This window comes from Ictalurus furcatus, chromosome 8, assembly GCF_023375685.1.
Source record: "Ictalurus furcatus strain D&B chromosome 8, Billie_1.0, whole genome shotgun sequence".
In the NCBI taxonomy this organism is placed as follows: Eukaryota; Metazoa; Chordata; class Actinopteri; order Siluriformes; family Ictaluridae; genus Ictalurus; species Ictalurus furcatus.
This window is the reverse complement of record NC_071262.1, coordinates 7319264-7540723: the sequence shown is the minus strand read 5'-3', so window position 1 is coordinate 7540723 and position 221460 is coordinate 7319264. Positions and strand designations below refer to the sequence as shown.

Below are 221460 nucleotides of genomic sequence, written 5' to 3'. Positions count from 1 at the left end.
CCCTACAACAATCTCCTAAATTCTTCATATGTTTGGGCTATGGGGTAGGGTGGCAAGACAGAAGCCATTAACTAATAATAAGAATTAAATAAATAAATAAAATAAATACATCTAATCCCCCCCAAACCATGTGAAATGTTGTGTTACGGTCTGATGAGACCATAACACAATATTTGATCTTTTTAGCCATAATACCAAAATAAATGTTTGGCATTAAAAAAAAACCCCACCAAAAGAACACTATCCCATGGTGGTGGCAGCTTCATACTTTGGGGCTGTTTTTCTTCAGCAGGAGCTGGGGCTTTAATCAGGGTGGAGGGAATAACGTATAGCTCCAAATACCAGTCAATCTTGTTTGATTTATTTATTATTATTATTATTATTATTTACATTACAATAACCTGCCATTTTAACCATCCGCCCCCCCACTTACAATCCTAATGATCACCTATCACTCATATCTGCACCAGTTATACAACTGCAATCACATTATATAAATTCACTATCCTTATGCAAGCATGCAAATATTACTGTGCTATCTAGATAATGTTAATATCTAAGCTCTTATGACAATGGTGTTAATCGTTTTTGGTAAGCCTGATGGTTTGTAAAACAAAAAAAGGAAGTGAAAACAACAGTGAGTGCATTTGAATTACTTAACTGAACTACAAACCTAATATAATAAGGGCTCGTACTCGTGCGTTTTACACGTTACATGATGCATTTACACAAATGATGCAGTTGGACCCCAAGCGAGAGCTGAAGAAGCTCAATATGTCCATCCTAGTTAACGTTGGACATCCTGACCAATATTATATATAACAAAATCGTGAATAACTAAAACAGACACTATATTGGTTGTTTCTCAACTTAAACTCGTTGAACGAGATTTGAATGTTATTAAACAGTGTTATGAAAAAGACTGGTTATGAAACACAGGGCGGCACGCGCAGCCCGCAGCCAATAGGAACCGCGCCGCATCCTCACGTGGTTTTATTTATGTAACTTCGGTGAATATAGCTTATATAGCTCAGAATTTACTGTAGTGCGGCCAGCGACAGGTAAAAGATGTTGACATTCTACTAAAATATCCACACAAAGACATTAAACTGATCGTTCTTCCCAGCGTTGATGGAGTAAGTCGGATGTAACAAGGGGAAAGCAACATCTCTCGGACTGAAGTGGTGAGAGTCTCTTCGCGGAGAGCGTCACTTTTTTTCACCCCAACAAAGACTGAGATGTGAACGACAACGGACAATTTCCTGAAACTGGATTCCTTTATTGCTCATGAAAAAGTCTCCATGTCGCGTTAAAAGGTTGTGTTGGCTGCTCCAATACTATTCCCGAGAACCTTGTTTGTAAACGTTACTTGACCTTCCTCAGCTTGCCACACAGGCTTCTGTTATATAAAGGACTGTACGCATTCATATTTCACTGTGGTTTTACATGAAAAAGTCCGTGTGCCATGGAGCAGCTGGAGTGTCCCATATGCCTGTTTGTTCTGTGTGAACCGGTAACAGTGAGTTGCGGTCACTCGTTCTGCCGCCGGTGCCTTACGGGAATCTGTGTACCGTCCAGATGCCCAGTCTGCTTGGAGAGACTAAAGCAGAGGGACGTAAAAAACACAAAAAACAACGTTTTGCTCTTCTGTATAATTGAGAAATATTGCCCTGAGGAAACCAAGACAAGATGCGAAATACAGGAGACGCTGACGGCTCGCGACTTTACGAAAGCACTACGGATGGTTGAAGACAGGATAGAGGCAGGTAAAGGTTAGTGTGGGACATGGTAATGTTGCACTGATAACACCACATAATGACTACAACACCAAACCAAAATCCAGCAATGTTTTCTCACAACATCAATGTTCCGACACGGCTGTTAGAGACCGAGGCAGTCTATATCGCAAAAGAAGTTGATTCTATTTCACACCTCATAACTAGTGATGTGCGCTTTCCTTTCAAAACACTGCTTCCTGAAACTTCGAAACCTTTACGAATCTTTTGTTTCGAATCAGTGGGTCGGCGTGTGTATCGGATTGGGCAAGTCACGTGATTTCAGTAAACGAGGCTTCGTTACGTCACACTGTTTCGAAATATTTCGAAATTTCCATGGTTCGCCGCTAGGGGGTGTTGGTCTCCAGGTGAACCTATAAACCAGTGTTTAATATATCATTTGAACTGTTCTCCGGTCAGTTTTATTATGTAGGTTTATAAAAGTGAAATGATTCAATAGTGTTTGTACTGATCCATAGTCAGTGCTCGCCTCAGCATACCTTGTTAATGACCTGACGTGAAATCCAAACAAATTTCCTAAAGAAAAAAAAAAGATATGGCCAGATGTTGTGGGTTATTACATAGCAGTGAGAGAATTCGGACAGTTTTGCATTTATTAATCTTCATTTTTCATGACCAAAATAACCTATAGTTATTCACAATGAGGAGTCTACAGGTTACAAAACCAAGCTCATGTAGTTGTCAGACAGATGTTAAAAACTGAACACAGTAAAAAAAAAAACAACAACAACAATAAAAAAAAAACCCCACACATTTTTAAATGGCTCTTACAACGATGTGGACAGGGACACTTCAACCAGGATTTGAACCCAAAACAGAAGCGTACCAGTCAAGAACTCTATCGGTTCCCCCACACACTTCCTTGTTTGACACAAACAACATGTAGCTTATAATTCATCAATGCGTTTGACACAGGCAGGTGAGTACTAGGTGTCACCGTAGAGACGGGTGTCGGATTGTTTCGAAGCCACAACACAATATGGCGCATTTGCTTCAACTGCTTCAGTGTTCCACGGAGCCTCGCTCTGCCGACCACTACTCATAACCTCTTCAGGGTGGTGAATATCAGCTGGATACTTTGTTGTGCGCGTGTGCAAGCATGCCGCACTGTTTATTCAAGTCACGTATCATACCGCTGACTTTGGGTATGTCTCAACCAGCTCCCTAGTTCAGTAGCTAGTGAATCAGTATACTGTATGGTGTACATGTGTTTGGCTCACTATATATTGGGACACTGATAACGGAATTTCCGGAGACGTGACTACGTACTCGCGTTGTAAAACGTGACCAAAAATGAAAAATTATGCGTCATATAAATTTGTTAGCTTAATCACACTCATTTCTGTCATAATATGTCAAGCAGGATAATAGGCAAGCTAGTGGATTAAAAAAAATCATTAAACACTTAAAAGTCATTAGACTCAAAGAAACTGCATATAGAACATCAAATAAAGTGTTAACAAGCAAATAAAATTGCTAACAATCATCTGAGAGCTACAACAACAATAACAAGCATGTTTGTAGCTGGAAGGCTTCAGAAAACATGACGTCATTTCCAGTAAGGGCACACAGTGAACATCGATGCTCCCTGGTTTTTGTGGTGCATTGTGGGATGTTTTAGGGAGCGAACATTCCAGGGAGCTTCTCAATACTCAAATTGATGCTTCCTTGCTCCTCTGTCCTCCAGTCCTTGATCCGCAAATTGATCGACGTCAACCATCTTGAAGGACATATCAATTCTCTAATGTAAAGAGTGAGGAAGCTTCCAGAGGAGCTAGGAGCGAGGATACACAGGTATATCCTATGTGGAAGTGTTTCTTGTCGAAAAACCTGACACACATAAATTCCCCTCCTCTTTTACATCTGCCACAATCTCAAACAAAAAGTCCTTTGATGATATGATGGAATTTTGTGTGAAATATAATTAAATAATAATATGCTTACAATGGGTATTGTAATGAATTGATCCTTGCATGTTTGGATATGCCAAGCTGCACAAAAAAGTGATAATTTATGTATTGTTCATTGTTGAATAACCCAGAAATTTCACATACTATCAGTGCAGTTTACTTTATTAAGAATGTTGTTAACCAAGCTCCAACAACATAACGGCACATAAAAAAGCATCATGGCAGATCCCTGAATCTCAGTGAGATAATCCAGCTGAGCACAGTCATCATTAATTGACGTCGCTTTTAAGTGCCGTTTGAGAGAGCGAGGATATTCCATTTGACTTGCTTCAGTTCCTCTCTCCTCACATCTTCTCTCACATCCTGAGGGAGTAGAGCTAAGATGCAAGGAAAAGAAGCAAGGAAAGGAAATGATGATGCACAACTAAGAAATGAGAAGCACCCCCAGTGCACTGGAAGGATTTTGCAATTGAGACAGCACTTAAAATGGCCGACTCCCTGATCAGTGCCCTGACTGCTGAACTAGGGAGCTGACTGAGACATACCCATTTTCTCGCCTCATAAACATTAAGACAGGGGTGTCCAATCTTATTCGGAAAGGGCCGGTGTGGGTACTAATTTTCATTCCAACCAAGCAGAAGCCACACCTGAGTCTACTGCAAGTCACAATCAACTGATTAAACAGGTGGAATCAGGTGTGGCTCCTGTTTGATTGGAATGAAAACCTGCACCCACACCCGCTCTTTGCAGATTAGATTGGACACCCCAGAGTTCAACTACACCTTATGGTAGGATTTCCCAAACGTTTTGGGCAAATGACCCAAAATGGATATGAATTTTCTGCAGCCACTACCCTTAACCATTCTACATTTTTAAAAAATCTAACGTTAGCTGGTTTCACAGCCACAGTGCCAGCTGCCTCGAACAAACATAATACAGGACACGTCTTTCAGGTGCTTCGCCAAATTCCAGGTGTTTTCTCACTTTGTTTGAAATGAACAATAGCATCGGTTGCACACCAGCAACCAACGCTAGCTTTCCTCTCTCTGCCTCTTAATGAGTTGGGGCGGAGCTAAATTCTGTAGTTTTTCCCGTGTGCTTGTTGCCATTTTTCTTCTTCTTTACCACTTGTGGACTGACTAAAACACTTGCGCGTATTTGCTGCCCCTTCAGTTCCGGAAGAATTGCAACCTTACCTCCAAATAGGTAATAGGTAATTAATAATGGTACCCACGTTACTTCAGAAAAACAAGTATTGTAACATTTTAAGAATGTTGGTACCGACTTGGTACTGAAGTATCGGTTCTCATGACATCCCTATGGTAAACACATCAACAAGCCATATCTCTCTTAAACTTTCTGCTGTCACCGTAATTGTTGTCATGAGGTGGGTCTCAAATCGAACACTAACCATACATTCAAAAGTATTTACTAATCTAGACAATCCAGAAGACTGGTACACAAAACAGACCTTTTAGCAAGTTTGATGGTGACATGAGATTTTTCAAATTCAAACACTGACTGTAATTGGAAAAACCAAGTAGTGTCAATACTCAACAATCTAGTATAGTACCTCCGGAAGTATTGGAATAGCAAGGCCAATTCCACTGCTTTTGCTATACACTGAAGACATTTTGGGTTTGAGATGAACAGATGAATATGAGACCATAGATCAGAATTTCACTTTTCACTTCCTGATATTTACATTTACAGTGGCGATATATCTGCATAAATATTACTTAAAACATCATCAGATTTTCACACAAGTCCTAAAAGTAGATAAAGAGAACCTAATTAAACAAATTAGGCAAAAATATTATAATTGGTGATTTATTTATTAAGGAAAATGAACCAATATTACATATCTGTGAGTGGCAAAAGTATGTTAACATCTAGGATTACCAGTTCATTTGCAGGTGAGATTAGAGTCATTGTTTTGACAGCAAACCAAGAACAGAGACTAAACTGCTCTACTAAAGCAGCCCTTCTCCAAGGCCTCTAATTGCAGTCACAACAAGCTACAGCTGTCAACAGTGGGCAGGGCCTCAACAGTGTCATAGGGGTTTTCAACAAGAACATTACATTTTATATTATAAAACCAGATATGCCCTTTTCCCCCTACCTCTAGTACTTTACAGGCTGTAGCTAGCTGGTTTTCATATACAAACAGGAAAAATGCATGATCCTGATCTGTCTGTCTGCTCTGGATCAGACAGAAATAAAACTATGTCATCTCTATATAATGAAATTTTGTGCTCAACAGTGCCCAGAATTATGGATTTAATTAGCATGTGTTCTCTAATACTAATATCTAATACTAATATCTCAATTGCTATGGCAAAGAGGAGAGGAGAGAGGGGACACCCCTGGCGAGTTCCCCTATACAAATAGAAGGAAGCTGAATGTTTTTGGTTCGTTAAATGCATGGTGGCTGTGGCTCAGGTGGTAGAGTGGGTTGTCCACTAATCGTAAGGTTGGCAGTTCGATTCCTGGCCCACATGACTCCACATGTGTGAATGAGACACAGTGTAAAGCGTTTTGGAACCGATAAGGTGTAATGTAAGTGTATATAAGTGCAGATTTACCATTTAAAATGTAGGCAGATGTAGCATGTGTGTATAACATCTGCACTCATGCAATAAATGGACAGCCCAATCCAAACATCTCATGAATCTGTTATATATAATGCCACTCCACCTGATCAAATGCCTTCACTGATCTTGATGCCTTCACTGCATCAAGACAGAGAACATCCTGTTTGGAGGTTTTGTGTTAGAATATATTCATGAGCCATCTGAATAATGAGTTAATTTATTAAAGAATTAATTTCTATAAGGAATTAAACTGGTCAGGGTGGATGACAGAGGAGATATATTTATTCTGTCTGTTCACGAGTAATTTTTAAATTACTGAATTTTTGAGTTTTAAATCTGAATTTAGCAATGAAATAGGCCTATATGAGGACAGCTCAATTTTATCCATGCCTTGTTTTAAAAGCAAGCTGATTGCATTATATTCTGTCGGGGGGAGTGTGCCCATCTCCGTCAAGTGAGTGTACATTCTCATCTGACTAACAATTAAAAAAATAAAATAATAAAATTCAATTCCAAACCCGTCCAGGTATATCAGTTCATGAAAAAGGAAGGGGTAAAAAAAAGAAGAAAAAACTTAAAATAACCTGGTTGCAGAAGTATGCACACGCTTTTGTAATGGGGCATGTGACTGAGCCATAAGAAAGAGCTGAAAGCAAAAGTAGAATTTCTTGACATTGTGAACACTGACCCACTAGTTGCTGCCTAAGCAATGTTTACAGCTGTACATCACCTTGTTGCAATCCCCTGCCATTCATGGGCATAAACTCTGTGGTAGTGGTTTAGTGGTGGGTGCACTGTTTAGGGCCTACATCAGAGGAAAACCCTCCCTGTCTACCAGATCCTTTGTGAGCATTGGAACATGGATCTGGGTGTAGACAAGCAATGGGGAAGAAGACTGGTCATTTAAGGTGTTTAAGGCTAGCAGGTTATTTAGGCTGCAAACGTTTTGTGTTATATTTGACTCAGGGTCTAAATCTGCTAGCCAAGTGTGCCATGTTGACATCAGCAGCTTCACACAGTGGATGTCTGAACTGCACACTGCATCTTTAAGCTGGCCGAGGTTGAGAGCACATACACAGAATTATGGAGGGTGGTGAGATGTATGGTTTTCATTGTGGTCACTTTCTTCATCATTGTAATTACGGTTTGTATTTACAAACTCAAAATGTTAGGCAAATTGATGGTAAGCTTTTTGCATGCCCTACATTTGTAGCGCATGCAAAAAGCTTACCATCACTTTGCGTAACAGTTTACAGACACGGCTGACATATAATCTGATGTCAGTATGGCATGTAGCTGCATTTTTGTTTTTTTTTGTGTTTTGGTGAAATTACTCAGATATGTACAGATATTAATAATGCCCTATATTGGCCATGTATGTTAAGTAGTTCTGTTTCCCCACATTCTTATTTGGCTTCTTGAGTACTTAAACTGAATTTATGAAATGTAAATAAATGAGCAATCCAGGCATCCAAGTCACCAGGCATTCAAATAGTGCACAATAAGTGATATAACAATTATATTATTAAAACCTAATTAGATTGTTGCTTTAATCAGCCCATCTGCTGGGCTGCTTAAAACCTAATTGTGCCTTTATGGTAATTGTTTCATTTTGAGTGATTTGGTGTCTTGAAATATGAGTGGGTGCATGATGATTACATAATTATGCATGCATAATCAGCTTTCCAGTGAAGTCTGTCTTTTACCCTACGCTCATACAAAGACTGTTTTATTTTCCAATGACAGGCAGGGCTCTGCATGTCCATGTCCTGTACTCACGGTGTATTTCGCTGCTTTTGTAATCTTGTTTTGCATGTTTAACAACATTTGTTAAGCACCCTTGTCCTACTCTGTAACATATCTTAAGGTATCTATCTCTATGTTTCTGAACCTAAACCCTGGGACAGTTACACTTAACTCTATTACATAGATTGTTTACACAGTCCAACTCCAAATAAAAGGTGTGTGCTGCACTTGGACAGCAATGATTCTCTTCTGCAAGTGTGGGAGGAACACTTCTGTGAGCATATGCTATTGAGAACATGCCTGTAGGCACCTGCCATCATTTTGAATAACGTAACACTCAAAAACAAAGAAGAAAACAAAATAGAAATCTAAACAGAATTTATATGTTGTTGTTGTTTGTCTCTTTTTATGCTCAACTTTTTCTTCAGTTTTTGATGATTTGAGAATGAAAGCATGGAGGGCAGAGGCCAACATAGGGCTCCGGCGCTTTTCCGAAGCTCTCCGTGACCTGGAAGATTTGTGCTCTGCCAGGCCCAACTGGGCTGAGGTAAAAACTTGATTGTGTTCTCAGTGGAAATATTTTTTGGCTTGTTGATTTAGAGGAAGCATATATCAGCATTTTAGTACCTGCTGCATTAGTTGAAAGTATAATCTGCCATCACTATATCCTCATGAAAGGCTGTAATTGTTTCATACAGTTTTATTCACTTAACTGTTAAGTTTGAAAATAAATATTAATGTACTGTATATTGGCAGTGCATCATAAAATAGGAATGCTGCTCTAGAATAAGTTTTCCTAAGTTTTTTATTTCACATCTTAAACCATCCCCGTTCTTTAAGATTCAGGAAACATGGATTTTCCTTAGTTATCTGAAATAAAAGAGCTTATTGTAGTTTGTATACATATTAAGTTTGAAATGTTCCACTCACTGCTGGATACAGGGATAATTCCATATGAACCCTACAAACATTCAACCACTCTTTCTTGAGGTATCCGCTAACGAGAACATAATGCCTCTGCCATCTAGTGGCATTAAAACATACAAACAATAAAAACAATCCAAGTCTTGTTTCTTCAACATCACAGAAACAAACATGTTAAAATTTACCCGACCATTCTCTTCACATTCGGCTAGCTTCGCCCACTCACACTGTAGCAGTTAATGGATTGTTATTGGACATATTGGTTATTATGACCATCTGAGGTTTATTTTTTTGTCTAGACTTGACCAAGCCATTATTTATAATAATAATAATAATAATAATAATAATAATAAACTTTATTTTATAAAGTACCTTTAAAGCAGCTTCTCAAAGCGCTGTACATAAAATCACAGTCCACAGAAAAATAAAACAAATAAAAGTTAATAAGAACAAAAACAACAACATTAATAATAAAAATAATTATAAAACAATCTAAAAAGATATCAGCAGTCGAATGCAAGTTTAAGAAGAGCTTTAAAAATGCCAAAAGTCTGGGCTTCCCTGAGTTCAGGAGGAAGAGAGTTCCAAAGTGAAGGAGCATAGACAGAAAAAGCCCTGTCACCCATAGATTTTAGGTGTGTTTGTGGAACAGTTAACAGTTACACTGTGAGGAGCGCAGTCTGCGATTTGGGGTGTAAGGGATTAATAAACCAGATAAGTATTGCTGAGCCAATCCATGTAATGCCTTGTATGTCAACATCATGATCTTGAAATCGACACAGAACCTGACCCGGAGCCAGTGTAAGGACTTCAAAACAGGAGTAATATGGTCACAGGATCCGGGCGGCAGAGTTCTAAACATATTGCAGTTTGTTTATTGCGGTTTTAGAAACTCCGGCTAAAATGGCATTACAGTAATCCAGCTGTGTGACAACAAATGAATTAATCAACTTTTCAGCGACAGATAAGTTTAGCATTGGGCGTAGTCTGGCTATATTTCTGAGGTGAAAAAAGGATGCCTTCACAGTGCCCTGAACAAAAAAATCAAAAGTGAGGCTGGGGTCAAAAATTACACCAAGGTTCCTCATCTTACTTTGGGTCTCTAAAACAGAGCCATCAACAAACAGACAGTGGAGCCGCTTTGCGAATTTGATTACGGGAACCTATAAGCATAACCTCAGTTTTCCCGCTGTTCAGGCACAGAAAGTTATTGTTCATCCATGTTTTTATCTCAGAAATACAGTCAGAAAGATAACAAGCATCAATGTTTTCACCAGATTTAGAGTGAATGTAGATTTGGGTATCGTCAGCATAAAAGTGATAATGATAATAATGCTGCGATCGCAGAAGATGCCCAAGTGGAGATTGATAAATATTGAAGAGTAGAGGGCCTAGAACTGAACCCTGAGGAACACCAGTGAGCACCGAGCAAGTGTCAGACCTAAAGCCACACATAGAAATAAACTGGGAACGTTCAGTAAAATAGGATTTAAACCAGTTTGAAACTGTCCCGGACACACCAAAAACACTTTCAAGGCGGGTAAGTAAAAGACCATGATCCACAGTATCGAAGGCGGCTCTAAGGTCAAGAAGAATAAGAAGTGAGGTAGCTCCAGAATCAGAGGCCATCAACAAGTCATTGGTGACTTTGACCAACGCCGTTTCAGTGCTGTGAAATTTATGAAAACCTGACTGAAGGGGTTCAAAGAGGTTATTGGTTGTAAGATGAGTACAGAGTTGAGAGTCAACAACACGCTCAAGTATTTTTTGCCCAAAACGGAAGATTTGAGATGGGATGAAAATTGTTAAAATCATCCACAGAAACATTTTCTCTCTTTGGTACAGGTGTAACAGCAGCAGTCTTTAGTACTGCTGGAACGACCCCAGTCTCCAGTGATTCATTTATAATGCTGAGGATAGTAGGGCACCACACAGCGAAGCACGATTTGAATAAATTCGTAGGAATTGGATCCAGCAAGCAAGTGGTAGATTTCATGCTGGATACCTCCCTTGTGAGAGCCTCAGAATTAAGCAGTGGGAAATGAGTGAAAGAAGCACCAGTGAACCCAGATGGACGAAGGAGTGAAGTGGCACAGTCAGGGTTAAAAGAAATTTCTTTGCGAACATTAACAATCTTAGAATTAAAAAACTGTAGAAAAGAATCACAGAGCTGCTGAGAAACAGGCAAAGTGGTAATAGCATTAACTTGAAGCAATCTGTTTATGGTTTGGAACAAGTATTTGGGATTATTTTGATTATTTACAATAGCCTGAGAGAAGTAAGAGGATCTTTCAGTCTCCAGTAGTGCACGATAATCCCCCAGAAGATCCTTCCACGCTTAATAGTAGACATTCAGTCCAGTAAGGCGCCATTTTCGCTCCATTTTCCGACATACAGCCTTTCTAGAGCACAGATTGTCATTATACCAGGGAGCAGAGCGGGTGAATGTGACCTTACGTGACCTTAGAGGAGCAAAAGTGTCAAGATTAGCAGCAAGAGTGGAATTTAGCTGCAGAACTTTCTCCTCCAGTGATGAGGGATGAAGATCGCTTAGGATGGAAACCACAGAATTGGAGAAAGCTGTGTGATCGATAGACTTCCACTTCCGGAAGGTTACTGTTCAGATGGTAGGCTCACTTGAATGATACAGTTCGAGGTTAAAAAAGACAGCTGAATGATCAGACAGTCCAATGTCAATAGATGAAAACTGCGATACAAATGAGCCATTAGCAATCACAAGATCCAGCGTATGACCCTTGTTATGAGTAGGGTCAGTTACAAACTGTGTGAAGTTAAAACAATCAGTTAGCGACAGAAATTCCTTAGCCGCCACAGAGTCACTACAGTCCACATGAATGTTAAAATATCCCACAATTACAATTCTGTCAAACTTCATACTCAACATCGATAGGAAGTCCGCAAACTCTGACATAAAAGCTGCATGTGTCTTAGTCTTAGGTGGTTTATAGACTGTAGCGATGATGGTGGATACAGGAGCGGAAATACTCAAGACCAGGCATTCAAATGATGAAAACTGGGGAACACACACAGCGCTTGTGTTGAACTTCAGGTTGTAAACAATAATAATGCCTCCGCCTCTAGCCTCGGGAGATCTAATACTCCAAAGCCCGCTGGAGTGATCTGGTTAAACAGGAGCCCATCATTTTCTTTATGCCAGGTTTCAGTTAAAAACAACAAGTCCAGCTTTTTATCTGTAAGAAAGTCCGACAAAAGCAGTGCTTTGTTATTCACAGACCGCGCATTGAATAATGCGGCATAAGCCTGGCTCTGAAGCGGAGATGACAGTGGTTTAATCTCCACGCGGGGAACCGATATTAAATTGCTGTGATCAACATCAGTATGGAGCAGTTTGTTGGTCTTACGGCGACAGATAGGGACATAGATGTTAGGAGAGGATGAGACCGCAAGACTGCGCCTCAAACCCTGATGGATATATCGCTTAGGACGTAGCAGACCAGCATCTCGACAGAGATTGTAAGAGTCTTTGGCTAGGCAATAACAGTTCTGTTTTAGATTCATTAGCTGGCGTGTAGTGTACCTTAGCGCCATGGTCGGTGAGTGCACACTCGCAAGGCCAGAGCGAGTGAAACTCCAGAGCACAAAGTCGTACAATCCTCACACACAATCCACACACGCAGCCGAGCCGAGGCGTTGATTCAAAGTTACACGCTGCAGGTTATTCCAGGTAAAGCACAGAAATAAAAAACTACAGTCCAAAATATATAAAATGGCACCACCACATCGCAATCGTAACGGCACTAAAGACAATGTAACTTAAAAAACTCGCGGTTATTTAAAAAATAAATAAATATGGCTTAAAATAACAAACGAAAACAAAACAAACGGTAACAGGAGCGGCAGCAAAACACGCCAGCGTACCCTGTCACCGGAACCGGAATAACAATAGGTAAATCCCAAATTATATCCCATAGTTTCTTAGACAGTTCTATCCATGTTATAGGCAGTGGTGTAGTGTGCCCCATTTCAGTTGTGAATACAGCCTGTTTAATAGGGATAAGGAGAAGTTGGAAAATGGTCATGTAAAAATTAATTATGACTGTTTTCGTACATAATGTATGTTTTTTACACAAATGTTATTGTTACATCTGATGCTCAAATATGCAGGAAGGGTAATTTGACTGTTGTACTGCCATTAGCTTGTCTTATTTTCAATAGAGAGTAGCTTGTTTTGAACAGCTGCACATACCAGTGCAGCAGTACAATGGTCAATGAACAGTTTTTAATACATAATTTTTGATAAAGATTTTAAAGTAGTGATCAGAAATGTCATTCAGTAAGTTCATCATCACAGACTTTGGATTTATTGGTCTTTAGCAAACTCCAAAAGCATGAGCATGTGGACAAGTGTGTTTTAGTGACGCTATACAATGATGTAATATGTGAATGTGTTATATTCATTACATTTTCTGTAAAGGCTTGCTTGTCTGAACCTCTTGTGACCATTTTCCTTCATGGTTAGGCTTTCTTCCAAAAAGGGAATGTGCTGCTGGAGATGGGGAGACTGACTGAAGCTCTCATGCAGTTCCATCACTGTCTAAAACAACAACCTGAATTTGCTGCTGCTAAGAACAAGATTAGGAAGGTATGGGATGTAAACTGTCTTATGCCAACACAGACCGTACCAACTTGAACAGAACCCCGAGTTGCTCCCGATGGCAAGTTAGCACCTTGCATGGCAGCTCTGCTACCATTGGTGTGTGAGTGTGTGTGTGTGAATGGGCGAATGAGACCCCGTGTAAAGCGGTTTGGAACCACTAAGGTTAAAAAAGCGCTATATAAGTGTAGACCATTTACCATTAAGCTCTTTACTGATCATAATTTGTGAAAAAAGTGAAATGTTATGAAAATGTACAGTATATGGTAACAATACAATCTGATATCTTAGTTTTTTTTATGTTATCAGAAACAGTGTTTAAATGGGGATTAAAAAGAAGAATGGTGATTTTTGTCAATAAGGCAAAACCCATGGAAAATTTGGTTAGTGGCCAGTGCTAAATGGAATTACAGTGTCATTTTGTAGTCTCTTCTTAGTAATTGTCAACACATGAAGGAAATATTGATATTTAAAAGGAATATTAAATGAGACAGTTTTAAATAAAATCATTTTCAGTGTCTTCCTTCACATCCTTTGTATAAAAACAATATACAGTGGATATAAAAAGTCTACACACCCCTGTTAAAAAACCCTTAATGTGAAATTATAACATATAAAAATTAATTGAAAAACAATCAGAAACATTTTAGGGAAAAACAGGAAAAATAAAAAAAACTTAAAATAACCTGGTTGCAAAAATGTGCACACCCCTAAACTAATACTTTGTTGAAGAATCATTTGATTTCATTACACCACTCAATCTTTTTGGGTAAGCGTCTATTAGCATGGCACATCTTGGCAATATTTTCCCCACACTTTCCTACAACAACATTTTAGATCTGTCAAATTTTAAGGGCATCTCCTGTGCACAGCCCGATTCCCTCCACCTTGATGAAAGCCCCAGTTCTGGCTGATGAAAAGCCCACCACCCCATGGTGGTGGCAGCCCATGATGCTGCCACCACTATGCTTCGCCATGTGTATGTTTTTTTTGTACCAAACATGCAGTGCTGTGAAAAAGTATCTCTCATACTAAATTGCATCATTAATTAAAACAAAATCTAAGGTAAAACGAAGGCAACCAGAGTAATAAAAAATACAAATTAAAATAAAATATAAAAATACAATTTTTAAATGATAATGTTATTTATTGAACAAAAACCTTCAAGTCCAGTACTAACTGGGCTTGTGTGAAAATGTATTTGCCCCCATAGTTACTAATTCCCCAAATCTATGAAACTGCATTCATAACAGGGTTCAGCTGGATTAGACACAACCAGGCCTGATTACTGCAAACCCTGTTCAATTAAATGAGTTTCCAACAGCATGAAGTTGGTTAAAAAGTTTTACCCAGTAACACACTATGCACATATAAAACTGTGTGCACACTTATGCAACCAGGTTATTGTAAATTTGTTATTTGTCCTATTTTTCCCTAAAATGTTTCTGATTGTATTTGACTTAATTTAAAAACGTTGTAATTTCACATTGATGGTGGGAAATATTCTGACGTGATTTATCTTGGTTTCATTTTTTTATATCACAAAGACCTGCCATTTTAACAGGGGTGTGTAGACTTTTTATATACACTGTATGATATATGCTCAAAATCCATTCCATATTTCCCACTGCAAAAGTGGGAAATTTCAGCAAAGCATTTCATTGAAGGACACTAGCAGAATGAACAAGATCATTAGAAATGATGGCTCACTCCTGGGGGCTAAACTGGACACAGGTGGTGATGGTGGCAGAGAGGAGGATTTTGGAAAAGGTGTAAGTGATTATGAAGAATCCCTTCCACCCACTCCATAAAACACTATAGGGACAGAAGTGTACACTGAGCAACAGATTGCTCCTGTCCCGCTGCAGGAAGGAACGCTTTCACAGGTCATTTCTCCCAGCAGCCATCAAATTGTACAACTCAGCACTCTAATCCATCTTTTTATCCATGCTTCATTGTACATCTATGCATTATCTTCACTGGACACAATATGTCAACCTTCACTACCTCATCGGTGGATAATACCTTATCTATGAATAATTATTTCTTCTATGTATAATACTGTATACATAACTATTACACTGTATAGAACTGCAACACAATATGCTGTACTTCTTGCACCTTAGCATAGATATAGATGTATATAGGTTTACTATTTATAGCTCTGCTATGCATAACATTTTATATTTTAGCTATACATTTTATTTAATTTTTCAATATTTTCAATATTTATTTTACTTTATCTTATCTGTGGTTTATTCTTACTTTATTTCTTATGTGTATTTGTGCCTTACCTTTTATACATGCTGCTGGAACACTCTTAATTTCCCTAATTAAGTGTTATCTTAATCTCATGACCCATAATCTTGTGCACACCTCCACATGTCAAAAGCGTGTATTCACTTCCATTAGAATGCACCAGTGGTGTTTGCCTACAATTTCACATAGACAAAAAAAAAGATAACATGAATTGTTATGTTACATGACAGCAGCGATACAAGCATTTAAAGATTTGTTTACAGAAATCTTTTTTTTTTTTTCTTTTATTAGCAGTTCTGCTCTGCTACGTCTTTAAGAAATATGCAGACTATTTCTAAAGGATGTAAGAATTATTATCTATCCCAATACATTAAGGTTAATTGTCTATTATTATAATTGCCCACACTTATAATGCATTCTGTTATTCAGCTTGTAGCAAAACAGGAATCTGTCAAACATTTGTCATTACTTGATTTATGTTGGCTTTCTCTTGTTGATGTTTAGATCTTGGAGATGGAGGGTATGCCCACACCAGAGGAGGTGCCCCAGATCCTGCAAATTGTGAATGACTATCTTAGAAACTGCAGTTCACAAACTAATACTTTTGGTTATTCACCAACTGAGGGCCTGAAGTTACCCTGGAACCAACTGGACAAGAAGTTTTACTGTGAGCAGGTAAAAATAAAAAGCCTGTCTGTTGTTGTACCATTTGGATATTATTGTACTGTATTCGTGCCAGTTCCACTCTACTCTTCATTATGCGATTGCGATGACAATATGGTATTTAGAAAAGACCATGACCATTTAAAAGGACCTAAAGTTGGATATGAATGAAAACAAGCTTGTTTGATGTAAGCACTTATTTAATATGTTGATTAACCAGGGCTGATATGTATTAAGGGTCTGAGAATTATTCTCAAAATAGTCTCCGAAGTCTACTTAAGAATGAAAACTTGGAGTAAATATGTGTTAGAAAGTATTTCAGAACACAAAAGAGTGCAAAAGAAAACAGTTTGCCTTGAAATGGTAGAGGCAATTAATGCTTCGTAGCCGTCTGTGTGGATGACCGCAGCTGAGTGTGTGAAAAGAGCATTTAAAAATGACAAGAAGCCACAGACAAATTAAAATGATTTCCACATTGTAAAACAACTGACTGTATTAACACCCATACATAAGGTTTATATCAGTATTGGTTGAGACCAAATTTGCCAATTAATAACAAACTTTTATTTTGAGTGGCTTCATACATACCAGTCTTTCTTCCCATCTCCAGCAGACTACATCTCAAGTCAAGCACAACTCCAATACTGAGTGCTGCTTTAGCCTGTGCCAGCCTGTGTCTTTCCTTTCCACAGCCCAAGAGAGTGAGGATGTGATGGTAAAGAAGGAGGATATACAGATGAGAGGTGGGAAGATCATATAGCCACTTTACCACTGCTCTGTCAGTTAATAGTTGGCATCAATAAGACATTCATTTAAAGTTTAAAGTGAAATGTGTGCATAAAGATAAGAAATATATTTCCATTCTGCACACACAGAAACCCGAGCATATGAACACACAAGGATGACGAAATTTCACAACTTTTTAACTAAACTGATCTTATCACATTTGTTAGAACTGCCCACAGTTTCATTGTCTACGTGTTGAGTATTATAATGAAATCAAGGTTATCTTTTTCTGGTGTTCTTGCATCTGGTAGTGGACTGGCAGACATCCCCCCTGACTGTATCTGACTTTGAGTGCCCCCTCTGCATCAGGTCAGTGCAGTTATATGTCAAAATAACCTCTGGAATTATTGCCACTAGTAGTGTACTGTCTTCGCATTGATTAGTTAATATATTATTCCCTGAAGTCATAATTACCATAGTATTATTATCACATAGTACTGTATATCTCAGTATATATGTTTTACTGACATTGCATAATGCTGTTATGTATTTTAAATGTATTCAGTATGATGCAGACAACATTATGTATGCTTATTTTTTTTGTGTGTTTCTGTTTCTTGGTTCTTGGTCCTCAGGCTGTTTTATGATCCAGTTACAACACCATGTGGCCACACATTCTGCAAGAACTGTATTGAGAGAAGTCTTGACCATAACCTCCGCTGTCCACTCTGTAAACAAGCACTACAGGAAGTGAGTCTCAAGCAACCTTAAAACCTCAAACACTCACTGATCAGTTTTTTACATTTAGTCACTTGGTATAAAAATCATGTTTGTAGAGTTAATAATACTCTACGTCTGTCTCATTTTAGTTACCTTTCAAAGGGAACTCCACGTTGCGTTTAGCATAACACTATGGGAATGCCCTCGCGCGCGACTGGGATCTGAAGCTTGTGTAAAATCATGTCTATTTATAGGCCTGCTGTGATCAGGTGACGTGTCATTTAAGTGCGTCGCGTGATATATATATGGCACCTGTGAACCGCGCCGTCAGCCTTATTATCTTCAGCGAGACTGCATGTCGGTTGTTTGTGCAAAGAAACAAAAAGACGCTTCATTTCCTCTCTATCTTTTCTCAAAATCTCTGGACTTTTCTATCCCTTTAAAAAAAGAGAAGAAAAAAAGGAATTAACAAGAGAGAAAAATATGGGTGAGAGAATTCAGGAAGTGTGTTACACCTTGTTCCCGTTTCATCACAGGGAGTAGTGCACACTTTCTGTGTGAAGTGTCTAAGGATGCAGCATGCAACGGCAGTTCCGCTCGCGACTCGCTCTCTTCTCGGAAGCCGAAGTGAGTTGGGTTTCAGAGCCTCACGAATCTGGGCTGGCCGCTGCCGAGGCAGCTAGCCGTCTCAGGTCCGGGGGATCTCTTATGGATCCTGAAGAGGAGCCGGAGACGAGCGCTGCTCTATCTCTTGCTCTGTCTTTCGGGTCCGGCTCTCCACTGGATTTTGCGACTCCTCCTTCCGCTATGGAAATCCAAAAAAAAATTTAAAAACCCACACACAAATATAATAGTAATAATTCCTCTCTGACTCCGAGGGGCCAGAAGGGTGTGCTAAAAACTGAGAGCAGCATATAGTGATTACTAAGGCTGGATGAGCTTTTTTCTCCCCAGTGAAAGTAAATCCCTCACACTGCAGAAAACTCCCCTTTCTTCCAGAAGTGCATGACAAAATATCAGGCTTCTGGGGGAAAACCATGCGTAAGCCATATTTATAACCCCGTGATGTTGGATTATTCTGCCATTGTGGGGAATGAACGGCATGGCTATTTAGCTATGCTGAAGGTGGAGGAGGCACTTGCGAGCTACCTCTCTCCATCGACGGCAGGTAACTTGGGGGGGGGGGGGGCAGCTTTGCCGTGTAAGGCCACCGTGGCATTGGTGGGCAAGGCCTGTACAGTAGTAGTCTTGCTTGTGGGTCACTGCAGACAGTGACAGTGTTGCAGGCCTACCAAGCAGACCTGCTGAGTGAGCTCGATATATGGCGGCATTCAGCCAATTGCTTCCCTGTTGTGTCGAGTTCACTCGTGGATGCCCGGGCCAGCGCTAGTGTGAGGGAGACACAGAAGGCAAGTATGGCAGCCTGCCTACCCCCGCAGACAGCCAGGGGAACCGGGCAGCCACAGTCGCGGCCTGCTACTAGGCCTGATCTGAGAATGGTCATAAAGGCCAAGCAGACAAAGAGGAGCGGTCCTGAGGGGCTGTGGAGGGACGTATCAGGGGACATGAGGTTGTTAGGGCAGTTAGCCCCCAGTGCTACTGTAGGGCCTCCCCTAGCCAAGGCTGTCCCAAGTTTTCAGTGTTCCCTGGTCAGCGAGCTGTCACAGGGCGACAAAAATCTGATGCTTTCCCTCCAATAGAATGTGGAATAGTTAATGTCACTTAAAGACCATCTGGCAGTGTGGAAACTACTGCCAAATGTGTCTCCATGGGTTCTGTGTTCCATAGAAAAGGGTTACCGGGTCAAGTTCAGAGCTCAACACCCCCCCCCCCCCCCCCCCCCCCGGTTCGGAGGTGTGCTCACCAAAGTAGTCAGCACAGACCAGAGCCCAACATTAGTGCAAGAAGTAGGATCCCTTTTGGACAAAGGGGCCATAGAACATGTACCCCGTTCCCTGAGGGAGGGAGGTTTTTACAGCCGTTATTTCCTGGTCCGGAAAAAATAGAGGAGTATGCGGCCAATTTTAAATCTGCGTCATTTGTACTGTACTCTTCGGACGTACAGGTTCAAGATGCTGACACCCAAACTTATCGTTCCACAGATTCAGTTTGAGGACTGGTTTGTGATGATAGATCTAAAAGGTGCATATTTCTACATAGAAATATCGCCCAGTCACAGGAAGTTCCTGGGGTTTGCGTTGGAGGCGACGCATACCAAGATCTGGTTCTTCCCTTCGGGCTACCTTTATCCCTTTGCACCTTCACAAAGTGCATGGATGTCATTCTGGCTCCATTGTGACTCCAGGGCATCCGTGTATTAAACTACCTGGATGACTGGTTAATTCTAGCACAATCCAGGGAACTGGCAGTTCAACATCAAGATGTTGTTCTCACCCACATGAAGAGCTTGGGGCTCAGGTTGAAACTCAGAAAAGTATGCTTTCTCCAGTGCAGTGGACAACTTTTCTAGGGGTTATGAGGATTCTACTATGATGAGGGTGTTTCTATCCCTAACATGTGTAGGGTCAATCCTATCAACATTGAGCAAGATAAAGCTGGATCTTGGCATCCCCTCCAGTCTCTATGGGAGACTATTGGAGCTTATGGCAGCAGCAGCCAACGTCATACCATTGGGCTTATTGCACAGGAGACCGTTTCAGTGGTGGCTGAGAAGTTGGGGGTCTTAGACAGCTGGGGGTCTTAGACAGTTGGGGGTCTTAGACAGACCCCCGCGGTCTTAGACAGCTGTCCACCTCACGGTCTCTGGAGCGGCCCTCATCTGGAGCAGCACATAAATTGCCTAGAAATCTGGGCCATATTTCTAGCACTGAAATTCCTTCTTCCTCAATTTAGAGGTCACCATGTGTTTACAGACAACACAGCGGTGGTCTCATATATTGACCACCAGGGAGGATTATATCCACGCCCCCTGTTCAGTCAGGTGCAACTAATTCTTCTCTGGGCAAAGGGAAAGTTTTGGCAGTGAGTGCAGTGTACATTCTGGGCAACTGAGGCCCAGGGATTGGTGGCTCCATCCACAAGTGGTGGAATCCAAATGGCGGAGGTTTGGCCAAGCGGGACTGCATGTGTATGCTTTTCCCCCGATCGCTCTGCTCCCACAAGTTCTAGCGAGAGTTCGCCAAGACAGTCTACGTCTGCTGCTAGTAGCACCTTATTGGCCAGCTGGAATATGGTTCTCAGAGATAATATTCCTGCTAGAGGGCACTCCTTGGCAGATTCCCATCCGCACGGATCTACTGTCTCAAGCCAATTTATCACCCTCGGCCGGAACTATGGAAACTGTGGGTCTGGCCCCTGAGGGGCACCAGCTCATAGATTCTGGTCTCACAACTGAGGTTGTAGAGACCATGTTGAACCCCAGAGCACCATCCACGAGGAAATTGTATGCACTCAAGTGGTGGCTTTTTGTCTTGTGGTGTGAGGAATGCCAAATAGACCCAGTGAACTGCGCAATAGCTACAGTCCTGGAGTTCTTATAAGGACAATTCTCAGTGGGGTGGTCTCCTTCTACAATCAGGGTTTACATGGCCGCCATTTCGGCCAGCCACGCCCCTGTTGATGGAGCCTCTGTGGGGCAACATCCTCTAACTTCGAGGTTTATGCGTGGTGTCAGGGGGCTGAGGCCCATCTGCAGGCTGCGCATACCTTCCTGGGACCTTTCTGTGGTCCTGGAAGGTCTGTCAGGTTCCCCATTTGAGCCCTTAGAGTCAGCCTCTGAGAAGCTTCTGACTCTAAAGGTAGCTCTTCTGCTGCCCTGACATCTCTCAAGAGAGTAGGAGATCTACAAGCTCTCTCTGTTGCCCCTTTCTGCCTTGACTTAACCCCTGGATTCGCCAAGGCCTTCCTTTATCCTAGGCCAGATTATATTCCTAAAGTGCCTACATCTGCTGCTCAGCCTGAGGTGTTGCAGGCTTTCTGCCTTCCTCTGTTCCTCACACCGGAACAAGAGAGAATGCACCAGTAAGGGCTCTCTGTACTTACATCCAACGCTCCGTCCAGTGGCGTAAGTCGGAGCAGCTGCTGGTCTGCTTGGTGGCGACAGTAGAGGTGATGCTGTGTCAAAGCAGCGCATCTCTAATTGGATAGTAGAAGCAATCTCTATCGCTTATGAGGCGCGCGGTCTCGCTACGCCTCTGGGCATAAGGGCTCATTCCACTAGGGGGGTCACCTCCTCGAAGGCTCTGTCCAACGGAGTATCCTTACAGGATGTGTGTGCTGCTGCAGGGTGGTCTACGCCACACACATTCATTCAATTTTACAGCCTGGATATTCATTCCGCCCCGGGCTCGAGTGTCTTGCAGTGACCCTCAGGCTTGGGTCCTTTTGAACAGGCCGTACCCTCGGTATGACGGAGTGGGTATTCTCGTTCTCATAGTGTTATGCTAAACGCAACATGGATTTCCCTTTGAAAGGGAACGTCTGCGTTACGCATGTAACCCTGTTCCCTGAGAAGGGAATGAGATGTTGCGTAGCTTTGTCATACCAGGGTAGGCCTGTGAATTGCGTCTTTGCTTCAGATAATAGAGGCTGACGGCGCGGTTCACAGGTGCCATATATATATCACGCGACACGCTTAATTGCCACGTCACCTGATCACGGCAGGCCTATAAATAGGCATGATTTTACACAAGGTGCCGTTCAGATGCTGGTCGTGCGAGGGCACTCCCAAAGTGTTATCCATTCACCCACCCATCCAACCAACCAACCAACCAACCAACCAACCAACCATCCATCCAGCCAGCCCATCCATCCATCCAACCAACCATCCATCCATCCAGCCAGCCACCCACCATACTGCTTACCCTCCCATAGTGTCATGCTAAACGCAACATCTCGTTCCCTACTCAGGGAACAGGGTTACATGCGTAACCCAGATGTTTTCTAATGTCCTTAAGCCATTCTGCGTGTTCTTTGTAGCTAGAGGATTGGCCTTTCAGAGAGCAGTAAAAATAAATGCACATTTAATATAAACTATGCTTCTGTGCAGTACCAGTCCTCCTCTATTATTGTAGATAATAAAAATTGATTTCTCACTTCCTGTACTAGTATTTCAAGAATAGGAAGTACAACCCCACGGTTCTGCTGCAGGAGATTATTACCCGACTCTTCCCCCAGCAGCTGGCTGAAAGGAAACAGGTGCATGATGCTGAGATGGCTGAGCTTTCCAAGTGAGCCAGAGACAATACAATCAAACAAGACCTACAGTGTATAAAAAAGTCTACACACCCCTATTAAAATAGCAGGTTTTTGTGATGTACAAAAATTAAACCAAGATAAATAATGTCAGATCTTTTCCCATCTTCAAGTGATAAAACAAAATAGAAATAGAAATGCTTTAGGAGTGAAAAAAAAAAGAAAAAAATTGCACAAGTGTGATTGCACAAGTGTGCACACCCCTTAACTCATACTCTTTTAAAGCACCTTTTGCTTGTAATAGAGCACTCAGTCTTTTTGGATTAGAGTCTACCAAATTAGCACATATTGTTTTGGTAATTTGATTCCACTCATCCTTGAAAAATGCTCCATATCTATCACATTGTAAAGGGGATCTCTTCAAGTCATTCCACAGGTTTTTGATAGGATTTATATCTGGGCTCTGACTAGGCCATTCATATACAGTGGGGGAAATAAGTATTGAACGCGGCAACATTTTTTTTTCAAAAAATATATATCCAATGAGGTTATTCACTTGACTTTGGCATTAACTCACGAGATCAACACGTATAAAGAAATCCAAACAATACAATTTTTTACAATTGTTATGACAATTTTTTCAATACTTTTAATAATTTTCCTGAACTCTTAACGCACCAAACACACCTACAACACACAATTGGCAAAACGGTTAATTTCATGCTGAAAATCACACATTGTAAACTAAACTCCAACACTCATTTTCAAAATACAATAATACACTAACACAATAAACTATGTCTACCAAAACACTAACATATGTTTTCTTCCAACAGGAACACTTAGTCAATCATAGCACAATGTCATAAAAACCCTAACATCAGATGGAATTACAGAAACTGCATTATTTTATATGTGTCAGGTCTTCCCTTATACAACAGACAGTATATTGTATTGATCATAGATTGTGCTTTGCACTGCAGTTTCTTTTGAAGCCTCTCTACATTTTTGTTTTGTTGGGTTTAGTAAATGCATGCATTTTGTTTCTTTTGCTGCAGAAATTCAATACAAAAAATGAATGACCAATCTCAGAGTAGCTTTATAGTATTTACGGTTTATGAAAAAAAGAAGACTAAGACAGAATTGTTGCAGTAAAGGCTCTATTTGCAACAGGACATTACTGCAATGTAACAAAAATATGCAATATAGCTGCCGTTTATCAATACAAAATATACAAACAGAAAAAGCTACAGAAGAAGTCATCTTCTAATCTGCCCCATCCGGAATTTGGCCACATGTTCTCATCCACATCACACCTGATAGCTTCTCTGGCAAGGCATTTTGGGAAGAATCTTTTGGCATGCCCTATCGACCCCTGGCAGTGTTCAGCTGTGATGTCTTGGCATCTTTTATCCATTGCATCAAGAATGGTGTACCTCCCAGTACACGGTGTGGAGTATTAGATATAGTTAATGTAGTTAGATAGAGATCTCATATAGTTAGATACGTTGTTAATGATATGTTCCTTTATAGATCTAGTTAGTTTAAACTTTAGATTAGTTCATTTAATCCACGCTGGTTTTTCCGCTCCCAGTTCATGTTTCTTGTTTTTTGTTTTTAACCCTGTTTTCTGTGACCGAGACTTTGATTCCTGCTTTGCCCCGTTTATGCCTGTTTGCCGAGCGCCCGACCCTTTGCCTGTCTTGACTACGTTTTTTTGGATTACGATTTGGATTTGTCTGCCTGCCCTTTAATAAATACGTCTTTACCTGCACCTGCCTCCGTACTCTACTCCCTTACATCTTTCAACATGACAGAGGGACGTTGGTCCTGTGGACGATGGTCAAAAACCAGGCTGGGAAAAACTCCTCAATGGGGTTGAGGAAAGGGGAGTAAGGGGCAAGGAAAAGGGACATCATCCTCAGATGGGCATCAAACTAGGCTGTGACTGCACGGGAATGGTGGAATGCCACATTGTCCCATGTGATCACATATACTGGCACGTGATCTCCCACATGTCCCCCTTCTGCCTCTGGCACCTGTCTTTCGTAAAGGTCTTCTAAAAATTGGAGAAGGCAGTCGGTGTTGTAGGGGCCAATCTCACATTTATGCAGGAATGCACCGTTGTTGGAGATTGTAGCACATATGGTGATGGTGGCTCCTCTCTGTCACGGCACAGTAACTGTGGCCCTTTTGCCAGAAATTAATCGGCCGCAGTATTCAGGTGTGATTTTGGCCCATTCTTCCAAAAATATTGTCTTTAAATGTTGTTCAATTGGATTCACCTGATTCAATCATTCTGGGCCATTCTAACGCCTTGATTTTTTTTTCTCTGAAACCAGTTGAGAGTTTCCTTTGCTGTATGCTTTGTATTGTTGTCCTGCTGGAAAATCCACCCATATCTCATCTTCATCATCTTTGTGGATGGCAGCAGATTCTTCTCAAGAATCTCCTGATGAAGGGCTCCATTCATCATTCCTTTAATTATATGAAGTCTACCATTACCATGTGATGAAAAACAGCCCCACACCATGATGCTTCCACCTCCAAACTTCACAGTTGTTATAGTGTTTTTAGGGTGATGTGCAGTGCCATTTCCTCTCCAAACATGGTGTGTAGTATGATAGCCAAAAAGTTCAGTTATGCTCTCATCTGACTCATCTACACTCTCCCAGTATTTCATAGGCTTGTCCAAATGAGTTGTAGCAAATATTAAACATGCTTCACCATGCCTTTTCTTTAGTAATGGAGTCTTGCGGGGTGAGTGTGCATAGAGGCCATGATGGTGGAGTGCATTGCCAATTGTTTTCTCTGTGATGATAGTATCTGCTGCCTCCAAGTGTTTCTGGAGCTCTTTCTGAGTGGTCCTTGGCTGTTGTATTCTTCTGCCTCCCTGGTCAGAAATCTTGCGAGGAGCTCCTGTGCATTGTCGGTTGATGATGGAGTGATGTTGCTTCCACTTGCGGATAATGGCCCCAATGGTGCTTACTGGAAGATTCAGAAGTTTTGAAATACATCTGTATCCGATTCCATCAATATGTTTAACAACAATAAGGTTGCAAAGGTCTTGGAAGAGCTCTTTGTTTTACCCATCATGATGTGTTTCTTGTATGAACCTTGGTAACAAAAATTTACAAACCATCAATTTACTAACCCAGCTGATATCACTTTGCACAGATAGGAGGTATACTTTCTAACTACTTAAGGATTTCAGCTGATTCCTTGCCTTGGAGAACTGCTTTTTCTTGGTCCGTTCAATACTTTTTTCCTGTGTCATTCCACTTTATAATATATAACTTTAATTATGTACTTTAATGTTGTGAATTCTTTATATTTGCAGAGTTAATACTGATGTCTGGTAAAAATTTCATGTGAATAACCTCATTGGAAATATATTTACTGAAAAAAATGTTGATGAATTCAATACTTATTTCCCCCACTGTGTGTGCGTGCATATATATATATATATATATATATATATATATATTTATGCACGCACACACAGTGGGGGAAATAAGTATTGAATGCATCAACATTTTTTCATATATCACAAAGACCTGCAATTTTAACAAGAGTGCATAGATATTTTATATCCACTTTATGTAGCATGATGCATATCATTTGGGAAAAAAGAGTGATTTTTTTTTTTTATAGAAAGCCAGACAAATGATGTAATGATTAAGAAGTGTTAAAACCTTTGATTTTCTTGTTCATGTCAGTATATAATTTGTAAACTGTGTCATCAGAAATGTTTTTCTGTCATTCTTCACCTCATTGTGACCTTTTATTCCCACAACCTCTTCTTGTCCAGTTTGACCAAAGACATTCCAATCTTTGTGTGTACTGTGGCCTGCCCGGGTATCCCATGCCCACTGCATGTTTTTGAGCCACGCTACAGGCTGATGATGCGTCGATGCATAGAGACCGGCACCAAGAAATTTGGCATGTGCAACTATGAGCACGGCAAAGGGTAATCAGATTTTACACTAGAAAAGCATACAGAGACAGTTGAGTTTATCATTACACACTGATTATCTTAAAAATATACAGTACTGTGCAAATGTTTTAGGCATCCTATTTTTTAGTACAAACTTTGTTATAGAGTTTTTTATTATGACTTCCACATTATCAAGTCAGTACAAAAAACATTTTAGATTCCCAAACATTAGTTTTCTAGCACAAAATTAAATGTTACAGAAAAATGTTTGTATGTCATTAAAGAAAGCAGCATATTATCTAAGAGACCATTTTCAGACCAAAAAAAACCCCAATGAAGGCTGCTGGGTTTTGCTGCAAAAATAAGAAGCAAGTGCAACAGTCACTCTAGTCTCCAGAAGATCTGTGACTGGTTCTGCAAGATGCTCAATAAAACTTTCCAGAGAATTTCCTTATAAAACTGCAAACACTGTACCAGAGATTACTATTTTTATTTTTATTTTATTGTCACACCAAATGAAACAAAAGACTTTGTTTCATTTACTAATGTTTACTGTTCTTTACGGTATTTTTTTTTTTTTTTTTTTTTTTTTTAAATGTAGAAACATTTAATTTAATTATTTTGAAGGCACCTTTGCTCAACAGCATTTCATTGCATGTGCCTAAAACTTTTGTACAGTGCTATATATTTAAGCAATATTGCATGAGCAATAGTTATACTGAATATCAGCACTGCTATGATTTGGCTCTAGGAGTGAGCCCGCAGTGCAGGTACTGTATGTAACCACAGCCATACCGATATTGAGTACAACCGCACGATTGTGAGTGTGAATATTACTTTTATACAACAGTTCTGACATTTTGGAAACAATATGGCCAAATGTTCTGTGTATTTTTGCTCCACAACCAAAATAAAGCCCAAAGAAGCCACACTCACTTTATAGTATGCTGGTTAGCTAACTCACATTGATTTGTACATTTCTGTTAAAGGTGCTTCCAGTAAAATTGGCTTCCCTATTCCTTTTCATCTTCGACTGATGAGCTTTCATATTTTAAGCCAAAAATTATATTCCTGAAAAGTATCCTTTGCCATGTCCACCGTTGATGTGGCTAATTCTATGAACTACGAATGCTACGTAGCGAACTGCTACGAACTGAGAACTGAACACAGACGAGTGGAGTGATACACACAGTGAAATGTCACAGTGCCATTATACTATATATAAGTACTCTTGGAACACCGCATGACCAGTCAAATTATATACAGTATCTCACTAAAGTGAGTACACCCCTCACATTTTTGTAAATATTTGATTATATCTTTTCATGTGACAACACTAAAGAAATGACACTTTGCTACAATGTAAAGTAGTGAGTGTACAGCTTGTGTAACAGTGTAAATTTGCTGTCCCCTCAAAATAACTCAACACACAGCCATTAATGTCTAAACTGCTGGCAACAAAAGTGAGTACATCCCTAAGTGAAAATGTCCAAATTGGGCCCAAAGTGTCAATATTTTGTGTGGCCACCATTATTTTCCAGCACTGCCTTAACCCTCTTGGGCATGGAGTTCACCAGAGCTTCACAGGTTGCCACTGGAGTCCTCTTCCACTCCTCCTTGACGACATCACGGAGCTGGTGGGTGTTGGAGACCTTGTGCTCCTCCACCTTCCGTTTGAGGATGCCCCACAGATGCTCAATAGGGTTTAGTCCATCACCTTCACCCTCAGCTTCTTTAGCAAGGCAGTGGTCTCCTTGGAGGTGTGTTTGGGGTCATTATCATGCTGGAATACTGCCCTGCGGCCCAGTCTCTGAAGGGAGGGGATCACCCTCCCTCCCGAAGTGGAAGAGGACACCAGTGGCAACCTGTGAAGCTCTGCTGAACTCCATGCCCAAGAGGGTTAAGGCAGTGCTGGAAAATAATGGTGGCCACATAAAATATTGACACTTTGGGCCCAATTTGGACATTTTACTTAGGGGTGTACTCACTTTTGTTGCCAGTGGTTTAGACATAAATGGCTGTGTGTTGAGTTATTTTGAGGGGACAGCAAACTTACACTGTTACACAAGCTGTACACTCACTACTTTACAATGTAGCAAAGTGTCATTTCTTCAGTGTTGTCACATGAAAATTTATAATCAAATATTTACAAAAATGTGAGGGGTGTATTCACATTTGTGAGATACTGTATTTTATCTGATATTTTGTGAGCAGATAAAAATCTTTTGAATGTCTATTTAAATGGTGTTCAATCATTAAGAAAATTCTAGAGAATCTACAGACATAGTAATTTTCTGAAATCAGACATAATGTGTGCCTGAAAAGCTTACTTAATGTGTTTTAGTTTAATTGCGATATCAAGAAGCATTTGTCTGTCAGATCAGAACTGTATTTTTTTATTCTGTAGTAATTGTTTTATAACTGTAATATAATGTATTGTTTCTAACTGTAACTGTATTTCATAAAAGTCCCAGTAAATGCAATAATAATTTAAATAATTAGGTCAATACAAAATGACACGCAAGTCAAAACATGTCTGAATTGCTGTATTTGGCATGGCTCAGGTTTGCAGATTTTGGCTGCATGCTGGAGATTCTGGACCAGAATGTGCTCCCTGATGGCCGCTCTTACGTCGAAACAGTGGGAGGAAGCCGATTCCGTGTGCTCCGGAGAGGCCAGCGGGATGGCTACCACACAGCAGACATTGAGTACCTGCAAGACCAGAAGGTCTCCTTTTACAGTGTTTCACAGCTGAGCTTAAATTACAATCTAGCTAATATTATGCAAGCTGGCATTTAGTCAGATTTATAGAAATATTTATTTCAGGATCTCTAAGCAGTAATGTTTTCAATAACAGGAGTGAAAGTTGCTCACTGGCTGAATCCGGATGCTTTTATACTGTCAATTTAAGTACAATGTGTGTGCGTTTGTATGTTTGGCATATAGGCACATGATGCTGAGCTTGAAATGCTGCAACGCCTCCATGACAGTGTGTATCAGCAGGCCAGGGAGTGGTACCAACGACTCAATAGCCGCATCCGGGAGCAGATCAACCACCAGTATGGAGATATGCCTGAGAGAGAGGATAACATTCAGGTTTGAACATGCATGCAAAAAATTTACAAAATTCCTTGCCCATTTCACATAACCCTAAGCCATATAACATTAATTATGTCCTCCCATGTCAGCATAATCAGGTTACTTCTCCCAAATAGTCATTAATTATAGACTAAATTATTTTATCTGATTTAAAAATTGGTTAAACTGGAAGTTGTTGTGCTTAATAAGTGGAACTAAAATATGCCCAAATTGGCCTTTGATTCTCAAATATCCATTCTGTATTCATCACTGATCATTTTCTTATTTATTGTTTTCTTGCCTTTAGATCATTGGATTGGCCTAATGTTGGCAAATTTATCTGCTTGACTATTTTTTTAACTATGGTTGTGGATTTTGGACAGTTGGCATTCGAAGTAAAACATGCTAGAGGTTGTATTCAAGTCCCTCTGTTTATGATGATATCACAAAAATATTGATATGAAATTTTTCATGTAATGGATAAAGCATTCTTATGCCAACCAGTTCTTCCTACCATTAGAATAGAATGAACTTAAATAGAATGAACTTCTTAAAGCATGTCTTGCTTGTATCATGAGGAATGTCTGGTCAAGTGAACCATGTTAGAGGCTCGAAGGGAGCCTCCATTTTTAGGTTTGCAGAGAAGACAAAGCTTCATAAAGAAAATTAAAGGATCTCGATATTGCAGCATATTTAGCCACACTTTTAATAATGTATTCAGTCTAAGCCAGCCACTTTATATATTTTTGCCACTCCTTTTTTGGGAATTAATTGTTCTTCATCGCCTAGGGTTGTCTGTCATCTCACTCATTCTACTTGTGAGATGCCCACATTGCGATGTGTAAAAACGTCATCAACTATATCGTCAATATCGTAGGATGACAAATTTTTATAATGAGGCGCAATTGTACTGGTATGTGATGGACGATAAATATATTATGGCACAGCCCTAACCAAAAATCTATGCTGCTGTGATCTTATGCCTTGTTTTGTGCTTGTGCCCTGATCAAAAAAATTATTTGATACCCATACCTTTCCATATGCTGCCTTAATTTTTGTAAGCTATTATATGATTTATTTATTTATTTTATTTTGGCAGGCATCTGCTGATGGTCCAGCCTGGTGTTGGTGGCTGTTATCTGTGCTCCAGTTAGATCCAGCCTATCAGACAACAGTTCTGTCTCTTACCTCACTGAAGGATCGATTAGGACATCTGCGCATTGTGTTGGAGTACTTTTCTCAGAGATAGGGGAGACACACACACACTGAGGACCTTCCAATTACATAATTTGTAATGCAGCTTATGAATGCTATGCCCACACCTTACCAAAAGGAAGCATTTAGCTCTTATAGCTTTTTATATAAAAACTGTAGTTTTAAAACACACACACACACACACACACACACACACACACACACACCTTTGTGTCCTTCTTGGACTGCCTTAGAGAAAGAGAACATTTTTGCTGTATTGTATTTTTGCTATATGTGGTACATATGAAGCTTATGGGACGAAGAAAGGCCATGTTTATTATTAGCATATTGGGTTTTAGCATGGCATTTGTTTATATTTAGGGGGAAATTAAATGTTTATATTAGAAAGAATTGTGAGCAGGTGCAAAAAAATTCTATTTATTGCAAACAATAGCAATAATTGCAGGAGTGGGCTTTATTGGTCAGAATTTCTTTGGGATGCCGGGAATGGGATTAAATAAACAAAACCCTGTACACCTATAATTCACACTGGACAAACATATACAGGAATAGAGTGTGAAGGAATCATTAATGCTTGCCTATCGAAAAAGCTAAAAACTTGACCATGTACATACATCATTTTAGAAGTCTTGACTCAAATAAGTGATACCCTTTGCAAAATGAGATGTCACCTGCTACAAGAATGCTTTCTTATGTATTTATGTGTAGTGACATTCTTATTAGAATTGAACTGTCAAAATATGTTCATTTTTAATGCTGCGGAATAATGCTGAATCCTAAATAAATCCTCAAAAATTAGTGATTTGAATTATTCTTAGAGGCAATATAATATTGTGATCATGGTGATAGGGAAATTATAAAAATGTTTTTAACAATGATAGCCTTCATAACTTTATTTAGGCTGAGCATTAATTTCAGACTTTCAGGTATGATCAAAGAACAAAAGACACTTGTTACGATACAGGGAGGTGAGGCGGGAGCAGGTGCAGATCAACGTCTTTATTGCTCGAACACAAGGTCAATAAACATGAGCAGCGATACGCGGTCTTAGACATGAAGCGAGATTCAAGGCATGAAACATAAACAGGACACGAGAACACGACCGCTTAACATCAATGTGGCTAACACTTACATGTACTTAGACTTAGTTAGCTAGTTAACCGTATCTCCAAATAATACTGAGCGAAGTACAATGTAACATGAGGGCTTTAAATAGCAAACACAATCAAACTAAACACAGACAGCTGGAGTAAATCAAGACACACCCTCGAACATCAACCAATGCTTAAACAAGGGGAGAACCAAAACAAACATGCGTTTTATTTTTATTTATTTATTTATTTATTTTAAAAATTTTTCAAAGAGTCTATCTGGTTCTCAGCATCATTTTGAAAGGGATTTGTGCCTTTGGGTTTGAAGTCTTAACCTGGATGAGTAAGATGCGCACTTATGCACATTTTTTATTTTGAAAATAGATTGAATGATTAAACAGCAACAATAATAATAGTATGATAATGAAGATAAGCTTGAATGAAAAATAATGTCTTGAATGTATTGAACGCGTCAACATTTTTTTCAGTAAATATATCTCACATGAAATATTTACCAGACATCAGTATTAACTCAAGAAATCCGGAAATATAAAGAATTCACAACATTAAAGTCCATAAATAAGGTTGTGTGTAATAAAGTGGAATGACACAGGAAAAAAGTATTGAACACACTAAGGAAAAGCAGTTCTCCAAGGCAAGGAACCAGCTGAAATCTGTAAGTAATTATACCTCCTATCTGTGCAAATTAATATCAGATGGGTTAGTAAATTGATGGTCTATAATAAAGGCTTTTCGTTACCAAGGTGTCACACAAGAAACATCTCATGATTGGTAAAAGCAAAGAGCTCTCCCAAGACCTTTGCAATCTTATTGTTGCAAAACATATTGATGGAATCAGATAGAGACGTATCTCAAAACTTCTGAATCCTCCAGTAAGCACCATTGAGGCCATTATCGGCAAGTGGACGAGCCAAGGACCGCTTGGAAAGAGCTCCAGAAACACTTGGAGGCAGCAGGTGCCATCGTCACAGAGAAAACAATAGGCAATGCACTCCACTGCTCATGCTCACTCCGCAAGACTCCATTACTAAAGAAAAGGCATGTCAAAGCTTGTTTAAAGTTTGCTACAACTCTTTTGGACATGCCTATGAAATTCTGGGAGAATGTAATCTGGTCAGATGAGAGCAAAATTTAACTTTTTGGCTGACATACTACACACCATCTTTGGAGAAGAAATGGCACTGCACATCACCCTAAAAACACTATACCAACAGTGAAGTGTGGAGGTGGAAGCATCATGGTGTGGGGCTGTTTTTCATCACATGGTACTGGCAGACTTCATATAATTGAAGGAACGATGAATGGAGCCCTTTACCGGAAGATTCTTGAGAAGAATCTGCTGCCATCCACCAGGATGATAAAGATGAGAGTTGGGTGGAGCTTCCAGCAGGATAACATTCCAAAGCATACAGCAAAGGACACTCTCAATTGGTTTTAGATAAAAATAAAAAAACAAAACAAGGGGTTAGAATGGCCCAGTCAATCACCCAACTTGAATCCAATTGAACAATATTTAAAGACAATATGTTTAGAAATATGGGCCAAAATCACACCTGAATACTGCGGCCGATTCATTTCTTCATACAGGAAGTGTCTTGAAGCTGTCCTTACAAACAAAAGCTTCTCCACTAACTACTAACTAACAAAGTTCAATACTTTTTTCCTGTGTCATTCCACTTTATTACACATAACTTCATTTACAGTGAGGGAAAAAAGTATTTGATCCCCTGCTGATTTTGTACGTTTGCCCACTGACAAAGAAATGATCAGTCTATAATTTTAATGGTAGATTTATTTGAACAGTGAGAGACAGAATAACAACAAGAAAATCCAGAAAAACGCATGTCAAAAATGTTATAAATTGATTTGCATTTTAATGAGGGAAATAAGTATTTGACCCCCTCTCAATCAGAAAGATTTCTGACTCCCAGGTGTCTTTTATACAGGTAACGAGCTGAGATTAGGAGCACACTCTTAAAGGGAGTGCTCCTAATCTCAGTTTGTTACCTGTATAAAAGACACCTGTCCACAGAAGCAATCAATCAATCAGATTTCAAACTCTCCACCATGGCCAAGACCAAAGAGCTCTCCAAGGATGTCAGGGACAAGATTGTAGACCTACACAAGTCTGGAATGGGCTACAAGACCATTGCCAAGCAGCTTGGTGAGAAGGTGACAACAGTTGGTGCGATTATTCGCAAATGGAAGAAACACAAAAGAACTGTCAATCTCCCTCGGCCTGGGGCTCCATGCAAGATCTCACCTCGTGGAGTTGCAATGATCATGAGAACAGTGAGGAATCAGCCCAGAACTACACGGGAGGATCTTGTCAATGATCTCAAGGCAGCTGGGACCATAGTCACCAAGAAAACAATTGGTAACACACTACGCCGTGAAGGACTGAAATCCTGCAGCGCCCGCAAGGTCCCCCTGCTCAAGAAAGCACATATACATGCCCGTCTGAAGTTTGCCAATGAACATCTGAATGATTCAGAGGACAATTGAGTGAAAGTGTTGTGGTCAGATGAGACCAAAATGGAGCTCTTTGGCATCAACTCAACTCGCCGTGTTTGGAGGAGGAGGAATGCTGCCTATGACCCCAAGAACACCATCCCCACCGTCAAACATGGAGGTGGAAACATTATGCTTTGGGGTTGTTTTTCTGCTAAGGACAACTTCACCGCATCAAAGTGACGATGGACGGGGCCATGTACCGTCAAATCTTGGGTGAGAACCTCCTTCCCTCAGCCAAGGCATTGAAAATGGGTCGTGGATGGGTATTCCAGCATGACAATGACCCAAAATACACGGCCAAGGCAACAAAGGAGTGGCTCAAGAAGAAGCACATTAAGGTCCTGGAGTGGCCTAGCCAGTCTCCAGACCTTAATCCCATAGAAAATCTGTGGAGGGAGCTGAAGGTTCGAGTTGCCAAATGTCAGCCTCAAAACCTTAATGACTTGGAGAAGATCTGCAAAGAGGAGTGGGACAAAATCGCTCCTGAGGTGTGTGCAAACCTGGTGGCCAACTACAAGAAACGTCTGACCTCTGTGATTGCCAACAAGGGTTTTGCCACCAAGTACTAAGTCATGTTTTGCAGAGGGGTCAAATACTTATTTCCCTCATTAAAATGCAAATCAATTTATAACATTTTTGACATGCGTTTTTCTGGATTTTCTTGTTGTTATTCTGTCTCTCACTGTTCAAATAAATCTACCATTAAAATTATAGACTTATCATTTCTTTGTCAGTGGGCAAACGTACAAAATCAGCAGGGGACCAAATACTTTCTTCCCTCACTGTATGGATTGTAATGTTGTGAATTCTTTATATTTCCTGATTTCTTGAGTTAATACTGATGTCTGGTGAAAATTTCATTTGAATAGCCTCATTGGAAATATATTTACTGAAAAAAAATGCATAGTAATAAGAGGGAAAGACATGTACTTCTGTTTGATCAGCCTGAGATGGGCAGACAAGTGTGAATTCTGAGATTTCTTGTAGAGATTTTATTAGTTTGTAGTCAACTTGTTTCAAGTCACACAGACCTTTGGATATTACAAAATGTGGTTTTGGACAGTTTTTCTTCTGAATAAAACGGAATAAAAACGAAATATGAAATATTCCATAAGTGCATGTTTACTGTCACTGTAATAACTATTAATAGTCCTTCTTTTGGAAATTTTAAACTTACATTGCACCATTTTATGTCAAACAATTTTATCACTTAGAGTAAACTAATGTTATTAACTGATTACTAAATAATATTAATAAAAAAGTTAATTGCATATTTTAGAAGCTTTTTTTCTTTTCTTTCAACATTCAAGAAAATAATGCTGAATATCAGATCAGCCACCAGATGGAGATATAATATCGCAAAATTTCACAGAATGGGCCATAATCTATTATGTTGTCTGTTAGAATGAAAACAATGAATTATTTGAGCTTTCCAAGTTAGACAGTTTAGATAAATGAGATTTTAGATTTTATGTTTAGATCAATTTTGCACCCAGTTCTGAAGGTTTCTTCACCATGAAGTAAGTCACAGGGTCGGTCCAGAGCATCAGACCATGCTACATGAGCTTATTTCTGGTTATATGGTTTGGTGAAGAAGCTCTTGACCCCTAGCTAGTGCATACAGCTATACAGGTCAAAGGGAGAAAATCAGAAAATCAATGTGAAGAATTATCACTCACACACACACACACACACATATATATATATATATATATATATATGAGAGAGAGAGAGAGACAGTATTGCATATTGCACTGAAGATCCTCAGCCTATTGATCTGGTGAAATGACACCAATATGGGACAAAGGAACAAGAAATAATAGAACACTGACATTTACATAGTCTTTTATGAGAGCTGGTGGAAGTGGTGTAGATTAAAGTGTCTAGACATTGGACAGTCCTTTCAAGAGTTCTTACAACATGTGAAAGATGTTCACCTCTGCATGAGGTATATATGTAGGGGTTAGTTACACCAATAGTTTTATTTGATACATATTTACATGATAGGGGTATTTCCAGCTGAGATGCATCCCGTGAAATATTTCTGTATTGTTTATCTAACCTCTTAGCAAGTCAGCTTTCTTAATCCAAATCTTTAAATGCCATTATACACCAAAAATAGTGATACTGGATTGTACCATTATCATTTGTTGAATATTTCACATGTTTCTACCTATGAGAGTGAACACCTCTCATATGAACATCAAATCTCATTAAAAGCACTAGCATAAGAGCCTGCCGCTCTTTGAGCCTCTCTGAGGTTGACAGCCATTTTGTATTTAACAAGCAATTGTGCACAAAGGACCCACTGATCAGGTGTGTGTTTGAGGGGGCACAACTATAATAGCTCATCAGTGCATGGTGTTTAAATCCTTATAACACAGTGTAGATTAAGTTAGGAATATTATGTCAAAATAGTTGTAATTTTTGGGATACAAAATTAAGGGAATTTACATCATGTCAATTAATGGTAGTGGAAAAGTGGCTATGCAGCAGGCAGTAAGGATTACATTTGTGACTTGAAACAATGTGCCTTTTATTTCCACATTAATCCATCCCTGATAGGTAAGAGGCAAAGTTAAAATTCATAGAATGAGATTATTAACTGGAATTACTGGCTTGTCAGGCATACTTGTTTATGCTCAATGGGCTGTGGGATGAGATGCTAATACTTGGAAAAATGGATTGTTCAGAAAACTGCCAAAAAATGTCTTCTCTCTTTCTCTCTCTTGCTCTTTGTTAGTATGAGGGGTGGGGGTGGAAGGAAAGGGACAGGCAGCTGATAAACCTGCCTTGTTTCACACAAACCTAATCCCCTGCTTGCATTAATACACAGATAAAGCTTAAAAAGGCAAGTGCAACCAAGTGGAAGGGGACATCAGAGTCCTGGCACTCCAGCTTCATGGAGCTAACTGCAATTAGACACAAATGACAAAACAGCTTATGCTGCTTCATGTTACTAAGGTAGGACTGTAATTGCCATCCCTACAATCCAAGAGGAGAAGAAAAAGTTGCAGGATATATGCACCCAGAATATATCTAGATGTGTTGATTTGGTTCTCAGTATGGCAGGTGGAAAAAAATATGTCTTTTATAGAAGATATAATGCTGAAAACTCATGATGTCCAAATAATAGGAATAAAAACCCCAACAGGGAATAAAAGGAAGTGTGTACATAGGAGAAAATCTCATGTACTCAACCCCCCTCTTCACATTCATTTACTGGACTGTTGAACTGGAGGGTTGGCATGGCAACAACTTATCCTCACAAACATATGTACATATAATATAAAACTGATACTGTCTGTTAAGACACCCTTTGAGAATTGAAGGGGGGGGGGGCGGTGCTAAGAATGGTGAGAGAAAAAAGGACAAATTTGGAAGAAAGTGTTAAAAGAGGAATTCTTTAGAATTTCCTTTTCCCTTTCTGCTTAATCATAAGACCTGTCACACAGAAACTTGGTGTGTTTGTTCATGTTTATCCAAGAATCTCTTTCACGTTTAGCTAACATTTTCCACCAACCTGCAAGATCAGCAATCTCCAGTGTAGATGTATAGCTGCTGTGTAGAGAGTTGAGTTTCACAAAGCCAAGGTGGATTTTACAGATAACACCAACTGCAGCCTGGATGATTCAGATAAAAAAAAAAAAAGCAACAACTTAGGATCACTGATTGTGCACAAAATATTTGTAGTATGTTCTTGGTACAATCTAGGTGTATGGATCAGCAATAGAGCTAAGTGACCTTGGAATATGGAAATTCCACTCCATTTTTCTCAGAAAGTGTTAGGTAATGGAAACGAAGGCATATGCAAGTGCAGATAAAGTTTAATACGAATCAAAACAAAACACAGAACATGAACTATAGAACTAGTGGCAAAAACACAAAGGCTAGGAAACAAACATAAAACAATAACCTTAACGCAGCAACAGGAAACAACGGCAAAATAAACAAATGAAAGACAAGGTATGCAGTGCAAAACGTGACTTATGTGCAAGTGATCATTAACCCCAAACGTGAATCAAGTGTAGATAGCCATGTGAAATGATCAGGTGAGGTACAGTGGCTAATGGGAATCGTAGTCTCTAGTCCTTTTCTGATATTTACATAACAGACAGATTAAAGAAGGTGCAGAGAGGACAGCAAAAAATGACTCTTTTTTTTTATTTTTATGAAACACCAGAAACTTCCAGCACACTGTCCAAACATTAAAAACAAGATTTAAACCTACAATAAGCAGGAGAAAGATGTTATGATTGTGTAGGAAAACATTTAAAACACAGTCATTCTTGATGTGAGAAATGCATTAAAACATATTTAAAGCAACTACATTTCAAATGTTAAGAAGCACTGAAAGTCAGTTTGATTAAAAATAAAATAAAATATAAAAATGGGTCTCTTTTTGTATTTGTAATTATAATTGTAGCCATGACATGGCAGTTGTGCCCAGTTTTTAATTCTATAGGCACGAATTCTTATTATGCAGGAGCCAGGAGTTAAGTAAGGCAAGAAGATCATAAATCATGGATTTGCTGGAATATACAGAATATCCACCCATCCATTTTCTGTACCGCTTATCCTACACAGGGTCACGAGGAGCCTGGAGCATATCCCAGGGAATTCAGGGTAAGAGGCAGGGACAGGGTGCCAATCCATTGCAGGGCACAATCGCACACACACTCACATACTATGGACAATTTGGAAAATCCAAACAGCCTACAATGCATGTCTTTGCATTGGGAGGAAACCGGAGTACACAGTGGAAACCCCTGCAGCATGAAGAGAAAATGCAAACTCTGCACACACAGGATGGAGGTAGGAATTGAACCACAACCCTGGAGGTGCAAATCAAACCTGCTAAACACTAAGGCACCATGCCCCCCATACTTAATCTATAGACTGATTTATTTTGCAGAATTAATTTTTTGGACATGTGGACATGAGACCCAAAACTCAATATATTAATTTTGTGGCTATGCCATATATAAACTCCTTCAACTTGTATACATTCCTCTTTTAGCTACATACCAGAAAAACAAGCAAACAAAAGCAAGAAAACAAACAAACAAACAAAACACCTTAGAAATATTCAGTATCTCTGTGATGCATGTGACACATGATTACAGAGTGGTGGCCAGGCAGCTGAAAGCTCATATTTGGCCTGACTGGCCTCTTTGCCTCTGTCAGATGAGAACACACTCATCTATTTTCATAAACGCAAAGAACATTCGCTCCCAGCATTCTTTTGGCCAGACATCATCATGGAGACAGACCTGGCAGCGGTCATTAGGGCGTCGTGGAATGCAGAGCTGGAATCAGATTACCCTTCTTCAATCACAGGTCCTCTGCTTGGTTTAGAGACAACATATAAAAGCAAGCAGATCGATGGACAAATTCAATCCTGTCTTTTCTAATATCACAGTGACACAGGGTGGGACAAAAAGAAATCCACTTGTGTCTAAGGACCAGAGTTATTTATGAATTGCAATAAGAAACACAAAGCAAGAGAAGATGCTTTCTTTTGATTCTGAATTCTCTTGTGAATCTTATACATGTGGTGCAGATTCTGTGTGCATGGAAGCAAACCACATGAGACTCTTCTGTGTAAGGGGATGCATCAATAATGCATAGATTCAGACCTCAGAAGATATGTCTTTCATCCAACACACAAAAATATTTTTAATCCTGCACCATGACATAAGACCCAGTGTGTGCCACATTGCACATATGTGGATATGCAAATCTTTGAGTATGTGAGTGCATGTGTGTGTGTGTGTGTGTGTGTGTGTGTGTCTGTATGTATGTATGTGTGTGTGTGTGTGTGTGTGTGTGTGTGTGTGTGTGTGTGTGTGTTTTATAAGTATGGAAACACGTGTGCAAGTTTTTGGAACCAGACTGCTAAGGATATCTATTACTGATGCACAAACATTCAATGACAGATTGCAGTACAAACTCAGAACAAAGGGAGCAACTCGTGGATTTCTGATTCACATGCAGTGACAGCTGCTTGCTCTAACTCTTAGCTTCTCCTCATGATTTTAATGCATATTATTTCCATAAATTTTCCCCTATTGTACAGAGCTTCTGCTGCACTTTGCATTCATTAGATTAATCACCAAAGATGGGATAAAGTCCTAACTACATTACTCTTCATAGTTTTGGTAGCATGTATGTTGATTTTATTATTGCTACAATCATTTGTAAAATGGACTTATTTGTGTCATTTTTGCTATAAAACATTTCTGTAATTTCTACAATAAAATACTGTGTTCAAATCAGTATGATTTGCAAAATGTGCCATACAGTTCAGTTTAAGCAGCCTGGGAAATAGTGGCATAGCTATGAATGAATTTCAGGGGGATGAGGAAATATCGTTCATTTATCTTCAGTAACTGTGTTTGTAATATAATCAATTAAGGTACAATCTGCAACCAACCAAACTTGCTTTATTTATAGTGTTGCCAGAAAATATATTATGACAGTTCCACTGAAAATGCCGCTTTTTCTGCCGCTGCTTTTTTTTTAACTACCTCCAGTACTTCACAGGCTGTCATGTAGATATCACTATGCTCAGAGTCTAGTTTTCAAAAAGAAATGTGAAAGATGCATGATTCCTATAGGATTTCTTATCATCAGTAGCTGGTAGCCAATAAAATATGATTAATATGATTATGACTCTTGATCTTTTATGAACATCATTACAACACAATTACAGTGCATGTCACAAGATTACAAGACATGACATGTTATTTGACATCGAATCATATTTTTGCATAGTAACTTTGCTATAATGATGGTACAGAAAAATTATTATGTCAGTAAAGAAAGAAACAACATATCCACTGTTCAAACAAAAATAAATGCTGGCTGTCAGGGATTACCTGGAAAAAAAGAGAAGCAAATCTGACAGTCTAAGTCTGCAGAAGAACTCTGACAGGTTCTCTTGGATGCTTACAAAAGCTTACCAGGCAATTTCCTCATAAAACTGTATGAAATGAATATGCAACTACTGATGCTTTTTTAAAGGCAAAGATTTTCAGCACAAATATTGACTTTGTTTAGTATAGTTTTCTGATCTTTACAGCAGATATGTTTTAATGTGTGTGTGTGTGTGTGTGTGTGTGTGTGAGTGTGTTATGTTAACCATCCACGAATAAGCACTCAGTACTGAAAAATATTTCAGGGAAGGTTCAAACACAAAGTCTACCCCCTAGCTATACCACTGCTGGAAATATTATAGGCATTACTCTATGGCTGCTGTAGCATTGCATTAACTATATTATAATAACATAGTAAAATATCATTAATTATAAATCTACAGTTGCAAACAAAAATATTCAACCCCCATTGCAAATCAGGTTTATTGTCAAAATGTACAGACTTTTAGCAGTTTGCAATGAACAAATCAAACAAAAGCTATTGAAAAAGTTCAATACAATGAATGCTTCAAGTGCTTTCACCAAATTCAACTGAAAATGCAACTTATAATGACTCCTCCAGCCTCAAAATTATTCATGAATAGAATCCCTCACAGCAGCACAAATGTGCAAAACAGGTGTTGTCTCAAGCACACCTGATGCAGCTAATCAAGGGCTTCATTTCAAGAGCTGGAACACATGAAATACCTGAACTATCAACGGCTGCAGCCAGATTTCTGAAAAGGCAGGTTGTGCAAAACCCTTGAGTAACTGCAAAAGAGCTGCAGCAAGGCTTGGTGGCAACAGGCACTGAGGTTTCAGTGAGCACAGTAAGGCACGTACTACACACAGAAAGTTTCCATGGCAGAACGCCAAGATGTACTGCTACTGACCCAAAAGCACAAGAAAAGTCGGCTCAAAATCATAAATAAGCCACTGAAGTTTTGGGATTCTGTTCTGTGGCACAACGAAACAAAACTGGAATTTTTCGGCACGATGGATCGGCGGTATGTCTGGAGTAAGAAGAATGAAGAAAGAACACTCTGTCCACAGTCAAGCATGGTGGTGGCTCGGTGATGCTCTGGGGCTGCTTTGCATCCTCTGGCACTGGAAACCTGCAGCGTGTGGAAGGCAAGATAGATTCAGTGAAGTATCAGGAAATCCTAGGAGAAACGTCATGCTGTCTGTGGGGAAGCTGAAGCTTGGGCATCATTGGACCTTCCAACAGGACAATGATCTCAAGCATGCCTCACAGTCCACTAAAGCTTGGTTGCATAAGAAGTCCTGGAAGATTCTATAGGGCCATCACAGTCACCTGACTTGAACCCCATTGAAAATTTGAAGAAGGTGGTTGCAGCACGCAAACCCAAGTATATTACTGAACTGGAGGCCATTGTTCATAAGGAATGGGCTAAGATTCCTCAGGAACGCTGCCAGAAGCTGGTGTCTGGCTATGCATCACATTTGCAGCAGGTCATAACAGAAAAAGAGTGCTCTACTACTGTAAGTACTAAAGATGCTTACCATGAAGGGGTTGAATAATTTTAAAACTGGAGAAGTCATTATAAGGTGCATTTTTAGTTGAATTTGGGGAAACCACTTTTGTTTGTTGAACAAAAGTTTGTTGTGTTGAACTATTTCAAGTGCTTTTGTTTGATTTGTTCATTGCAAACAGCTGAAAGTCTGTAAATTTTGACAATAAACCTGATTTGGAATGGGGATTGAATAATTTTGATTGCAACTGTAGGCCCCAAAATCACGTACCTGATGCAGCAAAGGACTTTCATCTTTACATGCTAATTTTATTATTTTGTGTACAGTATTTTGTTTTGTTGACCTCTGATAAACAGCATAGCTTCAATAATATCAATGAACCTGGCTAAATCCAACAGGTTTAGACAAGGGCTAAAGCAATGCAACATCAATAGTTAACAGTTGATGTTAGCCATGCTAGCTAGCTGATGTTCGCTAACGCTAGTCTACCTAGCTGGATAAGGTTCACTATTTTGCTATCTAATAGCCTTTTCCTTTAAAAAGACAATATTGCTGATTCTACTGTATAAATTATGACCAACCATCCATACTGGAGTTTCTGAATGATAACGACTGAATCTTGCACAATATAATAAACAAGCTGCACCAAATGCTAATTAACAGTAAAAGTGAGGTAATGTTAATATTGAACATATTTATTATTAAATATTTATTATTAATTGCACTACTACAGTATCTAAATTATAAGTTCCCGCTCCTGCCAATGCAAAACATTCTAATATTTACAAGCAAAGTTAGCTACATATTTTAAAAAATATATAGTATTGTACAGCAGCTAGGTAAGTTAGCTTATGTCAGTTAAGTCATCTTTCTGCATTGACTTTCTTCTCTCCTCTCTCTTTTTTTAATCATTCAGGACTGCTACCCATAAATTCTGTTGTTATTATTCTTATTGTTAATTTTTAGTATTATTTTAAATCGATTTAATAATATTATGTCATTACAGCCAGGACCAGTACAGTGTTTAACAGCTTTCATTCCAGTAACTGCTACATACTTCAGTTCGAGTGTGTGGTGCTAACTACCTGCTGTTAATGAATGAGATGAGACTAAGTTGCTGTAAAGTAATTGGGTGGATAAATTTAAATATGTTCATTTCTGTGATGAAACAAGAGATCCAAAAGGGATTGTTTTTGCTGTGTTTAAGCCCTTTTATTTCAGAAAATTTAGGAAGATTTGGGTTGCCCTTTAATATCAACCCAAAGGTCTCTGGTCTTTGGTGAATGAGAATGTATTTGGAAGCTGTTTGTTAGAGCCACTATCTGCTGCAGTACTGCAGTAATGAGGAAGTTGAAAAAGTCCATTCTGGTCAGAGAGAGAGAGAGAGAGAGAGAGAGAGAGAGAGAGAGAGAGAAAATCAGAGCAAACTGAGTTATGATGTCCCTCATGTAGCACTAAAGTGGAATTGAAAGTTGGTATCAGGTAGGACATGACTACTGCAAATGACTACTAATGTTCTCCACATGCCCCAGAGGGTGAAGGAATGCTGCTGATAATGACTCTCTACTTTCACACTCAGTTATAAATTCATGTTATGAGTGTATGTGTGTGTGATAAAAGGATTATTATGTGCAGAATTTGGCACAGGTAAATTGAAAGAAAGGTTTACATGTCACAGTCGTGACCAGCTATATGACAAGTGACTAATATACAAGAGTGCAAAAGATTTTCTCCTGTGATAATTTATCAAGAAGCCACCTGATAATAAAAGCTGTAATCATTCATATTTACTGTAGTAATTTTCTCAGGATTTAATTGACACTCACTACCTGCGTTGTTATGATAATTATTGCAGCTGTGTTTTGACACCATTTATGTTAGCTTACTATACATCCAAGTCTTTCTGAGCTGTAGAATGTTTAGAGAAACTGCAGAGACCTTCAGTATGGAAGCATTTCAAGATTTCAAGGCTCACAGTGTTAGATTTCCTCTATTCAATATAAGATGGTTTTAGGCTGTAGGGCTTGGAACTTGTGAGATGATCAAGGGAATTAGTAAACACTCGAAATGCAAAGGTAACTCCTGCCAGGCAATTTAAGTAAGCATCACCTTGCTGGAGTACAGTAACTTCTAATCTTCTTAAGAATCAGTAAAATGTCTCAGGGCCAGAAAACAAAAATAAGTTTATTTTGTGTAAAGTGACAGAGGAGTGATTAAAAAAAAAAAATAAATAAATCACATCAGAGAGACCATACTGCTCTCATTATTGCATTTTTGCTCTTAGTTCAATCGCTCTCCCCAATGGAAAAGGGAACTAGCAGGTTTATTAGAGTTGGTGGCCTGTGATTGCCTTTTAATGAGAGAATGACTGTGAAGGCAAGATAAGGAGAAGCTCAGACTAATAGGTCCTCAGTGGGATTTAAATAATCATCAAAAATGCCATGTCTTTAAAAAACTCACAATAGGATATGGCAGTCCAGTACTTCCAAACCTGACCAGCCAATCCATTTACATTTCAATGTAATGGTCCAGTTGATGCTTCTGAAATTAAAATTTGTTCTCAATTTATATCTCGCTGTGGTAGAAAAAACTTATGTTCTTATGTGAAAAGAGTGAAAAAAGCTAAAACAGTGACTACTATTTACATGCAAATCAATATTCCCATATTATTCTGAATTTGGAAATATTCTAATTAGTATTAGAACTAATTAGTCACGTAAATGCCACAATCCGATTGCCAGATTCAGATTAAGACAATATTGTGATTCTTCAAAGTCTGATTCCCACCCCTGAAATATGCCTGTTTTAATTGGAAATTTGTTGCATGTAAACACCTTATTGAGAAAATCCACTGAAAGGAGATATATGCGCATGCTCAGTCCACAAGGAATTGTGGGTGCTAACAGATGCTTAGCTGTAGGCTAGGTATTTAGGAATGGCAACTCAGGCATACATACAAAAACTATGTATACAGGAATATTCTGATGCCTGTATGCATATAAAATAGCATTCAGAATATGGCTGCCAAATATAGACCTTAAACAGAATTTGATGTGCATGTAAACATAGTCAATGATTATTTTATTGCTTTTATCTTCTATATGATAGTCCACTATTGATCATGAAACATAAAGCAAAAGATAAATCTGCCTTCATTAGGAAGGCAGGCTTGTGACACTTTGAGTTAAAAATACAGGTCCATAGACAGCAAATAATGTACATAATGAGTCTTTGAATCTTTCAGGTGGGTTAGATGTGCAGGGTATTATTTGTTCACCTAATTTTCTCCTCAATTATTTCCCACTCAATTATCTTGTTTTTCCTGTCACTCAGAGTCTGGAAGGGTTTAGAGCTAACATGGGACCTGAAGCCAGGTACCACCTCGAAAGTTTATTTTATTTTATTTTATTTTTTTATCGATTGAAGAGAATAATCATCTTTGTTAAGGTTGAATAGGCTGAAGATGATTGATAATGGTAATGATGGTAATTACCTAAGCCTGTATTAAATTTCCAAAGAATCCTGAAATACACAGATACACACTCAGGTATTTCAAAACCTGATAACTGTTGCTTTTTATACATCTAAATGCTTTTAAGTGCTTTCCAGGGTACAATTAGTGCAAAGACTAGAACCATTATATGTAGCCAATTTTGCTACACAGAGATTCAATAGGCCCCAATTTACTAAAGGTTTGCATGTAGAAAAACAAGCAAACTTGAAAACACAAAAAAACATGTATGCTGATATACTCATACGATTGGGCATTGTGTCCTTCTAATGAGCAAATTAGCATGCGTTGTCCAGTTTTGTACACTCTAAAAAATGCTGGGCTGAGCCTTTTGGGTCATTTAATTGGGTTATTTTCTCAGTCGGCTAGTTTTTGGGTAGTTTTGTGTAACATAACTGCTGGGTTAGTGACTGGGTCATTTTCACTGACAGTTGAATCAGTGCACCCCTCCTCCACCACGGCGCATCAGTCCAGCTCCTTGCATCAAATCAACTCAGTTTGAATTCACCTCAGGTGGAGGTAGCGGTTTTCACACGGACAGACTGTTAGATTTATTTGGAGAAGACAAGGTTCGTATCAATATATTTATCCATAAAACTATTACTGTACACGAGAAAAAGCAAAAATGTGTGATAACAGTCCAATTTACATGACACTAAATGCATCACTATTTTCGTTAACTTTGGCTTACTTGTTTGTAATTCCCTCTTGATCATAAGTTGGTTACTCAGTTTATTGGATGTTTTAAACATCTCCTTTGATAAAAATCTGACATTTTCATCTTAAATATATTACTTATTTGAGACATTTACTCCAAAGTCTATATAATAAACACATTCTTGTGTATAAATAAAGGAGATACCATGTTGACATATTTGTTTATAATGTGGTATATTTGACATTTTCAAAGGGTAAAAATAACCCTGAAAATATTAACCCATTTATGAAATAAAATTAACCCAGCATTTTTGTAAAAATGAAACGATCCTTTGGGTTCGAAAAACAACAATAATAATAATAAAAAAAGGGTTAAAATTAACAACCCAACTTGAAGTTTAGCCCAAAATGTGTTCTGTCCTATATTTAACCAGCTTTTGGGCTAAAAAACAAAAAACAAAACAAATTGGGTTATTTTTAACCCAGTGTTTTTTAGAGTGCATGTTTGCTATAATAATTATGCAATTTAGGGCATTTCTACCTAATTCTTTTATTACCAGCAATGTACCTAATAAACCTGAAGGTCCTTACAGAAACATTGTGAGATTGTGGGGGCAAATTACTATATCCATAGACCTGTATTAAATTTGAGGGCATCTATTTACACCAAATGAAGACAAAATTCTAACATTTATTAGTATTAGATTTTAATAATGAGAACGTATGTTGAAATTATACAATATGTATGTAACAAATATTTATGATACGCTAATTCATACATATTTAATGATCTGTTACCTTATTTCCATGTTGTAAAAGAAGAGTCTAATACAATACTTGTATTAATCTATACAGTTTAAGGTTTATTCTGATATGAGTAAAGGGGGAAATTAGAATAAGAAAAACCCATTGTAAAACAATGCCACTGTTTTTCACATAACAGTTTTGGATTTATTGCTCCTACAAATAGGGAATTTAGACAAAGTTTAACACTGCTTTCCTGGCTGAACTCCTTGACAATGGTTACTTTAGCAACAGCCAGGAGGGCAGACAGCCCATCCAGTCGGACTACATCCTTTCAGCCATCACACTGTAGAGACATGTAAGGCTCCAGCACTGCTCCATAATCCACTCATCTGTCATTCCGTCTGGTTCTCTGTGCTACCCCATACATCTCTCCGCTCTTTGCATCATCCATTTAATTCTGCCATCCATCTTCCCACAGTGCCTTTCCACTCCCATCCACATACTGGAGAAGCCCAGGCTGATGCCCTGGCTTATCCTGGCAGCTCTGACTGATCCATAGTGGACTCACCATGTATATGCTTGATTCACAAAGAAGCACTTCTTCATCCAGTGGCCTATCTGGGTGGAGATTTGGAGGGGAACCTACACATTAATGTTGCAGGGCCCGGTATCAAGTAATGGCATGAATGGATGCTGTTTTGGAACCAAATTGAAATCTGAGTGCATTAGCACATCAAGGGAGGGAAGCAGGGAGAATCTGTCTCTGTCGCTAAGCTGATGAGGTGGTGTGATAAACGGGCCACCGATGAGTCAGTGAGTCACTTTTCTGTTCCCTTCCCTGCTTCATTTTTTTCTCTTTCTATTTCTATCTGCACAAGCACACACAGAGGAATGCAATTCGACACCAGGTGTAGTCTCCTACCCAGTAATTGACAGTTAGAGAGACAGGAGCTCTAAGGTATGATGACTGAATGACATGTTTCATAAATGCACTGTATGTTTTCTCATCATGCATCCATCATATCACACCCTACTTCTGATTCAAGCCAGCTGCCAGTTGGGCTGCATAGGGAGGTAAGTAGACTGATGGATGTGCATCACAGCAGGTAAGGCAAGCACAGGTCTCAGTAAGAGCATGTTAGAGTGTGTCTGCATGCAGGGGTATGTAATCTCCACAGAATCTAGAAGTGATGCCAAGTGGCTTTAGAATTGGCCCTATGCTCTGACTCACATAAAGGAGCTAGATATGAAAAGAATAAGGTGCCAGCTGAGACAGGGAGAGAGAAAGACACCATGCATAGTGTGACTGTTTGCAGGGGGGCGAGAAAAGAAAGCGAGTGGGATGAAAGCACATCATGGCAGGTGTCATGAATTATTTTTTGAAATCTCACACCCCCACGATGTGTCTTCATCATGTATGCTGTTCAGGCCCACACACAGGCACGTGTTGCACTGCAGTCATTGTACTGTTTATAGAAATTAGGAAACACGGGCTGTGAAAGAGTAAAACTGTACCTTTATGGATCTGCCTTCTAAAGAACAGCTTTGTTTCGACATTTTAATTGCCATAACTAATCACTTTTAATGGACAGCGTGTGCAAGGAAATAACATATCAATGCAAATCCCATGTTATTAGGGCCCTACTTTTCAACTGGTTCTGAAAGATGATGTTTTAAAAAAAAACTAGTTTGTGTCTTACTCCAGAAGGCGTGAGTAAGATTTATACCAACATAGTGCATTCAAGGAAAATTGGAAAGCGGTACATATTAATACAAATGAGCCTCCCTGTAGCACTTTTCTTTGATTAAGAGTAAAACAGAGAAAAAAGCAATAGCAACATGAGATTTTGTTTTGTGAATGGAAAATGTGAGTGTTGCTCAGGTTCCATTGCTCAACAGAAATTTCCCTTGAATAACTGAATAATTAATTTCTCCAGTCACCATGGATAATGACATCATGGTGTGTATGTGATAGTTAATGCTAACATGGCAGCTTTCAGGACAAAACAGCCCCATCCACACTGAAAAATAGTTTGGTAAAAATATGCATTTACTTTTTAATAGTAAAATTAACATGTAATTTCCAGTAAAAATCCACTTAATTGAAATGGTTAAATATTATGCAAATAAAATAAATAAAACATTTGTTCATTTATTTTAAGTAAATTTTATTTATATATTTCTTGTAAGAGATCTTAAAATAATTACTTAAATCTCACCACTGTAAAAAGTAAACATTATCTAAACATAATTTCTTGGTCCCAATTTAGAAACATCTGCTTTCACAAATCATTTATCATCTTTACTACTAAATGGCCAATAATAATCATAACAATAATCTAAGGTCTTAAAGGCAACACAAAACAATAAATATTGAAACAACCAATCCATAACACTCAAAATTTCAGTTATGCAAAGACACATTAAATTGAGTTAAAAAAAAAAAAACACGCCCCCACATTATATGACTTTATTACTTTAAACTGTATAAGACTATTCATTTAAACTTTATGTGACTTTTAATTTCCATCCTTGTCACTAAACATGTGCAAAGAAAACAGCATGTGTGCAGCAAGCTCATGGTCCTCTTCTAGTCAGCATGTGTTGATTTGCGCATGTATGAGTCCAATTGTTTCAAGTAAACATTATTTAATTTTTTTCTAGTTTTGAGAACATTTGCAAAATAATACAAATAAGTAAAATATACACTTTGGGATTTAGCCACATATATACATTAATATATTTAGTACAGAAATTAAAGCATTTAAGCAATTCTAATAATTTACTTTTGTCTGTAAGTTAATGTAATGCTTTATTTTATTATAAATTATGATAAATAATAAGAATGTTTCTTAAACACGAATTCTATAGTTTAGTACAGAGCCTTGATTAGGAAAACCTTTTCTTATTACTTTATTACTCTTGCTTAATTTATTAGGCCATTTCTGTTGTATAACTCATAATGGTAGGCATATCAATCTATTTATTCTGTGCTTGATAGTGTATTATTATATTGACATTTGGCCCTCCATTCATCCTTTGATGAGTTTTCTGTGGAGCATGGCATCCGTCCAAAGACTTACAGCGAGTAAACGGGCACCTGTCTTTTGCAAAAGTGTTAGCTTAGCAGTTAAGCTTCTAAAAGATCTCATAAATGGGAAATCCTGTCTGACCGCCAGAAAGCTGATGCTGGGCCCTTGATCAAGGCTCTCATCCCTCAACACTATGATTGGGATGGAGTTTTTCCCAGTTGTAAGAAGCTTTGCATGAAAGCATCACTGAAATTTCCTAATGGGGACCTGCAAGGATCCTAATGAGCTTTTTCCTCCATGTGTGTCAACAGCAGCCTCAAATACAGTGTACAGAGAAACAAAATGACAGAAATCACAATAATTGTTTCCCATTTAATCACAAAAAAGCATCAACCAACATCTGACTTTGGTTAGGAAAGTGTTTTCTTTTTATTTTGAATGTTTTATTCATTATTGATTTAATGTGTTTTCCATCCATACCATTTGTATACAATCATACCTCTCCATTATGATCAACATAATCCCAACAAACAAACTTGAATAAACAAATTACATCATTGTGAAGTGTAAGCACAGAAGATCATTTTTTGTATCGCAACTACAGAAAAGAGAACACTGTTAACCAGAAACACAAAGTATCTCAACTAACTGCTCAATAATTCTTATCTCTGCAATAACTACATCCCTTTAATGAGGCATTGCCTCAACATACCAGTTCATATGAAAAACAGCAAATCACACAGCACTCAGAAATCCTTACTTATACTATTACTCATTATTTCTGTCAGCCATTACAAATGTGTTACTGTGTATAAAATATGTTCAGAACATGAGGCCACAAAGCAGCCCAGACTCCTGTGCCTTCATAAAAGACATGAAATAATCTAGAAACAGAGAGTGAGGGAAGTACAAAGCACTCTTTGTTTACATAGAAGACAAAGCATGGTGTGTGGTGTGAAAGCATAGTACTCCAGGGAAGCTCCTTTATTTTAAATTCAATGCATCAGGATGGAGCTCATTGTGAGAGCTGGTTTCCCAAACACGAGTTAAACACAGATCTTAGTTAACTTCCACAGTCAGTGGTGATCTTTTTCTCTAAAAGTTAAGAATAAACTAAAAACAGGAGTCATAAACAAACCTGTCTTAAAGCATGTGTGCAGCAAGAGAATTTAAAGGCAGGCTAACATCCATCAGCATTTGCTCCATATACAGTCTCAGAACGTAGTTAACTTAAATGACACACACTTTGGGCTTTAAAATGAAACTTTTTTCAGGTGACTCCCTCATAATTTTTTTTTAGAAGTGCAAGGTAGTTGAGGAATGTTCATTTGCAAAAGACTGATGTAAAAAGAATATTGTATCAAAAGGACATCTATACTGTAGCAATGCTTCAAAAATGCTTAGCTTTGGCTCTGTGCACAGTATAAACGAATGACAATACTATATTTGAAGGCCGGAAATAATGACATTCAAATGATAGGGGAAAAATAATTAAAAAGCTTTTTATCAACAGTAGCTTGAGACATTTTTGCTGTTGCCCTTCTGCAAGTGCTCCTGTTGAAATTGCAAATTCAAACATGGAACACACTCCCAAGTCAGTCCTGGCACAAATGAGGTATGGCACCTTAAATGAGGCATAGCAGCAATGCAAGTTTGTTGAGGTGAAAAGAAATGCAGCAAGATAATCAACATGTTCAGTATGCTATAATCTTCTGATCAACAACAAATGTTCTCCCATTGCCCAGGTTAAGATTTACATCAGACTATTTACACTGTTAACAGATTGACAATCTGATATGTTTGTTTCAATTAAGCTAAGCAAAGTTAATGGTGGAGGGAAATCAGCCACATTGCCCACTAGTTCTACGTTTTATGTGCATTTAAAAAAAACAAAAAAACAAAACTTCAGTCCATACAACAGACTCTCTCTAGTAGTCATTACAACATATGAGCCATATAATAATCTGTGCAAAATGCCACATATTTCATGTGATAATCTTTTCCTGGAGAAAATAAGGTAGGAGACAACATTATAGAACAGTGGTATAAACCAAAATATTGCACACTTACAGACAGAAGTAAACAGCTCTGTTAGACTGGCATGGCATCAACACAAATTTTTATGATTATTTTTGTAAATGAACACTACTGAAAAGTGTCCCTTCAACATCATATTGCACAGCATCTTCTTCTCTGTATTCTTTTCTCACCATCCAAACATTTGGGATTTTTTTTTTCTTATATAAGAAAAATGTTTCATGGGTTGTTGGTTTTGCCGAGAGCAGTCTGAGAGTGCATTTTGGCAGTACGACGCATCCGTTGGGGGACAGTATCTGTGTAGTACCAGTCACATGCCTGAGGCTCCAAGGCCCATAGCAGCTGTGTGGCTCATGCATGGTAATGTCTGCACAGCTTTTGGGAAGTCATGGGCCATGATGCGGCCATTCTCCCCACCACTGCTGTTGCCACTCATCCGGGTCAGTGTGGTGCAGCGCATGGCATCATTGATGGATTGCTGGGATGAAGACATGGGCAGAGTTAGACACAGTAGACAAGTGTTGCATAAATGCTGGTTTAGAAAAGGATGCTAAAATATGATTATACGTATTTGTTTAATGCCACATAAAATACAGGGGAAATTATGTTTGAATAGTTACTGTAGGGAGGTTTTTATAACAATATTATTTGTCAGTTTCTTAATAAAACTGCTTCATTCCTAAATCTATCCCCTTACTGTAAAAATCAGTTGAAAAATCAGGAAGCTAAGGCAGAGGGGGAAAAAATGATGTGGCTGTTTTTGGGAGTTGCCAAAAATGTATATGGTTATTTTTTTGTTCATAATGTCATAATTTTATAACTAATACCGACAAATTAATTTTAGAGTAATTTTTTTCTGTTACAACAAACTGTTAGACTGATTACTACTGCGCTTTGCTCAGCATAATGCTAATCAGGGTTTCACCTCCAACTGTTTAGGAAACTAGGGTCTCCTCCAAAACTATTGGATGACAATATTTTTTGAGAAAAAGAGTTTAGAATTTCAGCTTTTGTTTCCTGGTATTCATATGTACATGTCACAAAATGACAGCATATTTTGTATCAGACCACCCAATTTGTAGGTCTGAAAGACGCTGCAGTAAAAGCCTGGAAAAGCATCAACAAAGAAGTTACTAATAATTTGGTGATGTCAGTGAGTCTCAGATTTGATGCAGTTATTGCAAGCAAGGGATATGCAACCAAATGTTAAGTGTTATTTACTTTAATTAACTTCAAGACTTATCTGTTCCTATACTTTTGCTTGTCTAAAAATTGGGTGGTCTGATACAAAATGCATCTAGATGTAAATACCAGGAAATAAAAGTTGAAATCCTAAACTCTTGTCTCATATCCATATATTGACCTTAAACCCAAATGTCTTTGGTGTATAGCACAAATAAATGAATTGGCCTTGCTGTTCCAATAGTTTTGGTGGGGATTGTAATTTCTGTACTTTTTTGTTCTCTTTTGTACTGTTTTCTGTACTCTGTCATACATTGCAATTATATATTCGATGCGAATTTACAAGAAAAATACTTGTATTTTTTTTTTTTTTTACCTCATTCTATTAACATGAAACAGCATCCTGGCTCTGACATGTATAAACAGACTCTGGGCCTAGATGCTGTTGATAGGCAGGAAGCATTTCCTCAACTTTCTACAACTGAGCAGATTCTTCATCAAATTTATGTGTGCAGATTTGACTGCATAGAATGATATATGAATGAATCTGTGTCTGATTCATGTTGTATGGCATCAAAATGAGTGGTGATTTTGCAAATAATGAATCAGCTTCAGTTGAACAAGCCTCTTCCCACTAATCCCTAATTTACATGTCATATGGAATGCTTTTTTTTTACCCTCATTTACCATTTATCAATTTCCATGAAACACCCTAATTTATGCAGGTGGTCCGAATCTGAGCCAATAAAATGAAAACATTCAGCAAAATACAGTTATCCAAGATCTGATGATGATATGAGGAAAGAAGTAAACATGGAGAGGGTAAAAATACATTGCAGTAAAGCAGTAAAGCTGACTTTGAGGTGCTGATGTCCATGGTTGCTGTAAATAAAAAGTCATTTAAATGTGCTCTGTTTCTAATAACGCTGTTTACTTAATCACTGAAACGTATTAGTGTACCAAAATGAAGTATTGTTGATGTAAGGAATAACACAAGACAGACTGTGCTGTTATATAAAATTAATGCACACCTTGGGGGTGTGATGTGGCATGACATACAAGCGTGCCACTAGTTCGAATAACAGAATGGTGGAGTGCGTTATTCCGCGTACACCACAGTGATTTGCCAACAATTACAATGTTTCATTTATTAATGAATGACATGTTTCACATTTTAATGGTTCATAGTTAGATTTAATGTTGTGGAAAAGTTACTTCCTTCAATTATGTTGATAATTTGCCGTACAAGTCCTTGTGAATGAGCTGTAACCATGTGATGATCTCTAAACATATCTGAATAGCACAACTGCCTAAGCCTCTGCGTCCAGGTCAGCTCTTTCTGGTGCTTCTTGTTACATGTTACTCAATTAAACTAAAGATCCATGTCTGAGTCATTTGGTTCACATAAATTACATGTTGACACTAACCCCCTTTACTTATATTTTAATAGAAGGTTCCCAAGTACACAAGTGTGATTATCAACTTAATTTGCTATGTTTGTTAAACAGGTATTATGTACTATTCTAACTTACTATGCTTGCTATATTTATCGATTGTAATAATTTTGATTATTTAACTGAAAAACAAGCATTTTTCAGCTGAGTCTGATCTTACAGATGAATATGAATATGGACATTGTGGGTGGACTTTGGGTCTGCTTGTTTTTATCAGAATTGACCATATGTAGCTTTGATGAATTAAGACCAATGTGAGTGTTATGAATTACCGGAGGGAAACCTGGACTTCAATTCCCAGCAGCCACTGCACCTCTGCACGACCATCACATGACCACCTGCACCTGACTCTCATTCTGGTTAACGAGCACCAGTGTGTATATAGTCACTGTTTGCACCTCACTGTTTGTCTGGCTTTCTTTGGCTCATATTGGCACGTTATGCGTGTTATGCGCTCTTGGCTCCGGTTTATGTTTCCTATGTACATAGTGTCTTTTCTGATCTTTATTAAACTTTAAATCTGCATGTACATCCTTCTCTGCCTCCATAATTGTGACAGTGAGAAGTAATGTGTTTTTAATTTTTAAATTGCTTTCATGGAGCTGCCAGTTCACTTTAAGCAAACCTAGAGTGCTGGATGGCACATTGTGTCATTGCATATATCCAATCTGGAAATGATTTAATCACACTATATTTCAGTGCACTGGGAGGATTAAGTTGCACACCTGATGCAGACTAATTTGTTTGCTCAGAGAAATTCAGACACTTTCATAATATGAAATATGAATGGATATGAAATGTGAATCCTGTAATCAAATTAACAAACAAAAACATTTAAGTATATTCCGTTATATTGTGTAATTCCTGTCTAACTATGTCAGGAGTGTTATTTAGGGTAATTGCCTGTAATAGAGTTATTGATCACAAGAACATGTACTGAAGTATCTGTAGATGATGTTTATGCAACTGACAGTGCTGAGAGGATGAAGATTTGCATTTGATATTTAAAGATCAGTAGAATAAGCTAAATTAAAACAAGCACAGTTTAACTCAGATCTCAGATAGTTACAGATTAGATCTTGATAAGATTTCTGAGAAAACAGATGATATATTTAAGGAGAACTTCTGAGTGGATGCCATATTTAGCAAGTCTTTGAGTGCCAAATTATGGGAAAGCAGACATGCTGTCTCTTTTTGAATAATGAGCAGTCATTAGTCTAGATGGAACTATTTTTTTTGCAGATACAGTTGAACACATTCTCTGAAGGGAACAAAGGCTATGTTATGTGCATTTAATATGGCTGCTTTTACAGCCAGAAGAGCTAGCGCACAGAGGGGTGTGATGGACGGAACCTAGGATAAACAATAACACGAATAGAAAGAGAATTAGGAAGTGAAAGAAAAGAGAGAACCACAGCAAAGACAGTGAGGAAGGAAGTGAGGGCAGAGGGAAAAAACAGAGAGGCAGAGGAGAATGAGAAAGGGGGAGAGAAGAGACACACAAAACTATTGACAAAATGCAAAAAGAGCATACAAAAATACAATTGTGTGTGTGTGTGTGTGTGTGTGTGGTGGGAGCTTGTTTCATTCCTGTTTGCCTAATGGTTCTTTAAATCTGAACTGTGTGGCCACTGTATAGGCTGTAACTGTGCAGCTCAGTGTAAGTGGACTCTAAAGCAGGCCGAGCAGAAACCTTCATCCTGTAAGATTCAGTCCTTGACTTGTAGCAGAATTCCACCAGTGCCACCAGCATGGCCAGGCCCAGGCCCCCGATTAGAATGTAAAAAACTCCGGCCACATTACTGAGACTCAACGCACTTGTCTTGTCCTACAGGAGGAGATAGAGTCATGTTACAGGAGAGCAAGGAAAAAGCTAGCACATACAGTGCACTCCACTAATACTGGCACCCTTGGTAAATATGAGCAAAGAAGGCTGTGAAAAATTGTCTTTATTGTTTAATATTTTGACATTTTGTTCAAAAGAATTCACAAAAATACTCTGCTCTCATGGATATCAAACAATTGCAAACACAAGTTTATAAAAATATATATCTTTGTTAAATATAGGTGTGCAACAATTATTGGCACCCCTATGAATTCATATGTGAAAAATATAATTGAAGTATATTGCCATTTATATTTAAATTTTTTTTAGTTCACCTGGGTGACTAGGAACAAGAAATTGTTCAACCATGACTTCCTGTTTCACAGGGGTATAAATTAAAGTTGGGGTACTCGATCCCAGACTCGGACTCGAGTCCAATTATGAACAAACTCTGACTTGTCATGCACTCAGGTAAATTTGTACTCGAACTTGACACAGACTCGGAATTTGAATTTGACATTTTGGACTCGGAAATTCTTTCGAGGACAGCCGAGTCTCTGTCACGTGTCATTTCTTACTTGAATACTACTGATAGACCTGAGAAAATGTACTGTTGTCGTGACATAAGATTTTAGTCATATTGCCCACCTCTAAATATTAGCATTTGGCAATTCCAGTCTTGAATTTCACATAAAATGTGAAATGTACTTCTTAATGTAGTAAATATCATAAACCCTGATTTTTTTCATTTTAGGAATTAAAATGGAAATTACAAGATGTTATAGTGGTATTTTTTTTTTTTTTACATTTATGTTGCCATTGGTTTGTGAAGTTTGAAATGTTAATTTGACAATTTAATTACTTTCTGGACTCGGCTGAACTCGACATAATCTTTGCCATTAAGGACTCGGACTTGAGTCCGACTCTGCCCCTTTTGGACATAGACTCGATTGGTTAAGGACTTGGTCTCGACTTGAACTCGACAAAGGTGGACTTGGACCCAGCACAAACATAAATATGAGGTAACACATAGTACAAATTCCCTTAGTCATTCATAGCAATGGGTAAGACCAAGGAATATAGCTGTGATGTGCGGCAAAAGGTTGTTGAGCTTCACGAAATGGGAAGTGGCTATAAGAAAATAGCACAATCATTGAAAATGCCCATTTCCACCATTAGGGCAATAATTAAGAAGTTCCAGTCAACTGGAATAGTTATGAATCAACCTGGAATTGGACGTGTGTCTATATTGTCTAAATGCACTGTGAAGAGGATGGTTCGAGTGGCCAAAAAGTCTCCAAGGATCACAGATGGAAAATTGAAGAAGTTAGTTGCGTCTTGGGGTCAGAAAGTCTCCAAAACTACAATCCGAAGTCACCTACTTCACCACAAGCTATTTCAAGAAAAAAGCCTCTACTCTCATCCAAAAACATACTCAAGCACCTTTAGTTTGCCAGACACTTCTGGAACTACTGGAGTTTGGGTTCTATGGAGCTTTATAGCAATAAACACAGAAGTGGTTTTGGCGCACACAGAGAGGTAGCCATATGGAAAAGTACCTCATGCTCACGGTTAAACATGTTGGTAGCTTTTTAATGTGTTGAGGCTGTTTTTCTGCCAGAGGAACTGGACATTTTGTTAGGATACATGGCATCATGGACTATCAAATCTCAACAGATATTAAATGAAAACCTGACTGCCTCTGCCAGAAAGCTTAAAATGGCCCATGGTTGGATCTTCCAGCAGGACAATGATCCAAAACATATGTCAAAATCAACACAAAAATGGTTTACTGACCACAAAATCAAGGTCCTGCCATCGCCATCCCAGTCCCCTGACTTGAACCCCATAGAAAATTTGTGGAGTGAACTAAAGAGGAGAGTCCACCAGTGTGGACCTCGAAATTTGAAGTTATCTGGAGAGATTCTCTATGGAGTAATGGTCTCAGATCCCTTGCCATGTATTCTCCAACATCATCAGGCATTATCGGAGAAGACTCAGAGCTATTATCTTGGCAAAGGGAGGTAGCACAAAGTATTGACTAAAAGGGTGCCAATAATCATTGCATACCTATATTTAACAAAGATTTTTCTTGGATAATCCTGTGTTTTGTTTGCAATTGTTTGATATCCATGAGAGTGGATTATTTGTGTGATTTTTTTTTAAACAAAAGATCAAAAGGTTAAACAGTAAAGACAATTTTTCACAGCCTTCTTTGATAACATTTAGCAAGGGTATCAATATTAGTGGAGGGCACTGTATACTATATATGCATTTCAGATTTGGACAACAGACACAGAAAACACACAGTACACTTACAAACTCTACACAGTATACACTTACATACACAAACCACAACACATTCACTTTTTCTTTATTACTGTATGTATCAGTCATACAAAAATATGCAATACATACACTACTCACAAGCAATACTGATTAAACTGAACAGATATTCATGTTATTAATGAATGAGAGTACATTCTTCAGCAATGTTTCTAACAAATTATGTTTTAAGAATATATTTGTTTCAATTATTGTCTTCTTATTTTGGTGGTTACCACTACTACATGCCAAATGAATATTTGGTTATGTTTTATATAATTATATACAGCTAATTATTTCAGGGCTGGATATCAATGAAGGTCAGCATACATCTTGGGATAAAATCTGGTTGTAAATGGTCAAATGGAGTCTTATTTGGGGTGATTATTATTAGAAGATATTAAACCATAATCACATTTCTGCCTAAGAGCCATGTCTCAATTAAAAGAGAAAAGGGGATTAGCTCATACAGTCATGTGAAAAAAATAAGTACACCTCATGGAAATTGTTGGCTTTTCTGATATATTTGGACAAGTAAGTAAACATTTGATTATCTTTGAACCAGTGCCTATTAATGAAGTTGATATACTTGGAGTATGTGAAAAAAAAAACACAAGGAAAATGAGATTTTTCAATCATTTATTCAACAGAAATATCAATAGATGTGATATCCTCCTGTGGAAAAAGTAAGTGCACCCTTGGCCTCAGAAGCTAGTATTGGCCCCTTTTAGCAGAAATAACTTGGTGTAGGCGTTGTTTGCATAATTGTCCATCAGGCTTGCTGGAATTTTTGACCACTCTTCCATACAATATTTTTTGATGTTTGAGGGTTTTCTTGCATGTACTGCCTGTTTCAAATCCCCCCACAACATTTCAATGGGATTAAAATCCGGTCTTTGACTAGGCCATTCCATAACCCTCCATTTCTTTTTTTTGAGCCATTCCTTGGTGCATTTGCAAGTGTGCTTAGGATCATTACCCTGTTGAAAGTTCCACTTTCGGTTCAACTTTAACTTTCGGACAGATGGCCTCACATTATCTTCAAGCACTCTTTGATATGATGCAGAATTCACAGTTGAATAAATGAATGCAAGCTATCCAGTCCCTGAGGCAGCGAAGCAAGCCCAAACCATAACCTTTCCACCACTGTGCTTCACAGTTAGTATGAGGTGCTTCTCCTGAATAGCTGTCTTTGGTCTGCACCAAACATGTCTGCTATTACTGTGGCCAAACAACTCTATATTTGATTCGTCTGTCCAGAGCACATTTTTTTTTTTGTTAAATTGTGAAAATTACTACAAAATGTCAATTTCATGTGTCATTTGATAGAGTGTATCACCTTTATTAATAGGCACTATTTCAAAGAGGATGTCAAAAAAGCCAACAACTTTCATGGGGTGTACTTATTTTTTCACATGACTGTACTTGCTCTGTTGCTTGTTCAATATAATAATAGGGGGGTGTGTGCCACTTGTGTGTGTCATGCAAGTGTGTGGTGAGACATGTGACCAGGGACCATTTCCATATGCTCCATATTCACATTTAGTCCACTAGGCCTGCCTGGACAGCTTTGTAGTGATACTGTGGCATGGCTTTCATGCTGACAATAATTAGACCATTATTTATACACTGTATAGTATTTTTAAATATCTTTTATTTAAACTACAGACAAAAAGAAATAACACATTTAAGGGAATGTGTAGAAGTGAAATCTGCAGCTAAATTCACTGCTTGTGCAGTGCACAAAGAACTTCTGAGTGCAGTATATTATGTGCCGCTAATTAAAACCTAACACAATTAACATAAATCTGTGGAAAAGCATGCATAAATGTTCTCCCTGAGGCTACTGCATTAGGTTTATGAATCTTATAATTTAATGCAACACTTTAAAGCCCATAGAAGAATAAATGGAGTTAATGTGAGCCTGCAGAGCAAAGTCTAATTCACTTTTTTTTTAAAACAGTGGGTATGTAGCAGCTGCTTCTGCTTTTGTTTGTATATGAAATAAGAAAACCACAATTAAAAATTTCTGTATTTTTTTATCCTTCTTTGTTGCCAGTTCAGTTTAGTTTGTCTGAAGTGGCTTGTTCATTGTGTTTCAGCATTACTTGATTTAGAAAATAATATAATAAGAACATATACTCAGTATCAATTCAAGTGTTCTATACAATTTAACTATACCATCTGACACACATACAAACATATATTTTAACAGCTAGTGATATGCAATTTTACTCCTAGCCATGATCCATTGCTCCCTGCTGATATTACTTCAGGCAACCGGCAAGCTGAAAACACTCTGCTGTGTCTTATCTGCCTGAACAGGGTCAAATCAGACATCTATCCACTCTGTATGAAGCATTCAATTTAAAAAAAAACGTTTTAAATCAAAGAGCGTGTATTGAGCTTTTTGGAAACCCTTTAGGAATTTTTTGTCAGAGTGTTGTCTCAGTGTGGGCTTGCCGGTTACCCACCTCCCTGTGGTGCTGGATTTTTACCCACTAGGTTTGTCACATTGGGGCTGACCTTGGAATCACCTCCCCCGCTGCCGCACTCGCCCTTGTCGTACCACCATTTGTTTTTCAATTTGTCCAACAGGCCCTGCTCGTTCAGTTTTAACACTGCCAGGTTTACTCGGTTTCTTGAAACAATAAGACAACATTGTGGTCAGAGGCAGTTTCAGGTAGAGTCATCACCCACTGTTCAGCAAGGCTTTGACATGTTAATTAATGAAGGATGGACTACAGTGTTGTTGGTAGTGATGTTTTGTGAAAGATGAGACATAGAAATTGAATATATTAGCTCAGCCACAGATTTGCTTACAGTCGCGGTTTATGTGCTTATAGTCACTGATTTTCCCCCTTTCATGATTAAAAAAATACTGATTCCTGAATATGGTGATCTGGACAACTAAAGACATTTGTTTAAAAAAATGCTTATGGGTCCCTTAAGATTAGAGATGAAGTAGTAGTTTAGAGTTAAATATTATAGCTTAACATTATCTCTGTAATACACATAGTACCATTAACGGGAAAATACCGATTATTCTCCAAACATGTCTTCAATGTTTATCTATATCCACCCACCCATTGCACAGAATTCATAGTTCAAAGGCACAGACTCATATTTTATAGCACAGCATATAGTAAGGTGATCAGCCATACAAACAAACATGGACTGCCCCTGTGTCTGTAGGAAGTGATTTTGTCACTCAGTAAAACACAGCATGTTCTTTTGAAGGTGAGAAATGACAGAATAACAGAGAGAGGAATATGAGCCTGCAGTTTGATGAGAATTTGCTATACTTTAATTGACATGATTTTATTGACTGAGTGTGGTGAGAAAGGGAGCTGATAGATGAGGATAAAAGGGCAGACACAAATCAGTTGGTTGTAGTTAATTGACCTCTTTTCTAGCCCAGAGTACAATAGTGAATATAGGCAATTAAAATGTGCAAGAACAACCAAAATGCATTGAGTTGTGCTATTAATGCATAAACCAAATTGCTTCATTACTTGTGGTGATGCCACTTCCCAACACTGCATACTGTACTGGATAAATATGACCATAACTTTGCTATACAGTTGGATAACCTGTTAAGCTAGGACAACTCTACAGTATATCTGGCAGTCAATAAACATGGTTCAACTGGGGTCAGTGCATTTTCATGGACAATTTTATTTTCTCAAGAACTAATGGAAAGATGTGTTACAAATTAAAATCCAAAAAATGCAATATGGAAACAATTACGGCATTATTGAGGCAAAGTTCTACCCAAACATGTAGACTACATTCTACATGTTTGGAGACATGTCCAGACTCATACTGGGGTGGGTTCATACCAGTTTCTTCCCTTGCACATTCCCTGACTAGTCAGATGTTAGTTTATACCATGTGGAGCTTGGCCAAATAAGTACATGTGTAAACTGAAGTCAACTAAAGCAGCATTTGGCTTACTTACTATCTAGAAAACAGCATACTGAATAAAAATTATTATAAGTATAAGCTAATATTCAATAAATTAGTGTCACCGATAGATTTGTGGAGTGTTAAGTCAAAATTATGTGATAGCATGTTGAATTTTGAATGAATATGTTTAAATAATGAAATGTCCTGCTGCTTAAGTGCACAGACAAGCGCTTGTGTTTTAAGGTAGTGGTCTAGATGCTACTGAAAAATCAAATCTTGGACACCACTACTCAAGAAAACAGACAACCGGAGGTATGAAATACATGTAAGTAATTCTCATAATTTGAAAGTGGTGCTAGATTAACCCAACAGGGCTGCATAACCCATCTTTGAATACAAGTAACTTTCCCAGAATAAATATTGATGTAACTTATGGAGCTAAGTCACGAACTTTGAATAATGCCCATAGATTGTATAATGGTAAACCTTTATGTTCTGTATACTATTTTTATGCTAAATAGTTCAACCAAAATATTATCTTTGAGTTTATCAGTGAAGAGCAATGACGGTCTGACTGAGTGAGTCTCATGCAACCCATAGTTTAGATAGGATGACCCTAGAAGGAGCATGCTAACTGTCTCTCCATCCATCACAGCACTATGTGGAGGCAGACTCCAAATTCATTTATCAGACTCTGCACCTCTCCCTGAAGCAGTGATGACTGATAATGAATAAAAATGTACTTCTGCTTTGCATGGCATGTTGAAAACAGGTCTTTTTTTTTTTTTTTTTTTTTTAACATCATGTAGCCAATGTCATTTTCCCTCTGTGTTTCACTCCATGTTCAAATTTCTATAAGGTGACCTAAATATAACAGTACAATCGCTAGGAGGTCACTCCCCCAAGGAGCTTTTCTTATTACAGGGAGGTAGAGTTTATTGAAGTTATTTTAGCAGCACTAAATTGCCCTTCTGAGCCCCTTTTGCACTGAACTGGATATATTATCAGCAGTGGTGTCTTAGTGGCATGAGGTAGTGCTACAAAATGAATGATACTGTGACATTGATGTCATCATAGTGTGTGTATATACAGTATATGTATCAGTATCTTAATATCACTCATAGCTTGCATAAGATTAAAATTTGAAACACATAAGAATGAAATAAGAAGTAGGGATGGTAAAGAAGATTGGTAATGACTAAAGCTATGCCTACTGTTAGCTTGGACTGAGTGATGCATGATCAGTGCTTGAATGCAGGACACTAGTATTGATTGCCAGCATGCTGAACACAAGTTCTTTCTGAACAGTATGCCACCCTTTCTTATGCAAGGACTTGCGATTAATTCTTTAAAAATCTCAGCTCTTGGTGAGAGTTGCATGTGTTCTGGGCTGATTCATGCATGCGTGCGCGTGCACACACACACACACACACACACACACACACACACACACACACACACACACACACACACACACATCCATCATCCACCCACACATGCCACTGTGCTGCATGGCAATGGAAGCTACATGCTGCAGTCTCATTGTAATGTGTTAAGAAAAAGGAAAATTATTTTGCTGCTTTTATACTGTCAGTTAAATTATATTAAAATTAAAAGAATATTAACATTAACAGCTAAAGGGCCAAAAGTATCTTCACAGTTAAATTGTGGAATTAAAACATGGACACTTGCAGCATTTGCAGACATAATTCATAGGCTCTTGGTAACAAAACATGTTTTAATAACTATCAATCCCTATTTCTGCTGATTCTTCTGTATGGGCACCAGTCTGTCAGTTTGTAGGCTATTAATTCATTTTTAAAGGCTGGTGTGAAGATAGACATAGTTGTCATGGTTACATTTATAATTTGTAATCTCATTTATATTGTTTAATTTAATATTTTAATCTTTATATATCAAATGCAAATTAAATCAATAAAAGTATACATTACACCACCAAGTTCATTTACTTCAATCCACACAGTGCAGTGATCTAGATCAAATGAGTAGTAGTGAGACTATTTTCAAAGTAACTGTATTAATACTACTACTACTCATGGGCTGATTGAAGAAATGTCTTCAGGATTAACCTCCTGTTGCCTTACATTTCTACTAGTAATATTCCTGCTACTACAGTCCACACAATGTGCATGCAAGATGAGATGGTGCTGTGCTTTACCTGAGTGGTGATCCTTTTGGTGTAGCAACACCGTAACCCTTAGAGTCCAAATTCCCGCCCACCTTCATGGTATCACATGGTTTCCGCTGTTCAATATATTCATTCATGGTGGACTCCAGCAGATAGGCATACTTTCCTTTAGACTTCCTAACTCTAATCACTCCTTCATCGGTGGTCTTCACAAACACAGATGGGGCTGACTTCATATAGGACCACATCTTGTCAAACACAGCGATCTTTGACCTCTGCATAAAAAATAGTGTGACTAAGAAGGATTTTCACATGTGGGATAATATAGTGATAGACAGGGTTTAAATGGCAACTTAATATTAATAATAGTCAGTTATATTGTCATCCTAACCATACATTTACTGAGAAAAGTAAGCATAAAAATAAAGGGCCACAAATTACAAAACGTATACAGTGGTACAAGACAATTAATTAAACATTTTAGGAAAGATGATGATCAAATGTTATCACAAACATATTACCTATTCTTCCAGGGTTTCAGCATTTGCTGAACTATATGACTTGCAATGAAATTCACTTGCTTACCATAAAGAACTCTTTGGTTGAGCCAGCATCAAGTGTACCATAAGCAATCTCAGTCTGTTTGGCCAAGTCTTCAGCACTCTCGATAGGGGAGACCATCCGCTCCACGGTGAGGAAGGCTGCCAGGTTAGCTGTGTAAGACGAAATGATGATGAGGGTGAAGAACCACCAGACACCACCCACGATCCGACCTGAGAGAGATCTACAAATGAAACACACACAACACAAATGTGTTTTTCTTAGTTAAAACCTAAAGTATCAAAATGACAGTTTTTAGTGCTTTTATACAGGTTTCATAACTCATCATGGGCCACTGTCAGAGTTGAATGAAGCATGCATAATGAGGAGTTAATGCTGAAATTGCACAACTTGGTATTCAGAGCTCAGATGTAACTACAGGCTTGTACACTGCTAGGACAGGTGACTGTGAGTTGTGCACATGGGGCGGAGTTTAATCAAAACAGAAATGTGTTTCATTTATATAAGATTTTGGCCTTAAACATAAGTCTGTTTTTCTTGTGCAATATTAGCTTGAGGAACTCATTCATGATAACTGGGAATTGACTTCTGTGTGGATAGGGAAAAAAGCGGTTGTTGGATTAGTGCTTTATTTATTTTAATGGTTGATGTAGGATATATTCTTCACCATTAATAGCATTGATAGTTGCACCTTATACAACTGTACTCCTGTATGTGGTGATTATAATGTATATTATATCCAGAATGTTCAAATGTAGTGGTTGATGGTGGTTTATAAAGTTCCTGTTTAAATCTACAAGTGAGATTTTCTTCAGGTCATGAGACAGACCCTCATCACAACATTTATAAGAATTCTTTTTATTAAAATTTCACTAATGTGCTGATTTAACATAAGTTGATTAGTTTACAAATGTAGAGGTGGGCAAGGCATTTGCTTGCTATAGCCTATCATCTTAGGATAATTAAAACTGATTAAGATCATTCCAACTGAAATAATATAAAAATGACAACAGAGTTATTAAGGCTCAAATAATGTAATAAAATAATGATGCAAATAACTTCTAATAATCTACAATGCTTGTTTGTCTTTTTACATAAAGTTATAATTATATTATTAGGTAAACATGGGATGACTGCTGGATGGTCACGGTCATATTTATAATTTGCCATCTTAGTTACACCATTTAATTTAATATTTTACATAATACATGCAAATGAAATCAATAAAATCAGTATAACTGGAATGAAATCTTTGAAGGATCAGAATATTAAAATGTAATTTTCTCCCTTTTCATTCTGGAGGTAATCAGACTTTAATCAGACTGACAGTCCTAGTTAATGATGAAAATTCAGAGCTAGGGTCAGGCAGTAGACAAAAAGGCTAAATGTGTCTGCTTGGTGAACAGACACATTGAGACACATTGAGACACATTGAGAGTCATATAAATAGCCAGAGGAGGAAGCATCTCAACTATTTATAATGATACTCTAGGTATTACCTAGAAAGTGGATATGAATTTAACTAATTTCAAGTATTGTTTATAACTAATAACTAATCATTTCAAGTATTGTTTGTAACTAATAATAATATTGAACATAAGCACAAAAACATGCCCACTCAATCATTTCCACTAATTAGTATTTAGATTCCATCTGTGAATTCCTACAGGAATTTGCAGTTCCATTGAGTTCCATTCAAACATTCACTAGAAAAAGCAGTACATGTTACTAGTATAATTCACTATTAAACCTTCAATATTATTCAGAATATAACAAGACCCACTTATTACAGCAGACACACACTTGAATTAATGTTACATTTGGACACAACAAAGTATTTTAGTGGTTCAAAAAGAGCACTCAGTGTATGAAACATACAGAACTGGATGCTAGTGGCATTGATAGTAATGCCTCTGCTACCAACAAGTCTAGTCCTTCTTGATACTAATTTGTATACTGCAAATATCTTTAAAATATAATTCAAACAGGAAGGAAGCCATTGAAGAAAAACACTATTTCAGACATTTGCCCTTGCTGTGACCTTGAGATTGACTATGTTTACATGCACATCAATATTCCGCTATTAATCTGAATTTGGCAATATTCTAATTAGTATTGAATCATGTAAATGTTGTAATCTGATTGCCCGATTCAGATTAAGACAATATTCTGATTCCCACCCCTGGAATGTGCCTGTTTTAATCAGCCACCTTATTCAGATAATCTACTGAAAGGAGATATATGCGCATACTCAGTCCGCAAGGAATTGTGGGTGCTAACAGATGCTTAGCTGTAGGTATATGTATATGTAGCCTAAATAGGAATGGCAACTCAGGCATACTTACAACAACCATATATACAGGAATATTCCAATGCCTGTAAATTTATAAGTTTTTGTTGTTTGTTGTTCATATAAATAATTTACCTGGAAAATGACAAAAACAGAATTTTTGCCGATTATTGGAGAGAGAAGTGTGTCCACTTCAAAACAGGTTCAAAACAGATGCATCATCTGTTAGTCGAAAGTAGTAACATGAAATGCCGGTATGAAACAAAACATAACCACTTGAAAATGATGCCTTATTTATAGTTATGAATTATTCACTAATGGTTAATCATTAAAAGTTAAATGTTGTCACCATTCAGTCATGTTAGTTGCTTATCCATACCTTTGTAAGCAAAGCATTTTATGTTGATGGACCACAATGTTTAGTTGAATACCCTTGATAGTCCCTTTTATCTCCAATAGCCCAGAAAACATTTTAGCTCAACAGCTGAGTTCATACATGAATAGGAATCACATACGTAACATATTCTATTCCAAGTCTACGCCTTATGTCAGTATTGAAACAGTGCTGGCTAAAATAAATGAACCAACTACTGGCCTCCACTATGGGTTGCATCTCTTTGCAATCTCAGTGCAATATGATAAGTCACAGTATTATTTTAGACAGACTAAAACATGTTGGAGCTAAGGAAACAGCCCTTTCCTGGCTCAGGTCTTATCTAACTGTTATTAGTTTAGTGTTGTTCCACAAGGCTCTGCTCTAGGACCACTGCTTTATTTATTTATTTATTTATTTATTTATTTATTTTTTACCCTGTATATAGACCCAATAAGCTGTTCTCTTTTTCTGTCAAGCTGTACATGTACATCTGCTGCCTGATGTGAAGACATTGCCAGATCCTGACAAATTTCTACTGTGGATCCTCTTGCTTTCCAGACCTGCCTATTTCATTTTGATCATTCCACAGATGCCCTAAATATTTGTACTTGTACCCAAAAGCAGTTTATTTATGGATAATTTCACTTGGGTAACCTTCTGGACGAACTAATGCTGTGATCATGAAGACTGTTCTGTTGTTATCCCACTGCTTTTCACAATATTCTGAAAGTCCTTTCATCACATTGTACTATTTGTCTTTAGTATGCTGAAAATCCTTTCAACATGCTGTACTCTTTACTTTCACTCTTCCACAACTATATACTGTAATGATCTAGTTTCAGGAGTAGCTAGCTACAAGTAGCAATGCTAACTGTATGATGTCTAATGTAGTTTTTCCAGTAGCAAGCTGTATACTTTTTTTTTCCACCAAGTAACAGTGGAGCATGAGAAAAAGCTGCATCACGCTGGTCATGTAACCTTTTCAGCACTATTTCTGAATCAAACAAATCTCAATTTCCAATCTACTATATCTGCCTATAACCAAATTCAATATGTGTGCATGTCTCAGTTTGCATGGACCTGTCTGGAACATAACAGCATTGCTGTACAGTTACAGAATATGCATTCTTCTAGTAATGAAAACAAGACTGTTGAACATGGCCACATTTATTAATGTTTATGAGCTTGAAAGATTTACATGGCATTTGTTACTGATTTGTTTGAAGACTGTGCAAATGGAAAATGCGAATTCTGTTGACATTCAAAACATTAAGCACCAATTTAAGGACACAAATAAAGGTGGGTAGCTCTAGCTCATGTTTTTGTTATTGTTATTGATTACCTAGATTGTTAAGAGGGTTATCAGGAGTGTTAGCATTATGTGTAAAGAATCTATGGCCACTTCCTAAAAACCAAGGACACAAACCATATGGGGGATGGTATTCAGGCCATCACATAATACAAAGCTACACTTGCTCCCAGCTCCCACTGAACAATTTCTATGCATGATTTGAAGTACAGAACAACATGCTGGCAGGACAGACCACCCCAACACCCACCAACCAATTACTTTGTCTGCAGTAGAAATCAGAAAGACTCTGTGCAGAGTTAACCCTCAGAAAGCTGCAGGTCACACCTGGTGGTGTACTCAGGGAATGTGCAAAAGAAATCATCTTTGTCCTGCCTGAATGACTACCAGCCCGTTGCACTCACACCTATCATCACGAAGTGATTTGATCGGCTAGTCATGAAACACATAAAGAGCAATCTTCCCACTACACTGGGCCCATTTCAGACCGCCTACTGTCCTAACTGTTCAACAGAGGATGCCATATCTGCCAACATCCACCTTTCTCTGACTCAGCTTGACTAAAAGGACAATTATGTAAGGATGCTGTTCATAGACCTCAGTTCAGCATTCAACACAATCATCCTACAACAACTGATAAAAAAGTTATGGCTGCTAGGTTTTGACCACCTCCATCTGCAACTGGATCCTGAACTTTTTATCTGGGGATCCCAGTCCATCAGGATCAGCTACACCACACTGAACACTGGTGCTCCCCAGGGTTGTGTGCAGCTGTTTACCTTGCTGACTCATAACTGTGCTGCAATGTACAGTTCAAATCACATCATCAAGTTTGCTGATGACACTACAGTAGTGGGCCTCATCAGCAACAATGATGAGTCAAGAAGGAGGGGAACCAGCTCGCATAATTGTATAGCAATAAAAATCTATATCTTGATGTTTGATAATGATGGGTATGACTGTTGACTTCAGGAGGACTCAAGTAGACCACTCACCACTGCACATCAATTGAACAACTTTGGAGAGAGTCAAAAATCCCAAGTTTCCTGGTGTGCACATGACAGAGGATATATTGTGGACTCTCAAAACTATCTGCCTAGCCAAGAAGGACAGCTTACAGCTGTTAGACTATGCTGGATGACTATAAGTTGTTGATTCTTAACTGCCTATGTTACTTTAAAAAATTCACTACATAGTAGCCTATAGCAGAAGTCAAGTGTGATAACCTCTAAACTTAATTTGGTCTATAGTCATAAGTCACTGCAGTATTTTATCAAAAGTGTAGTTTGACTGTAGCTTAGCTACTTTTAATCATGAGTATCTTGTAGCTTGACAAGTTTGAATTTATTAGCATTGATGATTTATAATACCACTATCCAGTGTCTTCCAGAAGAGGATGGGTTCCTTTTTTAGTCTGATTCCTCTCAAGGTTTCATCTTCATGTTTTACTTGCCACTGTCACCACTGGCTCGCTCATTTGGGATCTAAATCTATAACTGGATTTCTGTAAAGCTGCTTTGTGACAATGTCTATTGTTAAAAGTGCTATGTAAAAAAAATGAGAATTTAACTGAATTTAAAATGTTATAACTTTACTTGTGATTAAGATACCTACAAAAGTGAAACATATTTTAGTTCAGGAAAACATTTAGTCTTTTGAATATTATACAGTAGAAAATGTAGAAATTCTTCATGTAAAGAGTTTCCCAGGCATCCACACATATTTTAATTAAGTACATAAATTTGTAAGTATAGTTACAAGATACTTAGGCAAAGTTCAATATATTTGAAATACGATTAAGTGCATTTATTGTTTAACTAGTGTACAGTGTGCCTGCCTTTATGCTTTCTGCTGCTATTGGTACAAAACTGTAATTATAGTTAATGCAAAAAAGGCTGCATCAAGTCTTGTCTCTGAAATCAATGTGGGTGAACCTGATATGCTAATCATGACTACTTAGACTATCTATAAATGTTTATTTGAATATTTGCTTTCTTATTTGTACTGTAAATAATCATAGTTTTTTTATTGGCTCTTGGATTTATATCATATTGCCATTGATAACAGAACAGTGATCTACTTTATTAGTCCACATTTTCTCCTGTTCTATCCATTAATTCTTTTTCTATTCTTCTATTCTTTTTTACACTTAAAGCAAGTACTTAAATAACTCCTGTCCGGAAATGAATACTCAAGAAACACCTAATAACCTTGGAGACAGTAATTTCATTGTGTTGCCAAGAAATGTAACTTAAACACTTGCATAAGCTTCCTTTGAATACTGATAACACTCCCTGCATAACCACTGTATATTCTGAACTTAAGTCACGAACACTAAATATTGCCCAGTGGCTGCAAACATCTCTCAGACACTAGGGGCCATATTCTGATATACTGATGACATAAATTGGTGACTTAAGTTCAAAAGTAACATCAATATTTATGCAAGAAAGGTTACTTGTATTCAGAGACGGGTTATGCACGTTAAGTCAATTTTCTGGCCATCTCATTCAGATTCCAAACACTTGTGTGTAGTTCTCTAAAGCTGCCAGATTGTAGAGTGGTATGAGATGGGATTTTAATAGTGTCTAGACCACTGTTTTTAAACACAAGCACTTCTATTTCAGTCTCCATGAAAGGTCAGGAAGACAGAGTAATGTATATTGAAATACTTGATTGATTTCCACCCTGCTTATCACTGCAAATCTAAACAAACTTGGAGTAGCATAGAAAATTAGCTAAATATTGAGAACAGTGAAGGGTTTAAGGGAAGGTGGGCGACCAGTGGCGACAGCCATGTGGGCCCAGGAAATGAACTCCAGTCAGTGCTGCTCAGGAACAAACTGCTTCCTTGGTGGACATGCTGGTAGGATTTGTGATCTTGGGATGCGTGCAAGGGTTTGATCCAATTCCAATTCTATGGCGCTGACCACACAGGAAAGTGGTAGAATGTATTTGTTGTGGGTGTCTCAAACTCCTATGCTGTGTAGACAGGAGAGGGCATTGGCTTTGGTATTCTTGGATCCGGGTCTGTAGGACAATGTGAACTGGAATCGTGAGAAGAGGAGGGACTAACGGGCTTGACGAGGTGTCAGATGCTTGGCTATATGGAGATTCTCAAGGTTCTTATGGTCTGTGAAAATGATGAAGGTGTGCATAGCTCCCTCTAGCAAATGTAACCATTCCTCCAGGGCTAGTTTGACTGCCAAGAGTTCTCTGTTCCCCACATCACTGTTTTGTTCTGCTGGGGACAATTTCTTGGAGAAGAAGGCCACAAGGTGAAGCTTTGGCTTGTCTCTGAAACTCTTTGAGAGGATGGCTCCCACTCCTGTCTCTGAGGCATCTACCTCCACGTCAAAGGGCTTGGAAGGATCGGGGTGCTTGAGGATGGGAGCGGTGGTGAATGCTTTCTTGAGTTGATTTTGCTCTTCTTGGGTGGCTGTTGTCCAGGTTAGCCACTTCGACTTGCCTTGTAACAGGGATGTTAAGGGGTGGGCTATGGAACCGAACTCTCTGATAAAACGTTGGTAGAAGGTGGTGAAGCCCAGAAATTGCAGAGTGGTCTGTGATCCTTGAAATCGCTGAAATCACTGTAATCCTTGACAGTTCATGGAATGGGCCAACCCACCACCACCTGCACCATGCCTTGTCCATGGTGACTCACTCAGGGCTGATGTAGCCCAAGAATGAGATGGTGTGCTGATGGAACTCACACTTCTCTACTTTGCCATACAGCTGATGCTGAAGAAGTCTTTGCAAGACCTAATGTACATGGAGGACATGTTCCTCAGAGTATTCAGAGTATATCAAAATGTTGTCGATGTAGGTGATGACACCTCTCCTCAGCAGGTCTCTTAGGACATCGTTAATGAGACACTGGAACACTGAGGGGTGCTAGAGAGCCCATATGGCATGATCAGGTACTCATAGTGGCCCAAGGTGATACTGAAGGCCATTTTCCACTCATCTCCCTCTCAGATACGGACCAGGTTGTAAGCACTGCGAAGGTCCAGCTTTGTGAAGATAGTTGCTGATCTTAGCTGTTCGAGGGCTGCAGGCACAAGTGGCAGAGGATAGCGATACCTGACAGAACATTTGTTGAGGCCCCGGTAATCTATGCACGGCCTGAGGCCACCTTCCTTCTTCTCCACAAAAAAGAAACCAGCTGAAGCAGGGGATGTAGAGGGTCTAATGTACCCTTGTTGGACTGCCTTCTGAATATATTCTTCCATGGCTCGCTGTTCTGTCTGTTAGAGTGGATACACCCGCCCCTGAGGTGGACTGGTTCTGGACAGCAGCTCAATCACACGGTCATATGGACGGTGTGGTGGTAGTCCGCTTGCTTTCTCCTTGCTGAATACCTCCACAATGTCATGATGCTCGGGTGGAATGTGAACTGGAGCGGGTTGGTTAGGACTTTCTACTGATGTGGCCGCCAGCAGTATAACTGGAGCTTGAAGACAGTGTGCAAGGCAGTAAGAAGACCAGTGTGTGATTTGTTTGTCGGTCCATGAAATACAAGGATTGTGTAGCTCCAACCATGGGAGACCTAGGATGATGGGATGTCTGGCAGAAACGGTGATGAAGAGAATGATGGTCAATCAAGAAGTCGATCAAGTCGGATGGCCAGGTCAATGAGTGGGTCGAAGGTGAGTTGATTGTTGTGGCAGGCCAGCTCCGTCACCACTTCCTGGTTAACTCCATTGCAAAACACCGTCTTTAGAGCTGGTTCGTTCCACTCACTCCTTGCAGCGAAGGCCTGGAACTCTAGGGCGTATTCTGCAACACGTTGTGAGCCTTGAGAAATAGTCAGGAGTTCCTCTCCTGTTCCTTGCCATCGGGAGTGTGATCGAAGACACACCGGAATAGTCCCATAAACTGTTCATAAGAGGAACATCGCCGTTGCCCAGATGAGACTGTTGCCTATTAAGAGCTCCATAAAACCTTACATGCTTCCGGCTTGCCTGTATAGATGGCAAAGAACAAGGAGCATTGCAGGAGAAAACCCCTGCATTGTGCGGGATCTGCGGCATACTTCTCCAGTGTTGGTATGGGAGGAAACAGGGTATGGGTCGACATGACGACCGGCGTGCTTTGGGAAAGACGAGTGACCTGCTCAGTCAGATAGGCGAGCTGTTGGTGGAGTATGTCTATGAGCCATCTGTGGGCGTCGACGGCTTGTTGCCACTCCAGCATACCTGCTGCTTCCATATATGGCAAAGTATTCTGTCACGTAAAGGAGGCGCGGACAGAAGGAGGTGCAGGTTAGGCAGTTTAATACAAAAACAAGTCCAAAGGGTAATGCAAAAATCCATAACTTTAAACAGGCAGAGGTCAGGCAATCAGGCAAACAGACAAAGCAAGTCTAGACAGAGAAACGAGGTCATAAACAAGAGCAAAGTCAAAACCAGGAAAACAAACACGATGTCAAGGCTTGGTATAGACAGAGAACAGGTGAACTGAGCATATACTTTGCAAATACCTAGTGTTTAAAAAAAAATAAAATAAAAATTTATATATGTATGTATATATATATAGTGGAGTGAGTGAGTGTGAGATTGGCAACAGGTGTGTTTGATTAGAACTCCGGGGAAGGTGAACACGTATGTGTGTGTGTGTGCATGCGTGTGTGTGCGTGTGTGTGTGTGTGTGTGTGTGTGTGTGTGTGTGGGAAGTGTAGTCACCATGTTTATAGTTGGTGGTGCATTCTGGGAAATGGAGTCACTGGTTTGCTGTGATATGATAGATGTTCTGTTAACATACCATCACATAAAGATTAGCTTGCGCTCTCTAAAAACACACCAAAATTACACAGGTCTGTTTAGAAGAACTATTCCCCATTAAATGAAGTACAGAATGCTATAAGTGTAGAGCTGCCTGGTCCAGGACAGTTGTAGTGATGTGTCGCTCATGAACGATTCGTTCATTTTGAACAAATCTTTAATATGACTCGGGAACAACGACTTGTCTCAGAGAATGAGTCGTTTATTTTTGACTGCGCATGTGCTGCAACATCTCCAAAGGTTCTGTACAGGAAACAGAAATAATTAGTTAACGTTTCAAGTTTGAGTCGTTTGTTCTTCCAGTGACCGGCACATAGGCAATGCACCATGCAATACTGGAAACAGAAATGATTAGTTCACATCTCGAGTCATTGGTTTCGAGTCGTTCGTTCATCATGTCACAGCCCCACTGCATTCAGTCTATAGGGTGGTAACAGGATGAATGAATGACTCGAATCCAAAGACTCGAGAGGTGAACTAATCATTTCTGTTTCCGGGGAACAGACATGACAAATGAACAACTCGGATCTGGAGGTGAGGTGAGCTAACAGGCTGCATAGCCGAAGACCCAGCTAAGCTATTAATTATTCATTTCTGTTTCTCATAATTCGGCCTTGGAGCATTAGCCTGTAGTTTATTTTTTATTCCAAATGTGATCAACGTTTGCGTAAGTTTGTTCTTCCAGTGACCGCCGCATAGGCAATGCACATTTTAATTATATTCCACTGAAATGAACAAAATGAACGAAATGACTTGAAAAAAGATTCATTCATTTTGCTGAATAAGATTCCAAGATCCGAGTCAGTAAAATGATCCAAACTTCCCATCACTACTACCGGACAATCTGGTTAGCGATTCAGCAAAAACACAATTTCCATGTAAAATGTGATGATGTTATGTGGTTGCTGCAAGAACTTAACCTGCAGGGGACAGATCAGAGGACACATCGTAGATTTTTAAATTTGAATTTTTTTAACTGCAGTACGGATAAAAAAAAAAAAATGCACAAACGATTTGATTTTCCAGTATTGGTGTATCACTGCAGCCTGCTGTACTTCCTGTATATCTTGTTTGACAGATGTGTCGTCCAATCAGTGGTAAGTAATCCATTCACAAAATATTATACCTACCTTTTCTGTTTTGTCTGCCTTGTCATTGTGTTTTCTGACTTGTTAATTTGTTCTCAGATTTGTCATTGTTTTCTGCCTTGTTATTTTGTTTTTAGATTTGCTATTGTATTTATAATTTGTTCTGTTGTTTACAGACTTATTTTGTTTTTATATTTTGTTTTGTTTTGTGATTGTTTTGTACTTTTTGGCCACCATAAAACTCCTTCCCATGTATGTAATGCTTAAGTCTGTAGTTACATCTGAGTTCAGAATACCAGTATGTGCAATTTCAGAAAATCCTCACTACATGCTTAACTCAACTTTGGCCCCATATCATTATGTACAACCCCAATTCCAAAAAAGTTGGGATACTGTGTAAAATGTAAATAAAAACAGAATACAATGATTTACAAATCTCATAGATCCAAGTTATTCACAATAGAACATAGAAAACATATCAAATGTTTAAACTGAGTAAATGTACCATTTTAAGAAAAAAAAAAAAAAGGTAATTTTGAATTTGATGGCCACAACACGTCTCAAAAAAGTTGGGACGGGGCAACAAAAGGCTGGAAAAGTAAGTGTTCCTATAAAGAAACATTTGGAGATTGGCAATTGGCAACTGTTGCCAATTGGCAACAGGTCAGTAACATGATTGGGTATAAAAAGAATATCTTGGAGAGGCAGAGTCTCTCAGAAGTTAAGATGGGCAGAGGCTCACCAATCTGCAAAAAACTGCGTCTACAATTTGTTGAACAATTTCAGAATAATGTTCCTCAATGTAAAATTGCGAAGACTATGAATATCTCATCATCTACAGTACATCATATCATCAAAATATTCCAAGAATCTGGAGAAATCTATGCACAAGGGACAAGGGTGAAAATCAATATTGCATGCTTGTGATCTTCGGGCCATCAGGCGGCACTGCATTATAAACAGGCATGATTCTCTAGAGGAAATCACTACATGGGCTCAGAAACACCTCCAGAACTCCAGTTATCTGTGAACACAGTGAACACAAAATGCTGGTTAAAGCTCTATCATGCAAAGAAGAAGCCATATGTGAACATGATCCAGAAATGATGCCGTCTTCTCTGGGCCAAAAATCATTTAAAATGGACTGAGGCAAAATGGAAAACTTTTCTGTGGTCAGACGAATCGAAATTTCAAATTCTTTTTGGAAACCATACACACTGCATCCTCTAAACTAAAGAGGACTAAAGAGGAGCAAGACCATCCAGCTTTTTATCAGCACTCAGTTCTAAAGCCTGAATCTCTAATGGTATGGGGGTGCATTAGTACATATAGAATGGGCAGCTTTTACATCTGGAAAGGCACCATCAATGCTGAAAGGTATATACAGGTTTTAGAGCAACATATGCTTCCATCCAGATTCCATCCCATCTTTACTTCTGACAGACTCTGCCTCTCTAAGATACTCTTTTTATACCCAGTCATGTTACTGATCTGTTGCCAATTAACCTAATTCGTTGCAAAATGTTCCTCCAGCTGTTTCTTTTTAGTAACACTTACTTTTCCAGCCTTTTGTTGCCTCTGTCCCAACTTTTTTGAGACGTTTTCTATGTTCTATTGTGAATAACATATGGGATTATGAGATTTGCGAATCATTGCATTCTGTTTTTATTTACATTTATTTACATTCTACACAGCATCCCAACTTTTATGGAATTGGAGTTGTATTTTGTCCACTGCATCTACAGTGGTGTGAAAAAGTATTTCTGCCCCATCCTGATTTCTTTTTTTTCGTGTCAGACAATTTATCTCATACTCAATTGTTCCAGAAATTAAAACTAAATCTAAGATAAAACAAAGGCAACCTGAGTAAATACAGAATACAGTTTTTAAATTATAACATTATTTATTGAAGCAAAAACGTTTTCCAATATCCACTAATTCCCAAATCTATGAAACTGCATTCATAAATCAACACTTTAACAGAACTTTTTCAACAGTATGAAGTTGAAGTATTGAAAGAAATTTCAGAAATGATGAAGAAGGTGATGAGACTCCAAAGAACCACAGTGAGAGCCATTATCTCCAAATAGAAAAACTCAGCACAGTAGTGAACATTCCCAGAAGTGGCCAGGCTTCCAAAATTCCTCAATAAACACAGCAACTATTCAGCCAGGTGGTCACAATAGACCCAAGGACAACCTCAAAGGAACTACAGGCCTCTCTTGCATCAATAAAGGTCACTGTTCATGACTCCACTATCAGAAAGACACTGGACAAAAATGGCATCTCTGGAAGAGTGGCAGGGTGAAAACTACTGCTAACTCAGAAGAACATTAAGGCTTGTTTGAATTTTGCCAAAACACACCTTAATCCTCAAACCTTTTGGGAGAATGATGAGTCAAAAAACTGTTTGGAAGACACATGGCCCGTTACATCTGACATAAACCAAACACAGAATTCCACAGAAAGAACATCACATCTACGGTCAAGCATGGTGATGGCAGTGTGATGGTGTGGGGATGCTTTTCTGCTTCAGGGCCTGGGCAACTTGCAATAATTGAGGGAAACATGAATTCTGCTCTCTACCAGAAAACCCTAATGGAGAATGCCCGACCGGGGCATTCCAGCTGATGTACATCACTCCTAAGTCATCAGACACTCTGCTCTATATCTGTCCCACTCACAACCCTCACAGCAATGAATTTAGACAAGACCATTCATAATGAGACCCTGCAGACACTCATTACTTAGTCTTAATTTTTGTTGCCAGTATGCTGTTGCCAGTCTTAAGTATGTTGCCAGTATGCTCAATGAACATATGCATATTAATTGTTTGGGATTAATTAGGATTGCTTAACTTCTACTGTCATTGCATGTTTTGCAAAAAAAAAGAGAAAAGAAACAAAACAAAACAAAAAAAATCACTGATTGTTCCTAAATCCCACCAGGAGCTTTTTCTTCATCAAGTGTATCTGCATTGTACATAAATGTTTGTGCGTGTATGTGTCCACAGTGTTTTGTCAGGGTTCATCAACCAAAGAGGAGCAGGCAAGTGTAACAAAAACAGAAGGAAAGCCAAAAGGTTCTTGGCAGAAAAAGGAGTGTGTTTTTGATAAATGCATAAACAATGGCAAACCAAAACCACTTAAGCAGCAAAAGATTAAATGAGTGTGATGAAAGGATGACATGATTATAAACAATGGGAGGAGCAGAAATGCACAAAGTGGCTGAATGCACATCAGCTTTCAAAGGGCCAAAGAAAGACTAGTTAAAAGAAATATAAACGCAACATAGAGAAACACTCTTTACACTTCCTAAGACACTAACAGTTAGGCTGCCAATTAAAAATCTTTTTCAATCAGACCAGTGGCAATCAATGTCTAATCCCATGAGACCTATGGGAGATAGGTTTCAGACAGATATATGAGAACAACTTAAAAATACAGAGGGAATCGTGCAGCTGCTGTCTACTCTCTGCTAAGCCTGTATTGGGTGGAGTGTTACAGCATGATGCAGGCTCCATTTAGACACAGGCAACGGTTATTTGTAAATGAGAAATTCTGTACACACACACTACGTCCATTTTCCCCTCAATAAGCCACCACTGTTACTTTATCATTCCTTTCCTGGCCTTTTATGCAACTGATTTGTGCCACACAGACCATTTTTCATGCTTTGGCTTTGCTCCTGAAGCACTGCTGTGAAATATGGCTGCTCTTCTGAGATTGATAAATTTATTGAAGACACCCTTATAAAGACAAACTAGCAGGAACATAATAATCAGCATTCTACACATCAGAAAGTACTATTTAAATGTAATTAAATCCTTACTTGTTGTGTGCTAGGTTTGTCATCACGTGTGTGTGTGGGACGGAAATCACATGGCCTCCTTCAGTACTAATTTGATATTTTGTTTTATGCATTAGTTAAACACAGCACTGCACCGGTAACAAGACATGCTCATCCAATAAACTGCTGAAAAATTCATGCTGTTTTGAATATCAGCATTTTACACACATGCTTTATTGTTCTTTATTAGCTTGTATAGCATTTTTTTTGTCGTTGCTGTTTTAAAGTATAATGTGGTTTGCTAATTAAGCTCACATAGCTTTGCTGAAAGGAAAAGTTACTAGACCAGGGGTGCAAACCATACGGCCCGCCTGATCATTCCATGCGTCCTGTAGGCCAAGTAACGGAAATGTAATGCAGTAACGTGATGGAAATGTAAAGAATTATCCATACACAGATGCACTTACTTATATATCCACTAGAGGTCCTCTTGTCGGCGTCCTTAGGCTACATGTGCATGCTGTTACTAATGGTTACTTGATATCTTTGGGTATTTCCAACATAACGTGAAAATGTGGGTATGTGAAAAATGTCTCCTTCAAAGAACCGGAAAGTGGATTCTGAATGCCATATATAGGGATGGAAAGAAAACACAAAACAGTTTCTTTCATATCACTCAAGGATATTATAAATGTATTGAAAAACTGATTATTGAAATCAACAAAATAATGACAAAAATGGATCATGGAATGGAGATACTTGTAGAAATTGTAACATTGTTACAAACAAGTGCATCGAGGTAACATTGAATGAATTCCGTGTGAACAGCACTGACTGGAGGCCCATGCCAATTAGAAAGATTCAGGTGATGGACTATTAGCAAGTTATTATCCTTCATTCATATAATTCCAACAATTATTACATTTTTTTTCACTACTTAACTGTCTTTTTATTTTAAGGATCTAATAAATTGCATATATAATTTTTTTTTTTTTTGCTTTTTACAAATATTTTACAAATAAATATCATTTAGTACAGCTTCTGACCATCAAATCAAAACAGACTTGTGATTTGATGACATAATGCTTATTTATTCAGAAACAGAAGTAACTAAATACAACAATGATACTTTACATTTTAAATCTGACAGTGTGTGTTCAGTTGATAGATGCCCCATTTATATTTTTGATGAGCTACAGAGATATTCAAGACAATTATATTATATATTTTTTAATTTAATATATAAAATTGTTTTAGTCACAAGTGTCATGTTATGATTTCTATTCATTATGTAGAACATTTAGTTCAAGGAATGTCCAGAAATAGGTGCAGTTGTATAGCCTACCATTTAATTTTATAGTTGAACTTTTATTTAACTGTAGATCAAAAAATAAAGGAATGTTTTGTAACATTATTTTACAATGACAGAAACCACTACCTATTCCAAATGCAGTTTGACTTTTTCCATCTTCAGAACATTGAACAAATAGTTATTTGTACATATTTGCAGTCTATGACATCGCAGTGGAGGCAAAAGCATTTTACTCAAAGACAAGTATTGCTGAGAGGTGATAATAGTTGGGAGGAACGGGAGATCCATGCATCAATAAGTTGCAGGATTCATCCTATTCAAAAACACAAAGGATTTCTTTGTTGCTGAACCCAATTCTACAGAAGCCCTAAGCGGTCATGCATTTTTTTTTCTTTGACTTTATCCTTCCCGCAGCAACTTGTATACATGGTATAAAAAGAGTATCTTGGAGAAGCAGAGTCTCTCAGAAGTAAAGATGGGCAGATATTCACCAATCTTTTTTGAGATGTGTTGCTGCCATCAAATTCATCAAAATTACCTTATTTTTCCCTTAAAATTGTACATTTCCTCAGTTTAAACATTTTATCTGTTTTCTATACTCTATTGTGAATAATATATGGGTTTATGAGATTTGCAAATCATTGCATTCTGTTTTTATTTACATTTTACACATTTTTATATGTTGATGCTGACAGCTGTTGTGTCTCTCGTTTTTTTTTTTTGTTTTTTTTTAGCTGGAAACCCCCGCAGATGCCTTTTCTTTCAGCAGAGGAAAAGTTTGAAATGATGGCCCTGTGCCATGCATGGGGTTTATTCATGTAAAGAAAATCAGGTTGCTGGTGCTGCCATCCTTATCGAGGTCTGAAAATAGAGTCTCTGGATTGTCTGTCAGTCTCTTGTTTTTCTAAACTTTTCTTACAGTTTCATTTGAAATATATTTTGGGTAGTTCAGTGAAATGGCCTCCACACTTTGGGTTTGTGTGGGCGTAGGTTTATGGGCCATTGGCACCTGTGCATGGGGTTGCGTGTGGATAATTCCTTCTATTGTTTTGGCCAAGACGTTTTCACACCTCCCTTTTCATACCTCCAACATGTAGGTCAGCTGACCAGGTAGATCTAATAGAGAAACTGTTCAGTGGGGATAAAGACATAGTGGTGTAAAGTAAAAGTAATAATAATAATTTCTTGAGTAATATTAATAAAGTATACAATGAGAGGACTACAAGTTACTAGTTACTTCGCATCTGATTAAAATCAAGGGAAAAATCCTGAATTTCAGACTACATGGAGAACTCTGTGTGTGTGTGTTCTGACATGCTTGTTTCATCCCCTTCTCCAGGATGCTACAAATGTGAGTGGTTGTTGTCAGACCACTGCAGAAGCATATCGCGAGGCTCACAACCTCATTATACATCATTTAAACTAATTATTAAAACTACATATATTCAATAATATTTAACAGTAATGGAGGAATGGCACCGAATGTAGTGAAATAAAAGTACATTTCTGTGATTAAAAATTAACTTGAGTAAGAGTATAAGTATGGCCAGTTAACTATTAAAAGTATTTTTTTTTCTCAAAAAGTTACTGAAGTAAATGTAGTGCATTACCACCCACCTCTGAGTATGCGTGGTACTCAAGATGTGTAAATCCCCTTGTGAATATGCTCTTTCTGTAACAGCACATTTGATAAATGTTGCCACATGTTTAAATTAATACATAAAATGTTTGAATATTTTGTTTAATTTTGTTTAAATATAACTCAATCCAATCACGTGGAACGGATGTATGAATTTTTAAGTAAATTCAATAAGCTTTTTTTTCCCAGTGTGTGGACTTCTGTGTTCACTTTGAATCAGTTTTTAAATAACTTTTAATCTAAGAAAAGAACAAAAGTGTCTATAACACACACACACACACACACACACACACATTTTATATATATATATATATATATATATATATATATATATATATATATATATATATATATATATATATATATATATATATATACACATACACACACAGTATATCCCAAAAGTGAGTACACCCCTCACATTTTTGTAAATATTTGATTATATCTTTTCATGTGACAACACTGAAGAAATGACACTTTGCTACAATGTAAAGTAGTGAGTGTACAGCTTGTGTAACAGTGTAAATTTGCTGTCCCCTCAAAATAACAACACACAGCCATTAATGTCTAAACCGCTGGCAACAAAAGTGAGTACACCCCTAAGTGAAAATGTCCAAATTGGGCCCAATTAGCCATTTTCCTTCCCCAGTGTCATGTGACTTGTTAGTGTTACAAGGACTCAGGTGTGAATGGGGAGCAGGTGTGTTAAATTTGGTGTCATCGCTCTCACACTCCCTCATACTGGTCACTGGAAGTTCAACATGGCACCTCATGGCAAAGTACTCTCTGAGGATCTGAAAAAAAAGAATTGTTCGCTACATAAAGATGGCCTCGGCTATAAGAAGATTATCAAGACCCTGTCACTGAGTTGCAGCACGGTGTCCAAGACCATACAGTGGTTTAATAGGACAGGTTCCACTCAGAACACGCCTCACCATGGTCGACCAAAGAAGTTGAGTGCACGTGCTCAGCATCATATCCAGAGGTTGTCTTTGGGAAATAGACATATGAGTGCTGCCAGCATTGCTGCAGAGATAGAAGGGGGGGGGGGGGGTCAGCCTGTCAGTGCTCAGACCATATGCCGCACACTGCATCAAATTGGTCTGCATGGCTGTCGTCCCAGAAGGAAGCCTCTTCTAAAGATGAAGCACAAGAAAGCCCACAAACAGTTTGCTGAAGACAAGCAGACTAAGGACATGGATTACTGGAACCATGTTCTGTGGTCTGATGAGACCAAGATAAACTTATTTGGTTCAGATGTTGTCAAGCGTGTGTGGTGGCAACCAGGTGAGGAGTACAAAGACAAGTGTGTCTTGCCTACAATCAAACATGGTGGTGGGAGTGTCATGGTCTGGGGCTGCATGAGTGCTGCCGGCACTGGGGAGCTACAGTTCATTGAGGGAACCATGAATGCCAACATGTACTGTGACATACTGAAGAAGAGCATGATCAGTATGCAGTATTCCAGCATGATAACAACCCCAAACACACCTCCAAGATGACCACTGCCTTGCTAAAGAAGCTGAGGGTGAAAGTGATGGACTGGCCAAGTATGTCTCCAGACCTAAACCCTATTGAGCATCTGTGGGGAATCCTCAAACGGAAGGTGGAGGAGCACAAGGTCTCTAACATCCACCAGCTCTATGATGTCGTCATGGAGGAGTGGAAGAGGACTCCAGTGGCAACCTGTGAAGCTCTGGTGAACTCCATGCCCAAGAAGGTTTAGGCAGTGCTGGAAAATTATGGTGGCACACAAAATATTGACACTTTGGGCCCAATTTGGACATTTTCACTTAGGAGTGTACTCACTTTTGTTGCCAGCGGATTAGATATTAATGGCTGTGTGTTGAATTATTTTGAGGGGACAGCAAATTTACACTGTTACATAGGCTGTACATGCACTACTTTACATTGTAGCAAAGTGTTATTTCTTCAGTGTTGTCACATGAAAAGATATAATCAAAAATTTACAAAAATGTGAGGGGTGTACTCACTTTTGTGAGATACTGTATATATATATATATATATATATATATATATATGTATATGTATTATATATATACACACACACACACACATCACTTTTTACAACTGATTAGTTTCTTGCTAACAAAAGACCAAAATGGAAGCATTTTTTAGCTTGCACAGAAGTTGACAATAATTCCAACATAATTGAAATGACAAAATGCTGAACTCAGGTAAGTTGAATACAGCATTCAACCCTTTATACCCTTACATAAGAGCTGTACAACTTACACACACACACACACACACACACAGTGTGGCTGATAATGGTACTCAGTCAGCAGTGCTCTCACAATATGCCACTCCAGAGGAAATACCCATGTCTTCCTGTGTTGCCATGGCAGCAGCAGTGCTGATCAGTGGTGAGGATGGGTTTTCGGCCTGAGCTGCTCTCAACCACTAGAAGAAAAAAAAATGTTTGCTGTTCCCATTGTGGTCTTCTGAGCTGTGTTGGGTCACTGTGTTGCTGATGCTCTCCTCATATGAATCTCTATCCCAGGGCGTGCTAATACACACTCTCTCACATAAACTGCTGTGAGAACTCACTGACTGCTGCTGTTGTGGCAATGCAACCTTCTGATATAGTGATAAGAATGCTAGTGTGGGGAAGTATGGCTACCAAGCTTTTCAACAGAGGCCTTAAATATTTATGTCTGTCATTAGACAAAAGACCTGATAATGGGCCTCATTTATCAATCTTTCAGTAAAGTATGGGTGTAAACTCACTGCTTTAATCTGTATCTACTTATTGCTCAAAATATGGGTATGATTTCATATTCAATTTTAAGATGGAAGTAGGTCAAACTGTTTTTTTGTTTTTTTTTGTATTTTTATGTTAGCACAGAGTAGCACTTGATCCTGGACTCGGACTCAAGTCCAGACTTGAGTCCAATTATGAATGAACTTGGACTTGTCAAGCATTCGGGTAAATTTGTACTTGAACTTGACATGGACTCTGACATTTTGCACTCAGTCGAGTACAGTCAAGTCCGCGTCATGTGTAACATGAAAGAAAGATAAAAAAAAAAAATAACAACATAAAATTAAGATAACAAGAAATGAATGAATGTCTCCCTGCCTGCCAGGTGAAAGCCACCTCATTGTGCAAGTACCAAATGGACTCTATGCATGATTGCTTCCACATTTTGTCTCGGCCAGCTCACTTACATCTGGTGCTGTGCCTGAAGCCATTTTCACAATTGGCGATAACTGTGTGAAGATGGCGCAGAAGAGTATGACATATTACACTCGCTGTTTACAAGAGCTTTCCCAGATTACCGTGAATGACGTTAATTGTACTGTGAGGCAGTTAGCTGTTACACCCAACAGTAAGAAGGAGTAGGACTTCAGATAATATATGTAATAAAAGAGTATCTTAGAGAGGCAGAGTCTTTCAGAAGTAAAGATGGGCAGAGGTTCACAAATCTGTGAAAAACTTCATCTACAATTTGTGGAACAATTTCAGAATAATGTTCCTCGACATACAATTGTGAAGCCTATGAATATCTCATCATCTACAGTACATCATATCATCAAACCATTCCGAGAATCTGGAGAAGTCTCTGTGCGCAAGGGACAATGGTGATAATCAATATTGCATGCCCGTGATCTTCATGCCCTCAGGCGGCACTGCATTTAAAACAGACATGATTCTCTAATGGAAATCACTGCATGGGTTCAGAAACACACCCAGAACTCATTATCTGTGAACATAGTTCGACCGTGCCATCCACAAATACTGGTTAAAGTTCTATCATGCAAAGAAGAAGCCATATGTGAACATGATCCAGAAACGCAGTTGGGACAATGCTCATTTAAAATGGACTGAGGCAAAATGGAAAACTTTTCTGTGGTCAGACGAATCGAAATTTGAAATTCTTTTTGTAAACCACGGATGCCGCGTCCTCTAAACTAAAGAGGACTAAAGAGGAGAGGGACCATCCAGCTTTTTATCAGCGCTCAGTTCAAAAACCTGCATCAATGATGCTACCATCAATGCTGAAAGGTATATACAGGTTTTAGAGCAACATATGCTTCCATCCAGATTCCATCCCATCTTTACATCTGAGAGACTCTGCCTCTCTAAGATACTCTTTTTATACCCAATCATGTTACTGATTACTTGCAAAAATGTTGCAATATTTCCTTATTTTTTCCATAAAATGGTACATTTCCTCAGTTTAAACATTTCATATGTTTTCTATATTCTATTGCGAATAACATATGGGTTTATGATATTTGCAAAATATTGCATTCTGTTTTTATTTACATTTTACACAGTGTCCCAACTTTTTTGGAATTGGGGTGGTAATTAAAATTTACTTCATACAATAAATTATCTGCACTTTCCCAACTTTTTTGGAATTGGGGTGGTAATTAAAATTTACTTCATACAATAAATTATCTGCACCACCTCCTCCTCCAGTCCATGACAACTTGAGTACATGGTTCACTGTGCAGAGTAAAAAATATAAAGATGTATTTAAATACGGAGGAGTTGAACTTTGAGGAGGTCTCACATAACGGTACACAACAATGTTCGGCTGAACTACTGTCTTCCCACCGTTGATATTCTAACTTTCTGGAAGCCATTACTATATATAGTAGATTCCTCTGCAAGATTGTGGACCATTTCAAAATTGAAATGAGAAATGTATCCCACAGATACAACATTTCAATGCATTTGGATCAATGGCAGATTTTAAGTTCATGTTTGTAGTTTTCCAGAAATGACCATTGTAGGAAAAAATCCATAATGTGAACATTAGGGCTTCTTGACACTTTTTTGTTCCCCATGAGCAACAAGGCATGCATAACAAATTTCAGATATTTTGGCCTGATGGAGTAGAAATGGCATCTTTTAGAATGTGTCAACTTTGAGGCATGGCCTGGACTGCTACCTATACTTTAGGCCCATGCTTTCTGAGAAGTGTAAGTCTAGTCTCTAGTTTCAGTGTGCCACAGTAGAACAAAATAGACCAAAATTGACCAAACTTCATGGTTCTGCAGAAGACTACTTACTGTTTCTGTTAGCATTAGCTTTGGCCAAATCAACAGCCTAATAGACAGTCAGCCCACCCTTGCCAGAAAGCCATGGATGTGTGTGCGTGGCCCTAAGCTCACCCATGTGTAAAGGGCCTGAAGAGTCAGTGAGAATTTTGGAGCACGTGTGGACTGTGGAGGAAAGGAGATATCCACTGGCAGAGTGCACTAGCCAAGTGCACTAATTCAATAGACTCTTCGTGCATAGAGTCTATTGAATACTCTTTAGCAATTTATTGTTTGGACGGTTACACATCATGTCACACACATCATGTCAAAATGCAGGTCTGGTCATGCAAACACAGTCGGTTATTTGTTAAGTGAATGTAAACAGTTGGCGAAAAAAAAATTAGAAGTGTGTCTATACAGTATATTGGATTTTGCATTATGTCTTAAAGTGACAGCAGTCTAATAAACCTGCTGCTGTATGTGTCATTAGTGTTAATCAAACAAAAGACAAAGAGAAAATCACTTACTCACTAATTTGACTGAATGACTTCACTGTATGTGTGTCACGTAATAATCATGAACATACAGTGGTCAGGCGATCAGGCAAACAGCACAAACAGGGAAGGCAAAGAGACAAAGTCGTAAACGTAAGCAAAGTCAAAACACCAGAATAAACAGACACAATAAAAGGCTTGGTAACGACAAAGACAAGGCAACCGAGCATATACTTCGCAAGGATTCTTTGTTTTAACACTCTCTTTTAACTTAGGAGTGAACGCGTGTGAGATTGGAAACAGGTGTGTGTAATTAGAACTCTGGAGAAGATGAACATGTGTGTGGGGGAAGTGTAGTCCTCATCGGCCATGTTTGTAGTTGTTGGTGTATTCTGGGAAATGGAGTTGCTGGTTTGCTGTGATATGACAATGTGTCATATGGTGCAGTTTATTTTATTTTACATTTAATTGGTTTATTCGATTTCCGTAGTATTGCTCACTTGAATACTACTGAAAGACCTACCTGAGTATCATTATTGTGAAATAAGATCATAGTTATATTGCCTACCCCTAAATATTAGCATTTGGTGATTCCAGTCTTGAATTTCACATAAAATTGGAAATATACTTCTTAATGTATCATAAACCCTGCTGATCAAGATTTTTTAAATTGTAGGAATTAAAATGAAGAACAGAGAACAGAGCTGTGTTCAGAAATTAGTTTGTTGTCATTTATAGACAGATTAAAAGCAGTAATAAAGCATTAAGCTTGTTGTTATGACATGCTACTAAATGTAACTCTATTCGATACTCTCCCTCTCAGCCTATGTAACTGTGGGGGAGAGGCATCAAATAATTGAAATGTCAGCTCGAGCTGGAGGACACAATATAGTGTGTTACAATAACAAAACAGGTTAATTTGTATTTTTCATACACTTCTAATATAATAAAAGTTCTGCACATACCTCTATATCCCTTTTCTTCTTTGAAACCATTTTTTGATAGGATACTAGCTGAGGTGCTGATATCATGAAATAAAAATATTAAATGGCAATGGCAAGATGTAATAGTGGTGTTTTTTGTTACATTCAGTGCTCTATAGTGCGACCATTTCACTCGCATTTGTGATTGAAAAGTACTTTGTTCGACTGTGAAAAACAAAGATATAGATATAGTTATAGATAGATATAGTTGCACCGGTGCGGGTAACCTGTTCGGAGTTGTATAATACAATCGAAATATAAAATACAGCTCCAAAATGCATCTACATCGCGCAAAAGTTACTTTCACACTGCTTTTCATCACCTCAGTCAACCGAACAAGTCTGCAAAGAGTCATTATGATGAAGAGTAATACTGAACATCATCTGCTTTTCTCAACTCGCTGATCTCACAAACCGCCATCTTTTATTGATCCCGCAAAATGACCTGAACCTGAGACTGTGACATGCTCATGTAGCCACAGTGGCATCGGGTGGAGTAAATTAATAATAATTCTAAAGCTACAAGATTGGGTGTAATTCAAACTTCTTTATTAAATAATTCCTCACCAATCATAATCAAGAGTAGCAACTGTTCAGTCTGCAAACATACAGTGCGCTGCCGCTCTCCCTTCACCAACTTTAATAGACAGTGCATTCACTTCATTTAAGCTCACGGTTGCCAGATATCAATAGAAAAGTCAACTTTAGTTTCTATGTTTTGATTTAAGCCCCCCCAAAACGCAGTATTATCAGCAGACATGGCAACACTGTACTGGGAGAACTGATCTAAAAGGAACAACTGATAAACAAACAAACAAAAACACTAATAAAATGTAAAGACAGAAAATGTGCTTGGTTATAAATAAATCAATGAATATAAAAATAGATATTATAATAAATTCATAAAATATAAATAAAATGAGAAATTAAATAATGTTTAATTACTATGGGTTGCATTTAATATCAATTTGACATTAAGCTTAGTAGGTTATTAGCCTTGTTCCTAATATGGATAATTTTTGTGTTAGTCTATGTTTAATTAGGACTCTTTATTGTTTAAGATATTTAAAAATAAATATTTTATGCTTGTTTATTTATCGATTAACCAAAAGTATTTGTTATTGCTGTTATTTTAATTCAATTAACAGTGACCATGAGCAGAGAGCTTACATTTAACTGTTTATGACAGACTTCCTGATTAAAGCTTTAACAAGAATAGATTGGTATCTTGATCGGTATCAGTCGATCAAGATGACAAGAAATCGGTATCGGCTGTAAAAATCCTGATTGGACTATTGGTAATGAGCACCATTAAACTAAAGCACTTTGCATCTAGCAGATAATGAACTCACCCAATCACATCCTATATGAGATTATTTAGATATATACACAATATACGCAGAGCAGTTCGAGAACTGGCTCCAGCTCAGAACCATGAGACTGGAAAATGTTTAATAGTGCAGCATTAAATATATTTAAGAGGAGCAGACTTCAAAGACTGAACATTGAGGTTTTTTGTATTTGTTTACAAGGTGGAACAAGTTAACGGTTGTTGTTTGCATACAGCCTGTAAAAGTAACTGAAAATATAAAATTTAGTTTATCAGAAGGTAAATTAATTTGTCATGGCTTACACAATGTTCCTAAATTCTGTCATTATTGACAAGCACAAGTTTTCTCATGCCAAGTTGTGCAATATATTGTGGCACATTAACATTACCATCTCTAAAAAAAAAAAAAAAAAAAAACCCAACCCTAAACTTCAACCGTACTCCTAAATTTTTGACTGTGCTCCTAAAATTTTGCAATTAGAAATTGAAAAAAGAAATTTTTACCGCAGAGCCCTGTTATGTTGGCATTGGTTTGTGAAGGTTAAAATCATAATTTAACAGCTCAGTGTTGAGTTTACAGTTGCAATTTCAAATCTTTTTTCAATTTAATTACATTGGCCGGACTCAACTTGGACTCAATTGATTAAGGACTTGGTCTCGACTTGAATTCAACAAAGGTGCACTCAGACCCAACACTATTAATTGTTGTTTCTGGTTTTTCTTCACAGCTCTCACATTGTTTCCGTCATCAACTGCTGCTGTTTTTCTTGGCCAACAAGCATACATTTGTTAACTTCTGAACTTGTTCATCTGTGTAAATTCAGTTATTATTGTATTTTGAGGACTATATGAAAATCTTTTCTGTGAAATAGCTTCTTCAGGGCAGTACTCAATGAAAAACAAAATGCAATTTTTATGATCCCTCTTATTTTTGAAAAATGTATTAACATTTTGCAGATTCTGTAATGCATATGTAAACTTAACTCAACTGTTTTACTTTATATATCTTTTTTTACACACACACACACACACACACGTATATATAGAGCATGTGGCATTTTTAATGTACTTTCTAAAATGACATTTTTACTTACTGTGCTTATTTTATGATAGAACTATAAACATGTACAGTGCCTTGTAAAAGTATTCACCCCCCATACAAGGAGTAAGCCACTGCTCTCCATAAAGAACATTGCTGCCCATCTGTGGTTTGCTACATGTGGACAAGCATTTCTATTAGAAAAAATGTTCTGTAGATAGATGAGTCCAAAATAGAAGTTTTGGTTTAAATTAGAAGGGTTTTATTAGCAGAAAGGAAAACATTGCATTCCAGCAAAAAAAAACTTATCCCATCCGTGAAACATGCTGGTGGTAGTATCATCGTTTGGGCAGGTTTTGCTGCATTTGGGCTAGGACGGCTTGCCATAATTGATAGGACAATGATTTCTGAATTATACCAGTGAATTCAGAAGGAAAATATCAGGACATCTGCCCATGAATGGAATCTCAAGAGAACGTGAGGCATACAGCAAGATAACAACCTTAAGCACAGAAGTCGTTGTACCTAAGATTGGTTAAAGAAGAAATAAGTTATAAGAATAAAGTTAATGTTCTGGAATGGCCAAGTCAAAGTCCTGATCTTAATCCAATAGAAATGTTGTTGATGGACCTGAAGAAAGCAGTTAATGTGAGGAAACCCACCAACATCCCAGAGTTGAAGCTGTTCTGTACTGAGGAATGGGCTAAAATTCCTCCAAGCCAATGTACAGGATAAACAGTTACCAAAAATGTTTAGTTTCAGTTATTGCTGCACAAGGGGGTCACAATGGAAAGCAAAGGTTCACATACTTTTGCCGCTCACAAATATGTAATATTGGGTCATTTTCCTCAGTAAATAAATGACCAAGTATAATATTTTGGTCTCATTTGTTTAATTGGATTCTCTTTATCTACTTTTAGATAAATCTGATGATGCTTTATGCAGAAATATAGAAAACTGTAAAAAAAAGTGCACAAACGTTCCAACACCACTGTATGTATTCACCCCTAAATAAGATCTGGTCCAACCAATTAACTTCAGAAGTCACATACATATCGATTAAGGTCTACCTATGTGCAATCAAAGTGTCACATAATCTGTCACATGATGTCAGTATAAATACACCTGTTCTGAAAGGCCCCTGAGTCTGCAACACCACTAAGCAAGCAAAATGAAGAGCAAGGATCTCTCCAAACAGTTGTGTTAAATGCATTATGACAAAATGGAAAGAATATGGCTACACTACACTACAAACCTGACAAGAGAAGGAAACCATTCAAAACTCACAGACCAGGCAAGGAGGGCATTAATCAGAGATTCAACAAAGACATCAAAGATAACACTGAAAGAGCTGTAAAGATCCACAGCAGATATGACGGTATCTTTCCTTTAAGCTGTACACTCCACAGAGTGGGGATTTATGGAAGAGTGGCAAGAAAAAAAAGCCATTGCTTAAAGAATAAAATAGGAAAACATGTTTGGTGTTCACCAAACAGCATGTGGCGGACTCTCCAAGCACATGGAAGAAGGTTCTCTGGTCACACAAGACTAAAATGTAACTTCTTGGTTCATGGGAAACGCTATGTGCTATATGCACTTGCCATCATCCAGAGGAATGTGAATCAAGTGAAGCATGGTGGTGGAGGCAGAATGCTGTGGGGATGCTTTTCATCAGCAGAAAAACTGGTCAGGATTGAAGGACAGATGGATGGCACTAAATACTGGCCAATTCTTGAGGAAAACCTGTTTCAGGCAGTTGTTGAATACTTATGCACACTCAAGATTTCTGTTATTATATTATTATTATTCGTGTCACAAAAAATTCATTTGTACAGTGAGGGAAAAAAGTATTTGATCCCCTGCTGATTTTGTACGTTTGCCCACTGACAAAGAAATGATCATTCTATAATTTTAATGGTAGATTTATTTGAACAGTGAGAGACAGAATAACAACAAAAAAAAATCCAGAAAAACACGTCAAAAATGTTATGAATTGATTTGCATTTTAATGAGGGAAATAAGTATTTGACCCCTCTACAAAACATGACTTAGTACTTGGTGGCAAAACCCTGGTTGGCAATCACAGAGGTCAGACGTTTCTTGTAGTTGGCCACCAGGTTTGCACACATCTCAAGAGGGATTTTGTCCCACTCCTCTTTGCAGATCTTCTCCATGTCATTAAGGTTTCGAGGCTGACGTTTGGTAACTCGAACCTTCAGCTCCCTCCACAGATTTTCTATGGGATTAAGGTCTGGAGACTGGCTAGGCCACTCCAGGACCTTAATGTGCTTCTTCTTGAGCCACTCCTTTGTTGCCTTGGCCGTGTGTTTTGGGTCATTGTCATGCTGGAATACCCATCCACGACCCATTTTCAATGCCCTGGCTGAGGGAAGGAGGTTCTCACCCAAGATTTGACGGTACATGGCCCCGTCCATCGTCCCTTTGATGCAGTGAAGTTGTCCTGTCCCCTTAGCAGAAAAACACCCCCAAAGCATAATGTTTCCACCTCCATGTTTGACGGTGGGGATGGTGTTCTTGGGGTCATAGGCAGCATTCCTCCTCCTCCAAACACGGCGAGTTGAGTTGATGCCAAAGAGCTCCATTTTGGTCTCATCTGACCACAACACTTTCACCCAGTTGTCCTCTGAATCATTCAGATGTTCATTGGCAAACTTCAGACGGGCATGTATATGTGCTTTCTTGAGCAGGGGGACCTTGCGGGCGCTGCAGGATTTCAGTCCTTCACGGCGTAGTGTGTTACCAATTGTTTTCTTGGTGACTATGGTCCCAGCTGCCTTGAGATCATTGACAAGATCCTCCCGTGTAGTTCTGGGCTGATTCCTCACTGTTCTCATGATCATTGCAACTCCACGAGGTGAGATCTTGCATGGAGCCCCAGGCCGAGGGAGATTGACAGTTCTTTTGTGTTTCTTCCATTTGCGAATAATCGCACCAACTGTTGTCACCTTCTCACCAAGCTGCTTGGCAATGGTCTTGTAGCCCATTCCAGACTTGTGTAGGTCTACAGTCTTGTGCCTGACATCCTTGGAGAGCTCTTTGGTCTTGACCATGGTGGAGAGTTTGGAATCTGATTGATTGGTTGCTTCTGTGGACAGGTGTCTTTTATACAGGTAACAAACTGAGATTAGGAGCACTCCCTTTAAGAGTGTGCTCCTAATCTCAGCTCGTTACCTGTATAAAAGACACCTGGGAGCCAGAAATCTCTCTGATTGAGAGGGGGTCAAATACTTATTTCCCTCATTAAAATGCAAATCAATTTATAACATTTTTGACATGCGTTTTTCTGGATTTTCTTGTTGTTATTCTGTCTCTCACTGTTCAAATAAATCTACCATTAAAATTATAGACTGATCATTTCTTTGTCAGTGGGCAAACGTACAAAATCAGCAGGGGATCAAATACTTTTTTCCCCTCACTGTATTAATTTTGTGTTAAAACTATACTTTTAAAATTTTAAAATTATACATAAAAACCTAAACAAATAGCGCATCTGCTGTTAGTGAATATATATACAGTATCTCACAAAAGTGAGTACACCCCTCACATTTTTGTAAATATTTGATTATATCTTTTCATGTGACAACACTGAAGAAATAACACTTTGCTACAATGTAAAGTAGTGAGTGTACAGCTTGTTTAACAGTGTAAATTTGCTGTCCCCTCAAAATAACTCAGCACACAATCATTAATGTCTAAACCGCTGGCAACAAAAGTGAGTACACCCCTAAGTGAAAATGTCCAAATTGGGCCCAATTTGCCATTTTCCCTCCCCGGTGTCATGTGACTTGTTAGTGTTACAAGGTCTCAGGTGTGAATGGGTAGCAGTTGGGTTAAATTTGGTGTCATCGCTCTCACACCTCCTCATACTGTCACTGGAAGTTCAACATGGCATCTCATGGCAAAGAACTCTCTGATGATCTGAAAAAAAGAATTGTTGCTCTACATAAAGATGGCCTCGGCTATAAGAAGATTGCCAAGACCCTGACACTGAGCTGTAGCACGGTGGCCAAGATGTGCATGCAGTTGAAAAAAGTAGCTATTTAAACTTCATCATGTAATCTGTAAAGGAAATTGCAGTCATGCCAATAGAGTCTCACGCTCAGATCTTCCAATCAGTTACTTCTGTCTGTCCCCAGTTGTCGATGTAAATACAAGAGGGATCTGGCTTTTTCTGTGGCTAGACCCAAACTTTGGATTAGTCTCCAGGTCTGCTTCATCATTAGCTATTTTTAAATCTTCCCTTTTTATTCTTTAGCCTTTGAAAATGTCTAGATGTTGATGTTCTTGTTTACCTTTTTCTACTGTACAGCACTTTGGATCAACTTATGTTGTCTTTAAATGTTCTTTATAAATAAATATTGATTGATTGATTGACTTTACAGTTTCACATTTACAGAAACTCAGGATCTTTCAAAGGATATGATTTGATTTTAATGATTACTTAATTTCTTGTTTAAATGCTCCTGTGAATTATTTACGATGTGGATTTACTTAGGATTTACTCCTGTTTATGATTTGTTTCCAGCTTTATAAATGAAGCCCATTATATACAGCTGTGGTCGGAAGTTTTTTTGACAGCATTCATTGGATTGACCAACACACTGTACTATGGGAAAGTCCAAGGAGCACAGTGCAGATCTGAAAAAGAGGTTGGCGGATTTACACAAGTCAGGGATGTCTCTTGGAGCCATTTCTAAACGAATGCAGATTCCAAGATCATCAGTTTAAACAATTGTACATAAGTACAAGTTATTGGGAACTGTAGCCACTTTGCCAAGGTCTGGAAGAAGACCCAAACTGTCACCCTCAGCTGAGAGGAAATTGGTTCAGATGGTCAGGAAAAACCCAGGATCCAGCAAGGCACAGACCTGCCATGAACTGGAAGCTGCTGGAACATCAGTGTCACTGACTACAGTCAAGCGAGTTTTACATCACCCTGGACTGAAAGGCTGCTGTCCAAGAAAGAAGCCCCTGCTCCAAAAGCGACACCTTCAAGCCCATCTAAAGTTTGCGGCTGACCATATGAACAAAGAAAAAGCCTTCTGGAGGAAAGTTTTATGGTCAAATGAGACAAAGATTGAGTTGTCTGTCCACAATAACCAGAGGTACGTTTGGAAGAGTAAAGGTGAGGCATTCACTGTACCAACTGTTAAGCATGGTGGTGGTATGCTCTGGGGCAGTTTTGGTGCCAGTGGAACTGGTGCATTGCACAAAGTGGATGGAATAATGAAGGAGGACTACAATAGAATTATTCAGCATAATCTCAAACCATCAGCCAGACGGTTGAAACTTGGACACAATCGAGTGTTCCAACAGGACAATGTCCTTAAACACGCATCAAAACTGCTTTTGTAATGGATAAAGCAGGCTAACATTAAGCTTTTGGAATGGCCTTCCCAAAGTCCTGATCTCAACCCTATCAAAAATTTGTGGACTCTGCTTAAAAGTTGAGTCAGGAGAAGGAAACCAACAAATGACATTGAACTTTACCAATTCTGCCAAGTAGAGTGGTCAAATATCTAACCAGAATTCTGAAAGAAGCGGTTGATGGCTACCAAAAGCATCTGCTCAAGGTGAAACTTGCTAAGGGACATTCAACTAAATATTAGGTGTGCTGTATGTATATTTTTGACCCTGTATGTATAATTTTGACCTTGTGTTTACTACAGAAAACCCCAAATAAATTAAAACTTGTGAACCAAATATATATAACTATATATATATATATATATATATATATATATATATATATATATATATATATATAAAGATGTATGTTGTAGAATAGAATCGTTCTGCCCCAGAAAAAGAACAGTTAAAAAAAAAATTATTGAAAGCCCAATATTGCCATGTTCATGATGAGTATATGTAAACTTCTGACCACAACTGTAAATAGCTACCCACTACAGTTTGGAATTTTGAATGATTTACCTCATCAATAAATGATAAAAAAATTAAACATTGATGTACATGTTTACAATACTTACTGACACTGAGCGGCCAGTTTATTACACCCACTGTACCTTGTAGCTGCACTCATTGGGCATTTTATCAGTTAGTAATTGTATACCTACAAACAGCATCCCAATAGTAAATGTACTGGTGAACATTGTGTGTTGCCACATGCACTTTTTTTTAGAGAAAAAAAAATATACATTTACCTTGTTACATTCTTACCACCGATTTTTATTATTCTCAGAATGGCTGCACTACATATAGTAGTACATACATATGGAGTACAACTCCATTCTGTACCCTAAAACGTAAGTAGGTAGTAGGTTGCATTTTGGGATTCACCCTATGTCTACTTTTTCATTATTTATTGAACTGTGCATGTTCAATAAAAGTAATTTTATTATTTACTTTATTGACATAAATAGTGATGTTTTGGGTCTATTGTTCTAAATCTAAAAAACAGAAAAATATTAATAAAAATAATTTTCAGCATCCACATCAAGATAGACAAATTACAATTGTAACATTAGTCATGTTTCATTAGTTACAGAGCCTATTCTGCTCTTTAGACAGTTGCAATATTATACTATTCAAAGAAATTCAAACAGCAATTTGCTCTGAGAAGTTCTTCTTAAATTCAAGGGTAATAGAATCAGGATTGGATTAAGCCCTGTTGTCTCAGATTAGAATGTGTATATATAGTATGCTTTTCAAAAACATTATGAAGCAATAAAATGGTTGTTAGTTTCAGAAAAGAGGAAAATGAAGAAAATAAGAAAAGTCATCACTAATATTACTGGAATGCAAGATTCATTTAGAATTCCTAGCTAATAATATCAAATGTTAGAAGAAAAATATAGCCTATTACTAAATGAATTTGATATTTGATAACACCCTCTCCCACTGTGCTCCCACCCACCCATCTTGTGAGATGACATGAATATGGGTGATGTAATCACCCACAAGATGTTAGCATGTGTATTCTCCAAGCCCTTTCCTGTAACATTTAATGACTTCTTTTAACACATTGATATCAGGCCCTAGTCTAGAGCCTATATAGCCTATGTTGTTTAGAGCTATGATTAGAATAATAATAATGGGGAAAATTCTGAATAGTTTCTGAATTATGAGTTTACTAAGCGAGAGAGGGTGACAAAATACACAATTCATACCTTAATTACTTTCACTGCTGAGCTGTAAAATTGTTGTGCAGGCTGTTAAGTCTGCACTGTAAGTGTCAACAGTGATTTATTGTTTCAATGGCAGTGCTTAGGAGTGTAAATTGTTTGTGGTTAGATGTTGCTGGAGAAAATAAAATACATGCACACAAATAAGTAGATCCTTTATATTAAAAGCTCATCAATGTCAGCACTGCCTGACAGTTTTTTTTGCAGGTGCTTTGGTTTTGATGCACCACATTCAGTATATATAGAAAAACAGAGGGTATGCATTGACATCACTCTCCCACTGGAACACGCCCCCCTCGGCCGGACTGAGTGGCAAAACCTTCAGCAAAATGACCTGTTTTAATAGGGGAAGCTGCGAAAATGCTAGTATAACTAACGATTATCAGTTTAAATTAAAGGCAGTTGGACTCGACAGTGACCCTTACAACTTGCAAAAGAATCTGTGGTCCATGGACATTGCCTTGTGGCCAGAAATTGGTTTTCCCGACATTTATATGTACCTGATTTTGACGCTGGGGAAACACACTAAGCAAAACCTGAAGGCATGCAAAAGCCTTGATGCTTAGTCCTATTTCAAGGCAGGATTTATTAGAGAAATTAAAGTGACAAGAACACCAATAAATGTTCTGATTGTATGTGGACAGGTATGTACAAATATTTTGATTTTATTATATAATTTTATCTGGTAACCCGTAAGCTAGCTAGTCCTAGTTTGTTTGTAGCTAACACTGCTTCCACTTACTAACGTTATACATTTGTGAAGGTAAAACACAGTCAGAAAAAGAATGAGCCCCCATTATTCATCAATGGAAATAGGCAGTGTTTAAACAGAAATATGTAGCAAATTATTCATCATTGTACAACATGAATACCACATGCCAAAAGAACTTACACTGCTCGACTTAGTTTAAAAAAAAAAAAAAGTGAATGGTTTTTTGGCACTCTGTCAAAAGACAGCTCCAAATTCTTGTTGAATCTGTTAGCACAGTTGATTGCACAACAGCTTTTTCCCATTTTAGATGTGTTTTTTCTGTGTTTTTGCGGAATTCAAACTGTACACTAATGCTGCCGCTCAGTCTTTTAGCCACTCAGTGGGCGTGACCACGGCGAGTTCTGACTATCTTGACGTCATGTGCATACCCTCTATTCCCAGATGGAGCTATCATTATACAGCTAGCAATATGATGGGAGGGAGACATGCTTCAATGACAGCTCAGGATTCAGTGGCTTTAAAAGAGAAAAAGGCTAGCAGAGAGTTTTGCAAAATAGAACACCTAAAGGATATATCGACTACTTGTGATTTAGGAAACAGGCGGATAAGGGCAGGTCTGGGTATGTACAGTGCTGTGAAAAAGTATTTCTTTCATTTTTCCTGATTTCTTCTGTTTTTTGTGTATATCTTATACTAAATAATTTTAGATCTTCAAATGAAATACAACATAAAATAATAGTAACCTGAGTAAACAGGTTGGAATTCTGTGTTTATTTTACACCAGATGTAACGGGACCCATGTTTACAGCTTATTTATTCATCGAAGCAAAAAAAGTTATCCAACACCTATCTCCAATGTGAAGAACTAATTGCCCCCTTAAAATGAAAATCTAAAATCTGGTGGTGCCAACTTTAGCAGCGATAACTGCAACCAAACGCTTCCGAGATCAGACTTTCACTTTCTTCTAGGACCAGAACTTACTGCTATGCTTTGGATCATTGTCTTGCTGCATAATCCAGTTGCGTTTGAGTTTCAACTTATGGAATGAAGACTGGACATTCTTCTTTAGGATTTTTTGTTAGACAGCAGAATTCATGTTTCCCTCAATTAGTGCAAGTTGCCCAGGCCCTGAAGCAGCAAAGCATCCCCACACCATTACACTTCCACCACCATGATTGACCATAGGTATACTGTTCGTGGAATTCTGTGTTTGTTTTACACCAGATGTAACAGGACCCTTGTCTTCCAAACAGTTCCACTTTTGACTAATCAGCCTCAATGTTCTTCTGGGTTAGCATTGGTTTTCACCTCGCACTCTTCCATCGATGCCATTTTTGCCCAGTGTCTTTCTGAGAGTGAAGTCAAGAACAGTGACCTTTCCTGATGCAAGAGAAGCCTGTATGTCCTTTGATGTTGTCCTTGGGTCTTTTGGGACTTCCTGGAAGAGCAGTTGCTGTGCTCTTGGAGGAATTTGGGAAGATTGGACACTTCTGGGAAGGTTCATTACTGTGCCGACTTTTTCCATTTGGTGATAATGGCTCTCATTGTGGTTCTTTGGGGTCCCAAAGCCTTTGAAATAGCTTTATAACCCTTCCCAAACTAATGTATTTCAATCAACTTCTTCCTCATCATTTCTGGAATTTATTTCAATTCCAGCATAGTGTGTTACTGGGTAAGACCTTTTAACCAGCTCCATGCTGTTGAAAAAGTGTTGATTTGACTGAACAGGGTTTGCAGCAATCAGGCCTGGTTGTGTCTAGTCCAGCTGAACTGTATTATGAATGCAGTTTCATAGATTTGGGGAATTAGTAACTAAGGGGGCAAATACATTTTCACACAGGCCCAGCTGGTATTGGATAACTTTTTTTGCTTCAATAAGTAACAATATAATTTAAAAACTGTATTTTGTGTTAAGTCAGGTTGCCTTTGTTTTATATTGGATTTTTTTTAATTCTTGAAAAAAAATAGGAGAAAAAATCAGAAAACAGAAGAAATCAGGAAAACAAAAATACTTTTTCACAGCACTGTAGTAGACGAGCATGATAATCAGTGGAGGCAGAAGATTACATCATGCTGGTCATAGGAAGATCTAAAATAAAGAAAAGAAGGTTACAAAAAGAAATAAAAAAGTAGTCAAATGTGCAAAGAGCACATTTGACAAAAAAAAATAATAATAATAAATAAATAAATAAATAAATAAATAAATAAAGAGTTTGAGTGTCCAAACTGAGATTCTGGTAAAGGAAGACAAAATACGTGTGAGGAGATAAGGGAAAATAGAGAGCCTGGCATGCATTGGGCCTGATTCAGAGACGGCCATGACTGACAGGCCTGACATTTGAGCATCTCTGACAGTAAACAGTGCTTTTGGAGAAAATAAATAGCATCTGGCAAGGACAGATGCCAGACCAAGAGTTACCATTGCACTAGCCCTCACCTCACAGCCTATGAGAGCTCATATTCCCCATCTCGAATCCAGAAGTTCAGTACTTTTGCTAAGCAGTGGTGATATGTTGATGTTGTCACAACAGTGTGTCTGGCCTGTGTCGGACCACAACACATGTATTGATGACACACTGTACCAAAAAAAGAACAGGTCACCATCACACCATCACAGCAAGTGGAACTGTTGGTTCCACTTGCTGGCAAATAAGTCACAACCGGAAAAGAACAAAAAACAAATGTAATTAAAGTCTTCTTCACCCCCTCCCAACTGCTGACATTTCAGTTCCAATAGCAAGAACACACAATCAATTCTTATTGCAGCTCTGAGATTCCTCCAGGGGGAGAGGCATATATTGGCTACTTTTCCTTTGTGCAAAGATGTACTGATATGAATGTCAAAATCCTTGAAAGTGAAATAGTGAGGCATGTGAGAAAGAAGGCAGGTGAAATCAAAATTACAATAATCAATTGTGTCATGATATTATATATTGACCAATTATTACTCTTGTAATTAGTCTGACACAAGCAAAAACAGAAATCAATATAACATTCATTAAATTACTCAACTCAGACACAGACAGCCAGCCAACTGCTAAATATCACTAAACAAACTAAATATTAACCACAGGCACATAAAAGATCCTTAGTTTATGAGGCACTTTAGAAATCCCTAGTTACCTAGTAGTTGGACTGCATGGTGGATTAGAAATCTGTAATTAACTATAAAAGACATTGACCTATGATAATAAACCACTTTAGATAACACCACTCCATGTGGCAACACTGACAAAGAACTGAGGTTCTTCAGAGATTGGGTGGGTTGCACCAATAAGGATTAAATTAAGCACAGTTTAGAGCTAATCTAGCATTTGTTGATCTGGGCTTTATTTTAAATTGAGCTGTGTTGCACCACTTAATTTTAAACACAGATTAACAAATTGGGGATTAGAATTCTAACCTGCGATTAAAACCTTCATTTATGATTAATTTTCTCCATCATGATGGATTCGCCATTGACAACATTGTGGAAGTGCATGTGGATTTCATAACATGGAAATATATGAATTCTCCAGTGTAACTAAACAGCAACAATGTAAGGGATCGTGAACTTTAAACTTTGAATTAAAAAAAAAAATTCAACTGCCATTATTAACTGCTCATTTGCATAACCAATACAGGTTGAGAAAATGAAAAAATGTCAAATCTGAGTTTAAAGTGATGGAGCAACAAGTTTATAGTTAATCCTGGTTTATTGTGAAATTAAATCCAGGATTGACATGATGGTTTAAATGTAAACCATCACGTTAATGTAAACTGCTTATTTTTAAACAAGGTTTAAAGTTTGGTGCAATAGAATTATTAGAAAAACCTTGGTTTAATCTAGATTTAAGATTAATCCTTATTGGTGCAACCCACCCATAGTGTTTTAAAGTGTCCATAGTTGCTATATTAAAAGTGCCTCATTTTATTTTAGAGGTATCTTACAATAGGTATCCAAGGTAAAAAAAAAAAAAAAAAAAAAAAATCCTTTTAAGTTTCTCATAATTCACATTGCAGCATCACCTCTTTTTCTCGGTGTCACAAACAATTGACTCAAGGATCCATTTACTCTAAACTCCTCCTTTCAGAGAGCCTACTCTGCTCAGATTGGTCAGATGTCAAAAAAGAAACATCCATTTCCATATTCCAGCTCAGTAATAATGTCGGTTTTCCTTATCTATTTGAGCCTGAGTCCAGTTTTAGTGCTTTTAGTGATAGATCGCAAGCATGATGAGAACAGGACAGAACAGTGGTACGTTTGTATGTAGTTTCAGGATGCAACTACAACTGTATTGTTTGAGGGCGAATTGGTTTTCTTTTGGGAGACAATAACTCCATTTGTCATGCACTTTGATTTTTGAAACCTTGCAGACGTTTTACATTCACAAACAGCTATATGAAAGACTACATACATATATACATACATATATACACATTATATATATATATATATATATATATATATATATATATATATATATATATATAGAGAGAGAGAGAGAGAGAGAGAGAGACATATATATAGACTATATATATATATATATATATATATATATATATACACACACATATAAATACATATATAGTGCTATATAAACACTACATGAAAGGTAATATCTGAAAAAGTATAATAGGGCCACTTTAAGGCCCTACTAGTAAAGACTAATGGGTTTTGGCACTGGCATTCCATTTTCATAGCCCTGCTGCCACTGCCACAATTCCCTCTGCTCTTCTAGAGCCATTCACTTCATGTTGCTAATTTTACCCTGACTAATTAGACTTTTAATTGGTGACCTTTAAGGTCCAGGATACACTCCTATGCACTGTCCTGTATCTTGTACAACACTTCTGCAGCTTTTATCTCTGAAATTCAAAGCATGGCCCTGGTAAACTCATTATAGGAGAAAATAAGTCTTACATCTTACCCATTGGAAGTTAAAACAATTCTCTCCATTTTTGGTGCTGCCATTCTGCTGGATAAGCTGCTAAATAATATATTTTTATTCTTGTAGGTGTGAGTAAAAAGTACTTCTGCCTCAGAGTAATTCTTCTTTTTTGGCCATTTTGTGTTTTACACTGTGGGAACTTGGCCTTTTATGGAGTTTTGTGGGGTCACCAAACACGAATCAGCTGTGACGTGCACAAGGCCGGTAATTTGCAGGTGTTTGCCATTCATCAACATATAGTATACATGTGAATACAAAGAAAAATTTTGTTAATCCAGCATAAATTTTTTCTTCGGTTTGGCTTTCGCAAATATTTACACCCAATTTTACTCAAACATTTATGAATAAGGGCCGAATATCAACAAAGCATCATATGGTTTTAGATGCATTCTCTTAGTCCATACACACTTTACTATCAATCAAATGCACACAGATTAGCCTAGTAAGTAATTACCAGAAATCTCATACCTGGGTGAGATGTCGCAGCCTTGCTGCATGAAAGCGCCTAGTGAGAACCAGAGGCTGTTGAAGATGCCAAATTCATTTGTCTGCTCCTGGTTCAGATGGGACTGATTCTGTGTATTCTGGCCTGACAAGAATCCAGCCTGGTTGGTATTGGCCTTTTCACTTTCCTCACAGTCCTCAGCATGCCACTCATATGGGCTGAAGCGGCTGACCAGAAAGAGTACTACACTCACGCCAATGTAGGCAAACACAATACACATCCAAATCTCATAGGCCAGTGGGTCAAGAAAAGAGAAGACTCCTGGTTTGGACTTGGTGGGCTTCTTGATCATAATTGAAATACCCAAGCTCATGAAGGGTTTGGAGAAGTCAATGACTTCCTCTCTCACCAACGTTATGGTCAGTGGTGCCACTGCAACATCGGCTTTCTGAAGTAATAAGACAAGAAAGTTCAGAAGCTTAATATAAATCAATTCCGAATTATAATAAAAAATACAGTTGGGAATATTATGAGAGAATCATATTCAGGAGCACATAGGGTTTTTTTCATAGAAAAAAAAAAATGCAATTTTTATTATATGCACCCTGTCATAGCCATGACAGGGTGTGCATTACAGTGATTTTATCAAGTATAAGGGTGTTAGGCATGACGTAAAGTGGCTTATTGCTTTTAGAAAATGGTGATAAAAACAACATGATAAAATCAAATGTTTAGTAATTAATTACATATATTATTAGAATATTTACAACAAACAATTCTACTGCCATGCAATGTAGTCTGTTAATATTAAGCTTTGGTTGCTAAGCAATATAACAGACAAAGTTTAAGCATTCTATGAACACAACAATGGCTGTCATGTAATAGTGTTTATTGGCTCTTTTGCATTAATCCAGAATTCAATTATTGTGACGTGGACACAGGTACCTCAAAGATTTTACAAAGGCTTCAAATGTGGCTCAGCCAATTAGATTTTAGAACTGAAATGATCTGTTTTCTAATTATTATTATTATTATTTACAACATAATAATTATATCAATTCAGTTGCAAATGCTTGAACAGAGCCTTTCAATCCCTGATACACATCTTAAAAAATAGACAAAACAACAACAATGAGAGATGTACTCCTTCAATGCAAAATGGAGCCTTAATTAAAAATATTTGTCCTTTATTCTAAATCCATTTCTTATGAGACTTACATTTTATAAAGCCACACACTGATGCAGAAAATACTATCAAAGAAAATGTAGGCTGTGAGGCTGTTTTTCTGAGAACATAAAGATCTACTCTAACCTCTCCTCCAGCCTCCAGCCTCTCTTCTTCAAAACACTTCTAAAGGGAGTTCATTCAACTGAGTCAATGCTTTTGAAGAAATAAATAAATAATTTATTGGCCACACCATAAAATGATCTTGGCCATAACAGATGTGTAATGGTCTTCTAAACACATTAATAATCATGTTGCTGAATATGAATTATTTAATAGCAGTGATGAATAATGAGAAACAAAGCGATATGTTTTTTAAACAAAAAAGTGGGCTTAAATGGGCAAAATTAAAAACTGATTACTTACTCCGTAAACCAGTTCCCCAACCATCCCATTCCACATCTTTGTCTCTGGATCCCTGGCTCCATACTTCCCATCGGCAACAATCTTGAGTTTGTACTGGTATCCCACATGCTTGGCTATTTCTGCTGCCAGTTCAACACAGTAGCCTTCATACTTATCATTTCCTAGAAGCTTTTCATGATTCTTCTTTAACATCACGTATGGAGATTCCTGCAATAGATAAAAATGAGTACCATTTCTGCCCTCATGTTATAACAGCTTGAATCAGTGTTGCTGTCTATATGCTTAACAAAGTAATATTATTACCAAATCAGAGTTGAGCCATGTTACTGCATACAGTGACTTATTTTCAGCTGGTCCAGCTTAACCTGGACTTATGTCTTACAAAAAGGCAAAAAAAGGACTGGGCTGAAATTGATGTGATTCTGCCTGGGGACAGCCCCAAGTGTGTGATGTCTTATATACGTATATATGGCTAAACGTATGTGGACACCTGACCATCACACCCATATGTAGGCCTTGCACAAATTGTTGCCACAAAGTTGGAATGTCTATGTATACTGTAGCATTAACACTTCCTTCACTGGAACTTAGAGGCCCAAACATGTTCCATGAACGTTCCATAAAAACATGCTCCATTAAAAACATGTTTCGCCAAGGTTGGTGTGGAAGAACACAGAGCCCTGACTTCAACCACACTGAACACCTTTGTATAACATAGACTGCATGTCAAGCCTTTTCACCCAACATCAGTGCCTAACCTCACAAATGCTCTTGTGACTGAATGTACAAATCCTCACAGCCACCAAAATCCAAAATCTAATGGAAATCCTTCCCAGCCTTCCCAGAGTGGAGTCTTTTAATGCAGCAAAGGGGGACCAATTCCATATTAATGGCCATGGTTTTGTAAAGGGATGTTCAACAAGCACATAGTGTTCATAGTACAAAATACAATAAAAGTATTCACTGTTTACACTAACTATACATTTTCTGTACGCATTTTCACACTAAAGTATGCACTTTCTATGCTTACAATTGAAAAAGATTCAAGTAAGCCTTTTGGTTGAAGACACAATCTATTAGCAGGGTAGTGTTGCTGACAGATCCACAGCTTGGGTTACCATCTGTGTGGAATTACACTTGTACTTCTCGCATCAGCGTGGGTTTCTTTACAAATCCCAATAGCTGAATTGAGTAAGGTGAATTGCTGCCTGGTATAAATTAATGTGAGAATGTAAGTGTGTGAAATGCCCACTGATGGACTGCCATCCCATCCAGGTTGAATTCTCCCACCTTGCAACCAGTGTTACCAGGATTGGCACTGGATCCACTGTCACCTGAACAAGATAAAGTTGTAACTGAAGACAAATGAATGAATGAATCTTCAGCAACTGCTTTATCCTTGCCAGTGGTCCAGTGAATCTAGTACCAACCCAAGAAACACTGGTGCAAGATGAATGAAAAAATAAACAAGTTCCATAGAGATGAAAAACCTAAACTAGCCCTTTTATTGTATAACATACTGTATATTTTCAAACTGTTTTCTGCCTCTAGTCATCTAGCCCCCCTTTTTTATGCCGACTTCTCCAAGCATACTGAGGTTAAATTTGTGTTCTACAAGGTTCTGTTTTTGGCCCACTGCTTTTTACTCTGTATCTGCTACCTCTAGATCAAATTATTCATAAACATGGAATTAGCTTCCACTGTTATGCTGATGACACACAAATGTATGATTCAGCAAAGCCAGACAACAGACAGCAGCTTAATAAAGTTGAGGAATGTGTAAAGGACATTAGACATTGGATGCTTTTTAGCTTGTTTTTACTTAATTTGGACAAGATAGAAGTACTTGTACTAGGACCACATGTAGCTAGAAGTAAGCTTTCTGATTACATAGTAACTCTAGATGGTCTTTCCGTTTCGTCATATGAAGCAGTAAAAGACCTTGGTGTGTTTATTGACCCCAGTCTTTCATTTGACACTCATGTAGATAGTATTACTAGGATAGCCTTCTTTCATCTCAGAAACATTGCTAAGATAAAAAATATAATGTCACTACATGATGCGGAAATATTTCTTCATGCTTTCATCCCCTCTAGGCTAGATTATTGTAATGCCTTACTGTCTGGATGTTCCAGTAGAGGCATAAATAAGCTCCAGTTAGTCCAGAATGCAGCTGCAAGAGTCCTTACTAGAACCAGAAAATATGACCACATCACCCCGATCTTATCCACACTGCACTGGCTCCCAGTGAAATTTCACATTGATTATAAAATACTACTATTACTCTACTAAACGGTCTCTCGCCGCAGTATCTAAGGGAACTTTTGGTCTTCTATGATCCACCACGCCTACTTAGATCAAAAGGTGCAGGCTGTTACCTCAAATAGCGAAGGCTACAGCAGGGTGAAGAGCTTTCTCTTACAAAGCAACACAGTTATGGAACAGCCTTCCAATTAGTGTTCAGGACTCAGACACAGTCTCTGTGTTTAAATCTAGGCTGAAAACATATTTGTTTACTCAAGCTTACCATAAATAGACTTTCTTTTACACAAAGTATACAGTCTTATCCATCACGGGATAGTAAGCATACCTAATGATCTCTCCTTCTCTTCTCCTCCCTCTCCCTCTCTCCTTCTGTCGAGCCACACATGATTTATGGAGATGCCAGTGATCCTGACCCTTTCTGCACTCCCTACCTGCCTGATCCATCCAGATGCCCTACCTCCGGATGAAGCTCTCATCAACTGGAGGCTATAGCCTTGAGATTGCTTAGGATGGTACCACTTGAAGTAGCATGAAATGGCTTTTGACCTCAATTCCACATGGACATTGTTGCTGTGGTTGCTGGGACTATGGTTGCAACTATGGCCTTGGGACTGCAATTATCAAATACAATTTTGCACTCAGGTCTCCTTTAGTCAACAGTGGACTAGTTCAACAAAGACTTCATGTAAAAACCATAATGAACTTTCTTTTACTTTCACACTATCCACTGTTACCCAGATGAGGATGGGTTCCCTTCTGAGACTGGTTCCTCTCAAGGTTTCTTCCTCATATCATCTTAGGGAGTTTTTCCTTGCCACCATCACCACCGGCTTGCTCAATAGAGATAAATTCACACACCTAAAATCTGTATCCTGTGTTTACATGTTTCTGTAAAGCTGCTTTGAGACAATGTCCATTGTAAAAAGCGCTATACAAATAAAATTGAACTGAATTGACTTATTCCACTTCCCTATTTCTCAGCACACCAGCCTATACGCACAGTCTTTTGCCCAGATGAAGAAGGGATAGTCAGGCCATATATCAAAGGTTTGATCAAAAACCCTGTAAAACCTTACTAAAACAACCCAAAGGACTCCCACCCAGGATAGCAGAACAGAGGGGCCAGTGGAGGAAAATGAATTTCTGAGTACTCCTGGGAATTCAATCCCAGACTGGCCTTTAAGAATAAGATGAAAATATTCTGCTGTGGGAGAAGCAGTGATATCTCATTCACACATCCAAAGTAGCAGTTTGCTTGCAGAAGTGAAACCATGCATCCTTTTTTTCCATAAATGAAAATAAATAATAGAACAATGTTCTTCTATTACAGTGAGGGAAAAAAGTATTTGATCCCCTGCTGATTTTGTACGTTTGCCCACTGACAAGGAAATGATCAGTCTATAATTTTAATGGTAGATTTATTTGAACAGTGAGAGACAGAATAACAACTAAAAAAAATCCAGAAAAACGCATGTCAAAAATGTTATAAATTGATTTGCATTTTAATGAGGGAAATAAGTATTTGACCCCTCTGCAAAACATGACTTAGTACTTGGTGGCAAAACCCTTGTTGGCAATCACAGAGGTCAGACGTTTCTTGTAGTTGGCCACCAGGTTTGCACACATCTCAGGAGGGATTTTGTCCCACTCCTCTTTGCAGATCTTCTCCAAGTCATTAAGGTTTCGAGGCTGACATTTGACAACTCGAACCTTCAGCTCCCTCCACAGATTTTCTATGGGATTAAGGTCTGGAGACTGGCTAGGCCACTCCAGGACCTTAATGTACTTCTTCTTGAGCCACTCCTTTGTTGCCTTGGCCGTGTATTTTGGGTCATTGTCATGCTGGAATACCCATCCACGACCCATTTTCAATGCCCTGGCTGAGGGAAGGAGGTTCTCACCCAAGATTTGACAGTACATGGCCCCGTCCATCGTCCCTTTGATGCGGTGAAGTTGTCCTGTCCCCTTAGCAGAAAAACACCCCCAAAGCATAATGTTTCGACCTCCATGTTTGACGGTGGGGGTGGTGTTCTTGGGGTCATAGGCAGCATTCCTCCTCCTCCAAACACGGTGGGTTGAGTCGATGCCAAAGAGCTCCATTTTGGTCTCATCTGACCACAACACTTTCACCCAGTTGTCCTCTGAATCATTCAGATGTTCATTGGCAAACTTCAGACGGGCATGTATATGTGCTTTCTTGAGCAGGGGGACCTTGCGGGCGCTGCAGGATTTCAGTCCTTCACGGCGTAGTGTGTTACCAATTGTTTTCTTGGTGACTATGGTCCCAGCTGCCTTGAGATCATTGACAAGATCCTCCTGTGTAGTTCTGGGCTGATTCCTCACTGTTCTCATGATCATTGCAACTCCACGAGGTGAGATCTTGCATGGAGCCCCAGGCCGAGGGAGATTGAGATTCTTTTGTGTTTCTTCCATTTGCGAATAATCGCACCAACTGTTGTCACCTTCTCACCAAGCTGCTTGGCAATGGTCTTGTAGCCCATTCCAGACTTGTGTAGGTCTACAATCTTGTGCCTGACATCCTTGGAGAGCTCTTTGGTCTTGGCCATGGTGGAGAGTTTGGAATCTGATTGATTGATTGCTTCTGTGGACAGGTGTCTTTTATACAGGTAACAAACTGAGATTAGGAACACTCCCTTTAAGAGTATGCTCCTAATCTCAGTTCGTTACCTGTATAAAAGACACCTGGGAGCCAGAAATCTTTCTGATTGAGAGGGGGTCAAATACCTATTTCCCTCATTAAAATGCAAATCAATTTATAACATTTTTGACATGCGTTTTTCTGGATTTTCTTGTTGTTATTCTGTCTCTCACTGTTCAAATAAATCTACCATTAAAATTATAGACTGATCATTTCTTTGTCAGTGGGCAAACGTACAAAATCAGCAGGGGATCAAATACTTTTTTCCCTCACTGTAAGCAACACAGCAATGCATCGTTAATATTTAGAAACACTAAATAACATTTATTGCAAAATGAATATTTTTATCCATAGCACCATGCCTTAGGTTCTAAATTCTTATTTACATTAAGATCAAGCAAAGAGGCTATTCTGAGACCATACCAAGATGGTAGTGACGATGTATGTGTGGTTCTGAAATCCATAGGTGTCGTTACTTCCAGACATGTAGGCTGCTGTGCTCACAAATTTCTCATCCTCATTCCAGTATCCTACCTGAAACCAAATAAAAGTGATGAGTGCTATGATTAACCCTTCAAAATGTCCAAAAGGAAACAATAATTTACATGTGCAGTGCTCAGTGATTAATTTATTAAACCTTCAAACATGATAACATTACAGCCTTGAATATTATGTTTGCGAGGGATTTTCATGTTATACTGTAGACAGCCATTTAGCTGCCGTCTTCTCTAATCAATACATAAAATATAGCTTAAATTACCACATGATCATTTTAGGTATGTTGTCTGATACAGCTTTTCTATAGTAATTCTATGGTCAAAATGTCTGTACTTACTTTCTTTGGCCCTGTGGCCTTCAGTTCCATCACACTGATGGTGTAGTTGATTCGCCGGCCTTTCTCATTAAACTGGATGTGTCCAGTTACACCTTCAATCCGAACCTAAGACAGAAACCCAAGAGCCTGCTTTAGTTATACAAATATAAAACACTGCAAGCTACTATGCAACTATTCTTTTTCTTGCATTCTTCCATTCTTCCTTCTTTCCTTTGATCTTTGCTCTGTTTCTGAGTCTGAGAGGTATACTTCTTGGCCATTGCTTCTCTCCATGTGTACAGTACATCTTTCAAACTGAATGATGGGGTTAATTGACCCAGTTGAACCCCAGGCTCAGTAGTGTGTGTGTGTTTGAGAAGATGGGCTCAACTTCCTTAGTCCAGTTTAATGCACTCACATCAGCCTCAGGCCAGTGTGTGAGTCTACCTGATTACACTCTGATTACACCACAAATTTGGGGACTTCCTCACACAAACATTTTTTTTTTATAACAGAAAATATGTGAGATCCCAAATTCAATATTTTATATATTTTCTGTATGAAGAGAGCTTAGAGAGTTGCAGATTGTTTCCCCAAGGAAAGTCATAACAGAAAATAAGCTTTCTTGACAGATCATGTAACATAACTTGTATATTTTGTGTTTGTACAATATATGGCCAAAGGTCTGTGGACACCTGACCATCACACCCATATGTGGGTTTTCCCCAAACTTTTGTCACAACGTTAGCAGCACAGTGTTATATTTGTACGCTGTAGCTTTACAGTTTTCCTTTACTGGAACTAAGGGGCCCATACCAGCAAGACAATGCGCCTGTGCACAAAGTGAGGTCCATGAAGACATGGTTTGCCAATGTTGGAGTGGAATAACTTGAGTGTCCTGCACAGAGCCCTGACCACAACCCCACTGAACACTTTTGGAATCATTTGGAGTGCGGACTGGACCCTAGGCCTCCTCGCCTCACATCAGTGCCCAACCTTACTAATGCTCTTGTGGTTTAACGGGCAAATCCCCACAGCCATGTTTCAAAATCTAATGGAAGGCCTTCCCAGAAGAGTGGAGGTTAATCTGCAGTAGGATGTTCTGAAAGCACATATGTGATGGTCAGGTGTCCATAAACATTTGGCCATATAGCGTATTTTATAAATCAGCATAGTCATATAAAACTGTAGGCTAGCAGGAGCCTGCTGTTCATTCTTTTCGCTGTAAATTTGTGAATGATTTCATATGCCATTATGACATACATAAAAACTTTATTTGTATTCTATCGGCTATGTCACATTTGATTGTGACGTACTCATTGGCCAGTCAACATGGATTTTATGAGACAGAATTGTGGTGCATGTTGTTTCATAATCTATTAAAGTTTCTCAGACTATATTTGAACCTATAGCAGTCATGCATATTATGTAGTTTGTGTATCTCTGGGTCTGTATGTGTTTTTCTCTTTGTGTGTGTGTGTGTGTGTGTGTGTGTGTGTGTGCATTAGCAAGCAAGAATATTTGCATACAGTCCTCCCAGAGTAGTGTACCTGCTGTAAAGCTCTCTGAATGTCAATGCCCTGGCCCCAGGGGGCTGGTGGGTTTGCGAGGCATTCACCAGCATTGCCACGCCGTGATATGTCAATCCTCTGCCTGCGGAGATTCTGAAAAGCTGTAGACATCACTTTAACACCATCATACGTGAGTGCTCCAGTGTACTGGAAACACAGAAAGAGAACCAAAACATAAACTTGTATAATTCATAAACATGTATGTGTGTATTCTTCATCCTTGTTAATGAGAACATGAATTTGTATGGCATGGCAGGTGCACACAGGGTGTTTACCTTGAGTCCTTTCTTTGGAACTTTGGAATCTTTATTGTCAAAGTCCATCCACTGCTGAACTATTCTGCTAACACCTGGATCCGCATAGTTCACAATCTGGAAGCCTGTCACATTAGCCTCCCCTTTCTTAAAGTCAGTCAGGTCAATGTCCAAAAAGCCCTAGAAGAGAGCATAATGGCAGAGAAGTCCAAAAACATATAGATAAATCCATGTATAATAATATAAACTCTAGCTTATACAGGAAAAGTCCACACACAATCCTTAAAATACTTTGCTGAAAATAACAGCGGATCATCAATTTAAGAATAAGAAAGCACCCTCAAATACTAAGCATAAACATTCATTGCAATTGTTCCATATGTAGTGCCCACCAGAATAATTGGTACCCTATATGAAAAAAGCAACAACACAACCCCATGTATGCAATTAGTAATATTTTGAGCTCAAACATAAAGATACGTTTTCTGTCAAATACAAGGTATTTAAGTGATTATATACTTCTACAAAATACTGATATCCCCTACAAAATATTTTGTGATATCATGGAGAGAATAGCAGAACGTTCTGGGTTACAGATGTAACTCTGTTCCCTGATAAGGGAACGAGATGTTGCATTAGCTCAACGCTGTGGGAAGCACCCTCATGCGTGACCAGCATCTGAAATTTGTGTAACATCATGCCTATTTATAGGCCTGTCGTGATCAGGTGACGTGGCAATTAAGTGTATCGCGTGATATATAAACGGCACCTGTGAACCACGCCATCAGCCTCTATTATCTGAAGCGAAGACAGCATGCCCCTGTATGACAAAGCTACGCAACATCTCGTTCCCTTCTCAGGGAACAGGGTTACATGTGTAATCCAGACGTTCCCTTTAAAGGGAACTCCACATTGCGTTAGCTCAATGCTGTGGGAACGAGAATACCCACTCTGTCATACTGAGGGTGTGGCCTGTTAAAAAATATCTGAGCCCGAGGGTCACTGTAAGATACTCAAGCCCGGGCAGAACGTATATATCCTGGCTGTAAAATTGAATGAATATGTGTGGCACAGACCACCCCGCTGCAGCACACACATCTTGTAAGGATACCCCTTTGGACAAAGCCTTTGAGGAGGTGACCCCCCTAGTGGAATGAGCCCTTATGCCCAGAGGTGCAGCAAGACTGTGCGCCTCATAAGCGATAGAGATTGCTTCCACTGTCAAATTAGAGATACGCTGCTTCAACACAGCATCACTTCTACTGTTGCAGCCAAAGCAGACCAGCAGCTGGTCCGACTTACGCCACTGGCCAGAGTGGTGGACACAAGTACAAAGAGCCCTTACTGGACACAGTCCGTGCAATTTCTCATGTTCCGGTGTGAGGAATGGAGGAGGGCAGAAAGCCTGCAACACTACTGGCTGGGCAGTGGATGTAGGCACTTTAGGAATATAATCCGGCCTAGGATACAGGAAGGCCTTGGCTAATCCAGGAGTAAAGTCAAGGCAGGAAGGGGCAACAGAGAGAGCTTGCAGATCTCCTACTCGCTTGAGAGATGTCAGGGCGAGCAGAAGAGCTACCTTTAGAGTCAGACGCTTCTCAGAGGCTGAGGAGAGGCTGAGGGCACTTCCCACAGTGTTGAGCTAATGCAACATGGACTTCCCTTTGAAAGGGAACTTATCTTAGCAGAGTATCTTCCTGAAATGTCTAATGTCAGAAACACTTGTCATCCACTCTCCACTCAGATAATTTAAAATTTGTTCATTCTGTTAGGTTTGTGCATGTGAACGTCCCTCTCCAATTCAGACAGCAGTTTTTCAGTAGGGTTCAAATACAGAGACTGAAATGTGCAAAACTTAATTTTGTGTTTAAGCACTTTAACCACTTCAATGTTGATTTGGATGTATTTTTGTCTCATTGTCTTGTTGGATGTTCTAGCTATACCCAAGTCTAAACCTCTTAGTAAAGGAAACCAGATTTCAGGCTGAATGATCCTGAAATGCATGATTCCATCAGCCTTCACAAGAGATTCTGAACAACAAAATATCTCCAAAGCATCAATGATTATAATCCACATTTTACAGTGGCTATCAGGTGCCTTTCCTTGTATGCTCTCGTTCCCAAAATACTGATGGTGTGCATGAACAAAAGCCTTGACATTGGTCTGGGTGTGAATTAATAGCACAACAGGGTGCAAGACATTTTCAAACCACTTTGGTCCAAAATTGCATGTGTTCCCATCTGCTGAGACTCCCTCTTGGCAAAAGCACAATACCACAACAGTACATTCCTGTTATTTTTCATACGCAGCACTGGAATTCCTGTGCCATTTCTTACAACCTGGCTTTGTGCATGGACATACACAGATCAGCCATAAAATTAAAACCACCTGCCTAATATTGTGTAGGTGCCCCTTGTGCTGCCAAAAGAGCTATGAACTATCGTGGCATGGACTCAGACATCTGAAGGTATGCTGTGGTATCTGGCACCAAGATGTTATCAGCAGAGTCTTGTAAGTTGTGAGGTGGGGCCTCCATGGATCGTAATTGTTTGTCCAGCACATCCCACAGATGCTCGATTGGACTGAGCTCTGGGGAATTTGGAGACCAGGTCAACATCTTGAATTCTGTCATGTTCCTCAAACCATTCTTGAACCATTTTTGCAGTATGGCAAGGTGCATTATCCTGCCACAAGAGGCCCCTGCCATTCAGGAATACTGTTGCCTTGAAGGGGTGTACTTGGACTGCAAAAATGTTTAAATAGGTGATACATGTCAATATAACCACATGAATGCCAAGACCCAAGTTTTCCCAGCAGAACATTGTGAACAGCATCACACTGCCTCTGCCGGCTTGCTTTCTTCCCATAGTGCATTCTGGTGCTATCTCTTTCCCAGGTAAGTGACACACACGCACCCGGTCATCCACATTATGTAAAAAAAAAACATGATTCATCAGACCAGGCCACCTTCTTCCACTGGTCTATGGTCCAATTCTGATGCTCAAGAAGTCAGTGGTTGTAATGTTATAGCTGATCAGTGTACATTATATTGGCAAAAATATGAGGACACATAACCAATCATACCCACATGTGAACATCCCATTATAGATTTAGTACCCCCCCCCCCATATAAGCTATAGTTGTAGCTTATATAGTTATAATAATCTCCACTCTTCAGGGAAGACTTTCCCCTTTTACTTTTGAATGTGGCTGTGAGGATTTGTGCCCATTCAGCCAAATGAGCATTAGTGAGGTCAGGCACTGATGTCAGATGAAGAGGCCTGGTGCACAGTCAGCCTTCTAATTCATCACAAAAGTTTTCAGTGGGGTTGAGGTCAAGGCTCTGTGCAGACCAGATCTTCCACACCAACCTTGTGAAACCATGTCTTTATGGACCTTGCTTTGTGCACAGGAGCACTGTCATGCTGGAACAGGTTTGGGCTCAGCATCTTAGTTCCAGTGAAGGGGAAATCTTAATGCTACAGCATACAAAGACAGTGTAGAAAATTGTGTGCTCTGTGGTGCTAACCTTGTGGCAAAGGTTTGGGGAAGGCCCACATATGGGTGTGATAGTCAGATGTCCACAATATTTTGGCCATACAGTGTATTTATCTCATCCCATTTACATTTACATTTATCCATTTAGCAGATACTTTTATCCAAAGCGACTTACAAATGAGAAAATACAAGCAAAGCAATATATCAAGCAGAGAACAATACAAGTAGTGTTACCATACAAGATCCATTAATTGAGTTCCAGAAGAAGCAAAGTGTGCAGAGTAGAGGTGTAAGTGCCAGAGTAATTCATTTAAAAAAAAAAATTTTTATGGGTTGGTTAGGTGTTCACGGAAGAGGTGGGTTTTTAGCTGTTTTTGAAGATGGTGAGAGATTCTGCGGTCTGGATTGAGGTTGGAAGTTCATTCCACCACTGAGGAACAGTTACTTTGAATGTTCTTGAAAGGGACCTTGAGCCACGCTGAGTAGGTACTACTAAGCGTCGGTCGTTGATTGATCGCAGACTGCGTGAGGGAACGTAAGCCTTCAGGAGAGAGTTGAGGTAGGAGGGTGCTGTTCTAGACAAGGTCTTGTAGGTGAGCATCAAGGCCTTGAATTTGATGTGGGTGGCTACAGGAAGCCAGTGGAGGGAGATGAAGAGGGGTGCGACATGGGTTCTCTTGGGCTGGTTGAAGACGAGGCATGCTGCTGCATTGTGAATCACTGAAGGAGTTGACAGAGCTGGCCGGGAGGCCCGAGAGTAGTGTGTTGCAGTAGTCCAGTTTTGAGATATGAGCCTGGACTAGTGGCTGTGAAGCCTGTTCGGTGAGGTAGGGTCTGATTTTCTTGATGATAATAAACAAAACAAAAATATTTTTATGAATTTGTAACCTACCTGAATCAGGTGATCAGTTACAATGCAGAGAATAACAGAATAACATACTGATTTAAAAAAAACAATAAAATATCTACAATATAATTTTTTTTTATAAATTTCATCACGTAAGCCAGCTAGTTATTTGTAGGTGTCACAAATCCCTTACGTTTCCCATGGTGACCCTGTCGTTATTTTAATACAATTAAGACCATTACATACTGAAAGCATTTCTAAAGCACATTTTGCTGAAGGTGAAACAGCAGGTAGTATTGCTGCCTCACAGATCCAGGGTCCCCGGTGTAAATCCTGAGTCCAAGGTTTGCTTGGAGATTCTGTACATAGTCCCCCGAGTCTGTATGGATTTCTTGGGGGTTCTCCAGTTTCCTATAGCCTCCAAAAAGCATGCCAGTCGTTTAATTGGCTACCTAGATATACAGTGCATCCAGAAAGTATTCACAGCGCTTCACTTTTTCCACATTTTGTTATGTTACAGCCTTATTCCAAAATGGATTAAAAATTCATTATTTTCCTCAAAATTCTACAATACCCCATAATGACAATGTGAAATGTGAAAGTTTGTTTGAAATCTTTGCAAATTTATTAAAAATAAAAAAAACAAACAAAAAAAGCACATGTACATAAGTATTCACAGCCTTTGCTCAATACTTTGTTGAAGCACCTTTGACACCAATTGCAGCCTCAAGTCTTTTTGAGTATGATGCTACAAGCTTGGCACACCTATTTTTGGACAGTTTCTCCCATTCTTCTTTGGAGGACCTCTCAAGCTCTATCAGGTTGGATGGGGAGCGTCGGTGCACAGCCATTTTCAGATCTCTCCTGAGATGTTCAATCGGGTTCAAGTCTGGGCTCTGGCTGGGCCACTCAAGGACATTCACAGAGTTGTCCTGTAGCCGCTTCTTTGTTATCTTGGCTGTGTGCTTAGGGTCGTTGTCCTTTTGGAAGATGAACCTTCGCCCCAGTCTGAGGTCCAGCGTGCTCTGGAGCAGGTTTTCATCAAGGATCTCTGTACATTGCTGCATTCATCTTTCCCTCGATCCTGACTAGTCTCCCAGTTCCTGCCGCTGAAAAACATCCCCACAGCATGATGTTTCCACCACCACCATGCTTCACTGTAGGGATGGTATTGGCCAGATGATGACTGGTGCCTGGTTTCCTCCAGACATGACGCTTGCCATTCAGGCCAAAGAGTTCAATCTTTGTCTTGTTCTTGGTCTGAGAGTCCTTCAGGTGCCTTTTGGCAAACTCCAGACGGGCTGTCATGTGCCTTTTACTGAGGAGTGGCTTCTGTCTGGCCACTCTACCATACAGGCCTGATTGGTGGAGTGCTGCAGCGATGGTTGTTCTTCTGGAAGGTTCTCCTCTCTCCACAGAGACACGCTGGAGCTCTGTCAGAGTGACAATCGGGTTTTTGTTCACCTCCCTGACTAAGGCCCTTCTACCCAGATTGCTCAGTTTGGCCGGGCGGCCAGCTTTAGGAAGAGTCCTGGTGGTTCCAAACTTCTTCCATTTACAGATAATGGAGGCCACGGTGCTCATTGGGACCTTCAATGCTGCAAAAATATTTTTGTGCCCTTCTGTTCCTCAATACAATCCTGTCTCAGAGGTCTACAGACAATTCCTTGGACTTCATGGCTTGGTTTGTGCTCTGACATGCATTGTTAACTGTGGGACCTTATATATACACAGGTGTGTGCCTTTCCAAATCATGTCCAATCAACTGAATTTACCACAGGTGGACTCCAATCAAATTGTAGAAACATCTCAAGGATGATCAGTGGAAACAGGATGCACCTGAGCTCAATTTTAAGTGTCATGGCAAAGGCTGTGAATACTTGTACATGTGCTTTTTTGTTTTTTATTTTTTATAAATTTGCAAAGATTTCAAACAAACTTCTTTCACTTTGTCATTATGGGTATTGTTTGTAGAATTTTGAGGAAAATAATGAATTTAATCCATTTTGGAATAAGGCTGTAACATAACAAAATGTGGGAAAAGTGAAGCGCTGTGAATACTTTCCGGATGCACTGTAAATAAGTGTGTGAATGCATGTGCACTGGCGGCCCTTCCAGACTTGAATATTTCCATTTTAAACAATGTTAACACTTTTTTAGTGAACACAGTTTTTTGTGTGTTCTTTTTCACTTTTTTTTTTTTTCCGTATATCCACAGAATTCCATTAAAATCTTACACTTAAATCACTATTTTATATATCCCATTATATATCCTATGCATGTATGTACAATCTTGTCTATTTGGGGTATTCATTTATACTGAAAGTTTATTTTTTGTGCTGTGTATTTTTTGTATTTGCATTTGTATATTTTGTTTAGTACAGTACATGTTATACAGTATCAGTTAGGCTTCCACAAGATTTTCACTGTGCAGTTTTCCATGCGTCAACTGTGCAAATGACAAATAAAAAACTTTAACTTTGATTGTGTAGCCTCTGCATCCATACCAAAGTTATACTTGACCCATATATTCTACTTAAACAGAAAATTAGTAGCTTATACCAATTTCCTGTTGTTTTTACTATGATTGTTGATTTTGAACTGCTGTCTGTTGTCTGCTGTCTGTTGTCTGCTGTCTGTTGTTCACACTTGTATTGTAGCTCATTTGATTTCTATCAAATCTTGGGGCAGCACAGTGGAGAAGGCTTTAGAACACAAAGATAGGTTTTAGGCTGGAGCTTTAAAAAAAACAAAACAGTTTGGGCAGTGTAATCTAAATCTAAAAATGCTAATCTTTTTCATTTACTTAAGGTTGCTCATCAAACAAATGTCAGTCCTTAGCCTTTGCAAAGTCTGAGAATTTAATAGAGAGGAAAAACAGACAGCATGTCTGCAGAGGTTGCTGGTGATCTGTTTTTAATCCCTCTGTGATTGATCTAATCAGCTTGGCAACATGGCTCTGGAATACAGTATCCCATGGGCTTGCAACCTGGGTTCCCAACTTCTTAACAGCAGTGTTGAATTACATACGTGTGATCCATGGCTGCAGTCACTGTGAGAGAGATGGATTTACATAGTCTCATGTTCACAACTTTATCCCCCATGGTCATCCCCCGACTGTTCTTCACACCCTCAGGACCTTCCACCCCAGTCAGTGACTGTGCTTGTTCTGAAAATAATTTGCTCAGTGCATACTGGCTTGCTACGGATTGAAACTTGATGCTTGGATAACATAACACCTGTCTGGAATTGAAGGAGATCAGATTTATATTCATGTATACTACAATTTAGCTAAGGTATTTAGTAAAACAGAACTGAAGAACCCCAAGACTGCACCACAGATTGAAAGGTGAACTTCCCAAAACATAAGCAATGGATGAAGTTCTTCTGCTCGAGAATATCTGAGTATATATGTAGCCCTTGACATCCCCAACCATTGCAGGGTTCCAGTCATAAGGAAGGAGTTTTTAATCCAGGTATCCATACAGAACTCAGTGCTAGTAAAATAACAATCTTTTGATAGCCCAATGCCTTTGGAACATGACAAACATGGTAGCTAAGTATTGCAGCTAAAGTTTTGGTTTTTACCACAAATTAATTTCAGCTCTGTAGCTATTTCCCTTTATCTCCCTGCTGAAAGGCCCCCGCTAAAGCCCTAAAGCTGAATGAATCAGTGGTAGCTGTCTTTTGGGCATTGCAGAACTGCCTCGCTAGTACCCCCATTCTAAAGTATCTAAACACTATGTTACAAATTTTAGTTGAGTTTGGTGTATCCAATAACAAAAATGTCCCCAGATAAAAATTATGATGTTGGTATTCATAAGCTTCTTGCAAGTAATGCTACCTTAACGGGATGATGGCACTAGCCTATGTTAGCACTACCCTAGAGATCTGGCTCAAAGAACACAGTCAGAATCAAATTCTGGTGATCATACATGGAGTAGGGTTATGATCTTTGCCAGGTACATATAAAATCAAAAACTCCCAGACATATCCATTATTATAGTTTAACACATACAACTGTCATAACTGTTACCTACTGTCATGTAATATTGGAGAAGGACTAGAGACTATGATTCCCATCAGTCACTACGCCTAGTCACATGTCTTATATCACGTGTTTCACATTTTGGCTCATTAGCACTGGTGCATATATAGTCACGTTTGGCACTGCACTAGTTGTCTTGTGTTGTTTGGTCTGTCAATCTGTATCACTTTATGCTCGTCCTTGTTTCAGGTAAGTCTTGTTTTGCGTTTTGTTTGGTACAATATTAAATAATTCACTTCTGTTCTGCATTTGCATCCATCTCTACCTACAAACATGACAGAATGCAAGACATTATAAAATGGATACAGCAGACTTTTTCAGCATCCAAGAGGCCCTTTTTAAAAGGGAAAAACCGAGGTGGGAGAAGGAAGGGAGATTCTCCCTGATCAAAGCCAATCGGGAATGGCTCAACGTTATGAACTCCCTCAGGGTGTATATAAAGAAGGAGCCTTCCAACCAGTCTGAAACCATCTCCCACTCTCCCTGCCCCAGTAAGGACGTCAATCTGCCTCCCTCCCCTGCTGTGGATCTCATTCAGCCTGCTGAATCAATGGAGAATGTCGTTCAGCCTCCCTGCTTGACTGAGGACGCTGCTTAGCATCCCCATTCAGCATCCCTGTTCAGCTGATGATGTTTCTCTGCCTCCCAGTGCAGCCAAGAGCTCCACTTTACTTCCCTGCTCTGCCTCAGACATCACTATGCCAGGCTCCTCTTCAGACATCGCTCCGCGTTCCTATTCCACTGAGGACGTCGCTCTGCCATCCTGCTCGGCTGAGGACGTCGCTCTGCCATCCTGCTCGGCTGAGGACGTCGCTCTGCCATCCTGCTCGGCTGAGGATGTCGCTCCTTTTCTTTGCTTTATGCCATATGTCGCTCCCCCTTCCTTCGCAGAGAGCATCGCTCCTCCCTCTTGCCGAATGGAGAACTTTGCTCCCCCTCTGGTCTCATGGAGAACTTCGATTACTTCTTGCCCTAGGTGAATTTTTTTTTTCTGACCTACTTATTGATTGGCTCACATGTCCCTTCCATATTATCTGCAATAGGAAAATGGATATGCAGATGTGAACATGGGCTGCACACTGTGGCATCACTCTGGTCCACCCAAAGGTCACAGTATTCTAATTAGTGGTTATCATTTGCAGTTACTGTCGATAAGTATTAGTTCTACACAGCACTTGTTATCTATCAGTTATATATTTGTTTGCCGAAAGACACTGTACCAGTCTAGTTGTAAGGTGTTATTAGTTGTGGAAGTTTTGAGCTGTGTTCTGTAATCTAATCTGTTCACATTGTGTGTTCTTAACCTTGGACATTCTACTGACCTTTGCTTTGTATTACCCTTCTGAATTCCCTATGTGAACCTAATTGAATGGACTGTGTTACGATATTAGATACTGACTAGGACTTATCCAAATAACCAGATAAAGATTGGCCTATGTATATGCACATATGTTTGTGACAGTGAGGTATAAATTCATCTGGAGGAAGTGATGAATGTGAATTAGCCTTTGTACAGTACAACGGAAGTTGACAGCTTGACTGCAAACAAAATTTCTGCTATTTTTCATGATAAAAATGCAGATGAGCACTTCAGGTAGCATCATTATGTCTTGATGCCAAAGAACAATTCTCTCTTAGTGTGCTTCTAAAGAATTCTCTACAGGTTACCAATTACCATGTCTTAAGGAACAAAAGGCAACTTAATTGCTTCAACAAGGCACAGTGGCGGTCCTAGACCATTTGGTGCCCTAGGAGAGATTCATCCCCCCGATACGCTCATACTCAATATTTTATTTACTTCAATAATAACAATAATTAAATAATTAAAAATAAATAAATAACAACCGTGGATAGGCAAACCCACAAGAAAAAATCTAAACACAAATTTACCTTATTATATGCTCAATACAAAGCAAGTACAAAGATTTTTTTTTAAATAAATAAAAATACAAAATAACAATGCAGGATATAGTAAACAAGCATAAAATATTTCTTTTTGAAATATCTTAAACAATAGAGTCTTAATTAAAAGTAGAATAACAGAAAGATGATGCATATTAGGAAAAAGAAGGCTAATAGCCTTCTAAGGAAATAGTCTACTAAGCTTAATGTCAAATTGATATTAAATGCAACCTATAGTAATAAAACATTATTTCCTTTGTCATTTTATTTATATTTTATGAATTTATTATAATATTTTATTTTATATTAAATGATTTATTTAAAACTAAGCACATTTTCTGTCTTTACATTTTATTAGGTTTTTTTGTTTGTTTATCAGTTCCTTTTAGATTGGTTCCCCAAGTACAGTGTTGCCATGTCTGCTGAGAATACTGTGTTTTGGGGGGATTAAATCAAAACATAAAAACTGGAGTTTACTTTTCTAGTGATATCTGGCAACCATGAGCTTAAATGAAGTGAATTGTCTATTAGAGTTAGTTAAGAGAGTGAAGGGAGAGCGTACTGTATATTTCCAGACTGAACAGTTGCTACTCTTGATTAGGATTGGTGAGGAATTATTTAATAATGGAGTTTGAATTACACCCAACCTTGTGCGTTAGCATTATTATTATTATTATTATTATTATTAAATTGTATACAATTTACTGGCCCCAACGCCGCTGTGGCTACACGAGCATGTCACAGTCGCAGGTCCAGGTCATTTTGCATGATCAATAAAAGATCACGGTTTGAGAGATCGGCAAGTTGAGAGAAGCAGATGAGGTAGAGTGTTACTCTTGTCATCATAATGGCTTCTATGCAGTATTTGCACACTTGTTTGTATGACTGAGGTGTTGAAAAACAGTGTGAAAGTAACTGTTGCGCATTTTGGAGTTTTTATTCCGATTGTATTATGATTATTATTATGATGACGATTATTATTATTATTTTTATTATTATTATTATTATTATTATTATTATTATTATTATTAACTTCAAACAGGTCACTCGCACTGGTGCGCCTAAATATTTTTCACACTCAGACAAAGTACTTTTCAGTTGCAAATGTGACTGAAATGGTCGCACTGTAGAGCCCTGTGGATTGACCGGTCAGTGGATTGGACCGGCCCTGACAAGGCAATTAATGTGATCTGTAATGAAATAGCAATACTAGGAAGGGAAATCACCAACCCTTCTCTTTTTTCATGTTTGTCAGTGTAAGTGAAAAAAGACAGCGTGAGCTAAGAAGGGACAGAATGAGAGATAGACAGAGATGAACAGGGAGAAATAGGAGTGAGAGTTTGGTCTGCAAGACTATTTTTATGTGTGGTGATTGTACTAGCCTCACTGAGAGTGATTTGCTCTCTGACCTCTTAAAGTGTTGTTCCCCAGGAGAAGCAGCATGCCATCATGTCCCTGGGAATATCTCTCTAACACAGCCTCACACACGTACTCAGGACACAGTAACAACACTGCCACTACCCCTGGGCAAACATAAGCAAACTAATGGCAGCAGGTCTAAGTAAAACACATCCCAAGCCCCCTACCACACTATTCAGACTTTCCACATCACTGCACTCATAAAACCACCCTGTCCTCCTAGCAGAATCTCTCAGGGAAGTGAAACATTTTTATCTTATCTGAGATGAAGATTCGGGAAATTATCATGAGCTGTTTACAAAGATGGACAAAAAGGGGGAGCCAGAGAAAACTTTAGTACTCAACAACGAAGCTCATTAACAAACACATCACCACAAAAAGGTCTAATAAAAGGATGAAAAAGACATCAGACACGTGCCACAATGAACATAGACATTAGTGACCACTGCTCATATTGTAGTGCAGGATTTAATCATCTGATTTTTAACAGAAATTATAGCAAGGATTAAGGTAAGAATTAGAGAGCCATCAAGTCTGCAGTTTTGACAGGGCTCAAGGAGAATGCAACAGTAAAGCACAGAACAGCAGGTAAACTTGCATGGTGAATCATAGCTCCAGGAGGCTTGGCAAAACGAATCTGGAGGAGAACTGAGTCACTTCAGATCTCACTGATTAGAATGATGCATTGCTTTTTTAAACTGCTGCCACTGTAGACACCTTTTGATTAATAATCTTTTCCCTTGCTGCGACAATCAGTAAGAGGTAATCTTCTTCTAATCTTCTAAAATTCTTTATTGTGCTGCATGTCCCTGACTCCTTTCCTCTATATGAGTTATGAGCAAGTGAGTTAGGAATGGAACAATACAGTGATAAGGCTGCATCCACTTTGGTTTATAGGTGAAATGTAAAAAAATAAAATAAAATGCACCTTTAAATATTTTACAGTATCTATAAAACATGGTAATTTAAATTGTTTTCACTTTTGTAAGTTCATTGCACCATGGCCTAAATATTGCAGAAATCAAGGAAAATAAACTTCAGCAGAATCAAAAGTTCTTATTGGCATTTATAAACATATATAAACATGGCATTTCCACTTCACCTTTGCAAAATATTATTAGTTCATCTGCATTATTGAGCCAGTTTCCATTGCTTGCCATATTTGATTCTTGTTATGACCTTTGCCTGTGGAATTAACGATTCTTTGGATTATCCTTTGTTTTGTATGCCTGGTCTTTTGGTTACAGAACTTTATCTGCCTGCACCTCGACTACGTCTCACTCCCTGCCGATTTGGATTGTTTGTTTGTGTATTTTCAATAAAACTTCCTGCGCATGGATCCTAAAACTGTCTCCATGGCCTGTTTGTCACAATTATGTCACAACAATATTATATCCTGGTTACGTGTATGCAGCCTATTAAGAAAAAACATACAGTACCAAGCAACAATGATAGAAATCAGAAAACTGTACTCCTACATTATTTCAACATACTACCAAAGGCTAAGAATAAATTAACTTAACATTTAGAAATCTATCAAAATACATAAAGTCCATCATAAAAATATTCTGCCATTCAAAGTATTTTCCATAGGTAGTTTCTCGAAGCACTCAATGTTTGACCTTTGAAAAAAATATCGTGAAATCCAAAACCCATGGTAATGTGTTGTGCAGTTTAGTTAAAAAAAATATTACACCCCTAATTTGAATACACTGAATAAACTAGTTGAAGTTGGAAGCACTCAATTGTCTAGAATATTTTGCTGTACACTGTAGAATTAAGGTATCCTTTCACTGGAACTAAGAGGTATAGCCTAAACTTGTTCCAGCATGACATTGTCCCTGTGCACAAAATGAGGTCCATGGAGGCCTGGTTTGCCAAAGTTGATGTGAAAGAATTCTAGGCTTCAACAAGCCCTGACCTCATTTATGCATGCCCCATGCAGAGGTTAAATCCCCTCCATGGCAAATTCCATGAACAAGCACTGGCATATTAATACCACAGTTACAGTCTCAATTTAAAATATACCTGCAAGTGGCAATCTGTGGGGTCCAAGCACTCCTTGCAAATAGCAACCCCAGTGGGCAGTTTTTGCCAAGACACATAGAATAATAAAGATACCATAGATTAACATACTTATCAAATTTTGTGATGACAGCTTTGTGAAATGTGTGAAAGTAATTATTAAAAATCCAGTTACAGATCAGCAGTTCAATGTAGCAGACTAAATTTTAGCTTGGACTTTTGGTTCCTGAGAAATATCTATCAAGTTTGGTTCAAATCCATATCACTAATCATGAATTACAACTATTTGAGTAAACCAACTCTGCATCCTTAGAATTACCTGATGTGTGGCAGCTGTATTGTTTATAAATCTCAACATGTTTTTGATCATTATTAAGGTTCATGTGCTCCTAAGTAGTTTGACATCAGTTTTGTCAAGATTGGACAAACCTAGTACTAGCTAGCATAAGTTGGTTTTCCACAAACATGAATAACACCTCCAGTGACCAATTTCAATGAGATTGCATGAAATATTAGAGGGTCCATACCTGAACCTGTCACGTATTCCTCGTAATGAAGATTAGAACGGATGCAAATGCAGATAAGGGTTAAATGAGAGAGAGACAGGCAGACAAATCCAAAACACGAGACAATAGTGAGGTCAAGAAACAGGCAAAGGGTCAGGTGATTGGCAAACTGGCATAAACAGGGCAAGGCTAGAATCGAGAATAAGAATCGAGAATAAGAATCGAGAATAAGAATCGAGAATAAGAATCGAGAATAAGAATCGAGAATAAGAATCGAGAATAAGAATCGAGAACCATGAAACAAAACGAGGAACAGGGTATAATCACTTGATACAGTGGTAACACTAATACTTCACAAAGACAGTTAGAAAACAGTCTCTTTATACTGTGGAATGAGTGTGTGAAATTGGATGCAGGTGTGCTTGATTAGAATGAATGAGTGTTCTGGGAATTGCAGTCCATGGCGGCCATGTTTGTAGGCTGCAGTGCAGGATGGGAAATGTAGTCACTGGTTTGCTGTGATATGACAGAACCTACCAAGTTTTGTGACAGAGCTCAATCTTAATCCTGTCAAATGCCTGATTAAAGCAGGTTGCTGATAGCAGTCATGCTTATTAAGTAATTAGGTCACCATCAAAAATCCACATACAGATTAACACATAGATAGACCATACCAAATTTCAGCTCGATTGGACTTATGGTTCCTGAAAAAGAGTTATCTGAGACATGTGGCGGCCATATTGTTTAGACATTTAAGATATTTTCGATAATTTTTGAGGATCACATTCTGCTGAGTAGTTGTGAAGTTGTGAAGATAGCCCAAAAATCCTAGGACTTGTTAGCAAAAGTAGGTTGTGTATATTATGCAAATTAGCAAAAAAATCTAAGTGGTATAATAGGTATAATAGGGTTCCAGCACCTTTAGTGTTTGGACCCCTAATTATTTCAACATTACTGAGACATTACAGACAAGCTCTATGCTGCTCACTTTTCACCAATTAGAGGTGGCCACTGAATGACTTCAGAATAATTGCAATGTTCGAAATGCTCACTTTGTGACTTTCTGTTCATTTCCTGTCCAGTTACATGCTCTTTTGTACAAACAGATGAATGTGAACTTTTACAGACGTATGCGTTTTATACTTACCAGGTTTACCAGTATGTAGTGATAGCTTTTACGGTTTTTTCCCAGGTCTACAATCTACAAGAGATAACAGAGTAAAACATAATTGCGTTTCAAAAGGTACACACTGGAGGCATTTAACAGTAGTTAAGAACAATTAACTGTAGTCATTAACAGTTGGTCAGTGCAGTAAAATGAATGAATGAATAAACAACCAACTAAATAATTATTGTCCAATAATCAAGATCAAGGAAAAAATGGATTTCACTCAAGTGAACTTGAATGCAAAAGAATGGTAAGGGCTAAGGGTAAATTAAGTCAGACCACATATTCTTGTGCTAGTGAGAATCCCTATGCATTATTTGAAACATTGGTTTTGCTAATGCTAATATAAGTTAATATAATTAACACAATTTAATATAACAACAAAGCTATTTTACATACTTTTACATTTATTTCAAAACTTAAAAAAAAAAAAAACATTTGGATTTGAGGGACACTGTGCTATCTCTTGAGAGCCCCATACAATTCAAACAAAATAAAGCAGTGCCATTTTAGTCAAAATCTTCAAACACATCCTACTGAGTGCAATAGCTAGAAATGCTTCTTAAGATGTCATAGAAATGCATTCATTTTCACAAAGAAGGACAGGAATGATTGAAAGATCTCTATTGTTAGATAGAAACAGGAAGAATAACAAAGCTAGTTAAACACAGAGGGCACCAGTGCTGGAAAAGTATGAGTCATGCAGTAATGGAGGAGGAGCACATTAACATTCCAAACCCTTCAATCTGCCCTGTTTGCTTTGCTGACTCACTTACTAAGCAGTCAAGTGAGCAGAGCCATAATATGCTTAAATTTGTATCACTGCACAAGGGTGGGTATGTAAGAAAGAGAGTGATAAGCAGAGAATGTGTGTATGCATGTTAATTTGAATGCCTATATTAGCACACACACGTGTGTGTGTGTGTGTGTGTGTGCGTGTGTGTGCGTGCGCATGTGTACTGGAAAGAAGAAAGAGAAAACGTGTGCTTGTGTGTGTATGTGAGAACAGAGAATTACTGTCTCTTTTTTTTTTTGCAATGGTTTGACATCCAAAGATGATTGCTACTCTGTGCCCTTAGTGGTGAAGAATGTACACATGGTGGTGTCTGGATCCACCTCAACCTTGACCAGGATAAAGTGGTTACTGAAGATGAATTAATAAATAAATGAATACATAGAAGCTGAGCCAATCCTAACCCTGTTGTCTTTAAGATAACGTTATGAGAGCATATGCTAGCTTGAGGGCATAACAGACAGTGGCATTAGTTATTAATAATGACCTCAGCAGAAAGCTTTCACTTCAGGCCACCTCCAGGATAAACAGCCAAGTCCAACTTGAAACTCTAACTGACTTAAAAGAAAATTTCTCCCTATAATGACCGTGATAGAGTGTTAATCTATCAAAAGAAAATTACAGAAACTGCACAATAACCAGGCAGAGAGTACTGGTCAACCGATCGTACTGCATCACAAAAGAAAAAGAGGAAAGGATTGGGAAAAAAATCCCCAGAAGGTGAGTAGTTATTAATTACAGTTTCAGGAAGCTTCCTACTTCTCTAACTAGCACTTATCTGATAACCATAGCCAGTGGATCTTTGTGAACGCTTTGAATTGCATTTTAAATTAGCATCCAGGCCTGCCAGTGCACAATAAGATGATGGTTAGAGTGAGTGGATTACAAAAATAAATAAATAAAATAATTCAAAAAATTTAATTCATTCTTTAATTCTTTAAATGATAATCCTTTATTAGTAAAATTAAGCAGTTTTGTGATGCGCAGCAATGGGCCACATAAAGGAACAGCACAGTGGCATTTTACTTGTTGCAATTATCCTTTTTTTTTTTAAGTCCACTTCAGCAAGTAACTAAGAAGACCACTTCAACAAATGACTAAGGTGGTAGATATGTCCCTTTTCCTACTACAAGGAGACAAGGAGGAGGAAATGACTGATTACCTTCTTTAGGATGGAGCTGAGGCGCTCCAGCTCACAATCAATTATGATCTGGCCTTCCTTCCTCTTGTCTAGGTCCTGAAAGACTTTGAGGAACGATGCCTCAGTCATGGTCTCCACATTCACTGAAGTCACCAGCCAGTTCCGCTCTGCTGCTGTGTCCAGAACCTTCTGCAGAACGATAAGTCCTTTAAAAGCAGAAAGAGGCAAGCATTCTTTAGAGAGACACATATGCACACTGGAAAACACAGCATGACAAATAGTCACATTATAGTGTAAGAAAAATGATACAAAATAAAACAAAAAAGGAAAGAAGGGAATAGAGCTGAACACTGACCCCCACTTTCACATGTTAATCAAATAACAATTGTCTTTATCGCTTAACCTTAAGATATTTTGTTCAAAAAATTTACAAAAATAATCTGCTTTCATGGATATCAAACAATTGCAAACACAACACTGGTTTATAAAAAATACCTTTGTTAAATATAGATGTGCAACAATTATTGGCACCACTATCAATTCATATGAGAAAAATATATTTGAAGTATATTCACATTGATATTTTACATTTTTTTAATTACACTTGGGTGACTAGGAACAGGAAATTGTTCAACCATGACTTATATGAGGTAACACATAAGTCAAATTCCCTTAGTCATTCATAACACGAAGGAATATACAGTATCTCACAAAAGTGAGTACACCCCTCACATTCTTGTAAATATTTGATTATATCTTTTAATGTGATAACACTGAAGAAATGACACTTTGCTACAATGTAAAGTAGTGAGTGTACAGCTTGTATAACAGTGTAAATTTGCTGTCCCCTCAAAATAACTCAACACACAGCCATTAATGTCTAAACCGTTGGCAACAAAAGTGAGTACACCCCTAAGTGAAAATGTCCAAATTGGGCCCAAAGTGTCAATATTTTGTGTAGCCACCAGCTATTTTCCAGCACTGCCTTAACCCTCTTGGGCATGGAGTTCACCAGAGCTTCACAGGCTGCCACTGGAGTCCTCTTCCACTCCTCCATGATGACATCATGGAGCTGGTGGATGTTAGAGACCTTGTGCTCCTCCACCTTCCATTTGAGGATGCCCCACAGATGCTCAATAGAGTTTAGGTCTGGAGACATGCTTGGCCAGTCCATCACCTTCACCCTCAGCTTCATTAGCAAGGCAGTGGTTGTCTTGGAGGTGTGTTTGGGGTCGTTATCATGCTGGAATACTGCCCTGCGGCCATGCTCTGCTTCAGTATGTCACAGTACACAGTACTCTGCTTGTCTTCAGCAAACTGTTTGCGGGCTTTCTTTTGCATCATCTTTAGAAGAGGCTTCCTTCTGGGATGACAGCCATGCAGACCATTGATTCAGTGTGCAGCATATGGTCTGAGCACCGACAGGCTGACCCCCCACCCCTTCAACCTCTGCAGCAATTCTGGCAGCACTCATACGTCTATTTCCCAAAGACAACCTCTGGATATGACGCTGAGCACATGAACTCAACCTCTTTGGTCAACCATGGCGAGGCCTGTTCTGAGTGGAATCTGTCCTGTTAAACCGCTGTATGGTCTTGGCCACCATGCTGCAGCTCAGTGTCAGGGTCTTGGCAATCTTCTTATAGCCTAGGCCATCTTTATGTAGAGCAACAATTCTTTTTTTCAGATCCTCAGACAGTTCTTTGCCATGAGGTGCCATGTTGAACTTCCAGTGACCAGTATGAGGGAGTGTGAGAGCGATGACACTAAATTTAACACACCTGCTCTCCATTCAGACCTGAGATTGTAGTAAAGTGTAATTTCTTCAGTGTTGTCACATGAAAAGATATAATCAAATATTTACAAAAATGTGAGGGGTGTACTCATTTTTGTGAGATACTGTATCTGTGATGTGTGGCAAAATGTTGTTGAGCTTCACAAAATTGGATGTGGCTATAAGAAAATAGCAAAAGCATTGAAAATGCCTTTCCACCATCATTGCAATAATTAAGAAGTTTCAGTTAACAGAAAATGTTATGAATCAATCTGGAATTGAAAGTGTGTCTGTATTGTCTCAACACATTGTGAAGAGGATGGTTCAAGTGCCCAAAAAATCTCCAATGATCACAGCTGGAGAATTGCAGAGGCTAGTTGTATCTTGTGGTCAGAAAATCTCCAAAACTACAATCTGAAGTCACCTACATCACCACAAGTTGTCTGGAAGGGTTTCAAGAAAAAAAGCCTCTACTCTCATCCAAAAGCAAACTCGAGCATCTTCAGTTTGCCAGACACTACTGTAACTGTAACAAATGGGATCGGGTTCAGATGAAACCAAAAGAGAGCTTTTTGGCAATAAACACCAGAGGTAGTTTTGGTGCACACAGGGAGGTAGCCATATGGAAAAGTACCTCATGTCCATGGTTAAATATGGTGGTGGTTTTGGGGCTGTTTTTCTGCCAGAGGACCTGGACATTCTGTTAGGATACATGGCATCATGGACTCTATCAAATATCAACACATATTAAATGAAAACATGAGTGCCTTTGCCAGAAAGCTTAAAATGGGCCGTGGTTGGATCTTCCAGCAGCACAATTATCCAAAACATACATCAAAATCAACACAAAAATAGTTTACTGTCCACAAAATCAAGGTCATGCCATGGCCATCCCAGAAGAGGAGAGTCCACCAGTGTGGACCTCAAATTTGAAGGATCTGGAGAAATTATTTATGTAGGAATGGTCTAAGATCCCTTGCCATGTATTCTCCAACCTCATCAGGCATTATAGGAGAAGACTCAGAGTTATCTTGGCAAAGGGAGGTAGCACAAATATTGACTAAAAGGGTGTCAATAATTGGTGCACACTTATGTTTAATAAAGATATTTTTTGATAAACCTGTGTTTTGTTTGCAATTGTTTGATATCCAAACAAAAGATCAAAAGGTTAAACAATAAAGACAATTTTTCACAGCCTTCTTTGCTCATATTTACCAAGGGTGCCAATATTAGTGGAGGGCACTCTATGTATATTTTTAATGCATAATAAATCCATTAAAAAATGAATAAATGCATCTGCAGAGAATAGGATTGTATCATGTATCAAGTACAGCATGTAGAACCAATAAACAATTTATAGGGCCATTTTTATCTTGACTAGCACTAAACAAGAGTAGCCTACCCTATAAAGAGACACACAGGAGCCAATACTGTATGTGATGTCAAAATTCACATTGGTGTCACATGCAAACACACACAGAGACCTCTCCACAAACAAGCATTTCCTTAAAGGGCTTAAAATAACCCAGAAATGGTGCAGGGCTGTATCTAAGCAACAGGAGGTTGGTAATATGGATTCCTGCAATATGGTTCCTCTTAGTCACAGAGAGTTAATGGCCCTATAGCCCTAGCCCTTTAGAGCTTCCAGAGAATAAAACCATCAGTAAGTCATAGAGACATACATCAAAAGCAGATCCTTTACAATATCCCAGCAGACACATGATCTCATCCTGAGGACAGGGCAATAAAAAAGCTGACAGAGAAAGTGATGAAAAAGAGGGAAAGAGAGGAAGCTTCTTCATCTGTAGTTCTCACTCTCTGTCTTAAACATAGCCTGCAATATGCAGTTTAAATGAGTTTTACATTGAAAGCCAGTGACAGGTGATGCTATTATAGGCCCACCGCAGCTGATTGGATGTTGGGGATGGAGGTGGCATACCTGGTGCTGACAGCTGGTTCAAACTCAACGTACATGAGAATAAAAAGTGCTCAGCGATTCATCTACTATTCTTGGACAAGAAGTGATTTAGGGATTTCCTCCAGTGCAAAAATAAATGGTCATGTAGGCTCTGTGTAATATATTCCCACAGAGACAGTGGGAATATACAGTATGTGCAGAGTGCATTTATTTACGCTGTTCAAATAATCTTGGCCAGACATCAAAGTGAAGGTCAGAGCAAAGGTAGATGTGACCAAGGAACATTCATCCTCCCTTGGAAAAAAAATGAAAATGAAAAAGCAGTACTAAAATGATCATTTCTGATAACCTCAGCATTTACAGATGGCTGACAAATTAAAGAAAAAAATAGTGGCTCTTTTTTACTGTGGGGGTCATTTTGTTGGCATCATTTGGGTCTACTTGGCCCCTTAGAGGGAAGGGTCATCATGAATCAATACAAAGTTATTCTAACTAATACCTGTAATGAGACTATCCTGGAGACAAAACTATTCTGGTTTATGGGTGCAATGTTTGCATCAACAGGGCACAAGAGCTTACTGAATGGTTTGATGAGTATAAAATGACGTATATCACAAAGATCTTAAACCAGTGGAACGCCTGTGGGGATAAAATCACCAACTGAGGGATTATCTTTAGGAAGAACAGTGTTCATCTCACCTGTTTAGTTCCAGAGACTTTTAGAGTCTAGCAAACATGCATTGAATGTGTTCTATCAGCTGATGGTGGCCCAAACCTTAATAACCCACTTTATTTTGTCTTTATCTTTTTTTGGAACAGCAAGTAATTTGTGTTTGACATAAAATGAATATGAAAATATAGAATTTCAGCTTTCATTTCCCGATTTTTACATCTAGATGTGTTAAACAACTTAGAACATGGCATATTGGTAGCAGACCACCCAATTAAAGTATTAAAGTAAATAACACTTAATATTTGGTTGCATGTCCCTAGCTTGCAATAACTGTATCAAGCCAGCGAGCCACTGGCATCACCAAATTATTGGATTCTTCTAGATGCTTTTCTAGACTAGTACCACAGCCTCTTTCAGTTGTTGTTTATTTTAGGGGCTTTCTCCCTCCAGTCAGGAAGTGAAATGTATGCTCAATTGGGTTTAGATTTGGAGATTGACTTGACCAGTATAAAACCTTCAACTTATTTGCCCTAATGAAATACTTTTGTGTATTGTGTTGGCAGAGTTTTTTGTCTTACTGCATTATGAAGTTCCTCCCAATTAGATTGGATGAATTTCTCTGTAAATTAGCAGAGAAAATGTTTTTGTAGACCTATAAATTCATTCTGCTTTTACCATCATGGGTTACATCAATACAGATTAATGGCCCGTTCCAGCCATTGCAGCCATGCAAACCCAAGCCAATGACTAAACCTCCACCGTGCTTGACCAATGAGCTTGTATGTTTTGAATCATGAGCAGATCATCTCCGAATTTCCTTGTGAATTCCAATTTGGCTTTCCGATTCTTACTGCTGAATTGATGGTTTGCATCTTGTGGTATGGCCTCTATATTTCTGCTCTCAAAGTCTCCTTCGAACAGTGGATTGTGATACCTTCACCCCTGCCCTGGGGAGGTGGTTGGTGATGTGACTGACTGTTGTTTTTGGATTTTTCTTCACAGCTCTCACAATGGTTCTGTCATCACCTGCTGTTGTTTTCCTTGGCTGACCTGTTCGTTGTCCGGTTCTTAGTATACCATTGGGTTCTTTCTTTTCAGGACATTCTAAATTGTTGTACTGGCTATGTCCAGTGCTTGTGCAATGGCTCGGATCAAGTTCCTTCTTTTCTCAACTTCAAAATGGCTTGCTTTCCTAGACAGCACTCTTCATTTTTAAAAACAAATTCAGTCTTCACAGCCAAAACCCAGGGTTCAAACCAAGAGTAGACATTCTGAGTTATTAATTGTTTAAACAAGAAAATTAACAGGGCACACCTGGGCTATAAGAACCACCGGTCAGTCACATGTTCCAATATTTTTGACACACATATACACACACAATTGTGACTTTAACTAGGTCACAGGGAATTTAAAATTTGATACTGCAAAGTTAAAATAATGCAGCATGCACAATAGGCTCACTCTAATGCTAGCTAATTAAATAGATAATGAAGTAAACACATCTACAAAATGATTCTGAAAGATATAGCTAGCTTTTAACTCAGATCAGCCCTCAAAAATCTGTTACAACTGCAAAACCTACAAATAGTAAAGTCAAAATCGTTTATTATCATGTGTACAGTACCATGTACAAAGTACAATGAAAAACTTTCTTGAATGCTGCTCGACAGACTATAGACAAGACAGGAATAAAATACGTGCATCACTTCTATGTACACAAGTGTACATGTGTGCAGAAATTACAAAAATGTACAAGTATTACAGAAAAATAACAATTGTTTGACAATAAGACAATAGTGACAATACAATAAGGCACAAAGTGACAGTGACATTATTGCTATTATAAAGTGTCTTATCACATTGGGGTAGAAACTATTCCAAATTGCGTAGTACGTGTTCGAATAGTGCTGAGTCATTTGCCAGCAGGTAGAAAAAAGAAAAGTGCCTGTGCAGGGTGACTGTGGTCGTTCATGATGCACTCTGTCTTTCTGAGGAACCATGTAGTGTATATGTCTCAACTGCTGGTAACTATATAGCAATGATTTTCTGAGCTGTTTTAACAACCCTTTGTAGAGCTTTCCTTTACATTATGGAGCACCTGCCATACCAGAATGCAATACACCCTCTAAGGACAGACTCCACTGCACTTCTGTAAAAAGTGGTGAGGACTGTAGTGGACATCCAGGCTTTCTTAAGACGCCTGAAGAAATAAAGTTGTTGGTGAGCCTTTTTAATGATGGATGATGTGTGCTCAGTCCAAGTGGGTCTAGAAGTGAGGTTGACCCCTAGGAATCTGAAGCTGTTGACCCTCTCTATTGTCCCCTCTGATGGGTGTGTGTACCTTATCCTGTTTCATAAATTCAATCACCAGCTCCTTAGTTTTTACTGCCATTAAGAAACAGGTTGTTGCTCTGGCACCATTATCCCAAGAACCTCACCTCCTCTCTGTAGGCTGTCTCGTCATCGTTGGTGATCAGACCCACAATGGTGGTATCGTCAACAAACTTAATTATAGTGCTGGAGCTGTGAACAGCCACACAATCATATGTAAACAATGAATACAGCACCGGGCTCAGAACACATCCCTGTGGAATGCCAGTGTTGAGGGTCAGAATGGAGGAGGTTTTACTGCCAATCCGCATGTGCTGGGGTCTGTTCGTGAGGAAATCCAGGATCCAGTTGCACAATGTGACATGGAGCTATAATCCGCTATATTATAATTATATAATATAGCATTATAGAATTTGTCATCTGTCATTTGTCAGAATTTGTTGTCATCTGTAATTTGTCTACCTTTCACATAAATGTTTGTTAAAGCATAGCAATGCTGCATATTTACTTGAGTTTCTGTTGTTTCTTTCGAGAACATGCAATGTTATAGGAATAGGCTACTCTACATGCGTGTCAGATTTGTCAGATTCTAAACACCACACCTAAAGTTTTTAGATCATCAGCTGAAATTAGCTTTCATTGTAATGCCCATTGTTAGGCTTTTTGACATGGTCCTTATTACTATAAATTAAAAAAAGGCATATTTAATCAATTTCTATTTATAAAAGTGCTAGATTTGACACTTCATTGTAGGCAGTTCTAATCTTTTTTACAAGTACATTTAAAAATCTTTTTGTACAACTTCCATCCCTTTTTCTCGTATAACATTTATATGTGCTTTTTGAAAATCTCATTCCAGGCCCCTTATTTCCAGTGAAGGGAAATTGTAATGCTACATCATACAAAGACATTCTACACAGTTATGTGCTTAGAAATTTTTGGCACTATTTTGGGGTGTTGTACATCACTTTTGTTGCCAGCGGTTTAGACATTAATGGCTGTATGTTGAGTTATTTTGAGGGGACAGCAAATTTACACTGTTATACAAGCTGTACACTCACTACTTTACATTGTAGCAAAGTGTCATTTTTTCATTGTTGTCACATGAAAAGATATAATCAAATATTTACACAAATGTGAGGGGTGTACTCACTTTTGTGAGATACTGTAGCTGTGATGTGTGGCAAAATGTTGTTGAGCTTCACAAAATGGGAAGTGGCTATAAGAAAATAGCAAAAGCATTGAAAATGCCTTTCCACCATCAGGGCAATAATTTAGAAGTTTCAGTTAACAGAAAATGTTATGAATCAATCTGGAATTGAAAGTGTGTCTGTATAGTCTCAACACACTGTGAAGAGGATGGTTAGAGTGCCCAAAAAATCTCCAAGGATCACAGCTGGAGAATTGCAGAAGCTAGTTGTATCTTGGGGTCAGAAAGTCTGTACTTGAGAAAATATATATTAGGTCTATTTTGTCACTTGCCAGTACATGAAAATGTTTGCCTCTGAATTTCTATTGTTAATGTAGGGGAACGAGAAGACCAAGATCGAGACTCTCAGTTTATAACTTTTTTGGTAGACCGTAGCTATACTGGGGTTAGAGCACTGAGAAAATGGAGACTAAGCTAAAATTAGTTTAACATTTTAGAAAAGAAAGTGAGCTAGTTGGCCACTGAGTAACTTTGTGTTTATGGCTCAGAAAATGTGGAATTGACATCTTAAAAACATTATATACCAGTAAGGTAGCTAATCATTCTGTAATGTAACAATAAGCAGCATGTCATTGTGTTCAAAACGAAAACTGAAATAAAAAAGCTTCAAGTTTGCTCTTTTATTGTTCGGTAGTAATTATTTAGCGTTTGTAGGAGTTTCTTTAGAAACTTGGCATTATCCCAGCTGTTTCTGTGATTGCCTTGCTTCAAAACAGGCACACACACACACAAAAAAGATTTATAAATCCAAGGGCACAGACAAGCTGCACTGAGCAGAATGCAGCGAAGAAGCAAAAAAACAAAACAAAACATATTGCAGTATAAATAATCTGTCACAATTATTTAAAAAAATATTAAAATGTCCATTAATATACCGATTTTGGGTGTTATTTTAATTTAATTTTGAAATGAGCTTAAAACATTTGGTGAAGATAAAATACAAGAAAAAGTCAAATGCAAAATTGCACAAAAGAATTGTGCAAAGAATAAATGGGCAAACACAGCATAGGCAATCTGCAGTAAGGCTAAGAATTTACGCAATCATTAAGAGACACAAGACATCACAAAGTTACTTAGAAAATTTATATACGGTAAAGTGAAAATGTGAAGATTTCTGAGTGAAGTTTTCTGAAGAGTTTCTGCTACAGTTCTGGAGATTCTAGATCTCTGCTGGTAATGTAATGTCCTGGGCTGGGGTTACAGCTTAGTACTGGATTGCAAGCAGAAAGTACCAACTTCTTAAAGACTGAATAATATAAATATAAAATTAAATATGTCTATGCATATTTTTTTTAATATGTAAAAAGAATTTAATTTAAGCAAACAATGGACAATAAAACCAACCAGTGATAGTTGAATGGAAGCGCTAAAGAATTCTACAACCAATCAGTAAATTGCAGTTCCTATTATGAAATCATAAGGGTTGAGCATTAAAACATGGGGTCTCATCATTGTGGCATAACGTCTGGGTTACGCATGGAACCCTGTTCCCTGAGAAGGGAATGAGACGTTGCGTTTAGCATAACACTATGGGAGCGCCCTTGCACTCATGACTGGCACCTGAAGCTTGTGTAAAATCATGCCTCCATTTATAGGCCTGCCATGATCAGGTGACATGGCAATTAAGCGCGTCGCATGATATATATGGCACTTGTGAACCACGCCGTCAACCTCTATTATCTGAAGCGAAGACGCAAATCACAGGCCTGTCCTGGTATGACAAAGCTACGTAATGTCTCGTTCCCTTCTCAGGGAACAGTGTTACATGCGTAACCCAGATGTTCCCTTTTAAAGGGAACTCGACATTGTGTTTAGCATAACACTATGGGAACGAGAATACCCACTCTGTCATACCGAGGGTACGGCCTATTCAAAAAGACCCAAGCCCGAGGGTCACTGCAAGACACTCAAGCCCGGAGTGGAATGACAAATGAATGTGTGTGGCGTAGACCACCCTGCAGCAGCACACACATCTTGTAAGGATACCCCTTTGGACAAAGCCTTTGAGGAGGCGACCGCCCTTGTGGAATGAGCCCTTATGCCCAGAGGCGTAGCGAGATCGCGCACCTCATAAGCAATAGAGATTGCTTCCACTGTCAAATTAGAGATGCGCTGCTTTGACACAGCATCACCTCTACTGTCGCCACCAAAGCAGACCAGCAGCTGCTCCAACTTACGCCACTGGCCGGAGCGGTGAACGTAAGTACAGAGAGCCCTTAATGTAGGCACTTTAGGAATATAATCCGGCCTTGGATACAGGAAGGCCTTGGCTAATCCAGGTGCAAAGTCAAGGCAGGAAGGGGCAACAGAGAGAGCTTGTAGATCTCCTACTCGCTTCAGAGATGTCAGGGCCAGCAGAAGAGCTACCTTTGGAGTCAGAAGCTTCTCAGAGGCTGACTCTAAGGGTTCAAATGGGGCCCCTGAGAGACCTTCCAGGACCACAGAAAGGTCCCAGGAAGATACGAGCGACCTGCAGATGGGCTTCAGCCGCCTGACACCATGCATGAACCTCGAAGTTAGAGGATGTTGCCCAACAGAGTCTCCATCAACAGGGGTGTGGCTGGCCGAAATGGTGGCCACATAAACCCTGATTGTAGAAGGAGCCAACCCCGCTGAGAAACGTCCTTGTAAGAACTCCAGGACTGTAGCTATTGCGCAGTTCACTGGGTCTAGCTGACGTCACACCACAAGACAAAAAGCCGTCACTTGAGCACATACAATTTCCTTGTGGATGGTGCTCTAGTGTTTAACATGGTCTCTATAACCTCAGTTGTGAGACCAGAATCTATGAGCTGGTGCCCCTCAGGGCAGACCCACAGTTTCCATAGTTCCGTCCGAGGGTGATAAATCAGCCCTCCGGCTTGAGACAGTAGATCCCTGTCGATTGGAATCTCCCAAGGAGTGCCATCGAGCAGGGATATTATCTCCGAGAACCATATTCAAGCTGGCCAATAAGGTGCTACTTGCAGCAGACGTATACGGTCTTGGAAAACTCTCACTACAACTTGTGGGATCAGAGCGATTGGGGGAAAAGCATATAGACGTGACCTCGGCCACATGCGCACCATGGCGTCCAGCCCCAATGGTGCGGGAGGAGTGAGGGCAAACCACAGCGGGCAGTGTGTTGTCTCTTCGGAGGCGAACACATCCACTTCCGCTCCGACGAACCTCTGCCATATGGACTCCCCAACTTGTGGATGGAGCCTCCAACCCCCAGGCCTCAGCCCCTGCCTTGACAGGATGTCTGCCCCCACATTCTGGCTGCCCGGAATGTACAGTGCACTCATTGACAAGAACTTTCCCAGAGAAGGATTAGTTGTGCCTACCTGAACAGGGGGCGCGAACGTAACCCTCCCTGGTGGTTGATATATGAGACCACCGCTGTGTTAACTGTCACAACTAACACATGGTGACTCTCTTAACTGAGAAAGAAAAAAATTCAGTGCTAGGAATACGGCCTGCATTTCTAGGTGATTTATATGCCACTCCAGATGAGGGCTGCTCCAAAGACCATGAGCTGGACAGTCATCTAAGACACCCCTAGAGTGTGACCCGAGGATAGAAACTGGGGACACCTCCAAATACTCAGAGCACATAGGCATTGCTGTGTGACACTGATTACTCTCAGAGGTTTCATCATCAGATGAAACCCCTGACTTTTCAGCCACCACTGAAACGGTCTCATGTGCAATAGGCCCAATGGTATGACGTTGGCTGCTGCTGCCATAAGGCCCAACAGTCTCTCGTAAAGACTGGAGGGGATGCCCAGACCCAGCTTTATCTTGCTCAATGTCGATAAGATCAATCCTATGCTTGTTGTGGATAGAAATGCCCTCATCATATTAGAATCCCATATAACTGCTAGAAAATTTGCCCTCTGCACTGGAGAAAACATACTTTTCTTGAGGTTCAACCTGAGTCCCAAGCTCCTCATATGCGCGAGAACAACATCTTGATGTTGAAGCACCAGTTCCTTGAAGTTGATCCTTGATGTTCAAGCTAGAAGTAACCAGTCATTCAGGTAGTTTAGTACACGGCTGCCCTGGAGTCGCAAGGGAGCCAGAGCAGCATCCATGCACTTTGTGAAGGTGCGAGGGTATAAAGCTAACCCGAAGGGAAGAACCCAGATTTGGTATGCATTGTCTCCAAACGCAAACCTCAGGAACTTCCTGTGACTGGGCGATATTCCTATGTGGAAATATGCATCTTTCAGATCTATCGTCACAAACCAGTCCTCGAACTGAATCTGTGGCACAATAAGTTTGAGCGTCAACATCTTGAACCCGTATATCCGAAGAGTACGGTTCACATGACGCAGATATAAAATTGGCCGCATGCTCCCATCTTTTTTGCGGACCAGGAAATAATGGCTGTAAAACCTCCCTCCCTTAGGGAACGTGGTACATGTTCTATGGCCCCTTTGTCCAAAAGGGATCTTACTTCCTGCGCTAACGTTGGGCTCTGCTCTGTGCTGACTACTGTGATGAGCACACCTCTGAACCAGGGGGGTCAGAGGGGAAACTCAGGGGGGAGAACTCAGAGTGGGAACCCAGGGGGGAACTGGACCTGGTAACCCTTTTCTATTGTAGACAGAACCCATGGAGACACATTTGGCAGTAGTTTCCATGCTGCCAGATGGTCTTTTAGTGGCGTTAGCTTTTCCACATTCTGTTGGAGGGAAAGCATCAGATTTTCGTTGCCATGTGACCAGAAAAGGCTGAAAATGTGGGACGGCCTTGGTTTGGGCAGGCCCTACAGTAGCACTGGGGGCTATCTGCCCTAACAACCTCATGTCCCCTGATACGTCCCTCCGTGGCCCATCAGGACCGTTCCTTCTTTGCCTGCTTTGCTTTTGTGATCATTCTTAGATCAGGCCTGTTAGCAGGCTGCGACTGTGGCCGCCCGATCCCCCTGGCTCTCCACGGGGGAAGGCGAGTCGCCACACTTGCCTTCTGCATCTCCCTCGCACTAGCGCTGGCCCAGGCTCCACTCATGGATGCCCGGGACGAACTCGACACGACGGGGAAGGAACTGGCTGAATGGCGCCGTTTGCAGTTTTGCCTCGCAAAACCTGTCGGCGATGGCATTTATCGCACCACCAAACAGGCCGGAAGGTTTAACAGGGGCTTCCAGCAAGTAGACCTTATCTTTCTCCCCCATCCCTGAGAGGTTGAGCCATAGGTGCCTCTCTGCCACATCCAAGCTACCATTGAACGGCCGATATGATGGGCCATTTGCTTGGTCGTCCGGAGAGACAAATCCATGGTGCGGCGCAGCTCTGCCACTGGCTCAGGCCCAATTCCCTCCCCAGTATGAAGTTCACTCAGCTTGACTGCTTGGTAGGCCTGCAACACTGACATTGTATGCAGTGACCCACAAGCAAAACCCGCTGCCGCATAGGCTTTGCCCACCAACACTGAGGTGGCCTTACATGGCTTGGATTGTAAAGTTGGCCCCCCTAAAGTACCTGCCGTTGATGGAGAGCGGTGGCTCGCAAGCGCCTCCTCCACCTTCGGCATCACTAAATAGCCGTGATGCTCACTCCCCATGATGGCTGAGTAATCAGATGTCGCGGGGTTATAAACACGGCTAGTGTGTGGTTTTCCCCAGAAGCGTGATATCTCATCATGCACTTCTGGAAAAAAGTGGTTTTCTCCGGTGTGATGGGAGATTTATATTTATTTTCACTGGAGAGGAAGCACTCATCCAGCCTGCTACAAGCCACTTCCTCTTCCCCGGTCCAGTCTATATTCAACTTTTCAACTGCCCTAGTAATCACTTCAAGCTGCACTTTATATGCTTGAGAGCTGCTGTCGGTTTTGGTGCAATGGCACCCTCTACCCTCGGAGTCAGCGAAGGTGATTTGGCTTTCCAAAGTTAAAGGGAAAGGCGGAGAGCCAGACCTGGACGACAGAGCAAGACAGAGCAGCGCTCGTCTCTGGCTCCTCTTACAAATCCATACGAGATCCCCAGGACCTGAGCCGGCTGAAAGATCACACTGAAAGATCCATACCTGTGTCCCATTTTTAAGTCAAGGGTTTCAAGGCTGTGTCTCTTCCAAATTGTAAGCATGGTAAATAGAAAAGCTGCACTTACACTTAGCTAGCTCTTTAATTTAAACTAACAACCACAAATTTTAGGGTCTTTTGACTGGATAGCACATGCTTTTAGCCTAGTTTCTTCTAGTTTCTCTTCTAAAGGCATTTTTAAAAATGAATGATTAAGAAAGAATCCACCTTGTACAAGACATTCAAACAAAATTTTTCACAGCCCCACACATTTTATGTTACCATACATTATCTGTGCTAAATCAATTAAGCATCTACTTTATAGATACTTCATAAGATGCCATTTCAAAATACTAGCTAAGATGTATATTTATTCAGCCTTTATATACTATATCAGATTTTCAGTAGGAAATTTTTACATACACTTCATGTAATTCCCCCTCTGCGTCTCTTGGAACACGGCATGGTTCCCAGCATGAACAATGCCTCCGTGTTTGTTTTTATCACTGTCCATGTGCATTTTGCGATATTATTGTCCATGTTTTGGTTTGAGTCTTGTCTCTGCCCCTGTGTTGTCACTGGTTTATTACCCATTTGTGTCTTAGTTGTACTTACCTATTTTGTATTAGTTTCTGATCAGTTTGCCTATTTATATTCTTGTGTGTCCAAGTTTCAGTGCCAGGTCTTATCATGCATTCTGTTCTGAGTTATTGTTTCCCTGTTTTTCACCTTGTCCTAGAATTAACAGTTATTTCCTGGTTTTGATCAGCTTTTGTGTTTTTGTTCACTGATTATGGATCCCTTTTTCCTGCTGCATACCCATGTACAATATTGACCCATGTTTTGATCTGTGATGATGATGATTTTTGTTTTGCCCACAATAAACTACATGCTGATCTTACGCACCTACATACTGCTTCACCTCACTGCACATTCTACAATTGATTACACAGGTAGATGCTGACCTGCTATGGCATTACTGCTTGTCACACCTCCTCCAGTGCCCACAGCTTTCATTCAAACTGGGCACACCTAAGGTCAAGCTATAGAAATCATTTTTTTTCTCCGCTTAATTTTTTATGCAGTAATGTTTCTCTTTGTTGCACTGTTTGACACAAAAGACATAAATATAAATGGGCCGAGTATACATGTTTCTTATTCACTTAGATAGACATCAAAATGGTAGGCCTTTCGGTGTCAGAAACATTGTCCCACACAAACTTACTACTTGTCCCACATTTGGTCCATTTGCATCTGGTCACCCTACAAACAAGATGTGCTGGAGACTTACATTTAGACTGCTGCAGAGGGGGCAGTATTCTTCCTGGCCAAACTACTGGTGCAGGTTCAATGGGCAGAAGAATATGTTTTATGTTGCCCTGATAAGAAAAATAAGCCTTGCTTGTGGTATTTTCCACAGGTCCACCATGCTGATGTTTCTGCCAACAATGTCTTCCCACATTGTCCAGCCCCCTGTTGTCCCTGTGCAACAGCCTTGATCTTATAACAATCATCCTCCATCATTGTCACCTCATACACTACTAGTTCCTTCCTCTCTTCCTGGGTGGCCTTGGACTACATCCCCAGAGCTTCTCCCCACCCATAACCTGCCCTTCCTCTCTGGACTCTGCACATGATCTCTTTGTGCTGAAGCCTGCTATTTGCCAGATTGACTTCAGCATGGGCTTTCCACTTGTGGCCCATGTGGACCTGGATATTTGCACTCCGCACTGCCTGATCAGTGGATTCCCTCAGCTCCAACACTAGCCTTGTCTTCTCCTGCTTGTAGCCCATGCTGATGGATGTTCTATCCAAAGAGACCAGTTTCAGTTAGGCATTGCGGAAAGCTGAGCCACTTTCGTATGAAAGAGTTGGCTTTCCCATCCATCTTGCTTACTGTGATAAGGGTATTTCACACAATTTCAATAGGCAGTTTATTTTCTGATACAGTGTGGTGTGGCAGCACCACACCTTTAACTTTCCTGGAAGTGGGCTTTGGTCAATCCTTGCCAGACCATCAGAAAGCTGTTTAACCACGTGCTCATGTGCTTATGACAGAGCTCAGCTGTGTATTTTCTCCAAAGGCTTTTGAGAGACTGTTCAGCCAGCAGTGGGATTTTCTCACCGCCCACAACAAAGATGGTGATGTCGTTCCTAAACCCTTTCCTGAGTGACTGAAATTGGGACTTGGCGGGCTTGATCTTCATCCTGCATCCTATCTGACCCCATACCACCACCTGTCTTGCTCCAATGAGTATTACCTCACCTCAGGTGACCACAAACAAGATATGTGAGATTGAGAATCACATGGCAATTCCTACCTCCAACTGTGGTGATCTGGTACTGCAATCCTAGAGGGGAAAGCCCATCTGCAGGTCCTTGAAGTAATTGGAGACCAGGCTCCTGATGTTGTCAGGCATGTGGAAGAACTTGGTGGTGTAGTTGATGACTGATATGGCACTGATCCTTATGCGTTCGTGAGGTCAAGCCAAACGATATGAAAATCTTTCTTTTCATACTTGGCCAGTTGGATCTGCTCCCAAATCACTGATGAATGCTCCACACACCCTGGGAAGCTTGAGACCCCCACCTTCTGGCAACTGGTGTCAACATTCTCTGTAAGGTAGTTGGTTATTCTCTGTGCCAAACAGAGAAGAAGATCCTTCAACATTGACCAAAGCAATACTCCTGATTTGGCTGATCACTTTTCAGTCCTTTTCCTTGGGGATGAAAACCGCCACAGCACTTCCCCACTCTGATAGGATGCATTGCTTTTTCCAGACAGCTTGCATGAGGGTCCACAGCAGGGTCAGCAGTTCTTATAGATCTTGTAGGGTATCCCATTGGGGCCTGGAGCTGCTTATGATCTGGTCTTTCTTATGATCTCTCTGATGTCACTGAGCTTGGTGGGCAAGATGTTAAACTGGGACACAGGGCGGACTGGATGAGGCACATACACTGGTGAACATAATGGCTCATTCCTTAGGTTCACCAATTAGTATTTAGTGACATTGCCTTTTAATTGCTTAAATTGTATCAACAACTTGGGGTATCACAAAACCTTCCACAAGCTTTTTAAAACACTTTGCCAGAATTTTTGCCCATTACTTCTGATAGAATGAGTGTGACTCAGTCAGGTTTGTGGACACACATTTGTTTTCTATATTCATACAAAAAGACAATTCCAGGGTACTGAGACCAGTAGCTAGGCACAAATGCAGATGATCATGCCATGCCAATGCAGTAAAGATGCAATGGGAAGTTTCCATGCAGATGGTATTGGTCATGCAAATGACATGCATAAGAAGCATCTGGTAGGGAACACTCATTTTGATGATAAAGTAATCAGAAGTTTTTGTACCTACTGTTGCTTTGTGCTACCTCAAGGTGCACTCACACATACAGTGACTCGCAGTGACAAAGCGACCAGAAACCATTCATTTTCAATGAGAGCTGGCAACTTGAGCAACAGCAACTGCTGGCAACTAGATGTGGGCATGTCCAGTGACACAATAAAGTTGGGAAAAGTTAAAAATTATGCAAATTTGGGGTGACTTGGTGCAGTGACTACCAATGGGAGTGAAGACAGTAGCACATGTGATCCATAGCCTCCCATGCTTGCTAGCAGAAGTAGCGCCAATGCAGCAATCATCAATTAGCTTAGCTTATGGTGTTAGCATGTTTAAATGATAATAATAATAACAATTATAATAATAATAATACAACACTCACTTTTTGTTGCAATTGAGCCAAATCCAGATGTAGCTCCTATTTTGGGTGAAGTGTCTGTTGGTCCCGGGCGCTGAAGCAGCGTCAAAGCAGTACCAAAGACTTCACCCAGGAAACATGGAAGCCATAGCCAAGGAGCTGCAGGCCTGCTCCCAGTCACCATCGAACAGATAGTGAATGAGACCCTGATGCTAATGCTCACTTAGATATAGGAGCTACACCAGGATTTTGCTCAATTGCAACAAAAAATTGTTTCATTATTATTATTATTATTATTATTATTATTATTTTGCTTTAAATGCACTAAGGCCATAAGCTAAGCTAAGCTAATTGGCATTCACGATTTTGCCACAGATAGATGGCCACAATGGCAAAGAGCACACACTGCTTTTCCTTGATCTCTTAGGATGTGATGCATATATACACTGGTGAATTTTATATACAAACTCTCCCTTCAGAATGTTTCATTTTATCGCCAAGAAAACTGGTTGGTTGTCAAAAATGGAATGCTAGTTGTACCACCCGTGTTACTATGGAAACCAATAGCTGGAACACCTACATGCGACTTTATAGTACAGTGACTGGCGACTTGCAGCAATAAAATCGCTGTATTTGTAAGCGTACCTTCAGACTGACACTTTGTATTCTGGTAAGATTATTTAATCATCATCCAAAAGGCACTGAATAGATAAATTAACATAAAAAGCATAGAGAGCAGGAAGCGGTGTGCTAATTCTCTAAGGAAAGATACAATAGAATGCTGTTTTTGGAACACACAGACACACACACACACACACACACACACAAAGAACACAAATAGAACAAGTCCCACTTTCATGGTCATTAGAGTCAAACTAGATTACCAGTATTGCTTGAACAAATGGTGTGTCAAAATCACAATTTGTTATTTATAAAATTTTTGCTAATGTTCAAAAAATCATCAAAAATCAGAATTAGGATTGTTCCATGAACTAGTGTTACATGCATATTTTGAAGAAGGCATGAGAGGATTATGCAATCAAAAAAGTGTCAGAACACAGTGTCAGTAGTTTAACAGTAGGAACTGCACTGTAATGTATGCAAATGTGCATGTTACAGTATGTTATGTCAAAATATTACATCACATTACAGTACTATTTAGTGTTTACAGCATTTAGCAGCCATAGTAAAGCTTTCTTGGATACCATGACACTTTCCTAGTTACTATGGCAACCATGTCCTGGCTATTTCTATCTCTATATCTGCAACATCCTTATAGAAACAACACAGCCAACTAAGCCACGCTAAGGAACTTTTTCAAACTTCTAATTTAATGTTGAATCTAAATTCTAATTTTTAAATAATTTTTATGTACCAATAAAAAATTTGTCTTGAACCCCACTGATTTCAACTTGATGCCCACCTGAATCAGAGCTATACATGTAGACAAACTTGGTCCACTTGTAGTGTTCAATGACCCCAACCAAGGCGTCCTGCAACTCAGGCCGCAGTTGAATCACAAATTGATTGGAGGTCTCAATGGGGAAGCTGGGTGTCACAAAACAGACGTGCAGCGCACCACAAAATGACATCAGCATGCTCACCGTCTTCCTGTCGTGTACACCAATGATGGCATACACTCCTTTTGCAAACTGCGAACAAACTGCAACATAACAAGACAAGTGTTAAGGTATGCAGATTTTAAAAACAGAGCACATAACTTTTTTTTGCACTGTTAACGTATGCACAAAAAGAGTCTTGGTAGTTACTGACATACTAATATCCATAAATCAATGCAGTTGGAATAAATAAATAGAAAAGCAATAATGAGGCTGTTCTTTCAGTGTGAATTGGCCCATGCTGAGTGCTTATAGGGGCTGGGTGGCTCATGAAGAATGCTAATCAATACACTCCACTAATTCTAACTACCACAATCCCTGCTTCTCCAGTAAAGTAAAATAGCCACCATCTGTTTCTTAAACTATTTCCTAAACCAGGATTCTCCACTAGGTTAATTCTGAATCTGGCAATCCTTTCCTTGCCGCTATCTGTGCCCTGGTTAGGATTTTCTTCTTACTGTATCCATAAGACTCGTATTTCAATGCTTATTTCAAACAGATTGAAATATAAGTCAGTTTTCTGTTGAAGGCCCAGGGTTCAGCAGGAGATGCCTGAGGGAGTACTGGGGGCTCAGGGTAAACTGGCATGGCTGTCACCCAGCAAACAGGCTGAGCCACTACTATGTGGCACACAAGCAGGAGAAAGTTGGCATCTGTGCCTAGGATACCGGCAAATGCCCATGTGTGGTGCCATCAGTGAGCTTCTTGTGCACTAAATTTAATGCAGATATCGGCATAAACTGAGCTATCTTATACATATAACAGTAAGGGCAGAAAAACAGAGTAAATCTTCCAATCTATTTATACTATCATGCCAAAAATATTTTTCCCACGCCACAAAAATGAGCACAAAAATGATTATCACAGAAGCTACAATTACCTAACAGGTGTTTTACAAAGCTGCTAGACATGTAGCTGATCACAACTATCACTATAATTCTGCTTGGGGTAAAAGAGAGAGAATGAGACTAAAAGAGGTGGAGTCTGCCTCGCTCGGATTTAGCTATTACTGAAGACATATGGCACATCAGATCAGATTCCACGCATTATATGCCATCTGTGGCTATCCTGAATGGTCCCTTATTTTTTTTTTTTTACCACAAGCCAGCAACTGCTTTATGCCATGAACTAGCAACCTGTATCAATTTATCTTCCTGTTACTATTAAAACACTTAGTTTTCCATAATAAACCATTAACAGTGACGGATAGATATTTAGGACTTATTAGGATGTCAGATAACTAAATTTCAAATAATGGATACTTGCACTAAGTAAACCAAAGGCAAAGCTCACAAGTACAAACCATCTTATGTAAAGCTTTGTGTTATCTGATACTGATTGCATTTTCAGCCTCCACTAATAGTACCCTCCACTAATATTGGCACCCTTGGTAAATATGAGCAAAGAAGGCCGTGAAAAATTGCCTTTATTGTTTAACTTTTTGATCTTTTGTTAAAAAAAAAAATCACAAAAATATCCCCATGGATATCAAACAATTGCAAACAGAACACAGGTTTATTTTTTTTTAAATCTTTGTTTAATATAGGTGTGCAACAATTATTGGCACCCCTATGAGCTCACATAAGAAAATATATTTGAAGTACATTCCTCTTGATATTTTACATTTGTTTTAGTACACCTGGTTGACTAGGAACAGGAAATTGTTCAACCATGACTTCCTGTTTAACAGGGGTTTAAATACGAGGCAACACATAGGCCAAATTCCCTTAGTCATTTGTAACAATGGGTAACACCAAGGAATATAGCTGTGATGTGCGGCAAAAGGTTGTTGAGCTTCACAAAATGGGAAATGGCTATAAGAAAATGACACATCATTGAAAATGTCCATTTCCACCATCAGGGAAATAATTAAGAAGTTCCAGTCAACTGTAAATTTTATGAATCAACCTGGAATTGGATACGTGTCTATATTGTCTCAACACACTGTGAAGAGGATGGTTTGAGTGCCCAAAAATCTCCAATGATCACAGCTGGAGAATTGGAGAAGTTAGTTGCAACTTAGGGTCAGAAAGTCTCCAAAACTACAATCTGAAGTCAGCTAAATCACCACAAGTTGTTTGGAAGGGTTTCAAGGAATAAGCCTCTACTCTCATCCAAAAACCAACTCAAGCGTCTTCAGTTTGCCAGACACTACTGGAACTTCTAATGGGATCAGGTTCTGTGGTCAGATGAAACCAAAATAGAGCTTTTTGGCAATAAACACCAGAGGTGGTTTTGGTGCTCACAGAGAGGTAGCCATATGGAAAAGTACCTCATGCCCATGGTTAAATATGGTGGTGGCTCTTTAATGTTTTGGGGCTGTTTTTCTGCCAGAGGACCTGGACATTTTGTTAGGATAAATGGCATCATGGACTCTATCAAATATCAACAGATATTAAATGAAAACCTGACTGTGGATCTTCCAGCAGGACAATAATCCAAAACATACATCAACATCAACACAAAAATGGTTTACTGAACACAAAATCAAGGTCTGCCATGGCCATCCCAGACCCCTGACTTGAAACCCATAGGCAACCTGTGGGGTGAACTGAAGAGAGTCCACCAGTGTGGACCTCGAAATTTGAAGGATTTGGAGAGATTCTGTATGAAGGAATAATAGTCTCAGATCCCCTGCCATGTATTCTCCAACCTCATTAGGCATTATAAGAGAAGACTCAGAGGGTTTATCTTGGTAAATGGAGGTAGCGCAACGTATTGACTAAAATGGTGCCAATAATTGTTGCACACCTATATTTAATGAAGATATATATTTTTTTTATAAACCCATGTTTTCTTTGCAATTGTTTGACGTCCATGAGAGCATTTTTGTGATTAATTTTTAACAAAACGTTAAACAATAAAGACAAATTTTCACAGCTTACTTTGCTCATGTTAACCAAGGGTGACAATATTAGTGGAGGGCACTGTATGTAACTTCTTGAATTTAGACATGGCTAATGTTGTTCTAAAGTATAAGCTAGAACATAAGCTAGAGCTAGAATTAGTTCAAATCTGCCTGGCTGGTTTAAAATGTTCAACAAACAACACATCGTTGGGTCATAAGCACTTGCAGTGACAGTAAAAGCTTGGCCACCCAGGGCCAATTGTCTTAACAACAGTGAGGTTGGAAGCTGTTGTACTATCAGAAGGGCACGTGACTCCAGCCCTGCCTTCACTGGCCCTAACAAGCAAAATCATGCTATGTCCCCTCACAGCTTCTACCAAACCATCAAGATTAGTGATAATGTTTCTAAGCTGAGTAGTCAATCAATCTATAGCTATGAGCCCATGGTTCTTTGGCCACTCTGGCCTGGTTTCTCATGTTCTGATCTAATGAGACACAGCAGAGAGGTAATTATTAAAACTTTTGAGTATAGCCAATTAGAACTTGGCTTACTGTGGCTACATGTGCTGTGTATCCCATCAGAGCTGCCATGGTGATGCTCCGGCTGGCATTTCTTCTTATGCCCATTGAGCAGACTCTTATTCTTCTCAACAGCTCAGCAATCTCAGTAGCTTTAGCTTCCTCTTTCTGTTTGCTCTCTGTTTGGCAGTGATACATGGTGAGTTTAGGGTTTATACTGCTCCCACAAATTGCATTTCCTGAGTCCAATCTACGTTTTCCAATATTTCAATCTGTTCTTGCTCTGCATTTCATTGGTTCCATTTCATCTGCATGAGACAACATCTTTTCAGCTGGCAACATGCGGAAAAAAAAATATCCAGTGAATTCCAAAGAGACTCTGGGGAAAATTATGGAGCTTAAATACTTTTTGACTATTCTCTTCTGTCTTTATCTCCTTTTTCTATTTCTCTTTTATTTCTTATTCCCATTCGCCTGGGATTTATTTGAAGAAACCCCAGGTGGATTTTCATCTGCTGTTTTGTTGTGCATGCTGATGGAGGGATAATGCAGCTGCCTATGAATAGAGTTGATTTGCACAATGTGTAGTGTGACTTCTGCACATGTGCATGTGAGAGAGAGAGAGAGAGAAACAAACAACATCAGTATTCGTAACGGAGATACAGCTTGCTTATCTACACACATACACACTCACAACTCATGGGAGTTGCATGTCATTACACTACACAGTGGAAAATATTACCGTAAGCACTCTGGGGTGAATGTAAAAATGCATGTTTGGGAAATGCACAGCCAGTGCGTTGACCCAAGTAGATACTTCTTGGTTGTTTATATATACACAGGGTGTCCTACAAGTTTCCATACATAGGGGACTATGTTTGCCAGCACCAGGTCAGTTGTGCCTTCATCAGTGGATGTTTGTGGACGATCACTTCTCGGTTGGTCCGTAACACATCCAGTCCTTTTGAATTTATTAATAAGTTTTGCAAGAGTGTCATGTGTGATGTGCTTGCCGTGTTTCTCATGAAAGTCCATCGCAACCTTGCAACAGCTTCCCCGTACAGTCATGAGAATGATTTCAAAACATTCTTCTTTTGCCATAGGCATTCTTAAATGCTATCTGAAAAAGAATTTTGGAATACATTTTGCTAAAACAAAGTTTTCATTTCCCCTTCAGTATGTATGTAAACTTTTGGGACACCCTGTACTATGCAATTACTAGTAAATTATGACCACTGTACAATTTACCTGACACACGGTTCAGACAAAATCCCCTCTTACATAAAACAAATATAATAATAATAATAAAAATAATAATAATAATAATAATAATAATAATAATATAAGAAAAATGATGAATCTTTTTGGACTTAATCTATTGTTACACTTCCCCATCTAAAGAAAGAACTGCTTTTCCTGAAAAAAAAAAACAGATTATGGATAAATCCAGACAGAAAAACAGACAATAACAAAATTAACCCAGTGTCAGGGTATCTGCTACCACATTCCCACCTCCTCTTTTGTGACAAATCTCTATATTATATGGTTGAACCATTGGTTGCATCGATCATTGGTTTTGATTATACATTTTACTCAGGAAAACCAACGGATTATGATCTGTATCAATAATAACAGGAGAAGAGCTAGACTCCATATAAACATCAAAATGTTGTGATGCTAGCAACATAGCTCAAGTTTCTTTTTCAATAGTTAAATAATCCAACTGATGACGATTGATCTTAGCCGAAAAGTATACGATACTGGGTGAGAAATTCCATCAGCTCCATCCTGTAGCAGGAAAGCGCCAACTCCAACCACACTGGCATCCACCTGAAGCTGGAATGGATGAGCCAAGTCCGGGGCAGACTGCACAGACGCACTACAGAGGAGAGACTTTGCAGATAAAAATGCCTGATGCCTGGACTCATTCAGGGCTCTACAGTGCGACCATTTCACTCGCATTTGCGACTGAAAGGTTCTTTGTGCAACTGTGAAAAAATATTTAGGAGCACCGGTGCGAGTGACCTGTTTGGAGTTGTATAATACAATCGGAATAAAAACTAAAACTCCAAAATGCATCTACACAGTGCAACGGTTACTTTCACACTGCTTTTCATCACCTCAGTCAACCAAACAAGTGTGTAAATACTGCAAAGAAGCCTTTATGATGACGATAGTAACTCTGTACATCATCTGCTTCTCTCAACTTCCCGAACTCACAAACCGCCATCTGTTATTGATACCACAAAATGTCCTGAAATTGTGACTGTGACCTGCTCGTATAGACACAGCGGTGTCTTGTGGAGTAAATTAATAATAACACTAACGCTACAAGGTGGGTTTTAATTCAAACTTCTTTATTAAATAATTCCTCACCAATCATAATCAAGACTAGCAACTGTTCAGTATGCTGTACGCTGCTGCTCTCCTTCACTCTCTTCACCAACTCGTCCCGGCTCACACACACAGATATCACTAGAAAAGTTAACTCCAGTTTTCATGATTTGATTTAATCCCCCAAAAACGAAATATTAGCAGCAGACATGGCAACACTGTACTGGGGGAACCCATCTAAAAGGAACAACTGATAAACAAACAAAAAAAATAGTTAAATATAAAGACAGAAAATGTGCTTAATTATAAATAAATCATTTAATATAAAAAATAGATATTATAATAACTTCACAAAATATCAATAAAATGATAAATTAACTGTTTAATTATTATGGGTTGCATTTAATATCAATTTGACATTAAGCTTAGTAGGCTATTTCCTTAGAAGGCTATTAGCCTTTTTCCTAATATCTCTTGACAGCATCTGCCCCCTAACCTCCAGACTCGCTCGCACATCACCCTCTAGCCCTTGGCTCTCAGAAGCTCTGTGTAACAACCGGGCCAAACTCAGAGCATCTGAAAGGAAATGGCGTAAATCTAACAATCCAAACTGACCTAACCAATTACTAAACACTTCTCTCCTCTTTTTCCAATAGCATCTCCACTGCTAAAGCCACATACTACCAAGAGAAGATTGGCAGTTCTCCCAACACCCGCACTTTCTTCAAAACCTTTTCTTCTCTTCTCTGTCCCCCTCCTCCCCCTTCCCCTACCTCTCTCACTGCAGATGACTTTGCCACTTTCTTTTCCAACAAGGTTACATCAATCAGGAACTAGTTCTCAACCCCAGACATGCATAGATTGGCTCCTCCTCCATGTAACTCCCAACTGACTTCCTTATCTCCCCTCTCAGAGACTGATGTCTCTAAACTCCTCCTCTCTAGCCATCCCACAACCTGTCCTCTTGACCCTATCCCTTCTCACCTTCTTCAGTCCATCTCTCCCACACTATTACCTGCACTCACACACATCTTTAACACATCCCTCTCTACTGGCACAAAGCCTACCTCATTCAAGCAGGCCCGGGTTACCCCACTGCTTAAAAAAAACATCACTTAACCCTGCTACAGTTGACAACTACAGACCTGTTTCCCTCCTCCCTTTTCTTTCCAAAACCCTTGAAAGAGACGTTTTTAATCAACTCTCCACTTTTCTCACATAGAACAACCTCTTGGACACCAAGCAGTCTGGCTTCAAGAGCAATCAGTCCACAGAGACTGCTCTGCTTTCCGTCACTGAAGCTTTACAACTAGCAAGAGCAACCTCCAGATCATCTGTCCTCATCCTACTTGATCTCTCTGCTGAATTCGACACTGTGAACCATCAGATCCTCCTTTCAACTCTCTCCAGCCTGGGCATCACAAAAACGGTTCTGCGCTGGGTGGAATCCTATCTCTCAGACAGATCCTTCAAGGTATTGTGGAGTGGAGGTATTTCTGAAACTCAGCAGCTCACAACCGGCGCTCCACAGGGGTCAGTTCTGGGTCCACTGCTCTTATACTCACTGCTCTTGTACACTACATCTCTGGGGCAGGTGATTGAGTCTCATGGCTTCTCATACCACTGCTATGCTGATGACACCCAGCTCTATTTGTCCTTCCAGCCTGATGATCCATCCGTCTCTGCAAGAGTCTCTGCTTGCCTGTCGGACATCCCAGTCTGGATGAGGGAACACCACCTTAAGCTCAACCTGGCAAAATCTGAGCTTCTCGTCATCCCAGTCTGTCTCTCAATCACCCACAACCTCACTGTACAGCTCGGCTCAACCACACTCAAGCCAACCAGGACAGCCAAGAACCTTGGGGTGATTCTCAATGACAGCTTGACCTTTACAGACCACATCTTAACAACTGCATGGTCCTGTAGGTTCATCCTGTACAACATCAAGAAAATCAGACCCTACCTCACCGAACAGGCTACACAACTACTAATCCAGGCTCTTGTTATGTCAAAACTGGACTACTGCAACTCACTACTCTCGGGCCTCCCAGCCAGCTCCATCAAACCCCTTCAAATGATTCAGAATGCAGCAGCATGCCTCGTCTTCAACCAGCCCAAGAGAACCCATGTCACACCCCTCTTCATCTCCCTCCACTGGCTTCCTGTAGCCGCCCGTATCAAATTCAAGGCCTTGATGCTCACCTACAAGACCTTGTCTGGAACAGCTCCCTCCTACCTCAACTCTCTCCTTACGTTCCCTCACGCAATCTGCGATCAATGAACGACCGACACTTAGTAGTACCTACTCAGTGTGGCTCAAGGTCCCTTTCAAGAACCTTCAAACTAACTGTTCCTCAGTGGTGGAATGAACTTCCAACCACAATCCGGACCGCAGAATCTGTCACCATCTTCAAGAAACAGCTAAAGACCCACCTCTTCCGTGAACACCTAACCAACCCATAAAAAAAATAATAAAATTAAATTTAAATAAACAAAAAAACCAACTTACTCTGGCACTTACACCTCTACTCTGCGCACTTTGCTTCTTCTGGAACTCAATTAATGGATCTTGTATTGTAGCACAACTTGTATTTTTCTCTGCTTGATAACGCTTTGCTTGTCTTTTCTCATTTGTAAGTCGCTTTGGATAAAAGCGTCTGTTAAATGAATAAATGTAAATGTAATATGGATCATGCTTGTGTTAGTCTACTTTTAATTAGGACTTTTTATTGTTTAAAACATTTAAAAATAATATTTTATGCGTGCTTATTTATCAAATAACCAACAGTATTTCTCATTGCTATTATTTTAATTCAATTAACAGTGACCATGAGCAGAGAGCTTACATTTAACTGTTTATGATAGACCTCCTGATTACAGCTTAAACAAAAAAAAGATTGGTATCTGAATCGGTATCGGTCGTAAAAATCCTGATCGGTGCATCCCTAGTGAACACCATTAAACTAAAGCACTTTGCATCTGACGGGTAAATGAACTCACCCAATCACATCCTATATGAGATTATTCAGATATATACAGAATATACGCAGAGAATTGGCTCCAGCCCAGAACCATGAGAGTGGAAAATGGCTAATAGTGTAGCTTTAAATATATTTAAGAGGAGCAGACTTCAAATACTGAACATTGAGGTTTATTGTACTTGATTACATGGTGGATCAGGTTAACAGTTGTTGTTTTTTGCATACAGCCTGTAAAATTAACTGAAAATATTAAATTTAGTTTATCAGAAGGTAAATTAATTTGTCATGGCTTACACAATGTTCCTAAATTCTGTCATAATTGACAAGCTCAAGTTTTCTCATGCCTACTTGTGTGTTATATTGTGGCACATTAACGTTACCATCTCTAAAAAAACTAAACTTCAACCGTGCTCCTAAATTTTTGACTGTGCTCCTAAATTTTTGCAATTAGGAGCACAGGTGTCCTAAAAGAAATTGTTACCGTAGAGCCCTGTCATTAGTCCAATTAAAATCAACTTTAGGGCTACACAGGGCAACTACACCCGAAAAATTCTTGCAGAAACGCAGATAGTAGCCGACCATCCCTAGAAATCTTCACAGCTCAAGCCTTGTAGTAGGTACAGGATATGAGAGGACAGCAGACACTTTTACATCCAAGGGACATACCTGCCTGCTCCCTACCTGTTTTCCTTAATATGTGACAGAAGTCTTAGCAAATTCACACTTAGAGATTTAATGTTAGCAGCTGAACGACAAAACACATTGTGTAGGATCGACATATGTTCAGCCCATGTAGACGAATGAATGACTACCTCATCCAGATAAATATTGCAGTTAGGAACCTCACCTAAAACCATTGACATTAGTCATGAAACTTAATTAGAATCAAGTTTTCAGAAGTCAGTACAAAAATGAAATGACCCATCGGCTTCAGGAAAGTGTGTAGTGACGCACATAATTGTCAAGAGATACTGAGAACCAGATTTAGTATGTCAAAGTTGACCCACATAATCAACAAGGATGCACTGAAATGGTTCGCTTACTGCATGAATAGAGCAAAGAGGAGCAGGCGGCACCAGCTGATTAGGTTTCCCACTCACTTGGCAAGTATGGCAAGTTTTGCAATACTGGGCAACATCAATTTTTAACCCCGGCCAAAAGAAATGTTGGAGCACATGGTTGTATGTCTTATTTATCCCAAGATGTCCAGACCAAGGATGGTCATGGGCCACACATAAAACATGCTTTCGAAAGGTTACAGGTACCACAAACTGATGCACCACATTCCAATCATCCAGCTGATCAGCACTTACAATATCTCACAAAAGTGAGTACACCCCTCACATTTTTGTAAATATTTAATTATATCTTTTAATGTGACAACACTGAAGAAATGACACTTTGCTACAATGTAAAGTAGTGAGTGTACAGCTTGTATAACAGTGTAAATTTGCTGTCCCCTCAAAATAACTCAACGCACAGCCATTAATGTCTAAACTGTTGGCAACAAAAGTGAGTACACCCCTAAGGGAAAATGTCCAAATTGGGCCCAAAGTGTCAATATTTTGTGTGGCCACCCTTATTTTCCAGCACTGCCTTAACCCTCTTGGGCATGGAGTTCACCAGAGCTTCACAGGTTGCCACTGGAGTGCTCGTCCACTTCTCCATGATGACATCACGGAGCTGGTAGATGTTAGAGACCTTGTGCTCCTCCACCTTCTATTTGAGGATTCCCCACAGATGCTCAATAGGGTTTAGGTCTGGAGACATGCTTGGCCAGTCCATCACCTTCACCCTCAGCTTCTTTAGCAAGGCAGTGGTCGTCTTGGAGGTGTGTTTGCGGTCATTATCATGTTGGAATACTGCATGTATGTCACAGTACATGTTGGCATTCATGGTTCCCTCAATGAACTGTAGCTCCCCAGTGCCGGCAGCACTCATGCAGCCCCAGACCATGACACTCCCACCACCATGCTTGACTGTAGGCAAAACACAGAATCACCAAGATTACTCTCATGTCCTTGAACGTTTCCTTTTGCTTGAACCCGCGTAGTAACAGCACTAAGCTAACATACACTTGGAAAGTTTTTAGCCAGCACATCATGCTGTGAATCAGTACATGGGATATCAGTTACCTGGACGACCGGCATGACTTAACCACCAACAATATCATTTCTTATTATAAAATCACCACCTTTCACGGGTAAAGAGGGACGAACTGCAACATAAAAACACCCAGATGCCAAATCTGAAGAAACCCATACATGAAGAGTAACAGGTACAAAACTCATTTCAAAACCCTGCACAATCGTTCTGGTATTACATGCATATTTCACGCCAAAATCCATAGTGCCTCATAAGTAATAGAGATTCCACTGTCCAATTAGAGATGCGCTGCTTTGACACAGCATCGCCTTTACTGTCACCGCCAAAGCAGACCAGCAGCTGCTCTGACTTACGCCACTAGTCGGAGTGGTGGACTTAAGTACAGAGAGCCCTTACTGGACACAGTCGGTGCATTTCTCTTGTTCCAGTATGAGGAACAGAGAAGGGCAGAAAGCCTGCAACAATTCTGGCTGGACAGCAGATGTAGGCACTTTAGGAATATAATCCAGCCTAGGATACAGGAAGGTCTTAGCTAATCCAGGGGTAATGTCAAGGCAGGAAGGGGCAACAGAGAGCTTATAGATCTCCTACTTGCTTGAGAGATATCAGGGCCAGCAGAAGAGCTACCTTTGGAGTCAGAAGCTTCTCAGAGGCTGACTCTAAGGGCTCAAATGGGGCACCTGGCAGATCTTCCAGGACCACAGAAAGGTCCCAGGAAGGCCTCAGCCGCCTGACACCACGCATAACCCTCGAAGTTAGAAGATGTTGCCCCACAGAGGCAACATCAATAGGGGTGTGGCTGGCCGAAATGGTGGCCCCATAGACCCTCATTATACGAGGAGCCAACCCACTGAGAAATGTCCTTGTAAGAACTTCAATACTGTAGCTACTGCGCAGTTTGCTGGGTCTAACTGACATTCCTTACACCACAAGACAAAAAGTTGCCACTTGAGCGCATACAATTTCTAGCATTCTAGCATTCTACATGATCCCTACAACCTCAGTTGGGAGACCAGAATCTATGAGCTGGTGCCCCTCAGGGGCGAGACCCACAATCAGCAAAAGGCCTCGCGAAGAATTATAATCGGTAACTTTACATGCCTTAATCCATCGGTCACTTAACAGAGCAAACTCAACATACGCTTTGGGACACATCTCTTCAACACCTATTCATATGCACGAAGAATCGTGTTTTTAACAGGATCATACTGGACACTTTCCTCTAAGGAGAGAGATGCATACACCTCATGTGCTTTACCAGTTAGGTTACATTGTAGCATTAATGGCCAGACCTCAATTAACCCTTTAAAGCAATAGCAATCATTCGATTGCCTGAAAATACACCTCAACTTTCTTCTCACGGAAAGATGGAACTATAACGATGTTTTTGCCACATCAAAATGTCTAGCCAAAGGAATAACAGACTCGGTTTACAGCAGTATCAGCTGTAGGAGCAATAAAATCATTAGAAACGGTAGGAGAATTTGATAGCCTGACAGCAGCCGCAGAACTATCTATCAATATAGCTGACTTTTTAGCCTGCAACTCTAATTGCCATATTCTATCTTTTGTATCTGTATCAATATAATACATTTGAAGCTGATGTTTAAAGCCATCTTGTCTTGCTTAAGCTCTTTCCTGAGTCTCCAATTATAAATGAGCTAACTGTAACTTTAAAATTGAATCTAAACTAGATGCTGTTGATGTCTCAGTAGAAAGGGACATTGGTTCAAATTTAGGCATAAATAAATAAATAAATGGACCTACCTCCACACCAACCCCAATCAACGGAGTAGCGTGGTCACTAACAGACACATGTGAAGTACAAGAAGAAACGTCGGGGTTACGCATGTAACCCTGTTCCCTGAGAAGGGAACGAGATGTTGCATTTAGCATAACAGTATGGGAGCACCCTTGCGCGTGTGACCAGTATCTGAAGCTTGTGTAAAATCATGCCTCTACTTATAGGCTTGCCATGATCAGGTGACGTGGAAATTAATCGTGTCGCATGATATATATATGGCACCTGTGAACCACGCCACCAGCCTCTATTATCTGAAGCGAAGATGCAATTCACAGGCCTGCCCTGGTATGACAAAGAGATGCAACGTTTCATTCCCTTCAGGGAACAGGGTTACATGCATAACCCCGACGTTCCCTTTCAAAGGGAACTTCGACGTTGCATTCACCATAACAGTATGGGAACAAGAATAACCACTCCGTCATACTGAGAGTACGGCCTGTTCGAAAAGACCCAAGCCCGAGGGTCACTGCAAGACACTTGAGCCTGGGGTGGAATGAATATCCAGGCTGTAATAACGAATGAATGTGTGTGGCATAGACCATCATGCAGCAGCACACACATCCTGCAAGGATACCCCTTTGGACAAAGCCTTCGAGGAGGCAACCGCCCTTGTGGAATGAGCTCTTATGCCCAGAGGCGTGGCAAGACCGCACGCCTCGTAAGCCATAGAGATTGCTTCCACTATCCAATTAGAGATGTGCTGCTTTGACACAGCATCACCTTTACTGTCGCTGCCAAAGCAGACCAGCAGCTGCTCCGACTTATTCCACTGGCCGGAGCGGTGGACGTAAGTACAGAGAGCCCTTACTGGACACAGCAGGTGCATCCTCTCTTGTTCCGGTGTGAGGAACGGAGGAGGGCAAAAAGCCTGCAACACCACTGGGTGGGCAGCCGATGTAGGCACTTTAGGAATATAATCCAGCCTAGGATACAGAAGGCCTTGGCTAATCCAGGGGCAAAGTCAAGGCAGGAAGGGGCAACAGAGAGAGCTTGTAGATCTCCTACTCGCTTCAGAGATGTCAGGGCCAGTAAAAGAGCTATCTTTAGAGTCAGAAGCTTCTCAGAGGCTGACTCTAAGGGCTCAAATGGGACCCCTGACAGACCTTCCAAGACCACAGAAAGGTCCTAGGAAGGTATGCACGGCCTGCAGATGGGCCTCAGCCATCTGACACCACTCATGAACCTTGAAGTTAGAGGATGTTGCCCCACAGAGGCATCATCAACAGGGGCGTGGCTGGCCGAAACGGCGGCCACGTAAACCCTGATTGTAGAAGGAGCCAACCCTGCTGAGAAACATTCTTGTAAGAACTCCAGGACTGTAGCTATTGCGCAGTTTACTGGGTCTAGCTGACGTTCCTCACACCACAAGACAAAAAGCCACCACTTGAGCACATACAATTTCCTTGTGGATGGTGCTCTAGTGTTTAACATGGTCTCTACAACCTCAGTTGTGAGACCAGAATCTATGAGCTGGTGCCCCTCAGGGGCCAAACCCACAGTTTCCATAGTTCTGGCCGAGGGTGATAAATCAGCCCGCCGTCTTGAGACAGTAGATCCCTGCGGATGGGAATCTTCCAAGGAGTGACGTCAAGCAGGGACATTATCTTTGAGAACCATATTCAAGCTGGCCAATAAGGTGCTACTAGCAGCAGACGTAGATGTAGTCTTGGCGAACTCTCGCTAGAACTTGTGGGAGCAGAGCGATCGGGGAAAGCGTATAGACGTGACCTCGCCCACGTGTGCACCATGGCGTCCAGCCCCAGTGGTGCGGGAGGAGTGATGGCGAACCACAGCAGGCAGTGTGTTGTCTCCTCGGAGGCAAACACATCCACTTCCGCTTGTCCGAACCTCTGCCACATGGACTCCACCACTTGTGGATGGAGCCTCCAACCCCCGGGCCTCAGCCCCTGCCTCGACAGGATGTTTGCCCCTACATTCCAGCTGCCCGGAATGTACATTGCACTCACTGACAAGAGTTTTCCTTCTGCCCAGAGAAGGATTACTTGCGCCTGCCTGAACAGGGGGCGTGAACGTAACCCTCCCTGGTGGTTGATATATGAAACCACCGCTGTGTTGTCTGACACAACTAGCACATGGTAACCTCTCAACTGAGGAAAAAAGAATTTCAGTGCTAGGAATATGGCTCGCATCTCTAGGCGATTTATATGCCACTCCAGATGAGGGCCTCTCCAAAGACCGTGAGCTGGACAGCCATTTAAAACTGCACCCCAGCCCGTGAGGGACACGTCTGTCATTACCGTCTTGCGGCAAGGAGACGCGCCTAGAGCGTGACCCGAGGCTAGAAACTGCGGGCATCTCCAAATACTCAGAGCAAGTAGGCATCACCGCGCGACACTGATTACCTCCGACTTTTCAGCCACCACTGAAATGGTCTCATCTGCAATAGGCCCAACGGTATGACGTTGGTTGCTGCTGCCATAAAGCCCAACAGTCTCTCGTAGAGACTGGAGGAGATGCCCAGACCTAGCTTTATCTTGCTCAAAGTTGATAGGATCGATCCTACGCGTGTTGGGGATAGAAACACCCTCATCGTAGTAGAATCCCATATAACAGCTAGAAAAGTTGTCCACTGGAGAAAGCATACTTTTCTTGAGGTTCAACCTGAGCCCCAAGCTCCTCATGTGGGCGAGAACAACATCTCGATGTTGAACCGCCTGTTCCCTGGATCGTGCTAGAATTAACCAGTCGTCCAGGTAGTTTAGTCACAAGGGAGCCAGAGCAGCATCCATGCACTTTGTGAAGATGCGAGGGGATAAAGCTAGCCCGAAGGGAAGAACCCGAAATTGGTATGTGCTGTCTCCAAATGCAAACCTCAGGAACTTCCTGTGACTGGGCGATATTCCTATGTGGAAGTATGCATCTTTCAGATCTATCGTCACAAACCAGTCCTCGGACTGAATCTATGGCACGATAAGTTTGAGCGTCAGCATCTTGAACCTGTATGTCCGAAGAGTACGGTTCAGATGACGTAGATCTAAAATTGGCCATATACTCCCATCTTTTTTGCGGACCAGGAAATAATGGCTGTCAAAACCTCCCTCCCTTAGGGAACAGGGTACAAGTTCTATGGCCCCTTTGTCCAAAAAGGAACTTACTTCCTGCGCTAACACTGGGCTCTAATCTGTGCTGACAACTGTGGTGAGCACACCTCTGAACCGGGGGGGGGGTCAAGCTCTGAACTGGACCTGGTAACCCTTTTCTATAGTAAACAGAACCCATGGAGAAACATTTGGCAGTAGTTTCCACACTGCCAAATCGTCTTTCAGTGATGTTAGCTTTTCCACATTCGGTTGGAGGGAAAGCATCAGATTTCCGTCGCCCTGTGACAGCTCGCTGACCAGAGAAGGCTGTAAACATGGGATGGCCTTGGCCAGGGCAGGCCCTACAGTAACACTGGGGGCTAACTGCCCTAACAACTACACGTCCCCTGATACGTCCCTCCGTGGCCCATCAGGACCGTTCCTTCCTTGCCTGCTTTGCTTTTATGATCATTCTTAGATCAGGCCTCTTAGCAGGCTGTGGCTACGGCCTTTCTGCAGGGGGAGGCGGGCCGCCACACTTGCCTTCTGTGCCTCCCTTGCATTAACGCTGGCCCGGGCTCCACTCATGGAGGCCCGGGCGAACTTGACACGACAGGGAAGGAACTGGCTGAATGCCGCCATTTGCTGGTGTACACCAGTACAGTGTATGGTGTTCGGCTAGTGTATGGTGTTCTCCAGAAGCGTGATATCTCATCCTGCACTTCCGGAATAAAGGGGAGTTTTCTGCAGTGTGAGGGAGCTTTATATTTATTTTCACTGGAGAGGAAGCGCTCATCCAGCCTGCTACGCACCACTTCCTCCTCCCCGTGCCAGTCTATATTCAACTTTTCAACTGCCCTAGTGATCACCTCAAACAGCTCTTTATATGCTTGAGAGCTGCTGTCGGTTTTTGGTGCAATGGCACCCTTTACCGACTCCTTGGAGTCAGCGAGGGTGTTTTGGCTTTCCATAGGGGAAGGAGGAGTCACGACGCGAACTCCAAAGTCAGGCAAGAGCATAGTTGCCTAATCGTGAAATGTTCACAATGCTGACAGACAGACCCCTCAAGGGCTGCTCTAGCATGCTCTACGCCCAAACACTTCACACAGAAAGCGTGTCCGTCTCCTCCCGTGATGAAACGGGAGCAAGGCATAACACACTTCCTGAATTCTTTCTTGCTCATTATTTCCCTCTTTTCTTTTTTCTAAAAAAGGGATAGAAAAGTTTAGAGATTTTGAGAAAATATAGAGTAGAAATGAAGAGTTTTTTTGTCACACAGACAACAGACATGCAGTCTCGCTGAAGATAATAAGGCTGGCAGCGTGGTTCACAGGTGCCATATATATATCATGCGACACACTTAATTGACATGTCACCTGATCATGGCAGGCCTATAAGTAGAGGCATGATTTTACACAAGCTTCAGATACCAGTCACGTGCGCAAGGGCGCGCCCATACCGTTATGCTAAATGCAACGTCGAAGTTCCCTTTGAAAGGGAACTCCGGCTTCTTGTGTGGAAACATTCATAGAAGGCAAAATCCCCTTACTAATTAAACTAGTCACTAAACAAGCTTTTAATTCCCCTTTTACGCAGTGTTCTAGCAAAACAAATCTCATAATGTTGGGCAATCAGAAACAAATAATTTTTCCAACATGTCTCGAATACTTCAACACTAGGGTGATTATGAATTGCTTTAAATCAAAAGTTGCCATTTTAACAAAACTGTGAGGCTGTGAGTAATTAAGATAATAATCCACATGCACTCCAGATCATCTACCTAACCCAAAAGCTTACTGAATCCTAACTTGTCTTCAGAGGGTACCAATTAACAGATAAATCTCTCCCCTGGAGTACCTCCAAAAACATACTAACATATGTAAAAAAAAAAAAAAAAAAAAAAAAAAAACACACACACAACAAAAAAAAACAATAAACCAGCAAACTGTAGTCAAGACTGGCTCTAGACACTGCCCCGCTAGCTTACTCTACCTAACCGGAAATTGCATAGGACCAATCTGCTCCACAAAATCAATCAATTAATTAAATTAGTCAATCAATTAAATCCTAGAATCTCAGACAATCAGGATCAGAATCCCAGACGATCAGAATTAGCATCCCGGATGAACCCCCATTTATGTTACGAAACCCTAATTTAGAGCACCATAAGGAGGACACAGGAAGCATGGTGCAAGATGACTGATTACATTTATTACTGACCAACATAACTGCAAGAAAAGAACTACAATTGGAACAAAGACTCAAAGTAACCAAAACAAACACAACACAACTCACAAAAAGCTTTACACGACAGGGAAAAAGCTGACAATAAACATCCTAGGCCAACAATACCAGAAAAAGAAAAGACCACATAAACAAAAGCTTGCATCGTAGCATGCCCCAGTTATTCACCACTGGGCATCTCCATTTGCCATCCGTCTTATTTATCCATCCTGGAGCGCCATTAGAGTAACAGGAACCAGGTGCGCAGGGAGGAGCCTAACACTCAGAATAGGAAAAAGGACAAATCAACACACACCCAGATACAAAAAGAAAAAAAAGGCTCAGGCCTTAACACTATCATAACAAAATCATTCATTTTCTATGTGATAGAGCTTTGTTTTAAAATCTGAAATATTTCACAATGCATAGCATAGAAATATGTACAGTAATGTTTAAAAGTTAGTTTTAAAAGTGAGTCATATATGCATTTTTAACAATTTAAGAATGTGATTGTGTGGAATCAATATTACATCTATATTGCCCAAATATGGGCAGCTGTCTTTCCACAGCTAGTCTTGTTCTTCACCTTAAATGATATGTGGAATGTACATACTTTTTGGTATTGACACCCTGACTGAAAAACTTTTCTTCCTTTTTCACCACAGGGCAAATATTGTTACTGCTACCACAACAAACTGTTTTTAGAGAAAGTCCTATATGCTACCACAGCCAATGGCTATGTTATCCAAACATAGGAAATAGGTTGAGTAGACTGTCTGAGTTAAGCTTTCATGTTTCTGCTGTGGCCAAAGACAAATTAGATTCTTGAAAAAGGACTAATTTTTAATCCTTCTGTCATTTCTGACAGCAGCCAAAATACCCTGCCCAGTAACTATGTTGATGTCAGAAGCCTGGAATCTTCCTGAAGATTCCAAATTAGGGATGCACCGGATGTTTGGCAACCTAAATTATTCGGCCGAAAATAGGAAAAAAACACTTTCGCTGTTCGGCCGAATAAGTGAAAAGGCCGAATAAATTTGACCGAACAATGACGTGTTTGATGACGTGACCAAATAGCCTAGCAACCAGAGTGAGACGTGAGAATGTCACGACCTCCACTTCTGGCAGCACGCTCGGAGAGATGAGGGGGCGCACGCATGCACGAGCTACGTGCACGAGTGGTCAGCAAGCACATGCTCTTCGGATGTTGACAACCGTGACATTGTTTACTGTGAACACGTGCGTTTGTTTTGTTTCTGTTCTGGAGTATTCTGTCACGTCGCGAGACGTAAGGGAATAGAGTACGGAAGCAGGTAAAGACGTATTTATTTAAGGGCAGGCAGCCAAATCCAAATCGTAATCCAAAAAATGTAGTCAAGACAGGCAAAAGGTCGGGCGATTGGCAAACAGGCATAAACAGGGAAAAGCAGGAATCAAAGTCGTGGTCACAGAAAACAGGGTCAAAACACAAAACAAGAAACATGAACTAATACTATGGACTGCGAGCAGAAAAACCAGCGGGGACTAAATGAACTAATCTATAGTTTAAACTTACTAAATCTATCAAGGAACATAACATTAACAACATATCTTGGGATAAATTCACACCTTTAATATCTGTATACCGTGTTGATATTTCTGTAAAGCTGCTTTGAGACAATGTCTATTGTAAAAAGCGCTATACAAATAAAATTGAATTGAATTGAATTGAATATCTAACAATACTATATCTACTATAATACTCCGCGAGGTGTACAGGGACGCGAGCGGTATATATCCCGAATATAATCAGCCATATATAACCGAATATAACCAGTGCACTTTTTAATGCTCTTTTTTGTTGTAGGCTACAGAGTGTTACATTCTTTCAGCAGTCAGTTATAGGCCTAACATAGGCTATTCAAGGGGGGCTTAAAGATGACCACATAAAAATATTTTTATTTTACTAATTTATTCATTTAAAGTTATATTGTGCCTTGTTGGTAGCCTATGCCTGCTGGAATTTTAAAAAATGTTCAGTGTTGAAATTGTAGTTTTTGTAATTGATTTTTTTCTTTGAAAAGCAAGACAAAATAGTAAAAAGCACATTTTGACTATTTAATTTATGCAATGGTGAAAAAAAATGGCAAAATAAATGGAAAAAACGCGAAAAAAACGTGTTCGGTATTCGGCCTTCGGCCAAGTTTTTCATTATATTCGGCTTCGGCTTTGGCCAAGAATTTTCATTTTGGTGCATCCCTATTCCAAATATTGAATATATTTGTGTCATGATATACCAGAAAGAACCCGAGACTACAGTTCCCAGAAGCCACTGCACCCCACTGCATCACTGTCACAGCCATGACATCAACCCCAGTGAACACCTTTGGGATGAATTGGAAAACCGATTTCCCAGGCCTTCTCGTGAAACAACAGTGCCTGACCTCACTAATGCTCTTGTTGTTGAATGGACAAATCCCCACAGATATGTTCCAGAATTTAAACCTTCCCACAAGAGTGTAGGTTATTATAACTGTAAAGGGGGGACTGGAAATCTGGAATGGGATGTTCAAAAAGCACATATAAGTGTTAATGGAAAAGGATTAAACATTTGACCTAAAAAGATGATAAAGACCAACAAGTGTCAAATCGAACACTTTTATTATTAGACATTTATTAAATACAATAGACATTTTAAATATAATTTTATTAATCAGTGCAAAAAAGCCTAACAAAGGGCATTGCAATGGGCAAATCCCACAGGCACGTTAGCAGCAAAGGGAGGACTAAATCTGGAATGAGATGTTCAAAAAGCACATATTGGCCATAGTGTACCTTCAAGTATTCATACAATCTCTTTGTAATTAAATACACTTGGAATGTGTTGATTTAGGTGAATATACAGTATATAGCTAACAGATAATTAACTAATTGGTCAGAATATTAGCTAGCTAATAAATGGACTGTAATAAAATTATGTTTTCTTCTTTCTTTTTTAAAACAGTACACTGTATGTATGTATAGAATTACAAACAAGAAATGGATTTATTAACAAACATTACATTATTTCTATAAGAATCTACCAAACAATAGCATTTGATGTTACTTCTGCCCTGATGAAAAAGTAGCCTGGTCACCCTGGGAGACCAGCTAATCCCTGCTTACTAGACAGCAAGCCCAGGCTTGTCAGGCTGGGAAAGCACCAAAACAAACCAAACACATAAAACCTGAAAACATCTAAAGCTAATCTAAGATGGCACTTAAGCAGGGTGCATGATTCAATACAGACTTGAGTGAGAATCAAACAAGGAGCTTAAACCTGTGTTCTGGTCACTAATCAGCAATGGATGTTCTACTGACCCAGGCCTTTGCTTTTTAGTGTATAACAATACTGTTAACAATAGAATTATGTATAGAATTACTGACACCTTTAATTTTAAAATTGTAAGAATTAATATTTAAAAACAAAAAACAATTTGTTACAATTTTGAGCTGAAACCTATGGAAATGTGTTATGGATTTGGTGATGGAGGCAGATGCAAATGCAGATATACATTTATTTACAGTAAAACAAAAGCAACACAAAGACTATGAACAATGCAAGACAATAACATGAACATGGTACAAATAATGACAATGACTAAAGATTGACAAGGACTCCTATACAATGTGTGACTTAAATACTTGTGCTAAATAGACAACAATGTGGTAAAGGTGCTCATGGTCAGCTGACATGGTGCATGCAGTGAGCATGTGAAGTGAAATGGCTTGTGGGTGCGCATAGTCCACCAACGTATAGGCACTACCATGACAGAATCCTGTAACAGGTTTATTTTTGTTTGTTTTATTTTGTTAAATATTAATATTGTGATTCTCTTTCTGTCTAATACGGTTAGATTACACCTATGTTAACTTGGGTTTTGGACACACACACAAACAATAAAAACACACACACACACCCACACACACACACACACACACACACACACAAATACATATGCAAAGCCTACATGTGTACTTAGCAAAACAGAAACAATTTACTGGTGTCAACAAACTTTTGGCCATAGTGTACTTTCAAATACTCATTGTGATTCCCTTTCTGTCTAATAAGTGTAATAAGGATTACACTTATATTTACTTGGGTTTTGGACACACACACACACACACACACACACACACACAAACAATAAACACACACACACACACACACAAATATGTATGCAAAGCCTACATATGTACATAGCAATACAGAAACAATTTCCCATTTTTGTGTAAAAGCAACACACACTGGTGCAGGCATGTTGATAAAGAAAACTGGATACACACTGCTGAGTACAATGTTAGAAGTAGAGATAAGATAGAATTACGTAACATAAGAATGCCACCTTAATGCCTAGAAAAAAGACCTAGACCCGTGTCTACTAACTGCACCTATCTGCTACCCACAGCAGACTCACCCTGCTGTCAGCCTGAAGCATCAGACCACACACATACATACACACCTTCACTATCCAGTACAAGACTATAGAAGACAGCAGCATCATATCACAGAAAGCAGGTTTCACAATTACTAATCCATATGTACCATAATCTACAGTGCTGAGGGTTAAAGACTCAAGCTCATATTTTTCTATAGTAAAGGCTGCCAAGTGTGTCCTCATTATCAGAGGAAGAGACTACTCAAGATATGTGGGCCAGGCACTTTATGAGCTCCTAATTGGGCTACTTGAATAATTTCACGTGGCACCATGTCAAGTAGTCTTTTGGACTATATAGAGAAGCTGAGCCAGTATAAATTACTGATGAAATACCTTGTTCCACATTATGTGCAACAGTGAATAAGTTAGTGTGTGTGGGGGAGCGGGTTTTTTTTCGGTCTGTTACACATATTATTTGCTGTCAGTGCAGTTGTCAAACAGAAAATCCCTGCAGGTTTTTACCTCTCGTTTACACTGTTGTTGCTGTGTTTTATTTTATTAAAATAATCACCAGAGGCAAAAGACTACAGCTGTCATGTTGCAAAAGCAGGGACAACAGCAAAGAGCAGCATACTCTTTTGTCTCTCATTAATGTAATATGCGGTGCACAGAAAGAGACCTTTCAAAGAGAAATATGACAGCTCTACTCCTATCCTTAAAATACACAGATTCTACATCACAGCCTGTAGCTGTAACAAAGACAGCAGCTATGAAAAACTTTATACTACAAACCCATCTGACATTCCAGAGACAGCAGATCACGCTTCTTCACTATATCCTGGCAACACTGGGTGCAAGGAGGGAATTCATCCGAGATTGGACACCAGTCCATCCACATGCTCATTCACACATGCAGCAATTAAGATTCACCAATCCACCTAATCCATATTTATGTGAGGTGGGAAATTCGAGGAAATCTATGCAGACAGGGAAAATATGCAAAACTCCATTCAGTAACCTGAGCTCAGGTGTGAGGCAGCAATGCTACCACAACATGACCACTGCTGACCAAAAATGTATTATTCCCAGAAAGTAAACATTTCTCAACCCATCACTGACACTGACATGGCAATGATGGTGTAGCATAAGTCAGCACTGCTGGAGAATTAAAGCATTTTTTTACTGGCTAACTTGTTAGACACACCTACCTTGTTAGCCCATCTTATAGATATCAATCTATACCTCATCTTTTTCCCATGCATTTTTTTGTTATTTGTCCTCTAGCCCTTCATCAGTTCCTGACCACATTTGTTGGAAGCATATTTACCGTTGGAGTACTGTTCTCAAGTCAGCCCTGACATTAAGATACACACCACCGCAACATCCAATAAGATGCTACTGCCTACAGTATATAAGGTTATACCACCCAAAATATCTGGTCAGTGGTAGTCCTGTTGTGAGTTCATTACAATGATGGATGGTGTTGAGGGAGACTCACAAACTGCATAGAAACAGATTGCTTACGGTCATTTTACACCTACAAAGTACACCTCAAAAGCAATTGTACCTAATTAAAGGGTGAATGAATGTAGATGTGTGACAGGTGTATCTAATCAAATGGTAATTAATGTATATATTACACATCCACACATATAATCAGGAAAAATGATTGCGGACAAAAGTATAATTAACATAAAAAAGTACTAATTACTGTTTAAATAATCATATCATAAGGCATTCTCAGAAGGGCTTATTGTATTGCTTCGTTCAAAAGAAGGCTCCCGATTCTATACCTCAGTATATTGAATAATACATTCAACAGGCTGCATAATAAAGTAGGCTATTCATCATAAAATACCTTTTATATTACATGAGGTGTAATGAACATTTAAACTTAATCACGCTCACACTCCCACCTCTGAAAATCTCAAATCAGACTATTGGGGTTAAAAAACACACATTTCCTAATCATGCTGCTTTTCACCATGGGTGTAAAGTAGCAAATTACAAATACTCTCATTAACGTAATTGAGTAGTTGTTCTCAGGAATTATTATACTTTATTAAGTAGTTTAAAAATAGCTTACATTTACTTTTATTTGAGTACATTATTAAGTGCTGTAATGGTACTTTTACAATTTTTACTTGACCAGCCATTGCTACATACCTTACATGTCGTAATTTACTCTTTTTTTTTTTGTCAATGGTGACTGGCTAAATAGAATAATCTAATCAAATTACACATAGAAAACTTGCAGTAGACCTTGCAATACCTAGTGCCAACTTCTTTTAATCATGGAGGAGGCAAGAGGAAGTGTGGTGGATGCTTTAACAAGCAACAGTGCAAGTACAATACTTGGAACATTCATGGCCACACCTAAAAGAGCTTTTTGCGATGAATATGACGAAGGGTAATTGTGTGATTATGACATGTCAGCGTTGCTTGCCTAAACCAGTCAAAATATCAGCATTCAAGAATTCTACTTCTAATTTGAAGAAACATATTGAGGTATGTTATGGATTCCAGCTAACTAGGCTCTGCCTATTTGCATGTATGTATAATGGAGCTTGTCAATGACTGTACCTTGCTATCTAGTGATTACATTATCGGGCTGCTGTGTGAGAAATGTAGTCACAGTGTTTCTGTGATTATGAGCTTTAGTTCGCTATGTAGGTCTACATCAACTGCAATTACATTGCGATCACATTGCAATTTAAAATGTTAGTCTGTGAACTGCAAATAAATTTTTATACACAACACATATTGTTTTCGTTAGTTTTCCTATTATTATTAGGGGTCAAGCCCGAAGGAAGTCTATGGCAGCCCATAGAACCGCTTACGGGAAAGTTATGAAATTTGGCACACAGATAGAGGACAGTCTGTTCTGTTAATACAGCAAACTAGGAGTCTCTAACTCAATCCCTCTAGCACCACCAACTGTCCAAATTTGCATTCATGTTTATGTTAATAACTTTTGAACCATGTGTCATAGAAACGTCTGGGTTACGCATGTAACCCTGTTCCCTGAGAAGAGAACGAGACGTTGCGTAGCTTTGTCATGCTAAACGCAACGTCGAAGTACCCTTTGAAAGGGAACAAGCACCCTATGATGTCATTTTCCATAATGAAAATTTTTCCGCCATTTGAATTTTATGAAAAACTTACTTTTTTGAACTTGTCCTAGGCCGTTTGTCCAATTTGCAAGAAAATTGACCTGCATCATCTAGATGCAGGCTCGGCAAAAATGATATTCACAGAATTTTGATAAACCATACCGTTTTCGAATGGCGCTTCAACGAATTTGAAGAACCAGCAAAATGTAACTTGAGGCTGTATCTCTGCAATTCTTTGAGGGATTGTGACGAAAAATGGCTTTTTTGGCTTATAACTTTTGAACGCTTTTCTGCATGATAACCATCATGCCCAAATGCTTAGTGAGCAGTTTCAGAACAGCACCACATACTGGACAAAATAAAGAAGTAGCTGTTTTTAGTTACTTTAAAAAAAAATGTTTTTTATGATCGAAAGTTTACATTTTCTAACTCCTCATACACTGTTCATCAGACTCTAACAAAAAAAACATATCACAAAGCATCTTAGGCTGCTCATGGTGCCAATTATAGGCTTGACCCTATTGCTTCTTGCAGCTATATTTATTATTATTAATGGTCTGCTTCTTCTTCCGCTTTTGCGTCTATGGCAACCCATAGAACCACTTGCGAGAAAGTTATGAAATGTGGCACACAGATAGAGGACAGTCTGATGTTTTAAAAAAGCAAATTTGGAGTCTTTAACTCAATCCCTCTAGCGCCACCAACTGTCCAAATTTGAACTCGCTCTTTGTTTGATTTTCATAAAAATTGGTCCACAGACAACAAAAATTATTTACAGAATTTTGTTAAACAATACAATGTTTGAATGGCACTTCAGCGAATTTGAAGAACGTGCAAAATTTAACTTGAGGCTGTATCTTCACAACGCTTTGAGGGATTGAAACGAAACTTGGTACGTGGCATCATCGTTAGGTCTTGAGGGTAACTGCAGAGTTTCGGCACACTGCCCCCTACTGGTCAGGAGATAACAAAAACAGTTTATTTGGCTTATAACTCTTGAACACTTTCCTGCATGATAACCATCATGCCCAGATGCTACCTCAGCAGTTACCTGAGCAGTTATTGTTCTGCTTCTTCTTCTTTTTCTTCCGCTATTGAGTCTATGGCAGCCCATAGAACTGCTTGCAGAGAAGCTATGAAATTTGGCACACAGATAGAGGACAGTCTGATGTGTTAATACAGCAAATTTGGAGTCTTTCACTCAATCCCTCTAGTGCCACCAACTGTCCAAATTTGCACTCACGTTTATGTTAATAACTTTTGAACCGTGAGTCCAAGAAACAAAATTCTTTTTTTCCTCTAATTCACTGTGCCGTCATTTTTCATCATGAATATTCTTCCACCATTTTGAATGTCCTGAAAAACCTACTTTTCTAACTCGTCATTTAGAGACACTTCTGACAAAACGATATTCACTAAATTTTGGCAAACCATTCCATTTTCAAATAAGCCTTCAACGAATTTGATGGCGAGCATGCCAAAATGGACGTGCGGGTATATCTCCGTAACACATTTAGACAACTATCATGCCTAGCTGCTATCTGAACAGTTTCAGAACAGCACCACATACTGGACAAAATTTCTAAGAAGTAGCTATTTTTAGTTTTTTTTTTTTTTTTTTTAATAAATGGGTTTTTTTATAATTGAAAGTTTACTTTTTCTAACTCCTCATACACTGTCCATTGGACTCTAACCAAAAACATGTCACAAAGCTTCTTTTGCTGCTCATGGTGCCGATAATTGGCTTGACTTGGGTATTGCTGCTTGCAGCTATATTATATCTCTGTAATCATGTTTATTTTTTTAATTGATGCACACAAATACAGTTAGTTTTTATAATTGATTAGTAATGTGACAGTTACTAAATTTTGAACTGTATTCTTTTTACAGAGAAAATATCCATCAAATTAAAGCAGTACAATGAATGCATTTTCAATGAATGAAAAGTAATAACTCTGAAGTACAGAGGTGTGATTCAGTTTTGAGATTAAAGACTACTCCATGTCATGGAGATTAAAGACTACTCCATGAGACAGGTTGCTCAGGCCACAACTGACAAGCTTGTAGTCGAGTTTGTTTGTGAAAGCCTTCAGCCCTTTACCATAGTTGAACTCCCAGCATTCAAAAATCTAATCCGTACAATGCAACCCAAGGTTGTTATAGCCGGGGGTGGTGCTGGGGTTGAGCTCCCACCATCTATAAAATGCCCCCATGGCGTGCGTCTCATATAGCCTCTGACAAACAAGTCCAACTCCTGGCCTGCTCGAGTGGCTTAGTTTCTAAGCCTGGCGGACCTGCTTTTACAGACAGGAGACGGCGGGTCACTGGCACCTTAAAACCAGTTGCTCACAGAAGAAGGTAACTTCAAACCTCCGCCGCCTTGTGGCTACATCCATTCTAGGCGTGGAAAAGGCTTCAGGAGTAAACCTCGAGGTTAAATCAGGAGCCGGAGTCCCGAAGGCGGTTCAAGGCCAAATGTAGTCTTGTCCTGGCAACAACTGCGACATTGTTGGTGCCAAGTTGCAATGGCTTTCGTCGTTCCCTTGGGTCCACCAGCTGCGTGGAGAGGGGGGGTCTGCTGCATGGGTAACAGCTGATCCTCCATATCACCTTGCCCAGGCTTTTGTAGCTCCAATGGAGAGGACACTCCAGCGACACCGCAAGGCGCCGACACAACAAGGGTAGCGGCAGTCACCGGTTTTAAGCTCATCCGATTGGCGAAGGAAACGGGCGCCAGGGGCCGCTTCTGTCAGTGGGAGAGATCGTCGCATCTCACTGGACAGCTACCACCCGCCTAAGCTGGGTAGCCCCCAGCCAATAAGGTGCTGTCCCACCATGGCTTGCCTGCTTCACTTGGGTGCGTGGAGCTTAGACAATCATCTCGACAAGTAGGCCATAAATTCTGCACCAGACAAGCAAAGAAAAAACAAGAAGACTCCAGCTCTTCGCTTCGCAACCTGGAACGTCAGGACCATGTGTCGTGGTCTCACTGCTGATCTGCAGCATATCGATGACGCACGCCAGACTGCTGTCATTGACAAGGAACTCTCAAGACTCATTGTCGACGTGGCCTGCCTTCAGGAAACTCAACTGGCTGACAGCGGCACTATAAGAGAAGCTAGTTACACGTTCTTTTGGCAAGGGAAGCCCTCGCACGAATCGCGTCAGCATGGTGTTGGCTTCGCTGTGAAGAACTCGCTCATACCCTCCATCGAGCCACCATCATCAGGCACAGAAAGAATCCTCTCCCTCTGTTTGTCTACAGACTCAGGCTCAGCCAACATCGTCAGTGCGTACGTCCTGACACTATGCTCAACTCCAGATGTAAAGGACAGTTCTACGAGGCCTTACATGTAGTGATTTCCAGGATACCCAGTACTGAAAGCCTTTATCTGCTTGGAGACTTTAATGCTAGGGTGGGAGCTGATCATAAGGCCTGGCCCACCTGCCTTGGTTGTCATGGATGTGGAAAGATCAACGAAAATGGTCAGCAACTGCTAGAATTGTGCTGCTTCCATGGCCTCTGCATCACAAACACCCTCTTCAAGTGTAAGGAGATTCACAAGGTGTCTTGGAGGCACCCATGCTCCCGCTATTGGCACCAGTTATATTTAGTCGTCACCAGGCGTGCGGACCTTGCAAGCGTTCTCCTCACCCGTAGCTATCACAGTGCAGATTGCAACACCGACCACTCCCTCATGGCTAGCCAGGTGCGTGTATTGCCAAAGAAACTGCACCATTCCAAGAAGAAAGGTCGCCCTCACATTAACACCTGCTGTATAAACAATCCAGAAAAATTTGAGCGGTACATTAGTAAGCTGCAGGAAGCCCTAGCTGAGAAGTCACCTGACGGTACTATTGACTCCAAATGGACACATCCGTGAAGCCGTGTACAACTCAGCGATCAACGCTTACAGTAAGAAGGAGCAGAAAAGTGCCAACTGGTACGAAACCCACTGGGAGGATATGGAGCCTGTAACCGATGTGAAGAGGAAAGCTCTTCTGGCATACAAGGCTACGCCTAACCCCAGCACATTGGAAGCCCTTAGGGTTGTTAGAAGAAACGCCCAGCAGACTGCCCGCCACTGCGCAAACATCTACTGGCTGAATCTCTGCAGCAGTATACAGGCAGCTGCTGATACCAGGGATATAAGAGCGATGTACGAAGGCATCAAGAAGGCGACTGGACCCTCTATTATCAAGACTGCCCCACTCAATTTCAAGACAGGAGAAGTCATCACAGATCAGGGGAAGCAAACGCAGCACTGGGTTGAGCATTACCTTGAGTTGTACTCAACCCAGAACGTTGTTACAAAGACTGCTCTGGATGTCATCCCAGACCTACCAGCCATGGAGGAGCTAAACACAACGCCAACCATGGAAGAGCTCAGAACAGCCATCGACCGCCTCGCCTGTGGTAAGGCTCCAGGGAGCGACGGCATCCCATCAGAAATCTTGAAAAGCGGGAAACCTATACTACTCCAGCCCCTGCACAAACTTTTATGCTTGTGTTGGGAACAGGGTTATATCTCGCATGACATGCGAGACGCAAACATCGTCACAGTATATAAAAACAAATCGGACCGCAGCGATTACAACAGCTATCGGGGCATCTCCCTACTGAGCGTCGTTGGAAAGGTGTTTGCCTGGGTTGTCCTGACGCGTCTGCAGATCCTAGCCTCTTGAGTCTACACAGAGTCTCAGTGTGGCTTCCGAGCAGGCCGGTCAACCGTAGACATGATATTCTCACTACGCCAGCTTCAGGAGAAATGTCAAGAGCAGCAGATGCCCCTCTTTATCGCCTTCATTGATTTGACCAGGCGTTTGACCTGGCTAGCCGGAACGGACTTTTCAAACTACTGAAGAAGATTGGATGTCCACCACAACTTCTGGCAGTCATCACCAAATTCCACAAGGACATGCACAGCACAGTCTGCTTCAATGGTGCAACGTCTGACACTTTTCCAGTTAGCAGCGGAGTGAAACGAGGTTGTGTCCTTGCGCCCACACTTTTTGGTATCTTCTTTTCCATGCTCCTCCTATATGCCTTCAGTGAGGGAGTCTACATACACACCAGGTCTGACGGCAAGCTCTTCAACATCTCCCGCCTTCGTGCCAAGACCAAAGTCGTTGAGTTACTCCTTCGCGAGATGCTTTTCGCCGATGACGCAGCCCTGATCTCACATACGGAGGAAGGTTTGCAGAAGCTTGTCAGTCGCCTCTCCCATGCCTGCAAGGAGTTTGGGCTGACCATTAGCCACAAGAAGACCAACATCATGGCTCAGGGCACAGACCATCCTCCCAGCATTGCCATAGATGGATGCAGCCTGGAGGTTGTGGAGAGCTTCACCTACCTTGGGTCGAGTATATCCTGTTCATTTTCCACCGATGCAGAGGTAAATCATAGGATTGCCAAGGCTGCAGGAGTTATGGCCAGACTAAATCATAGGGTGTGGCAAAACTCCTACCAACCTTACTGTGAAAACCAAGCTGCGTGATTAAAAGATGTCTGCAAGAAGGACATGAGATTATGCGGCAGCAACCCTAGTTCGTGGGAATCCAGTGCTTGAGACCGTACAGCCTGGCGTTTTGCCGTTAGACGGGGCACTCAGAAAGCGGAAAAGGACAGGTTTAAGCACCTTGCTGACAAGAGAGACAGGAGGAAGGCGCGGCAATTTCAGCCACAGCGTGCGACTCGATTTGTCTGTGGCAACTGCAACCGGGACTGCCACTCACGGGTTGGCTTGTACAGCCACTCGAGAAGGTACAAATAAATTCACCCGAAACGGATGCTACACCATCATCTCCCGGAGATGGAAGGATGCCAATCACAATGCAACCTAGCTGTACAGTTATGACCAGACCAATCCAGGAAGCAGCTGCAAAGCTCAAGGTAAACATGATTGCTAAGATGGCCAAAGTCAACTATATAGGTACCACTACTGATTGTTGGACAGCACAAGAATGGAGATGCATTGGTGTAACAGCACTCTGGCTCGATGAATCTACACTGCCTCCATTGCCTTGAAAGGTTCACATACCTTTGATTTGCTCCCAGGGTAAGCAGATGTCATCCATTCTGAATATGGCATCAGAGGAAAAATATTGAGAACAACTGATAGTGAATCAAATTTTATCAAAGCATTTTAAGTGTATGTCGAACAGAGTCAGCAAGAGGTGGTAGATGCTAAGGCAATGACTGTGGAGAGAGATGAAGATGCAGAAGGAGTTGAGGTTCAGGACACCTGGTCTATTTTAAACAACAGTGGGTTGGAGTATAACCTACCCAAGCATCAACATTGTGCATGTCACCTCCTTAATTTGGTGGCTACTATGAACGCATCCAAAGCACAGGTCAGCAGTGAGGTATTTAAGAAACTTTCCCGTGCTACATTTGCAAAATGCCAGGCATTGTACAATAGAACCAGCCAGTCTGCCATCAATGCTGAAATTGTGAAAGAAGAATGTAAGCTGCAGTTCATTCAGCCCAACCACACATGGTGGAATTCAGTATACAATGCTGCAGAGAGGATGAGGCGGATCCTAAATAAGCAGGGAGAAGCATCCAATGTATGTGCAGCATCCAAAATTAAAATGTAAGTCTGATTTTATTCAACATTGTTCTAATTAGAATACTTAAGGTGGTTGTGTGTGTTTTAGTTGTTTGACTTATTAAAGGAAGATATTCTTTTTTTTAATAGGCTGAATCCTGATGAAGTTTCTTTCCTCTCTGAATACTGCGCGCAGTGTGATGAAGTCTGTAGCCATGGCCATGAATAGCCTTCAGTCCGAAACAAACACTCAGATGGGGTGGCTGCTTCCCACCATCCACCTTCTTGATTCAAAGCTCAAAAAAGATGGAGGCTTCTGTCAAGGTATGTCATCCCCTTATTCATGCTCTGAATCAGGTTCTACAAAATGGCTTTGGGAAGCTTATGGAAGATCTGGAACTCATCAGTGCTGCAATTCTTCTTCCCAAAAAGAAAGGTAAAAGAAGGTAAAAGAAGGTAACATTTTCCTAATGTTTTGTATATGACAGCGGTGTATTGGATGAAATAGAGATTGTGCCAAGCTCTGTTAAAAAGTGAGAAAATGCATCATAATTATATTTTTCAGGTCAGCAGTCATAGGACATTTCAATCATAATCCGACGTGTAACTGTACTACTTCTACTGTGAGTGGGTTTGTGTGGAGCTAAACTGTTCAGTGTTTATTTACTTGCCTACTGTACCCCAGTCACACTGTGTAAAATTGTTAGAAAAGACCCATTGTCTTACAGAGTACTAAATGCAGCAACACTTACACAGTAAGTGAACAGCTTTATTTAACTTCTAAAATTACCATGACCACACTCACATTTGATCTATATGATCCTAATAAGCATACAATAGTATGTCTATCAGAATTATCCTAAATGAATATTTGTATATCGTGTATATGATAGGTATGGATTACATCCTGCATCATCTTAATGCCATAAAGGACATGCAACAAAAAGAATTGCAGCACGACTTCTTTTCTTCCATTAAGACAGTTTCATACCCAGCTGCATCTTAATTGAATGTATACTTGGCTTGCACCTCAGTAGAGATGGAACTGCTTCACTCATTCCCTTTGGTAAAAAAGCTAAGCCTCAGACTGAACACACCTTTGCAGCATGTGAGCGCTTTTTTATTTGTTCTGGGCAGCTGTTCACATTTAATCCAGCCAGGCTGGAAAGCACAAAATGTGCGAATCAGCTCATTGTGAAGCTGAACAACAAATTCAAAATGTAGGCTCATTGTTGTTGACTACTACATCAAAATAGCTCATAACATATATAAATGTCATGACAATGATAAATGCTAACTGATTATTGGTTGCTTTTTCAACTATTACATGCCTCTATTTTCAGTGTTAGTGGTCAAAAATAAAACTGTTGGATTATTCCTATGTGTTTTTGTTCTTACTGAGAAACACTGATAAAGAGAATATGACACTGATGTAAACTACATTTTTATATTGCAGGCTACAGTCACAATACTCACTACTCATCACTCTTGAGTACTTTTAAAAGAGCTACTTTTTACTCATACTTTAAGTAGTATTTAGAACATTTAGTATTTTTATTCTACTCACACTACATTTTTTGGGAAGCAATAGTACTTTTACATGAGTATGATTTTTCAGTAAATCCCCTGCTTTTCACAAGCTAATAGTATACTAGCTGGCGCTAATAACACACACACGCATGCACATATACACGTAATTTTAAGAAAATCAACTTACAGAGAGCTGTGCTAGTTTTGCAGCACAACTTGCTACAACAGAATGCGCCCCATGCTTCAAACATACCCGGCTGAAAGTCATGCTGACAGGGTTGCATTATTTAATGCCAAATTGAGCTAGTTTTGAAGCAACAAATCAGAAATGTGTGTGCACCTCAGTGAATTTCTTTCCAACATAAATACTTAGAAATAGAAAAAATAGTCTTTTATGCAGTTTTTGATTATTAATGAATTTAATTATTAATTAATTAATCAATCAGTAATTATGATTACTTTTACAGCATTGAATGGTCTAGTCAAAAATGGACAAAAGAGACACAAATTCAGACAATGCTTATTTTTGCTGCATCAAAAATTGTATTGAGACTAGGGATGTCACGAGAACCGATAATGCGGTACCAAGTCGGTACCACAACATTCTTAAAACGTGACGGTACTTGTTTTTCTGGAGTAGCATTAGTACCATTTCTAATGGAGGTACTGAGGTTGCAATTCTTCTGGACCTGAAGGGGGCAGCAAATACGCGCAAGTGTTTTAGTCAGTCCAACAACTACAAGCACACGGGAATAACTACAGAAGTTTAGCTCCACCACGACTCGTTGAGAGGAAATGCGGTATGGAATATGGAAATACTTCGCATTTGAGGCAAATGACAACAAACATACAATTGATGCTGTGAAGCCGGTGTGCAACCGATGCTATCGTTCATTTCAACAAAGCGAGGAAACACCTGGAATTTGGCGAAGCACCTGAAAGACGGGTCCTATATTATGTTTGTTTGAGGCAGCTGGCATTGTAGCTGTAAAACCAGCTAACTCCATGTAATGTTAGCGATAGTTATTTGTTAACGACGCTAATGCATTGCAATGTTATAAACTACCTCCTAATGGGCCACCATGCATCGCCATTCAGCCCATGTCCTGTCAGCAAAATGTAGCCTAATGTGACTAATAATTATTCAAATGTTAATGCCTTTAATAAATCTTTTTGGCCTGCCACCATATCAGTGAATTTAAACTAATGCTTGCATTCAGAGTATAAAGTGTGTGTGTGTGTGTGTGTGTGTGTGTGTGTGTGTGTGTGTGTGCGCGTGTTTGGGAGTGCACCTCCAATCATTGTCAGACAGTGTTTGATAACTAAAATCTCTCTCTCTTCCTCTCTTTTTGCCAGTATCAGCCAGAGGAGGATGTGCTCCAGGAGAGTTTTTAATTAATTAATTTATTTATTTATTTTATACCACACCGTGGTATTGACTTTGGTATAGAGTATCGTGTACTTTTGCTGGTATCGGTACCGACTACTAGATTTTTGGTATCGTGACATCCCTAATTGAGACACCACCATATTGAAATTGCACCGACTTTGAAATGTATGTTACACTTTTTGGTATATTGCAATGAAATATTACATTAATTAGCTGGTTTGCTTCAACAACAATGCAGTTGTTTTTTTTTCTAGTTTGACATGTCATACAATATGAGAGAAGGCTACACAGGTATTTATTATTTTTCTGAAGTTGTAACACCAAGTGTGCCATGACAGCATGCATAGGTGCAATGATTAGTTTCTTCACAAAGGCAAATGCAGCACACTTAATGATAGAAAGAATTAGCCAATTAGCATCATGATGTGCTAAAAATGAAAAAATGATAAAAGACAATAGATCTGATCTGATGCTGACATTTTGCAGTCTTCTGTGTGTAAAGTCACACTTGTTCTATGAAAGTTTCTGCAGTAGTGAAATAGTACATATAATTTCCCACAGGCTGTAAAATGAAAGCCCTTTGATTTCATGTAAGGCCTTTCTCTGTGGTCCTGAATTTCTCAGGTACCATTTTATGTACCTATTTGAGTATGAAGTGCATATCTTGCTATTATTTATGGTCAGGTAGTTGATCAGCTCTAATATACTAGAGCTAGCTTATATGAAAGTTACTTATTAAACTTGTAACATCTACAAATGTCAATAAACTGGCATGACTGAACAAATTATTTTCAGCTTTTTGCTTGTCAGTGTTGGATTATTCATGTAAATGTCAAAACTTATATTTCTAAACACTACACCTGACAATACTTAACCACACTTCTGCAAATGAACTGTTTGAGAACATTAGAGATAGTATTTCTTTAGTTACACTCAGTGATAAACGGTGATAATGTAATTGTTCTGTTCACGGTCGAACACATTTTTTCTACAGATATGAATTATTCAAATATGATTCAGTGCAAAGAATCCTGGAAAATGTAGGTACTCTGGTCCACCAGTCAAAAGAACACTCAATCCTCGGGTCCTAGGGACCTCATATGGATCTCGAAGAGGAGCCGGATCTCTTGCTCTGTCTTGTGTGCCCGGATCTCTGCCAGATTTTGGAGCTCGCGTCATAACTTCTCCTTCCATTATGGAAAGCCAAAACACCGTCTCTGAGTCCGAGGAGCCAGAAGGGGGAGCCATTGCACCAAAAACGGAGAACAGCTCTCAAGCATATAAAGAGTTGCTTGAAGTGATCACTAGGGCGGTAGAAAAACTTAATATAGCCTGGCCCAGGGAAGAGAAAGTAGCTCATAGCAGGCTATAGTGAAAATAAATCTCCCTCACACCACAGAAAACTCCCCATTTTTCCAGGTGCATGACAAAATAACACACTTCTGGAGAAAACCATGCACTGGCTGTCTTTATAATCCCACACTGTTGGATTATTCGGCCATCATGGGGAATGGACAGTACGGGAATTTAGCTATGCCAAAGATGGAGGAGGCGCTTGGGAGCTACCTGTCTCTATCGACGGCAGGAAATTCAGGAGGACCAGCTTTGCCATCCAAGCCATGTAAGGCCACATCGGCACTGGTTGGCAAAGCCTATGCAGCAGCAGGTCTCGCTTGTGGGTCACTACATACAATGGCAGTGTTGCAGGCCTACCAAGCAAACCTGCTGAGTGAGCTTGACAACAGGGATCAAATTCGGCCCGAGGCAGTGGCAGAGCTTCACTGTGCCACGGATTTGTCTCTCCTGGCGACCAAGCAAATGGCCCGTAATATCGGTCTCCCTGCTGGACACCTCTGCTGAACCTTCCGGCCTGTACAGCAGTGCGGTTAACAGTTTAACGTCATCGCCTTCCCAGTCATGTTGAGTTTGTCAACACTAGTGCAAGGGAGGCACAGAAGGTGAGTGTGGCAGCCTGCCTCCCCCCGTGGAGAGCCAGGGGTCCGGCCGGCCACAGTCACAGCCTGCAAGTAGGCCTGATCTGAGAATGATCATAAAGGCCAAGCACACAAAGAAGGAGTAGTCCTGATGGGCCACAGAGGGAAGTATCAGGGGATGTGAGGTTGTTAGGGCAGTTAGCCCCAAGTATTACTGTAGGATCTCCCCTAGCCAATGTTCTCCCAAGTTTTCAGTCTTCTCTCGTTAGTGAGCTGTCACAGGGCAATGAAAATCTGATGCTTTTCCTCCAACAGAATGTGGAAGAGTTAATGTCACTAAAAGATCTAGCAGGGTGGAAACTACTGCCAAATATGGCTGTGATGGTGGCCATGACAATCACACGATCATGGTGGCAAAATACCTGTTGTGCCATTACTGGAGTGCCACATGTGTTAGTGCCATATCACACGCCACATTAATGTTTCTGCTAAAGTGGACACTATGACAAGTACAAAATACAACATTTTGTATACAAGTGTAATAATAATAACAGTTGCTATATTAATTTGTATTTATAACCTACCATATAGCAGGAGATTTTATATTTATACACGCATTACATAATCATAATCAAATGCCTTATATGGTGTTGTCTGTTAGTTTGGCACAGGTTTGTTTGAGTGTAGCAAAATTCAGTCAGGCGAATTCTGCTATTTTACTTCGGGTTCTACTGCTGTGATGGATCTTGATGGGAAACCAAATGTTACATCGGCAGTTTGGGAACATTTTGGATTTGTGCCTAACGAGAGAGAAACGTGTGACTGTGGTTCACTCCATCCACTTCTTCTCCTTCTCCTTCTCAGGCTCAATCACAATACCATATTCCACAGTGCCCTCAGGCTGTTTCAGATTGCAACAACACAACACAACAAGGCTGTATTGAGTTGTTTCATTGACAGAAGTGCTAAAATAAAGCCTCATTTAATAATTTTTATATTTGGGTTTTTATTTAATTTAAGCCTATAAAATTATATATATTATAATAATTTTTTTTACATTATATTATATTATATGGTGATAAATTTCACTCCCCCCAACCCCCAAACCCAACTCCCCCACCACCGCTCACCACTAAAAAGCTGCCACCGTCACATGCCCTACTGACAAATGTGTCTCCATGGGTTCTGTCTTCCATAGAAAAGGTTTACCGGGTCCAGTTCAGAGCTCAACACCCACACCACAGTAGTCAGCACAGAGCAGAGCCCAATGTTAGTCCAGGAAGTAAGATCCCTCTTGGCCAAAAGGGCCATTGAACATGTACCCCATTCACTGAGGGAGGTTTTTACAGCAGTTATTTCCTGGTCCACAAAAAAGATGGGCGTATGTGGCCAATTTTAGTTCTGCGCCATCTGAACCATACTCTTCAGACATACAGATTCAAGATGCTGATGCTCAAACTTAACGATCCACAGATTCAGTTCGAGGACTGGTTTGTGACAATAGGTCTAAAAGATTCTGGTCTCACAACTGAGGTTGTAGAGACAATGTTGAACACTAGAGCACCATCCATGAGAAAACTGTATGTGCTCAAGTGACGGCTTTTTGTCTCATGGTCTGAGAAACGTCAGTTAGACCCAGTAAACTTCACAATAGTTACAGTCCTGGAGTTCTTACAAGGACGTTTCTCAGCAGGGTTGGCTCCTCCTACAATCACGGTCTATGTGACCGCCATTTTGGCCAGCCATGCCCCTATTGATGGAGTCTCTGTGAGGCAACATCCTCTAACATCGATTGCATGGTGTCAGGCGGCTGAGGCCCATCTGCAGACCACGCATACCTTCCTGGGACCTTTCAGTGGTCCTGGAAGGTCTGTCAGGTGCCTCATTTGAGCCCTTAGAGTCAGCCCCAGAGAAGTTTCTGACTCTAAAGGTAGCTCTTCTGCTGGAACTGACATCTCTCAAGCGAGTAGGAGATCTACAAGCTCTCTGTTGCCCCTTCTTCCCTTGACTTTGCCCCTGGATTAGCCAAGGCCTTCCTATATCCTAGGCCAGATTACATTACTAAAGTGCCTACGTCTGCTGCCCAGTAGGTAGTGTTTCAGACTTGCCCAAAACAAACAAAAGACTGAAAGAAGCTGCAGTACAAATCTGGAAAAGCAACAAAAAGAAAAATGCAACAGTTTTGTGATGTCAGTGGGTCACTGGCTTGATGCAGTTATTGCAAGCAAGGGATATGCAACCTGTGTATGTTGTAGCATTACAGTTTCCCTTCACTAACTAAGGGGATGAGCCCAAACGTGTTCCAGCATGACAATGCCCCTGTGCACAAATCATGGCCAATTAAAGTTCCTATACCAGGGGTGCACAATTAGAATTCAAAGAAGTCCAGTGACTAACATTTTCTCCCCCCAATGGTCCAAACCATTAAAATGTCTAACGTGCGCTATGATTTGGGGGCCTATCTCGTTTCTGTATATGTATATAGCTAGTTTGTTTATTTTGTATGCCTTCACCTCAGACTGCTGTGCATATGTTTGCTCAAAAGATCCGTGCTTTGTCTCATAGTGGCACTTCACATTGGCACTTTTTATTAGAGCCACAAACTCTGAATATATGAGGCAGAGTGGTTTTAGACTTGCTGCGGGAAGGATAAAGGCATATTTGTTTGTCGACTCCTCTTTGAAAGCTCAATTTTCTTTATTAATTTCCTGACTTTTGCGCACAGTCTGGACCCGGACTGAGGTCTGCCAATTGTGCACCTCTGTCCTATACTTTTGTTCACCAAATTTTTTTTTCTTAATTTCTATTTTTTAATCACTCTGGGTTACACTTGCGGTTCTAATACTTTCAGAGGGGACTGTATGTTATAAAAGTATTGATAATTTCTGTGTTGTAACAGAAGAGCGTATTATGATACAGTGTATTGTTTATTTTATCATGATTTCAATACTAAATTGTCATGTTGCCCAGCCTTAACACACCATTCAATAAAAAAGTGACAGGGATCCCTAAAGCTCTGATTTATGTAATTATTATGTAATTATGTAAATCTCTGATTTATGTCATTTTTTTGTAATTTACCTCAGAAAATGCTTTCCCTTAAGGTGTTAATGGGATGGGTCTCTTAATGAACAGTTAGCTCCAAGTACAAGGGACAGTTCAGTGCTGAAACAACTGAGGCCTTCATGGCACACTCCAAGTTTTCATTCAGTCTCAGTGGCAAGACAGCAAGAATCAGTACACTGGAAACATGTTACTCTGTTCCACATTCATGCTGCTTAAAGGGTTGTGAGGTTTGAATTAACCTTTAAACACATACCTCGGATAGTTAGCGACCTAGGACATCACCCCCCCCCCCCCCCCCCCAAAATTTTTCACATCAATTTATTTTCAACAATATAACAAGAAAAAAATATAAAATTGTTGACTAATATGTGTTTTGTAATTAATTCATTGTAAAAAGTTTATAGGGTCGCTACTGACCCGAAGTATGCAATAATGTAAGTATATTTTTCTGCGCAACAATATTGAATATGGGATCTGATGATGAAGCTGTCAGCAAACCAAATATTGATTTTGATGATTATGAACACGATAGTACCCTATTGAGAGTAATGTATCAAATTATCCGGATCCTGAATATGAGCCAGATGCTGAATTTACCGGGGGAAGCGCAGAAGGTGCCAGATTTGTCTATCATAATATTACTTGATAATATTGTTTTTAGCCAGGAAAATTATAAATGATAAAATTACTTTAATTATGAAAATATTAAATATTGTAATATGGATATGGTGTTATGGTGTTTTGTTATGGTGACGGAAATGATTGAATGAAAATGTTACAATACTTTCACTATTTTAGCACGTGAATTATAAGTGTGTAATTTTAATGGTGTATGTATATTTTTTGCACCAGTTTAATGATAAATAAAATGTCAAAATAAAACAAAATATGCTGTGTTTTATTATTTTTGTAATTGTTAATACAATATTAGGACAGTTTTGTACTATTGCGAAAGTTTAGAGATCCATCCTCGTTAGATATATCACTAATGACCTGAATATGTAATAATGACTGGCAAAACACGCTCAAGGGTTAAACAACCATGTGTTGTTTAATGAGCAGCAGGCTGTCTTGTTAAAACTGAGAAAACAGTTATGATCAAAACAGCTGTGTGGTGTGACAGCATAGTATTTTAATTATTAATGTCAGTGAGCTTTATATGTCACCATGGTTTTAGTCACATTGTAAACATAGCAAAGGAACCAAATATATAAGCTACACTATATGGCCAAAGGTTTGTGAACACTTGACAATAAGACCCATACGTGAGCCTTCCCCAAACTGTTGCCACAAAGTTGGAAGCATACAATTGTATAGTATGTCTTTGTACGCTGTAGCATTACAATTTCCCTTCACTAACTAAGGGGTCGATCCCAAACATCTTCCAGTGTGACAATGCCCCTGTGCACAAAGCATGGCTCATAAAAGACATGGATTGCCAAGGCTGGCGTGGAAGAACTCGAGTGGCCTGCACAGAGCCCTGACCTCAACCCCACCAAATACCTTTGAGATGAACTGGAATGGCATCAGTGCCTGATCTCACTAATGCTCTTGTGGCTAAATAGGCACCTCCCAATAGCCACGTTCCAAAATCTAGTGGAAAGCCTTCCTAGAAAAGTGGAGGTTATTATTATAGCAAAGGGCAGACTACATTTGAAATGGGATGTTCAAAAAACACATATGGGTGTGATGATCAGGTGTCCACAAACGTCTGGCCATATAGTGTACGTTATCAGAAAAGATAACATTCCAGAAAACTTTCTACAAATTTTATATTTCTGTAAGCAGAGTTATAAAATGTACATGTGTGCCTTAAAATGTTCTAACAAAAGGAGTTAGTTTAGTTTAATCTATTGATATGACACTCACTTGATTAAACATATGCCGTGATAAAAGACTCCAACAATGCAATTTATACTCTATAAATAGAGGGGGGTTTTTTTTTAGAGCTTTTATGTTCTATGTAGGGCGCACGGTGGCTTAGTGGTTAGCACGTTCGCCTCACACCTCCAGGGTCCGGGGTTCGGGTCCCGCCGGGGCCATGTGTGTGCGGAGTTTGCATGTTCTCCCCATGCTGCGGGGGTTTCCTCCGGGTACTCCGGTTTCCTCCAACAGTCCAAAGACATGCTTGGTAGGCTGACTGGCGTGTCTAAAGTGTCCGTAGTGTATGAATGGGTGTGTGAGTGTATATGTGATTGTGCCCTGCGATGGACTGGCACCCTATCCAGGGTGTACCCCGCCTTGTGCCCGATGCGCCCTGGAATAGGTTCCAGGTTCCCCGTGACCCTGAAAAGGAGTAAGCGGTAGAAAATGGGTGGATGGATGTTCTATGTATAAAACTCAGTGATGCTCAAAAAAATGGAGCCACATGGGCCATTTGTGGCTGCCCAGCCCTGATCTAGATTGTTTGTCCAAATGAAATTATATCAAATTACAAACTCTTTCACTCTATCCCTTTCTCACTCAATTCTGTTAATTTCAGTGTTGTACCAATAGAACACTGAAATTAACAGGATTGAGTGAGAAAGGTTCATCATTGAGTGTAGGTTCATCAGCCACAAGGAATCCTAGATCTACAGTTGTGGGATAATATAGCTTTTTGTTTACAGTTTCACTTTGAAGAAAGGTATGTAGTAAACATGCTCTACACTAATCTAAGTACTAAGCTTGAGAATGTTAAAATATCTCTATACTTTTTACCCTATAATACAATTGCATGGCAGTGATATCAGAAGTCTGACAATCTTGAGTCAAAATTAAAAAAATGCTGTAACTTTTTTAATGGGTGAAAAATGCAATAGGTGAACTGCAGTCATGTTGTTAAAGATGTTTGGTAGTGCTAAACAAGTTTCAAATAGAAATTAACATGACTGAGTTAGATAATATTTTTTTTTACCTCTTATACATAAACCAATTGCACTACTATGCTTTTTTTTTTTTTTTTAGCAGACAGACTCATCAAAATCTCTCTGAGCCAGATGTACTAAACTGTTTTTCCCTATTTTCATGCCTAATTGGGCCCCATTCTGCACAAAAAACTTTGCATGTTATGTATGAAACTGACATACAAGCCTAACTCATAATTTAAGCACTGTGTATATGGCAACACTGAAAGTGTGCTTCTCCCTCTCATGCATATTCATCTGAGGGAGGACTGCGTAAAAACCTAGAATGCATGGCTGATTACATATTCCATTCATGTACTAAAATGAAAGTAATTATATGCAATGTGTTTCAGGTTTTCAAACTGAATTTAACTACTTTTGAACTGCCAATGCAAACATTTTTTTTTAATTCAACTTTGTAGCTATTTTTAATTTATGACAAGACATATAATAATATGATACCATTTGAGCATCTATTTAGGTAAACTATGTCTGTTAATATTGCTTGTCAACTGGACAACATTTGTCAAACAAATCTGGCAACCCTGGCTACAGTTCATATGTGAGGATCACATAAATCAGTTTTCCTTAAAATTAACAAATAAATTCAACACATTAAACGGAACGTTTCTGACACTGGCAATTTTGTAAATTTTGAAGAATCAGTCGACCATAAGAATCAATCAACCGCAAGAAAAATAGTATATTGTTTAATTGCACACTTTTATATGACTATAGCCATTTTATTTGTAACCAGCTGTCTTTTCAATAAAAGTAAAATAGTAATCAAATTGGACATCAACCATATTAATGCCCTCCACACCATTTACTTGTTATAACATCTGGGTTATGCATGTAACCCTGTTCCCTGAGAAGGGAATGAGACATTGCATGAGCTTTACACTGTGGGAAGCGTCCTCGTGCATGACCGGTATCTGAAGTCTGTGTAAAATCACACCTAATAACAATAATAATAATAAACTTTATTTTATAGAGCACCTTTAAAAGCAGCTTCTCAAAGCGCTGTACACAAAATAAGCAGTACACAGAAAAAAATAAAAATATATAAAAGTTAATAAGAATAACAACAATAATAATAATAATAATAATAATAATAATAAATGTAGACATTAGCAGTCAAATGCGAGTTTAAAAAAGTAAGTCTTAAATTGAGCTTTGAGCTTTAAAAATGTAAAAGGTCTGAGCTTCCCTAAGTTCAAGAGGAAGAGAATTCCAAAGGGAAGGAGCATAGACAGAAAAAGCCCTGTCACCCATAGATTTTAAGCGGGTTTGTGGAACAGTTAACAAATTACACTGTGAGGAGCGTAGTCTGCGACTTGGAGTGTAAGGAATTAATAAAGCAGATAAGTAATGAGGAGCCAAGCCATGTAATGCTTTGCATGTCAGCATCATAATTTTAAAATCGACACGGGATCTGACCGGGAGCCAGTGCACGGACTCCAAAACAGGAAAATATGACAGCATTTCCTGGTCCCAGTCAGGATCCAGGTGGCAGAGTTTTGTTCATATTGGAGTTTATTGAGTGTGGATTTAGAAACTCCGGCTAAAAGGGCGTTACAGTAATCTAGCCAAGTGACAATGAATGAGTTAATCAGTTTTTCATCTACAGAGAAGTTTAGCATAGGGCACAGTCTTACTATATGAAAAAAGGATGCTTTAACAGTGCTCTGAACAAAAGAATGAAATGTAAGGCTAGTTTCAAAACTTAGGTTCCTCATTTTACTTTGGGTCTCTAGAACAGAGCCATCAACAAATAGAGACAGTGGACCAGCTTTGAGAATTTGCTGACGGGAACCTATACGCATAACTTCGGTTTTACCGCTATTCAGGTACAAAAAATTATTATACATCCATACAGTCAGAAAGAAAACAAACATCAAGGTTTTCACTAGATTTTGAGTGAATGTAGATTTGGGTATCATCAGCATAAAAGTGATAATGGGGGCCGAGCGATTGCAGCAGATTCCCAAGTGGAGATAAATAAATACTGAAAAGGAAAAGGCCTAAAACTGATCCCTGAGGAACACTAATGAGCACAGAGCTAGTGTCAGACCTGTAACCACCCATAGAAATAAACTGGGAACGGTCAGTAAAATAGGATTTAAACCAGTTTAAAACTGTCCCCGACACACCAAAAAACTTTCAAGGCAGTTAAGTAAAAGACCATGATCAACAGTATCGAAGGCGGCTCTTAGATCAAAAAGAACGAGAATGGAAGTAGCTCCAGAATCAGAGGTCATCAACAAGTGATTGGTAACTTTGACTCATGCCATTTCAGTACTGTGAAATTTACGCAAACCTGACTGAATGGGTTCAAAGAGGTTATCAATTGTAAGATGATTACACAATTGGGAGGCAACAACACGGTCAAGTATTTTTGCCAAAAACGGAAGATTTGAGATTGGAAGAAAATTGTTAAAATCATCCAGGGCAGCATTTTCTTTCTTTGGCACAGGTGTAACAGCAATAGTCTTTAATACTGCTGGAACAACCCCAGTCTCCAATGAATCATTTATAATACTGAGGATAATAGGGCACCAAAAATTGAAGCAAGATTTAAATAGGCTTGTGGGAATTGGATCAAGCAAGCAAGTGGTTAATTTCCTGCTGGATACCTCCCTTGTGAGAGCCTCAGAATCAAGCAGTGAGAAATGAGTGAAAGAAACACCAGCGAACCCATATGGATGAAGGAGTGAAGTGGCAGAGTCAGGTATAACAGAAATTTGTTTGCAAACATTATCAATCTTAGAATTAAAAAACTGAAGAAAGAATTACATAGCTGCTGAGAAACAGGCAAGGTGGTAACAGCATTAACTTGAAACACTCTATTTATGGTTTGGAACAAGTGTCTGGGATTTCTTTGATTGTTTACAATAGCCTGAAAGAAATAAGATGATCTTTCAGTCTCAATTAGTGCTCTGTAATCACACCTATTTATAGGCCTGCCGAGGTCAGGTGATGTGGAATTTCGCGCATCTCGTGACTATAAAACGGCGCCTGTAAACCACGTCATCAGCTTCTCTTTGTCTGAATCAAAGATGCAATCTACAGGCATACCCCAGTATGACAAAGCTACTCAACAAACAGGGTCACATGCATAACCCAGATATATCCTTTCAAAGGGATCTCAACGTTGCGTGAGCTTCATGCTGTGGGAACGAGTATACCCACTCCGTCATACTGAGGCTATGGCCTTTCCAAAAAGGTCTTCGACTGAAGGTCACTGCAAGATCCTCGACCAACCTGTAATACCGAATGAATGTGTGCGGCGTTGACCACCCCGCCACAGCACAAACATCCTGTAAGGGTGCCCCTTAGATAAAGCATTTTAGGAGGCGCATCCCCTAGTGGATTGAGCCCCTATAACCAGAGGCGTAGCGAGACCTTGCCTAATAAGCAATAGAGATTGCTTCCACTATCCAAATAGATATGCGCTGTTTTGACATAGCATCACCTCTACTGTCACTGCCAAATAGAGCAACAACTGCTCTGACTTATGCCACTGGCTGGAGCGGTGGACGTAAGTACAAAGAGTATTCACTGGACATAGTAGGTGCCATCTTCCTTCATCAAAGGAAGTCCCTTATAAGGAACGGAGGAGGGCAGAAAGCCTGCAATATTACCGGCTGGGCAGCAGACGTAGGGACTTAGGAAATAAACTGGCCTAGAATATAGGGAGGCCTTGGCTAATCCAAAGGCAAACGCAAGGCAGGAAGGGGCATCAGAGATGTCGGCACCACCCAAAAGAGCTACCTTTACGGTCAGAAGCTTCTCTAAGGCTGATGCTGAGAGCTCAAATGGGGCACCTGACAGACCTTCCCGGACAACAGAAGGTCCCAGGAAGGTATGCGTGGTCTATAGATGGGCCTAAGCTATCTGACACCATGCATAAACCTTGAAGTTAGAGGATGTTGCCCCACAGAGGCTCCATCTATAGGGACGTGGCTGGCCGAAATGGCGGCCACGAAGGCCCTAATTGTAGAAGGAGCCAACCCTGCTGAGAAATGTTCCTGTAAGAGCTTCAGGACTGTAGCTATTGTGCAGTTTACTGGGTCTCACTGACGTTCCTCACACCACAATAAAAAAGTTGCCACTTGAATGCATACAATTTTCCTGTGGATAGTGCTCTAGCGTTTAACATGGTTTCTACAACCACGGTTGAGAGACTGGAATCTATGAACTGGTGCCCCTCAGGGGCCAGACTCACAGTTTCCATAGTTCTGGATGAGGGTGATAAAGCAACCCTCTGGCTTGAGACAATAGATCAATGTGAACAGGAATCTCCCAGGGAGTGCCATGCAACAGAGATATATATCTCCAAGAAACATATTCGAGCTGGCCAATCAGGTGCTACTAGCAGCAGACTCAGCACGGGCTTGGCAAACTCTTGCTAGAGCCTGTGGGAGCTGAGCAATCAGGGGAAAGGCATACAGACGTGCCCTCAGCCACAGGTGCACCCATGCGTCCAGCCCTAATCTTTTTTCTTTGGTGCAGGAGGAGTGAGGGCAAACCACAGCGGCAGTGTGTAGTCTCTTCGGAGGTGAACACATCTACTTCCATTTGGCTGAACCTCTGCCATATGGACTCACAAAACTTCCCCTCCATCAGAGAAGAATTAGTTGAGCCTGCCTGAACAGGGGGCACGAATGTAACCCTCCCTGGTGGTTGATATGAGACCACTGCTGTATTGTCTGTCATAACTAACACATGGTGACCTCAAAATTGAGGAGAAGAATTTCGGTGCTAGACGTATGGCCCACACGTCTAGGCAATTTATATGCCACACTAGATGAGGGCGGCTCCAGAGCCCGTGAGGGAGTCATCTGACATTACTGTCTTGCCATAAGAGATGCCCCTAGAGTGTGACCCAAGGCTAGAAACTGCAGACACCTCCAAGTTCTCAGAGCACGTAGGCATGACCACACGACACTGACTACTCTCAGGAGTTTCGTCCGCGGATGAAACCTCCGACTTTCAGCCATCACTGAATGGTCTAATGTGCAATGGGCCCAATGGTATGCCGTTGGCTACTGCTGCATAAGCCCCAACAATCTCCGTAGAGACTGGAGAGATGCCCAGACCTAACTTTATCTTGCTCAGTGTTGATAGGATTGCCCTACACGTGTTGGGGATAGACACCCCCTCATCACATTCGAATCCCATATAACCCCTAGAAAAGTCATCCTCTGATGGGAAAAGCAACTTTCCCTGAGGTTCAACCTGAGCCCCAAGCTCCTTACATGGGCGAGAACAAGATCTTGATGTTGAATTGGCAACTTCCTTACCATGCTAGAATTAACCAGTCGTCCATGTAGTTTAGCACATAAATGCCCTGAAGTCACAAAGGAGTCAGCGCAGCATCCATACACTTTGGGAAGGTGCGAGGGGATAAAACTAGTGAAAGGAAGAGCCAATATTGATAAATGTTGCCTCCAAATGTAATCTTCAGGAACTTCGTGTGCCTGGGCAATGGAATATGCCTCTTTTTTAGATCTATCATCACAAACCAATCCTCGAACTGAATTTGTGGAACAATAAGTTTGAGCATCAACATCCTGAACATGTACGTCAGAAGAGTACAGTTCAGATGATGCAGATCTCAAATTGGCCGTATACTCTCATCTTTTCTGTGGACCAGGAAATAACAACTATAAAAACCTCCCTCCCTCAGAGAAAGAGGTACATGTTCTATGGCCCCTTTGTCCAAGAGAGATCTTATTTCCTGGGCTAATGTTGGGATCTGCATTGTGCTGACTACTGTGGTGAGCACACCTCGGAAATGGGGGAGTTGAGCTATGAACTGGACCCGGTCCCCTTTTCTATGGAGGACAGAACCCAAGGAGATATATTTGGCAGTAGTTTCCATGATGCCAGATGGTCTTTAGTGACGTTAGCTTTCCACATTTTGTTGGAGGAAAGCATCAGATTTTCGTGGCCCTGTGACAGCTTGCTGACCAAAGAAAACTGAACACTTGGGATGACATTGGCTAGGGGAGCCCTACAGTAATACTGGAGTTTAACTGCCCTAATAACCTCTTGTCCCCTGATACCTCCCTCCACAGCCCCCAGGACTGCTTCTTTTTGCCTTTTTTGGTACTGAATATAATTTTTAAATCAGCCTACTAGCAGGCTGTAACTGTGACTGCCTGCTCCCCCTGGCTTTCTGTCGGGGGAGGCAGGCCTCCACACTTGCCTTCTGTGCCTCCCACTCAATTCAGCTGGTCTGCCTGGAAGTCCTGCAACACTGCCATTGTATGCAGAGACCCAAAAGCAAGGCCCACTGCCGCATAGGCTTCACCAACCAATGCCGAGGTGGTCTGGCAAAGCCGGCCCTCCTGACGGCCTTTGCTGCCATTGATGGAGAAAGGTAGCTCACACACACACCTATTTATCCCCCACGATGGCCGAATAATCCAACATCAGAGGATTATAAACACGGCTTTCTCCAGAAGCGTGACACTTCATGGTGCACTTCCGGAAAAAAGGGGAGTTGTCTGTGTTGTGAGGGAGCACTCTCCTCCTCACTGCCTTACCCCTCTGGCTCCTCAGGGTCAGAGAGGGTGGTTTGACTCTCCATACCGGAAAGAGAAGTGAATAAGAAAAAGAAGGGGAGAGTCAGATCCAGAAGAAAGAGTGAGAGATAGAGCAGCGCTCATCTCCGGTTCCCCCTCCAGATCCATACGGGACCCCCAGGATCTGAGCCGGCTGGCTACCTCGACAGAAGCTGGCCCAGAGTCCTGATGTTCCGAAACCCATCTCGCTTCAGCCGAGAAGTGAGAAAGCCAGGAGTGGAGACGCTTTATTACAAAGCATTCACAATGAGTGCAGTCAGCCCCCTCGAGGGCTGCCAAAGCAAGCTCCACTGCCATACACTTCACACAAAAAATGTGTCCATCTTCCTCTGTTATAAAATGAGAGGAGGGAATAACACACTCTCTGAACTCTCTAAGGCTCATTCTGTTTGCACAGGATAGTGACAGATACATATATATATATATATATATATATATATATATATATATATATATACATACAGATATATATATATATATATATATATATATATATATATATATATATATATATATATATATATATATATATATATATACAGATATATATATACAAATATATATATCTGTGGACACGCTTTCTGTGTGAAGTGTTTGGGCGTAGAGCATGCAACAGCAGCCCTCGAGGGGTCTGACTGTCAGAATTGTGAACATTTCACGATTAGGCAGCTCTGTTCTCGACTCGCTCTCTTGTCTGAAGGGAGTTGGGTTTCAGAGCCTCGCGGATCTGGGCCAGCCACTGCCGTGGCAGCCAGCCAGCTAAGGTTGTGGGGTTCTCGTATGGATTTGGAAGAGGAGCCAGAGACGAGCGCTGCTTTATCTCTTTTTCTGTCTTCCGGGTTCAGCTCACCGCCGACTCCTCCTTCCCCTATGGAAAGCCAAAACACCCTTGCTGACTCCGAGGAGTCGGTAGAGGGTGCCACTGCACCAAAAACCGACAGCAGCTCTCAAGCATACAAAGAGCTGCTTGAAGTGATTACTAGGGAAGTTGAAAAGTTGAATATAGACTGGCCCGGGGAAGAGGAAGTGGCTTGTAGCAGGCTGGATGAGCGCTTCCTCTCCAGTGAAAATAAATATAGAGCTCCCTCACACCGCAGAAAACTCCCCTTTTTTCCATAAGTGCATGATGAGATATCACGTTTCTGGAGAAAACCATACACTAGCCGTGTTTATAACCCTGCGACGTCTGATTACTCAGCCGTCATGGGGAGTGAGCAGCACGGCTATTCAGTGACGCCAAAGGTGGAAGAGGCACTTGCGAGCCACCTCTTTCCATCAACGGCAGGTAATTTAGGGAGGCCAACTTTACCTTCTAAGCCATGCAAGGCCACATCAGCGTTGGTGGGCAAACCTATGCGCAGCAGGTCTTGCTTGTGGGTCACTGCATACAATGGCAGTGTTGCAGGCCTACCAAGCAGACCTGCTGAGTGAGCTCGATACTGGGGAGTGAATTGAGCCCGAGGCAGTGGCAGAGCTGCGCCGCACCACAGATTTATCTCTCTGGGCGACCAAACAAACGGCCCATGATATTGGCCATTCAATGGGTAGCCTGGTTGTGGCGGAGAGGCACCTATGGCTCAACCTCTCAGGGATGGGGACCAAAGAAAAGCTCTCCTTGCTGAACGCACCTGTTAAACCTTCCGGCCTGTTTGGCGGCACGGTTAATGCCATCGCTGACAGGTTTCGCAAGGCAAAACAGCAAACGGCGGCGTTCAGCCAGTTCCTTCCCCGTCGTGCCAAGTTCGCCCGGGCCTCCATGAGTGGAGCCCGGGCCAGCGCTAGTGCGAGGGATGTGCAGAAGGCGAGTGTGGCGGCCCGCCTCCCCCCACAGAAAGCCAGGGGGACTGGGCGGCCACAGCCACAGCCTGCTAAGATGCCTGATCTAAGAATGATCATAAAAGCAAAGCAGGCAAGGAAGGAACAGCTCTGATGGACCACAGAGGGACTTATCAGGGGACATGAGGTTGTTAGGGCAGAGAGCCCCCAGTGCAACTGTAGGGCCTGCCCTGGCCAAGGCCATCCCATGTTTTCAGCCTTCTCTGGTCAGCGAGCTGTCACAGGGCGACGGAAATCTGATGCTTTCCCTCCAGTGAAATGTGGAAAAGCTAACATCACTGAAAGACCATTTGGAAGTGTGGATACTACTGCCAAATGTGTCTCCATGGGTTCTGTCTACCATAGAAAAGGGTTACCGGGTCCAGTTCAGAGCTCAACCCCCCCGGTTCAGAGGTGTGCTCACCACAGTTGTCAGCACAGAGCAGAGCCCAATGTTAGAGCCCAATGTTAGGACAAAGGGGCCATAGAACATGTACCCCGTTCTCTAAGGGAGGGAGGTTTTTACAGCCGTTATTTCCTGGTCCACAAAAAAGATGGGAGTATGCGGCCAATTTTAGATCTGCGTCATCTGAACCATACTCTTCGGACATACAGGTTCAAGATGCTGTTTCTCAAACTTATCATGCCACAGATTCAGTCCGAGGACTGGTTTGTGATGATAGATCTGAAAGATGCATATTTCCACATAGGAATATCGCCCAGTCACAGGAAGTTCCTGAGGTTTGCGTTTGGAGACAACATATACCAATTTCGGGTTCTTCCCTTCGGGCAAGCTTTATCCCCTCGCACCTATACAAAGTGCATGGATGCTGCTTTGGCTCCCTTGCGACTCCAGGTCATCCGTGTACTAAACTACATGGACAACTGGTTAATTCTAGCACGATCCAGGGAACAGGGGGTTCAACATCGAGATGTTGTTCTCACCCACATGAGGAGCTTAGGGCTCAGGTTGAACCTCAAGAAAAGTATGCTTTCTCCAGTGCAGAGGGCAACATTTCTAGGGGTTATATGGGATTCTACTACGATGAATTTAATACTGCGTTTTGGCTGAAACCTCTGAGAGTAATCAGTGTCACGCGGTAATGCCTACGTGCTCTGAGTATTTGGAGGTGCCCGCAGTTTCTAGCCTCGGGTTACACTCTAGGGGCGTCTCCTTACCGCAAGACAGTAATGAGACGCGTCCCTCACAGGCTGGGGTGCAGTCCTAAATGGCTGTCCAGCTCACGGTCTTTGGAGCAGCCCTCATCTGGAGTGGCATATAAATCACCTAGAGATGCGAGCCGTATTCCTAGCACTGAAATTCTTTCTTCCTCAGTTGAGAGGTCACCATGTGCTAGTTGCATCAGACAACACAGCGGTGGTCTCATATATCGACCACCAGGGTGGGTTATGTTCACGCCCCCTGTTCAGGCAGGCGCAACTAGTCCTTCTCTGGGCAGAGGGAAAGTTCTTGTCAGTGAGTGCAATGTACATTCCGGGCAGCTGGAATGTAGGGGCAGACATCCTATCGAGGCAGGGGCTGAGCCCCGGGGGTTGGAAGCTACATCCACAAGTGGTGGAGTCCATATGGCGGAGGTTCGGACAAGTGGAAGTGGATGTGTTCGCCTCCGAGGAGACAATACACTGCCCGCTGTTCGCCCTCACTCCTCCCACACCATTGGGGCTGGACGCCATGGTGGACACGTGGCCGAGGTCACGTCTATATGCTTTTCCCCCAATCGCTCTGCTCCCACAAGTTCTAGCGAGAGTTCGCCAAGACCGTCTACGTCTGCTGCTAGTAGCACCTTATTGGCCAGCTCGAATATGGTTCTCAGAGATAATTTTCCTGCTCGACGGTACTCCTTGGGAGATTCCCATCCGCAGGGATCTACTGTCTCAAGCCAGAGGGCTGATTTATCACCCTTGGCCAGAACTACGGAAACTGTGGGTCTGGCCCCTGAGGGGCACCAGCTCTTAGATTCTGGTCTCTACAACCTCAGTTGTGAGAAACGCTAGAGCCCCATCCACAAGGAAATTGTATGCGCTCAAGTGGCGGCAGTGAACTGCGCAATAGCTACAGTCCTGGAGTTCTTATAAGAACGTTTCTCAGCAGGGTTGGCTCCTTCTACAATCAGGGTTTACGTGGCTGCTGTTTCGGCCAGCCACGCCCCTGTTGATGGAGCCTTTGTGGGGCAACATCCTCTAACTTCGAGGTTCATGCATGGTGTAAGACGGCTGAGGCCCATCTGCAGGCCGCGCATACCTTCCTGGGACCTTTCTGTGGTCTTGGAAGGTCTGTCAAGGGCCCCATTTGAGCCCTTAGAGTCAGCCTCTGAGAAGCTTCTGTCTCTAACGGTAGCTCTTCTACTGGCCCTGACATCTCTCAAGCGAGTAGGAGATCTACACACTCTCTCTGTTGCCCCTTCCTGCCTTGACTTTGCCCTGGATTAGCCAAGGCCTTCCTGTATCCTAGGCCAGATTATATTCCTAAAGTGCCCACATCAACTGCCCACCCTGTGGTGTTGCAGGCTTTCTGCCCTCCTCCGTTCCTCACACCGGAACAAGAGAGGATGCACCTGCTGTGTCCAGTAAGGGCTCTCTGTACTTATGTCCACCACTCCGGCCAGTGGCATAAGTCGGAGCAGCTGCTGGTCTACTTTGGTGGCGAAAGTAAAGGTGATGCTGTGTCAAAGCAGCACATTTCTAATTGGATAGTGGAAGCAATCTCTATGGCTTACGAGGCGCGCAGTCTCACCACGCCTCTGGGCATAAAAGCTCATTCCACTAGGGTGGTCACCTCCTCGAAGGCTTTATCCAAAGGGGTATCCTTGCAGGATGTGTGTGCTGCTGCACGATGGTCTACGCCACACACATTCATTCGTTATTACAGCCTGGATATTCATTCCACCCCGCTCTCGAGTGTCTTGCAGTGACCCTCGGGCTTGGGTCTTTTTGAACAGGCCGTACCCTCGGTATGACGGAGTGGGTATTCCCATTCCCATACTGTTATGCTAAATGCAACATCGAAGTTCCCTTTGAAAGGGAACGTCGGGTTACACATGTAACCCTGTTCCCTGAGAAGGGAACGAGACATTGCATAGCTTTGTCATACCGGGGCAGGCCTGTGAATTGCGTCTTCGCTTCAGATAATAGAGGCTGGCGGCGTGGTTAACAGGTGCCATATATATATCATGCGACACGCTTAATTGCCACGTCACCTGATCATGGCAGGCCTATAAGTAGAGGCATGATTTTACACAAGCTTCAGATACCGGTCACGCACGCAAGGGCGCTTCCCATACTGTTATGCTAAATGCAACGTCTCGTTCCCTTCTCAGGGAACAGGGTTACATGTGTAACCCCGACGTTTTATGTGTTATGACGATGACACCTGCTGCTCTTTCCGAGTGGTCCTTTGCTCTTGGGCTACTCTTCTGAATTCTTCTGATTCCCTAGTCAACAATCTTGCAAAGAGCTCCTGTGCGTGGCCGGTTGATAATATAGTGATGCTGCTTCCACTTGTAGATGATGGCCCCAGTGGTGTCTTCCCTTTCTGGTGACTCCCCTTTCTGGGAACCACAATTTGTTAGCTGGGAAGGTGTTTCAGCCTGCACACCCATCCTCTGCTCACAGGATGTTTTTTTGTTTGTCACACCACACTGTGTAACCCTACAGACTGTTGCGTGTAAAATTCAAAGGAGTTTCTCATACACTAAAACCAGCCCAACTGGCACCAACAACTATGCCACACTTAAATTTACAAATGCCGTTTTTCCACTGTAAGAACTTTCCCCAGGAACTAGGGACTTTTGGAGGTTCTCTGTGTGTTTCCACTGCAGGGATCAGGGTCTAAATTAAGTTCTGGGTAAAATATTTAGCCCTCGCAAAGTCCCTACTTGGGAGGTGGTACTTTTTCAAAAGCAAGGAACTTGGGGGGTGTGACTTTAAATTCACTATACTACCACTACTCGTCTCTTTTCCAGAGTTTTCTCAGTGACCTTTTTAGCAAAGCAATACATCACAATCAACAGTAGCACAGCTTGAATATCCTCCATGTATGTTGTTGTTGCAGTGTCATTATCAGATTTCAGAAAATAGACTGTCTGTTTTTAAAACACTAACATTTATCCAAAGAAGAAAAAAAAATTTCATTCCATGAAATAATCTAACCTGGGCCATGGTAGTGAGCACACCAAATCCTAACCACTAGACCACCAGTTTGGTTGCAGCAAACTCTTTTGTTACTGTTCAAAGGTTTGTGTTCCAATCAGAGCCTGCTACGTGTTATTATGAGCTGAGCAAACATTTTACATTATTACATCATTAAAATCAGCTTACTTTGTGTCAATAATCAGTTTGATTGTAGCATACTTCGAGGCTTCATATCCTCATATATCATATCCATATCATAAGGGCTTGAGCGCGTAGTCATACATCACCAGACTAATTTGCCTAATCTTTATGGTACTTTAGACCGCAATGGAAACGCTGAGAACAAAGGTCTGGAGGAACCAAATGGTCCCTTGAAAAAAGTTCCTGGGATTAATTGCTCCGGCCAATTTTTGGAAAAGCGGCTAAAGATTATTTTTTCCCCCCATTCTGATGTTCGATGTGAACATTAATTGAAGCTTTTGTACTATATCTGTATGTTTTTATGCACTGTGCTGCTGCAACATGATTGGCTGATTGGGTAACTGCAAAATTGAGCAGGTGTACAGGTTTTCCTGTTAAAGTGGAAGGTGAATGTACACCCTTGATTGATAAATGTCTGCCACGAATCTGCATGTCTGAAATGAATCTGCATGCTGCATTTGTATTACAGCGGCAACAGCAGTCCAACTTTTCCTTGTGAAAAATGTCAAAACCGTCTACACTGAAAATACAATTCATCCTAATACCTGCAGCATTCATTATAAGCAGCATGTCTTGTGGACGAGCAAAGTGGTTCAGTAGGCCTACTAAATCACCGGAAAACTAGAGCTAGATGTTTCTCTAAATCGTCACTGGTTCAGTTTTCAAGTGTCCACCTACATGTAAAATTGTCCTATGTTATTTTGCGCACTTTGTTTAGTGCAGCTCAGAAAATTATGCAGTGGCATCTGCAGTATTTGGACAAGTCAAAAGCACCCAATTGTCTAAATTCAAAATGCAACATTTACCCACAACGATGAATTATGCAATATATGAATATATGACTACAATCATGCCTCCCATGGTATCACACAAACTCTAAACAGATCTGCAACCTGATGAATTGTTAGACTGTAGTTTTAAAACCAGCTTTTAACATAGGTCTACTGATAGATCAACATTTTTAACGGCTTAATTAAAAATCTCTAAGCCTTCATTCAAAAATAATTACAAAATGGACACAAATGACATTTCCATATGTAGCCTACATCGTCCATAAGCACACGTCATATTGTAAATTTCACTAGACCCGCCTTATTCTAAAGCTTCAGTTGAAGACTACACATTGATCAGTTGTTGCCATACAAGGACATTCACAACAGACCGTGTATGTAACAGGGACATAAGCTAAACTTTTGAAGCGCCGTGATTCCCCACTTTTTGCCACACTGATTGCAATAAACAAAATTAAAGGAAAAAAAAGTGTGAATATTTTTTAAGTCGAATTGCGTCTTTTTTCCACTGCCGTACTCACAGGCATAAGTCATGGAGAAGCTGTTGCCCATCTTCACCATATCTACTTGAGGCACCAGTTTGGGAATGTCCTGATAGTGCGAAAGCGCAAATCGGAACACTTCATATTCGTGCGACTCGGGAGGGAATAATCCTCCTGTGGGTGAAAACAGAAAGGAAAATTGTAAGCGATAATGCATATAAGGCTAAATCGTATAAATGACCGCCGTTATTGCTCGTGCTGTCCATTGAATGGAGTAAAATGCCAGTCATCTTTTAAAAGCGCAATCTTAATTAGTGCAAACTGTCAATTTTGAGCACTTTGTGAGTCTACAGGTGATTATTTTCATGCACTCACCTATGTTGATATTACTTGGAAAACTCGAACCAAAGCAGAGTCCGATAACGCTGGTGCAGAGCAGAGCGATTCTTCGTTGCATATTTTTTCCTTTTGCATTTGCGGAAAAAAAAAACAACCAAATCCCCAGCATGGGTATAGCCCAATGGTTCCGTTTGAAATCTGCCCGGATGTTCTAAGAACACAATCAACAATGTGTGACCGAGCTACAAAAGAAATTGCTCACGTTCTCCTTGCTTGTGCTCGCCTCTGACGCGCTCTCTCTTTCTCTCTCTCTCCCTCTCTCTCTCTCTCTCTCCGCGCGTGTGTGTGTGTGTGTGTGTGTGTGTGTGTGTTCCGTTATTCTGAGCTCTCTTGCACAGCTCTGCCTCCCAGCTACAGGAACGACTAATGTTGGATCCCATCACGGAGGTATAACACCCCAAAATCATAGTGCCAATTAAGTGGTAGTCTATTTCTCTACAAAATATAAATTTGATACATGAATGTATGAAAATTGTGAAAAATTAGAACCCCTTTTAGTGGTCCAATAATTGCAAAGTTGATTACTGACCGTTTCTAATTTTCCTCTTTTTTTTGCGCGATTACGTCTATGTATGCCATTTCAAAATCACCTTTTTTATGTTTATTTTATTTTACTTGGTTTAATTACAACGGCCATCTTTGTGTCATGGCACACAACAAATTTTGGTAATACAGCTGTTTACGGAAACCTCAATATCTCGGCTCAGGATCGGACTAGCTCGTTGGAACAAAAACTGATCTCTAGAGCACATTACAAGGTACAGTAGGTATTCAACCAGAATGTCTATTAGCGCCATGTGTACCACCTACGCAAGGCCTGTCACATGTGAAAGTCATTCACGAAATTGTCACCAGGTGGGGCGCAAAGTGACTGATTGCAAAACGACAGTGTATATGGATATCAAATAACGGAATAAATAAATAGTAATAAAAAAATCATTATTATATCATTTTTTAAATAATTTAATTTTTGTTATTTTGTCAAATAAAAATTCAGCAGTGACTGATTTCATGTATAAACGGACAGTTTTTGTGTTTCCCAGCCGCTGGGTTAGTGGCTTTGTGACAAACATTAGAAACAGTGCGCCCTCCCCCTACCTGGTGAAACACAGAGGAGACAGGGTTAGGTGGTATGAGTGTCTCACCCGAGGAGGCTCGTCCCGTGTGGTCTTCATCTTCCTGAGCCATGCAGGCTGGCTGGACCCAGTCTCTGGTGGCTGGCCTCTTCTTCTGCCATTGGCAGTGGTAGATTCTCATGGCTGATGGCTTGGGGAACCCTGGCCAATCCCGGTCGAGCAATAGTGGCACTGGGTGCTCAGGAATCAGGTCAGTGAGGAGTGACCAACTGCCAGCTGGTGAGGAGAACATGACTTCTGTGGCAGGGACCTCCCGGATGTCTCCATGGATGCAAGACGGGAGGATGCCTGTAGGTTTGGGCAGGCTGTCGGGTGGGCTGGGGTGAAGGTGCTCCCTGAATCAAGAAGGGCTGTGACGGGCTGGCTGTTCACCCTTACAGCCATAGTTGGGGCATCCAGAGGCAAAGCAGCATGGAGGGCACCACCAGCCAGCCAGGGCTTGCCGATGCACTGCAGGGAGGCCGGATCTGGCTCGGTGGGCATGGGTTCGTCCCTGAGTGTCCTGTTGGTTGGGGGGAGGGGTTTTCTGCAGTCTTCTCTCCCAATGTAGGCTGGGCTCTGGCCAATGGCAGGCTGGGCCTCATCAGAACCCCTGTGGATGGTCTCTCTGCTCACCCCTGCTGATGCTCAGCAAGGCCGGGGCTGACTCAAGGGCCTCCACCATCTCCCTCGGACCCTGGCGCTTTTCATACCCACCACTTTCTGTTTTTCAGGCAGCAGAGCTCGTAGAAAGCGATCCATTATGACTCTCTCCACTACTTCGGTGGTGGTGTACCTTTCAGGTTGGAGCCACCTTCTGGCGATCTGGAGCAGAGAGTCCATCTGGACAAGTGTAAAGGGCTTTGGATAGCGCAATATAAATGCAGACCATTTAAGACATGTTAATTGTAAAAGTTAGTGCTAAAAGACAAATTATAATTTGCCTTATAATTACCCTGACCTGACATAAGCACAATATATGCATTATAAATGTATCATATACTCTTTGTTTCACACACGTCTTTATTTAAATACAGCCAACGGAGGATATACTGCAATGTAGCAAACATATTCCAAGCATCACAAAGAATGGAAAAACAAAAATGCTGTTGGTCAGCATCAGTTAATAGCAAATGAACATTCTTTATATTTAAGTTTTCATCAAGTTTCAATTAATAATAAGCCTACTACTAATAAAAAGGACAGATATCAAATAACAAAGCACCTACTGAAATGCAACATTTCTAATTATTAAATGTACATTTCAAATGTTTATATTTGTGACAAATATTAAATAATGCGGACACAACATTTGACATAAAGCCTACTAATTAATGTAGGGTATTAGATAACTATGCTACCACTCTTAATGCTCCCATGCAGAGTAATCCACCTTTTCTATCATTTTTATTTTATTGCAGGGATAAAATAATACAAGATACAGTGATATAAATAATAATGCACATTTTTCTAACGTTTAATAAAATTTATACAACAGTGCTTTTGAATTCTCAATTCTGATTGTCTGAGGTGTGCAATTATTTTTCAGTAAATGCACAGCTAAAGTAGTTCAAGTCAAGTCTTGACTGCCTTACAGTTCCATATCACTTCACCAAGTTAACTGAAATAACGTAAAAGTTATACTGTCCACCACAGCACATATATTTAACAACAAACAAAATGGCAGAAAATTTAGATTTTCCAGAAATAAGTAAGGAATAATTGATGACAGGCAACAGCTTGGGGAACCCTGGCCAATCCCGGTCGAGCAATAGTGGCACTGGGTGCTCAGGAATCAGGTCAGTGAGGAGTGACCAACTGCCAGCTGGTGAGGAGAACATGACTTCTGTGGCAGGGACCTCCCGGATGTCTCCATGGATGCAAGACGGGAGGATGCCCGTAGGTTTGGGCAGGCTGTCGGGTGGGCTGGGGTGAAGGTGCTCCCTGAATCAAGAAGGGCTGTGACGGGCTGGCTGTTCACCCTTACAGAAAAGCTGTAAGGAAAAAGCTGTTATTAGAAAAGCTGTTTTCTAATAACAAATTATTAGAAAATAATTTGTACCCAAGGAGATAATATGGCTATGAGGCGAAGCGGAGGCTTGAGCCATTGCTATGCAGTTAATGGGGAGAAAGAGAGAGGGCAAGAAAAATGAAAGAGAGAGCACGTGTGATTGCAGTAATGAGACAGAAAAGCCAGTGAACAAGTATCAATATTTATTTATTTGTTCATTGTATTTTGTGCAGTAATAAAAAAACAAAACCCTGTGAACAACTAGGTCTATTGATATTTATTTAATTACTTGTTCTATTTATATATGACCATGAAACGGAAAAAAAGTTAACTCTCTCTCTCTCTCCAATAACTGCATATCAATGGCTCAACCCTTCCTTACTAGCTCCAAAATGATATTTTCAAATTCGCATTGGAGTTTTGAGATGGGATTTGTAATAAATTAGTTACACACACATAAGCGTTTTTAAAAGACAAAAACCTGACAAATGTCTTGAAATAAAACATCTGAACAATATCTTGAGTTGTGGTAACTGGTATAAGCTGAATAATTGACTCTGGTCCATTGAATTATTAGAAAATAATGCACACCCAAGGTGTAACAGCCATGGCGTGAAGCGGGGTGTGCATTATTTTTTAATGATTCAGTGGCCCATTACCAATTATTCCTTAAAAAATATGGGATAGTAGTACTACATTATACAGTACATGTAGAAGTATGCACAGAACACATTCTTGACATTTCCTATTCGGCTTGAATTCATTCTAAACAACAAATGCTTACATGGGCTTTTAAGTACTAAATTTTGTTCTGTTAAAATGATTAGTTTTTTACTTACAGATTTTTTTTTATTCTCCACTGACTGAAACTGTCAAACTAGCCCACTGGCAAGGCATGGTTCACTGCTACTTGCGAAAATGACACATCCACCCCCTCTTGTGAAAATCTGTAGTTCTACCACCACTTAGTCAAGAGCACCAAATGCATGTACCCACAGGTACCCACAGTGGCAAAAGAACTTAGGTCTAAATGAAATGCTCATGATTGCTCAAAGTTCCACTTTTAGGGTCAATTTATAATGGGAAGGGTCCGAGTCTTAATTTTTTGGGGGTACCTAGGAAAGTGTAATGTGCACACAGAACACTTCAGGTTTGAGAATTCTCTTTTTTTTTATTTAGTGGTCAGAGTGCAATTGAAAAAAAAATTCCTTCACTTTCGTGTTGAATATCTATGGTGGGGGACCAGATATGAAACTAAAACTTTTGCAGAAATAAGCCCTCTATAGTCACATTCTGCTGTAAAAATTGTGAGTTTGAGATTGTTAAGGTAAGTTCTGCAGGACAGTGGACCTCGAGGGACAGATTTGACAAGCCAGTCTGATCTATCATGTTGGTACAGGTGTTAAGTTGGTATGTTTGAAAAGATTTTATCCAAATATGAAAGTACAGTATGTAGTTGGGTGTTGTACAAATGAAGAATCTCATAAACAGAGCTATGGTGTTGTTTCTCCTATGATAAAAGCTGTCATGCCATGGCAAACTCACGACTCCATTTCCCAGAATGCAAAGCAAACTACAAACATGGCCAACGACTACAACACCCAAAACTACACAAAGACATGTCACATTCTCCTGAGGACTAATCAGAGACACCTGTTCCCAATTACACTCACAATCACACCACACATAAAAGAGATTCTCATACACAATCAGTACATTTACATGGACAACAATAATTCAATATTAACCCGATTAAGACAATACTCTGATTAAGAAACTATCATGTAAACAGCGATTATTGATTACCTTAATTTGGCTAAAGCCATACTCGAGTATGCAACTAAAATAGGAATACTCCATGTCTTAATTCGATTTGTGTTTACTTCGAAGTAAACACAAATCAAATTAAGACATGTGGAGTGAAGTAAACACAAATCGAATTAAGACATGTGGAGTATTCCTATTTTAGTTGCATTATCGACATGCATTACAGACATGTAAACACCTTAATTGCACTATTAACGTCGTGTGGGAGTATTCGCCGCATTTTGACACAGGACACGTACACACACGGCTGTGGTCAACCGTTTGACGGAAAACAAGAGAGCGAGGCTGCGTCTGAAGCCACGTATTTACCTACTATATAGTAGGAGAAATATATGTATACATGGTAAGTATGCAGTTTCAGATACAGCCCATGGCTTCAAGCAGTCGTCTATTTGCATGTATAGCATGACAAATAATTAACTGCACTTGAAGCTTTTGTAAAATGAAAAATGAAACACCCAAAACTGTATATGGTACCATAACGAAGACGAACTGTATGTTGATACGTGAAATTCTGGAGGCAACGTCCGACGACATGGCGTGGGGATGTAATGACGTGTGCCGTTAATCGATCTATATTCTATAACATGTAGAACGAGAACATGAAAGGAATATTCTAAAAGCGACTCATGTAAACACCTTAATCACAATATTATCTTATTCAGAATAAAGTCAGTAATTAGATTATTGCTGTCCATGTAAATGTAGTCAATGTCTTGGCAAAGTATACGCTCAGTTGACTAGCTCTCTGTCTATACCAAGCCTTTATATCGTGTTTGTTTTTCTAGTTTTGATTTTGCTCTCATTTTTTTTTACCTCATCTGTCTGCCTAACCTTGTTTGAACTGTTTGCCTAATCGCCTGACTTCTCCCTGTTTAAGTTTGTGGATTTTGCATTACCCTTTGGACTTGTTGTTTTTGGTATTAAACTATGTAACCTGCACTTGCTTCTGTCTTCACCTCCATTTCGTGACAAAAGCAGTAAGTGACTTCTGAGCTGTTGGGTGCCATGACACAAAGATGGATGTCATATTTAAACTAAGTAAAATAACAAAAAATAAAAAAACAATTGGTAGTTTTGCAATGCCAATGCATAGACGTAATTACTTAAAAATTTTTTTTAGGAAAATTAAAAACAGTCAGGCAACCTGCATTGGACCACTAGAGATGGAATGACCCACCTATTTTACATACATTTACATTCATGACATTTGGCAGATCCCCTTATCTAGAACGAAATACAGAAGTGCTTTGAAGTCCCTATCAATAAATAGAGCCAGATACTGGTTCACTAGTTCACGGACTAAGAATATCATCAGTCTTAAAACTGTTGGGAGGTAACATAGTAAGAAAAACACACAAACAACAATAATTTTGTATTTATTTTTTAAATGAAAAGTGCTAATTTAAGTACTTTAGGAAGAGGCAGGTCACACGTCGTGTGAAGACCACCAGTGACTCAGCTGCTTGGACATCTAGGGGAAGTTCATTCCACCACCTACTGTAGGTACCAGAACAGAGAAGAGTCTTGATGTATGCATTCCTTGTACCCTGAGAGATGGTGGCAACAGTTTAGAGGTGCTAGAGGTTTGGAGGGTAGATCTTTACTGCATGTGTGAAGGACTAAATATATAAAATAAAATATTAAATAGAAGCAAAAGATATTTGTTGTGGTAATTATTACTGTCGATTATAAATCTGTCTAGCATCAAAATGTATGCATATAAGAGTGCACTTTTGTGAATTCAGACGGTGCTGTTTTTTAAAGTCAGATAATTTTGCATGGCTATTAATTGTATTTGTATTAGTTTTTTCTTTTTAAAGGAAAAAAATCACAGAGGTACCAATGACTAACAAGCCAAACATAACTGAAAATTTATTTAAATAATATGTACATATGTTTATGTTTATTAGTAGCTTCACCCTGAACCAGAATGGAGCTTTTACCCCTATAATTCATATTTATTATTCAGTGCTTGACCTCTTAACATATGAATGTAGCATTTATTCTACAATGTTGGTTTGGCTTGGACCACTAATTTTAGAACCAAATTCAATTAAATAAACTTGAAATAACCTTGAATAAACTTGAATGTATGTTTTTGCCATGTACATTGAAAATTGCCACTAAATATCAAGACAAACCACTCCCAAATGAAAACTACATATATAAAAAAACAAATCAGTTAGGTTAGTTTAAAAGAAAATAGCAAAAATTATACATCACTGATGGGTTATTCATGATTGTTTGCATTTTGGGGGTCCTTGCAAAACAAGGATAGTGAACCCATTATACATAAACTAGAGGAACATCTGTGAGGAAAAACAAAAGCTGTGACATAAGTCACAGTCATTCTCAAGGAAGCATTGCTCCTTTCTGCATTTTAGGCTCATGGCCTGTTCAGACCTGGATGCAAGATAATGTGAGCAATCTAACAACAAATTTGATTTGAACAGTAAAATATAACTGAACACTACAGCAAGCATTACATGATTTGGTTTTACTGTTTTGCCGACTGAATTAAGATGAATACATTATATTTTTTATTTAAATTTCAGACAGTATGCAGATTTCTTTATCATAGTATGCCATCATACTAGTATTTTATTGTTAGATCTTTCATAGTAAACAATTATATCACTTTGACCTTCAACAATTCCCACTTGCAAGCTTGTATATTTTGACATTTAGGCTTTGGTAAATGTAGTAGTGGTTCCAGATGACTCAATGTTTATCATTGATAAACTCAATGTTACTTTTACATTTTTACTTTTAAATGTTATTTATTTTACTTTATCTTATTTTATTCTTACTTTATTTATTATGTGTATTTTCTGCCTTGTCTTTTATGTATGCTGTTGGAAGACTAATTCCCCCTTGGGATCAATAAAGCCTTATCTTATCTTATTTTATCTTGCATACTCCTTAAAATAAGGAAATTATCGGTTGTTCTCAGATTTCTCTTTAACAAATAAACAAGTTAATGAATCACATTAGGTACATTAGTCCCTGCTGGAATTGTGGTTTATAAATCATCATAATGCTCTGAAGAAGGGAAGAAGCTTTTTAAAAATAAATTATTAAATCAGAAACAGTCACTAAATAGAACTTATATTAAAATGAAGATGCATCTTAGATATTAACAAGTAGAACTCGATACTAATGTCATCAACAGGGGGTCTAGTCCCTCTTGTTATTAATTTGTGTGCTTCAAATACATTTAAAATATACTTTGACCATGTTTGGAGCAATGCCAAAATGTACTCAGTTCATCATTTGGTAGCATGGATAAGTCCATACAAAGCCTACAGTTCATCTCATGATATATTGCACAAACAAGAATTACTGATGGCAAAAGTCTTAGATAGCCAGAAAAGGGGCCTTGGGGCCCTAAACATGGATTTGTATATAACATCTCTATATGACAAACAGGAAGGAAACTACTGAAGAAAAACCATAAGACATTTGACCTTGCTGTGACTTTGACCCTGTTTGGTTCAGTTCCAAAATCAAATCAGTTCATCTGCTGGTTACATAGATTTTGACACACTTCCTACAAAATACTCAACTACGCATCATTGAAATATCATGCTAACAACAATCTAGGACAGATGGGTGGACACATAGAGGGACACATAAAGGGACACATGGACAATCCAAACATATAATTGAAAATTAAATAATTAAGTACAACTTGACAAGGACGCCTCCACCATCAACAAGTCTAGTCCTTTTTCTAATCTGTATGCCTCAAATATCCGTAAAATATACTTTGACCATATTTGGATCAATGCCAAAATGTAATCAGTTCATCTGGTGGTCACAAGGATAAGTTCATATAAATAATACATTTAATCACTTATTTTTTGAGAAAAAGGAGAAATTTTTAGCAATGGACAGATGGATGCCCACACCCAAGGACAGGCACACAAACAACCCCAAATCACAATACCTCCATGACCTAGTGGTGGAGGCATAATAAAAAGAAAAGGAACAGAAATTAATGGAATCCAAATGCTCTCTTTCACTTGCATATCACTTGCATAGCTAATTCAGTGGCTCATTTCTCCCATATACTGACCCCCCAACCCCATCCCATCACGCTCTCTTTCCTCCATACTCCTTGCATAATTGCCTTTCCATTATGCTGGCTACAGTGACATGTACTGCTTTTAGAATGTTACTACAGTTATTCTGATTAATGGAGCAGATACTTTGCCTGGTACCACAACATCAGGTGCCCCAAACATGACAAATTTGGAGATGTAAATTATAATCACTGGCCTTATGTTGAATTCCCTCTGGGGAAACGGGAATACTGTGAATACTGATAAATGTTTCCACATGGATGGCACTTAGGAATTTGCAGGAGAGGAGAACACAAGGCCATCTAAGGTAAAGGGTATCCAGATTATTCCTCACACAGTCCTGTTAGGCAATAAAACTAACACGTATGTGTGTGTGTGTGTGTGTGTGTGTGTGTGTGTGTGTGTGTGTGTGTGTGTGTGTGCGTGCGTGTTTTAGCCACCCTGAGAAAGATTTAAATAGGGGATGAAATGTTTAATAATACTTATACAATAAGAAGGTTTGACAAAACCAAACACTTACACTTATAGTATTTTCAAACATATAGTAACAACTATTAGATGAGCATTAAAATCAATTAAAACTATGGCACTAACAGTGATAACTGGCTGTGTCTAAATGAGGCAGGACACTGTAGAGAGCAGGCACAAGATATTTAATGAAAACCAGTCAACAGAGCTGCCAGTGATTTCAATTCTCCTTCCAATCCCAGGGCAGAAATATGCTTGACAAAAATAACACAGTGTACATGTAAAATCTCAAGCAAATACCATGACAAGAAAGGGATTTGTGTTATAATTTTCAAAAAAACAAAAAACAGGAAAAGGAGTAGCTACTAACAAGCAATTTTAGCTTTTTATAGAAAAACAGAGCTGCTATTCTTTCGTAAGAAAGTAGCAAGAGATGACTCGATCATTTAAAGCACATTCACAGGCACCTTAACTAACACTAATGACAAGGATGTAGGCTATGAGGAAATCAATTAATGCCTTTATATATAACTAGCTGTTCCCTTGGAGTGATTTTTGCTTCTTGACCACTGATGTAAATCTTTTCTGAATGAGCAAAATGTGTTGCAGGCTGAGATAGCGTGTCCTGCACACGTGATGCCAGTAGAGACACTCACTGGATCAGGAATGCAAACCTCGCAGCCTGGGAACAGTGTGTTCTGCGTTAATGTAAACAAAGTTTGGAAAGTGTTTCCCGTATTATCATCAGAGACTAAGAATAAATCTGAGTGGAAGTATCCCAAATCTCAACTTCCCCATTCAAGTTCAAGTGGCTTTATTAACATTTCAAAATGTTAAAAAAAAATGTGCAAAAGATAGGTGCCAAAGAGTAACAATATAATTTAAAAGGTCTAAATGTAAACATAACATGCTATGACTTAGTATTCAGCAGATTAGCTTATATGTCCAACTGCTTTGTCCAGATATGGAGAGGTAAAGTGTGTATATTCACAATAAATTAATACAGTAGAAGCAAAATTGCAAGAGTGTCAATTAAGGAATGTGCCAATATTGCAATGGGACTGGGATGGTGTTCAGTTCAGAGAGAGAGAGAGAGAGAGAGAGAGAGAGAGAGAGAGAGAGAAAGACTTTTTTATTTTGGACTTTTTACAATCCTTTATTTATTAAACGTCACACTATACACATTAAAGTCAAAGGTGACTCAATATATAAATATATAAATATAAATAAATAAATATTTAAAGGAGCATTAAAAAAAAACATAATAAATTAAATAAATAAATAAGTCAGCGCAACAACGGATAGTTGTTATGAACATTATCAGCCTAATGCTGGTGTAAAACAAAGTTCTCCCTCCACTACAGAACACAGAGCCTTCTCATAACACCACACTGCCTTGAACATCTCCAAGTCTCCCATACTCCTGTAAAAGTTAAAATCAATCAGAATTCTTGATTTTATCAGTCTGGAGAGAACTTTTATGGCATCGCAGTCTTTGTTCTGTGCCACTTTGTTTTTTTCTGCGCAGGTATATCACCATTTTTGCCTGACCAAAGATAAAATTGATCAGCTGACACTTGAATCTGTTCTTTCTGATGTACTTAAAACCAAACATAAAAAACTGAAAAGTAAAATCCACATAAAATGACCTCAGGTTGTTTTTTTAAAAAACACAAACAATGGCTGAAACCTGGAGCAATGTATAAAAGCATGAAAAACAGTTTCTCTCTGTGAACAAAATGGACATTCCTGTGTGACCTCAGGGTTTAAAATGGAGAAACAGAAACAATTCCATGTAAAATCCTCCATTGGAGGTCAGCAAATTTTTTCGTTAACGGTGGTTTGTATAGTGCCCTCCACTCTGGTTTAATATCATCATTAAAACCCAGTACACTTCACCATGGGGTGTCCACTCTCCCATTCAATTTTTTCTTATTTAAAACTTTCACACAGGCTTTGTACAGAAGCTTACCAGACACTGTCCCAATGTTCATGTCACCTCTGAACTCCAGGAGGGGGCCCCCACACCCATCTAGGTCTGGAGCGATGCCCAGCTGGCTCTGTAGGCCCAGTCTCACTTGTTTTGTTGTCCATCAGCTGAGCAAGCTCCTCTGACGTTAGGGTGGACCTCCAGTGATGTAGGAGCTTATTCACAACGCGTAGGGACCGTAGTCCCAGGCGTGCTGCTAAGTCCTCTGCTCATGAAAGGTCCGTCCCTGTGACGTTCACCAGCTGCCGAAGTGTCACAATCCCTGAGGAGACCAGAACCAGAATAATGAAGGAGTGGTCACACCAGAGATGTCCAATCGCCCACCATGAACCAGGGGTTCCTCCAGCTGCGTGTGGTTGATTTTGTTTTTTAAAAAGGTTCCATATTTTAAAAAGCCCACGATAAAAAACTGGTAATCCAGCAAAGTCTAGTGTTCTTGTGTCCATTAAAAACAGTTCTGTCCAACCCCAGTCCTCAGGCTGCTGCTCTCCATACCAAACTCCTGGGTCCAGTGAGGAGTCTTTGGATGAACTGGAGTCTAAACATTGCAGTTCTGCTGGCTACGTGGATCAGCCCCTGCC

At 39.9% G+C, this 221460-nt stretch overlaps 2 protein-coding genes across 4 annotated transcripts; one reads left to right on the top strand and one right to left on the bottom strand.

Moving 5' to 3' along the window:
* The first annotated feature begins 1001 nt into the window (after nucleotides 1–1001).
* lonrf1 (LON peptidase N-terminal domain and ring finger 1) lies at nucleotides 1002–32156 on the top strand. Of its 2 annotated transcripts, none has more exons than XM_053630479.1 (12): nucleotides 1002–1766; nucleotides 8475–8593; nucleotides 13472–13594; nucleotides 16370–16540; nucleotides 17139–17271; nucleotides 17566–17623; nucleotides 17890–18004; nucleotides 23042–23163; nucleotides 26940–27098; nucleotides 29630–29792; nucleotides 30012–30161; nucleotides 31243–32156. In XM_053630479.1, the coding sequence occupies exons 1-12, from the start codon at nucleotides 1466–1468 to the stop codon at nucleotides 31390–31392; spliced, it is 1764 nt and encodes a 587-aa protein (XP_053486454.1). In that variant the 5' UTR covers nucleotides 1002–1465; the 3' UTR covers nucleotides 31393–32156. The 2 variants fall into 2 exon arrangements, with proteins under 2 accessions (XP_053486454.1, XP_053486453.1); XM_053630478.1 differs by having other exon boundaries at nucleotides 1002–1772.
* An 18990-nt stretch (nucleotides 32157–51146) lies between these two features.
* On the bottom strand, nucleotides 51147–209901 carry gria1a (glutamate receptor, ionotropic, AMPA 1a). 2 transcript variants are annotated; one of them, XM_053630476.1, is made up of 16 exons: nucleotides 209357–209901; nucleotides 209021–209155; nucleotides 152030–152269; nucleotides 133006–133190; nucleotides 131030–131083; nucleotides 115659–115817; nucleotides 115363–115530; nucleotides 113834–113938; nucleotides 113422–113532; nucleotides 108075–108281; nucleotides 106507–106931; nucleotides 66809–67007; nucleotides 66254–66498; nucleotides 62692–62806; nucleotides 57709–57843; nucleotides 51147–53857 (listed from the first exon to the last, which is right to left on the bottom strand). In XM_053630476.1, the coding sequence occupies exons 1-16, from the start codon at nucleotides 209487–209489 to the stop codon at nucleotides 53690–53692; spliced, it is 2784 nt and encodes a 927-aa protein (XP_053486451.1). In that variant the 5' UTR covers nucleotides 209490–209901; the 3' UTR covers nucleotides 51147–53689. The 2 variants fall into 2 exon arrangements, with proteins under 2 accessions (XP_053486451.1, XP_053486452.1); XM_053630477.1 differs by lacking the exon at nucleotides 51147–53857 and having other exon boundaries at nucleotides 57688–57843; nucleotides 62640–62806; nucleotides 209357–209900.
* Nucleotides 209902–221460: the final 11559 nt, after the last annotated feature.

Coding starts and splice junctions, on each gene's coding strand:
- gria1a (XM_053630476.1), bottom strand. CDS start 209,489: ATGCTGGGGATTTGGTTGTTTTTTTTTTCCGCAAATGCAAAAGGAAAA. Junction 152,270..209,020: donor CTTCTCCATGACTTATGCCT/GTGAGTACGGCA, acceptor GTTATGTTGCAG/TTTGTTCGCAGTTTGCAAAA. Junction 106,932..108,074: donor TTGGGGAACTGGTTTACGGA/GTAAGTAATCAG, acceptor TTATTACTTCAG/AAAGCCGATGTTGCAGTGGC.
- lonrf1 (XM_053630478.1), top strand. CDS start 1,466: ATGGAGCAGCTGGAGTGTCCCATATGCCTGTTTGTTCTGTGTGAACCG. Junction 13,595..16,369: donor CTAAGAACAAGATTAGGAAG/GTATGGGATGTA, acceptor GTTGATGTTTAG/ATCTTGGAGATGGAGGGTAT. Junction 30,162..31,242: donor AGAGAGAGGATAACATTCAG/GTTTGAACATGC, acceptor TTATTTTGGCAG/GCATCTGCTGATGGTCCAGC.